The 279,569-nt window shown below is 50.7% G+C and overlaps 12 protein-coding genes across 15 annotated transcripts in view; 6 read left to right on the top strand and 6 right to left on the bottom strand.

The window, feature by feature from the left end:
* DDX4 (DEAD-box helicase 4) overlaps positions 1-27,705 on the bottom strand; it is a 47,253-nt gene extending 19,548 nt beyond the window's left edge. Inside the window, exons 1-12 of the mRNA XM_064176325.1 lie at positions 27,536-27,705; positions 25,750-25,985; positions 25,442-25,527; positions 20,349-20,651; positions 17,592-17,667; positions 14,073-14,147; positions 12,276-12,362; positions 11,880-11,990; positions 11,195-11,233; positions 9,420-9,562; positions 8,213-8,365; positions 5,207-5,361 (exon numbers count right to left, since the gene is read on the bottom strand). Of these exons, the coding sequence (XP_064032395.1) occupies positions 5,207-5,361; positions 8,213-8,365; positions 9,420-9,562; positions 11,195-11,233; positions 11,880-11,990; positions 12,276-12,362; positions 14,073-14,147; positions 17,592-17,667; positions 20,349-20,651; positions 25,442-25,527; positions 25,750-25,985; positions 27,536-27,705 (1,634 nt within the window). The remainder of the gene's footprint in view (positions 1-5,206; positions 5,362-8,212; positions 8,366-9,419; positions 9,563-11,194; positions 11,234-11,879; positions 11,991-12,275; positions 12,363-14,072; positions 14,148-17,591; positions 17,668-20,348; positions 20,652-25,441; positions 25,528-25,749; positions 25,986-27,535) is intronic.
* Positions 27,706-57,848: 30,143 nt separating this feature from the next.
* Positions 57,849-59,411, top strand: EMC4 (ER membrane protein complex subunit 4). Of its 3 annotated transcripts, none has more exons than XM_064176588.1 (5): positions 57,856-57,984; positions 58,089-58,188; positions 58,356-58,509; positions 59,032-59,205; positions 59,317-59,390. In XM_064176588.1, exons 1-4 carry the CDS (start codon positions 57,905-57,907, stop codon positions 59,175-59,177), a joined length of 480 nt encoding a protein of 159 aa, XP_064032658.1. In that variant the 5' UTR covers positions 57,856-57,904; the 3' UTR covers positions 59,178-59,205; positions 59,317-59,390. The 3 variants fall into 3 exon arrangements, with proteins under 3 accessions (XP_064032659.1, XP_064032658.1, XP_064032657.1); XM_064176587.1 differs by having other exon boundaries at positions 57,863-57,984; positions 59,045-59,205; XM_064176589.1 differs by lacking the exon at positions 59,032-59,205 and having other exon boundaries at positions 57,849-57,984; positions 59,317-59,411.
* Positions 59,412-62,341: 2,930 nt separating this feature from the next.
* Positions 62,342-63,668, bottom strand: TOMM5 (translocase of outer mitochondrial membrane 5). Its single transcript, XM_064176686.1, has 2 exons — positions 63,472-63,668; positions 62,342-62,848 (listed from the first exon to the last, which is right to left on the bottom strand). The coding sequence occupies exons 1-2, from the start codon at positions 63,590-63,592 to the stop codon at positions 62,814-62,816; spliced, it is 156 nt and encodes a 51-aa protein (XP_064032756.1). The 5' UTR covers positions 63,593-63,668; the 3' UTR covers positions 62,342-62,813.
* Positions 63,669-90,238: 26,570 nt separating this feature from the next.
* Positions 90,239-90,929, top strand: LOC135193201 (cytochrome c oxidase subunit 4 isoform 1, mitochondrial-like). The gene has a single exon (XM_064176745.1). The coding sequence runs from the start codon at positions 90,277-90,279 to the stop codon at positions 90,691-90,693; it is 417 nt and encodes a 138-aa protein (XP_064032815.1). The 5' UTR covers positions 90,239-90,276; the 3' UTR covers positions 90,694-90,929.
* A 15,509-nt stretch (positions 90,930-106,438) lies between these two features.
* On the top strand, positions 106,439-133,022 carry FRMPD1 (FERM and PDZ domain containing 1). Its single transcript, XM_064140679.1, has 15 exons — positions 106,439-106,539; positions 107,825-107,982; positions 109,435-109,537; positions 109,903-109,948; positions 112,058-112,165; positions 115,748-115,843; positions 119,153-119,278; positions 120,550-120,669; positions 120,963-121,099; positions 122,323-122,449; positions 122,803-122,898; positions 124,108-124,290; positions 125,619-125,766; positions 126,415-127,230; positions 129,199-133,022. Exons 1-15 carry the CDS (start codon positions 106,439-106,441, stop codon positions 131,490-131,492), a joined length of 4,659 nt encoding a protein of 1,552 aa, XP_063996749.1. The 3' UTR covers positions 131,493-133,022.
* A 539-nt stretch (positions 133,023-133,561) lies between these two features.
* TRMT10B (tRNA methyltransferase 10B) lies at positions 133,562-138,351 on the bottom strand. Its single transcript, XM_064140678.1, has 8 exons — positions 138,165-138,351; positions 137,974-138,082; positions 137,721-137,845; positions 137,059-137,211; positions 136,274-136,352; positions 135,377-135,444; positions 134,994-135,117; positions 133,562-134,039 (listed from the first exon to the last, which is right to left on the bottom strand). The coding sequence occupies exons 1-8, from the start codon at positions 138,312-138,314 to the stop codon at positions 133,933-133,935; spliced, it is 915 nt and encodes a 304-aa protein (XP_063996748.1). The 5' UTR covers positions 138,315-138,351; the 3' UTR covers positions 133,562-133,932.
* A 202-nt stretch (positions 138,352-138,553) lies between these two features.
* LOC135173632 (uncharacterized) lies at positions 138,554-146,448 on the top strand. Its single transcript, XM_064140677.1, has 5 exons — positions 138,554-138,675; positions 140,226-140,378; positions 141,875-141,974; positions 145,120-145,250; positions 145,830-146,448. Exons 1-5 carry the CDS (start codon positions 138,625-138,627, stop codon positions 146,109-146,111), a joined length of 717 nt encoding a protein of 238 aa, XP_063996747.1. The 5' UTR covers positions 138,554-138,624; the 3' UTR covers positions 146,112-146,448.
* Positions 146,449-147,092: 644 nt separating this feature from the next.
* Positions 147,093-170,401, top strand: DCAF10 (DDB1 and CUL4 associated factor 10). Its single transcript, XM_064140234.1, has 7 exons — positions 147,093-147,383; positions 155,089-155,202; positions 161,379-161,576; positions 161,959-162,161; positions 163,884-163,997; positions 164,798-164,943; positions 167,409-170,401. The coding sequence occupies exons 1-7, from the start codon at positions 147,157-147,159 to the stop codon at positions 167,775-167,777; spliced, it is 1,371 nt and encodes a 456-aa protein (XP_063996304.1). The 5' UTR covers positions 147,093-147,156; the 3' UTR covers positions 167,778-170,401.
* A 4,927-nt stretch (positions 170,402-175,328) lies between these two features.
* Positions 175,329-181,174, bottom strand: SLC25A51 (solute carrier family 25 member 51). Of its 2 annotated transcripts, XM_064140400.1 has the most exons (4): positions 181,033-181,174; positions 180,532-180,699; positions 180,100-180,147; positions 175,329-177,906 (listed from the first exon to the last, which is right to left on the bottom strand). In XM_064140400.1, exon 4 carries the CDS (start codon positions 177,889-177,891, stop codon positions 177,004-177,006), a length of 888 nt encoding a protein of 295 aa, XP_063996470.1. In that variant the 5' UTR covers positions 177,892-177,906; positions 180,100-180,147; positions 180,532-180,699; positions 181,033-181,174; the 3' UTR covers positions 175,329-177,003. The 2 variants fall into 2 exon arrangements, with proteins under 2 accessions (XP_063996470.1, XP_063996471.1); XM_064140401.1 differs by lacking the exon at positions 180,100-180,147.
* A 7,858-nt stretch (positions 181,175-189,032) lies between these two features.
* On the bottom strand, positions 189,033-205,930 carry POLR1E (RNA polymerase I subunit E). The gene is made up of 12 exons (XM_064139976.1): positions 205,827-205,930; positions 205,434-205,537; positions 203,630-203,706; positions 197,901-197,986; positions 197,210-197,265; positions 196,738-196,882; positions 195,038-195,145; positions 194,486-194,582; positions 193,047-193,180; positions 191,942-192,023; positions 190,832-190,963; positions 189,033-189,358 (listed from the first exon to the last, which is right to left on the bottom strand). The coding sequence occupies exons 1-12, from the start codon at positions 205,882-205,884 to the stop codon at positions 189,199-189,201; spliced, it is 1,239 nt and encodes a 412-aa protein (XP_063996046.1). The 5' UTR covers positions 205,885-205,930; the 3' UTR covers positions 189,033-189,198.
* A 66-nt stretch (positions 205,931-205,996) lies between these two features.
* On the top strand, positions 205,997-228,738 carry ZBTB5 (zinc finger and BTB domain containing 5). The gene is made up of 2 exons (XM_064139927.1): positions 205,997-206,145; positions 224,032-228,738. The coding sequence occupies exon 2, from the start codon at positions 224,036-224,038 to the stop codon at positions 226,070-226,072; it is 2,037 nt and encodes a 678-aa protein (XP_063995997.1). The 5' UTR covers positions 205,997-206,145; positions 224,032-224,035; the 3' UTR covers positions 226,073-228,738.
* Positions 228,739-233,129: 4,391 nt separating this feature from the next.
* GRHPR (glyoxylate and hydroxypyruvate reductase) lies at positions 233,130-247,988 on the bottom strand. The gene is made up of 9 exons (XM_064140263.1): positions 247,703-247,988; positions 247,487-247,617; positions 247,008-247,080; positions 245,739-245,855; positions 245,115-245,203; positions 239,248-239,352; positions 238,038-238,173; positions 237,272-237,402; positions 233,130-233,449 (listed from the first exon to the last, which is right to left on the bottom strand). The coding sequence occupies exons 1-9, from the start codon at positions 247,765-247,767 to the stop codon at positions 233,328-233,330; spliced, it is 969 nt and encodes a 322-aa protein (XP_063996333.1). The 5' UTR covers positions 247,768-247,988; the 3' UTR covers positions 233,130-233,327.
* Between the last annotated feature and the right edge of the window lie 31,581 nt (positions 247,989-279,569).

Raw genomic sequence — 279,569 nt, 5'->3', positions numbered from 1 at the left:
ACAAAAGGCGTGTCCACAAGCTAACCCTACCAAGAGGACTTGCTAGGTGTTTGTCCACTCCACTCTCCTTAGTGAGTGGTCCCAGCTGCTTGGCAGACTTGTCTCCTACCTGCAGAGCATTAGCACCAATGCCACGTCATCTCACTAGCCAGCTTAAGATTGGCTCACCTGATTCCCTTGTGTATTCCTTTCTAACTTCCCTGACCTCTCTGAGTGGATCCTTGGAGCCTTGGATGTCATCTTCCTCCTCCTCCTCCTGTTGTTCTGGTGGTGCCTGGCCTAACACAATCTTCCTCATAGCATTCCTAAACTCATTGGAACCATCCTCTCTCTTGGCAGCTAACCTCACAGCACTCCTCTCACTTGAGTATTGTTGCCTCAGCACATCTACAAGGTCTCGCAGACTAACTGCCTCCTCTTCCTCTTCTCCTTGCTGCTGATCACCAGAGGTCCCCTGTCTTACATCCTCCTGCGAACCACTCTTTGTCTTAGCTTTTGCCTTAGCAGGTGCCAGAAAAGCCTGAGCAGCAACAGACTTGGATGTGTCTGCTGGAGGATTTGAATCTTTAGGAGTCTGACCTGAAGGGTTTGAATTATTGGAGGTCTGACTTGGAGCATTTGTATCCTTAGGGGTCTGACTTGGAGCTTGTGAGTTCAAATCTGCCTTGCTTTTAACAGGAGGATTTTGGTTCTGGTCTGATGGCTGGGGTTTCAAATTGGCTGAGCTGGTGTCAGTAGGATTTGGACTGACTGGGCTAGTGTTACCAGCATTAGTAGTATTATTAACATTAGTGGGATTATTTGCCTGTCCTCCTGGGATGCCTGCCAACCCTGACTTGTTTTCATTTTTGCTAGGAACATTCTGATTTTGGGTACCGACCTGTCCTCCTAGGGCTCCTGCCGAACTCTGCCCGTTATCATTGTTTACATTAGTGGCAGGAACACTGGCCGTGTTCCCAGCACTTGGAGAAGGAGGGGCAGAGGCTGGCAAGGGGGAAGCCGATAACTGTGTTCCCTTGTTTTGCTGTGAAAGAGACTGCTTCTGAGACACAGAATTTTTCCTAGCTCTTACAGAAACTGGTTTTGAATTTTTTACCAATAATGCCAAAATTAATATGAATATTAAAATCATGAGGCAAATATTAAAAATTGTGAGAAGAAAAACAGTTTTACACGAGCATGTGCCTATACAAACAGTTGGAATTCCTGTCTTAGGCTGAATAACTCTCATTAGAGCCATATTTAAAGCAGAATTTCCATTGATTGTCACATTATTGACCAGAGCTCCTGTAATGTCCTTGGTAATATTCTCAGAGATATTAAAACCAGCATAACCAAGAATAAAATCACCCCAGCTCCAGAACATATCTGAAACCTTAGCTTTAGCCTTATTATAAGCCAGATCAATGAAATAAGCAACAATTTGACCTTTTAACCAACTAAATGCCAAGAAAACAAAACCAGACCAGAGCAATGCACCAACCAAATACAATAGCTGCTTGATTAGCTTCATCTTAATTCCCAGAGCTAATTTCCACTCACTGAAATATCTAGCCCCACGTTGGGCGCCAAAAAAAAATGTGATGGTTTGGGGGTTACCCCACCCCCCCACACTTTTGTATTTGCCCCAGCTAACTCAGACGGACTCTGGGAATATAGATGAAGCAATTTATTTACAGCTAGCAAAATTTACAAGCAGCTATTTACAATATATACAGTTATATACAATTATATACAGAAATATACAAAGGATAAACAATACAAAAGCACAACTCCCCTCCCAGAAACCTGAGTCCCCAGGAGGGGCTCTCAAAACCACCCCAACACCTCCCCCCGGCCCTCTCAACCTTACCCCAGTTCTCAGGAAGAAGAGAGGTGTAGCCAAGAGGTTAGGGAGCAAGGTTAGTAGGAGCAGGGTTAATGAGATGTGACCAGGTCTAAGGCAAAAGCAAGAGTGAGAGACAAAATGGAGAAAAAGTCTTTCTTCTTCCCAGAGCTCTCAGCGAGACTGTGAGAGAAGTTGACATCAATTGTTTTCATTTCACTGCCCGTTATCTAGTTCTGTTACCAAAACATTCTAGCTTGCTTCAAACTAGCACAGAACACTTCATTTTACCTGCCTTCTTCCCTCTCCCTTCAACTGACAGTAGCACTAAGAGCCAAAATGGTATTACATACTGTCTCCTTCTATGTAGCATACTTAGAAAAAGCAGCACCACCAAAGACATGCCTTTAGAGCTTTGAGAGAGCAATCCCTTTACACCTTGAAAGGATCCTTGTAAAGCAACTAAAGACACTGGCCATGAAGCGTGATGCTCAAAGTATCAGATGGCAAATCCATTCAAGTCCTGCTTGACCTGATGTTCACAAAGAGAGAAGGGCTGGTGGGAGACGTGGTGGTCAGAGGCTGCCTGAGGGCCAGGGACCATGAAATTACAGAGTTTTCAATATATGGTGAAACCAGGAGGGACATCAACAGAAACACCACGCTGGACTTCCAAAGAGCAGACTTTGGATTATTTAAGTAACTAACTCAGTAAGTTCCTTGGGAAATAGCCCTTAGAAACAAAAGGGTCCCGGAAGGTTGGGCCTGCTTCAAGAAAGAACTCTTGAAGGTAAACGAGCAGCTGTGCCATTGTGCCAGAAAGCAAGGTGACAAGGGAGACAACCAGACTGGATAGGTAAGGAGCCTCTGAAGGAATTAAGGGGAAAAAGAGAGGGTGTATCACCTTTGGAAAAAAAGGGAGGTATCCCAGGAAGAGTTCAAGGATGTTGCTAAGTCTTGTAGGAAAAAAAATAGAGAGGAAAAAGCCCATTTAGAATCAAGGCTGGCCACAGATGTCAAGGAAAATAAAAAATGTTTCTGTAAGTACATTAATGGCAAGAGAAGGGCCAAGGACAACCTCCAGTCCTTATCAGATAGAGAGGGGAATATAGTAACAAAGGATGAGGTAAAGGCAGAGGTGCTTAACACCTTTTTTGCCTCAATCTTCAATAGTGGGACAGGTTATTCCCTCGATAACTGGCCTCCTGAGCTGGCAGACGGAGTCAGGGTCCAGTATAGTCCCCCTCTAATCCAGAAAGAATCAGTAAGGGACCTGCTGAGACACTTGGATCCTCACAAGTCCATGGGACCAGATGGGATCCATCCTAGGGTGCTGAGAGCACTGGCAGAGGAGCTGGCCAAGCCACTCTCCATCATTTATCAATAGTCCTGGCTCATTGGAGAGGTCCCCAGAGACTGGAAGCTGCCAATGTGATGCCCATCCACAGGAAGCGTCAAAAAGAGGAACCAGGAAATTACAGACCTGTCAGCCTGACCTCAGTGCCAGGCAAGGTCATGGAACAGGTCATCTTGGGTGCCATCACAAAGCACCCACAGGATGGCCAAGGGACCAGGCTCAGTCAGCATGGATTTAGGAAGGGCAAGTTCTGCCTGGCCAGCCTGCTCTCTAGGTTACATGCCTGGTGAATGTGGGGAAGGCTGCGGATGTAGTCTACTTGGACTTCAGCAAAGCCTATGACACTGTCTGCCACAAGAAGCTCCTGGCCAAGCTGGCAGCTCATGGTTTGGACAGATTCACTCTGTGCTGGATCAAGAACTGGCTGGATGGCAGAGCTCAGAGAGTGGTGGTGAATGGTGCCACATCCAGTTGGCAGCTGTCACTAGTGGTGTGCCTCAAGGATCAGTGCTGGGCCCAGTCCTGTTCAATATCTTTACTGATGATCTGGACGAGGGGATTGAGTCCAGCATCAGTAAGTTTGCAGATGACACCAAGCTAGGAGCAGCTGTGGATCTGTTGGAGGGTAGGAGAGCCCTGCAGAGGGACCTGGACAGGCTGGATGGGTGGGCAGAGGCCAACGGGATGACATTTAACAAGGCCAAGTGCAGGGTTCTGAACTTTGGCCACAACAACCCCAAGCAGCACTACAGTCTGGGGACAGAGTGTCTGGAGAGCAGCCAGGCAGAAGGGGACCTGGGGTAATGGCAGATACTAGGCTGAACATGAGCCATCAGTGTGCCCAGGTGGCCAGTGGCATTCTGGTCTGTGTCAGGAATAGTACGGCCAGTAGGACAAGGGAGGTTATTCTTCCTCTGTACTCAACACTGGTCAGGCCATACCTTGAGTCCTGTGTCCAGTTCTGGGCCATTCAATGCAAGAGAGATGCTGAGATACTGGAACGTGTCCAGAGAAGGGCAATGAAGCTGGTGAGAGGCCTGGAACATAAGCCCCATGATGAGAGGCTGACGGAGCTGGGGGTATTTAGTCTGGAGAAGAGAAGGCTCAGGGGTGACCTCATTGCTGTCTACAACTACCTGAAGGGACACTGTAGCCAGGTGGGACTTGGTCTCTTCTCCCAGAAAGACAGCAACAGAACAAGGGGATAGAGTCTCAAATTATGCTGGAGGAGGTCGGGGCTGCATGTTAGGAGGAAGTTCTTGATTGCAAGAGTGATTGGCATTGGAATGGGCTGCCCAGGGAGGTGGTGGAGTCACCGTCCCTTAAGTGTTCAAGAAAAGACTGAATGAGGTACATAGGGCCACAACCTAGCTGACTGTATAAGGCTGCGTGATAGCTTGGACTGGATGATGTTGGAAGTCTCTTCCAATCTGGTTGGTTCTATGATCCTAAATGCTACTACTTCATGCACTTCCTAATGAGGTTTTTGGTTAGGTCCACTCAGTACAGCTACATCAGATATTTATCTCTTAGAGAAAACCACACTTCTTGTAGTTCTTAGAAGGAAGAACTACCTTACACGCTAAAAAGCAAATTTTCAAGCGAATATACTCTATGCTTGCTTTAAATTTCTGTCCAAGACTAGAAACACTGAGAAGTACAGTTACCGTGAACCATCACTGAAAGCTAACTATGAAGTACTAGCACATCTATTTTTGTCAAGATGACAAAAAAAACGTGTATACAGGCCATAAGGCAACCTAAATTTACTTACAAAATCGATTATTGCTCATCAGTAAACACATGACGCACGTTCCTTAAGCATCTCATCTTCAATCTAGAGTAAGCCTCTTCCTGACCTGCCACCCATCCTCAATATTGCAAAGATTAGGCATTTAAATCCCCAGATGACCATAAATTCAGGTGTTTGCAGCAACTGAATTAGCATAAAAAAATTTCTGTAAGTACTAACGACTGCTGATTCGGAAAAAGTAGCAATGCCAGGCAACAGTGCAAAAGCTTACCCGTACACAAATTTCCTTGCTTCTAGGTAGATCTGATTGATCAGTTCTCTAGTTGGGGCAACAATAATACATTCTGGTTCTTGTTGCTCTTTAAAACTACTGGCAGTTACACCATCTCTCATCATGACAGACACAACTGGTAGAAGAAAAGCTGCCTAGAAAAAAAGACAAAGCAGCAGTGTTCACACTGTTTAAGAATTAAGAGTTTTCACTGGTCATGTTAGAAGCTGCACATCTTAGTCTCAAAGCCAGGGGTGATACAGCACATCAAACAACTTCAAGGAAACCAGACTGCAAAAGGATTGACCTGAATGCATTACAGAACATTTAACCTTATTTTATCCTTGTTCGAAAAGTACGACACTATCTCTTTGGACCTTAACTCTAATAACGCAGGAATAGTCATGTACTAGCAAACTTCTGGGTTACTCAGGCAGTTCCACACATCATGCTCACATACACTGATCACAGAATGACAAGGACAAGTGTAGAGTCTTGCATCTGGGAAAGAACAGCCCCATGCACCACTATAGGTTGGAGGCTGATCTGTTGGAGAGCAGTTCTGGGGAAAGGGACCTGGGAGTACTGGTGGACAACAGGATGACCATGAGCCAGCAATGTGCCCTCGTGGCCAAGAAGGCCAAGGGAACCCTGAGGAGTATTAGAAGGGGTGTGGATAGCAGGCCAAGGTATGTTGTCTTCCCCCTCTACTGTGCTCTGGTGAGGCCACATCTGGAATACTGTGTCAAGCTCAGGTCACTCAGTTGAAGGACACAGAACTGCTTGAAAGAGCAGAGAGCCACAAAGATGATTGAGTGGAATCTACTTTACAATAAAAGGATGAGGGAGTTGGACCTCTTCAGCTTGAAGCTTCGAGACAAAGGGGTGACCTCGCTCACTGCACTGGTTTGAGGCTAACTGGAACATTTTAATGAGAAAAATTAGATTATAGGCTATGAAAACAATGGTGATGTCTACTTCACTCACAGGCTTGATGAGATGTATAAAAATAAGACTATAAACATAGAAAAGACAGAATGTGTGCCTCTGTCAGTCGGTGTAACTAATCCATCTGCTTCTAACCCCCCTTGTTGATCCTCCAAACTCACCTTGCACATAAGGCAAACTCTGGGATAAGGCAGAGGGGCGGAAAAAATGTGGAAAGGTGGTTGGGGAGTGTTGTTTCTGTATTACCTTTAACTTGTGTATTTTGGACTTATATTTAACTTATATATTTGTATATAAGCGGAGTCCCTCAGGGATCAGTCCTGGGACCAGTCTTGTTCAACATCTTTGCTGGTGACATGGACAGTGGCACTGAGCACACCCTCAGCAAGTTTGCTGATGACACCAAGATGTGTAGTGCAGCAGATTATGCTGGAGGGAAGGGATGCCATCCAGAAGGACATGGACAGGCTGCAGAGGTGGCCAACATCATGAAGTTCAACAAGAGTAAGTGCAAGGTCCTGCATCTGGGTTGAGGCAATCCCAAGCACAAATCCAGGCTGGGCAGTGACTGGCTGGAGAGCAGCCCTGACGTGGACTTGGGGGTGCTGGTGGATGAGAAGCTCAACATGAGCCAGCAGTGTGCATTTGCAGCCTGGAAGACCAACAAAACCCTGGGTTGCATCAGGAGAAGTGTGGCCAACAGATGGAGGGAGGTGATTCTCTCCCTCCACTGTGCTCTGGTGAGACCCCACCTGGAGTACTGTATCCAGTTCTGGAGCCCCTATTACAAGAAGGATGTGGACGTGCTGGAGCATATTCAAAAAAGGGCCACAGGGGACCCTAGGAGAGGGCTGGAGCACCTTACCTAGGAGGACAGACTGAAAAAAGCTGGGGCTGTTTAGTCTGGAGGAGAGGAGGCTCCCAAGTGACCTTATTGTGGCCTTCCAGTACCTGAAGCAGGCCTACAAAAAAAGCTGAGGAAGGACTTTTCAGGCTACCAGAGAGTGACAGGACTAGGGGGAATGGAGTAAAGCTGGAGATGGGTAGGATCAGGCTGGACATGAGGACGAAGTTGTTCAGTATGAGAGTGGTGAGAGCTTCAAATGGGGTGCCCAGGGAGATGGTTGAGGCCCCATCTGTGGAGGTGTTTAAGGCCAGGCTGGATGAGGCTCTGGCCAGCTTTATCTAGGGTGTGGTGTCCCTGCCCATGGCAGAGGGGTTGGAACTTGATGATCCTTGTGGTCTATTCCAACCCTGACTGATTCTATGATTTCTGTATATAGCTCTAAACGTTTTAAGTATCTGCTTGTATATTGTGCTAAGCTGTACATATAAAGCTTCATTCCTTAACTTTCAGGAACTTAAGAACCTTACATTCCTTAACAGCTGAGTGTAGTCTGGGTGATTCCATAAGAGTTGCAGGGCAGGTAACTCTCAAACCATCACACTCATGTTTATAAATGCAAACGGTCAATGTTGGGAGGATGGAGTCAGGCTCCTCTCAGTGACGACTAATGAGAGGACAAGGGGCAACAGATGCAAGATGGCCTACAAAAGGCTCCATGTAAATATAAAGAAAAAAACATTTTCACTGTGACAGTGACAGAACACTGGAACAGGCTGTCCAGAGAAGCTGTGGAGTCTCCTTCTCTGGACACATTCAAAACCTACCTGGATGCATTCCTGTAAGACCTAGGCTAGGTGATGCTGTTCTGGCAGGGGACGCTGGACTAAATCTTTCAACATCTATCATTCTGTGACCCTGTGAAATCTCATCTTTCAGTTTTTTTTTCTCACTAGCTTCTACAACTGCCTATACTTCTGAACCTGGATCTGCAGCCTTGAAGACTGGCCTTCCGTATCAAGAGACTAGTTCACTGAAAATAAAGAAGAAATGTGACATCTTTTATATCTGTGTTTAACACTACACCTGCCACTGCAGTGGAAGTCACTTCACAACAAGCTCTGAAGAACCTGGCACATGGAAAACTAAGTCACCCACCTTAAAGTTAAATGTCACACACTCCAAGTAGTATGATTGCTATATGAAATGCTTACAGTCTTCCCTGATCCTGTTTGGGCACATGCCATTAAATCCTGTCCAGACAGTATAATTGGAATGCTGTACTTCTGCACTGGAGTAAGTTTAGAGTATCCAGCTTTAGCAATGTTCTTCTTTAAAGTCTGGCAGAAATCAGCTTCTTCAAAAGTCTGTAGAAGAAAAAAAATAAGAGAAATACACAACTACAGAAGACTCAAGTTTAAAACCTGAGACATCTACTACAGGATACAGATGTCCAAACACTAAAAATAATTGATAATCTACTCTGTCATCTAGGTCACCAAGGTTCCTACAGGTAAAAGCTGCAAAAGGTTTCTTCAACCTACTCTTACCATTCAAGTAAAGTTGTCTGTAGCACAGTAAACGCCCTCAGCTGGTCTTACTAGTTTCAACAGAAAACTACTCAGAAGCCATGCACACATCTGGATTCAAGCAGGTAAACTTACATCACAAAGCTGAATTCCTATCCAGGACCAAAAGGCATCACACATGACAAAATCAGTTCAACTTCAGTAAGAAAACCTTTCAGAAGATGGATAGGGAAAAAAATGCCACATCTTCTCTTTCACAGGTGCTAATCCCCCCAGCCTACCTCTCCTCACTTCCCTCTGTGCACCCCGCCTCCCTGTGCCCCACAAGGGCACCTTTTCCTCATTTTCCCAAAAAAGAGGCTTGTTTTTAGCTTGGTTTTGTTTGGTTGGTTTTGTTATTGCGGCAGCTTTTTTTAAACACTAGACACCTGGTACATAGTAGAAGCAGAGTTATATACAATTTTCAGCCATAGAAAACACAGACAGAATCTACTTAGAAAACACTTCTCTCTACAAAACTCTTCCAACACGTATTAATTTACGTTGGTAAAAGATCCTCCAGTAATAGACTTCAACAAATGATTCTACCAGCCTCCCTAGAACTGCTGCCAAAGACCTCTCTGTTTAAAGATCTGAACTGGTATTTTCCTGTAATGTAAGACTATACTTCCTATCCATCCAATATTGCTTTATCTGGGCCTTTTCTGTAGTTTGTCAATGTCATTTTTAGTTTGCATTTTTATCTTTCAAATGGGTAGCATCTCCTTCCAACAGAGTAGTGTCTTCAAGACTCAAAATCTTTATTAATACTTTGATTAGTTTTGAATATTAGACTCAGTATGCATCCCTGCACAATCACATTCAACATAAACTTGAGACTGGGTTCACTAACCTGTAACGGTGATGGAGGGTTAAGTCCCGACACTTCGACAGCATTTTCATCATACTTGTCAAAATTAATTCCTGTCTCATAATGTGCAAAGATGGTGTCTTCATCATCAGGAGGAGGAGGCGGCACATAAGTCACCTTCGGACCTTAAGAACAAAGCCACTCAAGTTCATGAACAATATAATAAAAACTTAAACTGCATTTTTTGTAACTGTGGAGCTACTTTAGTGGGATGTCATTCAGATTTCTTTCTCTCCGCTTTCCAAGAATGCAAGGATTTCCATAAATTAATTATGAGAGCATTTATTTTTACTTGACATAAAGCTCATTTACAAAGTCAGACTTTCATAAAACATTCTTGTCTTGCACTCACTCAAGGACTGTTCTAAAAGTAATTCACAAAAATTAAAGTAAGGTCTATTTTACCACTGCGCTAAAACCAGTTCTACCCTAACTGCTGGATGCCACGCAATCAGCACCAGAATAAGGGGACACAGTCTCAAGTTGTGTCAGGGGAGGTACAGGCTGGATGTTAGGAGAAATTTCTTGACAAGAGAGTGATTTGCCATTGGAATGGGCTGCCCACGGAGGTGGCGGAGTCGCTGTCCCTGGAGCTGTTCAAGAAAAGACTGGATGGGACACTTAGTGCCATGGTCTAGTTGATTGGACAGGGCTGGGTGACAGGTTGGACTGGATGATCTTGGAGGTCCCCTCCAACCTGGTTCATTCTACGATAAAAACTCTTATTAAAACATAAATTATTGTATTGAGTAGCAAAGTATTTATCAATACACAAGGACAAAATTAATCTATTTATTGCAGTACATGTATACTTCTGTACGTCTTAAGGTAATATTCACACTAGGAAGTATAGAACTATTTGATGCTCACTAAAATGTTTGTAGAAGTCATTTCACAGGCACCTAAAATGAGGAAGGATCAGGACCCACAATCAATCATACAAAAGTCAGGACTGCACTATTTGTCTTTCTGCATTTCAAGAATAAAGGAAAGGCAAATATTCAAGGTGATACTCAAGGTGGGGTTCAACAAGGCTCTGAGCAACCTGGTCTCGCTGAGGATATCCCTGCTGACCAGAAGATCTTTGGAGGTCCCTTCCAACCCAGACCATTCTATTATTCAAATAAGGCTAAAGTCACTTCAAAAGGCACTCCAGGTAAGCAAATGAAATTTTAACAGATTGTCCCAACTAACCCTTTCAATAACATCAAAAAATCACTCATCATACAACCTGATCTCCTGCAGATAGAAATCATTAAATTCTAATCAGCAACTTGCACTCAGTGAAAGACATCACGCCTATTTCCCAAAAAGTGGATCCCAGGTGCTATAGTGTCTGAAAACGAGAATCTATCTCCTCGTTTGTACTTTGCTTTAATGACTACTACCACTTACATGCCTAAATTATTGCCAATTACATTCAGTGTCACAGGTAGGTAAGCTTTACTCTTAGAAAGAACCACCAACACCAGAGGCATTCTATAACACTCCATTCCAAAAAGTTAAGTCTTTCTTTAGGTGGGAACAACCACTGTGCTGCCAAGTAATTTGAAGATGAGCAAAGTTTAAACCTACTGACTTTTACCTTATTTGCCTGGCAAGTCACAGTACATAAACAGTTTTGAGACGATTATGCATTTATCCATTCACTACCTTCTTTTTCTCCCCAATTACTTCCAACAACTTTACACTGGAGAATGTTGCTTTAGTTAAAAGCAAACAAAAACTGGCATGATACTTACAAAGAAGCAACTTACCTCTTTCGAAACCTTTTTCTTCGTTGTCTTTGGAATGTACTGTGAAAGAAAGCACCCTGACATTAACTTCTTTTAGGAAAGAAAGATCATTTGACAGAAAATCTGGAAAAGAATCTTATTGAATAAGTTCCAAGAAAATTCAACAGTGGTTCCTGAATAGTTGGTAGAACGAGAGGAAATGCTTAGGTAAACAAGAAAAGGTTTGTTACAAAAAGCCAGACAACAAGGGCTCCATTGAACTAAGTCAGATAGAGGCAAAATGGTATTTCTATGCATCTTATGGAGCATGAAGGAAGAATTCTTCACAGAAAGCAAAAATACTTAAGATTCAAGTCACCTAAAACAATGCTTTCCCTTGTAAGAGGGTGGAAAAAGTCTAAAGTGACTATTTCAAAACTAAGGAAGTTCTTAAAGGATTACTTTAAATGTTGAGATTAGCATCTCTGCTTCACTGTCCATAAACTGATACAACATCTCTGAAAATTCAATTACAAAAAAATTAACCACATTACTAACATGCCTTCTGTGGGCATGCATGTAAGTTATCTAACATCCACAGAAGGTTCTTAATTCAGACAGGGAAAACAATCACAATGATACCAGTTTGCAAAGCTAGAAAGGTACTGTATTACAACAAATCAACAAGAAAATGTGAAAGGTTAACCACCCTACTAAAAGGTGTTACCTGCAGAACCTTCAAAACCTCTTCCTCTGGAGCCAACAAAACTGCCAGACAGAGGTCTGCCTCTTTGTTCATCTCTAGTATCTGTAACAGATAGCGTCATAGAAGTAGTGTCTAAAATTAGCATAAAGAAATACCATGCTTAAATATAATATTATTTAGCCCAAAAACTATACAGTGCAACACCCCTCGCAGAATTCTCTATAACTTCAACTTAGGCCGTATTATTTCAAATGATACAACTTTTCAAAGACGTCATCCATGTTCCACAAGAAGTCTCAAGAACAGAAGCTATTTCATAGCTTTCACCTCTATACTTGTAGTTCTCAGGGGACAAGCAAACCCAGAAGAAATGGCCAAACGTATGCAGTCCATAAACAAAAAAACCACACAACTTACTCTCACTTCGTACAAAACCAGAAGGAAATCCTGTAAAACCTCTATTTCGTGTAGTGTAATCTCCTCCCATGTTCATCTCTTGAAAACCTACAGTATGGCATAACACACAACTTAGTTTAGTTGATTCTGTATGTGTACATCAAGTGTTTTCCATTCAGCAATTACACTTCGCATCCTTGTTTAATGAAGCCATATAAAAAGTAAAATAAAACTAAGTGATTTGCCTAAGCACACGAAATAAAGTAAGAATTTTTGCCAAAAGGTATGATGACAAGAGTCTACTGCTCTGCAGCATTGCTTCCAGCAAAAAGTCAAACATTAAACCTCAAAGTATTTGACCTTACATGCATATATGGTATATAACCTACTGTCTTACAGCCATTTCATTATGCTGATCAGCTTCAGTGCTCTGGTTTAGTCAGAGGGCAACTGAATTTTCATAATCAGCACTGTAGAGCAAGGCAGGATTGCAGTTGTTGCCTCTTTAAGAATGACTATTTGAAAACTTGCCTTTAAAACCTTTTCTTTTTTTTTTAATTATTCTGAATTACTTCTTCAACTGTTTGAGACAGGCAGTGCCAAGTATTTAATGCATTTTTATTGCTAACACCTTTCCCTAATCACCTTCCTGTTGGGAAAGCAGAGGAAGTAAGTAAACAGCAACATGCATAAGCAAAAAATAGTCATCATTTTAGCTAGGACAGTTTTAAGTGTTGTCTAACATCCAAGCAATCATCAGCTTATATCATTTACTCCTCATTCTTCAGGTAAGCATCTGTTCTATCATCTTGTAATGACAAAGACCACATTCTGTTAAAAGCGATTAACAAGCTCTCCTACTAGAGCACCTATAGTTCCTTCTCCACCAACACCTGACTTGTATGTCATGTGAACTTGAACAAAATTTTCAAATTAAAATAATTTTTCAATCACATCTTAAAGGCTGACATGCAAAAGACAGTCTAGAGGTAAACACAACAGACCTTAAATACAGCACATGAGTTACTCTGCAACTGTCAGAAGGCCTACATCATTTCACAGCACCACTGAAGGGTTGCTGCCCACTTGCTTAAGTCTAGCATTTCCCTACCACAAAGGACATCAATGCAAGTGGTGCAAAAGACAATGTAGAACTTTTTGAAAGAACAAATGTAACTTCAGGTGGCTTCACACTTGTTCTCCAGGTCTTAACTTCTGCTAAACGCACCCAACAAGGGCTGAAGTTCCCAACTGTCTAGAGAGATGCTACATAACAGTGAGCTTCCACTGCCCTACATGGGCACCCTACATGGTGGTACCACCAGAATGCCAGTTATTATCCCCATTAATGTGCACTGCATACAAAAGGGGCACTTGCATTAAAAACAGGAAGAGGAGAGGGATTAGATATTGTTTAAAGACACTAAAGAAAGAATGAACAATTTTAGGTCTTTCACAGAAGAACACTGGTACTTCCTCATGTGGCACATATGTGAATGCTTATATTCAGATGATATTGTAGTGATATTACAACTCAAAATCAGCAGAAAAATACTCCTTTCCACAAAGGATAAAATCGAAGAGGGAAGCAAAACATCAATTCTTAAATTTAGACACATGCATCTGGACATCTTTACGTTGGTCAGCCAAAACTAAGGGGTGATACCAAATGCCTAGGCTATAAAAAATAAGGACACCTATTACCTTCCAAGTCATAAACACTTACTTTGCACTGATGCAACAAAACTGACTACATGAAAACTTTGAACTATCGAATACTAACTAACCACAAGAATTGTAGACACACCAGACAGTTACCTCTGTTTGCAAAATTCCTTCCATTACCAAATGTACTTGTTGGCTTATACGGTCTGTTTAGATGTTCAGCAGTACCTGTAATTAGAAAAAACAAATCAACTTAACATTCAAAGATATCTTTGGCTTCCAGGTAGGCTTTTACTTTGGGATGGCCTTGGTTTATTTCTGTTGTTTCAGTTTGGGTATTTTTAAACTCAACAGTAAAATTACAATGTCGAGTCTGAAAGGAACCTCAGGTCTGTAGCCTACCTCCCACTTGACATTAAGAAAAAAAAATAATCACCATGTGAGGAAGATGTTCTTTCATAAGGCAGAGGAAATTAATTAAAATTACAAATCTTAGGACAGGTTTAACTACCATTTGAAATATGGAATACCATCACACAGCAACAGTACTATTTCCAGCATCGTAAGATATAACTTTCTACAATATACTCAGATAACAGTTGCACGGTTCTTCCCTTGTCACAAAGTCAAGTTTTAATTTCCCCCAAAACTACAAATTCTAATCATGAAATCCCACCTTTACGCCTAGAACGTTCTCCAAAACAATCCTGACTTCTGTTAGGTCTTTCAACAGTACCTGGAAAACAAGATACTACTGTAAGATAACTCAAACCAATGAAGTACAGCCTATGTAACTAGACAGTGAGGACTGAAAGTAGGTTGAATCCTGGGATCCATGGGTTACAACTAGAAGCAGCAATTTCACCTGGAGACTGATCACTTGCATACTCCATTGACTGATAATGGGGCATATATCACCTTCATCTATGACCCAGACGATGGAACAAAGCACACCTACAACAGGCTTGCAGACATACAAAATTGTGTCATAACACAAGGCTGTTTCACTTGAAGGAAGCTCCGAGCATGCTTTGCAACAAAACAAACACATTAGTGAAGGAAAAGATCACCCATACACAGGAGTTTGTCATAAAGGAAAATAAAGAAAATAGGATGAAGGAGATTTGGTACATTACCAAGTCACACAACTGAAAAACCTTGCTCATACAACACTAAAAGTGTCAGAACTGCTGCCCTCATAGTCTCAATATTCAGAGCTCCTGCTCATTGGAAGATTTGAATAGTTTGTGGCAAACACAGGAGAAATTACTCTGATACATGTTTCTAACATAGCTTACCAATTACTCCAACTGCTACTGTTATGGCTTACCACAATATATTATCTTCCATTGACCAAGTCTACTTGCCTTTAAAAGGGGGAGAGGACTCTTCCCTTTACTTGCCACCCTAACCCACTATTATTCCATCACTACTCTTTCAGATAACATTTGCATAGGCCATGTTAATTCAATCTTGATAGTTTTGGAAAGGACATCACAGCCACCAAAACACCTGAACAGTAAAGCATCTGCTTTACTAAGTTCCTTCACCATGCTGCCCTCTGAGTGTACTGCTTCGACTTATGAAAGATGCTGTACAAAACCACTGGTTTCTAGACAGTGAATAGGACAGAACAATTATCATTCTTTACTCACATCTGATAGGCTTGTCACTTACACCAAATTAACTGTAGACTGCACTGTTACTTGCAAAAAAAGGATCTGTTACAGGATGGTGCATTATTAATGCAACTCGTATCTATACATGTTTACAAACCAACTGGTCTTACAGGGAGTCTGAAAGTACCAAATGCCAGTACTTAATTCACTATGTTATCATTTACCACCCTAAATTTACTAATTTTCAAGTCGTGTTTGACAGAGTGAGAAGATTAGAAGCCATCCTTGCTCCTAATTCCAGTTCCTAAACTGGAATTAAAATCTAGCATTGCATCACCATATTCCTGAAGAATCGCTATTAAATTTGCTGATTTCCTCACCATATGCATTCCTTTTCATTTTTCTACAGCACATGAGGATTTAAAACCCTGATTTTAATACACTCCAGAGACATCCAGCCCAGATGCTGTACATACTAAATAAACATCATTTCATCAAGATACTTTCTTTTAAGTACCAAACAATGATAAAATTGAAAAAAAAAACAACTCCCTTCAGAACTGAAAACCCAGAATAATTTTGCTTTCATGAAGAAGCAATGCAAAGAATTCACTTGTTTAACTGAAATTAAAGCTTTACAGCTTTTATTACTTGCAGTTTATCCTCATAAGGATTCACACAAGATGACTACTAGTAGATATTGTTTTAAGGAAAAAAAATTATAAAGCTTAACCAGCATATACTAACTCTACTCATGCACTGTAGTGGCAAGCAAGCAAGCTGTATCACTAACACCACAAACTATACAGAGCATAGAAGTGCACTGCCTGTAAGAGCAACTTAATACAAAACTCAGATGAAGAACAATCTGTTCATGCAAGCAAAAAATAACTAAGGCCTATGTAACTTTTTCTGTAAAAAAGGGACATTTTTTTCTTTAACATTACAGGAAAAAAACCCTAATTCTGATGCACCCTTTTATACAAGGTCAAGACAAGATGCGTAACAGAGACCTCCACCTCTGAGCTTCCTGAATGTCATGGATTGTTGAATCTGCTGCTGTTATTCATATCATGCTGCAGACATGCCAGCTTCAAAAATCAAAGTACTAGCTGAAGCAAAGTATTATAGGACTTGAAGTTCAGATTGTAACACGGGAGGCTTCCTGTTCTATTTGCTTCTTCTGGGTTCTGTGGGTGTTGTCTTTTCCACTAGGATGGCAGAGGAACAAGGAGGGATGGGGGAGCAGTTCTGTGGCTTGGGCTCTTGACTCCTTGCTTCTGCTTGCTGCCACTTTACACCATATTCTTCTGCAAATAAGCTAAGGTAATTACGCATTTTGTACTGCGATCATCTGATTTTGATGAGTCGATCTATTCTTATTTCACATTTTTTTGTCTCAATCCCAAGGTTTTTTGTTACTTTCTCCTCACTTTAGTGTTAGGAAGATAGACAGGTTAAAACACGGATTCAGTTTTACCCGTTTAGTTCAGATTTAAACCATTATACTGAACAATTTTAGTTGCTCTTATCTAAAAAGACTATTTTTAAGCCAAAGCATATACAGTTTGTAATTGTTCACACTGACCTAAACTAACACACTATACACAGATCAGGAAAAGAATAAGCGGTTAATCGTGACAGTGAAAGCAAGACTTGCAGCAGCAAGAGCCTTCCTGCCCATAAGTTTAGTACAAGAGGCAAACATGAGGGAGTATTTTGTTATTTTTGCAACAGGTAAAATTAACAGGCAGGGCCAACATCTAGACAGAACAAACAAAACAGGACATTGCAAGACTCACTTCAACCTAACCCTTTTTTTGTTTTTGCAGCAAATAAAGAGTTGTGGGTTGGGACAAAAGGAAAGCCTAGTCATTATGTTACTCGTATAATGTGAAGTTGCTTTCTGCATGGGGGACACATGAAAATAGCAGAATGACAATATTCCACAATTCTGCTTAATCTCCTAAACTTAAAATAGAGGAAGGGATCACAATAAAGCTGAGGGGGTTAGTCACAAATGTCAGTAAAATCAGAAGTGCCTTTCACATACCAAATAAGCCTACATTCAGACCTTCACCTGTCTTGAAGTCACTTAACCGGCCGTTTTGTCTTCCAGGGAAGACAGCCTACAGGAAACAAAAGAGACATAGCAGCATATTAAGCCTAGGTCAAGCAAAGTAAATACAAACATAGCTGCTAAGTCTTGCACTTGAAAAATGCAACCTTCTGAAATGCAGTGTCCCAGACTGTTCCATTCATAGTATCACAGTATCACAGTATCATCAAGGTTGGAAGAGACCTCACAGATCATCAAGTCCAACCCTTTACCACAGTGCCCAAGGCTAGACCATGGCATACATTTCAGTATACTTGATGGCATACTATTTGCATATGAGTGCCATCAAATTAATGTTTTACACAGCTGATGTGGGTAAATTTACTCATTTACCTTGCCTCCTGTAACTTTATTATGGAGATATTCTCATCTTCCAGAATTTCTTGAATATAAAAAATGTTTATTGTTCAAAACAAGATACTTTAAGTCATTTTCTTCTCCAATCTTTCAGACTGTTTGTACTGCGATTAAAAATCTCTTCTCACTGGTTTCATAACTGCGTATTTAGGGGTTTGAGGATGCCTAGAGATTACCCTGAAAATAAATAACTAAACCAGGTCAGTTCCTGCTTTATTCAAAGACTGAGATACTCCATATGAAAAAAAAAAATCAGAACAGAATGTAATATTCGTATCTCATTCTTATGGTTTTACTTCCATCAAAAGCCATGTTTAACTTTATATTATACAATGCAAGTCAGATATTCTAGTAAGTCAGAACACCAGCTAACTGAAAAACAATACAGAACTACCAAAACTTTTAATGCAAGACCACGCTTTCTAGGTATTACTACAGATTTCACACTTCTCAGTGTGACTAGCAAGCAGTAACAGTACAAGAAATTAAATCCAAGGTACTATTCTGAAATCAAATGCTGTAATATCTTCTTTTGGTAACCTTGTTTTCAACCATATATATATATATACACACCTGGACAAGCCGTTTGACTCTCCTCTTGCTGACTGTTCATCAAGGCTGAATTGAAATGCACATTAAGACCAATGCCAACAGTCAGAAATTCTGTACAGACTATCCTCAAATTTACTGCATTATCTTCCGATACCAATATTCACTCAACGATATCAGATCGGTACTTTAAGAATTCTCACTTCCTACCAAACTCTTTCAGGGGTCCTCAAACTTTTTAAACAGGGGGCCAGTTCACTGTTCCTCAGACACTGTTGGGGGCTGGACTATAGTTTGGAAAAAAATGATCATATTCCTATGTACACTGCACACATTTTATTTGTAAATAAACCCAAGAAAAAGAATGTAATATTTTAAATGAAGAACAATTGTAATCAACAAAAACAAATAATATTTCAATGTGAACTTTGGGCCTGTTTTGGCTAACAAGATGGTCAGTGTTAGGTTCCATATTGCTCACTGCTAGTCATAGCAAGTGATTCAAGTGATCATCAGTTACTCTGGATCTGATTGGAGATTTCAGATGTTTCATTCAGGAAAAAGTTTGCTGACAGACACAGATGCTGCCAAAGATGGTTGCAATCCTGACTGCACGGTTCCTGAGATTATGATATGTCTCTGAGGGAAGAGATGCATAGAAATCAGTAAAGCTGCCTGATTCAAATGCACCTTTCAGCAAGTCACAAGTCTGTAGTTTGGCCAATTACATTTGGTAAATTGGATCAACAGTTTCAATGTCAACAGAAAATGGGTTCTGGAAAAGCTGTAGGTCCTGTTTGTGGAGACAAAGCTCTTTAAATCAAGTTTGAAACTCGTTTTGCAGCATTTTTAGTACATCCATACATGTTTTGTTTGGGAATGCAACTGCTGGTTTTTCTGCAGACAGGTTTTGAGTTGTGGAGAGATGGCAGTTTTCCTTCTTTACTTGGTTAACGAGCAGGTCTAATTTGGCTTGAAATGCTTTCATACGTGAATACAAATCACAGATGAGCTTCCCCTTGCCTTGAAGTTGGACACTGAAATTGTTGAGTAGCTCTGTTACATCAGTCAGAAAGGCAAGGTGCCTTTTCCATTCTGCATCTCTGAGCTCTGATACTTTTTTGTTTTTAGAAAGCATAAAATCATAAACCTGTGGAAGTCATAAAATCGTTTCAAAACTCTCCCTTGACTCAACCAATGGACTTCTGCGCGGTACAGAACACCTTCATAGGCAACATTTAGCTCAGACAGAAATTTCCTGAAACTGTGGTTTAGTGCATGAGCTCTGATGAAGCTAATACAAGAAACCACAATTGTCATGACAGAGTCCAGCTTCAGTGATTTACAACACAGTGCTTGTTGGTGGACGATGCAGTGTATGGCTATTGGGTGTGAATGGCTGTGTTTGTCCATCTCTTTGTTAATGTGTGCAACCATTCCTTTCATGGACCCCACCATGCTAGGAGCACCATCAGTTGTCACACTGAATAGTTTGCCCCAGTCCAGCTCCAAATCGTTCCTAGTTTGGCAAATTTTCTCATAGAACAACTGTTCCTTTGGTGCTTTTCAGTGTAGCAAGCTCCTCTGTGACTTCGAAAGAATCATTCGTCCCACGAATGGAAATCAGAAGTTGTGCAGAATGACGAACATCATTGCTTTCGTAGAGTGCTTTCGTCGAAATAGCAAAGTTTTTTTGAGGAGTTTTCCAACTGCGGATTCAAATTTTCCCCTATTTCTTCAAATTTTCCCTTCGTGCAATTGCAGGGCCTGACAGACTCACTGTACTAAATAAATCCGCCTGCTCCGGCCACATCTCTTTGGCACCAGCGGCGGCGGCACGGTTTGTAGCCGAGAAGCGCCCCAGAGCTGGGGCAGGTTGAGGACGAGGCGCTGGTTCCAGCCCAGTCCCGGCGGCTGCTTAGGGGCTGCGGAGGCCAGCACGCAGATTAAGTGGCAGGAAGTCATCTGTGGCTGCTTGGTTTCCTTCCCCCAACCCCTGGCGTGGGGGAGGGTGTGTCTGTAAATACCGTCCGGATTGAGGACCCTGGGGTGGCCGAATCCGGCCCGCGGGCCGTAGCTTGAGGACCCCTGATTTAGACCATTAAGCTACATACAGTTTAACAGCTTAAGTGCCACATCTATCTCCAATCTAGATATGATTGCAATTTTCTACTATCAGTAATTTAACTCAAGACGAACTTCCATAAGCACCTTTTCCAGTTGAAGTGAGTTGGGTCTGCAAATGCTGTAATAGCCCAGTTTATTTAGAAGGGTAGGGAACAAAACCAGCAGAGAGGCAACTTGAAGAAACAGTATCTGAGAGGAAGCATCATCTCCATCTACTTCTGGATATGTGATAGCTTCCAGAGAACAAACAAAATAAAAAAGACTGGATCTCTCCAGATCTGGAAACATACCTGCTACACAACCCCAGTCAGGATCCACGACTCTTTGCCTTTCTTCTCTGAAAAGTGGGCACTAAAGACACTTTGTAGATACACAAGAGGATTTAATCCCTTTACAGAATACTGCAACCATGTTAACTTACTTTAGAACACAATCATCATGATGAGCCTCACTTACACTTGCAGAGACTAGAGATGCAAGGAAGATGATTTGGTTTCTATACCCATTTAAGCCTTGAAAAGACTTCCGTTTTCTAAGCTTGTAATTTTCCAGGCAAATTTAGTGCAAGTAACAGCTCCCTGCTAGCAACACAAGATGCAGTTCTACTTTCTTTTTACCAATCCTGGAGCCAGGGAAGCCTGAAGAAAAGTGGAGAAGCCTGAAAGGATCCTGCAGCTCTCATGTGTGTGGTGTGGCTCTTGGCATGGAAGAGCACACAGGGGAGGCACTTCTGTGAAGGGGCAGCACTCCACAGACCCATTGTGCCATGTGAAGTTATGACAACCCCCATCTGCACAAGAAGACGGTGCACACCATACCTAATCCCCAAGGCATGAGCACTCATCAGAGAGTAAAGTCCAGAGCTCCGTCAGTCTGGAGGTAGCCCACAACCTACGATTAACCACCTGTCCTAGAGGGGCACAAGATTAAAAACATGTCCTGGCATCAGTGACCTGAGGCCCAAGTAAGTACATGCTGCACGTGAGGTACAGTATGTGCAGCCTGATCCTTGTAAAACACTTATGAACTGTGTTTGGATAAATCCAATTCTACAGGTTAAAGTATCAGATTTCTATCTCTGTTACCATCGGCCACTCATTGTCTTCGGGTCTGTATTTATACTGGACATGGTGAGCAACCTGCCTTGTTTTACCCAAAGAAGCAACAAGAGCCACTGCAGAGGCGGCAGCTAAAAGTCTCCTCATAGTAAGCAAGCTACAAGGCTGCCAAGCCAAGAGCTGCAGGGAGAAGAGCTGCTTCAAACCACTAGAAGTTGCAGACAAATGGGAAGCAACCGCGAGCACCAAAGATATCCCAAGTCGCAGCCGTATCAACTACCTGCAAAACAAAGCTGAAAACGCTGGCAGTGTCCTACGTGAGGAGACCATGTTTTGTTACCTGCACAAATTGAAATGTGCCCCACATTCCCTGGATTGTAAGGGCAGCAACTGAATACACTGGACTAAAATGAGAAGCTGTGAGTAGACCTGGCAAATCTAATTTTATAGGCATCTCCTAAAAGGTTCTGCTGCCACAGCCACTTCTTGGAGCAAATACAGAGTTCCTCATTTGTGGGCAAAGCAGGCATTTAAACCATGTAACTCTTCCCAGACTGAACTGTTACTTGCACTTTCTGCATTTTCCTAAATTCCTCAAATCATATTCCTGTTTGTCTGCACCCTTTCCACCACCAAATACTACACATCTGTAAATAGGTTTTATTAATATTTTTGGTGGGACTTTTGGGTTAATACATTAATGTTTTTATAAACCATTCTGCCCATTATTAAATATTAATAATTCCATACCACCATCCAGATACACTCCTAAGGAAGAGAATAAGATAAGGAGAGATAAGGAGAATCAGTGTAGAGAACATAAGCTGGTAAAAGCAAGAACCAGCAGAAGGGAGAAATCTCTCTCTCAAAACGCTTGCAAAACAAATTCCCAGCACTGCAGGTTGAAGAGGAACAGAAAGCTTCATCAGGTAAGTTACTGGACGTAAGAAAGACAACCTGATTGCATATAACAATGAGCACAATCAAGAAAAAGTGAAGAGTGATGGTAGGAGGCAACTCTCTTCTTGGCAAGTGGGTTCACTTGCCAACCTGACTCAGTCTCTAGAGTGGTCTGCAGCTTATCAAGAGCTCCTATCAAGGATGTAATTGATGGACTACTACGCTTGGTACTGCTGCTACCCATGGCTGCTATTTCATGGGGGCACCAGTGATACAGACAAGAGCAATCCAAAGACTACCACAAAAGATTACACAGCACTGGGAGCAGTGGTGAAAGACTCTGGAATACAGGCAGTCTTTTTATTGATCCTCCAAGCCAAAAGGCCAGTTGAAATCTGCAAGATCAATGGTTACAGGAGTGGTGCCACAGCCAGGGCCCATAAGAATGGAATTACAGGCAATAAGTCAGCATGGAAAACAGGAGTTAAGCTTACAGGGCTATGATATTATTGGCATCACTGAGACACAGTTGGATGAGTCCTATGACTGGAGTGTGGGAATGGATGGATACAAGCTCTTTAGGAAAGACAGGCAGGGTAGAAGAGGAGATGGTGTCACACTCTGTATCAACTAGGTGGAGTCCATGGAACTCTGTCTGGGGAACGACAACAAACTGTCTGAAAGCTCATAGGTTAGGGTTAAAGATTAGATAGGGGCAGATGGTAACATAGTGAGGGGCTGCTAGGGACCACCTGATCAGGAAGATTATGTGGATAATGCCCTCTACAGACTGATAGGAATGGCTTCACATCCACAAACCCTGATCCCAACCATTCTGATATCTGTTGGAGAATACAGCAAGGCACCAGCAGTACAGAAGGTTCCTGGAATGTACTGGTAATAAATTCCTCCTTCAACAGCTAGAGGAACTGACAAGGAAAATGCTATGCTGGACTTTGTTCTCACCAATGAGAAGAGGCTGCTGGGCAATATGAAGCTCGAGAGCAACCTCAGCTTTAGTGATCATGAAATGGTTCAACTTATGCTCCTTAGGACAGGAAGGGTACACAGCAAGCTCACTAGCTTTGACTTCAGGAAAGCAGACTCCGAACTCATCAAGGATCTGCTTTAGCAGGGTTCTATGAGATAAAGCCCTGGAGGGGAGCCAAGCCCAAGCAAGCTGCAAAACATTCAAGGATCATCTCTGAGTCCAGAAGAAATGCATCCTGAGACAAAGAGGAAGGTGGGCAAGAATGTCAAGAGGCCTGCATGGTATGAACAGGGGACTGCTGGACACTCTGGAAACATGGACAGGTAATCTGGGAGAAATACAAATAAACTGTAAACTGGAGAGGAACTTTTTATAAAGGCATTGGTGACAGGACATGGGGCAATGGTTTTAAACTAGAGCAGAAGAGATTTAGATTAGATATTATGAAGAATTTCTTTACTGTGAGGGTGGAAAGACACTGGAATGGGTTGTCTCATCCCTGCAAGTTTTTTTAAGACAGTCTGGATGAGGCTTTGAGGCAAAGACTGCACAAACTCTCTGAGGAGCCTGTTCCCGGGCTGTGACCCCTACAGCAAAAGAGTTCTACATCATATTGAGGTGGAACATCCTGTGCTGTAGTTTACATCCATTGCCCCCTGTCCTATCACAGAGTGCAAGCGAGAAGAGACTGTCCCTCCCTTCCTGACACCCAGCCCTCAGATATTTGTATAAATTTATTATATTTATATACATTTATTAGTCACTGATGTTCTATTTATTGCCACAGTAAAAAGAAACAGCTATCCAGTATCTGACTATGGAAAGGGAAAGCAAATGGAGTACCTAGAGGTACATCAGCAGCTTAGACACAAGATACGGTTCATGCCCCACAGACAAAAAAAATACCACCAAAAGACAGCATTCTGCTAGTCCTCAGCAATGCCCTTTGACTATTCAAAACACAATCGTAAGGACCATCAAACCAAGAAAGAGCATAGTAATAAGGATCGTCAAACCAAGAAATAGCAGCCTGTTAAGATACAAAACACATCAATCAGTTCTCAGTCGATCTTTTTGCTTCAGAAACACTAGCTCTTACATGCAAAGGGATCAATACTTTAGAAGGGGACAAACAAAAAACGTGGGCTACAGGAACCACCCTTCCCAGTAGTTACAAAACTTTGCTTGAATACCCCCTGATCCAACTGATAGGCAATTTTAAGTTTCTACCCTGCATGAGTTTTGCTACTTCCCTTCAAGCCTGTGCTGGTCCACTAGCCTATTGCCAAAGGTTCTCAATCTCTACTCCACACAGCACAATTAATGAGTTTTTAGCAAGTGGCACTTTTATGCCACTAACTTTTCCGAAAAGTGTGATTCTCACAACCCAGTGTGTAACCGTATGAGCCAGTTTTATGCCCTTTTTTTTTTAAAAAAAAAAAACATTTTTCATGACCCAAAGTAAGGTAGTATGTTCAGTACAAAGTAGTATTGCCAAATAAGCACACCTCTCACAACCCAAGGTAAGGAGGCAGCATTAAGCAGCTGGAAGATTAACACTAGTTGGCTACAGTGATCCTCCCCCGGGAGCCTCCAAGAAGGCACATCACCTTAAAATTCTGAGAAGCCGCAAATGGTACTGTTTGTTAGGAAAACAGTGTCTTTTCAACACACAAGTGCCTCCAGCTGCCTCAGGAAATGACAAGAACAGAGGATCACAGCCCGCCAGCCACCTAAGGCCACAGGTGAACAAAGGAAAAGAGAAACACACATGCTACAGCCCAACAGCTGCTCCAGCATACCTGCTCAAAGAGTGGGAGGGATGATGGTGCATCATCCCCCGTGTCTGAATTCCAGTCCTCCTGGAACATCCTGTATCCTGAAGGACCTGCCTGCAGGAGACAAAATCAGAAGCATCTGCTCCAGCAGGGCCACAAGGAGACCATCAAGCCCGCCTACCCCAGCACTCAGTGTCCACATCATAACCAACAGTCCCACCAGCAGGAAGCCCCTCCACGGGCATGAGGCAGACAGTGCCACTCCTACCTCGTCCCCGCCGCCGCCGAAGCCCCAGACCGAAAAATGTCTTCCCCTCACAGATGTCACTCACAACGCCCCGGACACGTGCACGGCTGGCCGGACACGTGCCTCGCCCGCCAGCCAATAGGGGCGCGTCCGGCCGGGGAGAGGTCTGTAGCGAGGGCTTGAGCCGCCTGCCGCTTGGCGCCGAAGGGGGTGCGCCTGCGCGCCGCGGTGAGGTCCGGCGAGGTCCGGCGAGGTCCGGCGAGGTGGCCGAAGCTTTGCCCCGTTCGTGGTTGCCCACCCTGTGCGCGGGTGTGTTCAGTTCTGGGGCCCCAGTTTAGGAGGGACATTGAGATGCTTGAGCGTCTCCAGAGAAGGGCGACGAGGCTGGTGAGAGACCTCGAGCACAAGCCCTACGAGGAGAGGCTGAGGGAGCTGGGATTGTTTAGCCTGGAGAAGAGGAGGCTCAGGGCTGACCTTATTGCTGTATACAACTACCTGAAGGGTGGTTGTGGCCGGGGGAGGTTGCTCTCTTCTTTTGGGTGGCCAGCGCCAGAACGAGAGGACACAGCCTCAAGCTACGCCAGGGGAAATTTAGGCTGGAGGTGAGGAGAAAGTTCTTCACTGAGAGAGTCATTGGACACTGGAATGGGCTGCCGGGGGAGGTGGTGGAGTCGCCGTCCCTGGAGCTGTTCAAGGCAAGGTTGGATGTGGCACTTGGTGCCATGGTCTAGCCTTGAGCTCTGTGGTAAAGGGTTGGACTTGATCTGTGAGGTCTCTTCCAACCCTGATGATACTGTGATACTGTATTCCTTGCCTGGTATGCAGTAAGCCAGAAATCACGCACATAGGAAAGAGTTTGCTTTTTTTATTTCAGAGTTGTACAAGACTGGGTTGCTAGGGGCATCCCCACAAAGCTTGCACACTAGTTAAAATTCATGGTGATACTCGCACAGTGCAATGAATTAGCTATGTCTCATGTCAACACCTACTAATTATCCACTGGTCATTCTCTTGCTCAGCTTCCCCTTTGAAGTCCTGCTTCTCCTAAATTCTCTACGCGTGCTCATAGGATGAGGGGTTTACTTGGGATAAGGGTTTTCTTAGCTATGAGATGTGGGTTTTAACTTTACAATGAGGCTAGTTTAGTCTAGGACACTGTTTTCAATCCAAAACCTGACTACATTATTTAGTGACATTTTTTACACATTTATCAATGATGTTTCAAACATCAAAGACATACCAGTTTAAACTCTCTTTTTAGCTGTTGCAGTACGTGGTCTAAAAGAACAGTTTAACTCTACACATGCATGCTTCTTTGGTAGCACTAGTGCCGTGTGTGTCTTCTCTGTGTCTCTTTTCATGCTGTGAAATAAAATAGTAATGCTTATTCTGAAAATTTAAAAGCAATGTATTTTGCTCCACAAATGTGATAAATATTCATTAACCTGCTCTACCATGTGCAGTAGATTTGCCTAGTCAGAATAACTGTTGGAAAATCATAGAATCACAGAGTGGTTTAGGTTGGAAGGGACCTCAAAGATCATCTAGTTCCAACCCCCCTGCCATAGGCAGGAACACCTCCCACTAGAACAGAATGTCTGGGCTTCTGCCTTTTTTTATTGTTTTAATTAAGACATCACCAGCAAACATAAATCTTTTCTTCCTGTCTCTGCGGTGAACGCTTGTCCATACTGTGACAAACTCACTAGAGAGTTCGCTCGGGCGGTAGCAAGCAGCGCACTCGGTGACTTTACTGCCGTACCAGAAATTGTATACAGAGAGGGGAGGACGACGAGAGCGCCTCAGTGACACCTCTTGCCTTAAAACCAATCGGCATGACTCTCAGGACTGGCGTTTGGGGTCTGATTTACCCCGGATAAACCGCATCGGTGCCCCGCCAACGCGCCAAGCCGACCGCTGAGATCGCCGCGGCGCACCGGCGGACAGCGGGAAGCGGCGCACCGGTGTGCGTCCTGCCTGCAGCCCAGCGCGCAGCTCCGCCCTGGCGGCCTGCTGCCGCGCCCTGCTCGCCGGCAAGCATAGTGCTGTACCGGGCGGCTTCGGCGGAGCCGCTCTGGGGAACTTTGCTGCTCACCACCTGCGGAACTGGCGGCAGCGCAGAGTCGCCTACCGCCGGCCCGTGCCCTGGTGCTTTCTGTTGCCGCCGCAGAGGCACTGCGTCTGTGTGGCACCAGCTGGCAGCGCCTTTGGGGCCGGCCTGGGCGCCCGGCGGGGAGAGTGGCTCAGTGGGGACACACGCGGACCTCGGCGCGGGTGGGCATTCCGCGGCCGCCTCACTCGTGGCCGCAGCGTCTCCTGCGCTTTGCCAGCCCCTTCAGCGGGCGGCAGGACGGCCAGGGGAGCCTCAGCTTCCCGGTGCCCTGCGCCGATGGGCCCAAGGTTGCGCTGTTTGCAGCCGAGAGCGCTGGACAGAGGTTGGAAGGGAGCTCTAGAGGTCATCGCCTCCAGCCCCCCTGCCAGAGCAGGATTCCCATGGTAGTACACACAGGAACGCCTACAGGTGGGTTTGGAAAGTCTCCAGAGAAGGAGAGTCCACAACCTCTCTGGACAGCCTGTTACAGGGCTGTGTCACCCCCTCTATAAAGAAGTTTCTCCTCATGTGGAGGTGAAATCTTCCGTGTTCAAGTTTTTCTGTCCCACAGAGAGGGCTGCCTGGGGCATGCACAGGGAGGAGTGCCTTGGGTGAGGGCTATCTCAAAGGGCCATGTGAACTGAGAGCACGCTATGCGAGTGGTGAGACCCTGGTACAGGTTGCCCAGAGAGGTGGTTAGAACCTCATCCCTGGAGATGTTTAAGCCAGTCTGGATGAGACTAGATGAGTCCCATCCCTGGAGGCAAGGGCAGGGGTGATAGCAGCTCAGACAGGCTCAAACCGTGGAAAGTGATTAAAAAGAGAGTGTATCACCTTTGGAAGAGAGGGGAGGTGTCCCAGGAGAAGTTCAAGGAAGTTGCTAGGTCTTGTAGAGGAAAAATTAGAGAGGCAAAAGCCCACTTGGAGCTCAGGCTGGCCACAGCTGTGAAGGAAAATAAAAAGTGTTTCTTTAAATATATGAATGGCAAGAGAAGGGCCAAGGACAAGCTCCAGTCTCTGTTAGATAGAGAGGGGAACATAGTGACAAAGGATGAGGAAAAGGCAAAGGTGCTTAACACCTTCTTTGCCTCAATCTTCACTAGTGGGACAAGTTGTCTCCAGGACAGCTGGACTCTTGAAGTGGTGGATGGAGTCAGGGTCCAGTACAGTCCCCCTCTAATCCATGAGGAAGCAGTAAGGGACCTGCTGCGTCATTTGGATCCTCACAAGTCCATGGGACCGGATGGAATCCACCCTAGGGTGCTGAGAGAGCTGGCAGCTGAGCTGGCCAAGCCACTCTCCATCATTTATCAGCAGTCCTGGCTCACTGGAGAGGTCCCTGAAGACTGGAAGCTGGCCAATGTGATTCCCATACACAAGAAGGGTCGAAAGGAGGAGCCAGAAAACTACAGACCTGTGAGCCTGACCTCAGTGCCAGGCAAGGTGATGGAACAGGTCATCTTGGGTGCCATCACAAAGCACCTACAGGATGGCCAAGGGATCAGGCCCAGCCAGCATGGGTTTAGGAAGGGCAGGTCCTGCCTCACCAACCTGATCTCCTTTTATGATCAGGTTACCTGCCTGGTGAATGTGGGGCAGGCTGTGGATGGAGTCTACTTGGACTTCAGCAAAGCCTTTGACACTGTCTGCCACAAGAAGCTCCTAGCCAAGCTGGCAGCTCATGGTTTGGACAGATTCACTCTGTGCTGGATCAAGAACTGGCTGGATGGCAGAGCTCAGAGAGTGGTGGTGAATGGTGCCACATCCAGTTGGCAGCTGTCACTAGTGGTGTGCCCCAAGGATCAGTGCTGGGCCCAGTCCTGTTCAATATCTTTATTGATGACCTGGACGAGGGGATTGAGTCCAGCATCAGTAAGTTTGCAGATGACACCAAGCTAGGAGCAGGTGTTGATCTGTTGGAAGGTAGGAGAGCCCTGCAGAGGGACCTGGCCAGGCTGGATGGGTGGGCAGAGGCCAATGGGATGAGATTTAACAAGGCCAAGTGCAGGCACTTTGGCCACAACAACCCCAAGCAGTGCTATAGGCTGAGGACTGAGTGGCTGGAGAGCAGCCAGGAGGAAAGGGACCTGGGGGTACTGATAGATAGTAAGCTGAAGATGAGCCAGCAGTGTGCCCAGGTGGCCAAGAGAGCCAATGGCATCCTGGCCTGCATCAGGAACAGTGTGGCCAGTAGGACAAGGGAGGTTTTTCTTCCCCTGTACTCAGCACTGGTCAGGCCACACCTTGAGTCCTGTGTCCAGTTCTGGGCCCCTCAATTCAAGAAAGATGTTGAGGTGCTGGAACATGTCCAGAGAAGGGCAACAAAGCTGGTGAGGGGCCTGGAGCACAAATCCTATGAGGAGAGGTTGAGGGAGCTGGGCCTGTTTAGCCTGGAGAAGAGGAGGCTCAGGGGTGATCTTATTACTGTCTACAACTACCTGAAAGGGCATTGTAGCCAGGTGGGGGGTGTCCTCTTCTGCCAGGCAACCAGCAACAGAACAAGGGGACACAGTCTCAAGTTGTGCCAGGGTAGGTATAGGCTGGATATTAGGAAGAAGTTCTTCCCAGAGAGAGTGATTGGCATTGGAATGGGCTGCCCAGGGAGGTGGTGGAGTCACCGTCCCTGGGGGTCTTCAAGAAAAGCCTGGATGAGGCACTTAGTGCCGTGGTCTGGTTGACTGGATAGGGCTGGGTGATAGGTTGGACTGGATGATCTTGGTGGTCTCTTCCAACCTGGTTGATTCTATGATTCTATGACATCCCTGTGTGGTTCTGGTGTGACCTGGCAAAACAGACACAGTGGCATCAGAGCATTGTCTGAGCTATGGAAACAGCAGGAAGAGTTTTCAGACCACCCACATGTCACAGAAAACCTTACAGCTGTTTCCTCAGGCCTACAGACCCACTGGCCTATGAAAACGTGTTAAAAATGTGACTTCATCTCTGTATTATTTTTTCTTTGCAGTCACCACCAAAACAGCCTATATACAAACAATCAGCGTTTTATCAGTTGAAGACAAATCAAATTAATGTGACATTTCTTCTTAATTCTACTGAGATTTATCTTCCATCAGCAACCACGTCCCCGTTGGTTCAGTCAGAGGTACGAAGCTAACAGTGGCTTGGTGTTTATGTTCGTGAGTCTTCTTTCCTCCAAAAGTTACTGACTAAACCTGCTTGTATAGTTTTAATAATGTTCAACTAATACAGTTGTAGGAGAACATGGACAAGCAAACTGGTGACAAGCTGTCCTCATTTTAATGTGCAGTGAATGTGTGCTGCTACTCTTAGGACCAGTAGAGTATACATCAGTTACTTACAGCAGAGGACTCACTGTCCCAAAAGAGGAACCAAGGAACTCTGATGTGCTGTTTTCAAGTTCTTGTCTTTCAGTGTAGACCATACTTAATTCTTAACAATTTGTGTGTTCACAGCCTGACGTTTACCTGAGATTTATGTCTCAAGCTTTACTGATACAATCACTTGCTCCAACTTTAAGACTGGATGAGGCACTTAGTGCCATGGTCTAGTTGACTGGCTAGGGCTGGGTGCTAGGTTGGACTGGATGATCTTGGAGGTCTCTTCCAACCTGGTTGATTCTATGATTCTATGATGAAGTCAGATTATACCAAGAAACACTGTTTAAAAGGTTTTTCATATGTCAACTAAATACTAGTTGATTCTTGTATTTAAGAATCCACGTGAGTCTGAGGTGGGGTTTTAGGAATAGTGACTTTAGATAAGAAAATTAAATGCAGCCAGAGTTTAAATGACACAGGCTTATTTGTGTAATTGACTTGGAGCTATTCTTTTAAGAATCGCCAGAAATCTCAAACCAAGGAAAGCTGCTACTGCTGCACATTAAGCAGAAAAACAGCATTTGGGGTCAAAATTCCTACCAAGATAAAATTTAAGGCTGCAGTTGTAATTAAACAGGTCGAAAAGTAGTGAGTTATAGGTGCCTAAATTCTGTGATAGTGTACTTAGAATCATAGAATCAGTCAGCATTGGAAGGGACCACAAGGATCATCTAGTTCCAGCCCCGCTGCCACAGGCAGGGACACCCTACCCTAGATCAGGCTGGCCAGAGCCTCATCCAGCCTGGCCTTAAACACCTCCAGGGATGGGGCCTCAACCACCTCCCTGGGCAACCCATTCCAGGCTCTCACCACTCATGCTCAAGAACTTCATCCTCACATCCATCTGAATCTATCCACCACCAGCTTTGCTCCATTTCTCCTAGTCCTGGCATTACCTGATAGCATTAGAAGTCCCTCCCCAGCTTTTCTGCAGGCCCCCTTCAGATACTGGAAGGCCACAAGAAGGTCAACTGGGAGCCTCCTCTCCTCCAGACTGAACAGCCCCAGCTCTTCCAGTCTGTCCTCCTAGGAGAGGTGCTGCAGCCCTCTGATCATCCTCGTGACCCTTCTCTGGACACACTCCAGCATCTCCACATCCCTCTTGTAATGGGGGCTCCAGAACTGGGTGCAGTACTCCAGATGGGGTCTCACTGGAGCAGAGTAGAGGGGGAGAATCACCTCCCTCCACCTGCTGGCCACACTTCTCCTGATGCAGCCCAGGATCTTGTTGGTCCTCCAGGCTGCAAGTGCACACTGCTGGCTCATGTTGAGCTTCTCATCCACCAGCACCCCCAAGTCTCTCTCCTCAGGGCTGCTCTCCAGCCACTCACTGCCCAGCCTGGATTTGTGCTTGGGATTGCTTTGGCCCAGATGCAGGACCTTGCACTTGGTCTTGTTGAACCTCATGAAGTTGGCTTGTGCCCACTTCTCCAGCCTGTCCAGGTCTGTCTGGGTGGCATCCCTTTCCTCCAGCATTTCTGCTGCACCACACAGCTTGGTGTCATCAGCGAACTTGCTGAGGAAGTACTTCCTTCAAAGCACATGACTTCCAAATTAAGAGTTCTTGCTTCATCTGTGATGGCTGATCCACAGGGTCTCCTACACTGCAAAACTCTTACAAAGCCACTGCTAATGTTTGTGCATAACTTTAGGTTTGGTGATACCCAGCTCAAACATCTCTCAGAGCTTCAGCTGCTGGTTTTACAGCGCCACGTCTAGCTGCACTGTAAGCCATAATGATATGGTAGAAGGTGTGTGTGGTGGTAGAGCTCCACTCTGCCTTCTTTCTACTGCCATTTTTGGAAGGTTCTCTGATAAACAGCAGTCCTACAAAATGGCTAAGCACTGTCAGGGCTCGTGAGATGACCTGGTTAACTGGCTAGCCTAACTCAGTTTTGTTTCTGCTGCGGCATAAATGTATTTGTTAAACCTCCTTCATGGCCTGGGCTGTAATTCTGTCAAGGTGTATGTCTCACCTTAAAGCACTGACACAGAAATCTTTACCTAAGCCATAAACTACTATAATTAGTTTCACAGTGCAAAATTAATACAGTTTTGTTATACGGTACAAAGAAGACCAGATCACAGGCCAGCCACCAGGCCAGAATGAGATTTCTGAATCTGATAGGCCGTTGTCTTCACTCCTTGAAGCTTTAAAGATTTTATAACCAGGACAGAGAGACTCTGAAGGCAGCAACAGCAGCCAGTGATGATCAATGAAGGTCTAACCCTGTTCAGTTCATCATCAGGAAGTCTTGCACAATGTAGACCAGAATGAGATGCAGAAAAGTAACTTGCGTAGCTTTAGGTATTGCTTCACAGATTATGATCAGCAATAACTTGGATTACTGAATGCTCATTCACTTTCTCCCTTTTGCTACCTTTCTGCCGTAGTGCTCAGGTGTTCATAGGAGAATTGTAAAACAGGGCAAGAAGGCATACTAGGTCTTCTTCACAACTGCAACCAGTGAAATTATGTCTTGAAAAAAAGAAGGGACAACAGGAATCAAGGTGCATGCAGACTTTGGGCCATTGAAAAATACCTTGATATTAATAGTGTTTGACTGTGTAGTATATTAGATATTCATGGAGGTTAAAACTGTGTTAGTAATTGCTCATTTAAGCCCTTACCCAGAAGAGAACCCCATTTTTATTTTAGCATTCCAGTAGTCTGGACAGCTGTTCTAATATCTAGAAGGGTGTTCCAAATTTTCCTCCTTGATGTAGACATCCTTTGTAAGTGAAAGGAGGGTAACTGAGCATGCTTTAAGGCTGCATACAGCAATTCTTAAACGATGATAATGTTAACATTACTCTGTATTTGTGGGGGTTTGGTACTACGCATGTCTGACAACATCCTGTCTTTATAAATAGCTGTTGTGGAAGGTCTGGCAATAATTGTGTCAGATACAGCCATGGAAGTTTAGGGAAGTGGTTTTCTGCATCACTTAATACTGATTTTTGTAGGAATATCAAAGCCAGAGTATTCCATCCTAGAGTCAGGTCCTTGGAAGACTCAGTGGCACATATGTATTATATTATAAGTTGGAAGTTTTACAAGCAAACCCACTTCCCTTGGTGAAGTTGATTTGGTAAAGAACAGAAATACCAGTGCAGAGAAAAACCTAGAGCCATTTCCACTCAGCAGTAACACAGCATATTACTGCAGGGGAAAACATAGCATGTTTTCCTTTGTTTCTGGCCTATCAGTCTTCATCTCTGCTGTCACTAGAGAGGAGAGACATGATGTTTGTGGCAGAGGAGGACAAAAAAGCAGGTACCAGCAGCTGAGAAAGGAGACCTTGCTGTAGTGTAGAGTGGTGACAAGCAAATGGCAGAAGAACTAGAGAGACAAACACAGTTTCGTAGAAGAGTATAGGGTGCAATATGCCAAGGAGAAAACCTGTTTCTTATTCATTACCAAATGTTACACTACAAACCCTGTATCTCTGCACAGATTATTAAACACACAAATTTGTGTTTAAAAGGACAGAGATTTCAAAGCTGAAGTGTTCAAAGTCTGGATTATTAAATTTAGCTAAGATGAATGGAAATAAAAATTGATGAGGCAGTCTTAGTTATGCTACATATCAGGTGGGATACTGATTAGGAATGCTTGTCTATGAAATATTTTTTCCCAGGCTGGGCAGTTCTGAGAATAGAGAATGTTCTATCAGAGCAGCAAATGGATAGTGTTCGGTTTTGGTAGACTGATGTGCCTTGTTTGCCGCTCAGCAACTGTTAACTGTTCCCCTTGGACATTTTTTGCAGTGCTTTGTATGAATCACAGCTAAGCTTTACATAAAAGTTAATACATCTTCACAGTGTGTCTATGAGCTAAGGCAAGTATTGGCATCATCCTTAACTAAAGATAGGGAATAGAGCACAGGAGAAAATCCACTAAATTTAGTGCTTAGTTTGAAAGTCACTTGATTGCTTTCAAGATATTTAACATAATTCAGTGGTGCACAGGGCAAGTGCTCTTTGATTTTGCAACATGACATGAAGGTCCTAAGCAGAGGGCAGAAAACGAGAACATACTGTCAGAGGTGGTTTTAGTTATGCTTCTGTTAGTTATGCTAACTGTTCTTTATTCCACAAACCATACCTGTATCTGCAGTTTGTGGTGGTTTGGGTGTTCCCCGCCCCTCCCACACTTTAGAAGTCACCCAGTCTAGTCTCAGCTGGCTCTGGGAATATAAACGAAGCTATTTATTTACAGCTAGCACAATATACAAGCAGATATTTACAGTATATACAGTTATATACAGAAATACACAAGGTAAAAGTAATACAGAAACACAACTCCCCTCCCAGAAACCTGAGTCCCCAGAAGGGGCTCTCAACCACCCTTGCACCTTCCCCCTGCCCCTCTCAACCTTACCCCAGTCCTAAGGAAGAATAGAGGTTCAGCCAAGAGGTTAAGAAGCAAAGGTGAGTGGCAGGTGAGGTTAGGGAGATGCAGCTCAGCTAGAGCCCAGCCAGAGAGTGCAGCAGTGGGAGTGGAGAAAGAACGAAGAAATCTGTAACTGACTGTGATCAATTAATTATAAATACCACTGCCATCAGACCAGCCAGAAAGTGAAGACAAAAATGGCGAGAGTGTTATCTAATGTTTACATTCTTTTTCAGAAGACTCTGAGGGAAGCAGACATCACCGTTGTTTTTTTTTCTTTTCACAGTCTATGATCTAGTTTTTCTCACCAAAACATTCTAGCTTGCTTCAAACTAGCACAGCAGTTGCACAGTGAAATTGCTGATTTGGCAGAACCACAAACCAGACAATCCCAAACCAGGCCCCAAGTCTTCCTCTTTATTGTTCCTTTCTAAGCCAGGTCTATTCCCCAGTCCTGCTCATTCCGCCAGGAAAAGAAGACAGATAGCTGTGCCACCACAAATAGATGGATAAAAGACTGGGAGGATTAGCAGCAGGGAACAGTGATGCTTCTAACACGTGGTGGTGCCGAAGACAAAGTACTGTGAATTTTTGTCACCAACTGCAGGTACACCACTGCTGGTGGTGACCTCTTTCTCACTTGAAGGAAAATCCAGTTTGACAACAAATGAATCAAATATCCTTAAAACAACCTTCTCCATTTCCAAGTGGTGATCTGTTAAATCCCAGAGAGCTACTGCAATTCTCTGAATGTCACAGTGACCTCGTGGAAATAATAACTACAGTGATTCGTGAAGTGTACAAACGCAATGGGATTTGCCAAGCAACTTCAAATTTTTTTGACATGAATTCTTTGTGTTTGGCATCCCAGTACTGATTCTAGGCTTTTAAGATCATACAGAGAGTACTGCATGTCATACCACAGATTTTTGAAAGAAACCTCTAGAATGAGGTGAACACAAGTTTGATACCTGGTACAAAAAACTCTTGAGGTAACTAAGACACTAGTAAAGTAAGCAATTAAACATGAGCCAGCAGTGTGCCCAGGTGGCCAAGAGGGCCCATGGCATTCTGACCTGCATCAGGAATGGTGTGGTCAACAGGAGCAGGGAGGTCATTCTGCCCCTGTACTCTGCACTGGTTAGACCACACCTTGAGTACTGTGTTCAGTTCTGGGCCCCCCAGTTTAGGAGGGACATTGAGATGCTTGAGCGTGTCCAGAGAAGGGCGACGAGGCTGGTGAGAGGCCTTGAGCACAAGCCCTATGAGGAGAGGCTGAGGGAGCTGGGATTGTTTAGCCTGGAGAAGAGCAGGCTCAAGGGAGACCTTATTGCTGTCTACAACTACCTGAAGGGTGGTTGTAGCCAGGAGGAGGTTGCTCTCTTCTCTCAGGTGGCCAGCACCAGAACGAGAGGACACAGCCTCAGGCTGCGCCAGGGGAGATTTAGGCTGGAGGTGAGGAGAAAGTTCTTCCCTGAGAGAGTCATTGGACACTGGAATGGGCTGCCGGGGGAGGTGGTGGAGTCGCTGCCCCTGGAGCTGTTCAAGGCAGGACTGGATGTGGCACTTGGTGCCATGGTCTAGCCTTGAGCTCTGTGGTAAAGGGTTGGACTTGATGATCTCACAGTATCATAGTATCACGGTATCATCGAGGTTGGAAGAATCATAGAATCATAGAATCATAGAATCAACCAGGTTGGAAGAGACCTCCAAGATCATCGAGTCCAACCTATCACCCAAAAGGATGGGTTTTGTGTTGTGCTGAGTCGACTTCTCCCCGGGGGGCACCTCCCCCAACCCGGGACATCAATTCTTGGTGCTTTTTCCAAACGGAGACTTCTCTCCTTCTTAGGTGCATTGGCCAGGACTCAAACCTGGGCCACCAAACACATCCTCCCCTCTGGGGAATCGAACCTGGGTTTCCCACATGGCAGGCGAGAATTCTACCACTGCACCACAACACCCACCCCCTCATAGATCATCTATGAGGTCTCTTCCAACCTTGGTGATACTGTGATACTATGAAGTTACTGTAATGGAATCTATCAGACCATTATTTCAGATATCACAACTGCCTCCATCCTGTGTATTAAAACATGTTTTTTGAGAATGCAGTCCAGCTAGAAGGGGGGAAAATTAGATCAATAGTTCATCAAGTTCATTGCTCTTCATCTTACTCTTCTGTTTACAATTATATTTAAAGCTATACTGGATCCAGCAGCAATTTTTATATAAGTGATAGCTGCATCATAGAATCATAGAATCATAGAATCAACCAGGTTGGAAGAGACCTCCAAGATCATCCAGTCCAACCTCCAAGATCACCCAGCCCTAACCAATCAACCAGACCATGGCACTAAGTGCCTCATCCAGGCTTTTCTTGAACACCCCCAGGGACGGTGCCTCCACCACCTCCCTGGGCAGCCCATTCCAATGGGAAATCACTCTCTCTGTGAAGAACTTCTTCCTAATATCCAGCCTATACCTACCCTTGTTCTATTGCTGTGTCCCCTTGTTCTATTGCTGGTTGCCTAGCAGAATCAATTTGCTGGCCATAAGCTTCACATACATGTTTCCAACAGTAAGCACTTGAAATATAAAGTATTCACCAATACAGTTTTTTAGGTGTGTTCTAAGGAGTCAGTAAACAACAACTCTGCAAGACCCAAATCATGCTGTCAATACAGTATTAGTGTATGCTATTTTGGCAAAGGATTATTTTTCTTTATAGAATACTACTAAATCTTCTGGGTTCTTTAGTATATAGCCACCATGCAGAGAAAATTAATATGGTGATCAGTGTTGTCTGCATTTGTCAGATTGAATTGTAAAGTGCAAATACATTATTTACAACAGATTTTAAGAAACAGGTGTGTTCAGAGCAGTACCTTAAATTAGCATTTGCTGTCTTTATAATCTGCACCATAATCCAGGACCTGTGAAAGGAAGGGATCTCAGTTCTGCACTGTTATGGAAAATTGTAGCTAAAACCATTTCTGAGTACATGGGATTTAAAAATATTTAGGATTTCAGTTTGACTATTATGAAGTTAAATTTTTGTATGTATTTTTATGGCTACATCCAAAGTGTGGTATAAACTGAGAGATGTGAACTGAGGGAGCTGGGGTTGTTTAGCTCGGAGAAGAGGAGGCTCAGGGCTGACCTCATTGCTGTCTACAACTACCTGAAGGGACATTGTAGCCAGGTGGGGGTTGGTCTCTTCTGCCAGGCAACCAGCAACAGAACAAGGGGACACAGTCTCAAGTTGTGCTGGGGGAAGCATAGGATGGATGTTAGGAGGAAGTTCTTGGCAGAGAGAGTGACTGGCATTGGAATGGGCTGCCCAGGGAGGTGGTGGAGTCACTGTCCCTGGGGGTGTTCAAGAAAAGCCTGGATGAGGCACTTAGTGCCATGGTCTATTTGACTGGCTAGGGCTGGGTGCTAGGTTGGCCTGGATGATCTTGGAGGTCTCTTCCAACCTGGTTGATTCTACATTTCTGTGTGCAAAATGCAGTGAGGGATCTGGTTTTGAGGTCAGAGTATCTTGTTCAGAAAAAGCATGCGGTGTGATAAGGTGAAAAGTGAAAAGAATGGTATAAGACAGTACTTCCAGGCTGGGAGGTGATCTGCTGGAAAGCAGCCCTGTGGAGAGGGACCTGGGGGTCCTGGCTGATAACAAGTTATCCATGGCACAGCAATGTGCCCTTGCAGCCAAGAGGGCCAATGGGATCCTGGAGTGTATTAGGAAGAGTGCATCCAGCAGAACAATGGAAGTTCTCCTTCCCCTCTACTCCGCCCTGGTAAAACCTCATCTTGAATACTGTGTTCAGTTTTGGGCTCTCCAGTTTAAGAGGGACAGGGATCTGCTGGAGAGGGTCCAGCAGAGGGCTAGGAGGATGATTAGGGATCTGAGGGGCATGGCTTATGAGGAGAGGCTGAAAGACCTGGGATTTTTTAGTCTGGAGAAGAGAAGACTTAGAGGGGATTTGATAAATGTTTATAAGTATCTGAGGGCTGGCCAGGAGGGGGAGGACAGGCTCTGCTCACTCACTCCCTGTGATAGGACAAGCAGCAATGGGTCTAAGTTTCAGGAAAAGAGGTTCCACCTCAACACAAGGGGGAACTTCTTTACTGTAAGGGTCACAGAGCACTGGAACAGGCTCCCCAGAGAGGTTGTGGAGTCTCCTTCCCTGGAGACTTTCAAGGCCTATCTGGATGTGTTCCTCTGTGCTCTGTGTAAGATAGTATTGTCCTGGTCTGGATGATCTCCTTGGGTCCCTTCCAACCCCTAACATCCTGTGATCCTGTGACTGTATTATAAGCCCCCATGCGCCTTCAGTTATTCCACTTCTCCTTTAGCAATTGTTTAAATCCCAGAGTCAGCATGGTTGAAAACTCTTTTTCATCCTCTCCTACAGATTCTCTGGGTTGTTTTTGTTTGGCTGGTTGGGTTTTTTTTCCAGGGGCATTAGCAAGATGACTTAATGCAGTAGGCTTGGCAGCGTGCAGTTAGGAAAGGATAGAGTCATGCCATTGCTTTAGCTTAGGTTAGTGTAATGTCTGGAATTGGGTCTTTACAGTGTATATGTGAAGGTGTAGGAAGAATGATGCACTCCTCATTGTTTGTCTTATCTTCCTTCATCACCAAACCAGGTTTCAGACATACAGTGTCATCCTCCCTTATCTGGTGCCAGCTGTGATTCTCGTTTCTCTTTCCTGTCTAACATTCTAAAGCAACAGTAACATTTTTGCTTGAAGGAGACCTTGCTAAGGAACTCCTCAGGAGGTAGCAGGGATGAGAGCTGTTAAAGTCTTTACATTTGTTCAGTTGCACATGAAACTGCAGTGAGTCCTATGTAAGGACTGTAATTCAGTGTAAGTAGAATTACATTAGCTTAAAAGCCATCTGTTCCACGTTGTTTGGCCAGGAGTGCTCAGAAGGCATAAATAAGTTATTATTAGTGCCTTACTAACCATTCATTGCTTTTAATTCAAAGAGCCTGGACACAGTAGACTGCAATGATCTGATACTTAGTCTGGGAAATACACTGTAAAATTGCTTATATATCTGCTGTAAAGTATGAAGTAATTTAGTGAAACAATAGTCTCTAATAACTGATATGTTTTTCTCACCTGTACTTTTAGGAATTGGAAATGCAGCTCCTTTGAAAGTCATGCTGGTCTTATAGTAGAGCAGTAAGAAAAGGAGTCCCATGCTTTGAAAGCAGGAAAGTGAGACCCGTGTATGAATATGCTTTAGAGTAATTTGCATATGTTGGACTCAATTCTTAGCTGTGGTAGCTCAAAGGAAATTCAGATTCCAAGCCTCACATTTTGCATACCTGTTTCAGTTCAGATTGAAGCAGTGGCATCCTTTAATTGATGTTGCCTGTTGCAGTGCTGAAAGAGATTCTGTCTACAATTGTATACTGACCACTGAAATAGATAGTGTGTTGCAGAAAATACCTTCCCTGCTGCACTTGGCCCATGACATCTGTTTTAGGGAATGAGAATTCTCGAGTGGCAAATTGAAGGCATTTTCCGGTGGCTTTTGTCCCCAGGGGCTTCTGAAGCTGTGGAACTCTACCAGTGTTAAAGTTATAGCAGGGACACAATGTTACTTAACAACAGTTGTCTCATTTCTTTTTTAGGGGGGTCAGAATTATGAACAGAATCTAGAAGAAACAGGCACCTTCGCCAAATACAGAAGAGGATACTAAACCTCTCTTGATTCCCGTGGGAGGCGATGAGAGCAGGTTATGGAATCATGACTATACAGTTCAATCCAGAAGATTTTAAGTGCAAAAGGTACAAAGAGGGCTGAACCTGCAGAATCAGTGTATACAACTGAGTTGTTTGATCTTTGCTCTTAGCAACAGAATGCTCCAAAGACAGTGACTTAACATTTGGGAACAAGGATCTGAATACAAACAGTTCCTACTTTGTCTCTGTATGATATCATTTCCAAGCATCAGGTTGGTGCTTAGAACAAATGTTCATATTGTGTTTTGTTTAAAAGATTTTTCTGTAGACATCACTTCAGAGGAAGTATTCCAGTAAGAACTTGGCAAGTGACTTCTAGAGTGCTCTCCAGGCACTGAATGTCATGTGTGTATGCTGAAGCATGGTGTTTTTTGTTTAGCCCAACAAACTGAAATGTTGAGACTATGCAAGAGAGCTTGTCAGAGGGTGTAGGTAAATGGGTGTCACTACATGTAAGTAGCTTTTGTATGCGTTCTGCAGGCAGTGCTGGAGAAAAACTTTATTTGATAGTACTGAGGGAATTGGGTGGCCTTTACTGCCTTTCAAGAACACTGTAGGTGGTTTTTTTTTAGCATATATGAAAATATTTGGCAGATGAACCTTTTTGCTATGACTGCAAAAGTAATGCATATCTAGCTAAGTGGTTATTTTGTATGTTTTCGTAGGCTTCAAACCTCTCTTCCCAAAAGGAGGTCAGAGTGGGAGACAGCTGCTTCTATTGGAGGTAAAATTTCTCTGAGCTGGTTCCTAGAACCAAAACTGCAATTGGGGGCGCAAGGGGACACAGTCTCAAGTTGTGTCAGGGAAAGTATAGCCTGGATGTTAGGAGGAAGGTCTTCACAGAGAGAGAGATTTGCCACTGGAATGGGCTGCCCAGGGAGGTGGTGGAGTCACTGTCCCTGGAGGTGTTCAAGAAAAGACTCGGTGAGGCACTTAGTGCCATGGTCTAGTTGACTGGCTAGGGCTGGGTGCTAGGTTGGACTGGATGATCTTGGAGGTCTCTTCCAACCTGGTTGATTCTATGATTCTATGAAAGAGAACAAACCTTCTGATGCTAACTGGAGGCATCAGCTCTACTTTTTTGAACAAGGAGTAACTTTTTTAGACAGAATAGCTCTGTGCTACTCTTGGATCCTGCTTACGGCTCTTTTCCAACCCCCCCCCCCCCACACACACCTCCCCTTTGCACCCAGCATCTTATTTCAGCAGAGCAGTTTTGCGGAAGGAGCTGAAGATGGAGCTGTTGCATACAAAATCCTTTTGCCGGGACCCACTACAGAAAGAGAAACAAAACAACCAACAAACGGGTTTTGTGGTTGTGCTCAGCCCGCAGCTTTGGAAAGCTATGATGGCCTACTTACACGTTAGCCAGAGGCTAAACAGTGTCTCATCTCTCTGAGAGCCAGGGGAAGACGGTAAGGGTCTGAGTGAGCCCAGGGGAAAAATGGAGCACAGAAGTAGGAACCAACAGAATTGTGTAAAGAATACTTTCAGATAGGAAAAGGAAATATGCAAACTGAATACTTGCTTAATACTCTTTCTGAGTCTGAGCCACTCATGTCCATCCTGGCATAAGACAACTTCTAATTTATATGGCTTTTGTGAGCTCCTCGTGTTGGAGGAAGTATGTGTCTTACTTGTGACAACAGATTTCAGGTGGCGTCATGATGTAATAGCAAAAAAAAAAAAATCCAAGATCTGTTTTTTGACAGTGGTTGGGTGTTGTTTCCTCATTGTGTTTTCTTTTCTTGTGATTTCCTAAGACGGGAGACTAAAGTTCATAAACAGTCTTAGCATGTGACATTTGATTCTCTCCCCAGAAGCTTCTTGTGTTCCCAATTCACAACCTCCAGATTTGCAGATTCATAGAATGGTTTGGGTTGGAAGAGACCTTAAAGTTCATGTAGTTCCAGCCTTGCCATAGGCAGAGACAGCATTCAGTAGACCAGAATGGTCATGGCCTCATCCAGTCTGGCCTTGAACATCTCCAGGGAAGGGCTGTCCATGACCTCCCTGGACAACCTGTTCCAGTGTCTCCCCACCTTCACTGTGAATAATTTCTTCCTAATACCTAGTCTGAATCTAACCTCAAGCTTCCATCTATTCCTTCTTGTCCTATTTCAACAAGCTTTTGTAAAAAGTTCTCCCCCAGCTTTCTTGTAGATCTCCTTCAGGTACTGGCAGACCACTATAAGGTCTCCTTGGAGCCTTCTTTTCTCTAGGCTGAACAGCCCCAGTTCTTGTCACCTGGCCCCGTAGGGCAGGCACTTACACCCTTTGATCATCTTTGTGGCCCTCCAAGTCAGACTGATGTTTTCAAAAAGGTCTATGTGATAAAACTGATTGAACAGTCTGTGTTAGCATAGTCACTTGCTCAGTAAGACTAGAGATGGAGTATCACCCTGAGAGAAAGAAAATCACTGCATGAGATCATTTACATTCTGAACAGATGCATGCCAGGAGGAATCAAACAGGGAAGTAGCCCAAGTACTGGCCGTATTAAACATGTGCACTCCTCCATGTGGGAAGCAGCAATAACATATATATATAAAAGTTCTTTTTCCATGGTAGCAGTGGATGTTTTTAAGGACGTACTGACAATATTAACTGGAGGTGGGAAAAGACGTAGCCCTTGTGAAGCTCTTCACACTATGCAGCTGTTGTATTAATTAGCAAAACACATACTTGTTGTATACTAAATATAATGTGTGTCAGTGATGCAAAAAGAAAAGAGCAGAGAGCTGACTGGGAGTGGGGATGCATTTAAACCCACTGTGTTTCTTGGGTTTATAACTACAGTCGTTATTTCAGAGGTCTTCCCATGAGATATTTTTTTATCAGCACAGAAAGATTGGATCATCCCAGTAAATTTTAAGCTAAAACAAGTGAAGTCCTTCATAACTGACAGTCCATGAGTGTTTTTGCACATTAGATATGACTTACGGGGTTACTTAGCCCTTTGTGCCTCTTGAGTAATAAAGCTATTGCTTAAAATTTGTTCCTGTATAATTGTGGAATCTCTCTTAATTTTTTGTAAGAACGTGGCAGAAGTCCACACACAAACTGGGGCTATCCCCTTTCATGTCATAGATGTGGAAAAAAGAAAAGTCAGTTGAGAGCATTTTAAAAATGGAAAGTTTGTTCTCTTTCATTTCAGTAAGTGGGAAATGACTTAGAAAATCTAAGCCATATTTTCCACGACAAAGGAACTTGTAAGAATTAATAACGTCTAAGATGAAGGAAAATATGAATTTCTGGAGAAAGCAGTTGCTTTACTGTTTTCCCCTTTTCTCAGTGATTTTTTTACTAGTCCTATAAATACTCTTACCTGCTGTGTCCCCTTAAGCACACAGGAATAAGGACCTGCCTTCATCCGGTCCATGCATTCTATCATTCTGTTACGTATCTCTTCAAAGATACAATAATCAACTTCAGAGCTTTATTCCTTTTCTTTCTTCCAGATAAAAGGTGGTCCCTTGGTGCAAATGCTTAATGATTCACTGGGAAAGTGAATGAGGCCTTTGTCATGGCATTGAAAGCTGGGGAAAGAAGGGTGACCTATTTCCTTTTTAAGTCTGAGCCAGAAAGGCTATTGAGAAACAGACAGTTCAAATAGGCTTTGCTCATATTGCGAGGAAAATTACATGGATTTGTTGCTGGTGTAATTTCTGCTCTTAGTAGCCTGCAGGTTGTTGGGATCTGTACTTTCACAGGGTTTGATTTGGGGATGGTTCTTGTTTCTGAGTCATTTAAACACAGAAGAACGTTACAAAGATGTTGAGGTGGCTTTAGAAAATAAAAGCACCAGTTAAGGGGGAAAAAAAACCCAAAAATTGTGTACCAAGGCTTACAGGTCACCGGTGTCCCTACTCTTTGATAAATTGGCCTGTCAGTGACTGAGTGCGACATTTAAGCAATAGCAAAGTATCTCTACATGGAAGTGAATTATACTGGTTTAAAAAAAGAACCTCTGCAATATCTGTCACGAAGCCAAATTTATGTTGTGTGTTTTAACTTAAGGAACAGCTTTCACTCTTCTATCTCCATGCCTACAGCTGTGCAGAGAAGACGAGGGGCATGCAGTGTGGCTGCTTTGTCCTTCAGTGCCTCTGACTGCCTACAGTCCAGATGAGGAAGAGAGCAGGGAGACCACCTGAACTCTCCATCTCTGTATAAGAGACACAGGACTTGTTGCTGATAGTACTGCTCTTTGTGGTTACCTTAATTAAATCTGAAGCCATGTCATGAAGTAGTTCAGAACTGCAGATGGACATCTGTTATTCTGTGTTCTGTGATAAATTGCATTGTCTTAAAAACAGTATGCATGCATGTACTTGAGATTGGTTCTTTCCCCAGGAAACACAATTTCGTGCAGAGTTTGTGGCTAGATTAGTAGTTCCCAGCCTTTTCATAGATTGTCCTCATTACCACCACTTCTTTCTTGTTTTTTTTTTTAATTGTTTTTCTCTCTGTCTCCTTGCTGTCTCTGTTTGCATTCTCATGCTTTCTGTTTCTACCTCTGTTCCTCATCGCTAATTCTGGCAACACCAGTTAGAAGCACTAATAAGCTTGACCAAGCTTATTAACATGCAATTCTGATGTGACTCATTGTTGAGAACTAACAGACTGAGTTCAGAACTGTTAGGTTTGATTTTTGGTGTTAGGTTGTCCCACACAATTTGGGCAAGAGACCATTTTAATACAGATATAAACATGTAGTTCTTTCATGGATGGCAGCTTTCCTTATGGCAGTGATATTTTCTCATTTGCTTTGTGCCAGTGAATGACAGACTCATCCTGACTGACATTAAGCCATTTTGAGTTGATTTTAGTGCTTATCTTACAGGGGTTTAAGGGTTTTTCTGTTCTTTCTTTTTTTTCCTCCTTCTTCAGACCATTTCATGTGGAGCCTACAGACATAGTTGGTGTGAATGATCATGTGCAGAGTCACTGATGAAGCTTCAGCAGTGAATAAGCAAATACTATGTCAGGCTGACCCCTCCTGCAGACAAGGGAAAATTAAGAGAATGGTCTCTAGCAGGTCGAGTCTCCCACAGCCTAGGTTTATAGAAGCAGCACAAATGAAGCTAGGGGGAGAATCACTCTGCAGCCTCTTTGAAATAAGCATCTTGTAGCCGAGTGCCTTAACAAATTCTAATGTTATCAGAAGTTGTGATTAACATCTTATGCAATGTTCTCACAGCCCAAAGAAAAAGATACAAACAGCCTGAGTTCTGTAAGACTGGTCCAGGCTACTCAGATCTGTGTACACATTTCCCTCCTCTATGAGAGGATTTAAGCAGTGGCCAGCTGCAGTGATTGACCTTGCATGATCTGTTACATGCATGACCATGCATGATCTGCATAGTATGTTACAGACATTTTGCAGAAGAAAATACCACTTTCTGCTATCTAGCTAAATGCCTTATCAACTGTTGGGTTTTTTTACCATGGGGAGGAAATTAATGTAGTCCAACCTTTCCAGTTTTTCAGTGCACTTTTCATGAAAAGATTTTGTGATTTACAGCAGTTTCCTCGGTGTTGCTAACAGGTCTTGATTTTTATCCGTTTGTTGGATCGTTCCTGATCATGTACTGACAAGCCCCTGATGAAATCTACATCCATTAAGAACTGCTTTTAAACTTGACAGTTGCACAAATGGCTATGGTAAAAACTCCAGCACAGTGACAATGTATGTTAAGCACCTGATTTAGCTGGGGGAATTAACAAGGCAGGAGTTACAAAATATGTAGTTATTTTCTTTCCAGAAAGCCCAGCCCACAAACTATGCAAACTAGTTAAATTTGGGTTCTTATTCAGTCAGGAGAATCTTCACAAGGATGATTATGGGCAACTCATTCATTTAGGAAAGTAAGAAAATTGGAAATGTTTAGCCACAAAATGGCTTTGCCTCACTTATAGATAGAGAACCTGGAGCCCTAGGGAAGGTCTGTTCTACTCACGATGGAGGAGTAGAAATTGCAAGATAGTCCTGAGGAAAGTCTGTTCTACTCATGATGGAGGAGTAGAAATTTCAAGATAGTCCCTGCCTCCTTTGCAGCAGTGTTGGAACTGCTTGGCCATTTGAGAGGCTTCTAGATCTTCCCACGCTCTAGCAGGGTGCTGGGAAAGAGGCAATCTCTGGCCTGATCCTGGTTCCTCTTGGCATGGAGGTTTGCAGAGGTGCAGGCAGGATCTCTTGCAGATGTGCAGAGAGCACAATGTCGGTGGCACTTCTCACCACATCATGAGGCACATAATGCCTTCTCCTGGTAAACTCTTGAGGTAAAGCTTAAGTTTGCAGATAGTTCAAGCTCAAAATATCAGGGCTATGCTGATCTGAAGCACAGGGCAGAGCAGAACATGCTGTCCAAGCCAAGAGCAGTGAGGCAGAGCACATTGTCAGAGCAGAACATAGAGCAGTGCAGGACACAGTGAGGCAGAGACAGTACAGCCACTTGCAAGTCAGCTCAATTTATATTGTTTGCCCGAGTGCAGTGGCTCCTTTGGCCACAGATTAACCAATCAAAATGGCATTTGCAAAACTGACCATATTAGGTGAAATCAGGACTTGATTATCCTTATTTGTGCAAGACACTAACAAGTACCTAAACACCTGCTGGTACCTGTTTATCACTTTGGGAAGGGACATTATGATCCAAGCCTTTGTTTTCCTCCCACCCTTGCTTCCTCATCAGCAGAAGGGTGAGGGAAGCCAAGACATGTTAGGCCTGTTAGCTTTCCATGACAGCAACTTGCCATATCTTAGTGAGAAAATGCGTTGTTCTCAAATGTTCTGTATTGTATGAATAACTATTGCAGCTAAGAGGATAATAGGAAGTAAGAGTGCTTCCTAAATTGTTCAGTCTTTTCATCCTTGATTTATGATATGGAATAGAATGATAGCTGTATCTACATTAAGTATCTCATAGGGAATAAAACAGGTAAAACTGTGAAAAATGTATGTGTTTGAAAACATGTTTGGGGCAAACTGGCTTGCTCTTAATATTTCTGTAGTGTTATTGATAAGTAACTGTCTTGGTTCTCATTTAAATTTCCCAGAGACTCAAATATAGTTGATAGAACCAATAACAATTTATAGGATGCCCTTCCCTCTTCCCCCTTCTTTCCAAAAGAAAAGGAATTAGGTGTAGAGAGAGATGAAAGCTAAGCACACCCAAATAAACAATCTAACTCCAATTTGGAAGTTAAAAGAAGAAAAGTTTAACAATAAATACAAGGTAAATGAGGTAGGGAACTTACAAAGGTATAGGGAAGGGAAAACAAGGTACAAAATGTGTAAATACAACCAGATTTGATGGCAATGGGCTTGCCTGCCTCATGGGTGATGGCCACATGGTAAAACAAAGAGCAGCAGGAAATAAGATGGTGGTTGAGTGCTGGCAAGCAGGAGGCAGGGAGAGAAAACAGGAAGTCCTCCTGCTTGTATGGATGTTAGAGAGGAAATGGGAGTGGGCTAACCACCACAGCTGGTAGTGTTCAGACCCACCCTTGGGGAGGGGTCAAGACCACCTTGGGTCAGGTCCAAGACCACTCCCCCAGGAGGGTTAACCCTTTACATTAACCTACATTTCTGCCTCTTAACAGGCAGGCTTTACTTCTGGAATTATCTCATCTTGCTGATGGACATTTTGACTCTTTATTGGTGCTACAGAGTTGTGAAGTCACAGAAGATAATACCTAAGAGATAAAAGCTTCATGACACAAATATTTCTGTTCAGTGTAAAATACAGAGGTCTAATAGATTCTTAGTTTGTCTGTATCTTAATTATATATTAGACCTAACCTGCAAATAAAAGTTGTTCCTCAGATGTCTCCCTATGTCTGTGGTGTGGATCCAAGCTCTGTAAGCTAAACATACGTCTTAAATTATCTTTCAGTTCTGGGGACCTAAGTATTATAACCAAACCACATTTCTTAGCAAGCAGGTTTTCAGGTGTTCACTTGTGTTAGGTGACTTAAGGAGGTAGAGGCTTCCCTTCTCCACAACCAATCTTCAGTTCTCTGCATGTATTTCTGATCACGTCCCAAGCCTTGGGACGCTGCTTACAGCTTTTGCCATGCTTTCTAAAGGTGCTCTTGCCATGCTTTTTCCTGGCTTAGTCCACCAAGCCTATCTGCTCCAGAGCCTGCAGCATGGCAGAGTTGGGGCCCATGGGGATGGGGAACTGTACAGCGTGAGGCTGAAGAGTGAGGAGGAGAAGGATCCATGTTAGCCCATGGCTTAGGCTGTGCTACAATCTTCAAGGAAGATGCTCTTAGTAAATACAAAGTGATGATAGAGTTTACCCTTCTCAAGCAAGAGATTAATTCCTTCAGATGTGCAGGACTTTCTACACACAGGAAACTACTGATAACAAAGTGTGAGTTACAGCCCTGAGTTGATGAAAGATCAATAATTACAAATACTTGTCCAGTAGATCACAGGATCACAGAATGTTAGGGGCTGCAAGGGACCTTGAAAGATCATCTAGTCCAAACCCCCTGCCACGAGGATCAGTTACGCCAGATCACACAGGAATGCATCCAGGCAGGTCTTGATTATCCCCAGAGAGGAGACTCCACAACCCTCCCTGGGCAGCCTGTTCCAGTGTTCTGTCACCCTCACAGTGAAAATAATCCTCCTCATCTTTACATGAAACTTCCTATGCCTCAACTTCCACCTATTGCCCCTTGTCCTGTCATCAGGCATCACCGAGCAGAGCCTGGCTCCATCCTCTTCGTCATCCTTCTCTGGACATGTTCCAGCACCTCAACATCTCTCTTGAATTGAGGGGCCAAGAACTGGACACAGCACTCAAGGTGTGGCCTGACCAGTGCTGAGTACAGGGGAAGAATAACCTCCCTTGTCCTACTGGCCACACTGTTCCTGATACAGGCCAGGATGCCATTGGCTCTCTTGGCCACCTGGGCACACTGCTGACTCATCTTCAGCTACTATCTACCAGGTGGGGTTGGCCTCTTCTCCCAGGCAACCACCAATAGAACAAGGGGACACAGTCTCAAGTTGTGGTGGGTAAAGTATAGGCTGGATATTAGGAGGAAGTTCTTCACAGAGAGAGTGATTGGCATTGGAATGGGCTGCCCAGGGAGGTGGTGGAGGCACCGTCCCTGGAGTTGTTCAAGAAAAGCCTGGCTGAGGCACTTAGTGCCATGGTCTGGTTGACTGGATAGGGCTGGGTGCAAGGTTGGCCTGGATGATCTTGGAGGTCTCTTCCAGCCCTAGTTGATTCTATGATTCCTGGCACTCACCCTTTGCGTATTTATAAACATTTATGAGGTCACCTCTCAGTCTCTTCTCTAAGCTAAAGAGCCACAGATCCTTCAGTCTCTCTTTGTAAGGGAGATGTTCCATTTCCTCAATTATTTTTATGGCTTTGTATTGGACTCTCTCAAGCAGTTCTATGTCCCTCCTGAACTTAGGGGCCTAGAACTGTACACAGTAGTCCAGATGCAGCCTCACGAGGACAGAGTAGAGGGGCAGGAGAACCTCTCTCAACCTCCTAACCACATCCCTTCTAATCCACACAAGAATGGCACTGGCCTTCTTGGCCACCCAGAGCACATTGCTGGCTCATGGTCAACCTTCCATCCACCAGGATGCCAAGGTCCTTTCCCCCTTCATTGGTGTCCAACAGGTCAGTCCCCAACCTATACTGATCCATGGGGTTGTTCTTTCCCAGGTGCAAGACTCTACACTTGCCTTTGTTGTATTCCATTCAGTTTCTACCTGGCCAACCCTCCAGCCTGTCCAAGTCTCACTGAACTGCAGCACAGCCTTCTGGTGTGGCAGCCACTCTGCCCAGCTTGCTGTCATCAGCAAACTTGCTGACAGTGCAACTCTGCTCCTTTGTCCAGGTCACTGATGAATACATTGAACAGAACTGGTCCCAGTGCTGACCCCTGTGGAACTTCACTAGTTAACAGGCCTTCAACTACACTCCATCCCTTTGACCACAGTTGGCTTCTTTCCTTCAACCAGTTCACATCCACCTCACCACTCAATCACCCAGACCACACTGCCTCAGTTTAGATGCAAGGATGCTGTGGGAGACAGTGTCAAATGCTTTGCTAGAATCAAGATAAACTGCTCCTCTAACATCATCTATCCACGTGGTTGTATCCTTATAAAAGGCACATTTCAGAGTGCTTCCCAGTGACTTATCCTACAGCAAATACTACAGTGTAAGTCAAGCAACAAAGCAGGTGAGGGGCCTGGAACACAGAACCTATGAGGAGAGGCTGAGGGAGCTGGGATTGTTTAGCCTGGAGAAGAGGAGGCTCAGGGGTGACCTTATTGCTGTCTACAACTACCTGAGGGGTGGTTGTGGCCAGGAGGAGGTTGCTCTCTTCTCTCAGGTGGCCAGCACCAGAACGAGAGGACACAGCCTCAGGCTGCGCCAGGGGAGATTTAGGCTGGAGGTGAGGAGAAAGTTCTTCACTGAGAGAGTCATTGGACACTGGAATGGGCTGCCTGGGGAGGTGGTGGAGTCGCCGTCCCTGGAGCTGTTCAAGGCAAGGTTGGACGTGGCACTTGGTGCCATGGTCTAGCCTTGAGCTCTGTGGTAAAGGGTTGGACTTGATGATCTGTGAGGTCTCTTCCAACCTTGTTGATACTGTGATACTGTGACACTGATTCGGTGATGATACCATCTTTGGCTAATTCTTCATTTAAATCCTCAGTCAATGAAGGTCTATTATTTTAGTTATTTCCCTTAATTGCCTTTGAGTTGTAATTTTAGTTTAATTCTACATCTTTATTAAAAAAAAATATATAAAACCTCTGTATCTAAATAGTTATGAGAGTTTTAATAGTAGAAAAAAATTGGATGTGAAGTTTCTATATTACTGCTTACAGTCAGAGATCTTTTTTAATGCTGAGAACCTGCTGTCTTTGTATGGCATTTTGGGTGAAAAATGAGATATGATAGTGGTTACGTTGTCCCTAATTGGGCTTCTGCTGGCAATTGGCAGTTGTCAGGCTGATGGGAACAGATGAGAGGCCAAGAAGTAAACAGAAACAGAGAGCAAACACTTGCTGAGTTGGACCAAACTCATACTTTGAGAGAACATGGAACTGGGATTGGAAGTTTCATATCTTAGCAAGGTGCCCTCTTTAGAACATGTGTACAAAACAACTTGGATTTTATACCATAAGTCTTAGAGCCATAAACCCCACTTGCTAATTGCCCTTATTACTACTCTGATGCTATAGATTATTGAGTGCTTCTTGGAAAGTGTAAAACAAAAGAATGGCTGGGAAAAATGCAGTACTTCTGCTTCATAGAATCATAGAATCAACCAGGTTGGAAGAGACCTCCAAGATCATCCAGGCCAACCTTGCACCCAGCCCTATCCACTCAACTAGACCATGGCACTACGTGCCTCATCCAGGCTTTTCTTGACATCTCCAGGGATGGTGACTCCACCACCTCCCTGGGCAGCCCATTCCAATGCCAATCACTCTCTCTGGCAACAACTTCCTCCTAACATCCAGCCTAGACCTCCCCTGGCACAACTTGGGACTGTGTCCCCTTGTTCTGTCGCTGGTTGCCTGGGAGAAGAGACCAACCCCCACCTGGCTACAGCCTCCCTTCAGGTAGTTGTAGCCAGCAATGAGGTCAGCCCTGAGCCTCCTCTTCTCTAGATTAAACAACCCCAGCTCCCTCAGCCTCTCCTCATAGGGTCTGTGTTCCAGGCCCCTCACCTGCTTTGTTGCTTGTCTTACACTGTAGTATTTGCTGTAGGATAAGTCACTGGGAAGCACTCTGAAACGCAGAGTGGTAGGCAGCGGCCATCAGTGTAGCTCCCAGATTATAGTTTTAAAACACTGTGGGAGTTTGGGTTTGTATTTTTTAAATTAAGTTTACTAATTTTTGCCCAGATTTTCCATGCACATGTGCACAAAGATAGGTACAGTTCTTTACCTTTCAACTACATGGCTTGGAAATAATTTGTCAGCTGCAGGACAGAAGAGTGTAAGTGTGGAAGGTGGCATCAAGAGTCAGCCTTTTCCATGCATACCATAAATCTTACTCAACATACTGAGTTATCATCAGTGTCTTCCTTAGCATTCAGGTCCAGATCATCCCATGTCAGTAGAAGTGGGAATACTGTGACCTGGAGGTCTGGCAGCACTGGGCTGACTCAATTGTTGACCGTCCCTGCTAGCACATGATGGAGCCCCCATGCCTCCAGCTCAGTGCACCTCAAAGCATCATGCCTGTTATTTTCACCAGCAAGCTGTCTTCTGCCAGGGTGACTCTGCCTCTGCAATCTTGCCTCAAGTATGGAAAACTAAATGGTGCACAAAACAGGAGGACTTGTTTGGTTTAGAAGGATCGGTTTAGGTGTTCTGTATGCAAATGCTTCTCAGGGTAAGTGTACTGCAGGTACTACACATGTAAACTGGTGAGAGAATGCAGGAGAGAAAAAGACCTCTAAGATCATCAAGTTCAACTTTCCATTTGTTGTGTGTTACCTTAAGTTTCTTCTACCTAGTTTCACTTAATTTCCTTCTGTTTTTGCTTGCTCCCATTTCATAGAATCATACAAAGGCTTGAATTAGAAAAGACTTTAAAGATCATCTAGTTGTAACCCCCTTGTCATGGGCAGGGACACCTCCCACTAGCCCAGGTTGCTCAAGGCCCCATCCAACCTGGTCTTGAACAACTCCAGGCAGGGGGCATCCACAATCTCCCTAGACAACCTGTTCCAGTGTCTCACCACCCTCACTGTAGAATTTCTTCCTAATCTCCAGTCTAAATCTCCCTTCCTCCAGCCCAAAGCCCTTCCTTCTCATCATATCACTGTGAGCCCCTGTCATAAGCACCTTCTTAGCTCCTCTGTAGTCCCCCATTAGGTACTGAAGCATTCTACTATCTTGTCCAGTCTGAACATCCTCAACAACCTCAACCTGTCCCTCTGGGGAAGGAACTCCATCCCTCTGATCACTTTCATGGCCCCTTTACTAGCTTACAGCTGTTCCTTGTCACCTCTTTAGCTTTTAGAGTAGCAAAAATTGTGTATTAGAAATATTTTGGATTTAACCCACTAGCAGCAGACATTGTCTCCCAGAAATAACTGAAACACCTCTCTGGAGAGGTCCCCGAAGACTGGAAGGTGCCAATGTGATGCCCATCCACAGGAAGGGTCGAAAGGAGGAACTAAAAAACTACAGACCTGTGAGCCTGACCTCAGTGCTAGGCAAGGTGATGGAACAGGTCATCTTGGGTGCCATCACAAAGCACCTACAGGATGGCCAAGGGATCAGGCCCAGCCAGCATGGGTTTAGGAAGGGCAGGTCCTGCCTCATCAACCTAATCTCCTTCTATGATCAGGTTACCTGCCTGGTGAATGTGGGGCAGGCTGTGGATGTAGTCTACCTGGAAAACAGCAAAGCCTTTGACACTGTCTGCCACAAGACGCTCCTGGCCAAGCTGGCAGCTTGTGGCTCGCACAAATTCACTCTGATATGGGTCAAGAACTGGCTGGAAGGCCAGGCCCAGAGAGTGGTGATGAATGGTGCCACATCCAGTTGGCAGCTGTCACTAGTGGTGTTCCCCAAGGATCAGTGCTGGGCCCAGTCCTGTTCAACATTTTTATTGATGGTCTGGATGAGGGGATTGAGTCCAGCATCAGTAAGTTTGCAGATGACACCAAGCTAGGAGCAGGTGTTGATCTGCTGGAAGGTAGGAGAGCCCTGCAGAGGGACCTGGACAGGCTGGATAGGTGGGTAGAGGCCAACGGGATGAGATTTAACAACAACCCCAAGCAGCACTACAGGCTGGGGTCTGAGTGGCTGGAGAGCAGCCAGGCAGAAAGGGACCTGGGGGTGCTGGTAGATAGTAGCTGAAGATGAGCCAGCAGTGTGCCCAGGTGGCCAAGAGAGCCAATGGCATCCTGGCCTGCATCAGGAACAGTGTGGCCAGTAGGACAAGGGAGGTTATTCTTCCCTTGTACTCAGCACTGGTCAGGCCACACCTTGAGTACTGTGTCCAGTTCTGGGCCCCTCAATTCAAGAGAGATGTTGAGGTGCTGGAACGTGTCCAGAGAAGGGCAACAAAGCTGGTGAGGGGCCTGGAACACAAACCCTATGAGGAGAGGCTGAGGGAGCTGGGGATGTTCAGCCTGGAGAAGAGGAGGCTCAGGGCTGACCTCATTGCTGTCTACAACTACCTGAAGGGAGGCTGTAGCCAGGTGGGGTTGGTCTCTTCTCCCAGGCAACCAGCAACAGAACAAGGGGACACAGTCTCAAGTTGTGCCGGGGGAAGTCTAGGCTGGATGTTAGGAGGAAGTTGTTGCCAGAGAGAGTGATTGGCATTGGAATAGTCTGCCCAGGGAGGTGGTGGAGGCACCATCCCTGGAGGTGTTCAAGAAAAGCCTGGATGAGGCACTTAGTGCCATGGTCTGGTTGACTGGCTAGGGCTGGGTGCAAGGTTAGACTGGATGAGCTTGGAGGTCTCTTCCAACCTGGTTGGTTCTATGGTTCTATGATTCTAAGTAACGGAAGTGTTCTATTTTTGACCCAGCTCTTTACAAAAGCTCAGTCATCTTTCATGACCAGTTGTGAATGTGCAATTATATCTGCTTTTATAAATACCTGTAAATACAATGAGGAACTGCTCTAGCATTTATCTTTTTAAGGCTGCTGGGTTTATTTGGATAAACAGGTCTGCAGGCAACTTGGGTTTACAAAGCATGGAGTCATCTTCACACTTGGACGTTAGCATTGGCTTCCAATTTATCCTTGTGAACCACGATAGCAGATCAGGCTAATATGCAGACATATCACAAACACAGAGAATGAAGGGGGCTGGAAAACACCTCTGGAGGTCATTGAGTCCAGCCCCCCTGCTAAAGCAGGGGCACTTACTAAATTTGCCCAGGATCACAAAGGCAAGGTGGGTTTTGAATCTCTCCAGGGAGAGACTCCACAACCTCTCTGGGCAACCTGCTCCAGGGCTTCAGCACCCTCACAACAAAGAAGAGTTTTCAAGGCTCATGTTCAGTGCAACCTCCTGGGTTGGTGTCTGTGCCTTTTGCCCCTTATCCTGTCACCGGCCACAACTGCAAGGAGTCTCACTCCATCCTCTTGCCCCCCACTTTTCAGCATTGATCAGCATCGATCAGATCACCTCTCAGGCTGCTCTTCTCCATCCTAAGCAGCCTAAGGTGCCTCAGCCTTTCCTCCTCACAGAGATCCTCTGGTCCCCTCAGCCTCTGTAGCCTCCACGGAACTCTCCCTAGTAGTTCCCTGTTCCTCCTGAATTTCTCATCTCTGTTGTGAATTTCCCAGGCAATCACCAAAGGTGACTTATTTTCTCCCTCCCACATAATTACAGAGACTTTCCTTGTCACCACTGAAAGCCAGAGCTACTAATGCATCAATGACAGGATGGGTGTTCTAAGCTCCCCTGCACCAGTGCTCACTGGGTCATTCTGCTCCATTGCAGGTTTCCAGAGAAGAGACCCATTTACTGCCCAGACCTTTAACTCCTTTGGATCCTGAATTAGGCTGGATGTTAGGAAGAAATTGTTGCCACAGTGATTTGCCATTGGAATGGGCTGCCCAGGGAGGTGGTGGAGATGTTCAAGAAAAGCCTGGCTGAGGCACTCAGTGCCATGGTCTAGTTGACTGGACAGGGCTGGGTGCTAGGTTGGACTGGATGATCTTGGAGGTCTCTTCCAACCTGGTTGATTCTACGATTCTGTGATTCTATTATTCTGAATCAAACTTCCACTAGTTTGGTTAATGGAGATGCCCGCATCAGCCACGGCCCCCTAAGAAGTTTAAAATAAAACACTCTTAGGAAATAAAAGCCCTGCAAGAAGTTAGCAGAAAAGCAAAACCAAGCGAAAAAAAAACCACACTGAAGAAGTGAAAAGGCTGAATATATATTTAAAAGAAAAAACAAATCGTTCCTAGGACATTTAAGCAAAGAAACTAACTCGTCAATAACCTAAGAGATCAATCACAGGTGGGGAGAGGGAACCCGAACCACCAAAGGACAAGGGACTGCCTGCCGGGGACGAAGGAGAGAGCCCGAGGGAAGCAGGCAGCAGCAGGCAAAAATGGGCGGGAGCAGACAGGTGCAGGCAACCGCGGGCAGCTGCTGCCGGGCCGGGCGTTGCCGTGACGCCGCCGTGTCGCCGCCGTGACGCCACCGTGTCGCTGCCGTGTCGCTGCCGTGATGCTGCCGTGACGCCGCCATGTCGCTGCCGTGACGCTACCGTGTCGCTACCGTGTCGCTGCCGTGTCGCTGCCGTGTCGCTGCCGTGACGCCGCCGTGTCGCCGCCGTGACGCTGCCGTGACGCTGCCGTGACGCCGCCATGTCGCTGCCGTGACGCTACCGTGTCGCTGCCGTGACGCCGCCGTGTCGCCGCCGTGACGCTGCCGTGACGCTGCCGTGACGCCGCCATGTCGCTGCCGTGACGCTACCGTGTCGCTGCCGTGACGCTGCCGTGTCGCTGCCGTGTCGCTGCCGTGACGCCACCGTGACGCCACCGTGACGTCGCTGCCGGAAGCGAGCAGCGGCAGGGCCCCAGAGGCGGCTGCCCTCACGTGATTCTCCACGTGACCACCTTCTCCGTTCGGGCGCTTGCAGGATGGCGGCGGCGGCGGCAGCGGCGGTCCGGGGTCGGCGTTTCAAGTGGTCGCTGGAGCTGGCGGCGTCACCCGGCGGGCGGTAAGGCTCGGGTCGGGGGATTGGGGCCGCGGGGGATGCAAGAGGGGGACGATGTTGGGGCGGTCTGCTCTCCCTGGCCTTACCTGTCCTCTTTTCACTCCTAGGCCCCGCGGAGCCGCCGAGGGCCGCGGGCCGCTGGGGTTCGCCGAGCGGCAACTGGGGGAAGGCAGCGTCCACGAGAGCGACAAAATCCTGATGGAGAAGGTAGGCGAGGCTGGACCGAGGCGGAGGAGGGGGGGACGCTCCTGTGGCGCCTGGGTCCTTCCCGAGCGGGGACGGTCTCTTTCAGATGCCCGAGCCCCATCCTAGGGGGCCTCCTCTCCCCCTCCCTCTCCCCATCTCGACTACCTCGGTCCCCTCTTTGCCTGCAGCGCTGCTGGGACGTAGCCCTGGCACCACTGAAGCAGATCCCCATGAACCTCTTCATCATGTATATGGCCGGCAACACCATATCGATTTTCCCTGCCATGATGGTCTGCATGATGGGCTGGCGTCCACTGCAGGCTCTCATGTCCCTCTCCGCCAGTGAGTACCACCCCACACAACAGCCTCCCGTGGATGACTGCTCCCAGCTGTCCCCCCTCAGCCATCCTCAGCTGTCCAACAGTTGTCCCATGTACCAGTGGTTGTCCTCTGTTCTTCACCTGCAACAGTTGTCCTCACCTTTGCCCCACATTTGTCCCTCCAACAGCCCTCACCATGTATGTCCTGTGTGACACTTGCCCCCACATAACCATCCAGTAGTCACTCCTCAGTGGCAGTCACTCCCCAGCCAGCTTCCACACTGGTCACTGAACAGTTGCCCCAGCGTCATTTGTCCCTGTGTGACCACCAAGGATCACCCTGAATTCACTCACACACAAGCACTGCCCAGCAGTTAGCCCTGTGACACTTGCCCCATGTCAGTCAGTCCTATGTACACCCCAACAGTTGCCCAACAGCCACTCCCATGCCATCCACCCTATGCCTCCCCCATAACACTGCCTCACCCTCCCCACCGTGACTGCTGGTCCCCTGCTGTGCTGGGTGTGCAGGTGACAGTGACAGGTCCCCCCCACAGCACTGAAGGCACTGGAGAGCTCAAGCCGACGGGCACTGCAGGGACTGGTGTTCCTCGTGGGCAATGGGCTGGGGCTGGCGCTGGCCCTCTACAAGTGCCAGGCTATGGGGCTGCTGCCCACCCGCCCCTCTGACTGGCTGGCCTTCGTTGCCCCCCCACAGGTGCGCCTGGACACCAGGCTGTCCCCTCCTGTCCTCAGAGCCCCAAACACTGGGGTCTTCCCTTCCCCAGGTCCCCTCCACTCACTGTGTTTCTCTCTCTTCCCTTGGCAGCGGATGGAGTTCACTGGGGGTGGCCTGATCTTGTGACCCATTGCATCCACCCACCAATAAAGGCAATGGCAGAAGGGTGATGTTGTCTTTGAGGGGACTTGCAAGCGCCTCGGGGCTCAGCCCAGGGAGGTGCCTGGGGGTGGTTTGGAGCAAAACACATACATTGGCACGAGATGGGAGCATCAAAGCCTGTACTGGTGTGCTGGGGTCCGTACTGGCAGCACTGGGAGAGCACCCAAAGTCTGTGCTGGGAGTGCTTTGGGAGTTTTAGGGGCCATGCTGGAGCTGCACTCAGAGCCTCAGGGCCCATGCTGGGAGTGCATTGGAAGGCATTGTCCCTCAGAGGCCACAGTGACAGTGCACTGGAGCTACACTTCGAGTCTCAGGGCCATACTGGGAGCCTTGGGATGTGCACCCCTGGGAGCACTGGGAACACTGGGACCCATACTGAGATTTTGCTCATGTCTGGTGCTGTGCTGGGAACACTGGGCCTCTTAACTTTGATCTTAGTTTAATTTAGCTCATGCTGGCATACTGGAAGCACTGGGATCCACACTGGGATCTGACTCACACCTGTGGCTCAGGCTGGCATCATACTAACAGGGGCCCCACACTAGGAGTATTAGGGACATAATGGGGTTCTGCTTAAAGTGCTGTGACACAGACTGGCGTTGTTCTGGGAACTTTAGAGCTCATAATGAGAATGCTGGGCTGATGCAGGGATCATGCTTGAAGACTTGAGGCTCACATACTGGGAGTGCTGGGCCCATACTGGGATGATGGCAAGTAGGGCAGGTTAATTCCTGTGCTCTGCTGGGATGTACTGAGCCAATATATATTGTCTCAGGGGACAGTCTTTTGAGCAGGGCCTGTTGTGAAAAGACAAGGGGTGATGGTTTGAAATTAAGAGAGAGATTCAAACTGGAAAGGAAGAAATGCTAGACACTGAGGGTGTTGATACCCTGCCCCAGGGTGCCCTGAGAGGTGGGAGATGCCCCATGCCTGGAACTATTCCATGTCAGGTTTGGGGCTCAGAGCAACCTGCTGTAGTTGTAGATTGCTCAGGAAAGGACCTTTCCAATCTGAGGCACTGACATGTCTGTATGGGTAAATCACAGCCGTACAGGAGTGCCTGCTGTTGTACTTGTACTCTTTCCTCATCTTGGTAACAGCTTACCCAGGGCAGCCATGGCAACACAATGACCCTGTGCAGAGAAGCAGCAGCAGCTGTACAGAGATCCTTACAGTTGCTTCCAATGACAGACTCCACTTTGTGCTGCCTCAGACAGGGATTTGGCACCTGTGCTTTGTCCTTAGTCATAGAATGAGAAACGTTTGGGTTAGAAAGGACCTTTCAAGATCTAGTCCAACCCACTTGCAATCAGTAGGGACATCTGCAACTAGAGCAGGTTGCTCAGAGCCCTAAACAGCCTGACCTGCAATGATGCCAGGCATGGGGCATCTCTCTCATCTCTGGGCAGCCTAGGCCAGGACCTTAGCACCTTCAGCATAAAAAATGTCTTCCCTCTACCTCTCTTAAATCTCTTTTTGGTTTAAAGCCATCACCCCTTGTCCTACTACAACAGGTTCTGCTTAAGTACCCCCAACTTTCTGAGCAGCTCCTCTAAGCACTGGAAGGCCACCAGAAGCTCACCCTGAAGCGTGCTCTGGGCTGAACAATCCCAACTCTCTCAGCCTGCCCTCACAGCAGAGAGGTTCCAGATCCTGTGGCCTTCTCTGGACCTACTCCAAAAGGTGCATCTTGGGAGTCTCCACTGTGCACTGCATTCTGTTCAGAGGTTATAGATTACTGTTTTTTTGGTGTGTCAGGCACCACACACAGCAGGCCAAACTGTTGTCACAGCAACAGTTACACTACAGTCCACAGCTTCAGCTCTGACAGATTCATAACCCAATATACAGAGAAAGCAGAGCAGGCCATGGGTGTTACAACAGGGTAGAGCTGTATCAGGGGAAGATCAGGTTGAACATCAGGAAAAATTGTCCCTGGGAGAGGCTCTTTAGGGCAGCCATGACAGTACTGGCCCTGTCCAGAGCTCGAGGAGTATCCGGATAAACCTTATTTAAGTGATTTATTGTTGGGAACGTCTGTGAGGAACTCAGTTGTTAGACTCAATCATCCTGATGGTTCCCGTCCCAGTGGAAATAGTCTTCCTGCGTTGGCTCCCCAGAACTGGCCACAGTGAAGCCTGAGATGGGATTTGCTTAGTAACAGGAATGTTGGCAAGACAGATGTAGGGAAACAGAGAAGCACCCAAAACTGCTGAAAATCCAGCTAGTGTTGGCAGTTCAGGGCCATCTAAAAGTGATGCACACTAGTGCCAAGCGTCAGATCCCGGGTCTAAAAATACCCTCCAGAGGACAGTCTCAGCCCTCCTCATAGGGCAAGCTGCTTCTCCAAGAAAATACTCCTGACATCAGCATGAGTAGCACAAGGTAAGAATATGGCAGGTAGCCCCTGCATAACACTCCCAAGTTCCTAGGAAACTGTCATTTGTCATGACAACTCAAGACTGAAAACAAGGCAGGAACAGGCATCTTAAATCTGGCATGACTAAAATTCAGCTCACAAATACTGTGGTGTTCCTGCTTTACTCCATGCAAACTTGAGATCCCAGATCCTGTTTGCAGGAGAACCTGCACAGGCCTGCTGGGTGACACAGCCAGCTCTTCTTTCTCTGAGTCTCAGCTATGTGTTTCATAGCTGAGCTGCTACACATTTGGTAACCTGAAAAACACCTAATTGCCCTCTTTTTCACTCACAGAACTGTGGAACATGTGGGCTGGAGGAACCTTTCAAAGTCATCCAGTCCAACCCCCATGGTATAACAGGGACATCTTCAACTAGATCAGGTTGCTCTGAGCCTTCTTCAGCCTAGCTTTTGCTCAGTACAAGTTACTGTAAAGCTGGAGGAGACAGCGATATTCTGCCAAGAAGCAGGGGAGAAAACCGAGATGGCCTCAAATTTAAGTGACAATTATTAAAACAAATCACTACCAGAGCTAAGTGACACAGCTGCTTTTCTATTTATTTCAAATCAAACTGGGTTCATTAGACTTTTTCTCACAGCCATCAGACTTGTTCTCACAGACAGGCTCGGTAAGGTTGACAGCCATAGCACGTGGCAGTTTGGAGGTAGCTGCATAACAAAGCAACTTGCTAGCATTTAACATTTAATACAAAATGGAGACAGACTCTTTATAATAGCACAAGAAATGTTCCATCACAAGCCACTGCTTGAATACAAGGGAGTATTCAATGACCAGAAATCACATCAACAGGGGACCTGGCATCTGCAAGGACAACAGACATCTTCCCTGTACTCCCACCTAGGCTATCATCCTAAGGTCAAACGTGCTTAAGTGAAACATTTCAGAACCATTTAGTATTGGATGTTTGCCTCGGGCACAACATTTAAACAGGAAAGCAGCTACAGTCCATTTTATGTTCTTGTACGCAGAGTCTTCTCAGGTGTTCATATACTGTCCAGCTTCTTCAGAATGAAAGGAGCTGAAAAGATAAAGCAGCATGAACTTAGATCAGGACGCAAAGTCTGCAGCGAGTCTGCTGAAAGTGCAGCACGTGTATGTGGCACCTAAGATACTCGAGCTCTGGGCAGGTTACCACCCTCTCTGCCCTCCACACCGCTCGCTGTGTTGAGGCAGCATGACTGGCAGAGAAATGAGGTCAGACGCGCCTGGCTGTGCTGCACGGGAGAGCGTCGGGCTAGCTCCCGACACCAGTTCAGGCGTGGGGCACGATCACCCAGATATGGCTGCTGGTTTTTTTCCCCTCACAGACGGGCATCCCGAAAGGGAAGCCGAGAGACTCTGATGCCGTTCTCTAAAGCGCGGCCCTGTTCTCCCGCACTGTCGGGAAGCATGGCAAAAATCGCTCATCGCCCAAACCCACCCTCGGCCGCCTCAGGCCGCGCTGCCGCTCCGAACGGGCCGCAGGGACGGCAGGCTCCACCCGCTCTCCCGCCACCGCACACTCAGCCCCAGCGGGACAGCAAAGGCTCTCTGCCCCCGCACCACTGCGGGCACGGAAGCTGCCAGAGGCCAGGACGCCACGACGCGACGCGCCGGGCCCCGGCTGCCACCCTGCCGCGACCCCCGTCGCGTCCAACTCACTGATCCGCAGCAGCGCGACGTAGATAAGAAAATTGCGGACAGAGGTGAGGACATCGCGGCGCATCTTTCGCTTCAGCTCCTCCGGGTCCATTTTGGGCCCGAGCCCTTCAATGCGGAACATGCCGACCGCCCGCTCCCAGCACTGGCACGGCTACGGCTCCCGCGGAGGGACACACGCCTTCGCGGAGGCAGGCCGCCTCACGTGGCCGCGGGGGGCGGGCGCACAGCACATGCGCCAAGAGGAGGAGCAGCGCAGCGGCCGGCGGCAGTGTCGCCGTGTGCCTGGGGCCGCCGCCCGCAGCCCGCAGCCCGCGGAGGGTGCCGGCTGTCCCGTGTGCCGCAGGGCAGGGCGGCCCCCCGGCAGCGCGGCCCGGGCAGGCTCTGTGAGCCGCCCTCTCTTGCCAGGGGGCAGACAAGGAACAATGGAGAGAGATGGGTGGGCTGGGCAACTGAAGCGGTTTTACCGAACACAGCATAATGGAGCGGATTAAAATAAACACAAACCCAGTATCGAACCGGCCCCAGCAGCAGCAGCGCCACCGTCACTACCGACGCTGCGGGCAATAACGGGGGGAAGTCCCAGGCTGGACTGGGTTCAGGAGCACAGATGAGGATTGAAGGCAGAGTGGATGGAGTCCTCTGCGGATGTTCTCCGCTGAAGAAGAGGCCTGGCCCGTGCGATCCCTCAGCTTTGTAGCAAATACGACAGACATCTAATGCAATCACCTTGGGCATTTTACAGTCACCTGTCTTGTCTGCTCCTCCCGACAGCCGGCAGCTCTTAACTGCACCCCAAGCTAGTGCACATGGAATAGCAGTGACCTAGGTCTGCACAGGAGCAAGTACAAGCGAAAGTGTTTGCACTCCAACCTTTAGTAGTGACTGACCAAGCGTTATCCTTGCTAGATGCAGACACTCTTCAAAACCACACCATTAACTTCACCGGGAAGAGACTGAGACGAAAAGTGGAGTCACTGTACAGAAATTGTTTCTGTTGTAGGTGGAGCCAGGACATCTTCTCATGGTGAAGAGAGCAGAGAAGGGTCTGCAAAAGGGAGATGTGCCACCCAAGACACTGCTCCTCCTAGGCTGGCAGGCAGTTGTCCCTGCCCTGGGGACGCAGCAAAGCAGCCTAGAAGCCTCCTAGTACAGTTGCCCTGTGTGTGTGTGTGTAGCCTTGGTGCTGGCGGCATGCTGGTGCAAGTCTGCAGAGCAGCAGCTCTGGCTAAGTTTAGCTGTCCTGGAGGAGAATCATGCAGACTGACAAGAATCTCGCTTCTCTGTCTAGTGGCTTCGCATAGAAGACTTGACAGTAGGGAGCAGACACAGAACAGCCCTATGCAGTAAGGCACGGAGAAACTGTACAGTGCCTGTCAGCTCTGTTGCAGTAACAGTGCTTGGAACGTCTGTTACCAACATGGTCTGTAAATAAAGATGGTCTTGAGGTGCGAGAGTTATGTCTGAGCCATACATACCAGATGCTTGTCTTGGGGATGGAAAGGTATCATATGGTTCTGTCTAGAGGAGATGGACACAGACAAAGCAGAGACTGATTGTGCATGTTACACCTCACAACATTTCAAAGCATGTCACAGCACAACAACCTCAAACTCCGCAGCTATGTCATCACATCCCATGCTGCAAACCATACTGGCTTCCCAGTCTGTGTGACACTACTAGGTGAGAACATAATCCTGAAGAGCAAACAAGTCTTGATGTGCATAGTCAGTGGAGAGAGGGTTGTAGCTACATCACGTAGCATGAGACCAAGCTTACCCAGGAAACTCTGTGCACAGCCTGCAGTCTGGACCTCTGAGCTCTGTCTGCACCATATCAGCTTCCAAGATCCAAACCCTACACCTGCTCCTGCCCATGGTAGGCAGTGCTTTCAGAAGCACTCTTAAGTGCTAGGACTATTGTCACAAGTGCTAGTGATGCTTGGAGAGAGTCAAGCAAGCAGGCAGTGTGTGATGGCAGTCCACACCACCCCCACAAGTTGTCTGGGCTCCAGCAGCTACCTGCTCTGTCTATAGTCTTTGGGATCAGGCAATGCACAGTAGGCAGATAATTAAAAAACTAACAAAAACCTCAACAGATCCCTTTGAGCTAAGCTGCCTATGACATGAGGCAAAGCCAATTACAGAGCAGCTGCTGCCATCCTTGTAGTGATTAAGGGGGCTAATGGCATATCACTGGCTGTGAAATGGCTCTCAGGGACAAGGGAGTGGAACAGAGCTGACAGATCTTTACAGATGCTTTCTATAGAGAACAAGAGATCTCAATCCCCACATGTATAGTATCAGACAAGGAAGGTAAGAGACCATCATGGCTGCATCAAGGCCTGGTAGTCAAACTTAAGGGCAGGTTGGGACTACACAGGACATGGAAGAAGGAATGGGCATCCTGGGAAGAGAGATGTTGCCCTGTTGTGTAGGGACAAGGTCAGGAAGGCGAAGGCGCACAGCTGGAGCTGAACTTGGCAAGGGATGTAAAGAGAAGGGCGACGAGGCTGGTGAGAGACCTCGAGCACAGCCCTATGAGGAGAGGCTGAGGGAGCTGGGATTGTTTAGCCTGGAGAAGAGGAGGCTCAGGGGTGACCTTATTGCTGTCTACAACTACCTGAGGGGTGGTTGTGGCCAGGAGGAGGTTGCTCTCTTCTCTCAGGTGGCCAGCGCCAGAACGAGAGGACACAGCCTCAGGCTGCGCCAGGGGAGATTTAGGCTGGAGGTGAGGAGAAAGTTCTTCACTGAGAGAGTCATTGGACACTGGAATGGGCTGCCCGGGGAGGTGGTGGAGTCACTGTCCCTGGAGCTGTTCAAGGCAGGATTGGACGTGGCACTTGGTGCCATGGTCTAGCCTTGAGCTCTGTGGTAAAGGGTTGGACTTGATGATCTGTGAGGTCTCTTCCAACCCTGACGATACTGTGATACTGTGAGAGAAACAAGAAAGGCTTCTACATGTACATAAACCAGAAAAGGAAGGCTAAAGAAAGCATGAACACCCTAATGGGCAACAGTGGGGAACTTGTGTCAATGGATGAGGAGAAGGCTGAGATTTTCATGAACTTTTTTGCCTCAGCCTTCACTGGAAGGTCCTCTTCTCATGGCTCTCAAAGTTGATGGCCCACAAGGTGGAGACCAGGGAGACAAAGTCCCTCCCACTGAAGTGAAGATAGAGTGTGTGAACATCTAAGGAACCTGAAGATATACAAGTCCATGGGACCTGACAAAATGCATCTCAGAGCCCTGAGGGAATTAGCTGATGTAGTTGTCAGTACACTCTTCATGATATTTGAAAAGTCCTGGCAGTCAGGTGAAATCTCTGGGGGCTGGAAGAAAGGGAACATTATACTCATTTTTAAAGAGGGTAGAATGGAGCACCCTGGGAACTACTGACCTGCCAGCCTCACCTCTGTGCCTGGGAAGATCATGGAGCAGATCCTCCCAAATGCCATGCTGAGGCACATGGAGGACAGGGATGTGATTGAAGGCAGCCAGCATGGCTTCACTAGGGACAAATCCTGCCTGACCAACCTAGTGGCTTTCTATGATAAAGTGATTATGTCAGTGGGTAAGGGAGAAACTATGGATCTGCCAGGCCTTTGACACAGTCCCACACAACATCCTGCTGGCCAAGTTAGAAAGATATGGATTTGACAGGTGGACTGTTCAGTGGATAAGGAATTGGTTGGATGGTCACATCCAGAGGGTGGTGCTCAACGGCTTAAAGTCTAGATGGAGAACAGTGACAAGTAGTGTCCAGTCACCATCCGTGGAGGTGTTCAAGAAAAGACTGGATGAGGCACTTAGTGCCATGGTCTAGTTGACTGGCTAGGTCTGGGGGATAGGTTGGACTGGATGATCTTGGAGGTCTCTTCCAACCTGGTTGATTCTGTGATTCTATCAATAATATAGACAGTGAGATTGAGGGTACCATCAGCAAGTTTGCTGAGTGGTACTGTTGATATTCCAGAGAGACAATGTGGTGTCCAGAGGGACCTGGACAAGCCAGAGAGGTGGGCTCTAGCTCTTATTGAGATTCAGTAAGAGCAGGTGCAGGGTTCTGCACCTGGGCCAAAACAATCATCACTATCAATACAGACTGGGGGATACAGATAGAAACCAGTCCTGAGGAAAAGGACTTGGGGGTGCTGATGGGTGAGAAACTGGACATGAGTTGACAGTGTGAGCTTGCAGCACAGAAGGCAAATGGAAGCCTGGGCTGCATCAAAAGATGCATGGTCAGCAGATCCAGAGAGGTGATTCTGCCATTCGAAGGACATGGACCTGATGGAGCAGGTCCAGGTGAGGGCCACAAAAATGATTAGGGGATTGGAGCAGCTCTGCTCCAAGGACAGGCTGAGGGAGCTGGAGTTGTTCATCCTGGAGAAGAGAAAGCTCTGAGGAGACCTAATACCAGCCTTCTAGGACCCGAAGGGGGCCTACATGAAGGATGTAGAAAGACTGTTTACAAAGGCCTGTGGTGACAGAACAAGAGGCAATGACTTCAAACTAGAGAAGAGTAGATTTAGATTGGATGTTAGTAACAAGTTCTTTACTATGAGGGTGGTGGAACACTGCAACAGGTTGTCCAGGGAGGCAGTTGAGGCTCCATCCTTACACATATCCAAGGTGACACTCAGTAGGCCTCTGGGTAACCTGATCTCATTGAGGATGTTCTGTTCCTGCTGACTGCTGGAGGCATTGGACTGGATGACCTTTAGAGGTGCCTTCCAACCCAGACCATTCTATGATGCTATGCCAGTAAGAACTTGGATTGCTTTCCCCTTCCCATGAAGTGCTGGTATTCAGATAAGGCACAGGTAGTGCAGAGGGGTGGCAAAAAATAGTGCTGTCAAGGTCCAGAGAACAGAGATTAACAATATCTCTGTCCAGCGGAGCAAGATCTGTTCTTATGGATTTGTGTGTTGTGAAATTAAGGTGCAAGCAAGACCAGATAGCACCACAAAACTATTTATTAAAGGATAAAGTTGAAGAAAACCGAGGGAGAGAGAAGGGGAGAGAGAACAATGGACAAAAAGAGAAGAAGCAGGGAAGGAAAAGAGGAGGCATTATATTACCATCAGCCGCAGATGGGGAGACAGAGAGAGACATGTGCGTGGCCCAGGGATGTTCTTCTGTGGAGTTCCGTCAGGCATGCATTTGGTGGAGATGCAGCACTGGAGGTGCGCAGGTGGAGGTGCACAGGTGGAGGTGCACACTTTGGCAGGCATTGCTCATGTCTTTTTATACAGTCTTTTAGATCTGTGTCCAGGAGTGGCTCCCCAGGAAATCTGCCTGTGTATTCATGCGTTCACAGGGGTCCTGCAGCAGCACCAGGGAGGGCATCTGCCCCCTCTCTGCTCTGCTTACCAGTTCATACCCCGAATACACATAAGCCTTTTCTCTTTGGAGCAGCTGACATAAGATGTGCACATCCTGGGCATTCGAGACAGGGTGAGGTCCAGGAAGTCCACCAAGGCACTGTCTGTTGATTTGCATCCCTGAGCTTTCAGCCAGGCACCAGCTCTGAGCCTGGAAGGTTAACAAAGGCAATCTTTACCTTTGTTGATTTACAAGGGAGAGAGGATTTAGACTCTCACAAGTGCTCAGAAATTAAATCTGCTCTTGCTGGGCTTTATGACACCTCAGGCAGGGTTTGGGGAGGTGAGGGAAGGAACTCATCAAGGTGATTTGGACCTCCTCAGTGAAGGTGTTTCCTGAAGTGGCCCTCTGTACTCTGTTCTGAGGTTTTTGTCCAGGGCTGCTCCCACATCACAGAGATGCCTCATGAACCAGATGAAAGGACAACATGTCTTTTGCTTAGGCAAGGCAGCATTAGCATGTCTTGGATCCTTGAACATCTACCAGCAAGAAGCAAGGAGTGCCAGAAACCTTCACTTCTGAAGTTGGATCAAGATGTTTATCACTGATGCGTACCAAAGGCATTTCAGGGGCCCTGGGGAAGCTCTGCAGAGGTACTGTGAGGAGGCAGAGTAGATAGCGCTGGAGCCTTGGTGCTATCTGCCATGTCGACCCTTTAACCCCACCAAATTAATCAATATTGATACATAGTCTAATGGCAACATTTGCCTTTCTGCAAACAAAAAGACTTTGTCCAGCCAGTCCATGGGCTGGTTTCTTTTGAGGCAGTCACTAGTGAGCAGCTTTCTTCATTTCCTCTGTTTTCCAGCCTGGATCTCCAGCCTCTGATGTGAAGGTCAAGGAAGAAGACAAAAGTTGTCATACAAGGCTCTGAGAGTTTCCAGCAAGTTTGTCTTCTCAAATGATGTGATCTCAATGCAGCTATTGTACGTGGTGTCTGGGGCAGCTGTACATTGACATCAGTGCCTGTTGCTGTCCAAGGCTATGACAACAGACACCCAGAGATGGCATCCAGTCTTCCATCCATTCATCTCCTCAGAGGCAGGCAGCAGCATCCCCAGCTCGCTGTAGAGAGAAAGTCTGCCCCTAACTACATACAGTTCCACCTCTGACCTCATCAGGTCTGAAGACTTTTCAACTAATTCCAGCCGGAAGCTCTGGCACAGATTGCAAGTAATGGTAGCTGCTTAGTGCCAGGGAAGTCAGCAGTGCTACTGCACCTTTGCAGCAGGACTCTTGGTGACTGCAAGGAGTAAGACTCTCTGGCAGAGATAACTTCACTGAATGACAGACCCCACAATGGAAACTGCATCAACTCCTCCTGCTACTGTGCTACAGTAGAGTTGTCAGCTGGATGGTTAATCTAAAGGGGAGGAAAAATGGCAAGGAGCTAAAGCAGAGAAAGATCTTGAAAAACATATCCCACTGACCTCTCCTGGGAACAAGGTAGAACAGGAGGCAGACTGTCATACAGGGGTATATTCAGCACAGTACTGCTGGGGAGAGTGACATCCTTAGCTGACACTAAGGTGCTGGAGGAGATGTTATTTTTCTGCAGAGCAAGTGAAAATAAATAAGTCACCATTCAGCCCACAGGGTATACTGGTGGTTATGTAAACTGATAAGGACAGGCAAAACCACACCAGAGCATGCCAGCGATGTAAACCCACATCAAGCTGTTAAAAGACAACAGAGCAATGCCAGGGCAGGAAGGCTCACACCCTCTCTTCACCTCTGCTTTGCTGTGGGCACAATGAAAAGGCACAGTGGGGCTCAGAGAGATGCAGTGTGAAGAGATGGTGCCAACCACATGAACAGACAGGTCCTTCAGGTGCCTTGGTCTGGAAGTCTCCTACTTTGTAGTCACATCATGGCTCCACCTAAACCTCCAGTTCATTCTGCTGTATGTGGCATCTTCCCAGCAACCTCACCAGCTATGCTCTGTTTAGTGGGGCCCTGGGGCAGGAGGACAGTCCCTGATATGTATCAGGAGAAGAAGCATCAGGACAGAGCACTGGGTCTGGCTCTGCCTTGGAACCCTGGCATGCTTGCCACATGACACCCAAGGCTTAGGTTCTAGCTTGTGATTCAAAAGCCACAGGCTGGTTTTCTCTGGATTTCCTCTACCATCAGAGGTCGTCATCCTATCATGCATCTCCCAGGCCAGCAGCCTGCCAGCCTTGTTCCAGTAGTGGCAGCTTGGTGCAAGATAGTGTGGCTTTAGTCCACCCATTTTCTCACTGCCTGCATTGGCACATCAGTCAGCAGCATCCTGTGATAAGCTGTGTGCGCAGTCCCAAAATGCCCTTCCCTTGCACCCTGTGGCATGTTTTGTGCCCCTGTCAGTGACCTCTGGGCCTGTGAGATGCTCAAGAGAGGGTAGGTGTGCCCCAGCCCGTGAGACTGAGCTCCCCTGGCATGGGGTGCCGCTGGGCAAGGGCTCATTGGTGTCACTAGGCACCTCCTGCTGCTCAGGCCTCTTCTGTGTGCAGATGAGGTTTTCATCATCAAAGTTACCATTCCTGTACTGTGACCTTTATTATCGGAGAAAGACAATACTGAAAGCAATGTTTCTGACCAGTCATGTTTGAATCTCCCTCAGTCAGCCCTTTTGAGGCCAGGTAGTTTGAAATGACCCATCAGTTCTCAATTCAAGCATCCCAGAGGTGTCCCCAAACCTCCAGATCTGTTTTATCATCCTTCAGCCAGTGTTATTGTTCTTCTGTGGTTTGGGACAGCAGCAAAAAGCAACCTGGCACTCCTGTCACCCTAAAGGAAGATTTTTCTTCCTGCTGTTCACCCTTACCTTGGCAGAAGCAGAATGTAGCCCAGACTCTCATGAAGCTACACAAGCTCTTGCCTAACAACCTGTGCCGATTTATATGCTCAGGTGCTGGAAATATCCCCAAAAGTTTATAAGCAACCACAGAGCCTCAAGACAAACAGTTAAGACTTGTCATCCATTTACCTGTGATCTGGAACAGGGAGAGACAGGGGCCAGAGAAAATGTGATTCCCCCCAAACTGTGACGCACCATCACAGCATGTTCTGCCCATGCACCAGGCCGCTGAATACGATTTCTGGTGTCTTCAGAAGGTTGAATGCACTGACCCTGCTGCAGAAGAGAACTGGGAAGGGGACATCAGTGTGGTGAAATGGAGTTGAGGGGAATTTGTGGGGAAAAACATGCGAGGCCGATTTGTAAAAAAGATGAAATGATTTATTACTAACATAGGAGAAATCCTCTTCCCCAAACTTACCTGTAACTATCCCACGTAGATTCTTGGTTCGCAGATTAAAATAGAAAATGACAAAAATGAAGAGAGTCTGTGATTTTAAGAGAGTTCATTTGAGTCTTGAGAGATTACTCAGTCTTTAGATAAAAATTAATCAGTTGCTCACTGTCCAAAGCAGTTCAGCAGGGTTTTGAAGTATTATGAAGTTCAGGGCATTGTCCAAGTTCGTGCCGAGCTGGCTGTAATCCTTAATGCTGCGGTGCGAATGCCAAGCAATGCATACGCAGGCAGGGTGTCATTCAGAAGGAGAACAGGGTTGAGAGCGAGAGGATCTCGAAGTGCAGAGCTGCAAAGGGCTGCAGAGGAAGAGGCAGGGTAGGGTAGGGTAGGGTAGGAGCTCGATTAAGGCAAATGCAGCATTTTATAGTGCTCAAGAGAGGTGTGTTTAGCCAGTTCAGGCGATTTTACATTATTTTTACAGATTGGTACAAAGTTATAATCAGTTCATACAATTGGACAATTCTTACCATAAACAACCTACAGGACCACCCAGGGGTCAGCCCCCAACAGGTGTCCAGCGAGCTATGGGAACCAAGGTCTTTGGCTCAAAACAGAGCTAATGTTTACCTTTTACCCCTCTGAAGGAGGAATCTTCTCAGGGGCCCTGTAGCTCATACAGGCAGATAGGAATATTGGTTTTGGTTATTGCGATAGTTTGGCTTCATGTGAGCCACGACCCTGTGCAGAAATGAGGCCTGCAAAGGGGCTCTGCTACCTTCCATGACAGTTGCATCATCTGTCTTGTATCCTTTCATGCAGCAGTTCTTGCATTAGTAGAATCAGAGCATGTAGCAGAGGCAGATGCTGTCTGTACTGCCTGTGTAGTCTGAGTCTGAACCTTCAAAAGAAGGGGCTTCTTGTCACGTGTGTCATTAACAGACATGTTTCTCATGTCACACCCTCTCTTTTTTGCTTTCTTGCACAGGTAGAAACAATTGTAGGTCCCTTTTTAATCTCTGTTGTTGAAACGTTGTCAAAGGTTTGGCTCTTTTGCATATGAGCTTTTCTGCTTCAGGGGTTCATTTGTCCATTCCTTGCTAAGGGATCTGAGTCTTCCTTTGAAAACAGCTTGGTGTGAGGTGTGTGCACTGCAGGATGTGGAGCTTCTCAGCTTCTCAGTCTACATATAAGCCAGTGAAATGGTTTGGGTGTTCCCCACCCTCCTACACTTTAGAAGTTACCCAGACTAGGCTCACCCAGCTCTGGGAATATAGATGAAGCTATTTATTTACAGCTAGCACAATATACAAGCAGATATTTACAGTATATACAGTTATAGACAGAAATAGACAAGGTAAAAGATAATACAGAAACACAACTCCCCTCCCAGAAACCTGAGTCCCCAGAAGGGGCTCTCAACCACCCTTGCACCTTCCCCCTGCCCCTCTCAACCTTACCCCAGTCCTAAGGAAGAATAGAGGTTCAGCCAAGAGGTTAAGAAGCAAAGGTGGGTTAGGCCAAATGGAAGGTGAGGTTAGGGAGATGCAGTTCAGTCAGAAGCCCAATGCAGAGTGCCACAAAATGGCAAGAGTGGTATCTAATGTTTTTGTTTCTTGTTCAGCAAGACTCTGAGGAGAGTAGACATCACCATTGTTTTCCTTTCACAGCCTATGATCTAGTTCTTCTCACCAAAACATTCTAGCTAGCTTCAAACTAGCACACCCAGCTATTAGCAAAAGCATCAGGGTGAGCTGTAGACACATAGGACATGCCTTTCTTAAGCACACAGGGCCACTTACTCTAGAGGTGAGAATCAGAGAAATGCCCTGGCTCACCTACAGCCTGGCCTGCCAGTCAGGTCTTGCTGCTATGGGGAGAGAGCAGATGTGCCAGAAAGGCTGGTGCAGACGCACGGTGTCACTCCTCTGGATGGACGCCAGCGCAGCCACCTCTACAGCACATCATTCTCTCCTCTTTTGTCTTCTGAGCTGCTGTACCTTCCACTGCTCACACGGGCTGTGTCATAACTTGAGAAGGTGTCTGGGGCTGGATCCCTAGCAGCATGGGCAGCAGGGGTAGGGAGGGGATGCTGCCCTCCGCTCTGCTCTGCTCTGCTCTGCTCTGCTCTGCTCTGCTCTACTGAGACCCCTCTGCCCTGCAGTGCTGGGCCAGCTCTGGAGTCCTCAGCATAGCACAGTCAGGGACCTGTTGGAGCAGGGCCAGAGGAGGCCACAGCAGTGCTGTCAGGGCTGGAAGCCCTCTGCTGTGAGGCCAGGCTGGGAGGGAAAGTTGGGAGTGTTCAGCCCGGAGAGGAGAAGGCTCCAGGGACACCTTCTGATGGCCTTGCAGTGCTTAAAGGGGCCCAGAAGAAAGCTGGGGACAGACATCTGAGCAGGGCCTGTTGTGACAGGACAAGGAGGGATGGGTTTAAACTAAACCAGAATAGATTTAGGATAGGTATAAAGAGGGCATGAGGCCTTGGCCCAGGTTGCCTAGAAAGGTGGGAGATGCCCCATTCCTGGAACTATTCTGGGTTACGTTGTTTAGGGCTCTGAACAATCTGCTCTATCTCAGTATCACAGTATCAACAAGGTTGGAAGAGGCCTCACAGATCATCAAGTCCAACCCTTTACCACAGAGCCCAAGGCTAGACCATGGCACCAAGTGCCACGTCCAATCCTGCCTTGAACAGCCTCAGGGACGGCGACTCCACCACCTCCCCGGGCAGCCCATTCCAGTGTCCAATGACTCTCTCAGTGAAGAACTTTCTCCTCACCTCCAGCCTAAATTTCCCCTGGTGTAGCTTGAGGCTGTGTCCTCTCGTTCTGGTGCTGGCCACCCAAAAGAAGAGAGCAACCTCCTCCTGGCCACAACCACCCTTCAGGTAGTTGTAGACAGCAATAAGGTCACCCCTGAGCCTCCTCTTCTCCAGGCTAAACAATCCCAGCTCCCTCAGCCTCTCCTCGTAGGGCTGTGCTCAAGGCCTCTCACCAGCCTCGTCGCTCTTCTCTGGACATGCTCAAGCATCTCAATGTCCCTCCTAAACTGGGGAGCCCAGAACTGAACACAGTACTCAAGGTGTGGTCTAACCAGTGCAGAGTACAGGGGCAGAATGACCTCCCTGCTCCTGCTGACCACACCATTCCTGATGCAGGCCAGGATGCCACTGGCTCTCTTCGCCACCTGGGCACACTGCTGGCTCATGTTCAGGCGGGTATCAATCAGCACCCCCAGATCCCTCTCTGTCTGGCTGCTCTCCAGCCACTCCGACCCCAGCCTGTATCTCTGCATGGGGTTGTTGTGGCCAAAGTGCAGCACCAGCACTTGGAGCTATTGAACCCCATCCCATTGGACTCTGCCCATCTGTCCAGGCGGTCAAGGTCCCGTTGCAGAGCCCTTCTGCCCTCCAACCCAGCCACATCTGCCCCCAGCTTGGTGTCACCTGCAAACTTGCTGATGACTGACTCCATGCCCTCATCCAGATCATCTATGAAGATGTTAAAGAGGATGGGGCCCAGCACTGATCCCTGAGGGACACCACTAGTGACAGCTGCCAGCTGGATGTGGCACCATTCACCACCACTCTCTGGGTCCGGCCCTCCAGCCAGTTCCTAACCCAGCACAGAGTGTTGCCATCCAAGCCATGGGCTGACAGCTTAGCCAGCAGTTTGCTGTGGGGGACAGTGTCAAAGGCCTTGCTGAAGTCCAGATAGACCACATCCACAGCCTCCCCACATCCACCAAGCGGGTCACCTGATCATAGAAGGAGATCAGGTTGGAGAGGCAGGATCTGCCCTTCCTAAACCCATGCTGGCTGCATCTGAGCCCTTTGCCATCCCTCAGGTGCGCAGTTATTGACCCCAGGATAACCTGCTCCATCAGTTTCCCTGGCACTGAGGGCAGGCTGACAGGTCTGTGGTTCCCAGGTTCCTCCATCTGACCCTTCTTGTGGATGGGGACCACGTTGGCCATTTTCCAGTCTCCTGGGACCTCTCTGGTGAGCCAGGACTGCTGGAAAATGATGGAGAGCAGCTTGGCCAGCTCAGCTGCCAGCTCTCTCAGCACCCTGGGACGGATCCCATCTGGTCCCATGGACTTGTGGGTGTCCAGGTGGCTCAGCAGGCCCTGAACTAATTCCTCATGAATTTCCAGGGGAACACACTGCTCCCCGACCCCATCCCCCAGTTCAAGAGGCCACTTGCCCTGAACTCCTCCCTCCTTACTGTTGAAAACTGAGGCGAAGAAGGCATTCAGGACCTCAGCCTTTTCTTCATCATCAGTTATAGTGTTCCCCTCCTGGTCCAGTAAGCAGTGGAGGCTCTTCTTGCCCTTCCTTTTAGCATTGATAAATTTATAAAAGTGCTTTTTATTATCTTTCACAGAAGTGGCAGCCTAAGTTCTAGCTGGGCCTTAGCCTCTCTAATTTTTCTCCTACATAGTCTGGCTATCTCCTTAAACACGTCAGGAGAAGCCTTCCCCTCCTTCCAGAGGTGATACACCCTCTTTTTTTCTCCCAATTCCTTCAGGAGCTGTTTACTCATCCAGGCTGGTCGCCTTCCCTGCTGGCTCATCTTTTGGCACATGGGAACTGCCAGCTCCTGTGCCTTCAAGAGCTCCTGTTTAAAGTAGGTCCAACCATCCTGGACCCCTTTGTTCTTGAGGACTGCTGCCCAGGGGACTTTGGAAATAAGTTTCTTGAGCAAACTGAAGTTTGCCCTCCGGAAGTCCAAGGTGTAGGTTTTGTTGCAGTGCCTCCCTACCTCCCTGTATATTGAAAATTCCACTAACTCGTGATCACTACACCCCAGGCAGCCTCCCACTGCCACATCTCCTACCAGCCCTTCTCTGTTGGAGAACAGCAGGTCAAGCTGAGCTTGACCCCTAGTAGGCTCACTTAACAGCTGGGTCATGAAGCTGTCCTCCATGCACTCTAGAAATCTCCTGGAGTGTCTCCTCTCTGCTGAATTAAGTTCCCAGCAGATATCTGGCAGGTTAAAGTCACCCACAAGGACAAGATCTGATCTTGAGACAGCCTCCAATTGTTTGTAAAGCATCTCATCTGTTTCCTCATCCTGGTTGGGTGGTCTATAACAGACTCCAACCAGGATGTCAGATGTTAGTCCTCCCTCTGATTTTAACCCACAAGCTCTCAACCCCTTCATCCCTCACCTCAAGCTCAGTGGCAAGGAGTGACTCTAGTTGCAGATGTCCATGCTGATGGCAGGAGGTTTGGACTGGATGAGCTTGAAAGGTCCTTTCCAACCCAGACCAGTCTGATTCTGTGGTTCTAAGGTGGTTTGGGTCTCTTAAATAATGTTCAGTGAAGTTTGATGGGCTGGGCCACAGCAGGAGAACAAAGTGGCTGGCCACAGAGAGAAGGGCTGAAGGACACTGATGTCCCTTGTCTGCAGCTTCAGAAGGGCAGGCAGATTGTCCAGGAATTTGAGCTGTTCCTGCACAGATCATGCAGCACACAGGCACTCAAACACAGCATGAAAGCCCCTCCACATCTAGACTAAGAGCTCTTGAGAAAGGGGGTGAATAATCCACTAAGTTCAGTTTTTCAGATATGTGAAATGTTAGTTTTGCTTTGTCTTTTTCTTTATTAGATGCAGCTTTCTGGATCATAGAATCATAGAATGGTTTAGTTTGGAAGGGACCTCAAAGATCATCCAGTTCCAACCTCCTGTCAGAGGGCAGGGACACCTCCCACTAGAACAGGTCACTCAAGGCCCCATTCAACCTGACCTTGAACACCTCCAGGGAGGGAGCACCCACAACCTCCCTGGGCAACCTGTGCCAGTGTCTCACCACCCTCACTGTAAAGAACGCTTTCCTAACATCTAGATTGAATCTCCCCTCTGCCAGTTTAAACCCATTACCTCTTGTCTTGTCCTTACAAGATCTTGTAAATAGTCCCTCTCCAGCCTTCCTGTAGGCCCCCTTCAGGTCCTGGAAGGCTCCTATAAGTCTCCTCAAAGCCTTCTCTTCTCCAGGCTGAAGAGCCCCAACTCTTGCAGCCTGTCCTCATAGCAGAGGTACTCCAGCCCTCTGACCATCTTCATGGCCCTCCTCTGGACTTGCTCCAACAGTTCCATGTCCTTCCTTGTGTTGGGGGCTCCAGAACTGCACACAGTACTCCAGGTGGGGTCTAATATGAGCAGAGTAAAAGGGGAGAGTCCCCTCCCTTGCCCTGCTGGCCACACTTCTCTTGATACAGCCCAGGACACAGTTGCTGTCTGGGCTGCATGTGCACACTGCTGGCTCCTGTTGAGCTTTTCATCAACCCAGACCCACAGGTCCTTTTCCTCAGGGCTGCTCTCAGCCTGTTTCTGTGCTTGAGACTGGGCCAACCCAGGTGCAGGACCTTACACTTGGCCATGTTGAATGTCATGAGGTTGGCCTGGGCCCACCTCTCCAGCCTGTCTAGGTCCCTTTGGATGGATCTCTGCCCTCTCTCAAGTTGACTGTGCCATACAGCTTGGTGCCATCTGCAGACTTATTGAGGGTGCCCTCGATTCTTCCCTCCACATCATTGACAAAGATGTCACAGAGCACTGGTCCCAGAACTGACCCCTGAGGGACGCCACTTGTCACTGGTCTCCAGGTGGACATTGTGCCATTGATCACCACTCTCTGTGTGTGACCATCCAGCCAATTCCTTATCCAGCAGTGCTCCACCCATCAAGTTTGTGTTTTTCCAATTTGTTGACCAGGATGTCATGTGGGACAGAGTCAAATGCCTTACTCAGGTCCAGGCAGATGATGTCAGTTTTTCTTTCCTTGTCCACTGTTGCTGTGACTTCATCATAAAAAGCCACTGAATTTGCCAGGCCTGATTTGCCCTTGGTGAAGTCATTGCTGGTTACCCTGATCTGTCTAGTTCCAGGCTCATACTGGAGTCATCATCCATCAGAGGCCCACCTCCAAAGGCAGAGAGGAGAATAGAGGCAAAAAGGCAGCTGAGACTACAAATCAGGGTCTTGGACAAAGCAAACCCCTGCCTAGGGCCATCCAGGAGCTGCTCTGGGAAAGGTTCAGCCATGAGACCTGTCAAAAGGAGTCAAGGCCTGAATAACCTTGGGACCAAGGGAGGTCCCTGCCCGTAACATGGGATGTGCCACAGGGTGCAGACGAAGGGCATTTCAGGGCTGCACAATGTTTATCAAAGGATGCACACATAAGGAATCCAGTGTGGGTAACACTGACATGCGGGTAGCAATGACATGGCTTAGGGAGAACAAACGTGAGAAGCAGACAGGAAAGAGAGGAAAAAGAGGATGAAAAGGGCTGGCAGCACTTACAGTAGTTTTCTGGTCAGGATGCCTGTCTGGACATGGCACAGTCTGCCCTGCTGCCTGATTTGCAGGGATTTCCCTGAATGGGAAGCTCTCTGTCTGGTGTATGCGTGTGTCAGTGAGGGTGTCTCTGTCTGGGGTGTGCATGTATCAGAGTGAGGAGGTGTGCTAGTTTGAAGCAAGCTAGAATGTTTTGGTAAAAGAACTAGATAGAATCATAGAATCATAGAATCATAGAATCAACCAGGTTGGAAGAGACCTCCAAGATCATCGAGTCCAACCTATCACCCAGCCCTAACCAATCAACTAGACCATGGCACTAAGTGCCTCATCCAGGCTTTTCTTGAACACCCCCAGGGACGGTGCCTCCACCACCTCCCTGGGCAGCCCATTCCAATGCCAATCACTCTCTCTGTGAAGAACTTCTTCCTAACATCCAGCCTATACCTACCCTAGCACAACTTGAGACTGTGTCCCCTTGTTCTATTGCTGGTTGCCTGGCAGAAGAGGCCACCCCCACCTGGCTACAATGCCCCTTCAGGTAGTTGTAGACAGTAATAAGATCACCCCTGAGCCTCCTCTTCTCCAGGCTAAACAGGCCCAGCTCCCTCAACCTCTCCTCATAGGGTTTGTGTTCCAGGCCCCTCACCAGCTTCGTTGCCCTTCTCTGGACATGTTCCAGCACCTCAACATCTTTCTTGAATTGAGGGGCCCAGAACTGGACACAGGACTCAAGGTGTGGCCTGACCAGTGCTGAGTACAGGGGCAGAATAACCTCCGTTGTCCTACTGGCCACACTGTTCCTGATGCAGGCCAGGATGCCATTGGCTCTCTTGGCCACCTGGGCACCCTGCTGGCTCATCTTCAGCTTACTATCTATCAGTACCCCCAGGTCCCTTTCCTCCTGGCTGCTCTCCAGCCACTCAGTCCCCAGCCTGTAGCACTGCTTGGGGTTGTTGTGGCCGAAGTGCAGAACCCTGCACTTGGCCTTGTTAAATCTCATCCCATTGGCCTCTGCCCACCCATCCAGCCTGTCCAGGTCCCTCTGCAGGGCTCTCCTACCTTCCAACAGATCAACACCTGCTCCTAGCTTGGTGTCATCTGCAAACTTACTGATGCTGGACTCAATGCCCTCATCCAGATCATCAATAAAGATATTGAACAGGACTGGGCCCAGCACTGATCCTTGGGGAACACCACTTGTGACTGGCTGCCAACTGGATGTGGCACCATTCACCACCACTCTCTGAGCTCTGCCATCCAGCCAGTTCTTGATCCAGCACAGAGTGAATCTGTCCAAACCATGATCTGCCAGCTTGGCTAGGAGTTTCTTGTGGCAGACAGTGTCAAAGGCTTTGCTGAAGTCCAAGTAGACTACATCCACAGCCTTCCCCACATTCACCAGGCAGGTAACCTGATCATAAAAGGAGATCAGGTTGGTGAGGCAGGACTTGCCCTTCCTAAACCCATGCTGGCTGGGCCTGATCCCTTGGCTATCCTGTAGGTGCTTTGTGATGGCACCCAAGATGACCTGTTCCATGACCTTGCCTGGCACTGAGGTCAGGCTCACAGGTCTGTAGTTTTCTGGCTCCTCCTTACGACCCTTCTTGTGTATGGGAATCACATTGGCCAGCTTCCAGTCTTCAGGGACCTCTCCAGTGAGCCAGGACTGCTGATAAATGATGGAGAGTGGCTTGGCCAGCTCAGCTGCCAGCTCTCTCAGCACCCTAGGGTGGATCCCATCCGGTCCCATGGACTTGTGAGGATCCAAGTGACTTAGCAGATCCCTTACTGCTTCCTCATGGATTAGAGGGGGACTGTACTGGTCCCTGACTCCTTCCACCACTTCAGGAGTCCAGCTGTCCTGGAGACAACCTGTCCCACTAGTGAAGATTGAGGCAAAGAAGGTGTTAAGCACCTCTGCCTTTTCCTCATCCTTTGTCACTATGTTCCCCTCTCTATCTGATAAGGACTGGAGGTTGTCCTTGGCCCTTCTCTTGCCATTCATATATTTAAAGAAACACTTTTTATTTTCCTTGGCAGCCGTGGCCAGCCTGAGCTCCAAGTGGGCTTTTGCCTCTCTAATTTTTCCTCTACATGACCTAGCAACCTCCTTGAACTTCTCCTGGGACACCTCCCCTCTTTTCCAAAGGTGATACACTCTCTTTTTAATCTTTAATTCCTTCAGCAGCTCCCTGCCCATCCAGCCTGGCTGCCTCCCTCGTCGGCTCATCTTCCGGCTCAGTGGCACTGCCTGCTCCTGTGCCTTCAGGAGTTCTTTCTTGATGTGCCTTCAGGAGTTCTTTCTTGAAGCAGGTCCAACCTTCCTGGACCCCTTTGTTTCTAAGGGCTATTTCCCAAGGAACTTTCTGAATTAGTTCCTTAAATAGGCTGAAGTCTGCCCTTCAGAAGTCCAGTGTGGAGGTTCTGTTGATGCCCCTCCTGGTTTCTCCATGGATTGAAAACTCTATAATTTCATGGTCACTGGACCCCAGGCAGCCTCCAACCACCACATCCCCTACCAGCCCCTCTCTATTTGTGAGCAGCAGGTCAAGCAGGGCTGCCCCCCTGGTAGGCTCACGTAACAGCTGGGATAGGAAGTTGTCTTCCACACATTGTAGAAACCTTCTAGACTGCTTCTTCTCTGCAGTGTTTAAGTCCCAGCAGATGTCTGGTCGGTTAAAGTCGCCCACCAGAACAAGGGCAGGTGATCTTGAGGCAGCCTCCAGTTGCTTAAAGAGTAATAAATCAACCTCTTCTTCCTGGTTGGGTGGTCTGTAACAGACTCCAACCAGGATATCAGACTTGTTGGCCTTCGCCTTAAGTCTCACCCATAATGACTCAACTTGATCATCCTTGATTTCTACCTCCACGACATCCAGAGCATCCCTAATATACAGAGCCACTCCCTCGCCCTTTCTCCCTTGCCTGTCTCTCCTGAAGAGTCTGTAGCCATTGATTACAGCACTCCAATCATGTGAGCCATCCCACCACGTTTCAGTGATGGCGACAATATCATAGTTTTCCTCCAGCACCAGAGCTTCCAGCTCCTCTTGTTTGTTACCCATACTGCGTGCATTAGTGTACATGCACTTCAGCTGGGCTGCTGCTTTTACTCCTAGCTCTAGCCTACTATCCTCAATTCCCTTTGATTTATCTCTAGTGCTGTCATGTTTAACCCCCTCCCCCTTCCATTCTAGTTTAAAGCCCTCTCAACAAGCCCAGCCAGCTTATGTGCCAGGGTCCTTCTCCCCTTCTGTGATAGTTGTGTCCCATCTGCTGATTGCAGACCTGTGGCAAGATGAAGTTCCCCAATATCAAAGAATCCAAAGTTATGTTGGATGCACCAACCTCTGAGCCACTTGTTCATCAAATATGCTTTCCTATTCTTCTCTGTATTCCAGCCTGTGACTCAGGGTATAGATGAAAAGATTACCTGTGCCCCTGTTCCCTCAACTGCTTTCCCCAGTGTCTTAAAGTCCCTTTTGATAGCTTTTAGCCCTCTGTTATTAATCTCATAATTCCCTGCCTGTATAACTAATAAGGGATAGTAATCAGAGGGCTGCACTACAGTAGGCAGCCTCCTGGTAACATCCCTGACCCGGGCTCCAGGGAGGCAGCAGAGCTCCCTGTGGAAGGGGTCTGGCCGGCATATGGGGCCCTCTGTTCCCTGCAGAAGGGAATCACCAATAACAATTACCCTCCTCTTTTTCTTCTGGGCAGTGAAATGAAGACAATTGTGTCTCCTTCTCTCACAGTCACGCTGAGAACTCTGGGAAGAAGAAGTAAACATTTGATACCATTCTCCATTTTGTCTCTCACTTTGCTTCTGGGCTTTGATGAAGCTGCATCTCATTAACCTTGCTGCCACTAACCTTGCTCCCTAACCTCTTGGCTGCACCTCTCTTCTTTCTGAGAACTGGGGTAAGGTTGAGAGGGCAAGGGGAGGTGCTGGGGTGGTTTGAGAACCCCTCCTGGGGACTCAGATTTCTGGGGGGGAGTTGTGCTTTTGTATTGTGTATCCTTTGTATATTTCTGTATATAACTGTACATATTGTAAATAGCTGCTTGTATATTGTGCTGCTTGTAAATAAATAGCTTCATTTATATTCCTGGAGGCCCGTCTGAGTTAGCTGGGTACCTACAAAGTGTGGGGGGGTGGGTTAAGAGCCCAAACCATCACATTTTGAATTGGCTTTCCCAGCGTGGGGCTAAATTTATTTGAGTGACTGTTCATTAGCTCTGGGAATTAAAATGAAGCTAATAAGGCAACTATTGTACTTGTGTGGGGCGTTACTCTGGTCTGGTTTCATTTTCTTGGCGTTTAGTTGGATAAAAGCTCAAATTGTTGCTTATTTTATTGATTTAGCTTATAAGAAGGCTAATGCCAAAGTTTCAAGCATGTTCTGGAGCTGAGGTGATTTTATCCTTGGTTATGCTGGTTTTAATGTCACTGAAAACCTTACTAGTAACATTACAGGAGCACTTATCGATAATGTTACAATCAATCGAAATTCTGCTTTATCTACTGCTCTCATGAGGGTAATCCAGCCCCAGACTGAGATGCCAAAACCCTGCAAGGATTTTTACACAAAATAAACCATGGAGGGATTGGTGTGCATTATCCTGGCTCTTATAGTTTTAATATTCATATTAATTTTGGCATTATGTGTGAAAAATTCAAAACCAGCTTCTGTAAGAACTAGGAAAAATTCTGTGTCAAAAGCAAATGGTAGAGTTCCTCAGCAATCTTCTTCCCCGCTGCCAGCCTCTGCCCCTCTTTCTCCAGATTCTAGGAAGGTGGCCAATGTTCCCGCCGGGAATATAAACAATAAGGATAACAATAACAACGGGCAGAGTTTGGCAGGAGTCCCAGGAGCACAGGCAGGTACCCAAAATCAGAATGATCCTAGCAACAATGATAACACGTCAGGGTTGGCAGGCATCCCAGGAGTACAGGCAAATAATCCCACTAATGCTAATAACACCAGCTCAGCCAGTTCGAATCCCCAGCCAGCAGACCAGAAACAGAGCCCTGTTAAAAGTAAGGCAGATTTGAACTCACAAGCTCCAGGTCAGACCCCTAATGATCCAAACCCTCCAGCAGACACGTCCAAGTCTGTTGCTGCTCAGGCCCTTCTGGCACCTGCTAAGGCAAAAGCTAAGACAAAATGTGGTTCACAGGAGGATGTAAGAGAGGGGACCTCTGGTGATCAGCAAGAGGAGGAAGAGGAGGCAGTTAGTCTGCGAGACCTTGCAAATGTGCTGAGACATCAATACTCAAATGAGAGGAGCGTTGTGAGGTTGGCTGCCAAGAGAGAGGATGGTTCCAATGAGTTTAAGAGTGCTATGAGGAAGGTTCTGTTAGGCCCGGTACCACCAGATCAACAGGAGGAAGAGGAGGAGGATGACATCCAAGGCTCCAAGGATCCTCTCAGAGAAGTCAGGGAAGTTAGAAAGGAATACACAAGGGAATCAGGTGAGCCAATCCTAAGCTGGCTAGTGAGATGCCGTGGCATTGGTGCTAACGCCCTGCAGGTAGGAGACAAGTCTGCCAAGCAGCTGGGACCACTCACTAAGGAGAGTGGAGTGGACAAATACCTAGCAAATCCTCTTGGTAGGGTTAGCTTGTGGACACGCCTTCTGTTGGCTGTGGCTATGAGATATCCTTCCCGAGATGATTTGCCATGGGCTGCCAAGAAGTGGAACACCATTGAGCAGGGAATTAAGCTTCTGAAGGAGTTTGCTGTGAAGGAAGTGCTCTATGGAGATCATGGCACACATGAGCCTGATGAAATTCCTTTGGGAACAGGCCTCATGAAGAAGCTTATTAAGCTTGCTCCTTCATCCTATGTTAACATCTTGGCCAGTAAATTCCTAGCAAGGAGTGATAATGGAAGGTCTTTCACTGTTGGTGAATTCACTGATCAGCTCAGGCAGATAGAGGACAGCTTGTCCCATTCTGGTATAATCTGTGCCATAAAAACTATGACTACAGAGCTTAAAGATGGTATTAGAGATGGCATTAAGGAGAGCATGAAAGAACTGAAGGAGGATCTTAAAAACATTACCAATCTGGTAAAGGATACCGTTCCTGCATCATCTGAATGGGTGCATGTTTCTGCAGTCAGGAACAGACGCCCACCTCCTGCAAGGCAATTCCAGCCCAGGAGGAGACAAATTCCACCTAGACAGCAGCAATCACGTGCATCACTGTGGATACTTCTGCGTGACACATACGGGGAGAACATGAACAAGTGGGATGGTAAACCTACTTCAGCTCTTTCAAAGAGGGTCAGGGATCTGCAGAGTGGCAGAAACAGAGGCAGTAATGCCAGAAAATTAGCTGTCACTTCTTCAGCTCCCTAGAGCAACTGCAATTGTTCCAACAGTTGCAATTCCTCTCACAACAATACCAATCACTGTGTACACCCTACATGCCATGTTCATCATTAGGGGTGCCCTGCCTCCAGCCAGGAGGAGGAAAGGGATAGTGAAGAGAACCGAATCTATTGGAATGTGTTCATTAGGTGGCCTGGCAGTTCAAAAGTTCAGAAATACAGGGCTTTAGTTGACACAGGTGCTCAGTGTACTTTGTTGCCATCAAATTGTAAAGGGACAGAGTCCATATCTATTTTTGGAATCACTGGTGGATCTCAAGAGTTAACTAAGTTGTAGGCTGAGATCAGTTTAACTGGTAAAGAGTGGAAGACACATACTATTGTAACTGGTCCTGATGCACCTTGCATTCTGGGAATTGACTTTTTGAGACAGGGTTGTTTCAAAGATCCTAAGGGTCACAAATGGGCTTTTGGAATAGCATCTGTAGAGATTGAGGATGGTAAATTGAAATTGTCCATTAGACCTGAACTTTCTGATGAATCTGCAGTTGTGGGACATCATGACATAGAGGACCTGGAAGTGCCAATTGCAACTCAAACTGTTCATCACAGGCAGTACAGAACTAACCATGACTCTTTGTTGCCCATTCATCAGCTGATTCGTCAATTGGAGAGTCAGGCTGTCATCGAGAAAGCTCATAAGCTCATTCACCTTTCAACAGTCCCATCTGGCCTGTGCGTAAAGCTAATGGTGACTGGAGACTCACAGTTGATTTTCGTGCCCTCAACGAGGTGACGCCACCCATGAGTGCAGCTGTGCCGGACATGCTGGAACTCCAGTACGAGCTGGAATCGAAGGAGGCTAAGTGGTATGCAACCATAGACATTGCTAATGCTTTCTTCTCTATTCCCATAGCAAAGGAGTGCAGGCCTCAGTTTGCATTCACCTGGAGAGGAATCCAGTACCAGTTCAATCGTTTGCCTCAGGGGTGGAAACACAGCTCAACCATCTGTCACTCAGTCATCCACAATGCACTGGAGAAAGGTAAAGCTCCAGAGCACATCCAGTACGTCGACGACATCATTGTGTGGGGCCAAACTGCTGAGGAAGTCTTCGAGAAAGGTAACAAAATCATTGACATTCTGTTGCAAGCAGGTTTTGCCATTAAGAGAGACAAGGTCAAAGGACCTGCCAAAGAAATTCAGTTTCTGGGAGTGCGGTGGCAGGATGGTCGCTGTCACATTCCTCAGGATGTGATCAACAAAGTCTCTACCATGGCAGTTCCCACCAGTAAGAAGGACACACTTTCTTTTCTTGGTGTGGTGGGATTTTGGAGACTACACATTCCTGGTTTCAGTCAGATTGTCAAACCTCTGCATGATGTGACTCGTAAGAGAAACAATTTCGAGTGGGGACTTGAACAACAAGCAGCCTTTGATCAGATCAATTGAGAAGTAGTCCATGCAGTGGGCTTGGGACCTGTGCGATCTGGTCTGGACATTAAGAACATTCTGTACACGGCTGCCAGTGACAATGGTCCCACTTGGAGCCTTTGGCAGAGAGCTCCAAATGAGACACATGGTCATCCACTTGGTTTCTGGGGATGTTGCTACAGAGGTTCAGAGACAAATTACACGGCAACAGAGAAAGAGATATTAGCAGCCTATGAGGGAGTGAAAGCAGCTTCTGAGGTGTTTGGAACTGAGTCTCAATTGCTTTTAGCTCCTAGACTGCCAGTTCTAAACTGGATGTTCAAGGGCAAAGGTTTATCACCACATCATGCCACAGATGCAACCTGGTCTAAATGGATGGCTTTGATAACCCAACGAGCACGAATGGGTAATCTTGATCGACCTGGTCTGGTGGAGGTGATCACCAACTGGCCGGAAGGCACAGACTGTTCCAAACCTCCAGAGGAGAAAATAACTCGTGCTGAGGAAGCTCCTCCCTATGGTGATCTCTCTGATCAGGAAAAGAACTATGCTTTGTTCACAGATGGTTCCTGTCGTCTTGTTGGGAACAAGCGAATATGGAAGTCAGCAGTTTGGAGTCCAACCAGGAGAGTTACCGAAACGAGAGATGGAGAAGGAGAATCCAGTCAGTTCTCTGAGGTAAAAGCTGTTCAACTTGCTCTTGATATGGCTGAACGTGAGAATTGGCCTATCCTTTACCTCTACACCGACTCATGGATGGTAGCCAATGCTCTATGGGGTTGGCTAAAGGACTGGAAGAAGAATGGTTGGCAGAGGAAAGGAAAGCCTATTTGGTGTGCTGATCTATGGCAGGACATTGATGCACGGCTGGAGAGAACTCCAGTGAAGGTGTGGCACGTAGACACACACATGCCTAAGAGCAGAGCTACTGAGGAACACCAACACAACCAGAAGGCAGATCAAGCTGCTAAGATTGCTCAAGTTGATACCATCTCTGATCTTGACATCGACCTTGATTGGAAACACCGAGGTGAACTGTTCTTAGCTCAGTGGGCCCATGACTCATCTGGACATCAAGGCAGAGATGGAACATACTGATGGGCTCGTGATAGGTCAATTGACTTGTCCATGGATGCTATCACCCAAGTCATCTATGACTGTGACATTTGTGCTGCTATTAAGCAGGCTAAGCGAATCAAGCCCTTATGGTATGGTGAGAGATGGTCAAAGTACAAGTATGGTGAAGCCTGGCAGATTGACTACATCACTTTACCTCGATCTCGTTCTGGCAAGCAGTATGTGCTAACAATGGTGGAAGCCAGCACTGGATGGTTGGAAACCTATCCAGTTTCACATGCTACTGCATGCAACACTGTTCTTGGCTTGGAGAGACAGATCATGTGGAGACATGGAACTCCAGAGAGAATCGAGTCAGACAATGGCACTCATTTCAAGAACAATCTTGTGAAAAACTGGGCCAAAGAGCATGGTATTGAATGGATCTATCACATACCCTACTATGCACCAGCTTCAGGGAAGATTGAGCGCTACAATGGTTTGCTGAAAACCACCCTAAAAGCCATGGGGGGTGGAACTCTGAAAAACTGGGACAAACATTTAGCACAAGCTACCTGGTTGGTAAATAGTAGAGGTTCAGTAAACAGAGCAGGACCTGCACAATCAGATTTGGTCCAAACAGTAGACGGTGATAAAGTTCCTGTTGTACGTGAAAAGAATCTGTTAGGGAAAACTGTTTGGGTATTTTCTCCTTCGGGTGAAGGGAAACCTGTCCGAGGGGTGGTATCTGCTGAAGGTCCTGGTCACACCTACTGGGTAATGCAAGAGAATGGTGAAATTCAATGTATTCCACAGAGAAATTTAACCTTAGCTGAGAGAGTTTAAATTCAGTGTATAATACAAGTTGTTAGGAGTTTTCTGTTCTAGGTACCATCGGCGCCCAACACTGGAAGAATCTACAAGAGAATCTACAGTACGTGAGCACAAACCCAATGTCACCTGGGAGACCCTGTTCTGAGCTTTTGAATCACCTACATCTGATTGAAGTGTGAACTGAACTTGTATATATTGTTTTAGTGTAAATATTGGTTTAGATTAGATTGGATAATTCTCAGCGATACTCTGAGCGAAGTAGACAAGGGGTGGATTGTGCTAGTTTGAAGCAAGCTAGAATGTTTTGGTAAAAGAACTAGATAATGGGCAGTGAAATGAAGACAATCGTGTCTCCTTCTCTCACAGTCACACTGAGAGCTCTGGGAAGAAGAAGTAAACATTTGATACCATTCTCCATTTTGTCTCTCACTTTGCTTCTGGGCTTTGATGAAGCTGCATCTCGTTAACCTTGCTGCCACTAACCTTGCTCCCTAACCTCTTGGCTGCACCTCTCTTCTTTCTGAGAACTGGGGTAAGGTTGAGAGGGCAAGGGGAGGTGTTGGGGTGGTTTGAGAACCCCTCCTGGGGACTCAGATTTCTGGGGGGGAGTTGTACTTTTGTATTGTGTATCCTTTGTATATTTCTGTATATAACTGTACATATTGTAAATAGCTGCTTGTATATTGTGCTGCTTGTAAATAAATAGCTTCATTTATATTCCTGGAGGCCCGTCTGAGTTAGCTGGGTACCTACAAAGTGTGGGGGGGTGGGTTAAGAGCCCAAACCATCACAGGAGGGTCTCCCTGTCTGGTGTGTGCATGTGTCAGAGTGAGGAGGGTCTCTCTGTCTGGGTTGTGCATGTGTCAGAGTGAGGAGGGGCTCTCTCTCTGGTGTATGCATGTGTCAGAGTGAGGAGGGTCTCTGTGTCTGGGTTGTGCATGTGTCAGAATGAGGAAGGGCTCTCTCTCTGGTGTGTGCATATGCCGGTGAGGAGGGTCTCTGTCTGGTGTATGCACTTGTCAGAGCAGTGCATGTGTCAGTGGGGCAGCATCTGGAGCAGTGTGGGTGTGCAAGTGAGTGTGTGAGTGTGTGAGTGTTGGTCATGACCCAAATGGATATGCTGCAAGGTTGTGATGAGGCCACAGAGTTGAGGGGTGTAGATCTGCGCTTCCGCCCGGCGGTGCCTTCTGGTAGCAGCCTGGCATAGAGGACGGTCGCCAGGATGTTGGCTTCAAGAGCATTCAGCCTTGTCGGGAAGAGAGCCCTTTCCACCTCCATCTGCCTGAGAGCACATGGACATGCTGGTGTTGTCAAAGCAGAGGATTTCCACCTTCCAGCCTATATTGACTGTCGTGATCTTCCCCTGCCTGAAGTGGCCTTTGTGAAGGACCTCTCTGTTCAGCAGAAGGCGCTGAAGGAGAAGGAAAAGGCATCTTGGACTGCTCTATCCATCGATGAGAAAGTTGAATTGTATCGCATCAAATTTAACGAGACCTACGCAGAAATGAACAAAGGAACAAACAAGTGGAAGAACGTCCTTGGAGGGGTGCTCTTCTTCCTTGGGTTAACCGGCCTCATCCTCATCTGGCAGAAACATTTCATGTACGGCCCAATCCCGCACACCTTCTCCGATGAATAGGTGGCAGCGCAGACAAAGAGGATGCTGGACATGAGGATGAATCCCGTGGAAGGCATCTCTTCCAAGTGGGATTACAAGAAGAATGAATGGAAGAAGTGAAGCAACTCAGTGGAACCTGCTCTGCTTGAAAACAAAATGATTCCATCACCCGTGTGTGACCTCGTTGCTCGTGTACTGGAACAGCCTCTCCATCTACATAGATGCTAATAAATGTCTGGTTGACTTGAAAAAAAAAATTATTAAGGGCAACAAGGCTGGTGAGAGACCTCGAGCACAAGCCCTGTGGGGAGAGGCTGAGGGAGCTGGGATTGTTTAGCCTGGAGAAGAGGAGGCTCAGGGGTGACCTTATTGCTGTCTACAACTACCTGAAGGGTGGTTGTGGCCAGGAGGAGGCTGCTCTCTTCTCTCAGGTGGCCAGCACCAGAACAAGAGGACACAGCCTCAAGCTACACCAGGGGAAATTTAGGCTGGAGGTGAGGAGAAAGTTCTTCACTGAGAGAGTCATTGGACACTGGAATGGGCTGCCCGGGGAGGTGGTGGAGTCGCCGTCCCTGGGGCTGTTCAAGGCAAGATTGGACGTGGCACTTGGTGCCATGGTCTAGCCTTGAGCTCTGTGGTAAAGGGTTGGACTTGATGATCTATGAGGTCTCTTCCAACCCTGATGATACTGTGATACTGTGATACTGTGATCTCTAGGGTGAAACCACCCAAAAGGCTGGCTACAGGGGGGACCAGGGCAGTCTAGGGTAGCTCTGTGTGTCTGTGTTGATGTGTGCAAAAGGGTCTGATCCAGTAGCTGCAAGGGGTCTCTGGCCTCAAAAAGTTGAATGCATTTGTAGGTGATAGCAACTAAGGAGACCAGGAGCCTGGAGCAAACACCAGGTTTGCAGTGTCTGTGCCTGGCTGCTGAAGCTACTTACGCTGTCCACACACACTTTATTTCCCACTGAGGCACCTTCTTGCTGATCAGCCAGAGAGAAGAGCAAGTTGAGGCTGCTGGTGCTCTTCCTGTTGGTGTGATTGCTGACTGCAGGCCAGTGTTGCTACATGTGGACAGCCACATTAGCATATGCTGTAGATGTGTGTTTTCATGTGTGCCTTTGGGGTATATATTCTTCATCTTGATGCTAGTTGGACCTGGGGTAAAGAACTACATCAGCTTTGCAGCTTCACCTCTATCAGGATGCCAGATTTGGCCTCTTCATTATAGGGGCTGGGAAGTCTTGTGACTTCCTTGGAAATGTGATGTAAAACCACAGAAGGGAGTGCAGGTGCAACAGAAGATGTAAGGTTGTCTGTGGGAGATCTGTGGGGAGAAGGGGACAGGCCAGTCACAACTATGGGCATGAGTGGCGTTGCTGAACTGTCTGATTTTCATCTACCACCTCTATGAGCAATCTGTTCTAGGTAAAGCATGTCTTAGAATCGTAGATGCTTTTTTTTTTTTTTTTGAATGGACCTTAAAGATCACAGAGTTCCACCCCTCCTGCTATGGGCCAGGACACCTTCCACTAGAGTACATTGATCAAAGCTCTATCCAGCCTTGCCTTGAACACTTCAGGGATGGGATATTCACATGTTTCTGGAGAACCTGTTCCAGTGCTTCACCACTCTTACAGTGAAGAACTTCTTCCTTACATCTAGTTTAAATGTACAGTGCCTGTGCTTTGCTCTGGTGTTGAGGTCATACCTGGAATCCTGGGTTCTGTTTTAGGCCCCTTACGCCAAGGACATCCAGGGGCTGGAGCAGGTCCAGAGAAGGGCAACAAAGCTGGGGAAGGGTCTGAAGAACAGAGCTGGAGAGTGTGGGGCTGTTCAGCGTGGAGGAGGCTGAGGGGAGACCTTACTGCTCTCTACAGCTCCCTGAAAGGAGTTCGCAGTGATGTGGGCGTTAGGCTCCTCTCTCTATTCTCAAGTGATAGGAGGAAAAGAAATCACTTGTGTCATAAATAACAGGCATAAACTGGCGTTCATGCAAGTTAAGGCTTTAATAGAGTTGCAGGAATCAAGCAATGTACAGGCCTGGGTATGTGGGGAGGCTCTGCTCTACCCTAACACACACCCTTTGCCTTCAGTTTTCTCTTTTTATACCCTATTCTATTACATATTCATTACTAAGTTCTAAGAAAAGGTTGGGTTTTCTTTGTCAGTTTTTAGGAATGTGACATGTCTCTTCCACACAGGTCTCCTTTTACCCGGTGGTCCCTCTGGTAATCTTTGATGAAGTAAGGGGTCTTGCTTAAGTGTCTTCCTCATGAACTTCAAAGTCCTTGTTCTTCTGTTTGCTCATGCAGAAAGGTGGCACCAGGAGGAATGCATTTCCATTTAAATATGCAAAAGACTATCTCTTCCACATGCCTCACTCCTTCGCCAATCTTATTACTCTTATCTTAAGCTTATTGCATACCTTCGCGATGGTGGTGCAAGCAGGAATGCAGTTTTATTCAACCCCCCCCTTCCTCCTCCTTGTCTGTGACCTCTTGCCACAAATTGGTCGGATCAAACATATGATTCTATATATTTCTCACACCTGGAACTGTGCTGGGTGAGGTTTAGGTTGGACACGAGGAACAATTTCCTTGCTGCAAGAGTGATTAGGCATTGGAACAGGCTGCTCAGGAAGGTGAAGGTGTTCAAGAAGCTTGTGGCCATGGCACTATGGGACATGGTTTAGAGGTCACAGTGGCGTTACATTGACAGTAGGACTCGATGCTCTTTCCACCAAAACAGCTGTATGATTCCATGACAAAACTGTCTTTTCTCTGCCAGCAAGACTTGCTCAAACTGTCTTTAGTGCTGGCCTTGTGGTGGGGCTAAACAACAGTTCTTTGTGGGGCCCTGAAGGCCATCAGAGGAATGGAAGCCCTCTGCTGTGAGGATAGGCTGAGTTGGGATTGTTCAGCCTGGAGAAGGGAAGGCTCCCGGGAGGGCCTTGTGGTCTTCCAGTGCTTGGGAAGGGCTGACAGGAAAGCTGGGGACAGACTTTTGAGAAGGGCCTGTTCTGACAGGAAAAAGGCTTTACATCCAAAGAGGAGAGATGTAAGGACACTATTTTTTCATGCTGAGGGTGGTGAGAGCGTGGCCCTGGGCACCCAGAGAGATAGGAGATGCCCCGTACCTGGCACCACTGCCGGCCAGGTTGTTCGGGGCCCGGAGCAACCTGCTGTGCCTGTGCGTGACCCCGCTGAATGCAAGGGGTTGGACTGCATGAGCTCGAAGGGTGTTTTCCCACCCAAACCAGTCTGTGGAACAGAGTGGATTCGGAACGCGTTCACGAATCCTTTCCCATGCGTCGCCACGGCTCCGGCCCCGGCAGCGCTGCCCCCGCCGCAGGCCGCGGCCCGGGCACCGTCTGGCGAGGCGAGGGCGGGGCGGGGCGCGGCGCGCGGGGCGGGCGCGCGGGCAGCGGCTGCGCCTCCCCGGCAGAGCCGCTGCGGGGCCGCCGCCGCCGCTGCGGGATCCGCGCTCCGCTCCCAGCAGCAGGTAACGGGAAGGCTTTTCTCCGCGGCGGTGACGGATGGGCCGTGGGTTTCCCTCTGTCCGGGGAGCGTCGGGCTGCGGGATCCTCGGCTGCAGGAGCTGCTGACAGCTTCGGGGTTCGGTGCCCCTCACCGGGCGGGCTGCTGCCCCCACTGCCGATGTGCTCCTTAGGTCCCAGCCCGCGCCGGCCCCGGGCCCCGCAGCTGCCATTCGAGGCTCCCCGGTTGGGACTCCCGTGCGCAGACGCCTCTGGGGAGCGAGCAGTGGTGAGCGGCACCGTGGGGCGCTCGGGACGGGCAGCGGAGAGTGTCGCGTTCGTGCTGGCGGTTCGGCTCCGCAGCGGCTGTTTCTCGAGAGCCACTTGGAAAAGTGCTTCGCTCCTGGAGTTCGTGGCTAGCTCCGGGGATGTCTGCCTTAAAACTCACTGTCATCAAAGGCACGCGTGTGGCCCCGCCGGCGGTGGCCAGGCTGAGACAGTGGAGTGGTTGTGCCACTCCATCCCGGAGGCTAAGCGGAAAGGTGGTTGGCTCTGAGCTGTGTCTGGGGTCCTGCTGTTTTGTCCAGGATTACCTGTCTTGCGGGGTGGCAGCTGCCTTTGCTGTGTTTGTGCGATGGTTTGAGTGTTACCCGCCCCCCTGCACGTAAGAAAATCGCCCAGACTATACTCATCCAGCTGGAAGTTAAGCAATGAAGCTGTATTTACAGCGCAGCACGATACACAAGCATATATATGCACGAATGTATATAGTTATATACAAGTTAAAAGTAATACGGAAACACTGTGCCCCTCCCAGAAACAATCCAAGTCCCCAGGAAGGCTGTCTGCCCAAACCCCCTTCCCCCTCCCTTTTCCCTCCTTTCAGAAATAACCAGATCAACCTACGTATATCTTACGTGATAAATCTGGAGATCTGAGGTGAGATGTCAAAAAGATGACAAGGAAGTTAGAGGAAAAAGGGATTAGGTCGAATTACAGTTAAGGCAGAGACAGCCACACAGGCCGCCAGAAAGGAACATCCAGAAGTGAGACCTAGTGTCAGAAGTGACTGTCTTACCTGTATTTTGACTAGTCGTGTTTCTCAGCAGAAGAATGTGTGATATGGGGTACTGTTGGGGCTTTTTTTCTTCTTCTCACAGCTAAGGATTTGCTTTCTCTCAGTAAAATATTCCAATTAGCCTCAAACCAGCACAGTTTGTGTGAATGAAATGTTGATAACCTTGAATTTTGTTTGATCCTCTCTTCATTTATGTGACTTAGTTTGAGTGGCTTCTAGCCTGCTTTTGCACCAAGCAATGTGACCTAATTTTCATTTTCATGGAAGTTATACCCATCCCTAAACAATAAAACAGACCAAAAACCTCAGGCTGGATTAGTTTGGCTTTTTTAACCATGACAGGAAAATACTGTGAGAGAAGTGTCAGCCGAGTATAGGGGGCAGAAGTGAGAGTCTCCTGCCCTTGCAAGGATCCGTTCAGAGCTCTGTGGAAGCTCCATCATCAAGGCAGTGATCTCGCTGGACAAACTCAGGTTCTCTGCAGGGCAGACGGAGCACAGAAATCAGAACTCTGTGAAGGACAGTGGGTAAGGTCTCAGTGGTAGTGCATGTTTGTCAGGCAGGTGCTGCTGCTCCATTCGTATGTGCTGATGGTGGCTACTGGCAGCAAACACACCTGCCCACGTCCCCCAGGGTAATGAGTGTGCATACTTATCTGGAGCTCTTGAGCATCACACGTATTTGCTATCATTCAGTGATAGCTTGTCTATGGTTTACTGTAGTAGGAAGCTATCTGAAGTTTCTCTCTCCTGGCATATTTTGCTGAGAATGAACTCGCCAGTGAGGTGTATGAGGTGAGGCTGAATGGTGTAAAAAGCTTAAGGTCTAAGACAAGAAATGTTAGGAAATCCATTAGTGATGGGGGTTGTGTTCTGGAGAAGCAGTCCTGCTGGCTCAGAGCAATCTGCAGAATTTGAGGTGGTAGTCATGGCAGATAGGAAGCCTTCAGCAAACCATTTCCTCTGCTTTCTGTCTTTGGTGCTGTGCCCGCTTCCATTTTCTGTAGCAAGGCAAAGAGAAATGTTGAGGGCTGTCCTACAAACTGGTAAAAAAACAAGCTGGAAAAGGGAAAAAATGCTAAGCCTGCAAGGCAGCATTTCATTTTCCCTGTATAAATTCCAGCTCATGTGTTCTAGAGAGGCACCTAACCCTTACTCCATCCCTCCTTTTGTGAGTCAGCCTGAACCTTTCTGGCAAGACTGATGAGTGAGCTCTGGGACCACATTGAGTGGGAAATCAAAAACCAAGAATGCACTGGAATGATTGCAGGGATTGCACAACTCGAAGGAAGAGGCTATCCCTCCATCCAGCCCCATGGTACCTAAGAGATAATGGAAGCAATGGTATGGAAACAGGTCTTCTTGAACAAGATAGAGGGATGAAGAGGCTCTGGATGAACAGGGGGCTTGGAAGAAGCCAGTGAAGCCTTCCAAGAAAAGACAAATGAAGTTCTTTCCCGCATCTTGTATCAGCTGCAGCTTCTTGGGTTGCAGCAGTGTCTGGATAGCAAGAACAGCAGTGATTGGATGCAGCTGGGCCTGCAGCCAAGTATGAAGCTTGCTGTGGTGAGACTCTTTGCTTCTCTGCTTTAGCCACTAGTACCAGATGTATAGCACACATTTCCAAGTGTCATGCTATAGTGCTGTACAAGTTTGCCTGGATTTCAGTCCTCTAAATGTAACTGTTTTACCCTTCACATTCTTGGTAGGCAAGCTGCTAGCAAATAGAGCAGTGTGATTAATTCTGCTAGGTTATCTGGGCTCTGATGCTTGCATGGAGCCCAGCATTTTAAAGCTGGGGAAGAGCCTAGGCTTCTCTGAAATGGCTCTGTCTGCAGCATGAAGTTCCCAAACTGGTATTTTCCAAATGGATGTGTTTTCCCTTTCTTTATTCTCCTTTTCTTGCTGTTTGCCAAAGGGCTATGAAGAAGCTGTTTCCCAGTGTCCGTGCTTAGTGAAGCCTAAAGCATCTGTTACAGATCATCTATACTGATGGGTATGGAGAAACCTATTGCATTGCTTACCCTGAGCTTGCATATACTGTGGTGAGTTTCAGTCTTTGCAAGCAATCCCAGGAAGACTGGAAACAGCCTGCAGTGCCAGACTTCACAAGTGTATTTGCTGGTTCCAGGTTTGCACCACGATGTTCAGATCAGTGCCAATATGTGAAGTTCTGCGCAGGGTCTTTCAGGTTTTTCCCCTGCTGTGCAAATTTCCTGTGGCATGAAAGTGTTACGTGTTGCTAATGGTGTGAGCTGCTTCATTTCATGGCATTGTCCATATTGGGCCTGGAAAGGAGGATCTGACTGCACCCTTGGAGACAGTTCCTTTGATTGTCACGAAGAGTGGTGACTTTTGGAAGCTAAGTCAGGAAATTAGAGGGGAACATTCCTTCTGTACTTGTGGTTTTGTCCAGAGAGATAGAGCTGAAGGGATGAAAGTCTTCACACACTTCCACATGAGCCTATTTTTAGAAGACAAAGCTATTCAGGAGGGGAAGTATTGATTTTTCTGCTTTCCACCTTGAACATTCTGTTATCATTTTCCTTAGTTTGTGTGTAATGGACCATACACAAAGATATTCTTAGTTCTTCTCTAAATATATGAGCCAGGCAGGGCTGTAGGGCCTTTGCTGTAACGATTTTTGTTTGGTGCCTGGAGTCTTTGCTTGCTATGTCTGGAACCTCGTATTTAAAACTAATTCATATTAGTTTTGTGTCAGCTTAGCTTCTTATGTCTGCAGTAAACCAGAGCACAGCAAGGGTGTTATGGTCAGACCAGACCTGCAAATTACTTCAGAAAGAAAACTGACAGCTGTCAGTGCCCTGCTTGAGAGAGCAGCAGTGTGGCTAACTTGTGCTCAGTGTCACTAATTGTGCTCATTGTCACTGTCTTGTGGCAGCTGGTGATCTGTCTGGTCAAGCTGAAAGACTAAGGGACCATCTTCACTTATACCTGCCAGTTTGATCACTCTGCTCTGCTAGTGTCTGCCTGGACAAATGAGGACATGTGCTTCTGGCTCCCTGGGTCTGGCCAGATATTGCTTGGCTTTAAAATGCTACATGGCAGATCCCTCTGGGCCTGTTGGCAGATGGCTGTGCTAGGTGATTGCTGTGGAGGGTGCAGCTTGGAGCTTCAGGTGCATCCTTCAGCTGGGCAGTGGACACTGGTCTCTTCCTCTGTTGTTCAGCTGCAACAAGCCCCTGCTCTGGGACTGGGCAATGAGCCACCTTAGAATTATAGAAATATAAAATTGTTTAGGCTGGAAAAACATTTAAGATGACTGAGTCCAATCTAGCACTGCCAGGTCACCACTAAACCATTTCTCTCATCATCCCATCTCCATGGCTTTGAAACCCCTCCAGGGATGGGGACTTGATGCTGCCCTGGGCAGCCTGTTCCAGGCCTGAACAACCCTTTTGGGGAAGAAATTGTTCCTCATGTCCAATTAAACCTCCTCTGAGGCAGCTGGAGGTATTTCCTCTTGTCTTGTTGATTGTTCTTTGGAGAAGAGACCAACCCTCACCTGGCTTCAACCTCCTTTCAGGGAGCTATAGAGAGACATGAGGTCTCCCCTCAGCCTCTTTTTCATCAGGCTAAAAAATTCCAGTTCACTCAGCGGCTCCTCTTCTCTCCAGGCTCTTCATGAGCTTCATTGCCCTTTTTTGGACATGTTCCAGCCTCTCAATGTCCCTCTCAGAGTGAAGGGACAACGCTGTGGGAAAGAGGAAGGTCAGAGTGCTGGGGTACTCAAGTGCAGACAGCACAGGCTGTGTCTATTGAGGACAGCCTCATCTCTGTACAGCAGCAGCACCAGGCAGAATCTTTTCCTGCCAAGTGCTTGCTGATTGTTTTTAATGTAGGCTGGTGAAAAGTTGTGTTGGTTTTTGTTTGTTTGTTTGTTTGTTTGTTTTTTCCTTTCTGACGGGGGCAGTTTGTTAGAGAAAACTGGAGTTTCCAATGACTTTAAAAAGCAGCAGTGGTGAGTTTTGGTGGTGATGGTGGTAGGTTTAATTTTTTTTTTCCAGAGAAGGGCATAGTAGCAGTGGTGAGTCCTTTCCTGGTATTAAAATGCAGTGCTGAACATCAAAGGTTTTTCTGCTTTGGATAAGGAGGAAAATAATGCTGTGATGTGCAGCTCTTTGTGGGAACTGAGGCTTACCACTTGATGCTTCTGACATGGAATGCACCTCCTGAACACCTCATGGCTTTCTTGCCATACGGTGTGCTACTTTTGTCCTTTAAGATTGGAGGATATGGTGCATTGTAGAAGGAGTCCAGTCAAGCACTGTGACTTCTGAAGTAGCTGCAGGAGGTGTCAGAAATGATACTCCTCTGGGCTGCTGCAGTGTCTCCATCTTCCCTGGTTCAGAAGCTCTGAGGATGAGCTGATGAGTGTGTGTGGTGGTTACTGCCACTTTGCCATTTAAGCCTGAGCTGAAGGGCTTCTATCTACTCTTCTCCAAATCAAAGGGATTGGCCAGGGGGCAGCAAATAGCAGCATGCTGCTGCAGTTCCTGCTTTTCAGAGTTTGTCAGTCCACCATGTAGCAGATAAATGGTCTCCAGGGAAGACCATGCCTTACAAGTTGAGGTGACCTGGGTAGGGATCAGCCCCACATTGTCTATGATGTGCACAGTGTGAGGGTAAGTCACCAGACACACAGGAGGCAAAAACCATAGAGTCACAGAATGATTTTGGTTCAAAGGGACCTTTGGAGGTTATCCACTCCAGCCTCCTGCAGTATGCAGGGGCATCTGGATGATCAAGTAGTGAGGTGGATGTGAACTGGTTGAAGGGAAGAAGTCAGAGTTGTGGTCAATGGGATGGAGTCCAGTTGGAGGCCTGTAACTAGTGGAGTCCTACAGGGGTTAATACTGGCACCAGTTCTCTCCAATATATTCATCAATGACCTGGATGAGGGCAGAGTTGCACTGTCAGCAAGTTTGGTGATGACAGCAAGCTGGGTAGAGTGACTGCCACACCAGAAGGCTACTACCCTCAGGATATGTCCATCCAACTGATTTTATCCACCAAACCAAAAAGCTGCTACCCTCTGGATATGGCCATACAACTAATTTTATTCACCAAACAGTCCACCCATCCAATCCATATCTCTCCAGGTTAAAAAGAAGGGTCTTGTGGGGAACTGATTCAGAAACCTTGCAGAAGTCCAGGTAGATGGCATCTGTTTCTCTTCCCTTATCCACTGATGTAGTCACTCTGTCATAGAAGGCTACTGGTTTGGTCAGGCATGGCTTGCCCTTAGTAAAGCCATGATGGCTGTCTCAATCACCTCCTGGTCCTGCATGTGCCTTAGCAGAGCTTCTGGAGCATTTGTACCATGATCCTCCACAGCACAAAGGTCACTGGTTCTCAGGATCCTTCTGTTTAAAAATGGATGCAGTATTTCTCTCTTCCCAGTCTCCAGGAGCTTCACCTGAGTGTCAAGACTTTTCAACTTGGCAACTCTGTCATCACCTTCCCTCAGGACTCTCAGATGCTTTCCATTAAGTCCCAGAGACTTATGTATGTTCAGGTTCTTCAGGTGATCACACATGGTGAGAGGGTCTTTGCTCCCCCATTCCCATCTTGTTTTCTGTCAACTCAAGACATGTGGGAAGAGAGGCTGTCAGCAAAGACTGATGCAAAACAAAGCTTTGAATAGCTCAGCCTTCTCGTCTGTGGTTACTAGTTGCTCCTCAGGGGCCTTGCTTATTTTGAGCTTCTGTTTCTGTAAAACACCTTACAGTTCTTTGCATCCCTTGACAAGTTCAGCTCCAGTCATGTCTTGGCTTTCCTGACCCCATCCCTACACAACCAGTCAGTGTCTATGCTCTTTGGAAAGTGCCTGTCCCTGCTTCCACTGTCTGTACATTTCCTTCTTGCTCCTTGCTTTGAGCAGGAGGGGCAGGTGCATCCTCATCCACGTTGTCAGTTGGCTGACATTGCGCAGCCAGAGCCTCATACCTATTGTATGGAGGCAGCTGGGAAGGAGAGGTGGGCAAGGAGTTAACTTGACTGCCATCCTGAGCGTGAATGTGCCTCCATTCACTCATTTCCTTTGAGCTTGTACCTTCAGCCTGGTGGTGGGAGCTCAGAGAGTGGTGGTGAATAATGCCACATCCAGTTGGCAGCTGTCACTAGTGGTGTTCCCCAAGGATCAGTGCTGGGCCCAGTCCTGCTCAATATCTTTATTGATGACCTGGACGAGGGGATTGAGTCCAGCATCAGTAAGTTTGCAGATGACACCAAGCTAGGAGCAGGTGTTGATATGTTGGAAGGTAGGAGAGCCCTGCAGAGGGACCTGGACAGGCTGGATGGGTGGGCAGAGGCCAATGGGATGAGATTTAACAAGGCCAAGTGCAGGGTTCTGCACTTTGGCCACAACAACCCCAAGCAGTGCTACAGGCTGGGGACAGAGTGGCTGGAGAGCAGCCAGGAGGAAAGGGACCTGGGAGTACTGATAGACAGTAAGCTGAAGATGAGCCAGCAGTGTGCCCAGGTGGCCAAGAGAGCCAATGGCATCCTGGCCTGCATCAGGAACAGTGTGGCCAGTAGGACAAGGGAGGTTATTCTGCCCCTGTACTCAGCACTGGTCAGACCACACCTTGAGTCCTGTGTCCAGTTCTGGGCCACTCAATTCAAGAAGGATGTTGAGGTGCTGGAACATGTCCAGGGAAGGGCAATAAAGCTGGTGAGAGGCCTGGAGCACAAATCCTATGAGGAGAGGTTGAGGGAGCTGGGCCTGTTTAGCCTGGAGAAGAGGAGGCTCAGGGGTGATCTTATTACTGTCTACAACTACCTGAAGGGGCATTGTAGCCAGGTGGGGGGTGGCCTCTTCTCCCAGGTAACCAGCAATAGAACAAGGGGACACAGTCTCAAGTTGTGCCAGGGTAGGTATAGGCTGGATATTAGGAAGAAGTTCTTCACAGAGAGAGTGATTGGCATTGGAATGGGCTGCCCAGGGAGGTGGTGGAGGCACCATCCCTGGGGGTGTTCAAGAAAAGCCTGGATGAGGCACTTAGTGCCATGGTCTAGTTGATTGGTTAGGGCTGGGTGCTAGGTTGGAGTGGATGATCTTGGTGGTCTCTTCCAACCTGGTTGATTCTATGATTCTATAGGCTGCCTTTGATCTTGTTTTTTTTTTCTGGTAGATGTCTGCTTCTGTCTCAGGGAAGGTGGAGCGTAGTGCTCCTTAAACTCCACAGACAGCAAGTTACTGTAACTGGGTACCTGCTGCCAAAGCTGGCCTCATCTTCTGCTGGCATCATCATCAGGGCTGGCAGCAACAGCAGTAAGGGAAATGCTCATCATTTGATTTTTAGGTAGAAAAGCATATTCTGTAAAGAGGAAAGCTTAGTTGTTCTGCATGTAATATAAATGCATATATTCTCACAGTATTAACTGTGTCCTAGCTGCTGCTCACCAGGTTTTAGAACAAACCGAGCCCAAAACTTCAGGAAATTGAAAACAAAACAGTCTACTTCTCCATTTGCCTGATAAGAAAGCACCTGAGGTCATGATTCAAGGGTGATCACAAGTGTTTTTGTTGCCGCTGTAAAGGTCAGATTCTTTACTGTCATGTCTAAAATGAAACTGAGTCAGAAACTTACATTCATCAGTACAGCTCTCAGGCAGGGCTCGGGGTGTGGGTGGGAGAGCTGTGAGGAATTATCAGTGCTGGTGTTCACTGATGTGAACAGTGCTGATGCGGAGTGTTGCAGAAAGTTCTCTTACGTGGACCCGCTGCTGCCCACAGCTTGGGGTCGTGCTCTGCTTGGTGTAGTGAACCACTGATGTCTGCAGTAGCATTTGAAGCTTCGTAGATGCAAGGCAGCCCTTCAAAAGGATAAGAAAGGCCTTTTCCTGATCTGGCTTGAGCACCTCTTGCAAAGTCTGTGGGAGAAAACAAAAGATTAGTGTTTGAGACAAGGAAAACACTTGGGGTGTCACAGCTAGTCATCTTTCTCGCTGTGTCCCAGCTCTCAGAGCTCAGAAGAAAAACACTAGAAAATAATTTGTTCATCAGAGAATTTCAGTTTGGTGAATTAAAACTTTGCATGTAACATGGGAAAGGTTGAACTGCTGTCCTTGGAAGTTGTTTTGTTTGTGTTTTTTTCCCTGAGAATCAGATCTGGGCTAGCTCACTGAGTACTTTTCTGCTGGGTGCCTTCTGCCTGATAGCAGTCAGGACTCGTTTCTGCACAGCTTCCACTCCTTGCATAGCAGACTGCCACCAGCTTTCTGTTCACTTTGAATGGGCAAAAGCTGAATGATGTCCACTTTGCATCAGGATGGAATACATAAACCTGCTGTGCTGCTGCATTGGTTGACAGGCAGACTGTCAGGAAGGAAGGTGATGGAGAAACATTCTCACTGCTGGGCAGAGGTGCATGATACACAGACACTGAAGGGCAGCAGTTCTCCTTGTGCCCTTTCTCCCTGTTTGCACATGACATTGCACTTCCCAACTGTTGTACTGTCCTGTGGCTGCATGCTCTGAGGTTTGCAAAGGTCCTGATCTTCAAGCTGAAGTTGTTGCTGAGGAGCCAGTATCACCCACCTAGGTTTCTTCTGAGACACCAAGCAGTGGCTGGCTGGGTCAGTTAGCTGTGCCAATACTTGGCAAGGCTTAGCTTCCTGTAAGGATCTTTGAGTATTAGGATCCTGGCCCACTCAAGCTGCTTAGTGATGTGCTCAAGGGCTTGGCTCAAAAATAGCTGCAGAAGGGCAGGAGGGAGAAGGACTGAGGTCAGAGCTTTTGTAGGACATCTTTGGAGCGAGGAGAAGGTCCCAGCTCACATGCACTGACTGTGTACAAAAGACTGGGTGACTCTGTCCTGTTCAGCACATGTGCCTGTGTTCTCTGGGGGTGTCATGAGAAGGAAGGCTGCTGCCTTGTGTTTTGCAGTGCCTCCTCTGAAATTCCTGTTGCTTGGCTCAAACATTCTGATTTACTGGAAGGACAATGTGGGGTTTTTTTCTCCTTTAGTATTTCGTCTAGGCTTTTAAAGCATTTATGTCTGTTCTTCAAGCTCTTCCCGTGTGTCCTGCTTGTTATGAGACTTTCTCCAGAGATTCTGTTTTGTGAAACACATCAGAATCATGGAGATGAAGGGCTGTCCTTTCTGCAAGGAAGATATGGGGTAGTGGTGGAGGCTGGAGCAACCCAGGGAGGTGATGAGGAAGCTCATCTCATTTAATCAGTAGCAGAAGCAGGTGACTTCTGGGCATCCGAACATCTTAGGAGGAATGGCCATCTGCAAGCAGGACTTTCTCTGTGGCCCTGAGGGAAGTACTGTACGAGCGTTTGAAGAGATGTAGCAAAGATGAAGCACTTCGTGCTGCAGAGAAGAGAGAGATGAAGTCCAAGTCAGAAGATGGTTGCAGCTCCATGTTGCCTGAAGGTTACAGTGTCTGTGGAGCTGACTGTAACAATCAGTGAAATACTGAGGCTGGAAAGGAACCTATGGAGGACAGATGATGACTGCTTAGGCCTTGATTTGATGTGCACTGTATCTGTCAAGCTGTGGATCTGCTATGCTTCTCCTTGCTCTGGCTACTTCCCAGTCAGTGCCTGGAAAGGGAACAGGTTTCCTGTCCACAGATGATGCTCAGAGGCAGATGTAAAAGTGTGGCTGAAGGGGCTGTTTTAAATTGTGTTGCATAAGAAAGAACAAACAGCCAAGGCAATGCTCTGTGACAGAACTCCTGAAGGGCTTTTCTGCCCTTCTTTTCCATCTGTTGCTGCATAGGCAGGCGTGGTGGCAGGAGGGTGCTGAGGGGAGGAAGTCCAGCCTGTGCTCTGTCAAAATGTTTTGTGACTGATTTTTGTTAACTTCCAACTTCCTCTTTTATATCTTGTTATACTGAAGTTAACTTACTAACATGTCTGCCACAGCAGAGCTCCTGCTATGGGCCAGCAGCCTACTGTCCTGCACGCTGTTCCATCGTGACAATGTCCCGCATGGGAGACTTGCCAGCTGACCAGAAGACACACTGCGAAAGGTGAATACAGTGATTCTATTTCCTTCCTGACACATGACTGAAATATAGAGCTGGTATTCTTGATGACTTGTGGATGCAGATTTAACTTCTGTTTCATTTTGTGCGTGACCCCCTTGCAGCCTGCAACGCTGTCCAGTGCGGCACAAAAACGATGGCCGCAGGCTTTCTGTACCTTCGAAGGTACAATGTTAAAGCACCAAATTGTCTGATTTGATAGAGGAATCGAGGCTGACAGGTTCGGTTTGGAGCAGGCAACATTTCTCTGTACCTTCAGAAGAAGAATCGTTTTTAGGAGCATTTAAAATCACAATGAATTAACCGTTTCTGTGCCAAACACTCCCTAATGCCACAGTTTTTCAGCAGGACTAAGGACATTCTATCAGCAGCAGAAAGTACCTGTGCAAGGAGCAGGTTGGATGAGTTGTCATTTTCATACTATTGACCTAGGGATTTGAAGTGGGAAATCCAGGATGAGCCACTTGCTTTACTGATTCCTGGAACCATGAATGTCTGCAGAGCTCCAGGACCAGCAGACTCCAGTTTTATCAGAGAAAGCTGAATTTATGTCTGCCATTATCTTCTGCAATTGCAAACGACAGTGTGCAGCAGCTTGTACTAGCCATAGAGTTTGTTGCTTCATTACTGCTCTCTGTGTAGTGCTTGTGGTTCTGTTCCTCCAAGAAGAAATCTGCTACAGGGAGGGAATGTGCTAGCTCTCTGCCACCCCAAGGCAGCCAGGAGCTGGCTGTAAATCTCACTGTTAAGCTCAGAAGTGCTTGGCCTGATGAGAATGAAGGCTGTGTACTTGTCTCTGCAAGGATGGTCATTGGAAGAGCATGTCAAGTGGTGTCACCAAACCTGCCATTCAGAGACCCCAGACTAAAATAGAGAATGGCTTTCCAGTGGCAAGGTAGGAGTTGCTGGGTGATTCTCTGCCATGAGAAGCTGCTGCACTGTGGCCGTCATCAGGGACTAACCCAAAAAAGCCCCCCAGACCCAGTCAGGGGAGGCCAGATGGTCAGGAAGAAGCACAGTAAGTCTTAGAGATTATGAACTCTGTTAAAGCATGGGGTCTTCCCATGGTACCAGCAGATCTCAAAAGAGTTGTGGGTCAGTGTTGGTAGCTACCAACAGCATCTGGAAGGTTCCCTCCATCTTTTATCATTCTGTTTTGCTGTGACTTCTGAAACTTGCAGGTAAATGGAAGATTTGGAGACTGACTTAATCCAGACACGGAAAGTGTGCAGAATAGAGCAAATGGTGGCAAAATGGCTCCATCGTGCTCGGGATGGTGCCTCCAGGTAAGTGTGGGTTTTGGGAGAGAGGCACCTGTTGATTGAGGCAGCACAACCTTGTTCCCAACAAGCCGGAGTAGTCACAGGTTGCGGATCATGCTCGTTGTTTCATTTGTTCTTGGGAAACACACAGATACAGTAACCCCTAGAAACAAACTGTGATTTTAATCATCCCTCTTGGTTTCCAGGGACAGATATGCCTGCTTTCACTCCTCTTGGTTTTGTGAGCCACATCTGCTCACATACAGTACTGCTCAAAGCAAAATGTGTGTTTCTTGATGATGAGATGTGCTTCCCTTTGTGTCTTGCCACTGGCCTGTTGGCAAGATTGGGTTGCATTTACAAGGGATCCTGGCCCACAGCTGCTTTGCTTTCCGAAGGTCTGTGAATCAAAATTAATCTGGTCTGGACCCTGGCAGAGGCAGTGTGATGGTTTGGGCTCTTACCTGCCCCCCCCCACTTTTGGAATTGCCCCAGCTAACTCAGACGGCCTCTGGGAATATAAATGAAGCTATTTGTTTTACAGCAGCAAATATACAGGCAGCTATTTACAATATATACAGTTATATACAGAAATATACAAAGGATAAACAATACAGACACAACTCCCCTCCCAGAAACCTAAGTCCCCAGGAGGGGCTCTCAAACCACCCCAACACCTCTCCTTGCCCTCTGAACCTTACCCCAGTTCTCAGGAAGAAGAGAGGTGCAGCCAAGAGGTTAGGGAGCAAGGTTAGTGGGAGCAAGGTTAATGAGATGTGACTCGGTCTGAAGGCGAAGGCAGAATGAAAAACCAAAATGGAGAATGTTTACTTCTTCTTCCCAGAGTTCTCAGCGTGACTGTGAGAGAAGTTGACATCAATTGTTTTCATTTCACTGCCTGTTATCTAGTTCTTTTACCAAAACATTCCAGCTCGCTTCAAACTAGCACAGGCAGAGAGCTGTAAATTCTCTCACTGCCTTGCTGGGTAAAGGTGTTGCTGTGGTTTGTGAAGGTCAGGGTTGCAGTGGGACACACCTGGAGTTACACTTGGTGTGACCACTGAGCTGAGGTAGCTGAAAGGGTTGTGGTCACAAAAAACTGGTGCCACTGGTGTGATGTGTCCAGCTTTCTATGGAACCTGGTGAATGACTGCTGGTATGCACAGTGCAGAGCCAACCCATGGGTACCAGAGGAGTGCTGTTCTCTCTGTGTGGTAGTGCAGCCCCCTGAAAGTGTGGGTGCATGAGTGTGTGCAAATATGTCTCTTCTGATTATATTTTAATTCATCACCGGCTTCTTATCTCACAGGGGCAGAGTGTCTATGACAGACAGCACTAGTGATGGCAGTGGCCAGCCTGCCAGTCGTGTTAAACTTACTGTGACAGTATACAAAGATTTGGTCCTTGGTCATTATGGCTTTGAGATCTGTCCAAGCCTTCCTCTTACAATTGCATCTGTCACAGCAGGTAAGCACCATTTCCTTCTCCTTGCCATCACGGGTGCAAGGAGCCTGAACTTTCACAGGACACCTGCCAGGCATTTAGGAGTTTGTCAGGTAACTCTAGTTGGCATCTGATCGTTGAATACTGAGGGCAAAAGCCTGTATGCCTGTGGCATGCAGAGAGCTTGGGTGACTACGTGGTTCTGATGGCATGGAAGAAATCTAAGGCAGTGGCAGCTCCACCACTAGTCCTTTTCCTCCACTCAGACGCAGGTTGCCTTCAGAGACATAAAAAACTACTTCAAAGCAAAGTTCTTCCTGACGCATGTTGGTCTGAAATGTGAAGGAAGAATTTGATCCAGTCTTAGAATTCTTACTCTGCAGTGGACCCAGTGATTTGTCACTGAAAATGTTCTCTGACCTCTGGTGGAGAGAATCTCTGGTGGAGAGAATCACTGCTGTTCATGGGCAGCCCTGGTGAAATTCTGCCTGAGTCAGTCCTGATATAAAAAGGATGGGAATGACTGCTCTTAAGGTGGCTTGGAGATTTTTAATCAAAACCACAATCTGTTTTATATTTCCCCCTGTCTACCCAAGGGAATGGCCATCCAACTGCCTGTGCCTGCAAGATACTTAGTATAAAGGCACTGCAGTATGGTCTCTCCTCTTTCACAGTGCTTTTGAATGAAATCTTCTCTTTTTGTCCCTTCCCAGGTGAAATGTGGATGAATTAGTTGAGTGTCTTGGGGTCTAAAAAGTGAGGAAGGAGGTTTTCTGTTATGCTTTTCTTATTGCTAATCAGAAAAAGTCAATGTTTTATTGAAACTGAGGCACAAAGAAGCCTGTCCTTTTAAGTCCTGCCCATTACTGTGGGATCCCACAGCTAAAAGTCCTGTGGTTAATTGCAAATGATTTCTGTATGCTTCCTGATGCTGGGGTCTTCCTGGGAGCACCTGGCAGGTGCTAGGTGGGTGTGTGGGCAAAGCTGTCTGCCAGAGAAGTTCAGCAGTGTGCTTTGGCCAGCAGGCTGGCCCTGGTGGTGCACACTCATCCTTCTCCACATGTTCCTTAGTCCCTTGAATTCTGTGGCTGCCACCCTCCTGGAAAGCTCAGAATCCATCTTTTTTCCCTTGTTGTCCTGCTAGTGGACATCATGGTTAAGAAGACCTCTATGCTTCCCCAACTTGCAGAGGGGAGTTCAGCATACACTGGGACTGTGGCAGCACCTTGGTCTGGATCATGGCATGTGGAGAGTGCTGAGCCCTGGCCTACTTGACCAGATGCTGGGTTGTCATCCACAGGGTCAGATCTGGGTGCAGACACCACAGGGAGGGAGTGTAGTGTTGTGGCAGCTGCCTTTTTATTTTGCCACCCAGTGGCAGTTGCTGAGGCAGGTGGGTGCCAGGTGGGAGAAGGAGCTCACAGTGGGTGTGCCCACTGAGATACTGTCATGACTGATGGTGTTGGTCACCCACAGGGAGCACTGCTGAAGGGAAGCTGCAGCCTGGTGACCAGCTCCTCATGATAAACTCAACAGCAGTGGACGACGTGTCTGTGGAGCGAGCAGCTGACATCATCAGGTGTGGTGCTGCTTGGCCTTCTGCAGGGACAGAGTGGCAGAAGGGTGAGAGGAGAGGTGTGGGGACCAGACTGCAAGGGTGCATGGCTCTGTGGGGACCTCACTGCCTCCTGAGTCTTGTGCTTGGTGCATCCTGCCTCACAGGAACAAGACTGGACTGTGGCTGAAGGGCCCAGCAGCCCGGGAGAGGGGGTTTGCTTGCTTTCCTCTTCCATGTCGGTGCTTGGTGGGCTGTACTGTGCCTAGCTGAACCCCTTGCAGGGGGCGTGAAGAGGCCAAAGGCCTCGATGACAGCATCTGCTACAGCACAGGGGAGGAGGGTGCAGGCAGCTGATGACCTTGGCTGACTGCATGTCTCTGTTGCAGGGAGGCTGGTGACGAGCTCCTCCTAACCGTCCTGCGCTGCACATTGGTAAATGGCCTTTCTTCAGCGCTTCTGGCACTCCTGGCAGCACTGCCCAAGATGGGAGGCTAGGGAGGATGAGGTGGCTGGGCTGGCACACACGACACGAGGGCCAAATCAAAGCCGCAAGGGAGCTGCGAGGGTCTTCTGCTCTCACACCTGCCCTTTGTGGAGATGTTAGGGAAGATCAGTGGTAACTCCTCACAGCCCTCTGGATGCTGAGGCAGGGTGACTTACAGAGCCTGCCTACCGAAAAGCTCTCTCACTGGTTAGAGCCCATGCTGGCTGCACAAGGGCCAGGTGGCTGCAGCAATTGGGCTGCAGGTAGGACTTCCCACCAAGAACAGCCTGGTGTGCTCCCCATGTGCTGGAACTGTCTGGGCTGTTGGGACCTGCTAAACAGGAGAAATAAGTGCCAAGCATTCGTGCCCAACCTCCACCCTCAGTGTTCCCTGAAGCTCTTGGGGTTTTCCTTTCTGAAGGCTGTAAAAGTTGGTCTCTTTTCTGCAGACTGTCTGGTTAAGAGCTGAGATCCAAGTGTGAATCCTGCTTTGAGAAAGGAAGCAAAGTTTTAGTATGGTGCTGATTGCTCATACCTGTAGCATAAAATTCCACATGGATTTCGATGTGTGTGAAAGCTGAGTTGCAAAGCAAGGACAAAACTGGGTCTGTGTGCTTTTTGGCTTCTTGCAATGTATGAAAGTGGCCTGAGGGGAATTTACCCCCTGCAACCCCAGAAAATATTTTGGGAGGTTTTTTCAGTTTACTTGGAGGTTTTCTATTTTCACTCAGAAACAAGGATGATTCACAAATGTCGCTGGAGCTCTCAGGCTTCAGGGTCGTGAGATTTCTTGGCCATTCAATAAGCATACATTAAAAGCAAAATTGCTTAAATATATTTTTCCTCTTCGTAGTTTTCCAGGTGTTGGCATTCTAAAGATATGCACAAAGCCAAAGTAACCAGAAGAGCTTTAAGCAAATCCACTGAACAATGGTTTCCATCTCTTGTTAGTCTGATCTCCCTTGCACAGTGCAGTAGCTGTCATTCTTGCTAGTGCTTGATCTGGCTCTGGAGATCAAGGATAAAATTAAGAGTTTGTTATGCAAGACCTGAATGCCTGCCAAAAAGGGAGAAAAAGCAATGTATTTGCAGGGAGAGAAAAGGATTCAGAAAACCCTTCATGGGATTTGAAATACTTCACAGGCCTTCATGCATTGTTGAGAAGCAGGTTGTACACAAACCCATTTTTGCTTTTTCTTTGCAGGTCATTTTAAGGACACCTCCAAATACAGCCAAGGCTGATCTTGGGTTTGGGGATGGCTCTTGCCCCACTCTGAAGGCAGCTGTGCTTAGAGCTGAGAGGTAACACCTCCCATCATGGATACCAGACCGTCTGCTTGGGCAGCTCTGGCTGCACTAGAAAGGATATAGGAGGCCTTGGCCCTCCTCAGAGCAGCTGCAAGGCATGATGCTCTGTCCTGACAAGCACTGGAGGGGCATGCTGCCTGGGCACGGAGACTCCTGCCTGCCTTGCTGCTTCCATTCCTGCCTTGAGGCAGGATGAAGCTGTGGCAGGGTGGAAGGCACCTGTGCCTCTGGCAAGAGTGTAGGAACTGCTCTACCTTGAAGCTGTCTAGGACACTGAGGCATTCTGCCTCTGTTCCTCTTAGGGAACTGCTTTACAGGAGCAGGACATTTGGGCACAGGAACTTGGTAGTTCCTAGGCTTATGTGGTGTCTTGTGAGTTAGGCCCCTGTCGTGGTGAAAGCTTGGTTATATAACAACTCTCTAGGTGTCTGTTCAGGCTTGGACAATTTTCTGACGTGCTTATAGTATGAAAGTATGCTCCAGAAGCCCTGGCTGAGCTGGGAACTGCTGCATACGTGGCTGTGCTCTTGTGGTGCCCTAATGAGGGTTTCACCTGTCCTTGCCTGACACTCTGCGCCTGTTGGTCCATGGTACGGTGTAGCCCCACTGCAGGGGGCGCTGTAGCTACCACTGCCGTAGTGTGCTGGAGGCAGCTCCGGTGCAGGCTGTGACTGCACCCCTGCCTGTGCTGTAGGTCTCTGCCTCTTGCCTCTCGTGTGGAGCTGCTGACCAGGCTGTTGTTTTCTCAGGGCGGGCCTAAGTCATCGTTTCTCACTGCAGAGAAGAGGGCGAGGCTGAAGACGAACCCGGTGAAAGTGCGTTTTGCGGAGGAGGTGCTGGTGAACGGACACACACAGGTCAGTGGGACACAGCTGCAGCTGGGCGCCCGGGAGGAAATGGGTTGCTCCCGGGAGAGATGCTGGGGTAGTTCAATGTGGGCAGGACCTACAGAGGGGCTGCACCCTCACCCTGGTAGTCTGCCCCGGATATCTGGTCCTACCCTGTTTCCTGTGCTCACTGGTGGTCTGAGGGATGAGCTAGCACATCCAGAGAGTTTTGTCTTTTATTTGCTTACTTAACAAGTGGAAAATACCTGCATTTGCCACTTTTGTTGTTTTACCATCAGGTTAAAACTTTAAACCAGCTTTACACAACTGTGGCATGTGATAGTCATTTCTTGAAATGCTAATCTCCCCAGAGTAAACCTAGGCTGAAGTTTGGGCATGACAAATCCTAACCCTAAAGATGAGAGATGAATCCCTACTGTCCATGCCAGGTGTATTTGCTTCTAAAGTAGAAGTGGTGTCAATTCCTAGCCTTCAGTCGTGTTCAGGTCGCATTCTGTTTAGATAATTTGTGCTGGTGACTTTGCTTTGCTGTTGAATATGATGTGTTATCTAGGTGATGAGGTGACAGCTTGCTGTGTTTCATATCATTGCAAAGGGTTTCCACAGAGCATTCACAGATGCTTCTGTGACAGACTCTCTGCCAGCTGAGACAGTCTGTTCTGATGCAAAACAAGATTTGGTGGATGAGTCCTGTAGTTCTATCACAGGATTTCTAGCACTGATAAGCAGGGTAGATATGGGTCTGCCTGCAGCAGAAAAGCATAAAGCAGTGAGGGTGCTTGTAGCTTTCTTGAAGTGTGAACAGCTCTTAGGTGTTTCCTTGGTAATTTATCAAGATCAGTGTGGTTATGGTGGACTGGGGTAGGTGAGAGCCTTTAACTCTGAGTTTTCTTTTTTCTCTTTAGAATGAAAAATTTCAGTGCTCAAAAATCCCTCATTCCTGTTTCCTTCTCATTACTGCTGACCAAATGTTGCTTCTGTGCATTTTGTAGTGATGATGAACCAGGCACCAGGCCCTTTTCTTCTATTCTAGGTTCGCTCTCCTACCCTGTCTGTGGCGGTAGTGGCCTTTCCTGACCCAGATCAGTGCAGCCCTGTGACAGGCGTTCCCTCTTCTCCCCCTGCACCAGGCAGAGGTGCAGCCTGTGGTGCATATCATGGATTTCACCAGCCAAGTAGACAGGCCAGTGTGAATGCTTTGGCACCTGTGCCCAACTCCAGGCATTCAAGGACTGCTTCTTCTCAGGCCTGGTCTGCAGAGCAGGAGATCAAGTGTTTCAGCCCGACACTGGGCACTGGCAGTGCAGCACATGAAGGTCTCAAATCTGTGCCTGATTGCAAGTTAGATCTTGAGAGGGGACACTTCTGGAGGAGGGGATGCTGTACTCTGTGCTTCCTGCAAAGCCTCTATCAATACTCTGCTGAGCTAAGCTAGTCATAGCTCTGCAAGTGCAGAGGACAGACACAGCCTGTGTAATTTGCATTAATTTAATGAGAACATGAAGGTAAAATAAATTAATTTGGGTGCTGGAGTCCCTACTTTTGTTAGCTTCCATTTTTACCAGTTGGTTGTGGACCCCATTTTGAGCAGTAAAATATTAGCACAAAGGAAGAGTAAATGAATCTTTTGCATGTTTATGACTTCTTTCTGGAAAGCCACTCTTCACCACAGACAGCATCTACTCTGGTTGAGTGTTTTAGAACTGCTCTCCTTTCAGTGAAGGGATGGAAAAATGGGCATTAAGGTCCCGAAAAACTGCAGAGACTCCTGTTTCAGTAAATATACTGCTCTTGTAATCTTAATGGAGCATTGCTAGATGATCTTTGGAAGAGGACCAGAGCCTGATTTCTGCAGTTGAAACCTGACACTCCACTTTGGGAACATAAATTGTTAATAAGCCTCGGTGCTATTCAGCCTCCATTTTCTGTTGCAAACTGGTGATGTATTTCCATGTAATGGAGCTATATGCAACAGACAAGTCCCTGAGGACCTGGAAGCTAGCATCAGGCTGTGTATGATTCTAAGCTGCGAGGCTAGCTGCAACATGGAGTAAATCACTCTTGTACCAGACAGAACAGAAGGGGTACAGCTGCCTAAGCCTCAGTAGAAGCTTTCAGAATGAATTCTCAGCAGTCTTTTAGAGTCTGCACAAAAGGAAAGAAATCTCTTCGGTGTGTTCTGGCCAGCTAATTGGATCTGACCAGGAAAGATGTGGTGCTTAACTTGCATATGAATTTCTGTATGGATTCCAAGTTCTCCTGGGTGCTGGCTGTACAAGGCCTCGTTCATGTGATAACCAATGTCTGCGCAGGTTGCCAGAGTGAATGTGCAGCTGGTGCAAACCAACATTGCTTTTCTGAAGGTGATGGCAGACATTATGTCTGCCAAAGATGTGATGTACTCATGCTGCTTAGATGACCTCTAGAAGTCCTTTCTGGCCCAGACCATTCTGTGATTCTGCGTTAAAAGAGTCAGAGCTTGGGCTGAGGGACAGAAGCAGTGTTCACTCTTGTTTTCTCAGTGACAAATGTAGGCAGCTCAAATGCCACAAAACAGGGAGGGAAGGGACAAGCAGCAAAGTTCAGAAATGCTTGGTTTGATACTTCTAGGGTATATGCACTATCCATCAAGAGGGACCAAGGCTGTGAGGTTTGTAAGGTTTTGCACAGCAAGCAAAACGTAGGGGAAGTTATCTTAGAAATGCCATTCTTAACTTTGAGACTGTCATGGCAGGGAGATCAGTTCTTTAAGACTGTAGGAACATCCTGGTCCAAGAACATAGTAAAGAAATGGAAGTCCAAGGCTGGAGAAGTAAACCTGCTCAGCAGTGAACAAGAAGGAGGCTGAAAACGTGAAGGTGCAAATGAACTCTGCTAAAGGAGTAAGGTGAAAGGCTGAAAGGTGCACCTCGAAACTGCTGCAGAAGGGCAGAGACCAATTCCCAGACCCTTTCCAGAGCACCCAGTGAAGGTGTTCTGGAAATCATGGCCTTGCCTAATGCATTTGAGACCTTTCTTGTTTGAGACCTGGTGATACCATATCCTGTCTGGGGAACTCCAGAGTGACTAACCTTTGGGGAATATGCAGCAAGAGTACCACACCGTGTTCAGCTGAACACTACAGCCTTCCCGTTGGTGTGTAAGCTCTTTCCATGGAGGGGTTTGGTAGCTCCTGAGTTGAAGTCATGGCTGCTGCCAGTGAAAAAGTGCCTGTGTGGGGGCTACTGCTGCCAGTTGCCCAGTAATGGGACAATGTCTTTCTGGGCAGACTTTTCTGGTAATGAGCAGGGAGGGTGGGTCTCAGCTTTCAACACCTGCCAGATCCTCCTGTGACATGTGAAGAGTAGGCAGTGAGCACACGCAGGACACGTGCAGCTGCTGCCCTGGCTGGAGTTTGATGGCAGAGGCATTGATGCTCTTTCCCTTGTTCCATGCCAGAAGCATACTCAGGGAATAAAGCTTGGTGCACAGGAGAGGACTGAAAAAGCAGAGAGATTTTAATTTATACCAGGATGTGCTGTGTCAGGCAGAGCAGCCTGGGGCTTGGAGACTTAATGTCCAAGAATTAATGCTGTTGCTTTTGTTCTGCAGGGGAATTCTCTTCTTTGCATGCCCAATGTTCTCAAGGTATACTTGGAAAACGGACAGACAAAGGCTTTCAGGTTTGAGACAAGCACTACTGTGAAGGTAATGATGCTTGATTTGTTCCCACCACCTGAATTCAGTTCAGTAGCAAAGGTGCGTGCAGGGGCACTTGCAGCCTCCTGGTTGTGTTGACTCGTGGGAGCTGGAATCTGCTAGCTGATGCTGAACGTGTTGGATTGTTTGTGCTCTTCTGACAGAGGATTGCATTGGCTAACCTATTTTCTTCTCAGGAAGTTGTTTGCACAGAACTGACAGGAGCTTGCCTATGAGAGCAGTACGGCTTTGTGAAGTGTGATTGAAGTTGGGCAAGAGAGCAGGTTGTTGGGGGATTGGCAAATCAGTAGCTGTCTGCACAAATGTTGATTTCCTTGGAAATCACATGGCAGGATGCAGAGATTGTTTAATACAGCAGTGACAATGTGCAGCCCTAAGAGGGAGGACAAGTTTCAAGGTTTGGGACCTGGAGAGTGGAATCCAGGTTTAGAGATCCTGTGAACTTGGTAAGTGCAGTTGTGCCAATATCTGTCTGTACTCCAGCCCCATTTCTGCACTAGTGAAAGCATTTTGTTGGGGAGACATGAAAGCTGATGAATCTCTTGAGGCGGGGAAGCAGTACCACCTCCATGGGATCACTGTGCTATTCTGTTACAGCCAAGTAACAGGCTGCCCAGAGAGGTTGTGGAGCCTCGCTTGCTGAAGACTTTCAGACCCTGTCTGGATGTGTTCCTGTGCAGCCTGGTCTAGGTGTAGCTGCGTTAGCAGGGCTTTGATCTCTGTGATCTCCAGAGATGCTTTCCAACCCCAGCAGTTCTGTGATTCTCAAAATACAAGGTGCTGCTCCCCAGAGCCATTTATCATGGAACCATAAAATGCACTGTGTGGGAAGGGACTTCTAAAGGTCATCTTGTCCAAACCCCATGCAGTAAGCAGAGACAACCCCGACCAGGTCAGATTGAGCCTGACCTGAAATGTCTGCAGGGATGGGGCTTCCACCACCTCTCTGGTCAACTTGTTCCAGTGTTCCAACACCTTTGTAAGTAAAGAACTCTTTCCTACTGTCTCTAGTTTTGAGCCATTGCTCTTTGTCCTGTTACTACATGCCCTTGTAAATGGTCCCTCCCCCACTTTCTTGTAGCCCATTGCAGGTACTGAAAGGCTGCTATAAGGCTCCATGGAACCTTCTCAAATCCAGGCTGAGCTACCCCACCTCTCCCAGCCTGTTTTTGTAGGAGAGGTGCTCCAGCCCTATGATCATCTTCCTGACCTCCTCTGGATCCTCTCCAGCAGCTCCATGTCCTTCCTGTGTTTGGGGCTCCATAGCTGGACACAGCCCTGCAGGTGAGGTCTCTCCAGAGCAGAGCATAGGAGTAGAATCCTGTTTCTCTCCATCTCTGACCACACTGCTTTGGATACAGTCCAGGCTGCCCTTGGCCTTCACCTCACCTCACCTGGCCTTTGACCAGGGACAGGACCCCAGCTCAGTGCACTGCAACCAGAGATGAGCTGTGTGAGCAAACCACGTGGGCCACCAGAGTGGGCCTGCAGAGCCCAGCACCTGGCACTGAACCCTGACAGGCACAGGACAGCATTTCAGTGCTGCCTAGGCCAGCTGGAGCAATCACATCCAAGGAAGGAGAACAGAAACACTTCTGTGCCTAGCTCACGGTGGCTCTCTGCCCATGTGGTGATTCTTGTGCTGGAGAATAGGAAAGGTCACAGGTAGAGAACCCTTTAGGAGGCCAGAGGGATCTGTCCTTCAGCCAAGACAGGTGGAGACTGCTGGTTTCACCAGCACCTCCTCCTGCACTGCACAGACAGCTGTCAGCAGCACTCTGCACTGGCCCTGCAGTCAAGTGGTGATTAATGACCCAGGAGCATCTCAGGCAGCAGCTGCACCTGGGGACTTCTTCATCCTCTTAGTTTCTTGTGAACAGGGCAGTTACCTGCCAGTTTCAGCGACATCAAATCATCTTCTCATCCCTTCCCTCACAGGACCTTTCAAAATGCAGCCTGTGCCTATGCAAACCCACAGCTGAGAACCATGGAACACACTGTGTGGGAAGAGACCTCTAGAAGTCATCCAGCCCAGCCTCTTGTAGTCAGCAGGGCATCTCCAACCAGATCAGTCACTCAGAGCCTCAGGGATGGAGCCCCCACCATATTTCTGGGCAACCTGTTCCAGCATCTCCCCACCCCACCCTTTTAAGTGAAGAATTTCTTCCTAACTCTGCCCTGCTCCACTTCCAAACCATTGCCCCTCAGTCCATCCCCACAAGCCCCACATCTGCTTTCCCAAGCCTCCCTGGAGGACTCTGAAGGCACTGAAATGCATCTCTAAGGTCTCCCTGGAGCCTTCTCTTCTCCAGGCTCAACAGCCCCAACTCTTAAGCCCAAGAGGTTCTGTTTGATTTGCATTCAGACGAGCCTTGTGTGCCATTTTCTGTTTGCCCACAACAAGCCTTATCATTCCCGCTGCAGTGTTCCGATAGAATTCTCCACACCACTGAAACACCAGTTTCAGTCAGGTTTGAGGAGACTTTACAGTTATGCTCTCAGATTCTTGGTTTTCAATAGGGACAAATGTTTTTCACCAGTTCTTTGCAGTTTATTCAAACACTGTTGTCAGGTTCCAGAAATCTATAATGGTTAAGAGCAAACATTTGGATCAGGGGTGGCAGAAAGTGCTTGACACCACCAGACTGAAAAGAGTAAGGCAAAAACTTTCAGCATGAAACAGCCCAGGAATTGCAATCCTGGGAAATGGATTTGAGACATATTACACCTTGGCATCTTACTGCACTGTTCGCACAGCAAACAGCAGATTCCCTATCTTGTCCTCCTGATCCACTGGCATGTTTTGTCCTCTCTTTGTGCTTCCCCTGTAGTACCCTCAACTCCATTCCCTATCAGCATGCTGGCATCAGTGGACATGAGTGGGTCTGACCACAGTCCTGCTGGCTGGCTGGCATATTGCTCCAGCTGTGGTATATCAGCAGCTAACTGCCATGCTGTGCTTGGTGTCCCAAAGGAATTGCCATCTGCCCTACCTTCACTTCTATGAACTTGCAGTCTTTCCTTTAACCTCGAGACCTCTGTGGTTTGTCTAGGTTGGCGTACACAGAAGCTGCCATTGAAGTGGGAAAGCAGAACATCATCACAAAGAGTTTCGCTCTGTGTTGCAGCATCAGCATGTTCTTGTCTGCAGAGAATTTTGTGTCTATGTACTGCTCATTCATTGCTTCCTCACGAGGCCACCAGCATTCAGAATCACTTCCATGCACACAGTGAGCCAGCAGTGCTCAGCAGCTGTGCCTAGGCTCTGTCTGACAGTCTGTATGCTCCCCTCTCCAGGACATTATTCTCACTCTGAAGGAGAAGCTGTCCCTCCGCAGCATCACACATTTTGCTCTCGCTCTGGAGGAGCAGTACAATGTGGCCAAGATCCACCTGCTGCATGAGGATGAGCTCATTGAGCAGGTGAGGAGAGTCCTCAAAACCACATGGGGTAGGGACCAGCACCAGCACTGGATTGTGGCCAGCAAGGCACAGAGGGAGTTCAGCTCTGCAGGTGTCTCAAGGAGGAGTAAGCTTGACCCCATCTCCAGAGGTGTTGCCGTCTCCTCTCTGCCTGTCACGTGTGCTACTGCATTACCCAAAGTCCCTGGAGGAATGGTGCTTTCAGAATTATATCACTCCACACAGGGAACCCACAGAGTGATAACCATGGGCTGGTATTGCTGGGACCATGTAGAGCATGTTTTGTGCCACTGGTCGGGTAAGGCCTACCTGCAGATGCCTGAGCTAGCCTTAAAATGTACCCAGATACTTACAGTTCCCTGGGTGGTCAGAGTTAACCCAGCCAGGTGCCACTTCAATGAACTTCTTAATCAGGAGTTTGAACGTGAGGTTGGCTTTATCAGTAGTTCTGTTGCTCTGTTGGTACTCCCAGGCTAACCTTATCTGTGAGATGTGCCCGCCTGGGGCTCTAGTCTCTGTACTGGAGCCTGTCTTGGCTGGTGATCCACTGTTAACACAGAGAGGTTCAGGAGCTAATGTTGTCCAACTACTGAGCATCTGTGCCTCAGAATTTCTGCTTTATTTTTTCAGTAAGTGACCCTGTAAGAGGTCTGCCCAGAATAAAACATGGTAACATTTAACTCAGGGATCTTCACATTTTATCAGCATTAGGGTGATGACCCAAGTGTCTATTTAGGGCCACTATATTTCATGATCAAACTTAAAAACAGAGAAGCTTGCCCCTTCGTCTCTCCTGATCATAGTGCAAGTATGTGAGATCAATGGATATTTATTGAAATGTTGCTGTCAAAGGAATTCTGAGCTACCATGGGAAAGTTCTTCACAGAGAGAGTGATTTGCCATTGGAATGGGCTGCCCAGGGAGGTGGTGGAGTTACCATCCCTGGAGGTGTTGAAGAAAAGCCTGGCTGAGGCACTTAGTGCCATGGTGTAGTTGATTGGACAGGGCTGGGTGCTAGGTTGGCCTGGATGATCTTGGAGGTCTCTTCCAACCTGGTTGATTCTATGATTCTATGAAAACAGAAACTAGAAGAGCCAGAGGTAAAATTTGAAACCCCTTCAATGTGTCCTGGTGCTGGAGAAGGACAATGGGTAGGCTGCAGCCATCAACTTGCCAATAACTTTAAATGGTTTCTGTGCATTCCAATAAGCCAGAGGCTTATTCTGCATTTATGGAGAGTAGCTGTTGCACAATGCTGTTTGTCATTGCAGGTGGTCCAGAAGAGAGAATCTCATGATTGTCGATGTCTCTTCAGAGTTTGCTTTGTCCCAAAGGATCCCTTAGACCTCCTTCAGGAAGACCCAGTTGCTTTTGAGTATCTCTACCTGCAGGTGATACTGAAGCATTCCATGCTTCAGGAATTCCAGTTCTCATTTCTACTTTAAATGAAAGCATGCTTTGGGCCAGCTCAGTTACATCAATGTGAAATGTAGAGCACTTGGGACCAGATCATTTGGGTTCAATTTGCCCTAAATTCTTACACCAGCTTACGTGCTTGCCTTTTTAAGAAAATGAGATTGGAATGAGTGGCTCTCTGTGTTTGATGTGTGGTAGTTCTACCAGAGGGCTTATCCCGACTTCTTGAGCTCCCATCAGCATGCTGACTCAGTGCTGTTTGTTGCAGAGCTGCAGCGACGTGCTTCAGGAGCGATTTGCTGTGGAAATGAAATGCAGCGTGGCATTACGTCTGGCTGCTCTACACATACAGGAGAGGATCTGTGCTTGTGCTCAGCCTCAGAAAGTGTCCTTGAAATACATTGAGTAAGTTCTTGCATTTCTGCCTTCTTGTGACTAAGCCTGGCAAATGAAGGAGCCAGCTGAAAGTGGCATCAGCTCTATGCTTGCCCATTGTTTCGCTCTGGATGGTGGACTGCCTCCAAACCAAAGAGGCTGCAAGTCATTTCAGGGCAAGGTGGCTTCAAGACTATCCCTGGTTGTAACCTGCTGAGCTGCTTGAATAACATGCACAGTGGCCCTAAACACAGGCAGATTGTGATCCATAGATAAAGCAGGGACAGCAAATGTTAGGTGAGACTGTTGGTTTTCTGGAGGGTAGGAGCTCAGTGGGCTGAGGTCAGTCATGGACTTCAGCAGAGCCAAGTCCTCTACTTGGGCCACGACAGCCTCTGTCAATGTTACAGGTTTGGGCAGGAGTGGCTTGAAAGCTGCTGAGTAGAGAGGAACCCAGAAGTGCTGGTTGACTGCCAGCTGAACATGAGGCAGCAGTGTGCACAGGTGGCCAAGAAGGCCATCAGCATCCTGGCCTGGATCAGTAATGGTGTGGCCAGCGGGAAGAGGGCACTGATTGTGCTGCTGCACCAGGCATTAGTGAGACCACACCTGGAATACTGGGTTCAGTTTTGGGCCCTTCACTTCAAGATGGACATTGAGGTGCTGGAGCAGGTCCAGAGAAGGGCAAAAAAGCTGGCAAAAGGTCTGGAGAACAGAAGTGGTAAGGAGCAGCTGAGAGGCCTAGGACTGTTCAGCCTGGAGAGAGGAGATTGAGGGGAGACTTCATTGCTCTCTACAGCTCCCTGAAGAGAGGTTGGAGACGGGGATTGGGCTCTTGTCATGTCACAACTGATAAGACAAAAGGAAAAGGGATCAGGTTTCACCAAGGGAGGTTCAGATTGGCCATGAGTTAAAATTTCTATGCCAAAGGGTTATCAAAGACTGGAACAGGCTGCCCAGGGAATTGGTTGATCACCATTCCACATATTCAAAAGCCCAGTTATGGATGTACTTAGAAGTAAATTGGAGTGAGGTAGTCAGGTTGTGTGAGCTCTCTGGCACGTCACAGCACCCTGAGGCTTGATGTGTCTTGGACTGGTGTGGTGCTGCTGGCCTTCTGCACATTCCTGGGTTGCTCTGGGACACAATGCTTGGCCTCGATAATCTTAGGAGTCTTTTCCAACTGAAAATGTTCTGTGATTCCATGTTGCACAGCTGGGACCCCCTGTGCTCCCTTCTCATCTTTCTGACAGGAGGGACTGGGGAATCGAAAACTTTGTCTCACCAACATTGCTTCGGAACATGAGGGGCAAGGACATAAAGAAAGCCGTCAGCTACCACATGAAGCGGAACCAGGTGCTGCTGGACCCTCGGCAGAAGGTAATGCATGTCCTGTGGCTTCCAGACGCCCCATAGGATGGCAGCAGCATCTCTCAGGGCCAAAGAGGAAGTTTATTTCCTCTCTAGGTCTCTCTTGGACCTGTTCTTGTATCTTTTCCTCTTGTGGCTTCCTCTGTCTGTGCACCCCAGTTTTCCTGCTTTTTCCCTGTTCTGTTGCAGTTTGCTTGAGGGGTTACCAGGTGGCAAGTGTGGCCATGTGAGATGGTCCTCTACTGTTTACTATCCAGACCAAGCTACATGTTCTGGTCAGATGCTGAGTCCTGTATGGAAGGAACATCTTTCAACCTAGCAAACCTTATTCATCTGCTAACCAGTATTTATTGAAACCACAGCATATGGTGATGGCAGTCCAGGTGCGCCTTAGCTACCTGCAAATACTGGGAGACCTGAAGATGTATAATGGGAGGATCTTCAATGCCACCTCGATGGTAGGAGTGCTCTTTGCTTATGTCACGGGGTTTTGGCTTGCTGTCCTGCTGCTTGACTTGGTGTATCTCTTGTGGCAGTGTACTTGGACAGAACTAAAAGGCAAGGCACAGAAGCAGTTTTAACTCCTTTTCTTCACCAGTGTGTAAGACCATGTCTTAACCAAAGCAAACTCTGCCTAAAACAAGATTTGCAAGAATTTTCTGAATTAATTTTGATGTGAGACTAGCAACAGTGAGTCTTCTTCCCCTTCTGTTCTTTGATACATGTAGAAAATGTGACAGTAGCTCTGAAGATGCTGTTTCAGCCAGCTCCAGTCACACCATTTTTCCTGTCCTGGGATATCACAATTAAAAATGATACAGGACTCTGCTAGGGTAACTCAGCACAGTCCCGTTGGACTGAACAGCACACCAGCCCTCACAATAAAGAATGACTTTTTCTACATGGAAGTTCTGACTCCTGCTCTGCAGATGAGCTCTGTCTGTATTTGTTTGTTGTACTTAAAAGCTCCTTCTGGGCATGCACCAGCCTTGCAGCACAGGAGAGCACTGTTCTTTCCACAAAAGCGTTCTCAGATGTTCTTTCACCTGTCTCAACTTGGATTTGTATCAAACTGTGGACCACAAGCTGTTTTGTCCAGAGAACTGAGCAGTGTAGATAGATCTGTACCAGGGGAGGACCTTACTGGTGAGTTGCAGTAATGTGAAGGTTTACATTTGTGTGGAAAGTATTCCTGCCAATTTACATAGGCAGTAATTCCTATTTTGAAGTGTCTGATCCTAACAGAAAATGCTGACGTTTCTTCCAAACCAAACAACACCTTCCTGAATTTTTAGCCACTTCAAGCAGGTATCTTTAGGTCCATCTGGCACAGCTTGCCAGGTGACACTGCTGATAGCAGCCTGCTGCTGACCACTGCTTTGAATCTACTAGATACCTGTTGCATCTCTGTGGCAAACCTGTCCTGGGGGCCCAGAGAAACTGACAGTTCCCAATCCATGAAAGAGAATGGCCAGGAGCAGATGACCTTAAAGCCTGTAAGTAGCAAGGGGCTCCCTTACAGCTGGTGTAGCCCAGATGTCAGGAGAGTTAAAGGACATTGTTAAAAGACACCACACAAGGTTGTGTGGCTGAGGAGTCCTTGCCCTGCACCAGTGCATGGGGTCCTGCTCAGGTTTTGGCAACAGTTTTCTCCTCTTCCCCGGCAGCTACAGGACAGAGAATCATACATTGCCTTGCTGGTGGGCGCCAAGTATGGGGTGAGCCAGATTGTCAATAACAAGCTCAACATTGTGAGAACTCTGGCTGAGTTTGCAAACATCAGCAGGCTAGAGCTTGCCGAAGAGTCTGAGAAAGTGAGCATGGTGAAAATCTACCTGCAGGACCTGAAGGTGAGCCATGCTTCCCTGATGGCCAGCATCAATATCTATATTGATGATCTGGATGAGGGGATTGAGTCCAGCATCAGTAAGTTTGCAGATGACACCAAGCTAGGAGCAGGTGTTGATCTGTTGGAGGGTAGGAGAGCCCTGCAGGGGGACCTGGACAGACTGGATGGGTGGGCAGAGGCCAATGGGATGAGATTTAACAAGGCCAAGTGCAAGGTTCTACACTTTGGCCACAACAACCTCATGCAGTGCTACAGGCTGGGGACAGAGTGGCTGGAGAGCAGCCAGGCAGAAAGGGACCTGGTGGTACTAGTAGCTAGTAGCTGAAGATGAGCCAGCAGTGTGCCCAGGTGGCCAAGAGAGCCAATGGCACCCTGGCCTGCATTAGGAACAGTGTGGCCAGTAGGACCAGGGAGATTATTCTTCCCCTGTACTCAGCACTGGTCAGGCCACACCTTGAGTGCGGTGTCCAGTTCTGAGCTCCTCAATTCAAGAGAGATGTTGAGGTGCTGGAACATGTCCAGAGAAGGACAACAAAGCTGCTGAGAGTCCTGGAACACAGCCCTGTGAGGAGAGGCTGAGGGAGCTGGGCCTGTTTAGCCTGGAGAAGAGGAGGCTCAGGGGTGACCTCACTGCTGTCTACAACTACCTGAAGGGAGGCTGTAGCCAGGTGGGGGTTGGTCTCTTCTCCCAGGCAGCAGCAACAGAACAAGGGGACACAGTCTCAAGTTGCACCAGGGGAGGTCTAGGCTGGATGTTAGGAGAAAGTTGTTGCCAGAGAGAGTGATTGGCATTGGAATGGGCTGCCCAGGGAGGTGGTGGAGTTGCCATCCCTGGGGATGTTAAAAAAAACGCTGGATGAGGCACTTAGTGCCATGGTCAGGTTGATTGGATAGGGCTGGGTGCTAGGTTGGCCTGGATGATCTTGGTGGTCTCTTCCAACCTGGTTTATGCTATGATTCTATGTGGCTGCATCAGAGACAGAGAACATGGAGGAGGTCATTCACACCATCTGTGCTTTTCCAAATCCAACATTTAGCTGATGATGTCACAGTACAGAGGTGTTAGATCAGACTGAGTAGGGAAGGCTTACAGAAAGGATACAAAATGACCAAAGAAAAGTGATTTTTCCTGCTGTACTCCCATCAGTAAGACATGTCATAGAAAAACAGTGCAAAGGTTTCTGTTCTTTGTCTTCCCTTCTTGTAAAACTATGGGAAAATGTCTCTTCAGTGTGCAGCGTGTTCCTGGAGATGGTGATGTAATCAAATAACTGTTGTTTTCATTCCCTGCTTCCCCTCCCACGCTCCCCCTCCCCCACTCTGGAAAAGGTGCTGACCCTGCTGCTGGAATCAAGCAGTGCAAAAGATCTTGTCTGCCTCATCACTGGCTACTACAGAGTCTTTGTGGATGCCAATGTCTCCATATTTACCTGGGCAGAGAAGAAGCAGCAACTGCACCGTGTGTCAGCTGAAGAAGGTTTGAAAAAAACAGATGTTTTGGGTTTTGCCAAAATTTGGTAAGGAAGTGAGTGGACCTTCCCCCATGAAGGGCATTACTCCCTTCTGGGAACAGCATTACGCTGGAGCAGCAGGCCAAGGGTGTGCAGTGGCACTGAAGATTGCTGAGTCTGCCTGCCTTGGTGAGACAGCACCAGGTTTCCACACAGTTGGAAGGTGTGGGACCAGGCAGAGCAGCAGTAATTGCCAGCCAAGGCCAGCTGCCTGCCATGTCAGTGTCAAACTGTCCCTGAGTGTTCCTGCTCTTCTACCAATCTCCTAAACAGCCTCCCTCTGCTGGCACCCCTTGGCCAGGTGAGAGAGGACCTGTTTGCCATGCATCCTGTCCCTTCTCAGGAGAGCTCCAATCTCACAGGGATTGCAGAGTGAGGCTTTACTGGCCACTGCTCTGCAGAAAAACAGGCAAAGCTGGCAGGATTAACCAGGCCTCCACTGATGGGTTGTGGCCCTGCAGGTCAGGCTGCATCTTCTTGTTTGCTGATGAGCAAGGGAGGGCAGAGCTTTCAGGGCTTTGAACGGCTGCTGTGCAGACAAGTTCATAACCCTTGTTTGGCTGTTCCCCCTTTACACAACCAAGGACAGGCTGATAGCTGTCTTTAAATCCTAGGGTATGAATCTCGAACCTGCAGTGACTCTGAAGAGTCCTGGGAGCTTGATTCCTCCTCAGACCATGGCTTGGACATTCCTGCAGCATACTACAGCACCCATCCAGTGTGCCACGAGGATGAGCTGGGAGAGATCCATAGCCTGCAGAAGGACAGCACAAAACCCCAGGCTGGAGGAAATGACCAATGTGATGGGGGAGATAACACCACAGACAGTACATCTGAGGCTTCGGATTCAGCAAACACTGAGAGCCGGGGATTTAAGACAAGTGGCTCCAGTGACTCTCTAGATGCACTGGAGGAAGATGAGTTGGAAGCTTGCCTTTCCTCCAGACCAGAGATCTTCCACTTCTACACACCAGCAGTGCAGGAGATGAGCAGCTCAGACAAGCGCTTCTTCCCCATTCATGCTGCAGGGAGCTCCAGCAGGGCAGAAACCAGAGATTATTTCTGCTTCTTGCAGGTGTCACATGCAGAGGAGCCTGAGTGTGAAAAGAGCCCCTCTGAGCAGAGAGAAGAGGACACTGGTGTGTCTGTGCTGGAGGCTGAGCTGTCTGAGAGAAACACCATGGGCTACTACAGCCTGTGCTACAGTACATCCCCTGCAGGTAGTGCAGAGAGGAGCAGCACCAGCCACAGCCCTCAAAGAAGCCCTTGGAAAGATGAGTCTGCCCAGGAAGAGGCACCGTGTGGAACAGAGCCAGCAACAGAGGCCAGTGACCTTACACTGGAGCCACCTCCAGGCTTTGGTGACACCAGCTCTGAGGAGGAGTTCTATGATGCTGCAGACAGACTCAGCCCCCCAGATACCCTGGAAGGTAAGCCCCCACACCATGGGTCACTTTCTTTACACCCCCTGGGATCTCCTCTCAGTGTTTCCTAAGGGACTACCTTTCAGCTCTTCATAGTTTTCCCAAGGTTGTTGAAGGACCTTTGAGCACCCATTCTTGGTAAGCCACTTCTCAGCAGAAATACAGTGGGTGTGCACACAGGTGTCAGAGCTGCAAGTTTGCAGGGAGGTTTGCCATCACCTCCAAGCATTGTATCCCACTGTGACGGATTATTGTAAGTTAAGAATCTGTATTATTTTTTATATCCAGGTGATAATAACTATGAAAACTGTTTATTAACATTAAAACTCACCAGAAAACTTATTCACAGGTTCAAAAAATGCACAGTTTGGAAATGGATACAGGCAGGGCACAGGCAAAACTAGATCATTTATTTCTTAAAGTGGCAAATGCAAATGTTGTACTGGAAGAGGTTTTTAAGTATTTACTCACAAAGTATAAATCAGAGAGTACCCAAAGCACGTGGAACTCTGTCTTGTCAGATGCTGAGACTTTATTCTTCCCAGGCTTATGGGGAAAGGAAGCAGGCAATCTCTGACCCTGCCTCCTGGCTCCTCTGGACAATCTGTGTATCTCCAGGACTTCTAGTCTTAGCAGGAGACTTTTGGTTGCAGGCAGGATGTCTTGCAGTGCAGCCTCAGCATGATGTTATGCTGGATATGCAGGCTGATTCTGTGCAGGCATTTAGAGCCTGTTCCTGGTAGGCTCTCCAGGCAAACTCAGGATGCAAAATGAGGTGGCAGCAGTCCCCGTGCTACCTGCTTATCCCTTTTATTAATACCCAGCCCAAGACTAATGGGGCACTGGACATAGATTAGCCTATCACTTTGCCAAGCTTCACCATAATAGGTGAAGATAGGGCTTTTGCCCTCCCCTCCCCCAGATACCTCCCCCCAGCACAGAAGTAGGGGGAGCAGGGGAACATGTCTGGGCAAGCCAACATGGATAAGCCTGTTTTTGTCCCATCAAGCCTACCACCACACACACAACAAAAATCGGTCTTGGCTATTGAGTTTGGCACTATGGAAAGTTCTTACATACCTGCAGGAATTTAAGAATAGTGATTTATGACTCTGATCCTACAGGAGTAAGTTCTGTGCAGCCTTCTGTGCAGGCTTATTCTTCAGTGATGAAAACTATGACTAGTCCCAGAAATAGAACAAAGGAAATATGCCTGTCCTGGAACTGTCAGGGAGCTTCATGGTAAATACTTCCACTGCCATGCAGTACCTGCTCTCTGCTGCCTTCCTTCAAGCTGAGGAGAGCTAAAGACCCTCCAACATTATTGTTCCATGCACCCATAAGATCAAAAATAATTTTCAGGCCAGGCTCATGTTACTTAAGGGCCAAAGGGTCCTGTGGCTGAGCAGCTCTCTGGTGGGTTTATTTTCTCAGAAAGGAGAGGATTATTTTTTCTCAGGCAGTCTTTTCACAGTAACTGAACTTTTTAAGATTTGGTTTGTGTAGTTAGTAGAATCTTAGCTTTTGCATCATGCATGGTAACAATGCAATGATCAAGCATAGGTTGGTCATCTCTTGAATTTTTATCATTGATATACCCAGGCTGGGAATTTCCAGTCATGTGTCAGCTGTCAATAAACCTCCAGCTGCAGGCAGTGCTTTCTCTAGCTGCTGCTAATATCACCATATTTTAAGGTGAGAAGTGCAGCTGCAACTGCAGTCGGATCAAGAGACTCTCACAAACTCCAGCACACTTCCTCACAGGTCCTGGACTGCAGTCTTCATAGCCACAGGCCCAGACCTTGCTTTTCTTGACAAAGCTGCTTCCGGGCAGGTGCTTGATGGTAGCATGAGTTTCCTCTGGCACTCAGTTGCAGGACCTGTGTTAAGAGCTCTTTGGCCCACTGCAGAGATGCAGATATTCTACTGCCTGGTACTATTTCCTGACTGTCATGTTTTTTTTCTTACTCGCAGGCTTCTATATGACATCCTGGCAGGGTACAGACTCGTGCATCCTAAAGAAACCAAGGTGCTACAGCTCAGGAGAAAATGTGATGACAAGACAGACTGCAAATGAGAAGGGGCTAGCAAATGCCAAGAGCCTGAGGAAGAGAAGATCTTTCCTGCAAACTGATTACACCTCACAGGTCACTTTCCCCTTGGATTTGCCAGGCTCTCTGCAGGGATGTTCCTCTTGGCCATCAACTGCCTCACTTCTTGCTCAGCCACCAGCTTCACCCTCCTCAGAGACCATGAAGAAGGATGCAGACTTGGGATGTCATGCTGCCATCTGGCCCCAGAAAGACAGTGCTAGCAGAAATACCTCCTCTGACACAGTGCGAATGGAGCTGGACACCATGGAAACAAAGTCAGTGACTGACCTGGTGATCTCTTCCCTTTCAGCTGTTCAGCTGCAGGGTGACCAGCGCAGAGCAGGGAGTGCAGGTGTGGCCACACATGTGAACAGTGGCCTCCAGCCTGCACATGCTGTACATCTACCTTTCCTATCCCTGGAGGAAGCTCTGCCTCTTCCTGAAGGACAAAGCAGAGCTGCCCACGAAAGTTGGTCTATGAAGAAAAATGCAGTGAGTGATGAGAGCTGCAAGGCCACTGGAGGCTGGCTGACCCAAGTGGCGCTGAACAAAGTGAGTGAGGTGATGACAGCCCAGCACAAGGCTGGTGAGGTACCTCCATTCCAAGGCCAGGAGGTGACCTATGCTGCTAATGGACACACACTGCCACCCTCAGCTCATGGTTCCAGTGTGGCCCCTCCCCATGAGGTGGACCAGGACAAGAAGACTGCTGGGAGACAAGCAGTGTCCAACGGGCCTGGCCCAGCACCCTGTGAAGAGAGAAGAGCCCATGGTGACAGTTGTGCTGGACACAGCAGTGACAGTGCCTTGTCAAAAAGCAGAGAAGTGGTAAAGAAGAAGGCCCTCTGGAATATGCACAACAAAAGCCACGTGGGCTTTCCAGAGGCGAGCCAACTCGTAGCAGATTGCAGCAGCACTTCAGGGATTCTAACTCGCCTGTCCTGGCTCTCATCTGGGGCGAGGACAGACGTCACATCACCCAGCCTAACTCAGGAAAGGGCCGACAACCCACAAGAGCTTCCGGCCTCTCAGAACACCAGTGTTTGCCTGCGGGCAGATGCTGTCAGAAAGGAGATGCCAGCTTCTCCAGCTGGACCACTCTCTGAGAAAGTGGTGGCAAGCAGTGAGGAGCTGAGTGAAGCAGAGCCCAGAGAAGATGCAGGAAGTGTGGCTCACAAACAGCTGTGGCCTGTTCAGACTCCTCTTGACAGGGAAGAGATTACTGAGGTGGAGAAAGGCTCTCTTCTGACTCCATCTTCTCCTGGGTTTTCCATCTCCTCAGGCACAATTCCCCTGGGCTCACTGGAAAAAAGAGCAGGAGACTATGGGATTTCAAAACACTCCTCCTTCTGCTTTAACCAAGAAAAGAATGAGAAGACACTTTTTAACCCCATCGTGATCAGGTCCTTGGGTTTTCCCACAGACAGGAAGACATCACCACAGCTTGGGATAGGCAAGAGCAGCTGTCACCTGTCCTGTATCAGCTGTTTCCACCAGCCTGATGACAAGAGGGAGCATGAAATCACTGTCCCCATATGCAGCACAATTCTGGGGCCCTTCACCACCCCACCATCCAGCAGCTGTAGTCTTCTTGGGACCCCTGTTAGCTGTTACCCTGTCTCCATTGCTACGGATGTGGACCCTCATGTCCAAGCCCTCAGCCAGCTGAAGAACCAAGCACTGATGAGCCCTGCCGATTTCTCCTGCATCCTAGCCTATACCACAGAGCTTCAGGAGGTTGTGGAGAAGCTCTCTGAAAACCAGAAAACCCACCTGCAAGATCAATGTGCAGACCAGGGTGCTGAGAGCAAGGGTGCCCTTGGCTTAGTCTCCCGGAACCTGCTGTCCAGTTGCCAGGAGCTCTTGAAAACAGAGCAGCCCCTCAGAGAGCTGCAGGAGGTGCTGAGGGTGACATTTGACCACCTGGTTCAACTGGCAGTGGGCTGCTTCCAGGTGACACACTGCCAGCTATGCAGGCAGAGGCAGCCAGAGCTTGAGGCTGCACTCATGGATGTGGTGGGCACCTACCACCAGCTTGTGCATGCTGTTCACCAGCAGCTTTGCAGGCAAAGCTGCCCAGATCTGGGTGCCAAGCTCCTTGCCCGCCAACACACAGCCCTCACTGCTGCCATGTTTTATCTCCTGCAGCAATTCAGGGCACAACCATTGTTGTGAAGGAGCTGTTAAGTGGCATGCAAGGGTGAGAAAGAGCCCATACATGTTCCTTCAGTCCTCTACCAGGCTCTCCACCATGGGCTGTTCCACCCCACAGGACATGCTTATGCTTAGCTCCATCAAGGGCTGCCTGTCCCACCTGGGGAGGCAGCCATGGGGCAGTGCTTGCTTTATGTAATTCCATGTTCTCTTATATAAGCAAACTTTAGTGGCTTATGTATCTTGCTTGGGCCTTGTCCCTCATCTCTCAAAAGCTTGAAGGCTGCCACTCTCAAGGTGTTGTCCTGGCCATCCTCTGCCACCTGTGGAGAAAGGCAGGAACTTTTTGGCTTGCCCTTCCTCCTCCTTATTCTTCAGGCAGACACTGAAGTAGAGTGTATCAAACTCTTCCCCCGACTCCAGATGGAGGAACTTAGGCTGCTTTGTCTATATTCTGTGGTTGAGGATGTGTCAGGACTTGGAAACCTTGGAAGCCGTGCTGCATTTCACTGCTTTTTCGTGAAGGATGGCAGAGGGTTGTCACAAGTGAGGGAGCAGCACCACAGCCTTCTCTTCTTGACACGGTTTCTGCGCCTCAGGCAGCTCTTTCTATTTGCTAGTGCTTGAGGAAATCCCCAATTAACTCCACCCTCACCTGCATTGATCCCTGAGATTCCACCCCTCATCTATGGCGATGACCTCTCAGCTGGCTGCTTGGAGAGGGGACAAGTACCCAGCCTCCTGGGTAGCTCTCCCATGCCCCCGGTGTCCCAGTGCTGGGTGGCAGCAGTTTGCACCTAAAGCCCATCCGTTTGTGGACCCCAGAAAGCCAGCACTATGCTGGCGACATCATCTCCGGCGGAGAGGGCAGAGGCAGCTCCAATGGCTGCCCGCAGTGAATGGTATGTTGAGAAGCTGTTGCTGCAGCTGAGCATGCCCAGAATGGAGGAGTCTGCAGCAGGCAGTAGCACAACTGAGGACACAGCTCTGCCCATCCATATTATCTGCTCTGCACCAAGGCAACAAGGGACATGATCTGCCTGGGAGTCTGGCACACGTGAGCGAGGCCACTTCCACTTTTCACTCAGTCTCTATTAGAAGCTGCACTTTAGTATGAAAGAGAATGGCAGGAGGACAGAAGAAAGTGCCGCAGCACTCCTGAGACATGGCTAGTCAGCCAGGCTGACTGTAGCGCAGGAGTCCAGCAGCCCACAGCAAACCCTTTCAGCCAGTGCTCCCACAGCTGCTTGTAGGAAGCCAGCTACCAGGGCATGCTGTTTCCCTGACCATACAGGGACAGGGTGAACAAAGCACCATCTGACACTGCTGGCTGCCTGGGTTCATGTAAGCTACTGTGTGAGGGCTGTCACCATTGCAGTGTCTCGCAGTGAAGCTCGAGTGCAGCTCTGTAACTGCACACCAGCAGCTGAAGGGCAGTGGGAATGAAAAAAGTAAGATCTGAAGTGTGCCCAGGACACTTAACAGCCCACAGGGCACAGCAAGGGTGCAGGCACCAGCACACACAAATTCAACCTCTGCAGGGAGCAGCACCCAGCCTGCTCCTGCAGGCTTTGCTGATAGTGTCTCACAGGCACTGGACACCAGGTAGTGGAAGAAGCTCTTGATGAGAAGGAGAAATAAAAGCATATGAGCAAATGGGATTGTAATTTGCCTGAGAGGGCCTTCTGGTCTTTCCACAGGAGGTCACACAGCCACTGATCATGAGGGCTGGGTTTTTACCAACAGTGGCTGAGGTGGCACACTTACATGCATCAAAAACTGCTGCAGCAATGAAATACATCACAGCTCCCAGTGCAGGGTGCAGCCAAGTCTCACACACCTCTCCAGGAAGTGAGCTTCTCCCATCACTTTTTGTGGATACCCCAGGTGTCCATGACTGCAAGGACACCTCGAGGGTTTAAACATTTCATTTCAGATGTTTAGGTTATCTGCACAGAACACCAAGTCCTTGGGCTCTCTGGTTTAAAGTTCTTAGAGTATGGTACACCTGGGTATGGGGTTCCTTATTGGGACTCACTTCCCACTTCCCTGACTTTTTCTAGGGGAAGGAATTTTCTTCACCACTGAGATTTGCAATACTCACTTCACCTTACTTGAGTTTAATCAAGATGAAAGAAATACCTTTTAAAGCTCTCCTTTCCCTCCCTGACCAAATGCAGATGCCCAAGTCAGAACAAGCATCTGCAGAGAATCCAAACCAAATTATCAGTCTTTCTTTGGCACTGGCCTCCACTGGCTTTTGTTCTTTGTTCAAGGGGAAAAGTCACTTCCAGGGGTGAGCTGATGAGGTAGAACGCATCACTCTCAGCAGGGTCCTTACTCAGAGGTGTTTATGCACGGTCATGCTGATGCCTCTGCCTGGAGTCTTTGGTTTACTTCTCCTGCCTTCACAGCTCCTTGCATCACAAAATGCTGCACTGTCATGCTCAATGGCTTCCCCTTATTTCACTGCATCCGGCAGCACGTAGCCTTTTCCAGCAGAAACTCCCGCCGTCAGGGCTGCTGGCCAGCTTCGGGTCGTGTAGTAAGTGGATAAAACATCAAAGACTGTTGGAAACAGAGAGAGGTGCCATGTTGTGACAGCAGTGCCAACTGCAAGCACAGTAACACACACCCCACTGGCTGCAAAACACCCACAAGTTACAGCAGCTGGTGGGGTCTGCACTGCCTCTGATTAAAAGCCTGACGAGCAAGTATCTGAGGCAGCTCGTGCAGGAGCAGATGGCTCTTCTGAACATGACTCCAGGGACCTCTGGCTGAGAAAAGCAAAGTCACCTAAAGCAAGGTACCCCCATCACTATTCTGACTGCAGACAATATATCCAGTGGATTACAGCTGCTGTGCTTCTACCACTGCTCCTCAGGTACCATGTCCCCCCATCGGGGTTGTCCTGACGCATATGTGATCTCTTGCAGCTCTGCTTGGTGCTCTGGAGAGCTCCCCACCAGCTCCTCTGCCCTCTTCTGAGGGAACTGGCCTCAGAGTCCTCATATCAGAGGTAAGACACTAGTAGAGCTGGCCTAGGACATGACCACAGTTTCTGGCACAGAAGTGGTTACATTACAAAGCCACAGACTGCCAGCAGAGATGGAGGGGCATGGGCACATCCACTGACATGACCAGCTGGTCCAGCTTGTGGCTGCAACATGGAGCTATCAGAGTGGTACAGCACACAAACCATCCACTCTGGTGGTGCGAGCCTTGAGTGAGCCCAACAGGCCTTCCCTGTCTGAGTCCTTGTCTATCTTGCAGCCACCTAAGACCTCCTCAAACCATTCACTAATTTGTGCAGAGTGGTTGATGTGAGTCCTGCTCCCCTAAGTGATGCAAAGCAGCACACAAAGCTCTTTAAAACAGCTGGGTTAAAACATTCCAAGAGAAATCTCTGCTCCCAGTGTTCCTCCTGTTAAGCAGCACCGGACCTCTATTTCAGAAGCACTGCTGCTCCATGACAGCCCTCTCCTGCTCTGGCCCCAACATGCAACAGGGCTCCAGGCTCACCTTGGTTGATTGCCAGTGTCTCCGAGTGGTAGTTCCTGCTGCTGGTGGATTTCACCATGTACTCGCGGATGGGCAGCCGGGCTGTTTGCAGGGCCTGCTCCTGCGCCCTTTGCAGGGTCAGCTTCTGCAAGGGCAACAAGAACAAGGTGTCCAGCATGTACATACAGAACATACACATCACTGAGCATGAGCAGCTACAAAGCTGAAAACTCCTGAGGTTACTTCAGATTGCTGCCATCTCCCTCAGCCTGGTGCTGAACCCAGGCAGAACCTCGAAAACAGCTGATGGCTCAACAGTGATGTCTCAAATGTAGCCCTGTCTCTGCTCTTCAGGACAGAATGGGGCAGTCAGCACCTTCATCTTCCAACAGGCTACTACTCACCTTGTGAATACTCTCATCCACCAGGCCTCCAAGGATGTATACTTTATTTGCATCAATATCTTCGAGGACTAGAAGCAAAAATAAGCATTTACTCACCACCAAACAACAGTAAAATCCTGCTCTACAACATTCTTCAAGAAAGAACCTCCTCCTGTGAAAAAGCCATGGCCAGGCTCACCCTTTACCCTGGAGCCTCAGACTATGCAGGACTCTTGAGGGTTACAATCAGCTGACAGAGTTCAGCCATGGGCTTAAATGGGGAGACAGATGCAGGCTGAAAGCAGAGGGTGGCAGAGGTCCTCTGCACTGCTCTATGTAACTCCTGTCCTGCTGTGGCTGAGCTGCCCAGTCTGGTCCCAACCTGCTTCACAGACATCTGCCCACTGTCAAAGTCTCCTCCTAAAACTTTTCTCCTACTTTGTGTGCCAGACTCTTTTATCAGAGTGAGGCATCTGGGTAAAACAAGACAGAGACCTACAGCCCCACAAACATATGGCTGGTTAGAAATGGGGGAAGAGAGGAAAATAACAGCCAATTTAGCAGCAAAGAGAACATTATAGCTGCTGCATTACTTCAGAGAAAGATGTAATTAAAATTGTATCCAAAACTGCCACAGCATCTCTGCTACAAACTACAGGGGTGTCTACAGATAGATTTTCAGTTAAGTCTTCTGCAGATCTCACACAGCCCTGAGTTGAAACCTCACTCTGTGTCAAAACAGACTGAGATAGTATGAGACTAAGCAACAGAACCACATGCACAGTACAGTTCATGCAATTTAAGACATAAATGCCTTGAAGTCAATCACCTGAAGCATGCCGTAGTGTCAAAAATAAAAGCTTAAAACCCAACCTTTTGCCCTAGTTCCCCTGTGCCTAAAGCATGTAAAATATTTACCATTCTCTGAGTCAGGAGTGAGATAAACAACTGCATCTAAAGGGAACAGGTCCAGGTAGCTTTCTTGAGTTGTATCCATCTCAAAAATGAAGACAGGGAGAAGGAACCCATCAGCCCAAAATCTGTCTGCCAGAGCAAAACCCACTCCCACTCACAGAAATGTTCTGGATCTAGCACTTCTGCCTTAGGTGTCTGAACTTCTGCAGAAAGGAGTTTTTAGACTAGAAAATATTTCTAGACGACCACCGAACAGTACTTAACCTCAAAATTCATTAAATTATCATCAAAATGAGAAAGGGAGATCAGCAATAATTACCTCATTTTAAATGAGAGATTTGTGAATCTCCACTGGGGTGGATTTTTCCCCTTACTAGTATCAGATGCAGCCCCACACATGCTGTGGAACATGGCTTAATGTCACTGCCATAACCTGTACATGTAGATCTCACACCAAGCTGCATACAGAAACTTAGGACAGGAAATGAGTGAGCTGTAACCAGCCTGCTGTGTCTGCCTGTCCCCAGTACAACACGTCTCTCTGCACAATTCTGCTGCTGGCCGGAAGAAACTGAGCTCTGACGTGAAGGCCTTGCACATCACCCCACTACATGTCAGTTTTTGTCTCACATCGGTGGCAGGGAAGGTGCAATCTTAACCACTGTCACTGAACTGCATTCCCACACCACTCACAGCTCTCCTCCCAGCCCACCTCATCTTGTCCTGGGCCAGCACTACAGCCGCAGGGTGCTAGGAGCCTCGAGAGGGCTGCGGTCAGATAGTCTTACCAAGTAGTTGCAGAAGCCGTCATTCATGCGCAAACACTCCCTGTAGATCAGTGAGCCCTCAGCAAACTCCGTCAGGTAGAGCCAGAAGGGCTTCTCTGCTCGCCTGTTTGCCCCATAGAGTCTTCTGATCTGGGAGGCCAGGCGGCTGGTTTCCTTCAACAGACAAGAAAGAGGTGACCCACAAACCCAGGGCAGCACAGCTCCACTCATGGCCTGCAGATATCCCTGATGTCTGTGTCACTCAGGATTTCCTGAGGCTCTGTAAAGGCTGTTCCTGGAAAGCACAGCTCAGCTGTATCTGGGCCTCAAGAAGCCAGCAACTGCCAGTCGCTGAATTTAGGAGAGCTGCTGTGCACACCCTCAAATGTCCCAGCTGGAGATTTTCTCAGTCTCCCTGCAGAGCTAGAACAAACCAGCAACTTGCCTCAGCCACCCCCTCTCCCTTGGCCCTTTTCCAGAGCAGAAGCAGATGGACAGCCAGATGAGATGGTTGAATGAAACCTTTAAAATGTCCTGTCCAACTCAAAGCATTCTTGATGCTATAGTCAGGGCAGTTGCCAGGTTGTATCTAGAATACAACGGGGCATGTCCGCTGGATCTCTGAGAGGTTTCTGCACTCTGGACAAGGATCGTGCTGCCAAGCAGTGCACAAGCCCCCGTACCTTCTCCGTCATATGTGCAGCCATGCCGAGGTCTATGCAGAGCCGGGGTCCCGAGTCCCGGGCCTGCAAAAGCCGTTCTTTGGCGAGGGAGGCCAGGGCCCTGCCACCATTCCGGATGGCAGTCCCTGCAAGGGAGAGGACAGGGCAGGTAGGGGATATGGTAGGGTAAGGTGAAGGCAGCCCAGGTCCAGCGGCGCCTCGCCCACCTCCAGACAGATCTCTCCCGGCGAGGCCGTGCCGCGCAGCCCCATACCTGGGTTCTCGGCCCGCCGGGCCCGGCTCCTCTCCCGCTCCTGCGTCCGCTTCCTTCTCCTCGCCGCCAGCACTCGCTCCCAGCGCCTCCGCTTCCGCAGCACGTTCCGCTGTGGGGGCAGCGGAGCCTCAGGCCTGCGGGCTCCTCCCGCCGAGGGCCCGGCTGGGCCGGCCCTGCCCCACGGCACCTACCGAGCACGGCGCCTCACCGCCCTCCTGCCCTGCGCCGAGGCTGACAGCTGAGGGCTCGATCCGCAGCAAGCGGAGAGCCTCGCAAAACACGTCTGCCTCCCCGTCGAGCTCCGCCGGCAGACCACCGCCAGCACCACAGCCTCCCGCCATCGCCGCTCCTCGCTCCGGGGCGGAGCTGCGACCAGAGGGAAGCGACAGGGGCAGGCCTGGGGCGGGACGGGGGCAGGCCTGGGGCGGGACAGCCAGGGCGGGCGCTCCCAGAAGAGTCGCGGTTGTAAGAGGAGGGAAGGCGCCGCCAGCCCGGGGAGCGAAGGGGGTGGAGAGGCGTAGCGGGGGTGGGCAGGTTGGGCCGCGCAGTGCCGTGCGCTGCCCTGCGCTGCCCTGCCCTGCCCTGCGCTGCCCTGCGCGCCCGCTCCGGCGCCGACTTCCTCTGCAGGCGGCCCGCGGCGGGAGGCCGGACATGAGCCGCGCTGCGCTGCGCGCCCTGCGGCTGTGCCGCGCCCGCCCGCCCGTGAGTAGGGGCTCGGCCGGGGCCGCGGGAAGGGGGTGGCGCTGCTCGGTGGGGTCCAGGCAGCGGGAAGCGACCAGGTCCCTGCGTCTCTGAGGCGGTGAGGCTGGCTCCTGGCCAAACACGGGCCAGGGGACGGAGCTGGCCTCGGAGTCCTCGGCTGCGTCGGCGGCTGGCCCGGGCAGCCCCTCGTGGGAGAGGCGGTGGAACAGAACAGCGATGTCTACACCGGCTGTGGCCTCCGCGGAACGGCGGAGGTCCTCCCGCTAGAGCCTTAACCTTGGCATGTACGGGCCCGCTCCGGTCTGCACCTGGTGCACAGCTGTGTAGTGACAAACCTGCTTCCAGGGGCCTGAAGCAGCTGCCTGCTGCACCTCGGCCTGTCTTTGTACTTACATTGTCAGAAGTTTCGTTTCTGAGATGATTTTCTCGTTTACACTTGCTTTAGTGCTCTTTTCGCCACTGTCAGTCCTGGATACAGTCTGGTACAGCTCTGCCAGTGTCTTCCTTCCCTCTAGCAGCAAGTGGATGTGCCTCTGACATGGCTGTCCTTGTTACTGGTTTATGCTGCAGTGGTGTCATGGCATTCCAGGCCAGAGCTGATTAAGTGTCAAGGAAAAACCCTTAAGGAATGTATGATCCAGCAGGTTTTATTTTCATCCTAAAACTGTGAAGACAACTATGTGGTGGCGGGGTGATGAGGTATCCTGGGAAGGTTCTGCACTGCTGTGGTGCAGGGAGAACCAAGGAAGCACTTAAAGGTGTGCTCCAGGCTGGGCTCAGGATCCCTGGGCACTGGTTCCACAGCTGCATCCACTGCCCACTACTGAGGCCCTGTGCTCAGCTGCTCATTGTGCTGGTAAAGACGCAGCTGCTGCTGCCCTTTGCCACACAGCTGAGCAGCTGACACAATCTGCAGCCTGGATGCTACAAGAGCAGAAATTACCTTACCGCAGTGGAGCATTATGAAGGGTGGCTTGGTCTTAGCAGTATCAAACGCTGCCCAGTGCTGTCTGCTCTAGGCCTCCAGGAGAGAAGGTGGCTTTGCCTGGAGAGGGCTCATTGGCATAAAAATAAAAGGCCTTGAATTTATTCTTTGTACCCTTTTGGCAGGGAATATCTGTTAGGGCCCCTGCTGGATATCCATGTGATGTTGCTATGTGGCAGGAAACAACATTGTTAGTGGCAAACACCTTTTGATCTGGGGAGAGGCCATAGGTTCAGCACTGGTGTAGGAGGGCTGTCCCATGGCTGCAAGAAGCATCAGCTGTGGCTTGTAGCTGAGGTGGTGGTTAAGAGAGAAGCAAGGGGAGGTGATGCTTGCCAGATACCCATAGAGCAGCTTTGGGCTATAGTTGGGAGCAAGACTTGGGTGCTTTCATACCAGGGTCCTGACTGCCCTCCTGGTGGAGCAGCAAGTAGCTTGCAGTGACAGAAGTGACTCCGAGTTCTGTCAAAATAGGAGCAGCTGAAGAAAAGTCCTCCTGCCACATGCTGCTGAGGTGGTATGTCTCCTTCCAAATAACAAACTCCCCTGCCCTTTTTCTCTCCAGCTTCTACCTCTTCTGGCCTCAGGGGCACTCCAAAGGCAGCCCTGTCTGGCATACAGCACCAAGGAGGAGAGGCCTGTTGGGCGGTACCCCGTACCCAACAAGAAGGACATGCCATATGACATCGTGGAGCTCATGGAGGAAGTGGAGATGAAGGTAAAGGACTTCTGCAAGATTGTCAGTCAAAAGGGTCCAAAGACTGAGCAGTAAGAAAGCAACTCTCATCCACCTGGGGCTAACACAAAGCTGACATGAGGTCAAGGTAGCCAACACTTCATGCAAAGCTCCTTCCAGTCCACAGAATGGGGATTTTGCTGGTGATTGGGCATTGTGGTGACAGGATTTTGGGTCTGGCTGGTTCCATGAGAGTAGCAGGTTGTTTCAGATGGTATCTTACACACAAGATGAGTTGGAACGCTTGTTTTTCTGGGAGAGCATCTGTGTTGATTTGACAAACCATTAGACATATTTTTGACACTCAAGGGAGAAGAATCAAGGAAGAAGTTGTTTTGATGACAGTGTTGAAGGGCTCAGGGTGTTTAGGCATTTGAACTTAGACATGTTTCTCCCAAGCCTAACAGGCTGCAAACTGCAAGGGGAGAAAGAGGGAGCTGAACAAGTTTTCTTCTCCACAACTGAAGAGAGGAATGATGCATAGTTCTTCCTGGTGGCTGAAAGACTCCACCAGCCACGTCTGCATGGAGACTTCTCTCCCAGGAGCTACAGCTTCAGCTTGGGTCTATCTATCCCTTTGCTCTGTTTGCAGCTCCAGTGTCACATGTGATGACGCAACCTGCTGTGTGTTTGTGCACTGCAGAGATCAGCAATGACCTGTGTGTAGGAGCCAGTGAAACCAGAAGACATGGACATCCAAACAATGCTGCCAACCTCTGTTGCTAGAGGTTCCTGGTGGCTTGTGGGAGATGAGGGAAGAGCTTCCCCTTGGTTACCTAGCAGCAAGCAGAGGGGAAGATATGAGGAAGGCACAGGTAGTTGTGATACAGAGGAGGAAAGTGAGGGATTGCTCTTCTTTTCCATGACAGCCTGAAAAGCCTATGAGCCCTTTCCACAGTTATAGCAAACCCAAACTGTTCAGAAATGCAGTGGACAGCTAGGCAATGGGGGCTGATAAACCTCATCTGATGGCTGGGGCCTACGGAGCTGGTCCTGCATGTGGAAACATCAAACAGTTCTATGGGAGAGATCAAGAAAGCCTGGGCATCAGCAGTTACTGGGGACAAATGGGAGGTGAAACAGGGTAGCATCCTTGTGCCAGCATGTAGAGCAGTTGTCAGCAAAGGGCCTGCTGCTCAGGTTGGGCCAGCCCTGCCTCATGTCCTGTGAGCCTAAAGGAAGGGTTGGGATGCTGAAATGCAAGAGCAAGTGGAGACAGCCACACTGGTAAGCTGCTCTCCAGAGACTGTGGTTATTGGTGCTGTGGCTGTAGTGAGTGGGCCAGTTAGCCACAGCATAACACTGCAGCTACACCTGATGACAAGTTCAGTCGTATGCATGTGGGCTCAAGGGGCAGGAGAATGGGTCTGTAGAGATTCCCTAGTCCGCTGTACTAACAAACTGTGCTCTAAGCCTCACATGTTAAAGTTGCTCTCTGTGCTAAGTGACAGTTTCTGTTTCTCTTTCCCTGTGAACAGACTGGATTCCTGCCCAATGTGTTCAAAGCTATGTCCCACAGGCCTGCTGAATTCAGAGCTTTTTTTGCTTACTACAATGCCATTATGAACAAAGACACAGGTAAACCATATCACCACCTCAAGTGCTCTTCCTTTCTAGATGTGAAAAGTTGCTAGAAAGGACCCTTCTGACACCGTCAGCTGCGTTCCATCACTGTGTCTTCTCCCAGCACGTAACAACAGCTGGCAGAGTCTAGAACTGCATGGCTGTTTCTGGCTTTGCTCCTCTTGCATACAGCTAGGAGCAGGTGTTGATCTGTTGGAAGGTAAGAGAGCCCTGCAGAGGGACTTGGACAGGCTGGATAGGTGGGCAGAGGCCAATGGGATGAGATTTAACAAGGCCCAGTGCAGGGTTCTGCACTTTGGCCACAACAACCCCAAGCAGCACTACAGGCTGGGGACTGAGTGGCTGGAAAGCAGCCAGGAGGAAAGGGACCTGGGGGTACTGATAGATAGTAGCTGAAGATGAGCCAGCAGGGTGCCCAGGTGGCCAAGAGAGTCAATGGCATCCTGGCCTGCATTAGGAACAGTGTGGCCAGTAGGACCAGGGAGATTATTCTTCCCCTGTACTCAGCACTGGTCAGGCCACACCTTGAGTACTGCATCCAGTTCTGGGCTCCTCAATTCAAGAGAGATGTTGAGGTGCTGGAACATGTCCAGAGAAGGACAACAAAGCTGGTGAGCGTTCTGGAGCACAGCCCTGTGAGGAGAGGCTGAGGGAGCTGGGGTTGTTTAGCCTGGAGAAGAGGAGGCTCAGGGGTGACCACATTGCTGTCTACAACTACCTGAAGGGACATTGTAGCCAGGTGGGGGTTGGTCTCTTCTGCCAGACAACCACCAATAGAACAAGGGGACACAGTCTCAAGTTGTGCCGGGGAAAGTCTAGGCTGGATTTTAGGAGGAAGTTCTTCAGAGAGAGTGATTGGCATTGGAATGGGCTGCCCAGGGAGGTGGTGGAGTCACCATCCCTGGAGGTGTTCAAGAAAAGCCTGGATGAGGCACTTAGTGCCATGGTCTAGTTGACTGGCTAGGGCTGGGTGCTAGGTTGGCCTGGATGATCTTGGAGGTCTCTTCCAACCTGGTTGATTCTATGATTCAGAGAGCACAATGTTGGTGGCACTTTTTGCCACATCATGAGGCACTTAAATGCCTTCTCCTGGGAAACTTGAGGCACTTAAGTTTCCAGGTAGTACAACCCCAGAACATCAGGGCTAAGCTGGTAAGGCGTGAGGCAGAGCCACCGATTCACCAATCAAAATGGCATTTGCAAAACTGGCCATATTAGGTGAAACCAGGGCTTGGTTACCCTGTGATGGTTTGGGAGTTACCTGCCCCTGTGCACTTAAGAAAATCACACAGACTAGACTCAGATGGCTGAAAATTTAGAATGAAGCTCTATTTACATCTTGGCACAATATACAGGCATACATACACAAACATATACAGTTATATACAAATTGAAAGTAACACAGAAACACAATACCCCTCCTAGAAACAAAGTCCCCAGGAGTGCTCCCGACCCACACCTCCTTCCCCCTCCCTCTTTCCCTCTCTTCAGAAATAACCAGATCAACCCATGTGATAAGTCTGGAGATCTGAGGTGAGATGTCAAAAAAACCAACAAAAACCCAAAACCGACAAGGAGGTTAGAGGAAAAAGGATTAGGTGGATTATAGAGAGTTAAAGGCAGAGTCAGCCAGCGAGCAGGCTGCCAGAAGGAAGACACAGCCAGAAGTGAGAGCTGAGCAGTGTGTGGGTAAGAAGTGCCCGTCTTAATCTGTATTTTGACTAATTGTGTTTCTCAGCAGAAGAATGAGTGATGCAGGGCACATGTTGGGTTTTTTCTTTCTTCTCACAGCTAAGGATTTAATTTCTCTCAGTAAAATATTACAGTTAGTCTCAAGTCAGCACGTACCCTTATTTGGCCAAGACACAAAGAAGTACTTAAACACTTGTGGGTACCTGTTTATCACTTTGGGAGGGGACTTAATGGCCCAAGCCTTTGTTTGCCTCACACCCTTACTTCCCCCATCAGCAGAAGGGTGGGGCAAGCCAGGACGTGTTTTCGGCCTATTAGCCTTCCAGGACAGAAATAAACCCCATCTTTTGCAAAATAATTTGGTGTGTGTAGTCTGCTTCTCCTAATGATGTGAGATGAGGCCTCAAGGGGATGTCTTGGCAAGTTCTGGAGGCAGCAAGGAGTGCAGTCTTATGCATGTCTCATAGGATCTCTGTGTGAAACTCACTGCTCTCTTGTGGTGCTGGCATGAAGCGATGCACCCCCCTGTATGAGACTTCCTTTTCCCCTTTGTGTTCCCATGTTCCGTTGTTGTCTGACATGAAGAGTAGGGCTGTTTTGCATCCCATCCTCTTCAGTGTCTCTCCTGCAGAATATGATATTGCTACCAGAGAAAGCAGGCCTCTTCTGACTCCTCTTTACCTAAGCTGTGGTGTGTTGGTCTGGTGGTCACTGGAAGTTCTCAAAACACCTGTCCTCGGGTACCTTATAATCTCTTACGGTTTTCTTTCTGCTTTCAAAAGCTGCCAATAATGTTTGCTTAATGAAACCTGCTCAACAGGTTTTAGAGCACTGCAGTTTTCTGTAAAATCATCCATAAGGCATCACAGGAAGGACAGACAATATCCTTTGCAGCTGTTTGCTTCCCTGTATGCAGGGAAGCACCAGCCCAGCTTCCTCCTCAGCCAACAACTGATTTTGTTTTGCTGAGTTTTTCTGTCTTGTGGAATTGTTACTCCCCTGTTGACCAAACCTCATGTCCTTCAATATAATTAGATGCCCCACAAGGAACTATGCAGGTAATTTGGTCACGTGAATTATAGAATCACATAAAGTTCTGGATTGGAAGGTACCTTAAAGAACATCTAGTTCCAGTCCTGCTGCCATGGGCAGGGGCACATCCTATTACACCGGGTTACATCCAACCTGAACTTGAAGACTCCACTTGTCACTCTGGACAACTTGTTCCAGTGCCTCACCACCCTTACTGTGAAACATTTTCTCGTTATGCCCAGTGTAAACCTGTGGTCTTTCAGTTTGAAACTGTTGCCCCTTGTCCTGTCATCCAGGAGCTTTGGTTGTAGGCAGCTTGTAACCCAGAGCTTATTTGCCTCCCAGTTTCGTGTAATATTTGCTGTGGTGAGCATTTTTATAGCAAACTGTGACACATCCTCTGCTGTCTCTGTAGGACAACTCAGCAAGGCAGACAAAGAACTCATAATTGTGGCTACAAGCAGTGTGAACAGATGTCCCTACTGTGTGATTGCACATGGAGCACTTCATCGGATCTACTCCAAGCAGCCTGCACTGGCTGACCAGGTCAGTGTCATTACAGCAGTGTGTGCCCTACCTCCCTCACATGGTCCTCTGGGAAGTGAGAGTGGCCCTCTTGTGTATGCCCTGCCACCCGAAGCTTTGACCCATTAAGTCTTCAGTAGTTCACAGAAATCTTCATGTCTGAGGCCTTACCTCAGTACCTGTCTGAGTAGATTTTACTGGTGAGCAGAGAGAGTAGGACCTCAAGATGGGTTCTGCGTATCCTCATCAGTCTTCAAGCAAGATGCAGAGAGGGACTGCTGACCTGCAGAGCAGAGCATTTACTCTTCTGCAGTGTTCTCTGATGGTTTAACCTGATCTGTGGGGGATCTTGCTACCAGTGGGGAGCAACAGCATCCCGGCAGCGTTGGGTTCCAGTTCAATAACTCAGCAAAACTGCCACCAACCCCTGAGAGGAGAAGGTGGGTAAAAGAGAGGCATCATCCTCTGATGACAGTTCAGGTGCTGAGTAAGAGCCTATGTGCTGCAACCTCCTTGTTTGCAGAACAAAGAAGTTGGTTGCCTAGTTAGGCTGTATGCTGAGTCCATCTGTGCTGCCTCTGCTGGTCTGCCTTCTCACAGGTCACTGTGAACTGGAAGCTGGCTGACCTGAGTGACCGGGAACTGGCAATGCTGGAGTTTGCTCTTGCGGTCTGTCAAGCCAATAACATCACTGAAGAGCATTTCCAGAAGCTGGAGAGGCACGGGTTTGACCGTGAAGATGCGTGGGACATTGGCATGATTTCAGCTTTCTTCGCCATGTCCAATCGCATAGCCCACTTCGTTGACCTGCGTCCAAACAAGGAATTCTACACTATGGGCAGGATGCCACGTGGGGAGAAGGAGGAAACCGAATGTGCCTAATGTGGCGGTCTGATGCCTCTCTATGTGAATGATTGATCAAGCTCTTAAATCTCAAGCTCAGGTGCCTTATTTCTGCATGTGTGGAAGGATCAAAAGGGAAAGCCAGGCTGTAGGGATGAGGGTTGGTGGAGCTCCCTTGTCCTTGTCAGTCACAGAATGATTTTGGTTGGAAGGAACCTTTAAAGGTCTAGTCCAACCCTCCTGCAGTGAGGAGAAGCATCTTTCATTTACTCATCCATTGTGACCTGGAATGCTTCCAGGGATGATGCATATATTACCTCTGGGAAACCTGTGTCAGTGTTTTGCCAGCCTCATAGTAAAGCATTTATTCCTTCCATCTAGTCTGGATTTCCCCTTTTCTAGTTTAAAACCATCATTGCTTGTGCCGTTGCAAATCCCCACGCTGGGAAGTCCAGTGAGACTTCTTGGGTACATGCTGTGTTAACTTCAGTGCTCCGGGAAGGGCTACCACAGTCCTGGTGTCTGTGCTCGCTGTGCAGGCAGTGAGCTGGCTGGGTCACGGTACGACTGGAGGTGGTCTGTTCCATGCCCTCCTGGCAGCCCCGCAGTGGGAGATCTAACATGTGACACGGCGCCCGGCTGCTCTGTGTGTGCTCTAGGTCACTGGGGCTGCTGACCGCGTGGAGACCTGCACTGCCTGCCTTCGGTACCCGGTGCTGCCAACGAGGTCGAGGCCGTGCGGGGGTAGTCTGAGGCAATGTGAACTCGAGCCTCGTGGAGGGCAGCCTAGGATCTGCTGGGTGGACTAAGCTTGTGGTCTGCGGGGCAGCCGGTGCCTACGGGCCCGGGGCGGTGGAGCTCCGGACGCCGCCCAGCTACCGCCGCCGCCCGCAGCCTCCCTGCGCGGTGCCGTCGGGGGCGGAGCGGCGCGGAGCTGCGGGCGCGCAGGCGCCGTGCCGCCAGTGGAGGGTAAAAGGAGGCGCGGCCAGGCGATGCCCGCGCCATAAGTGCGGAGGAGGAGGAGGACCCCCAGGCAGGGACCGGCGCTGGCTCGGCGGTCCCGGGGCCCGGCTCGCCCGCCGGCATGGAGCTGGCGCTGCAGCCCGCCTCCCCGCGGGCGGCGCCGAGGCGGGGCGGCCTGTTCGGCTGGCTGCGCGGGCGCTGCCTGGGCCGCAGCGCCGCCGTGGACCCGGCGCGGGACACCTTCGGCGCCATGACCGGGCTGTACGGATCCATCCAGCCTGCCGACTCCGTGTACCTCAGTACCCGCACGCACGGCGCCGTCTTCAACCTGGAGTATTCGCCTGACGGGTAGGGCTCCACTCGTTCCCCCCGGTTCCCCGCCGCTATTCCAGCCCTGCCTGTGCCCGACTGTCCTGGATGCCGGTGGGCGCGGGATACTCCGGTGCGCAGGAGCGGCTGCGCCGCTCCCGGGTGCTCGGCAGGGCTTTTGGCCCCTCATCCCGCCCCTCTGTGCCTTGAGGCTACCTTGTAACGACTTGAGAGTGCCTGGGACACCGTGAGGGCTGAGTCGTCTCTTCTGGAGGAGAACCAGAGAGACGGGCCCGGCTCGTCGGGCCCTGGCGCTGGTAGCTGTCTGCAGGCGGCTGCCCTGATGCCGTACCGGGACTCGTCCCCTTGTGCAGTGTCTGGCTGGTGCCTCGCAACGTGTGGCAGTCGCGGTACGGGCAGCGGGCACCGGGCATGGATGGAGCCGGGCAGGGGTGACATAGAGTACGCTGCGACTATGTGCGATTCTACGCTCCGGCGGAGCTCCTCACTCCCTCGGGTCCGCCTTGCGGTAGGCGGGGGAACGGTAAACTGTGGCTCGGGATGGAGGACAAGGTGGGACCGTGTGGGATGTCCGCAGGCCGCTGAGCGCCCTTTCAAAACACGAGGCTTGTTTATTCCCTTGGAGTGCCGTGAGTTCTGCGGGTCAGTGCCGCAGGTGTGTGCGGAGGTGTCCGCAGCACAGCTGCGTGACAGTGCAGGCAAAAGCAAGAGACTGCTGCATTCGTTTGGGAGGGAAGTGCTGGCAGCAAGCTCGGCAGACACTGGCAGCAAGCTCGGCAGACACTGGGTGGTGTTGGGTATAGGCTAGGCCCGTGGCACTGCCGAGCTGGGTTCAGAGATCCATGCCTGTTTGTTGCAGTGAGCGTGTGGGGGAAGCCTTCTTGGCAGAAGGACATTGAAGCCTCGGGTGGGTGCAGCAGTGTTTCCAGTTTGGACAGTTAAGGTCGGAATCTTTTCTGTGACCCTCGATGACTGGTCAGCTTTTCTGTTCCCAATGAGCTTTCCTCGGAGTAGAGTTCTCGCTCCATGAACACATGAAATTATGGCAGTTTTGCTGTAGTTGTGCTGTAGAACCAAGTTTCAGATCCTTGTTTCTGCCTCTGTTCCGTGAAGAGGACAAATTAAATTTCTAGAGACTTATCAAAACCATTCTCAAGTGACCGTTGCTGGAAAACAGCTACCTCTGTGGATGCCCAGCCTGAATGTCCCGAGCAAGGTCCAGGGTCTGGTCTGCCGTGTGCAGCGGTAGGATTGCTCCACTGGGTTAGCCACAGTCACTGAACCAGAAGAGCACTTATGTAAATGTTCTGTACAAACGCAGAAGCTCCCAGCTGCAGGAACAGCACACCTGGGCTGTGGTTTAAGATGGTTTGTGCAGGTTTCTGGCAAAAGGTGTAGTTCCATGTTCTTACCTCCCTTGCACGGGGTGCTTGTGAGGCTGCTTGATGAGCTGAACTTGAGACCTTCCCCCTCCAAAAATGGACTCAGCAGAAAGGCTCTGGTGTTAGAGGGATGTGTTCCTGGACCTGGCTGCAATGCTTGGCTCACACAGTGGTGTTGAATGCAGGTTAGGGCCATGGCACTGAACGTCAGATGCATTAACACCAAGTGAAAAGAGCCCTGTCTTGGCTGTCTTCTGCCCCATTCTATGCTGGTTAGGCTCAACCTGGAGCAGTCGCAGTCCTGCTTTAACCTGTGGAGATGTCTGGTCTCACCGAAGCCTCTCTTAGAAGAAAACCCACCAATATTAGCGGTGCTGCCTCCCTGCTTCTTACCTCTGCTGGCTCTGGCTCCTCAAGGCACTGCTCTGGGGCTGTGATGAGGTGCTGCTGTGTCCTGCCGATTGGGTCTGTCCTGGCCACGGGAACTACTCCTCAGAGGCTTGCTTTGGGTACTCAGGGTCACTGGGACGTGCTCCCTTCCTATTCCACTGCTGATCTGTTTGGGGATGTTGCTGTGTTGAGGATCTCCCAAGCTTTCCTGCAGGTCACTTCACTAATTAAGCAGGCCAAAATCCACCATCACTGTCATGTCATTGTACATATTCAGACCTTGTCAGTGTACAATACTGATGTGGGTGACACCATGCTGTGTGGGGGTGCTTACCTGCTTGAGGGTAAGGAGGCTCTGCAGAAGGATCTAGACAGACTATATCAATGGCCTAAGAGCAGCTGTTTGAGATTCAGCAAGGGCAAATGCCAAGTTGCTTGCACTTTGGCCGCAACAATCACGTCATTGCTACAGGCCTGGGGAGGAGTGGCTGGAGAGCTGCTCATAGAGAGGGACCTGAGGGTGTTGGTTGATAGCTGGATGAACTTTAGCCAGCATGTGCCCAGGTGGCCTGAATTAGCAATGGTGTGGCCAACAAGAGCAGGGCAGCAATCACGCTCCTCTATTCAGCACTGGTGAGGCCACATCTTGAATACTGAGTTCTGTTTTGGGCCCTTCACTCCAGGAAGGACAAGGGACATTGAGGGGCTGGAGCAGGTCCCGAGAAGGACAACAAAAGTGAGGAAAAGTCTGGAAAAGAGGGCAGGTGAGGAGCAGAGGAGGGACCTAGGGGTCCTGGAGAAGAGGAGGCTGAGACTTCATTACTCTCTACAGGCTGGGGTCGGAGTGGCTGGAGAGCAGCCAGACAGGAAGGGATCTGGGGGTGCTGATTGATACCTGCCTGAACATGAGCCAGCAGTGTGCCCAGGTGGCGAAGAGAGCCAGTGGCATCCTGGCCTGCATCAGGAATGGTGTGGTCAGCAGGAGCAGGGAGGTCATTCTGCCCCTGGACTCTGCACTGGTTAGACCACACCTTGAGTGCTGTGTTCAGTTCTGAGCCCTCCAGTTTAGGAAGGACATTGAGATGCTTGAGCGTGTCCAGAGAAGAGCAACGAGGCTGGTGAGAGGCCTTGAGCACAGCCCTACGAGGAGAGGCTGAGGGAGCTGGGATTGTTTAGCCTGGAGAAGAGGAGGCTCAGGGGTGACCTTATTGCTGTCTACAACTACCTGAGGGGTGGTTGTGGCCAGGGGGAGGTTGCTCTCTTCTCTCAGGTGGCCAGCGCCAGAACGAGAGGACACAGCCTCAAGCTGCACCAGGGGAAATTTAGGCTGGAGGTGAGGAGAAAGTTCTTCACTGAGAGAGTCATTGGACACTGGAATGGGCTGCCCGGGGAGGTGGTGGAGTCGCCGTCCCTGGGGCTGTTCAAGGCAAGATTGGACGTGGCACTTGGTGCCATGGTCTAGCCTTGAGCTCTGTGGTAAAGGGTTGGACTTGATGGTCTGTGAGATCTCTTCCAACCTTGGTGATACTGTGATAACTCCCTGAGAAGAGGCTGGAGTCAGATAGGGATTGTGCTTTTCTCACAAGTCACAGCTGATAGGACAAGAGGAAACTTGAATCTCCCCTCAGGTTGTGCTGGGGCAGATTCAGCTGGGGTCTCTTACCGAAAAGGTCCTCAGACATTGGAGTGGCTCGCTTGGGGAGGTGGTTCAGTTGCCATCCTTGGAGAGATTTTTGATTCACAGTCATGGTGCTGAGAGATGTGGTTTAGTCAAGGACTTGTTAGGTTAATGACTGGACTTGATCTTAAAGTTGTTTTCCAGCCTGGGTAGTTCCATGATTCCATGAGCCCCATCAGAGGCTGGTGCAAAGCTGGACAGCCTGCCTAGGCTCTGGGCTGTTGATGTTTCTACAACTGTTGGGACCCCCTTGAACTTTGCAGAGATCTCTCCGATTTCACTCACAAATGATCTGTATGCTAGACAGGGTCACAGAATCACAGAGTGGTTTGGGCTGGAAGAGACCACTAGACCTGGTTGCTCAAAGCCCTGCCCAGCCTGGCCTTGAACACCTCCAGGGAGAGGGTCACCCACAATGAGCTAATATCTAATCTAAATCCGCCCTCTTTCAGTTGGAAGCTGTTATGCCTCACCCTGTCAGTACACTCCCTGAAGAGGGGTACCTCCCCATCTTTCTCCTATTCTAAAAATATCCTGAGTTATAAAAACAGAAATACTTTTATTTTCCTGAAACCCCCACCCCTAGACTACATACAGAACTAGTTAAAGGTTTATTTATAGGCTCTAGTTTGGCCGGGAAATCTTCACAAGGGTGCTTATGGGCAAGTTTAGTGATTTAGGAAAGTCAGGAAATTGAAAAGGCTGAGCTACAACACAGTTTTACCTCATTTGCAAATCAGGCTACGCAGAGAATTTAAGGGAACAGCAGACTTCACTCGGGGAGGTGAGGTGGGAAGTCAGCGATGATCCCTCGCTGAATGTCTCTGCTGCTCAGCAGCCTCATGAAGCTGCCAGTTATATCCAGTCGTGGATCTAAATGTCAATAGTCTGATCAGCCACAGCTTCCACGAGGCAAAGGTTCATGGAGCAGTACTGCCTTGGCAGCACGGGACAAAGCCCGTACTGCTAGCTTCTTCCCCAGCTCGGGCTAGCAAGCAGGAGGTCAGGACACGGCGTGGTCCAAGAAAAGCCAGGTCCCAGTGCTGCTGGCAGCTGTCGCAAACGGGCCTAAGGACCTGCCAGACTTGTTCAGATAGTGGCATGACTGCAAGAGCAGTGCTGCTGCAGAACTGCACAGAGCGGTGCAAACCTGGGAGCTGTCCAAAGGCAGGAGCTCTGCCGAGGTGGGAACCTGTGCCTTTTTCATCACTGTATTTATGATTTTTCCTAGACGTTGTGCCCGTTTGCTGTATATGCTGGGTACGAAGAATCCAGCCAACCACCAGTCGACTCCAGCATGGGCTTCCACACGTGTCAGTACACGAGTGGAAAAGGCACCTTTGGTTGTTTCCCCCTTCAAGCTGCTGGGTTGGGGGAAAGCAGTTTTTCACACCACCTTTTTCGCCCATTCAAACCTCCAGAGATGGGAGCGGGGGAGGTGGGGAGGGCAGAAGAAGGCATTTGGAGGGCCCCACAACAAAGTTCAGGAAAACCATTGTAAGTTCTCCCCAGTATTTGATTTTTGGGTTTTTGGGGTTTTGGTTTTTTTTTTTTTCATTAAAGCTTTTTCTTTTTTTTTTTTTTTTAATAAAATCTGTAAATGAATACATACAGATTTTCCTGTGGGGAAGAAAAGGTGGTTTTCTTTCTTTTTTTTTTTTTTTATTTTTTTTTATTTAGAGGTCTTAATAGCCTTGAAAATGTACTTCCATGAATTTGTCGTGAATTAGGTTGTACAGGAAAATGCTAAATCTTTGTTCAGACTTTCCTGCATCCTCAGAGCAGTGAAGGCATTCATCCTCGTCCTCCCTCTTCATGCTCAGAGCAGTGAAGTTAGAGGCCAGTGGGATGAGATTTAACAAGGCCAAGTGTGGGGTTCTACACTTTGGCCGTAGCAACCCCAAGCAATGCTGCAGAATGGCTGGAGAGCAGCCAGGCAGAAAGGGACTTGGGGAGTACTGGTAGACAGTAGCTGAACATGAGCCAGCAGTGTGCCCAGGTGGCCAAGAGAGCCAATGGCATCCTGGCCTCTATAAGAAACAGTGAGGCCAGTAGGACAAGGGAGGTTATTCTGCCCCTGTACTCAGCACTGGTCAGGCCACACCTTGAGTCCTGTGTCCAGTTCTGAGCTCCTCAATTCAAGAGAGATGTTGAGGTACTGGAATGTGTCCAGAGAAGGGCGACAAAGCTGGTGAGGGGCCTGGAACACAGATCTGTGAGGAGAGGCTGAGGGAGCTGGGGGTGTTTAGGCTGGAGAAGAGGAGGCTCAGGGGTGACCTCATTGCTGTCTACAATTACCTGAAGGGAGGCTGTAGCCAGTGGGGTTGGTCTCTTCTGCCAGGCAACCAGCAACAGAACAAGGGGACACAGTCTCAAGTTGTGCCGGGGGAGGTCTAGTCTGGATGTTAGGAGGAAGTTGTTGGCAGAGAGAGTGATTGGCATTGGAATGGGCTGCCCAGTTTGGTGGTGGAGGCACCGTCCCTGGAGGTGTTCCAGAAAAGCCTGGATGAGGCACTTAGTGCCATGGTCTAGTTGACTGGTCAGTAGTGGGTGCGAGGTTGGCCTGGATGATCTTGGAGGTCTCTTCCAACCTGGTTGATTCTATGAAGGTAGCCTTGTTTGGTGTCTGCTGTGAGATTGAATCTCAGCAAACAAGGACAGCAGTAGGTGGTGTTCCCAGTCTGGGTCTGCTGATGCCTGGTGCAGTGCCTTGCTGCTGCTGCCTTTGGTCTCCACCTCATCACTTCTCTACTTTCAGGAATCACAGAATTAACCAGGTTGGAAAATACCTCTAGGATCATCGAGTCCAACCTATCACCCAGCCCTTCTAATTAACTAAACCATTGCACAAAGTGCCTCATCCAGCCTCCTTTTAAATGCCTCCAGGGATGGTGAATTCACACCTCCCCGGGCAGCCCATTCCAATGGGCATTCACGCTTTCCGTGAAGAGTTGCTGGCATCCAGCCTAAACCTGCCCTGGCGCAGTTTGAGACCATGTCCTCGTGTTCTGTCACTGGGTGCCTGGGAGAAGAGACCAACCACCACCTGGCTAAAACCTCCTTTCAGGTAGCTGCGGAGAGAGGAAACAGCAGCTTTTGCCACAGGAATTGTTTTCATTGTAGTTTGTAGCATGTGATGTCTGACAGACGTCCCCCTGACTTCTTGTAGTTTTAAAAAGTAAAGCTTTTGAATCCAAACTTCCTAAGATTTTCGTGATTTTTACTTTGTGGCAGGAAGCTTTGCTCTTTTCAGCCTTTAGCATTTACTGGTTTCCTGCAGTTCTGACGTAGACAAACAGAGGTAGTCAGCAGACTGCTGGAGCAGCAGGGTGCTGGGGAAGGGGCTGTGGTGCAGAGCTTGGTGTCAGAGCTGTGCTCCCTGAGGTACAGCCTAGGAGGCATCGGTGGGCTGCTTTGCCATGGATGCCAAGCCAGATGCCCCCCTCAGTGTAGCCACCTGTTAGTGAGGCTGGAGTCACATCTGTAATAGTCTTAGGGGACTGTTATTGTAATTAGGAAGGAAAGGGGGCTGGGGGTACTGCCACTTGTCCCCTGTAATGAAGTTTGATGCAGGGACAGTGTCAGTTACCTGATGGTGGCTCTCAGCTGGTTGGTTCACACAGGAGAGCAGGCTGATAGCACTTGGTGTGGGCCTGTGCCTTTCACAGAGCTCTTTAGCTGACCGTCTTGACACCTTGAAAAGCAAGCTTTGTGTCTGATAACCCTCCAGAAAGTGTTGGCAGTGAATGGACAGAGTGGTACCATGACACAGGCACACTCGTGTGGGAAATTTGCAGTCAAATTTTAGAGTAGATGCCTTTACACTTGGGTGTTGTGATATTTTTTTGCTCTTTCCTGCAACATCAGGCAAGTATCCTTGCATGAACAAAACAGTGAGTTTCACACCAGAGTGCAATTCTCCTTTTTCCCCTCAGACAGATCACGTATTGGAGTGATGGAATAACTCAGTCCTAAGTAACTTCTTAAACGCCCACTGATGTAAATCCTCTTGGCTGGTGTGATTTAAATAATGCCGTCACTGGATCTGTGGAGGAGCTAGCTTGTTCAGAATGAAACAGTGCTCTGTGTGCTTCTACCTGCTCTATGTATTAGGTAGGCACCTGCATGGAGACAGTAAAGCTACTGCAGATCTTGTGCAGCGTGGACAGAAAGCTCGTGAATGATAAAGCAGTGTTCTATGGGGTGGGGATAAGCTGCTGTACCCAGGTGTTTGTTTCGCTGAAGTGTTTCTGCTTTGCTCTTCCACCTGCAGGTCAGTGTTGACTGTTGCTTGTGAACAGACTGAAGTACTGCTCTTCGACCCCATATCTTCAAAGCACATCAAAACCCTCTCTGAAGCTCATGAAGACTGTGTGAATAATATCAGGTAGGTCAGAAAGAATACTTTATCTTCCCATAAACGTTGCCAGCTGATGTCACACACTTGCTTAGAGTGGCTTTTGTGAAGCCATTAGGCTACAGTTTGTGCTGTTTCCCTTCTCTGTGGAGCTGGGAGTGGGGGAAGGCTTGAAAGGGGGGAAGGAGGAGAAATCTGAAAGTGTTTGTTTATGATGTTGGTGAATGTTTTTGTGCTCGAGGGAGCTGCGGTGTGTGGAAAGGCAAGAGTGTTAAGGTATCAGCATTTGAATGAATGTGGTAAGTCAGAGCCTAACATAGTGAATGATTGATGTTTGAAGTGCAGGCCTGAGACTGACAAGATTAGAGAATCCCAGAATGGTAGGGGTATGGAAGTGACCTCCAGAAATCATCACCGAGTCCAACTCCTCTGCCAGAGCTTGGTCACACAGGGCAGGTCAAATAGGAACACATCCAGATGGGTCTTGAAAGACTCCAGAGGAGGAGACTCCACAACCTCTCTGGGCAGTCTCCTCCAAGGCTCCAGCACCCTCACACCAAATAATTTCCTCCTTATGCTGAGGTGGAACCTCCTGGCTTCCACTTTGTATCCTTTGTCCCTTGTCCTATCATGGGACAGCACTGAAAAGAGCCTGGCCCCTTTTTGGCACCCATCCATCAGATACCTGTGCACCCATCCATCATATACCTGTAAACACCAAGAAAATCCTCTCTGGAACTAACCAGCCTGAGGGCTCTCAGCCTTTCCTCCTCACATGGATGTCCCAGTCCTTTTGTCATCCTCATAGCCTCTGTTGGACTCTTTTCAGTAGTTCTTCCTCCCTCTTGAACTGAGGAGCCCAGAACTGGACACAGTATTGCAGATTTGGTTTCACCACGGCAGAGTAGATGGGGAGGAGAAACCTCCCTTGACCTGTTGGCCACACTCTTCTGAATGCATCCCAAGACGCCATTGGCCTTCTTGGCCACACGGGCACATTGCTAGCTCATGGATAATTGTCCCCCAAGACTTCAAAGTCCTTCTCCATGTAGCTGCTTCCCAACAGGTCACCCCTGCCCTGTACTGAGGCAGAGGTTTGTTCCTCCCTAGCTGCAGGGCTCTACACGTATTCTTGCTGAGACTCATGAGGTCTTTATGGTTTAAATCCTTTACCTGTTAGAATCATGGAATGGTCTGGTTTGAAAAGGACCTCCAAAGCTCATCTGGTCCAACCTCCTCAGTAATCAGCAGGGACATTCTCAACTAAATCAGGCTGCCCTGAGCCTTGCAAGCCTCACCTTGAATGTCTTCCCGGGATGGGGCCTCAACCACCTCCCTGGGCAACCTGTTGCAGTGTTCCACCACCCCCATAGTAAAGAACTTCTTCCTAATGTCCAATCTAAATCTTCTCTAGTTTGAGGCCATTGCCCCTTGTCCTGTCACCACAGGCCATGGATGCCAGCACCACCAATTGCTGTTTCTTAGGATGAAAATGGAAGCAACAAATGCAGGAGCTTTAAATCATCAGATTTGTTTTTGAGCTGTGCTGAGGTTGGGCTTTGACATATGAACTTAAGACACCTTTTAATCTTGAGGACGAGATTGCAGCCTCTCTTCACTCAGATTCTTAAAGCGAAAAATCAAAACAAAAAGGGAAAAAAACCCCAAACTACTGACACCCAAGAAACCAACCAAAAAAAAACCCAAACTCAAAAACTGTACTTAAACCACAAAACCTCAAGAAAACTGTAGAAGCAGTCTGAGACTTCCTCCTCAAAAGAGCTGGATAAAATTTGTGGTGCCAATTGTCTCCATACATTCTTCAGGTGAACTGATGTTTTTTGCAAGCTGTTTGCCCTTTCTGGAAGAGATGAAGTTTCTCATCAGCTGGATGCCTTTCAGAAAAGCTGAAGCAGAGGATGGGGCTGGCTGACATACACAGATGTTGAGAACATGCTTTTCTGTGCACAGGAAGTACAGCTTTTCATGCCTTGTGTGCAGTGGTTGTCCTTGACATGTGCTCAGGCTTTAGCCTAGGTGAAGCTAGGTGAGCAGCAAAGTCATGGTGTTGGTGTCCAGCCCTTGTATTTGCTCTGCTCTGGCTTAGGACTGTCTGGATAGTGTTTTACCAGGAGCATTCTTCTGCAGGCTTCTTGACCATTGGGTTGTCTTTGCACTCAGCTGTGCTGGTTGTGAAAATTTCTCTCGTTCCTTGTCTGGGAATTCCCCTGAAAATTCCTGCCACTCTCTTCTTTTGCTCTGAGGTTCTTGCTTTCCACTTCGGCTGCCTGTGAGGCGTCGTAAGGTGGTCTTCATCCTCAGTGTCTCTCTGATTTACATAAAAGTGCTGGTGCTGCCTCCAAGCAGGTAACTCATGTCTGCTATTCATCACCAGACTAAGGTCCATTCTAGCAACATGCAGTAAACTTTCTTCTTTCCTTCAAAATGCTTCCCGCAGCTTTTATTTTGTCTTTGTAGTGTATTGGCATCCTCTTCTGTACTTTGCTGCATGTCCCCATTTCTTCGTTGTTGTAACATTGACAATATTCTGTAATACACAGTTGGCATCACCCAGGAATGTTGTCTCTGCTTAGTGCCAGGACTGCAGGCACTGTGGTCTACAGCAATTCTTGTAATAAGCACCAAAACCGACCAGCTTTGCTGAGCACTACAGCGAGTGCCTCAGGGTACATCTGACAAGCCTGCAGAGGTCGTCTGCCAGGGGCCTCCTGGTGACTGGGGATTTAGATTTAATCGTCTGAGGCAGATGTGTTTTTTCCACTTGAATTTACAGAATCACAGAAGATTAGGGGCTAGAAGGGACCTTGGAAGGTCATCAAGTCCAACCCTCCTGCCAGAGCAGGAGCTGGGTTTTGAGCTTAGTTAAAGCTCTCCCATGGCAGAGCTCCATGGCACAGATGTGTTCGAATGAGTATTTAGTAGTGTTCTTTAAAACCTACTTTAATTTCGGCTAAAACTTCCACCTGGGGTATTTATTTTTGTTTTGTTTCCTTAAGTAGGAAGACAGCTAGAAATTAGTCTCTATTTACTTTCTAAGTTTCGGTTTTCTAAGCCTGCCTTATCTGCACCTTCAATTTGATAATTCCTATGTGAAAGCCCTTTCGTACCATTTGTATCTCCATCTCTCTTCTGAAACATGTTTGTGGTGGGTGAAGTAGGGCTGCCTGTAGCATCCTAGGTAATGGCAGTTGATGGATTTACACAGGCAAGAAGTGTGCTCTGTTTACTTTCACCCCGAAGATCTGAAATGTTGGATTCTTCCTATTGCAGGTGGTTATTTTTCACTGGATTCATTGCTATTTTCATATGATATGGCCTGGTTTTAGGTCTAAAAGGTAAAACACTGTTCTTAGGGATAACTTGCCACACAAGTCTGTGTGGACTGTTCTTGCCTTAGTGTTGTGCAGCTGCTTCTGATGCTCTCTAGGCAGGTTTTCTTTTCCCTTCTCTGTCAGGTGGTGTGTTTTTCTAGACATCTTCATCAGGCTTGAATGCCAAACAAAATTGTAAGCTCTGTCCTTCTAAAAGGCAGAAACTGGAATGGAGGGTGATAAACTGATCTGTACATAATGCAAGCTAAATCTTTTTGCCCAGAAATGGTCTCAGTGAGTGTGACATGGCCAAATAACTTGTCTGAGACCTGTTCAAACAAATGCTTATCTTCACTCAGTGGTTTTGAGAAGTCTTACATTTGCTTCAGATTCAGTCTATGACCTAGCTGTGCCAATTCCAGCTCTTCTATCCTTTTCTGTCCAATGGAATGTATTTACATCAGAGATTCTACTGTAATCACTTGACAGTGGTCAAGCTGCTTCATACAGCTTCAGGCAGGTGTGACACATACATTAGATTTTGACTGAACACCAGAGATTCTACCCAGATAAAAAGTTGTCACTAAAACAGGCTGACTACTGAGCCTGGCCAGTGCAGTAACCCAGCTGATATGGCTTATGCTCTTGTCCACTTTCTCATCCGCTCTCTGTATGACATAGGGACGAGCCTGTCAGCTGTTCAGAAGGCAGGAACTCGAACTTGCTGAGTGCTGAAGGTGCTTGGTCCATGTGGAACATTGTGCAGGTGACACAGGTTCACTGCTCCGTGAAGGTGCTCTGTGGAAGTGCAGGTCTGTGAGCAGTTGGTGAAATGTGGAGTGGAAGACTCACTCTGCAGCCTTTAGTTTGGGCTGCCTGGGGCTCCGCATTCAGTTTGGAGTTGGATTCAAACCACTCAAATCTGAAGTGTGTGCATCAGATGAGTCCATAAAACTTGGGTAGCCTGTACAGCAGTTGCTTCAAAGGTCATCTGAAATTCTGCTCTTGCACATATTCTTGTGCTGGCTTCACACAGATGCTCTGTGCTGTGGGTAAAGAAAGGGCAGAAATGTGCTTTTTGGTCATGTCTCTTGAGACTGTCCAGGTTGTACAAAACCTTCTTGGATGCAGGACATTTGCTGCTTCTTGCTCTGCAGCCAGCAGTGCTCTTGGGATGTGATGAAACTGTGAGCAGGCTCTGAAGCAAAAGTTGATTGGGTTGGAAGGGACCTTAAAGATCCTATAGTCCTCGTCCCCTGCCACGGGCAAGGACATCTTCCACTAGGCCATTCATCCTGGCCTGGAACACCTCTAGGGATAGAATGTCCACAGCTTCTCCAGCCAGCATGTTCCAGTGCCTTACCAACTTCATAGTGAAGAAGTTCTTCCCAGTATCTAATGTAAATCTACTTGCTTTCAGTGTAAAACTGTTACCCGTTGTCATTAGGTGAGCAAAGGTGGAATGAAATTAAGGCTCTGGGGAAACGATCTGCCAGCAGCAGCATTCAGATGTCCATCTGGCTGATGTTTCCAAGGTGGCCAGCCAGGTAGTTCATAAAGCAAGCTATAGATGGGACAGTTCATCTGCTGGGCCAGAGCTCTTGGAAAAGCCCATCTGTGTTGCACTTAAAGCTATGGGCTTGTCTGCTCAGTGTGCTTGGTGCAGGTGTAGTGTACTCCAGGTGTCTGTGAGATCTGTGGCCATGCTGGAGAGCGGCAGGGGATCTGTTTAGGAAGGGCCTCTGGAAATACATATTCTAGTCTGTGGTAACAACAGGGCTCTGATTCCTCCTCAGCACCGAGATAGCCTGGCACTGAGTGTTTCCAGCATGGCAGCTTCACTGTGGTCCATGATGGGCTGAAGACCAGGTCCCTGCGGATGGAGTCCTGGTGCAGACCTTGTACTAAGTGCTGCGTTCTGCCTTTGCCAGGGGGTCAAGATCTGCTGAGGGCTTTTGGCTGTTCTGATGTCGAGCAGTGTTGGGTGGTGCAGAGTAGGGAGCATTCTGTCCTTAACCAGATGAGGCTCAGAAAGCATGGATTTAGGCTGATCTTGTAGCTGCCAGGGCTGAAAAGTGGGAGGTTTCTAGCAGGAGTAGCAAAAGTGGGTCTTAAGTTTTAAAAGCTCCTGAGTGCAGGGAATTTGTCTGTGGTGGGGAAAAGAGGAAGTGCAGAATAGCAGAGTAAGAAGCAGGTTGGACATATGGGCTGAAATGAGATTAGTAAAGGAGAATATGGATTTAATGAACTACAGACTGAGAAGAACTCCTGTAGGCTGGATTGAGGATGGAGTTGCTGTGCATTCTAGTGCTGCTCGTCTGTAGCAGTGAAGTGATCTGGCAAAAACAAGGCAGCATGAATTGGAGTCCAGGCTAGCAGAGCTCTGTAGCAGAGACTGCCAGCACCTGTCAGCAGCCAGATCTCACTGGTGGTCTGAAAGCTAGGACCTTTGTGTCTTGTCAATCTGGGTGAGTTTAAAGCTGATTGTTGCCCAAGTGGGTGACTGATTTAGGTTATTGCAAGGATTCTGAGTGAGCATTTATTCCACTGGTGGTTGTTGGTTGTGTGATCTTTATATGATTAATTATAAGAAAGGAAAAGAAAGCAAAGAACAGAAGAACAAAAAACCCCAACAAACCACCTCCCCCTTTCTGCTGTGTTACTGTGGTTTACTAGGTTGCTAGTACGGATGAGCCACTGGTTCATACCCCCACAGTACTGCTTGTTGATAAACTGTGTTACTGGAAAACACTCTGCTGTGTGTTAACTTCTTTTGGTGTGTAGCCACTGTGTTTCTGTGTTGGCTTAAGCCCCTGCTTAAGAACACTGAATGAAGCAAAGGCAGCAATCAGAGCCCTCCTCTCTCACTCGCAGGTTTCTGGATAATCGACTGTTTGCCACCTGCTCTGATGACACCACCATAGCCCTCTGGGACCTGAGGAAGCTGAACACCAAGGTGTGCACGCTGCATGGCCACACCAGCTGGGTGAAGAACATAGAGTATGACACCAACACCAGGCTGCTGGTAACATCAGGCTTTGATGGGAATGTCATCATCTGGGACACCAACAGGTACGTGGTGCTGGCCGAGCTGTTCCTAGGGCACACCAGAACGGGGCTATTCCATAAAAAGAAGAAAAGCTGCTCCCCTGAATGGTGCTGTGGTGCATTTTTTAATACTGTCACTGGTTTTTAGCCCTTGAGTTTGTGTCACCTTCCTGTGGCCCAGCAGGTAATGAGAAAGCTTCTGTTTCTGGCCTGCCAAAACATTGCTCTTAACGTTTGAAAAAGTTGTGTTTGTTGGTAGTTTGAAAAGCAGCATTAAAATCTCTGCTCCAGAAGAGGGTTTTAGATGAACAATGATGCCCAGCACATCTTGGACTCTTCTAGACACTCTTAGGGACTTGAGCTGAAGCCAGCTGCAAACGTTTCTTATCCTGTTTCCACTGTCCAGGTGCACAGAGGATGGATGTCCCCACAAGAAGTTTTTTCACACCCGTTTTCTCATGCGCATGAGGCTGACGCCAGACTGTTCCAAAATGCTGATCTCCACCTCCTCTGGATACCTTCTAATCTTGCACGACCTTGATCTAAACAAGTCATTGGAGGTTGGCAGCTACCCGATTTTGAGAGCTAGGAGAACTGCATCAAATTCAGGTGAATGCTTGTGAGAAAAGTCTGCAGCATCTTTTAGAGTATTTTGTGGGGTGCACATAGCTAGCAAAAGAGGACAGAGGTAGAGCTGGAAGGTGCTGAGGACCTCCTGCTCTTCAGAGGTCGTGTGTGTCTGTACTGTTGAGTGGCATATTCTGACCCAGAATTGTGTCTAGGGTGATTTTTAATGTCAAGACATCAGCACTACAGTATATAGAATCATGTAACTGTAGACTGGTTTGGGTAGGAAGGCACTTTAAAAGTAATCTGGTCCAACTCCCTTGCAGTCACCAGGGACATCTTCAGCAAGATCAGGACGCTTAGAGCCTCAAACAACCCACCCTGGAATGGTTTCAGGAGTGGGGCATCTGTTATCTCTTTGGCAACCTGGACTAGGGTCTCAGCACCCTGGTAAAAAATATTATCCTTATTTAGAGTCAAAGAATTGCTTGGGGTGGAAAAATCCTCTAAGGTCATTGAGTCCAGCAGTCTACCCAACACCACCATGGCCACTGAACAATGTCCCCAAGTACCATGTCCACATATTTCTTGAACATCTCCAGGGATGGTGATTCCACCACTTCCCTGTTCCAGTGCCTGACCACTCTTGCAGCAAAGAAGTTGTTCCTCATGTCCAACTTGAACTTGCCCTGGTACAATTTGAGGCCATTTCCATTTATCCCAGCACTCGTTCCTTGGGAGAACAGCCCAACTTTCATCTCATTCCAGCCCTCACTCAGGGAGCCATAGAAAGCCATGAGGTCTCTCCTCAGCCTCTTCTCCACACTAAATACCTCCAGGTCCATCAGGTGTTCCTCCCCAGCCCTTTGCTCCAAATCTTTCCACAACTTTGGCCTTCTCTGAACTTGCTCCAGCCCCTCAATGTCAAAAAAATGGCAGTAACAGTTGTGGGGGGCCCAGTGGGGCATCTCTGGTGGGATGGAGAGAATGTGTGTATGTGTGTTTGTGAAGCCTCTCCCACTTCTTGTAGCTGTCAGGGTGGGCAAGCATCCAGGCATGAGGCAAACCTGGTGGTGAAGCCCCCAGCACTCTGCCCTGGCTCCAGCAGCAGCTGCAGGGGCCTTGCCATGGTGCCATCCTGGGCCAGGCCACAGAGAGCAGGAGGGAGTGGGCCAGGTGAGCAGCCACTGGCGTGGCAGTGGAAATCTGATCTAGTCCATACCTAAATGGGCTGTGGAATGTTGTTACCTGGGGATGGCAGCCTCTGACTTTAGTTGCTAGGAGTCCTTGGTTCTGTCTAAAGAGACTTCACCCACACTGGGTGAGCTCCAGCAGCTGGCAATGGCAGCCATGCAGTGCTTTGGTGGCTCTCAACAGCAGGCTTGCAGAACTGTGTGCTCTGAAATGGCACAGCTTGGTTCCTCCTGCTTTGTGACAGAATAGAACAAAGTGCTGACAGTCTGCCATTTGGTGCCAGGCCTGGGGACAAATCTGTAGCCCAGCTTCTGGTAGCGACAGTGCACAAAGAGGGAGGACGGCAGCTCACCTTTTACTCCCAGTGGAGTTCGCTGTGCTGCTAGTATTTGGTACGAGGCACAGAGTAGTGCTTTTAGACTATGAAACTAAGCTTTGAAAAGTGTTGTGTCTTCTGACAAAGTCTTGACCTTACCTTTTTCCTTAACGTTGCTAAGAGGGTTAAGTGAGGGGCATGCACAGCAAGGGGGCTGTGCCTGGTTGTGCTCACCTGGGTGCTGCTGTTTGCAGACATCATCTGGTCATCGGGTTCCTCTGGCCTTCGAGCTGTGGGTTCACCGTGTCATCAGAACGATTCCAGTCCCCTGTCTGAGAAACACATGTCGAGGTCCTCCCAGCGAGAAGGTAGGAAAAAGATTGTGGGGGGAAAAAAAAACATAGACTTTGATTTGTTGTACTCAAGAGAGGTCAGACTATAATAGTGAAAAAAATGTGGTTTTGTCTCTGTGACTTGTACAAGAATTGTGCCTCTCTGACTTCTGTTAAACCAATGAAGTATCACTGGAAAAGATCATGGAAACTGGTGACCCTGCAACAGGCAGATTTCTTCTGGGCATAGGGCGTGCATTCAGAGTGAGCATGAGCTGGACAAATTGGCAAATACTCTTTGATTCATATGTGTTTTAAAATAAGTATAGTCCTGAGTTTTAACTGTCTGGTTGTGAGATCTGCAAACATTCTTATGTGAAAGGAGGAGACTCATCTGGATTAGCATCCCAGTGTGATGTACCTGTGAGAAGGTTTCTGGGGTGAGGGAAAGAAGGGAAGGAAGACAGTGGAAAGGACATGGTAAAAGTTTGAGGAGTCAGTAATCCTTACAGAGAACCCATGCTTTAGAGCTGATATTAATGGAAAGTGTATATGTGTGGAGTTAGCTCTGACTTCATGGTGTCAGGAGATTTAACTCAGGCCTTGGAAAGCAGGTTCCACAACAGAAGCTGCCCAAGATCACGGCTGAGCCCAGTGGTATTAGGTGCAGTTGTTCACATCCCCTCTCTTGATTTATCCTTTCATAAAACTGCATCTTTTCCAGTAACCAAGTGCAAATGTCTGTCACATATGTGACCTAGTTTCAGCAGTAGGCTGCTGATGAGAGAGATGATCGCTGTATAGACACAAGTAACACAGATGACTTCTCTTTCCAGGTGGGTCGCCAAGAAATAGCTTGGAGGTCCTAACACCAGAGGTTCCTGGAGAAAGAGATCGAGGCAACTGCATCACATCACTACAGCTGCACCCCAAAGGGTGGGCTACGCTTCTTCGGTGCTCAAGTAACACAGATGACCAGGAGGTAAAACCAGGGTGCCATTGAAAAAGGCCTTGATTAGGAGGTCTCAATCATGCACTAATGTGGGGGTAAATATACACATGGATAAACTAGGTGGTTATTTCTGCTTACAGTTGCATTAATTTTACACCAAGATCATGAATTTTCCCTTTTTTCTGATGGTCTCATATGACTCTGAGTCCCATATACAGTAACCCTGTGGCCCAGCTCTTTTTCAGAATACAGTTTACAGTTTCTAAGCAGTAGCTCTGCTGCCAAATGTGTCACTTAAAAGTACCTGCCAAGATAGAGAAGGCCTGAACTCGGAAAACTCAGAGGATTAGAGAGCTGTGCTCTGGTGACCATGAATTGAGTTGTGAAGCTTCTCTGGACTCCTCAAGTGCCTTTGTAGTATTTTCTGCCTCTGTTGGTGCTCCAGGGATGAAAGCTTCTGCTGCTGCTTCCCAGAGGTTGCTTCTGCACTGCTGTGAAAAAAAACTCATGGCTTATGCCTGCATCTCCTGAAAACTGCCACACCGTATTCTGAATGTGCTCACCCCCAGTGGTGACTGTCACATTAAAATGCCTTGGTCTCAACTCCCGTCCTAAATCTGTGCAACTTCAATCCAAACAGAATGGCAGTGGTCTTCCTGGCAGAATCCATTTCAGGCCTTCCCTTGAAGCATTAAGTGATGGTGGACTTCAAGGATGTTGTTGGATTGTGTTGTGAAGTGTCACATAATAGCTGCTGTATTGCACTGGAGCCCTGTTTTAAGATGAGCAGTCTGTAGTGCGCTCAAAACTAGTGACAGAACCTCCTCAAGGGCTGCACACAAAAAGCAAGAGCCTGCAGGTTGTGTTGAGGACCATTTTGCTTTTGAAGAATTAACTGCTAGCTTCACTCACAACATGAAGCCCAGACAGAGCATTCAGGACAACTGGGTTGCACCATGCAGTCCTCTTGCAAGCACCCCTTTGTCCTAGGTGTTGTATACAGTCTCATTGCTTGGTTGAGAATGTCTCTGGAATTTAGAAAGGGTTGCAATAGCTGAGGAGCAGTGTTTGAAAGAGATAAAATCCACAGAACAGTGAATGTCTCCACTAGTACGAGCCAGGCCTCCCTCGCAGACTCCAGGAAGTATTCCAGAGTTACTCACTAAGCGTCGCTGGTAGCTGTAGCATTCCTCTTATGGTTCCCTGTTCTGGAAAGCCTTTAAGGAATGCTGATGTCCAAAGGCATGATGCAGAAGGCCAGACCGAGGGATCTTTGCAGTGAGGGAAGAGCAGGTGCTTTTCAGCACGCTCTCTTTTAATGCGGTGCCCTAAAAGAAAAGGGCACCTCAGCCTGTGGCATCCCAGGCTTGCCAAAGCACGGACTTCTGACACGTGGCATGGGAAAGGGTCCATGTGCACTGACCCTGGCCCCCCGAGGTGGGGGGAGGGGGAAGGAAGGGTGAGAGCACATTACCACTCTAGATTTATTTCAAAATCAGTGCTGCAGACCACTCTGTCCTCAAGACACAGAGGTTTTGTTTTCCAAAACTGTAAAGAATTCTTTGTACAATTGGCCTGTGATGAACAGTTTTGGTAATTTGATAGCTAATGTGAATTTGGGTTAGTTTGGGCTTGTTCATTTGTCTGGGAGGGGTGTTTTGAAGAAAGCCGCTCCTAGTAATGGTCACCTCCTACAGAAGTGTCCAGGGCTGAATGGAAGCACAACAGATTTGTAGGAAATGATAAGATTGGCTCTGTAAATTGCACCAAAGGAGTGGCACAATGCAGGAGCTTCTCCAAACACAAATGCTGTGTTGGGTTAGGTGCTGCTTACAGTAAACCTGATTACAGTTTCCCTTACTCTCTGCTGGTAACTTGCTCCAGAAATGCTCCCTTTGTCTATACTTCAGTACAATCTATGGGACTCAGCTATGAATATTTATTTTGTCTTGTGGCTGAAACTGTGATGTGGCTGAAACAGCTTCCACTGTGATGGAGCTGTCGTTTGAGATGAGATCATTGCAGCACATGCTGAAATGCCTGCCTGTCTCCTAAGGAATGAGCTGGCTATAGAGATGGTCATAAGACTGCTTCAGAGGTTTGTTTCCCTTCTTGTTGGCAGATTTGTTCCCTTTGCAGGTTAGGGGTACAAAATGCCAATGATCATTTGTAAACTACAGCAGGCTGGGCTCTGCTTTGCTGCAGATTTAATCTATGCATTTACTAAATCAGAGCAGATGCAGAGCCAAGGAATTAGATGTTGCTCTTTCCAGATGAAATGCAGATGCAAAATGTGATACCCAGAACCCATTTAATTGAAAAAGCAGCACTGATGCCAAAGAGCTGTTTTACTTGGGTGCCAGGAAAGCAGATTGCTTTCAGCATCACAGCAGCACTGGCCACTGCTGCACTCATCACTGAGCTTGTGGCTGGAGAGGATGAGTGCTTGAAGTGCTTCCCCATTCCTTCAACCTTCCTTTCTCCTCTCCCTCCAGTGGACTTGTGTCTACGAGTTCCAGGAAGGGGATCCAGTGCACCCAGTCTCGCCGCGCTGCTCCCTGCGGCTGACTCACTGCATCGAGGAAGCCAACGTGGGCCGGGGCTACATCAAAGAACTCTGCTTCAGCCCCGACGGCCGCATGATCTCGTCCCCGCACGGCTTCGGGATCCGCCTGCTGGGCTTCGATGCCCACTGCAGCGAACTCGTTGACTGTTTGCCCAAAGAAGCCAGTCCCCTGAAAGAAATCCGTTCCCTCTACTCCCACAACGACGTGGTCCTGACAACCAAGTTCTCTCCAACACACTGTCAGATTGCCTCGGGGTGCCTTAGTGGACGTGTTTCGCTCTATCAGCCAAAGTTCTAGGCACATCTTGCATCAGCAGGACCTTCAGATGTTTGTGTTTTTTACTTCAGTTTAGTTGAAGTGTGTTCTTTTTGAAGTCTCTGAATCCAGAGGAGACCATAGTTACTTTGATCTTGGAGGTCTCTTCCAACCATGTAGATTCTATGATACTTTGATCTCTGAACACAGCAGTGGAAGAAGTTTCCAGTCTGGCATCCACAAGGCCCTTCCATGTGCTGTGAGACCCCTGCTCCTGCTGACCCGGTGCCACTGAGTCACTGTTTGGGTTGTTTGTACCATAGTGCTCATGGGCAGTTGCTCCACTGCCACTTGAGCCACCTGGGACGCATGTGGAGGGGCAGGGGCAGCAGCTCTACCAGAGCTTGCTGAGGCTCTCCCAGCATGACCCCTCCTTGTTCCAAAGGAGCTGGACTTTGCACTTGGACTTCCTCAGCCTTTTCTGTCACTGAAACTACTGGAAGGTAGTTATGAGACAATGAGCTGCTTTTTTATGTAACCAACACCACAAGTTACTGTCAAAAAGAAAAGAGAAATTTGTTTTTGTTTATACATAGATTTGGTTGGTTGTGGTTGGCTAAGAGTCAACTCTGTAATGTTTTTCTGCACTTAAAACATCCCGTTTTCTGTGATTGCACACACTAAGAAGTTCTAGATGGAGATGTAGCTGCATTTTACTTTTTTTTTTTTCTTTCTCAATTTAATAGGAAAAGACTGGAGCAGGGAAGTAGGAGTTGAGTGGGTAAAGACCTTACCCCGTGATGCCCAGAGGGGAACTCTTTTAATGCTGGGTATAGTTGGGCTGCCCTTGGCTGTGACTGCTGCCTCCAGAGTTGCTGCTGTAGGGAGCTTTCTACAGCAGTGACATAAACCTTCATCCCATGCTTGAAACTTAATGCTGCACAATCTCCTGCTGGTGTTAAGGCTCTTTTCCATGTGACTGTTCTTCCACACCTTGCCTGCACCACTGTTGTGAGGAATTGGCCCAGGACGTGTCCGTAACATCACCAGAAAAGCCTTTCTCAACAGGGACTGTTGGTTTGGGGATGGGTTAAAAGCATGCCTGTCTACAGTAAGGTCTACTTGGATTTAACTGGGCTTGCTTGAGCTGTGAAAGCTGTTGATGTTCAGCATTAAATCACATGCAAAGAGTGAGTGCTGAGTCTCCACCCCTCCAGTGAATAGGGCTAACCTTGTAAATGCATGGATGATGGTCTTATATGTCTGAGCTTGTAGCAGTCTCATCACTTACTAGTTCCAGGACTTTTGGGGTTTTGGTGCTTCACTAAAGTCTTGCAGTTACCCTGACCTCAGCAAGTTTACCTAGGCAGGGCCACCACTTTCTGGAACGCAGCCTTGCTGTCTCCAGCTCCACAGAACACACTTTGTGGCTCTCACAAAGCCTTTTGCAGCCCTTGTGTTTTGGGATCGAGGAGACGTCCACCGGAGTGAGAGAGCTGGGAGTGTGTGACCTGACCGTTCCCTTGTAGCTCTGAATTTGTGAAGGTTCCGTTCACTGGGTGGTGGTGAAGTCATTGAAACCTAAAGCCTCTCTGCATTGTGAGGGAAAAAAAAATCTGTGTTTTCATTTGAAGAATTTCTTAACACAAAGCCTTCAGTACTGGGGATTTGGTAATCTGAGGAGTAGCTCATTAGTCCTGAATTGGTTTTCATCATTTCTAGCAGCTGGCTGCTGAAGGACTACACTCAAATAGTCAGGTCTGTGTAGCTGAGAGTCTTCACACTGCCTGATAAGCCCTAAACCTAGTGGTCTCATGGGGGTTTTAACAGAATTACTTGATGGTAGCGTCTCTGTAGAATATCATCCCAGTTGGAGGAGGAAGAATATTTTTTTATGTAAAAGTACTCAGTTAACTTAAAATGCAGATAGATACCCATGGTCTTCTCAGCCACTGCCAGGCTGGGGCATTTGTAGCATTTCCTGAGCAGTTAGGCTGCTGCTGAAGCCATTGCTTGGAGCTGGAGAGCAGAGTGATGAAATCATAGATGAGGAGGAGCCCTGCTTGCTCACTTGAGTGCAGGCTCAAGCACTCACACCCTTTGTGTGCTGCTGGAACTGTGCAGAGTGCAGTTCATTAAAAGCTGGGTGTTTTTTCACTTTAATTGGCCAAGCCGTGACAAAAGAGCCCAGTCACTGAGCAAATTACGTGTCAGTGTCCCTCAGACCAGACAGGAACACATCACTGCCACTTGTACCCAGCTTCTCCTGTGTGTCTGACAGCCTCTGGCCCCACCTGCAGCTGAATCTTAGTTTGTCAGAAGTGGTATAGGGGGAATTCTCCTGTGTGTGACGTCATGTGGTGGCAGTGAAGGGTGTGGAGAACTTGACAGTTGTGGAATGCAAGCTAGGTCTAAGCTGTTTTGGGAGAAAAGAAAACTCAAAACTCTCCTTGAACATAGCCCACTTAGGCCAGTGGCAGTGTGTGGCAGAGCTTTGCATGTCATGTTCCTGATGGTAGTTGAGTGGCAGAGCTGAGGTTCCTGTTCTGAAGCATTTTGGAAGGGGATGTAGTATGGCTCTGAACACCTGCATGTGTCTGCTCTCCCCTCTGCTGGAGGCTGTGGCCTAGTAAAGCTAACTAATAAAGAATCAGGTTTTCCCCCACGCCCCTTGGGGGCTGTGGTGTTTTTTCCTAGCATTCTACCCACTTCCAGGCTGTTCTTTCCTCATCTCCTTCAGTGGTTTATAGGACATCATTGAAAGGACTACAGCTGCCGTGCTGAGGGAATCTTTCTATTCTCACAGGCTTGAGCTGTGTTTGCTTTGGAGGCCAAACAGCATGCATGAAATCAAAGCAGTTCTTGGGTCTGTTTTCATGGCTGGTTTTGTGTTTTGTTTTTTTTTTTTTCCCCACCAGAATCCTCTTGAACCAGTAGTTCCTTCAGGACTTCAATTCCACACCTGTCAATATGCACTGAGTGTTCCTTTTTAATTCTACCTCATGATAGCTGTTTTTTACAAGAGTGTGCTGAAGCACCAGACACCAACCTTCACTCTGTGTGAAGAACCCTTACTCCAGAGGGATGCTGTCACCTCACCCAGACACCTTGAGCAAGGAGTTGCCAGCCCTGCTCTGCAGCCAGGGCCTCATAGCTGTCCTGGGTAAAGGTCGTGGTAGTCATCTTTGTGCTTTCGTGCCTGTCCTGCAGGGGTGTGCTAGGATAGATTCTATCCATATAAGCTGTAGAAATGTGACTTCTGGTTATATTTGTAGTAAGCTTGGATAAGTAGACAACCTTAGTTTTTTATTTGGTTGTTCCTTTTCAGCAGCAGGTGGAAAGTTTTTAAGTGGGAGCTCATCTTTCTGACCACTGAAGTTCATGCAGCCCTGCTTGGTGGACTGCAGCTGATCTCCTTTGCAGCTGCACCTGGTGGAAGGAGTTGTTCCAGTTGTCTTTCTAAATAATAACAGCCTTGTCTTGTTTAATTAATTTTAAAATTAATTAATTTATTACTTTTTTAAAAAACTAAAAGAGAAAAGTTGGTGAGTGTTGGATTATTTTTAGACCAACAAACTCAAAACTCTATTTTTTAAGTTTATTTTGCTGTTATGTTTGCAAAGATGAATTCTTACCATTTCAGAACCATGTAAAACTGCCTGAGGCAAACATTTCCAAGGGCAGATGAAAGCCTGATAGCACTGACAGCAAAGGGTGCTGGTGGCTCATACTTCAAGTTTCCTTGAACTGGTTCATTTTTTTGGCCATCAAATCACAGAATTATTTAGATTGGAAAAGACCCTCAAGGTGATCAAGTCTGAGTGTTAAACCACTCACCTGCTGCCATCAGATGGTAAATTTTACAGTACTTCTGCTGAAGACAGAGGTCCCTCTTTGACTGTAGAGCATGTTCTGTGTGTTTAAATGCATAGGTTTTCATGTTCATGACCCTGTGTAGTGCAAGAATCCTTCCATCAGCAGGTGCAGGCAAACTGCACAAGTGAGATGTCTATAGGAATGTCAACAGACAGTAGTGTCCAGAGGAGCCAACTGCCTGTGTGAAGCCAGTAAGGAGATAGCCCAGTGCCTGTGGTGGCAGCAAATGCATTTCCCAGTACTCTGCTGCAAGGTTGGTCATTCAGTCACTGCAGCACCATTAGGCACTGGTGGGGAGGAGCAGAGGAGCTGTTCATGGGACAAGGCAGCAGGTTCAGCTGTGTGTGCCTGCTGTGTGAAGCTGTTGTGTTGTTGCGTGCGCAGCTCGGGCCAGGGTGCTCGTCCAACGTGGGTAGTTCAGGGAAAAACGTTGCCTCCAGAGCTCTTGGGGATAGAAGAAAAGCACAGAGACAGACACAAAAATGCTTGTTTGCACTCTTGGAGCCTGGGCAGGGACGTTGAGTTACCTGTTACCAGAACTGGAATGTAAGCATCAGGTTTTGCTGGTGTTTGGGGTGGGGGGGAATGTTTGATGTGGGGGTTTGGTTTTGGGTTAGTTTTTTTTGTTGTTAGGGTTTGTTTGTTTTTTTTTTGGGGGGGGGGGGGGGTTGGTTGGTTGTGGGCAGTGTTTTGTTTTTAATTTGGGTCACCCTGATTTGGACAAGGTCCTGGTACCCTAAAACATGGGTCTGTTGCTCTCAAGTGTGAGCTCTTAGAAGAAATGTACACTTGCCAAATGAAAGCTTTTAAAAAACCTAGTTTACAAGATGCTGAAATGTTGGAGTAAAGGAAAAAAGTCAACAGCCCATAATATTTTTGTCCTGCAGGAAGAACAAACTTCTGATTTCCTGATCTTAGTCAAAGGTGCATTTTCTTAAGCACTAAGTATCTGGAGTATAAGGTTTTTAATACAAGAACAAATTGTGCATGTAGAATATTTTGAAATACCTGAGATTTCATAGGAAAAGAAACTGTAGCCTTTTAGTCAAGTATCAGAACTGCCCTGAAAGCATTGTGCTTACAGCTGTACAGTAACTGACTGTTTGTGGACAGTTTCTCTTGCTTGCATAATAAATTAAACATTCAATAATTCAGTGAATCAAAACTCTGCTGTCAAGTGTTTGTCTCACACTGGGCGATGCTTGCTGGCTCTCTTGCCTGCTCTCTGCAGCCACGAGGCAGAAACACTGCTGAAAGCAGAGCCTCGGCAGGAGCATCCCTGTCCCTCTGTGGGACTCTGCTGCTGCCTGTGAGAAGAAACGGCGAGGTCAGGACACCAGAACACCGGGCCTGCTGTGATTAATTACAAACACAGTGTAATTAACCATTCCATTGCCTGAGATGGCACCTGCAGGGCAGAGAGCCCCTTTTGTTCAAACACTTGAAGGCAGCACTGCTGTTCCTATGGCGTTTTGCTGAAGAAGCCTTGCAGTAGTGAGCAGGGCACAGCCTGAGATGGGAAACTGCTGCCTGCTCTGGTACAAGAGGGCAACTGGGGTAGTGCCTGTGCCAGTAGTGACATCCTGCCCTGTTGCACTTCGCTTTGAATCACAGAATGGTAGGGGTTGGAAAGGACCTCCAGAGATGATCAGCCCCCCAGTGGCCAGAGCAGGGTCACCCAGGGCAAGCTGTACAGGACCACATCCAGGCTGGCTTTCAAAGCCTCCAGAGAAGGAGACTGCACAGCCTTTCTGTGCAGCCTGCTTCAGGGCTCTAGCACCCTTGCGGTGAAGTTTCTTCTGATTATTGAGAAGGAACCCCCTGTGTCACGGCTTATATCCACTGTTCCTTGTCCTATTACCAGGTGCTACTGAGAAAAGCCTGAGAGCAGACCAGTGAAGCAGCGAGGAAACAGGTTCACGCAGCTGGCCTGGCTGTGCCGTGCAGATGCAGCGTCACAGACACAGCTGCATGAGCTTTGAAAATCGGACAGGTAGTCAAAACGTGACTCTGAGTCTCTTAGCCACCCAACAGCTCTGTTTGACACAGCCCAGGCAGTGGAACACAGTCTGCACCCTGCCTAAAACACTCCTCTGTGCCCAGAGAACCTGTCTTGACTCTGCAAAAAGGCTGTTTGGGCTTGTCAGCACCTGCGGCCATCTCCTGCCACCTCATGACACCTTACCTAAAGAGGGGAGAAATCTGCCTCTGCTTGTGACAGCTGTGGGGCTTCAGGTGAGAACCAAACTACAAGCAATCTGCAGACTATTGCCAAAGGCCTGCAGGGACAGGATGAAGGACAATGGTTTGAAATGAGAGCAGAGCAGATTGAGATTGGATGTGAGGAACAAGTTCTGCATTGTGAGGGATCTGGAACACTGTGACAGGTCACCCAGGGAGGTGGCTGAGGCCCCATCCCTGGAGGCTTGACAGGGCTCTGAGCAGCCTGCTCTAGTGGAGGACGTCCCTGCTGACTGCAGGGGGCTTCGAGTGGATGACTTTCAGAGGTCCCTTCCAATCCAACCCATTCTGTGATTCTATGACTCTTTCTCAGCTCTTGCCTTTCCAGACACGTTGTCAGTTCAGAGCTGCTTAGAGGCGCTGCCTTCATGCTAGCTCACTTCCCTTGGGTGCTCTTTCCTCACTGCACACTGCTAAGAGCTCAATTACCTACCCAGTTTAAAACGCAAACACGAGGTCTTCGTAATGGAAGTACTGCCTCAGAAACTCAGCGTGGCGATTGTGGCATTGTTCCCCCCCTCCCTTCCCAAAGCAGTTACTGCCTGAAAGCTGCTTCTGTGACTCTCTCTGAGCAGCGTTCCTGTCGTCTCCGTGCTGGAATTCCCTCGCCCTTCTGCAGCTGGAAATGCACGCTCTAGTGCCCCCCAACAGCAACTGCAAGAGGCAGCAGCAGTCGTTAGAATCCTGACCCACACCAGTCTAAATCTCAGCTGCAGGTGTTTAATACAGGCAGCAGCTAAGGCTTGGCCCTTCTGGCTGCCCGGGCCACGACCTAGTTTAGCCCAGGCGGGCTGAGATCAGCAAACCAGGGCCTCCTGAGCTGCCCCCGGAACAGGACACACCCTCAGGGAGATAAGGCAGGCCGAGGCCATTTCCCTGCATGTGCATGCACTTTGTCCTCCCAGTGCCCTGCAGTAACCCAGCCCTGCGTGCAAAGCACACACCCAGGGTGAACTGATGCCTGAGTGGCCAGAGTGAACCCAAGGTGAACTGGTGCTCTGCTCCCCCTGATCCTTACTCAGCATCACTTCTGTTCCCACACTGCCGCCGCAGTAAGCATAGAGGTGGCCTGGTCAGAGTCACTTTGTAAGACAAAAGTGTCTTGAAACTGGCCTCAGTTTTCATGAGTTTTCCTATGCTCTCTGCCCCCGCAGCAACACATCCCCCTCAGTAAACCACACAGCTTGTGTGCCAAGGTTCACTGGTGCCTCTCTCCCCAGTTACAAGAATCACCCCCCACGCAGCACAGCTGTTGGTGGTGGCAAGACAAAGCTGACCCTGCTGCACACCTCTGCCACGACAGACCTGCAGCACAGCCCCAGCGGGGACAGTAGCACTCCAGGGCTGCTTGCTCCCTGTCTGCTACAGCAAAGCAAATCACCAGAGTGGAAGATTCAGCTTCAGCTGTGACCCTCCTCACACCAGGTTTCCCAGCACACAGTATGGTCCATAACCACCTTCCATGGAGAGACAGGATGCAATTTCTGGTTTTATTCCATCACGGAGTGATTACAAAAAACAGTTCACTGGTAAAAATCAGATCCTGCCAGTAACAAACACCAAGCAAACGTTTTATTTCAATGCAGATCACCACAACAATCAAGATACAAGAAAGCTCACTTGTGCCTGGCTGGCTTTGACTGGAAGCTAGGGACTGTGCTTGCAACACAATGATCAGAATCGATGTCTGAGGAGAGGTTAGCAAATGAAACACTCAAATTTTAAGAGCAGTAACAGCCACTCCAGAACCTAGGAAAAGAGCCAACTCAGACCAGTTGCTGGAAGCTTTCCTGACCCACATCATACAAAAGATCTTGTTTTCATAACATAAAGCCCCAAGAGAATCAGCTGCTGCTTTTTTTAAGACCCTCACTGGGTTTACAGTCATGCTTTCTCTTCTGCTCCCCTCTCTAAGCCTGAAGTCCTGTATTTCTCAGCTCCCAGGTCTGTAAGACAGCTATTTCTGCATAGCTTTTTCAATACCTACAGAAGTCCTTAAACACATCTTCGAAGGCTGCATCTGTCCTGCCCAGCTGTCTCTGAGGTCACCTTTGGCTGCCGTCTCTGCTACCCTCACAGACCTTCACTGAAGTGGGCAACACCCAGAAATTCCCTGATCAGTGCTACTGTGCAGCCTGTCTGATGAGACTGTGGAGCACACATCAAGCAGGGAGAAAGACAAGTTCCAGGTAAAAATATCTTGTTGTGATCCATGATTCCACAGCCAAATGAAACAAAAGTGTTTGCAAAACACAAGATCCCTCAGCACAGAAGAGCTGTGATTGTGAGCCACCTTTGCAGAAGCAGAGCTATTTAAGGGCCATTTTCTTCTTGACCCCAAAGCTGAGAGCCACAGAAAAAGCAGCAATGCAAAACCAAACAAATAAAAAAAGTCTAAAGAAAAAAGCAGAACATACTCCATGTTCACAAGCAGAATGGTTTTTAACACGGAAGGACACTTTAAAGCTTTAGTAAAATCACTGTTTCATTCCTTCAGCTCTTCCCTTTCCACATGAAGGCACACAGTGCACACACGGAGAACCCAGGTGAGCGGCAGCCAGCTCACACTGCAGCTCTTGAGCACTCAGTGACCACCCTCACAGTGCTGAATGAAACAGTCACAGCCAGCCGCAGAGCAGCTGCCAGAAGACTCTGTGTAGGCTTAGCTTAAGCTTGAAGTTCTAAACTTCAGTCATCCCCATATGGATACGTCCTTTTGGCTTTAAATAGTAAGGAGTACCTACGACCTTAAAACATTGGAAAATGAAGTTCTTAAATTAGCATTCTGAAGTCTGTGAGGCAAGGGAATTGATTTTCATCATCCCCTCGATTTTCACGTTCTACAACGTGAGCAAGGGAGCACATTCCATCATGGAGCACTGAGAGGCTTTGGGAGTGATACAGAATTGGCTGCTGGATCAAGAGAAGTTTATTTGCCTAGTAGCTCCGTGATGGGTAAACTCACCTGCCAGCAAATAAATACCTATAAATGTTGATCTGAATTGCACCAAGGTCTGGGTGCATCACCTGTCACCCCATAAACACCAAAGGCCAGTGGCCCGTGGCAGCGGGCAGGCACTGCTCCCTGGATGCAGTGACACTGCACGTGCCAATCCCCAATGAGCAGCAGAGCTGCAGGCAGGCAGGCAGCTCACAGCAGCTTCAGCAGGAACTCATAGGTGGCATTGATTATGCCCCAGGACAGCACGGAGCGGTGGTAGTTCAGGTGGGCTCCTCTGAAGAGGTGGATCAGCTTCCGGTCACGCTCCAGCCAGATCTTGAGGAAAACCTTGGGGAAGGACTGGAACTCACCCCCAATCTGAGCCTGCATGCGGGTCTTGACGACATTCACTGGGAAGAACAGGAACCCCAGCATGGCACCCAGGAGCCCTCCGCAGATGAAGTCATTGACCAAGTGAGCGCTGTAGGAGGTGGCCTCTGGCAGACATTGCTTGATGGGTCCCCGCAGGCCGAAGAAGAGCACATTGCTGGGCCCGTTCCGGAGCAGAATGGGCACCAATCCCCGGTAGTACTCCCGCATCCCATAGGCCTTCAGCACCTTGAAAGCCTGGTAAGTGTTTGTGAACTTGTCATGGTGCTTGTAGTCCTGGAGCAAAGTCTGCACCCGCTCGAACGGCGTCAGCAGAGCTTCCGTGGTCCCGGCCAGCACTGCCGCCATGCTGCGTGTCAGCAGCTCAGGGCAGCTAGTGTGGCTGAGGAGCAGGCAGGAAAAATCCTCGTACAGGCCAAACATGAGAGCCAACGTGGTGGTCTTCTGCATCAGGGGGGGCAGGATGCCGCGGTAGAGGTTTCGGATCCCATCCTTCTGCAGCTGCTGCACTGCGTCCTTTGTCCTCAGGCCGTAGAGCTGCTGCCGGAAGAGCACCTTCTGGATGGGGAAGGTGACAGCGATGTTGGTGAAGGCTGCACAGTAACCGCAGAGGTAATGCTTCCCAGAGGCAGCAGCTGTGTCGCTGCTGAGGGGCTCCTTGCAGTCCCCTTCTGCATCCATCATACTGGATTTCTTTCTGCGGTGCATTTCAGTTCCACTTCCCTACAGCAAAAGGGAAAACAGTGACCGTGAGCAGCGCTGGAGGTGACCTACAGCTCTTCTCAGGCTGCTAGGTCATTCTGGCAGCACCTGGCATTCCATCTAAGAACTGTTTTGGCTGGAGAAGACCTCCAAAATCAGAGACCAGCACAAAAAAGCCCACGCAATTTGAGGGAGACAAGTGACAAATGCCGTATCAGGTGGATGTGGTCTGTTATCTACTCAAGCCTCAGAGACATGAAGTGGCATTTTGTCCTTTCTGTGTACTTCCCAATTTTGACAGAAATAAATTGTGAAAGAAATTGAGGTGTGAAGTTCTCGAGTGTCACATGACAGCTGACATGAGGAAGCCCATGTTTTTACTTCCCTACAGCACAGGCTTTGCTCTCACACAGACGAAACTTCACTACCACGGAGGAGTGGGGACAGCAGAAAGGCTACAAACACTCAAATGAAATACATGCACCAGCATTGCAAATCCTGGGTAGTGGCATCCTGGGCTGTGTCAAAAGCAGCATGGTCAGTAGAGAGGGTGTCCAACTCCTCTGCTCTGGTGAGATCTCACCTGCAGTGCTGTGTCCAGCTGTGGAGCCCTCAACACAAGAAGGAAGTGGACCTGATGGAGGCCACAAGAATGATCAAGGGGCTAGAGAATCTCTACTATGGGGACAGGCTGAGGGAGCTGCGGTTCTTCAGTCCCCAGAAGAAGGCTCCAGAAGGCCTAACATCAACCTTCCAGTATCTGAAGCAGCTACAACACTGCAGAGGGACCAACTGCAAAGGCCTGCAGTGACTGGATGAGGGGCAATGGGTTGAAATGAGAGAAGATTCAGGTTGGGTATTAGGAGGAAGTTCTTTACCATGAGGAACACTGCAACAGGCCACCCACGGAGGTGGCTGAAGCCCCATTCTTGGAGATACTGGGCTCTGGACAACCTGATCTAGTTGCAAGATGTCCCTGCTGACTGCAGGGCTATTGGACTGGCTGATCTTTGGACCACTGCGTGACTCTATGGCATGTAATCAGAGAGGGTCCTACCAAACAAAGCACAGGAGTACTAAGATGGTCACTGCCAAGCAGCACTTGTTCACCAGCTGAAATGGGACTGCTTATCCAGCACTAATCAAAAGCCAGGTCTACAGCTACACCAAATCCTAATGGTCAGCACAGGCTGGGCTAGGTCAGAAACAGCCACATGAGACTGGTGGAGGTTTGTGAACTTCAATACTCCCCACCAGCAACATGAGACGTCCATGATTTCAAAATGGTGTCTGGGGCAAATACTCCTGCCTGGCAGGAAAACTTGGTGCAGCCACTCTCAGCTTGCTGTGTAAGCAACACATGGCAGAGGCCACAGAGAGACCAGCTGGACTGCTCCAGGTCACCTGATGATGGCTGTGGCCAAGCCCAACACTCACCTTGAAAACAAAACACAGATCTCCTTCTCTGGAGACTTTCAAAACCTGCCTGGATGTGTTCCTGTGCGAACTACCCTAGGCGCTCCTGCCTTGGCTGGATGTCCCTTCCAACCCCTAAAATTCGATGAGTCTGTGATTTATCTGGACTGGCTTTGACTCTGGGTTAAGGTCTAGTAAGCAAAAATGCCATCTGAAAAATTGTTTCTGTCAATATCACAGAGGCACCAGGTTAGCCACTGTTCAGATCACTGTAGTTTTACCTGCTCAGACTACAAAGGCCACATCTCAGATCTAAGGTCTGAGACAGGTGTTGTGCTCATTCAACTAACACCACGTCATGAGTCTCACCAGAGACAACATCATGAAGTGGGTGATTCACAAGGCCTCTGACAATCGAAGTGAGAGCTCTCACTTTCAGACAGGCTTTGTGAGGCCTGTGCCACCCACGGGTATCAGAGCACAGTGGCCTCTGTGTTAGAATTTAACATAAAAGAGACCAGGTTCTTTTAACAGAATTTAACATAAAAGAGCACAAGTTTTGGATTCATGGCACTGCCTGCACACTGCACCTTCAAGGATGCTGCAACACCCTGTATGGACACAGCAGCTCCCCTCTCTCCAGGAGCTGATTTCAGCATGGTCTGAGCCTGGAGCACAGGTGATCCTTTCTGACATCAATTTCCTTGACTCAAGGTCTGTATCTCATGAGCTGTCCACTGTCACCATCCTGTGGTATGCATCTCTCGTTCTTCTTGATAAGAATCTCAAGCCATTTACCTGCTAAATGACCATAGCCTTCAGCATGCTGCCACATGACCGCTGGGTCTGTAAAACAAGGGACGTAATGAAATGAAGGAGTGCAAGGAACAGCACTGCACTGCGAGCAATGGCCGTGTCTGCTGCCGTCCTTTCTGCGGTGGAGCCAACGTACTGCCCAGCAGGTCCCGCGGGCCTCACCGCTGTCCAAGATCACTCTGGGAATTGATCAGTCAGAGCGACGCTCACACTCCTGCACCGTGAACCGAGACGTTCCCGCCCCACAGCCGGCCTCGACGCGGGAGGCCTATGTCAGCACGGAAGGACTCCCGGCTCCCTGGTTTCTCCAGACGACCGCACACCGCTGTGGCGCTCACACCGCCCCCAGCCCAAGGCCCACCGGCCCGTGGTCACCATCAGGCCACGGGGACCACCGAGCCCTCCCCGACTCACCGCATTCTCGGAGCGGGGCTTCCCGCGGTGCAGCCACTCGGACAAGCTCGCTCGGAGAAACCCGCTGATCTCAGGGCTCCTCACGGAGCTGGCAAGGCTGCGGAGTGCCGGCTTGCTGAGGACGCTGGGGAGAGATCGCAGCGTCGCCGCGGCGCGGCACCGGCAGATCTAAAAGCGAAAAGCCGAGCACTGGTCAGGGACGCGGCACAGAGAGGCCGCGGCTAGCAACGCGGGGCCCGCCAGGGCCGGGCCTAAAACGCTGTCCCGCTCCCCGCCGCCACTCGGCCCAGGCGGGTGCCCGCGGGCCGTGATCACGTTCAAGGTCAGGCCGGCAGCGCGGCAGAGCACAGTGCGGCGGCTGCGACCCGTTCCCAGCGGAACCGCGCTCGCCGGCCCGCCCGCCACGCCCGCCCCGCCGCGCCTGCGCGGCCGCAGTGCCAAGCGGGACAGGCCAGGCCCAGACGAGAATGGCCTGGCTGCAGGCCGGTCCCCGGTAGGCACCTGCGGCCGTTGCCATGGCGGCGGGAGAGTGCCAGAATCTCCGCGGCGGGCCGGCCCCGCGGCCCCTGCCTGAAGTGCGCTCCTGAGTGACGCAGCCGCGCCGCCGGACGCGGGGCGCAGGGCGCTGCCGGCGGGCGCAGGGACCCCGCAGCACCCCCCCTTCTCACGTGATCCGGCCGGGGCGGTGGCGGCCCCGCCCCCTCCCCGCCTTGCGGCCAGTCCCGCAGCGGCGGCCCCGCCCCCTCCCCGCCTGCAGCCAGTCCCGCAGCGGCGGCCCCGCCCCCTCCCCGCCTGCAGCCAGTCCCGCAGCGGCGGCCCCGCCCCCTCCCCGCCTGCAGCCAGCCCGGCAGCGGCGGCCCCGCCCCCTCCCCGCCTGCAGCCAGTCCCGCGGCGACCCCGCCCCCTCCCCGCCTTGCGGCCAGCCCGGCAGCGGCGGCCCCGCCCCCCCCCCGCCTGCAGCCAGTCCCGCAGCGGCGGCCCCGCCCCCTCCCCGCCTGCAGCCAGTCCCGCAGCGGCGCGGGCAGGAGCCGGCTCAGAGCTCCGCGCCCCGCGTCCCTCTCTCCGGCTCTGGCGGGGCTGGGGCCAGCAGCGCTGGGTGCTTCCCCTCAGGTGCGACCGGGCTGCACTCTGCCCACAGCTCCAGCCGGGGCGGCGGGTGCGCCTTCACTGCGGGAATCCCGGGGCAGCTGTCGGGACTGTTACGGGCGGTGGGAAGCCTCCAGACTCTTGTCTCCTTCCTCCTCCTGCGGTTCGTGTCGGTCTCTCGACTTCATGTACAGAGACGCGAGCAGCTGCCTTAGGACGGTACTCCGGCAGCCGCTGCCTATTCTTTGGTCTCCGGCTGCCAGCAATGGGGCGGCCACGGGACTCCCGGGGCTCGGGCGCCGAGTCCCCGAGTCCCCGGCAGCTGCGAGGCTGCTGTGAAGTGGCCGGCGAGGTCTCGCGTCCCTGGAGCCGGGCGGCATCCCTTGTTCTCGGCTGGGCCTAATGTCAGGACGGCCTCTCTCCGGGAAGGGGCTATAAGGTACAGAGGCCAGCCGATCTGCGGTGCAGCTGCTCTCTTGTCACGGGGTTTGACTCAAGGGGCAGCGAAAGCGACAGCCACCAGCATCCTGGTCTGGATCCGTAGCGGTGTGGCCAGCAGGACCGAGGCAGCGATCGTGCCCCTGTAACCAGCACCACTGCGGCCACACCTTGAGTGCTGCGCTCAGTTTTGGCACTCTCAAAAGCACACTGAGGAGCTGGAGCATGTCCAGAGAAAGACAAAGAAGATGGTGAAAGGTCTAGAGAACAGGGCTGGTGAGGACCACCTGAGGGACCTGCGGGTGTTTGGTGTCGAGCAGAGGAAGCTGAGAGGTTGGTCTCTTCTCCTCAGTATCAGGTGATAGAAGGAGATGAAATGGCCTGAAATTATGCCAGGGCAGGTTTTGGTTATCCTGCCATTTTTTTGCTGCAAGAGTGGTTCCAGGCACTGGAACAGGCTGGATTGCTGCCACAATGTGAGTGGTAAGGATCATTACAATTTAATCTGTGATGATAGGACTGCAGAAGGGAAAGGAACAGCAAGGAAAAAATGCTGAGCTGTTGGCCTGCTTGAGTGGCTGTGAGACCAAGTCTTTCAAGTTTATCCAGTGTCAGAGTAAACCAGTGGAGCGCTATGGGAGAATGACTCTTGGTTCAGCAATATGGTTAGATGGTCAAATCCACTTTATTTCCGTGATGCAGTGACTTATATGCATTCTAGCAAGAGGCGTGCTCCACCAAGATTGGTTACAGCCAGAGGGTACAGGGTTACTTGTAAGGCATAGATAGGTCAGCATACCATAACAATCTGAGGGTCAGCCTCTGGGGCTGGCTAAACTCTGTCCACCTGCAGCTGCACTCCATCCCCTGCAGCTGCATGTGGGGGGAAGCTCCCTGTGTCTGATATCTAGCTCCCAGGATGGACTCAAGGACATTCTCAGCACAGTTGCTCATGTTTATCATTTCTGTGTCCTCTGCTAAGAAGAATTCTCCAACAATCCAGAAAGACCTTAGACTGACCTTCCAGCGCTTCAAGGGGGCTACAGGAAAGATGGGGAGAGACTCCTCATCAGGGAGTGTTGTGTTAGAATAAGGCCTAACTTTTAATTGAAAGAGGGAAGATTAGGACTAGATGTAAGGAATAAATTATTTGCTGTGGTGAGGTTCTGACACAGGTTGTCCAGAGAAGCTGTGGATGTCCCCTTCCTGTAAGTGTTTGAGGCCAAGCTGGATGAGTCTTTGATCAACCTGGTCTAGTGGAATAAGATGACCTTTAGGGCCCCTTCCAATCTAAACCTTGAAGTTCTGTTCATAGCTCTCCCACTTCTTTTGGTGTGTGTTTCCATGACACTGCCATGCCCCAAGATGGGGTTGTTGTGCCAGGGAAGAGACTCGGAGCTGCCTTGCAGACCATGGTCTTGAGGGACATGGCACTGCTGCAGCAGGACCTGCCTGGAGCAGTGCTGTGGGAGTGGGCAGCAAATCTGCTTCTTCTAGTAAAATTAGACTGGGCAATCCTCTGCTGGGTATACAGAGGCAGGTCAAACTGAATCTGGATAGCTTCAAGGACCTTGGGAGTCCTGGTGAACAATTATCCACAAGCCAGCAATGTGCCCTTGTGGCCAAGAAGGCCAGTGGTGTCCTGAGATGCATTCAGAAGAGTGTGGCCAACAGGTCAAGGGAGGTTCTCCTCCTCATCTACTCTGCCATGGTGAAAGCATATCTGCAATACTGTGTCCAGTTCTAGGCTCCTCAGTTCAAGAGGGAGAAGGAACTACTGAAGAGAGTCCAAGAGAGGCTACAAGGATGACAAAAGGACTGGGACATCTGTGTGAGGAGGAAAGGCTGAGAACCCTCAGGCTGGTTAGTCCCAGAGGCGATTTTCTTGGTGTTTACAGGTATATGATGGATGGGTATCAAGAAGGGGCCAGGCTCTTTTCATTGCTGTCCCATGGTAGGACAAGGGACAAAGGATACAAAGTGGAAGCCAGGAGGTTCCACCTCAACATGAGGAGGAAATTATTTGGTGTAAGGGTGCTGGAGCCTTGGAGGAGACTGCCCAGAGAGGTTGTGGAGCCTCCTTCTCTGGAGTCTTTCAAGACCCATCTGCACATGTTCCTGTTTGACCTGCCCTGTGTGACCCTGCTCTGGCAGAGGAGCTGGACTCGGTGATGATTTCTGGAGGTCCCTTCCAAACCCCTCAGGTTCTGCCATCAGGAGAGGCATTATGCCACCACCCAGCATTTCTCAGGGCAGGAAATGGGGAACGACACTGGGCAGGTGGTGGTACAAGCCTGAGCAGGAAGATTTGGTCTGTCTTCCTGAGAGCAGCAGCCTGATGCCAGGGTGGAACTAGGTGTCTGGGATCCCTCATGAGCCATGCTCACTTTGCTTGAGGTGCGTTGCCAGGAGACATGAAGGCTTTCAAGTCCCTATTTTACTTGGAGCCACCTGCTGGTGTCCTCAGCCTCTGGAGAAGTTTTCATACCTTTCCTGATTAATGAGCCGTGTGTCCCAGACAGGACCATCAGGGTAGGCTGGGGACTTGCAGCCCACTGCCCCAGCAGTTCCCATCACTGTGCTCACCATGCACAGCTGCCTGCTCCTCTTGCCTTTCTCAGTGTGGGGAGCTCCTTGAGGCCATGGCTGCCAGCTTGCCCTGCTGCAGCTTGGCCATCTGTGTGGGGCTGAAGGGAAGCATGGTGCCTGCTGGGTCAGGCAGGGAGATCTGCTGTAGGTCAGTGTCTGCTGGGGACTGGCAGAGTGTGGTGGTATGGAGCCACAGCAGGGGATGTGGCAATGCCACAGGCAGATGTGCTTGCTCAAGTGCAGTCTGAGTCCAGGGGTTAAACAGCAAAGCCCTGAAAGCACAGAGGCCTCAGAACGGCTAATTTGGGCATTGTTGACCAATGAGCAGGACTATCAGAAGAGAATCACAGAATCATTAAGGTTGTAAAAGACCTCTAAGGTCAAAGCCCAACTGTCAACCCAACGCTATCACACCCATTCATCAGAGCTGAGTTCAGGGGAACTGGTCCTGATGGCTACACCATTGCATCCAGGCCAAGTTGCTGGTGGTCTTCTTGGCCACCTAGGTACTGCTGGCTCATCTTCAGTTGCTGTCGCCCAGCACCCCCAGATTCTTTTCTGCCAGACAGTTTCCAGCCTCTCTGTCCCAAGCCTGGAGCCTTCAGGGGGGTTTTGTGACCCAAGGGCAGGACCCAGAACTTGGCTTTGTTGAGCATCATACAGCTGACCTCAGCCAGCCTGGCCAGATGTCTTTGCAGAGCTTCAACACTCCTGCACAATTTGGTGTCCTCTGCATACTTACTGAGGGAGCACTCAGTCCTCTCACCCAGATCATTAATAAAGACTGAACCCCAAAGATGAGCCCTGGGGGACGCCACTTTTGGCTTAACTCCCTTCACAACTCTCTGGGCTCAGCCACCTAGATTTATTTTTTTTTACCCCATGAAGAATAATCACACAGTCTCAGAAGTTTTCTGTTTGGAAGAGACCTTCAAAATCATAAAGTCCAACCATGAACCCAGCACTGCCAGGTTACCGCTGAGCCATGTCCCTCAGCACCACATCTACTCATCTTTTGAATGCCTTCAGGGATGGGCACTCCACCACTGCCATGGGCAGCCTGGGCCAGCCTGAACAACCCTTCTTTTAGGGAAGAAATTGTTCCTCGTGTTACACTTAAACTTGCCCTGCTGCGGGGAGGGAGGCTCAGGTGTGAGATGCTGGAAAGAGCACATTGCAGGACAGATGCTGAAGCTGCCTTGGCCAGACCATGGCCCTGGGCTAGCTCTGTCCCCAGGGAAGTTCAGTGGGGATTTGCCTGTCCTTGCTGGCATGAAGCCCCTGCCCAGTTGCCCCTCACCTTGCCTTCTGTGTGCCAGGAGCTGCCCATCCTTCACATGCTGATGGAGGCCAGCAGCTTGCTGGTGGAGTTGTGTCCTACCTGTGCTCCCCTGACCTGTGCCACTGTAGCCTGGTCCACAGCCTGGACAGGACTACAGTGGCAGTTGTGCCTGGGCTGCATGCGGCACTGACACCCTGCCTGGCTCAGCTGGCCTGGTGTGGGCCAGTCCTGGTTCAACATCTTCATCAATGATGTTGATGAGGGGGCAGACAAACAGACAGTCTGCTCAGCAAGTTTGCTGATGACACCAGACTGGGAGGCTTGGCTGACACAGCTGAAGGCTGTGCAGCCATCCAGAGATATCTGGGCAGACTGGAGAGCTGGGCACAGAGAAACCAGATGAAGTTCAACAAGGTCAAGTGCAGAGTCCTGTATCTGGGGACGAACTCCAACGGTACAGGCTGGGAGGGGATCTGCTAGAAAGCAGCCCTGTGGAGAGGGACCTGAGAATCCTGGTGGATGACAAGTTAACCATGGGCACAGCAATGTGCCCTTGCAGCCAAGAAGGTCAATGGGATCCTTAGGTGTATTAGGAAGAGTCTGGCCAGCAGATCATGGGAGGTTCTCCTCCCGCTCTACTCTGCCCTGGTGAGACCTCATCTTGAATACTGTGTTCAGTTTGGGACTCCCCAGTTAATGAGGGACAGGGATCTGCTGGAGAGGGTCCAGCTACAAGGATGATTAGGGGACTGGAGGGCATGGCTCATGAAGAGAGGCTGAGGGACCTGGGGCTGTTTAGTCTGGAGAAGACTTACAGGGCATTTGATAAATGTTGGTAAGTATCTGAGGGCTGGCCAGGGGGAGGGGGACAGGCTCTGCTCACTTGCTCCCTGTGATAGAACAAGGAGCAGTGGGTGTAAGTTACAGCAAAAGAGGTTCTGCCTCAAGACAAGGAGGAACTTCTTTACTGTGCGGGTCACAGAGCACTGGAACAGGCTCCCCAGAGAGGTTGTGGAGCCTCCTTCCCTGGAGACTTTCAAGGCCTGTCTGGATGTGTTAGATTGTGTGGTCCTGCTCTGGCAGGGGGGTTAGACTGGATGATCTCCTTAGGTCCCTTCCAACCCCTAACACCCTGTGATCCTGTGCAGCCACGCTGCTCGAGAGACCTTCAAGCAGCACTACCTGGCCTCCAAAACCCATACCAAACGCACACAGCACCTGCAGCCCTCCAGCTGCCTGTCCAGCTCTGTGTTTGCTCATGGGGCGAGTTCAGGGGCCTGCTGTCTGCCCTGGCAGCACCCTCACTCTGCTGAGACAGGGGAGTAAGGCCTGGCAAAGCCAGTGGCTTCCAGGTCCAGCACGGGGAGGGGCAGAGTCCTGATCATGGGCACAGGCAGCTTGCTGTGCCAGGACACACTGGGACTGTCTGACTGACCAGGATCAGCATGGAGAAGGGGACCTGTGAGCAGACACCAAGTGGAATGTGAGGCAGAAACACGTCCCTGTAGCAGAGGCTAAGAGTGTCCTGGATGGTGTTAACAATTTCCAACACGTGGAGCAGATGATCCTTTCCTTCTGCTCAGCACTGGGGAGGCCACAGTTGGAATGGTGGGTCCTGTTGTGGGCTTCCTAGTACGAGCCATGGACACAGGAGAAAGCCTGGTGAAGGGTGATGGAGATGCTGCAAGCCCTGGAGCACCACTGCCATTGAGACAGGCTGGGAGACCCAGCACTGCTCAGCCTGCAGCACAGCAGACTCAGAGAGACTTCATCCATGTTACAAATACCTAAAGGTGTCCAGAGGAGTTGACTGTGCACAAGGCACCAAAGGCTGTGGACACACACTGGAGCATGGGGATGGCCTTCTCAGTGTGGGGTGACCAAGCAGTGACGCAGGTTACCCAGTGAGCCTGCTGACTCTCCTTCACTGTGTAAGTGCAAGGACTTGCCTTGAAACACCAAAATGACTAAGTCCTGAGCAGTCCCCGAAGAAAAGACAACTCAGAGGACACTGCTCTTGACATCACAGAAGCTTTTTACTGTAGGAGATCCAGACTCCTCCTGCTCTGCTTGGTCAATATCTGCAAGGAAGCTGAGAGCACAGGACTGGAGAAAAAATGCAGAGAAACAAATCCAAAAATCCCTCCCAAGGACTGGGAATCCACAGCTGTGGACCCAGCATCATCCTTCCTGCAGATGACAGGAGCTCTCAGTTAGCAGAAGCCTCCCTTCCACAGCAAACTCTCCTATGACAGGGTGGCTGTGGGACAGGCTGTGGGTCTTGTCTACCTGGACTTCAGCAAAGCCTTTGACACTGTTCCACAGCACCCTCATGGAGAAACTGGCAGCTCATGGCTTGGATGGGTGGAGGCTTTGCTAGGGGAAATAAGACTGGATGGCCAGGCCCAAAGAGTGGTGGGGAATGGACTGAATTCCAGTTGGTGGCTGGGCACCAGTGGTGTTCCCCAGGGCTCAGTTGGGGTTGGGGTTGGCCTCTTCTCCCTAGTAACAAGTGATGGGACAAGAGGAAATGGCCTTAAGCTGCACCCAGGGACCTTTAGATTGGACATGAGAAGGAATTTCTAGAAAGGGCTCTCCAAGCCTGGCACAGGCTGCACAGGGAGGTGGCTGAATGCTCATCCTGGGAGTGTTTCAAAGAGGCAGATGTGATGCGGAGTGCCACGGTTTAGCCTCAACCTTGGCAGTTAGGAACAGTTGGACTGGATGATCTTAAAGAGCTTTTCCAACCAAAACAATTCCATGGCTCTACTCAACACTCTAAGCAGGCAGGGCAGGAGTGGCAGAACCATTTTCTGCTGCACCTTTACACTTCTTGCACACAGAATGGCACCAAATCTCTGCAGAGAAGCAGAGAGCTCGAGGGTGCTGTGTGACAGCACTGCACTTCACCCTTCATTCTGTGCTTTTTGCCCTGCCATGTGGAAGGGGGTGAAACGGGCTGTGGGATGACAGGGCACTGCTAGAACCAGTCAGATGGTGGTTGGTGGAGGACCTGCAGCTTCACACTGTGCCCTCCTGCTCAGGCACAGCCTGCATCCTTCTCCTGTCATATAGACTTTTCCCTGTTTCTGTAGAAGAAGCTGTATCAAAATCAGGAAATTTAATGAGGTCCTGGCCCAGCCCAGCCTGCAGACAGGGCCTCAAGGTGCTGAAGATGTGCAGCCAATCCCAGCAGGTGTCCCCATGCAGCTCTGTGTGCAGCACAGCAGCGGGACAGCACCGTGTCACCCTGCTTGGGCCTGCTAGGCACCTCAGATGATCCTCTTGCGCTTCCGTCGCCCCTCTGACACCTTCTGCACAGGCAAGGGCAGGGAAAGGGTGGCCAGCTTGTGTTTCTGTTCGTCCTCAAGTCCTGGCAGCCCCTTGGCCTTGGAGATCCTCAGCTGCATGGCCTTGGCAATGTCCAGCATCCTGGCAAGCAGCAGAGAATCTGCGTCAGTGGGCATGGAGCCCTCTGTGCCATGGCACTGCACCAAATACCAACAGCTGCCTGCCCCAGGGAGCAGCCAGGAGGCACTGGCCAACAGGATGCAGTCTCCACACCCCCAGACCACCATGGAGACAGAAGCTACAAGGCAGACCCTTCCTGGGGAGGACAGCATGCTGCTGAGCTGTGTACCACCACCTCCAGCATCACCACCCACAAGGGGAAGGCAAGGGCTCTGCTGACCTCCAGTTATCACAAGACCTTAACAGCACATCCTGCATCCAGGAACCCTTGGTTGGCCCACAGTGTGCTTTCTCAGGGCAGTGGAGGGTCTGTGTCCTCCACACTCCATATCCAGCCAGACGACCACCATGCAACGCTAGCAAGACCAAGGGGATCCAGCCAGGAAGCTCTTGGTGTCACCACTGCCTACAGGGCAGTGCAGGAAGGACATGCTGAAGAGCACAACCAGGCACCACCAGACAGCGCTGGGAACTTCTGACTCCTTCCTGACCTGTTCTGCAGCAGGCACAGCCGGGCAGCACAAACTGCAGCGGAGGCAGCCGAGCTGAGGAGGAGCAGCAGCAAAAGCTGCGGCTGACACCTGCTGGGAGCAGCCTGTGCTGCAGCCACTGCGACAGGACCTGTGCTATGGCCGGCTGCATAAACAGCCTGTGCTGCAGCCACTGTGACAGGCCCTGTGTCATGGCCAGCAGCAGACCAGGGAGCCACAGCAAGGGCTGTCTGTCTGCCTAGCTGCTTTCTGCCCCTCCATTCCCCCTGACTGGGCATCACTTCATTCTTCACACACAAGGACTGGCAGCTCTGTCTACTACTCTGCTCCAAGGTCTCCAGGTCCATCAGTGTTTCAGAAACAAAAACGACCTCCTGGGTGCTGTGCATGGAGCAGGGAAGTGCCAGGGGCCTGTGGTTCCTCCTGCACACACTGGCTGCAGGCTCAGAGTGCAGCTGAGAGGAAATACCCAGTCTGCAGTTTTCCTGTTGCAGTCACCTGCAAACCTGCACTGGCACTTAAGACTGATACCTCACAAGGACCACAGCTCTACACGGAGCACCATGAGGTGAAGATGCCATTTGTCAGGCATGAAACAGAGCAGATCCAGTCCTGGAATCTACCCTGGCTGGCCATATTTGTGATGCTGCCTCTGTGTTCCCCACTGCAGAACAGCTAGGAACCTCCTGATGCACCTGAGGAGCTCTTGGCAGCCATTTCAGTGTTTGAGACATATAACCACCCTCCTTTAGGAGCACCATGGCTTAAAGATAAAGCTTCAGCACACTCATGAAGGTCAGTTACAACAAAGGATACTTAACCAGCAGGTATGACCCAAGTACCAGAGGCTCCAGGGCACCCTCCCAGGAGTCCTCTGTAGGAGGATCAGAGGTGTTTCAGCAGGCAGGGACAGACAAGGGCAAGCGCAAGCAGGGTGACTCACCTGCTTTCAGGCAGCTTCAAGTCATTCTGCAGGACCGTGAGGTCTATTTGGAAGCTGTTGATGTGCAGAGCCAAAGCAATGACATAGGCTGAGATCTTGGCCTTCATTGACGTAGAGATCAAATTCTGGACACTGCATGGCAAGGAAAGGAGCACAGGTGAGATGTCACTTACGGAGAAACAAAGGTGAGATGTCAGCCATGCCGGAGCACAGGGGAGACATATGATGTCCCATGAACCAGAACACAGCCTCCAAGGGCTGCAGGCGGAGTTGAAGCCCCACCTGACACCACTTACTTTTCCTAGACAGCACAGACAAGCTCAAATCAGCACAGTGCTCTGATCACAGGGGCTCACAGGCTTCCTGGCCCTCCTCACAAGCCTCTTTATTCACAAAGACAGCCCCCAAGGTGGCTCCTCACAAAGCCATCAGGCAATGACACGTCAGTCTCTGTGCCCAAGGAAAGCAAAGGCCATTCTCCATAGCTGCTGTTGGCACCTCAGTCACACAGCCCACGCCAAACAGGTGCCTGGCTGGCAGTCCCCGGGGAGCCCCGAACTGCTGGCCAGTCTGCAGCTTGCAGACCACAGCTGGCCTGTCTGGGCTCCACTCCTCTGCTCCTGTCAGGGGAACAGCAGGGCCGCTGGCACCCTGAGCCTGTGGGTAGCATTGTGACAAGAGTCATGTCCTGACTTGTGCTTCCACTCAGCAGGATTGCTGACAAAGTTCATCCAGACTGATGACTGCTTAGCTGTGAGTGGTGCCAGTCTAAAGGCTACAGCTGAGGACCATCCTCCAGCAGCTACCCAAGGACCTCCCTGACAGAACTCAGTGCCACACAAGTAACTCTGCCTTTGCTGAAATGATCCAAGGGCTGGAAGCCCTCTGCTGCTACCCGGCAGTCTGGGTCCATGGTTAGACTCAGTAATTTTAAAGGTCTTCTACAACTTAAACCAATTCCTTGTCTCTATAGGACTCAGGGTGTGAAGCAAGAGAAGCTGCTGCTGTCCTCCATCTTGGTAGGTTTCCTTATAACGTGTCCATGGCTCTCCAAGCTGAGCTCTGCCAGGTCTCTGCCCCAACAACAGCAAAGCAAGCACAATTTCTTACCTGCCCTCGTTGTAAGTCAGTGAAGTGAAGTTCTTCATCAGTTTCTTACTGATCATCTGTGGGCACTGAGGACCCAGTGGATCTAGGATAGAGAGGGGTTTGCTGTGAGTCCTTCTGCAGCTGCCCTCATCCCGTCTCCACCATGCACATTTGTTACCATGGCACGGATAAGCACTTCCAGGATCACAGAGGTGAACAGCACCTGGGCACTTGATTTCACCCCTTCTCAGCACTGAGAGAGTCTCCTGCCAGCTTTCTGTTCTCGTATTTACAAGTGGCTCCTCACGCATAAGCACCACTCAGGCTCAGGTGTGCCCATGCCCCTGCATTTAACCGATGCCTGCCTTTCAGAGATGATCCTGTCACAAGCCACCATAAACTCCTGCTAGCACCAGGGATGGTCACTTCCACACCCTGCTCAAGCCCTTCAGAACAACTCCTGTCTCCAGCAACATAAGAGGGTATCTAAACTAGGCTTGCCATCTCCCCTGCCACTGAGAGCATCAGCAATGGCATTTTCAGTGCTGACACGGGGACTGACACAAGTTCTGTGGGTGACAGCAAGCCTTGCTAGCCTCAGCCAAGCTGTTTTGTGCAGTGAGAATAGCAGCTACTGCACCCTGAGTGCAGCAGAGGCATGGTCACCATGAACCACACATGGAGATGACTGGCACAGGATGAAGAAGGCATTTTCAAAGGCACACAGATATGAAGGACCTGTTCTGTGCTGTGTGCCTCTGCACCTGCAATAAGGAGGCTGGAGTGTGGACAGCCTTCAGCCTCTTGTCTTAGGAGCGGAGCACGAAAATGTGAACCACGTTTGCAAGCACAGGGCTATGGATGAAACAGAGACAGTCCCAAGGTTTCCAGTCCAAGCTGCCCCATCTCCTACCAAGAGGATCTGATGGTGGCACTGAAGAGGATCCATCTGCAGAGCTAACAACCTCTGACAGCATAGAGGTCCTCAGCCTCAGAGTGGAACAGGCTGAAAGGAGCTGCTGCAACTATTTGATTGCACAGCTCCTCCCTTGAAGCTCTGCTGCAGCAATCACAAACCAGGTCCCGGCAAGCAGTTTGAAAGTGGAGGAGCTCAGAACTCCCTTACGCTTCTTCCTGATCCCTTTCAGGCAGCTGAACTTCACGAGGGTGTCCAGGAACCAGAGGCATCGTGCCTTGTGGTCTCTGCTCTTCCCCTCGGCAGGCAGCAGCTTCAGCTGCTCTAAAACAAAGGAGCAGTGGCTGGAAGAGAGAGAGGAGGAGAAGATGAGGCTGAAAGCACCAAGAACTAGTGTACATTCAGCACACAGCTGTCACTTCCCAGACACCTGTGGAACACCTACCAAGGGCAGCCCACAAGGTTTCACTGTCAGCTCCTCTCCACGTGCAGCTGCAGTGCCAGAACTGCAGGCTCTGCATGTGGCACTCAGACCCACTGCTGCTCCAGCACAGGCAGCAAAGTGTGGGTTGTGCTGTTCCTGCTCAGCTGAGCCCCCCAGCACAAGCAGCTCATCAGTGGCATCTGTGCCAGCTTGCCAAGCCACAGCAACCTCCACAGCAAGGTCTGGCTGGGACAGGGCTGGACCAGGCACATCATGCTCAGTGCAGTTCATAGAATCATAGAATCATAGAATCAACCAGGTTGGAAGAGACCTCCAAGATCATCGAGTCCAACCTATCACCCAGCCCTAGCCAGTCAACTAGACCATGGCACTGAGTGCCTCATCCAGTCTTTTCTTGAAGACCCCCAGGGACGGTGCCTCCACCACCTCCCTGGGCAGCCCATTCCAATGCCAATCACTCTCTCTGTGAAGAACTTCTTCCTAATATCCAGCCTATACCTACCCTGGCACAACTTGAGACTGTGTCCCCTTGTTTTATTGCTGGTTACCTGGGAGAAGAGGCCAACCCCCACCTGGCTACAATGCCCCTTCAGGTAGTTGTAGACAGTAATAAGATCACCCCTGAGCCTCCTCTTCTCCAGGCTAAACAGGCCCAGTTCCCTCAACCTCTCCTCATAGGATTTGTGTTCCAGGCCCCTCACCAGCTTTGTTGCCCTTCTCTGGACATGTTCCAGCACCTCAACATCTTTCTTGAATTGAGGGGCCCAGAACTGGACACAGTACTCAAGGTGTGGCCTGACCAGTGCTGAGTACAGGGCAAGAATAACCTCCCTTGTCCTACTGGCCACACTGTTCCTAATGCAGGCCAGGGGTCCATCTTCTGTATACCTGCCTTCAGATCCCACTTGGGATTTCTCCACTCTCTCTCCTGGATTTGACTCAATGGTTTTAGGTCTTTTCCAAAAAAGACAAGTCTGTGATTGCTCTGCAGCCAGCTCCCAGAGGACAGTCCTGCTGCTGCCCACCTGTAGGTAACTCACTGTGCTCCAGCCCCTCCAAGGCAGGCACTGCTCAGCCACATGTGGATCAAATGTCCTCCCCCTGCCATGGGAAGACCAGCCTGGGTGCCCTCCTGCCCCACAGAAACAGTGCAGCTTCATTGAGCCCACCCTGGCTACTGCCAGGCTGTCTGCAGCCACCTTACCTTTTATCTTCTGTTTTCTTGGCAATTTCCTCTGCAGTGATGTTAACAAAGGCTGTTGCTGGCACCTGCAAGGCCTCGTACTCTGCTGGGGACAGAACTGCAAGGGTTTTAAGGAAAAGAGCAGGCACACTTTGGCTGCCCTCCTGGCCTGAGCTGCCTGCAGCCAGGTGAGCTCTGTCCACCCTGGCTTTGGGAGGACAGGGGGAAAGAAATTACAAATAGACAGGACAAAACAACAAGGCCTGGAAGCTGGCCAACAGCAGAGGTCTCCAAAGGGCTGTGGCTCAACCACAAGCCACCTCTCCTGCATGGCTGACCTCACTCCTGTCCCCAGTCCAGCTGCTGCCAATAGGCAGGCACAGCATCCTACTCTTGGGAGGGCTTGCAGGCTCAAAAATGTCAACACAGCATGGCCCTGGCTCTCAGCTTTGGGCTCACGGTGGGGGAAGGGGTAGCTCATCCACACATCTGGCAGCACCCACCCCACCTGCCAGACCACTGGGGCTGACAAGTGAAACCAGAGAGGAACCACCCTGCCACGGCCAAAGATACTGTCCTCAAACTTGTACACGAGTTCTGGAGTTTCTGCATCTTCATTGCAGGGTGGAAGGAAGCTGGAGATCTTCTGTGTGTCATCTTGGGCCACATCCTGGATCAAAGCTTTGGAGGGAAGAGGAGAGAAGAGCATTTGACCGTGCAAAGGAAAGCACAGAACACGGCCCAGATCCTTCCTTTAAGCACAAGTCTAGTCAAGGGTGGTTCTTGGGTCAACACAAGTTTAGTCACAACAGGAGCTCTGAAGGTCTAAATCTCCAGATGAGTTTCTCTTCCTTGGGACAGCAAGAAAAAGGCTACAGCTCCTCCCTGCTCCCTTTGGTTACTGCCACACACAGAAGCTGACTCCACAGAGACCACTCCAGCAGGCACAGAAAGGCTAAGAGCTTCTGACATCCCTGCCTTGTGCACGTCACCCTGGGTTCTAGATTGGTGTCATCACTTTCACTATGAACCTTTCTGCTCTTTAAAGTTTGGAAATACCACCTGAGACTACAGAAAGCTCTGGGGAAGGAGTGCTCCAAGACCGCTGCTGCTGCAGCTCTTGCCTGCAAGATGGGTGCCCTGGCTTGCAATGGGCAACTGCTGGGCACAAAGCAGTGCCATCAATACCCTGCCCAGAAGAGGAGGGATGAAAGCTGATGGGTTCTGCAGTGAGCATCTCTCCAATTCCTAGCCAACAGAACTGAGAATCCCAGAAGTGCTGGAGGCAAGCTCTCTGCCCCACAGCTGCCTCAAGCACACTACTAGGGCAGCCCTGACTTTGTCCTGCCCAGGCCTGGACACCTCCAAGGATGATGACTCTGTGGCTCCCTGTGACAAACCTGCCACCCTCCAAAGCAAGAAAGTTCACCCAGTCTCCCACCCGGACCTCTGCAAGCTGTGCAGTTGACACTGCTGGCACTGCTGAGAAGGGTTTGGCTCCGAGTAGCCTTCAGAAAGCTATGAACTGCTATTAGACCCCTTCTGGCCTCCTCTCTGCCAGATGAATCAAGCCAAGCTACCTCTGCCTCATCCCATCAGCTGTGTGCTCCAGGCCCTTGCCTGTTCTCATTGCCCTGCTATGACTAACTCCCCTGTCTCTTCTCCTGCTCCTCCTTGATCAGGACAGCAGCACAGAGGGGTGGCACAAGCTGGACAGGTTCACACAGATGCAGTCTCTCCAGCACTCAGTGGTGGGGATATCAACATCACTTAGCCGTGGAGAGTGAACATTCTCTACAGCAGGGACAGTAACCATGGTCAGAATCCTGCTTGCTGCAGGCTCCTCCACAGCAGAAGCCTGACAAAGTCAGGCACTGCTGGACCTGGTTAAGGCATAGACCATTTTTCATGGAGATGCCACATGAAGGCAGGGTACAGTTCAGCCTCAGGAACACTCACCACCCCAGTTCAGAGCAGGTGAGGGTACTGCCTTTATCCCAGTAAACTGATATCAAGGGATTTCAGAAGAACTCCCAACAACAGGCAGGAACAGACAGTGATGTCACAGGGACCTTCCCCCATCCAGGCAACTCCCACACCAACTCCAGCAGGTTCAGAAGGGAGCATCAGGATCTGCAAGCTCTCCCACATGTGCCCTTCTCAGGTGTGCAACCAGCTGCCTCTGCTCACTCCAAGAAAGGCCCTGTCCTCCTCCTATCCTCAGGGCCAGTGAGCTCTGGCTGCCTCCAGGAGAGCCCAGGCAGCACTGGTACCTGTGACTCCCTTGGAATCGATGACGTTGGCTGCTGCCTTGCTGACAGCTGTGCTGACGATGTCGCTGCCCACCGCATTCATCCGCCGCACGTTCAGAGCTCGCTTCTGCTTGCTGGTGCCAAAGGCCTCGATACACAGATCCATCTGCAGGGCACAGGAGACCAAAACACCTCAGCTGAGGACCCTCTGCCAGCCACTGCTGCTCACACACAGAATCCAAACTTCACATGCTCCCCTGGGCACAACTCAGCTGTGCAGTCAGCCCTGAGCTGCAGGAGGGGCAGGCAGGAGCTGGAACCACAGCCAAAACCAATCACGAAAACACTGCCAGTTTAGGCACTAATCATCTGCTGTCTCAGTGAGCTCCCCGGCACCAAGAGGGGGCCAAGCCTGCAGCAAAGGGAACAATCCCACCCTCCTGCCACTGTCACCTGGACCAGAGCAGGGCACGAAATGGGGTTTCCACCTTACCTTCTCCCTGTAGGACTTGGTCTGATAATCCCTCGTGTCATCAGTTACAATGTTATCTGTAAGAGAGCTGAGGTCAGTGTGCTTGGCTTGCAGCAGCCAGCACAAAACAGGCATTCACACCTCTTCAGTTCTAACCTACTACTGGTACACTTGGCACACAACCTCCAGATCTCCTCTGCAGGCCTTCTCCAGCTTAAAGAATGGCTGAGAGAATTGCCCAGAAGGCAATGCCTGCTATAAAACCTCTGACCTGCACATATGGGCTGCAGTAATGCCCAGGGACTGCTGCACAGGGTGAAAACAAGCTCCCTGGAGAGCAGGTGCTTCGGGTTGTGTTCCTGGAGTCTGTGACAACCAGCAGCTGATAAAGAACAGCTGCTGTGTCTGTCAGAGCTGCAGTCCCAACAGTCCCCCCAGCAGAGGGTATTGAGACAAGGCTGCACTTTGAACAGCTTTGTTACTGCCTCCAGCACTTCCACTCGCCCACCCTGCCTTCTCCATGTGTCTCACACCATGCAGGGCCTCAAAGCAGACTGTAAACATCTCCTCCTTTCACCATGCTGAGGGAAGAAGGCAGAAATGAGGCAGAAGGAGCAGCCAGAGACAGCAGGGAGCCTGCAGCAGCTGAATGCACACCAAGGGCTAGCACATGGTGACTTAGTGCTGAGCTTAAAAGCATTTCTACTCCTACCTGACAGCAAAGGCTGCATGTTGAATATCTCAGCATTGTAGACTTCCATTTGCCCAGAATCCTTGTCCAACACACCCACAAAATACCTGTGAAGAACAGGGGCAGGTGGTTAGTGAGAGACACTCCCATGGGAGCAGGGTGCAGACCCACGTGCATCCCCTAATTCCAGTGACTTTGGCTGCCAAGAATTAGTTTCCCAAGCACCTTCAGAGTATGCAGCTTGCTCCAGGTGACCCTGTTGTGGCAGTGGGGCTGGATGAGATGATCTCCAGAGATGCCTTCCAGCCCCTCTCTTCCTGTGATCCCCAGTGTCACAGTGAAGCAAGCTGAGCCCAAAGCAGGCACTGGTCTGTGTGTATGCATCTCTACACAACATCTGGCAGACTTCTAGAAAAAGACAACTAAACCTGCTCCAGAATGCACAGAGGAGTCCAGGTGCCAGCTGCTCTTCTGCCTTTCCCGCCACGACACAACCCCTGGTTTCTCAGTGCTTCCAGAGCTTCTTGGGCTCCCCAAGACCAGTTCTCTGCTTAGTAAAAGATACTTTAAGCCCTCTAGACTTCCCAGCAGTTTGCCCAGCAGTGGTCCTGTTCCTGGTTGGACCACATCGGCAGCTGTGGATGCACAGCTCCATCTGCCAGCAACTCTGTGAATGGATCTGCAGGAGGAAGTCTTCACACGTGCAGGTAAAGCAAATGTGGGAGGGCAGGGACAAAAAGACGGGGTGGGAAAACTGATAAAGCAAGAATCACTTCCTTGACTCTTGGCTGTGTCTCTAGGGATCCTGCAGCTTGTGTTTAATGCAAAACTAGCACTTGAAGCTGAACATCTACCAGCACTCAGCTTGCCTTGTTGATTTTTGCAGCTCAGGGCCTCCAGAGGTGCAGGCAAGAAGCACTCAAGCCACAGAAATCACCTCATCAAGGTTCAGAAATGAGGGTTCTGAGTCGGCCCGTGAATCAGTGTCCTGGCACCTGCAGCCTCTGTACTCATTGCACTGAACTCAGCTCTGAAAACTCAAGAAGGAAAAGCCCCTTAGTGCCTTTCTGCATCTGAAGGCTGTCAGATCAGAAGGCTAACCTCTCCTGGCTTCACTACTGAGCACGGGTTTAGCTCCAGCAGTTGCTCTGCCCCAGACACCACCCTGCATGGTGACAGGGGCAACAGGAACAGCAGAAGCTGCAACAGCAGCACACCTTGAGGTGATGTGAGGGAGGTCTGCTGGAATGGCACACAGCAGGCAGTGAGGTTTAACTAGCAGCAGATGAACCCAGCCTGTGGGCAATGCCCAAGCTGAGGCAGGGGCAGAAAGCAAGGCATAGCCCTGTGTGATGGTTTGAGTGTTACCCAGCCTTATCTATGTTTGTGCTCTTGTTCTTATACATCTCAGCAAGCCTGCAAGTGAGGTAGACTTCACCACTGTTTCCTTTTCACAGCCTGTAATCTAATTCTTCTCACCAAAATATCCCAGCTAGGCTCAAACTAGCACACCCTGGGAGTTGGAATGTGCCAGGGCATAGCCTGAGCTCCAGGGCATAGCCCTAACCCTCTCTGCCCCTGCTAGCCCCTCTCTTGCATGGTGGGCACGACCTCAGCATGGCATCGAGCACCCATGGGCCCGTCCTAGCTGTGCTTCCCCCCCAGCCAGGCCCTGGACAGTTCTGGCAGATGAAGATCAGCAGGAGCATACAGGGCTAGACTGCCTGCAGAGGTGACACCAGCTCCTATCACAGTACAGAGCAGACTGCTGCAGCTGCAAGGGACCAGCATCACCAAGGCCAACTCCATGGCCACGGCAGGGCTGACCACACTTGAAAGCATTGTCTAAATGCCTCAGATGCCAGAGGTCTTAAGCCACCAACCACCTTCCTGGTAAATAAATGCTTCTTGATGCCCAGCATGAGTCAGAACATGGGACCACTGGCACACCAATGCCTGTCAGTACCTCTTCTTCCCAGCAGCTATGCACCTCTTTGCTCTTCACACTCTTACCCCACCTGGCCTTTGACCAGGGACAGGACCCCAGCTCAGTGCAGTGCAACCAGAGATGAGCTGTGTGAGCAAACCACGTGGGCCACCAGAGTGGGCCTGCAGAGCCCAGCACCTGGCACTGAACCCTGACAGGCACAGGACAGCATTTCAGTGCTGCCTAGGCCAGCTGGAGCAATCACATCCAAGGAAGGAGAACAGAAACACTTCTGTGCCTAGCTCACGGTGGCTCTCTGCCCATGTGGTGATTCTTGTGCTGGAGAATAGGAAAGGTCACAGGTAGAGAACCCTTTAGGAGGCCAGAGGGATCTGTCCTTCAGCCAGGACAGGTGGAGACTGCTGGTTTCACCAGCACCTCCTCCTGCACTGCACAGACAGCTGTCAGCAGCACCCTGCACTGGCCCTGCAGTCAAGTGGTGATTAGTGACCCAGGAGCATCTCAGGCAGCAGCTGCACCTGGGGACTTCTTCATCCTCTTAGTTTCTTGTGAACAGGGCAGTTACCTGCCAGTTTCAGCGACATCAAATCATCTTCTCATCCCTTCCCTCACAGGACCTTTCAAAATGCAGCCTGTGCCTATGCAAACCCACAGCTGAGAACCATGGAACACACTGTGTGGGAAGAGACCTCTAGAAGACATCCAGCCCAGCCTCTTGTAGTCAGCAGGGCATCTCCAACCAGATCAGTCACTCAGAGCCTCAGGGATGGAGCCCCCACCATATCTCTGGGCAACCTGTTCCAGCATCTCCCCACCCTTTTAAGTAAAGAACTTCTTCCTAACTCTGCCCTGCTCCACTTCCAAACCACTGCCCCTCAGTCCATCCCCACAGGCCACACAGCTGCTCTCCTGAGCCTGCCTGGAGGACCCTGCCGACACTGAAATGCATCTCTAAGGTCTCCCTGGAGTTGGCTCAACAGCCCCAACTCCTCCAGCCTGTCCCCACAGCAGAGTTTCTCTGAGGCCTCTGATTATCTTGGTGGCCTCCTCTGGACCCTCTCCAGCAGTTCCATGTCCTTCCTGTGTTTGGGGCTCCATAGCTGGACACAGCCCTGCAGGTCTCTCCAGAGCGGAGGGACAAGATCCCCTCTCTCCATCTCTGGGTACACTACTTTGGATGCAGCTCAGGCTGCCCTTGGCCTTCTGGGTTGCCAGTGTCCATTGCTGGCTCCTGTCCAGCCTCTCACTCACCAGCAGCCCCAAGTCCTTCTCTGCAGGGTTGCTCTCAGGCTTATCATCCTCCAGCCCATACTGGTACCAAGAACTGTTCCAACACAGGCTCAGGACCTTGCACTTGGCCTTGTCCAACCTCATCAGGTTCTCTTGAGCCACCCTCTCCAGTCTGTACAGGTATCTCTGGACGACATCCTGTCCCTCCAGCATATTACACAGTATCACAGTATTATTGGGATTGGAAGAGACCTCACAGATCATCAAGTCCAACCCTTTACCACAGAGCTCAAGGCTAGACCATGGCACCAAGTGCCACGTCCAATCTTGCCTTGAACAGTCCCAGGGACAGCGACTCCACCACCTCCCCGGGCAGCCCATTCCAGTGTCCAATGACTCTCTCAGTGAAGAACTTTCTCCTCACCTCCAGCCTAAATCTCCCCTGGCGCAGCCTGAGGCTGTGTCCTCTCGTTCTGGTGCTGGCCACCTGAGAGAAGAGAGCAACCTCCCCCTGGCCACAACCACCCCTCAGCTAGTTGTAGACAGCAATAAGGTCACCCCTGAGCCTCCTCTTCTCCAGGCTAAACAATCCCAGCTCCCTCAGCCTCTCCTCATAGGGCTTGTGCTCAAGGCCGCTCACCAGCCTCGTCGCCCTTCTCTGGACACGCTCAAGCATCTCAGTGTCCCTCCTAAACTGGGGGGCCCAGAACTGAACACAGCACTCAAGGTGTGGTCTAACCAGTGCAGAGTACAGGGGCAGAATGACCTCCCTGCTCCTGCTGACCACACCATTCCTGATGCAGGCCAGGATGCCACTGGCTCTCCTGGCCACCTGGGCACACTGCTGGCTCATGTTCAGGTGGGTATCAATCAGCACCCCCAGATCCCTCTCTGTCTGGCTGCTCTCCAGCCACTCCGACCCCAGTCTGTATCTCTGCATGGGGTTGTTGTGGCCAAAGTGCAGCACCCTGCACTTGGAGCTATTGAACCCCATCCCATTGGACTCTGCCCATCTGTCCAGGCGGTCAAGGTCCCGCTGCAGAGCCCTTCTGCCCTCCAACCCAGCCACATCTGCCCCCAGCTTGGTGTCATCTGCAAACTTGCTGATGTCTGACTCGATGCCCTCGTCCAGATCATCTATGAAGATGTTAAAGAGGATGGGGCCCAGCACAGATCCCTGAGGGACACCACTAGTGACAGCCGCCAGCTGGATGTGGCACCATTCACCACCACTCTCTGGGCTCGGCCCTCCAGCCAGTTCCTAACCCAGCACAGAGTGTTGCCATCCAAGCCATGGGCTGACAGCTTAGCCAGCAGTTTGCTGTGGGGGACAGTGTCAAAGGCCTTGCTGAAGTCCAGACAGACCACATCCACAGCCTCCCCACATCCACCAAGCGGGTCACCTGATCATAGAAGGAGATCAGGTTGGAGAGGCAGGATCTGCCCTTCCTAAACCCATGCTGGCTGGATCACACCACTCAGCTTGGTGTCATCAGCAAACTTGCCTCAATCTCTCTGCTTCATTGATGAAGATACGGAACAGCACTGGTCCTAGTATGCATCCCTGAGAGACACCACTTGTCACCCATCTCCATCAGGACATGGAGCACCACCCTCTGGATGGAGCATCCAGCCAACTCTTTATCCACTGGACAGCCCACCCATCAAATCCACATCTCTCCAGCTTAGAGAGAAGGATGCTGTGGGGGACCACACCAAAGGCTTTGCTGAAATCCAAGTCAGATGACATCTATGACCCTTCCTTTTTCCATTGCTGCAGTCACACACTGTAGAAAGCCACTTGGTTGGTCAGGCAGGACTTGCCCTTGCTGAAACCATGCTGACTGTCTCAAATTACCTCTTTGTCCTCCACATGCCTCATCAGAGCTTTCAGGAAGAGCTGTCTAATGATCTTCCCATGCCAGAGGTGAGGCTGACAGGCCATCAGTTCCTGGGGTCCTCTCTACTCTTTTAAACAATGAGTGGGATGTTTCCCTTTTTCCAGTCTCCAGGAACTGGAGTCTGGACAAAAGTCCTGGCTGCCAGGACTTTTCAAATATCATGGAGAGTGGCCTTGAAATATCAGCCACTTCCCTCATTTATGCACATCCAGGTTCCTCAGGTGGTCCTGAATCTGATGTTCCTTCACGCTAGGCAGGAACTTTACTCCTCTGGCCCTCACCTAGTGGTCCCTCAACTCAGGAGGGGTGAGGAGCAAAGCTGGCAGTGAAGACTGAGGTGAAAAAGTTCCAGAGTACCTGAGTATTCTGGTCTGGTGACATCAGCTCTCCATCCTCACCCCTCAGAGGGGCCATGCTTACTTCAGCCCTCCTCTGCTGGCTGAACCTTGTCTGGTCAGCGATTGCTTCACAAGACCTTTCCAAGGACATTCTGTATGCAACATCACAATTCTCAAAGGATACCCTAACAGCTGCCAGGTGCTGGAGCCTCCTGTCAAATGCTCCTGATTCAGCTGCTGAGACAGCTTTAAGAGAAGCTCCTAGAAGCTATGAGCAGTGCCTTCTGCTTGCAGCTCCATCCTGCTGCCCCCATCTCCCCAGTGACCTCATACCTGCAGAGGGAGTTGGACTTCCGTACCCCGCTGCTGAAGTTGTTTCCCACGTAGGAAAGCCTCTCTGTTTCTGAGACCTGAAAAGCAGAGAAGAATGACTTGAAGACAGGGTTGTGAGTGACCCTCTGCATAGGCTTCTTTTCTTGGTGCCACAAAGCTATACAGTCCCAGGCATGGGGTACCAGCCATGCACAATCAGGCTTCACCTTGCCTCCTTGGGCTGTGTTGTACCAGCTTAAAATCCCTGTAAGACGGACAACATTTTCTGAAGCTCAAAGTGCCCACAATGTGCAAGTCTACCTCAGCTCTCACTGGGCTGCAAGGTGAAGAACCACTTCAAAGAAGTGATGAGACTTGTCATTTCAACTGAGCTCATCAGTGTGGCAAATGTGGGGATTCCCACAGGTAAGTGTCTTGCTGTGGTGACCACTGCCCTTGAATCCAAAATTAAGAGTCTGAGAAGGAAGCAGGGTTTGCTCACAAAGCCACTAGTGAAGAGAGACCAGGGCTTTGCAGTCACCTTAAGGTACAGTTTGCAATGATCCAGGGTCTTCAATATAGCTGTCCAAACCTGTCTGAGCTCCTACCCAGGACGAACCTCAGAGCCCTGTGAGGAGAGGCTGAGGGAGCTGGGATTGTGCAGCCTGGAGAAGAGGAGGCTCAGGGGTGACCTCATTGCTGTCTACAACTACCTGAAGGGACACTGTAGCTAGGTGGGGGGTGGTCTGTTCTCCCAGGCAACCACCAACAGAACAAGGGGACACAGTCTCAAGTTGTGCCGGGGGAAGTATAGGCTGGATGTTAGGAGGAAGTTCTTCACAGAAAGAGTGATTGGCATTGGAATGGGCTGCCCAGGGAGGTGGTGGAGGCACCGTCCCTGGAGGTGTTCAAGAAAAGCCTGGATGAGGCACTTAGTGCCATGGTCTAGTTGACTGGATAGGGCTGGGTGCTAGGTTGGCCTGGATGATCTTGGAGGTCTCTTCCAACTTGGTTGATTCTATGATTTCATCCTGGGCACACTGGGTATAACGTGACCATCACAAGTGAGGGGAACTCAGTTTACAACAGAATTCCCAGTGACCTTCTGGTACTGTCCAGTGACTGCAATTCACTGACTGAAAACTTGAGCTGGCACCAGGAGTGGCTCAGCCATCTCCCTGTGTTTCACAACCTGTGTGTGCCCACCATCCTGCAGCACACTGCCCTTGAGGGTCTGGCTGAGGGTCTAAACCCAAACAGCAGCAGCAAAAGGCACTTTCTGACTTCAGTCTAGGCTCTCTCTTCAGTGAAAGAACAAGAAATCTCTCTGAAACGTAATTTAACAGCAAAAAAAGCTGATGAGATTTGCTGCCTGAGACTCTGCTGGGAATCAGGTGCGTAGACTGCACTTTAACAGGGCAGGGGCGTGGAGAGGCACAGCAGCCTCCCTGACACGACGGCACAGAGGCTGCACGTCAGACTCACCTTTCTAGGAGCTGCCTGCCACGGCCACAGCCACAGGGGCAAAAACAAAGGTGAAAACCCTTCTCTGCTTGCCGACGGGGAAATCACCCCCGCGCGGCTCTGGGGGCAGCTCTCACCCTGATCTCTAAGAGACCCCAAGTCTCCTGCAGTGCCCCATCGCGGAGCCCTCTACAGCACGGGCAGGGGCGGGGTGACGGTGGCAGCGCCGTACCCGCCGCCACGGCCTGTGTCAGGGCAGGCACTGCCGCGGGAGCCCGGGGCTGCCCGGGACGCGAAAGGGGACAGGGATGCGGATGCTACCAACGCGGGGACCGGCAGCAGGCGGAGGCCAGGCCCTTACCAGGATTCTCCGGTGCTTCTTCCGCGGGTGGACTTTGTCCTTGTTTCGGTAGACGGTGAACTGCAGGGAGTCGGACTGCTGCAACCTGCCGTTGGAGAACCGCACTGCACGGTGCGGAGAGGCGGGAAGACCTTGAGACCGGGTGATGCCCCCTGCATCCCACCGCGCCGCCCCGCTGCCGTTCCGCGGCCCCTGCTCCGGCCCCGCAGAGCCCATCCCGCCCCGTCCCGCCGCCTCACCCAGCGCCGCCGGCTGCGCCTCCGCGCCCCCTGCTCCGGCCCCGCAGAGCCCATCCCGCCCCGTCCCGCCGCCTCACCCAGCGCCGCCGGCTGCGCCTCCGCGCCCCCTGCTCCGGCCCCGCAGAGCCCATCCCGCCCCGTCCCGCCGCCTCACCCAGCGCCGCCGGCTGCGCCTCCGCGTCCCCGCGGTACTGCCAGGTGGCCGCCGCCATGCCGCGCACAGAGAGGCCCTGCCGCACGGAGGCCGCTGATTGGCTGGCGGCCGAGCTCGGCGCCCGGCGCCAGTGACGCAGCTTCCGTCCGGCGGCGCCGCCGCAGCAGCGCGCAGGGCCCGTGCGGGGCGGAGCCGCGGGACGGGCAGCAGGGCCGAGGAGCACGGCCGCGCCCGGCCCTTCCCGCTGCCCTGCGGAGCCCCGCCGCGGCCCTTCCCGCCCGGAGAGCAGAGGCACCGGGGAGGGGAGCGGGGACCGCAGGTGAGCGGGGGCGGTGGCGGGCCCTGCGGGCGGCGCCGACCGCAGACAACGGTGGGGGGCGGCGGGTGACGTGGGCGGCCGGGCCGGGGCCGCGGCCAGGGCGGAGAGCAGAGCTCGGAGTGCGTTTGTTCTCGTTCTGGCCATCAGGCAGCTCCACCGGGGCATCTGGAAGCTCCGCGGAAGGCAGAGGTGCCCCAGAGGGCGGCGAGGTGTCGGCAGGCCACCGTGAGCCCACCCAGTGGGCAGTGCAAGAGATCGGCCCCACGGTGCTCCGCTCTCGGCGGGCGGAGGGCTGCGGTAGATGCCACGGGGCAGAACTGTGTTCTGTGCTTGAGCATAACCGGTGGGACAACCCGCTGTCCTGAGGACCCCAGCTTCTACCGGACCAGCTGGTCCTTCCGTGGAGCCTTAGTCCGCCGGGCCGTTGCGTGGCCGTTGGGCCGCTGAGGATCGCGGGCCCGTGGCGGCACGGTCACATCGGTGGCAGCTTTTGGCTTTTTACCAGGCTCCGCCGGGTCTCTGCCTCGGGACTCCGTGAGCAGCACTTGGCTCCGAGCTAGTCCGCACGGGGCCGAGGTGACGCGCTGGAGGAGGGCTCTCCGGAGGGCCTTTCCGTGGTGCATCCAGGGGTGTCTCTGTCAGATGCACAATGGAGTACCAGGGTATATTTTTAACTGCCGGTCATGCGTAAGGGATGGGGTGGGGACACTCTCGGGAGCCTTGAGGGACAACAGACAGCAGCAGACTGGAGCAGTCCCCTGTGAGCACAGGCTAAGGGAGCTGGAGTTGTTCAGTCTGGAGAGAAGGCTTTTCAGGACTTAAAGTGGGCTACAGCGAGAAAAAAACGAGGAAAGCGGTTTTTAGGGAGCATAGTGATAGAATGGGAGGCAATGGCTTTGAGATGAAAGAGGATGGGTCTAGGTTAGGTATTAGGTAGCAGGTTTTGACCCCGAGGGTGATGAGGTACTGGAACAAGCTCTTCAGAGAAGCTGTGGAAGTCCCATCACTGAAAGTGTTCAAAGCCAGGCTGGATGGGGCGTGGAGCAGCCTGATGCGGGTGAAAATCTTTGATCACCACAGTGGGGTTGGAACTGGCTGACCTTTAAAGGTCCCTTTTCTGTGATTCTGAGAAACCATTTTTCAGAGCAGGGTTTCAGTGCGCTCAGGAAGGAACACAGGAGCAGCCTTTCCTGCCTGTCGGTTAATGCAGTGCTGTGGGACTGTCAGACATGCCTTCAGATGGCTTCTGACTTTCTCGTGCCTGGTCTGATTGTTGAGTCCATCGTGCAGGGGACAGCACAAGAGTGGAGAGATGCTACCTGTGCTGTTGGTGCTCCAAAACTGCATGCACTCTGTTTCCTTCCCAGCAGTGCTGGTATTCTCTCTGCAGCACTGGCTTCACTAGCTGCCAGTTTTCATGGTCATGCCAATAAAAGGAAACAGGAGCAGTGAGGCTGATGACCACATTGTGCTCTGCTCTAAAGAAAAGGCAGACCTGGAGTTGTGTCTGTGTGAAAAGGGAGAGAGTAGTCACTCTGAAATCCAAAAGCTGATGAATTTCTTTCTCCACCTTTCAGAAATGAGTCAGGAGGAAATTAGTTAACTCAGCACAGACACTCAAAGTATACTAGTTCACAGAAAGGTCCAGATTGGAGAAGACCCTCAGGGTCATCAAGTCCAACCACTGACCCTATTATACAAGGTTCACCCTTAAGACTAAGCCGTATTCCTAAGCATCACATCTAAATGACCTTTAAACACCTCCAGGGTTGGTGACTCTGCCACCTCGCTGGGCAGCCTGTGCTGGTGCCTCACCACTCCTGCTGTGAACAGATTCTTCCCAGCATCCAGCCTAAGCCTGCCCTGCTGCACTGTGAGGCCATTCCCTCTTGTTCTGTGGCTGAGTACCTATGAGAAGAGGCCAGCACCAACCTGTCCCAGCCTCCTTGCAGGGAGCTGTGGAGAGCCATGAGGTTATTCTTCCCCTGTACTCAGCACTGGTCAGACCACACCTTCAGTACTGTGTCCAGTTCTGGGCCCCTCAATTCAAGGATGTTGAGGTGCTGGAACATGTCCAGAGAAGGGCAACGAAGCTGGTGAGGGGCCTGGAGCACAAATCCTATGAGGAGAGGTTGAGGGAGCTGGGGCTGTTTAGCCTGGAGAAGAGGAGGCTCAGGGGTGATCTTGTTACTGTCTACAACTACCTGGAGGGGCATTGTAGCCAGGTGGGGGGTGGCCTCTTCTCCCAGGCAACCAGCAATAGAACAAGGGGACACAGTCTCAAGTTGTGCCAGGGTAGGTCTAGGCTGGATATTGGGAAGAAGTTCTTCCCAGAGAGAGTGATCTCCCATTGGAATGGGCTGCCCAGGGAGGTGGTGGAGGCACCATCCCTGGGGGTCTTCAAGAAAAGACTGGAAGAGGCACTTAGTGCCATGGTCTAGTTGATTGGATAGGGCAGAGGGATAGGTTGGACTGGATGATCTTGGAGGTCTCTTCCAACCTGGTTGATTCTATGATTCTATGACTCCCTCCAGCCTCCTCTTCCTCAAACTCAACAACTCCAGTTCCTTCAGTTGCTCCTTACAAGATTTGTTCTGCAGGCCCTTCCCCAGCTTCCCTGCTCTCCTCTGCACTGGCTCCAGCACCTCGATGTCTCTCTTGTGTTGAGGTGCCAAAAACAGGACACATTGCCTGGTTTTGGCACCTCAACAGTCTCACCAATGCCCAACACAGGGTGACAATTGCCTTCCTGCTCCTGCTGGGCACAGCATTGCTAACTCCAGCCAGGATACCAGTGGCTTTCTGTGCCACCTGGGCACTGCTGGCTCTTCTTCAGCTGCTTGTCTGTTAGAACCCTCTGGTCTCTTTCTGCCAGACACTTTCCAGCCACACTGTCTCAAGCATGGAGCCTTGCCTGTGGTCCTTGTGGCCCAGGTGCAAGACTTGGCATGTGGCCCCATGGAAGCTCACCCCATTAACATTGGCCCATGGATCAAATCTGTCCAGGTCTCTGTAAAGCCTCCCTGCCCTGATGCACATCAACACTCCCACCTAACTTGGTGTCATCTGCAGGCTTACTGATCCACTCTGTGTCTTCATCAAGATCACCAATAAAGATGTTCAGCAGAAGAGATCTCACCACATCACTGAGGAGCACAACTGGCTGCAGCTGGCTTTGGCCCTTGGCATAGCATTTCAGGGGTGATTGAGATCATGCATTCTTTTTAACTCCTCATCAGTGCATGCTTGTGCTGAGGTCTGTGGCAAGGTGTTGGTAGCAGTGGGGCTGAAGGAGTAGCATTGTGAGAAGACATCAGAAGGTGTCTCATATCAGAGGAATCTTGTTCCAGCTGGTGCCAGGATGACTGTCGTTGGCCAAGGCTGAGCCAGCCAGCAGTGATGGTGGCACCTCTCTGATAACGCATTTAAGGAAGAGGAGAAGACTGCAACAGGGGGGAACAGTCCTACAGACACCAGGATCGGGGGAGGAGGGGGAAGAGGTGCTGTGGGCACCAGGGCAGCCTGTGCTGAGATGAGTTGTCCACTGCATGCTCACAGACATCCAGACTGAAGCACGTGGACATGCCCTTGAGGAGGCTGCAGCCCATGGAGAGTCCATGCTGGAGCAGGCTCCTACTAGGACCCGTGGCTCAGCAGAGGGGAGCCCACACTGCAGCAGGCCATGGGAAGGGGAAGCTCGTGGAGGACTGTCTCCTGTGGGAGAGACCCCAGGCTGAGCAGGGCAAGAACCTGAGGAGGAAGGAGCAGCAGAGCTGAAGTGTTGTGAACTAACCACAGCCCCAATCAGCTGGCCCCCAGTGCTGCTTAGGGAGGATAAATGAGGCTTGAGCCTGGAAAGAAAGAAGGGTGGAGGGAAGCTGTCCTTACTTTTGTTTTTCTTTCTTTCCACCTCTGTTGTTTGTTGGCAATATATTAATCTTACCCAAGTGGAGCATTTCAGATGTAACTGGAGTGTGCCCTCTCTGTCCTTAATTCAACCCAGAAGTTTTTCATCTTCTCTCACATCTTGTTGTGGATAAGGAGTGAGGGAGTGGCTGGCTGGGTGTCTGACCAACCGTCCACAGTGCCTAAATAGACCCAGCTGTGCAGGGCATCCCTGCAGACTTTCATCCTTCTGAGGGTCAGTGATGATGTGAGAAGATGAGCTTTTGAAAGGATTTGGGAAGATGAGAAGCAGGTCTTCTTTGACCTGGATGTTAGGTGGATGCAGCTATGTGCTGAGGCTGTGCAGCTGAAAGGAGTCCACTGCAAGAGCAGCAAAACAGCATTTCTCACTTGGATCTGACCCTTTCCTGGCAAAAGCAGATTTATTTGTGAAGCAGTCAGCCTTGGTTTCTTGGGGGCTGGAAACCTAGGCAGAGGAGTGTCCAAGGAAGGTGTCACAAAAGATTGGGATCTCTGGTTAGTGAGGCTGAAGAGCTGGGCTTAGAAATTACTGCTGTGGTGAGCCAGGAGACATTGTGCTGGCACAGGGCTATCTGCCCCCACCCTTGCTTCTGCCTAGTGGGTTTAGTTCTGCTCATCAGCCAGGGCTTACAATGGCAGCTGTGCAACCTTTGCAGTGCTAGGCATTCTTGTGAGAGCACAGCAGCAGTGACAGGAACTGCTGTGGTGGTGTGGACCTCCAGAGAGTCTGCCTGGACTGATAATCCTGACTGCTGCCACCTTTCAGTGCCTGCACTGCCAGTTCTGTGTGGGACCTTCTCTGCTTTTCCCTGTGTCAACTGATCAGGTGGTGACTCTGCCCAGACAGTTTTCCTCAGCACTGTGCAGTGCCTGAAAGCCCTTGTTGTTGGGAGCAGCCATTTCCTCTCCTCTGAACACAACTTTCTAGCTTCCCAAGATCAGGAAATTCTTTAACCTTTTCCTCCTGTTTCTTGCTGATGCGTAGGAAGCATTAAGCTCTTGTGAGCTGAGCAGCACAGAGCAGCTCCTCTCAGACAGACCAGCAGCTGTGCCAGCAGTACTGCTGTCCTGGAAGCCCAAAGGGGCTGCAGAAGCCTGCTCACTACACACTGCAGCACAGCTGTGCTGGCAGCAGAGCTAAAACAGGGTCAGAGCCTGCTGGCACAGCATGCAGCTGCCTCATGTCACAGGCTCCACTGGTGTGGCTGCCTCTGAAGTCTCCCCTTGGGTAACAAGGTCTGGAGACCCAGAGATGGCTGTCAGGGCTGGAAGGAGACAAGTGGCAAGGTCAGGGAGCAGGAGTGTGGCCGTGTCACAGCTGGTGCCCAAGGGTAAGTGGCCTCTCCTAGGTAGCTCTCAGGTGCCTGCTGCAGCTGGGAGGCTGTGCTGTGTCTGCCCATGCAGGACCTAGTGCCACTGTGGGCTGGACCATCCATTTGCATCCATCTGATGATGAGACAGTGCAAAGCCACTTGCTGTCCTCTGGAGGGCTGCTGCTGCCCATCTGCAGCGCAACTCATTCTTCCTTGTACCTGGGCAAGTCAGGCCTCACCCTCTTGGCAGTGTGGAGGTGAATGGTGAGAACCATGCATGAGACTGGAGACATAGCTCCAGTGAAGTACTTCCAGTTCTGCCATGCTGGGGACACAGCTCCAGTGAAGGACTGCCAGCTCTGCCATGCTGGGGGGGGACACAGCTCCAGTGGAGGACTGTGAGCTCCGCCAGTCTGGGGGCACAGCTTCAGTGAGGGGCTGCCAGCTCTGCCAGGCTGTCAGAGCTGCTTGTCAGACACACAAACCCTGCTTATCCTGGCTGGCACCATGTGGGTACATCCCCAGAGCAGGGCAGTGCTCGGCTTTACTTGACTGTGTGAGGCAAACCCTGGCACCGCGTTAAATGCCCTGCGTGAGCATTCTCCCATCTGTGCAGCCTGAAAGCACTCCCAGGGCAGGAGTGCCTGCTGGCATTTCTGTTGCCTCTACTCTGCCACCATCCTGCTGGCTCGGTACACACACAGTCTGGGCAGTGGGAGATGGTCTGGTGTGAGGCAACTGTGCCGCCCAGGCTGATGCCTATGCTGAGGCGCAGGACACACAGCACAAGTGTGGTGTGGTGCTGTGTAAGAGGTGGTTTAAGTGAAGAGACAAGCAGTTATGAAGGTTACATTGGCACCCTCTCAGGCTTTGGCTCTGTGCCAGGCATTCCTGCAGGCTTCCTGCCTGGAACATCAAATCCCTGTAGGTGCAGGTGGTGCGGAGTGGGGCTGGAGGTGCCAGCAGAGAGCTGTCTGTTGTCTTTGGTGAGTAAGCTCCAGGTGCCTCCTCTGAAGCTCTCAGCAGCCTGTATGTGAGGTTTCTCATGACTGCCATTTACTGCACAAGACTGTTTGGGTTGGTAGAGACCTTTGGGGTCATCAAGACCAACCACTCGCCAGGGTGGTGTGGCTGAGACAGCTTTTGTTGTAGACACAGAATCAACATACAGCTATTTTGAGGGGGAGGCTGAGGCTGCCCTTGGCATTTCTGTGTGACCCTGCCAGTTTGAATTCTGGCTCAGGGCTGCACTGTGACCCAGGCTGTGCCCTTTAGTGCTGGGCTCAGCAATACCACCCTGAACAGGTCCTTACTTAGACCTGTTGTTTCTCACACTGTGTTACAGTGGCTTAGCTGTAATTGTTGTTTTGGAAAAGTCAGGACAAGTGTTTGATGGTGCTGCAGTTCCAGTGCAGAGGCACTTCTCTGCCTGCCTTCTGACATTTGCTGCAACTTGAGGCCTGGAACGGACAGGTTTGGGTGCAAGTCTGCATGGTGTTATCAAAGGCATCCACTGGAGAAACAGATGAACCATAAGAGGAATTGATTGCCGTGACAAGTAGTAGAAGTACGTGCCAATTCAACCTGAATTCTATTGGAACACCTGCAGTGATCCTCTTCTGGTACATGGCACTGTAAGCAGCTGTCCCTGGTGCACCCTGCCTGCCACTCCTGGCAGCTGTCCACAGCTATGTGCAGAGCTGGCTGAAGAGGGGGCAACTGGTTAACGCTCTGAGCAGTGGTCCTTGCAAATTTGGCTGCTGCTGTAACCAATCACCAACAAGAAATGAGGGAGTTTGGTGTCTGATCTGCTCTGTGTTGTGGCTGGAGCTGACAGGGAGGCTGAGGCTGACAGGCTTTGTCGTGGTCAGCTGCTTGGGCTGCTGTTCCACAGCATGTGGCATCTTCTTCCCAGCTAGGATCTTTTCTTACCTTTTCTTAATGGACAAGGCTTGGCCTGAAAAGCCTGAGCCTTATCTTCACCCACATACCTGATAAGTGTTTTATGTGCCACCAGCCCCAAGGCAGCTCAGAGAGGTGGTGGCAGGGAGGCAGCACAAACAGCATCTTGCAGTGCAGCTCCCAAGCCCATGCCTGGTGCCACCTTATCACAGGTCTAGAGCAGCACAGCAGCACAGGCAGGAACGCAAGCCAGGGACCCTGTCCAAGCTTTGCCCAGTGCCCTGACAAGCCTCGAGGATTGCATTGCTGGGATGTAGGACCTGCAAGGAAAAGTAGTCTAGGATCCCACAGGGCTTACTGGGGAGGAACCAAAAGTGGGGCAGAGGAGTTTGGGGGATTTAGGGAGGAGTAAACATGGAAATGCAGAAGGGTAAGGGGGTGAAAAGGGCAGTTGGCTGGCCATGGCTCTTGCTGACCATGCACTGTGCCTGACCAGTGCCATTTGTCCTGCTCTTCCTTGCTGAGTCTGTTCTGGATGAGAGCTCTGGGGGTGCTGTGAATGCAGCCACAGCATGGAGATCCCTTGGTCCTTGGGACTGCAGCCCATGTGTCTGGAGAAGATCAGCCTGTGTGAGCTGGTGAAGTCGCCTGGCAGCAAGGAGGTCCCCGCGGGCAGCTCTGGGTGTGGCAGTACCTGTGCCTGCAGAGGGAAGAACCTGTCGAAGTCAGCTGTGTGCCTGTGACAGTCTGGAGCCAGGCTGCAGCCTCTGAGACTCTTGTGCCAGCAGCTGGCACCCTGAGGGCAACTGTTGCAGGGGTCCTCCTCCGTCACCTGTGTATCTCTTCTGACAGGCAGGCTCCCTCTTGCCCAGCCGTGGCAAGGAGCAGGATGCGGCCTGATGCTGGCTGGGGGCGTGCAGCAGCAGCAGCCGCCTGCACTGGTGGGGCTGCTGTGGCTGCTGTGCTGAGCCTTTGCCCTAGGTTCAGTGCTGAAGCTGGGCACACTGCTCATTGCAGAGCTTGCAGCCAGAATGCCAGGCAGAGGGGGCTGCCCTGCTAGCTTCTACCAGGCCAGGCTGGCGTTGCAGGAGCCCTGCAGCTTTCTCCTAAATACCAGAACACCCTTCGAGCTGCCGGGACGAGAGCCAGAGAGGCACCAACTCACACCTCTGACGTCCCGTGGCTTAATGGCTGCCCCGGGCAGAGGCCGTTCCTGCAGGTTTAATTGCTGCTAATTGGCTTTCCCTTGGTGGAGTGAGCAGGGCTTTGCATCAGGCGCTCCTGTGGCTTCTGTCCTGGCCCTGCTGGCTTTGTCTCTTGCCTCAGTTTGCAGGCAGCCAGAGGGGTGATTTTCCAGACAGGCTTTCGTAAATAGCTTTTCATGTCTTGCCCTTAAAATTTTGCTGCCTCTGACCTGTGTCAGGAGTGCTGTGGTTGTGTTGAGGGCAGTGATGGTGATGATAGCATCTGAGTGTTTGCAGGTAAGGCCAACAAGACAGATGTCCTGGTGGGATTCTGCTCCAGACCCTAGGGAGGCAGCCCTAGACGACCAAGATGTCCAGCAAGGCTGGACACGGCTCAGAGGGGAGTCCTAAAGGCACAGGAACAGGCGGTCCCCACGTGAGCCTGTTTGAACAGAGAGGTCTGGGGACAAAAGGAGTCTGTAAGCCCTGGAGGAAGGGGAGGACAACAGGAAGGACACCAACATTGTTGTGAGACTGTGCAGGGAGAGAATGAGAAGGGCCAAAGCCCAGCTGGAAATGAATCTGGCTTCAGCTGCTGCAGAGAACAGGAAATTCTGCAATAAATCAGCAACAAAAGGAGGCCTAAAAGGAAGATCTCTGTGCTGTGTTTGGTGCAGGGAGGAGGAGAGTGATGAAGCCGTGGTGTGGCCAGCAGGAGCAGGGCAGGGACCATTCTCCTGTGTGCAACACTGATGAGGCCGTGGCTTGAATACTGAGTTCTAGTTTGGGCCCCTACTTCAAGAAATACTTTGAGGGACTGGAGCAGGTCCAGAGAAGGATGAGGAAGCTGGGGAAGGGTCTGGAGAATGGGGCAGGTAAGGAGCAGCTGAGAGAGATGGAGGTATTTAGTGTGGAGATGGAGAAGAGGAGGCCGAGGGCAGACCTCATTGTTCTCTGCAGCTCCTTGAGAGGAGTCTGTAGCCAGGTGGGGGTTAGGTTCTTGTCTCCAGTCTCAGGTGATAGAGGGAGAGGAAATGGCCTGAATAGTCCCAGAGGACGTTGAGGTTGGCCCTGGGAAACAATTTCTGTGCTGCAAGAGTGGTCAGGGACTAGAACAGGCTGCCCAGGGTGGTGGTGGAGTCCCCTCTGGAGGTGTTCCAGAAACATGTGGCCATGGCCACATGTGGCCATGGTTCAGTGCCTGTGATGGTGTTTGGTTGATGTCTGGACTGGTCATCTCTGAGGGCTTTTCCGACCCAACACTTCCATGATTCTGTTTGTATCAGGTGAAACTGCCTGAAGCAAACTTGGTTTGCTTTCACTCATGGTCGTTTGGTTGTCAGACTAAGCTGTTCCCTTTCCTTAAGGGTGTTGAGGTCCAGGTCTGCTCTTAGCAGAATCACAGAACGCTAAAGGTTGGACAGAGAATTCGGAGGTAATTGAGTCCAACCCCCCCTGCCAGAGCAAGATCACCCATGGCAGGTCACACAAGAACACATCCAAGTGGGTTTTGAAAGTCTTCAGAGGACAATCCACAACCTCTGTTAGCAGCCTGTTCCAGGGCTCTGTCACCCTCACTGTAAAGAAGTTTCTCCTCATGCTGAGGTGGAACCTTCTACATTTCAGTCTGTGCCTGTTGCTCCTTGTCTTGTTGCTGTGTGTGCCACTGAAAAGAGATTGGCCACTCCACTTGACACCCCCCCTCAGATATTTATAGACATTGATCAGATCTCCTCTCAGTCTCTCTCCATAGCAGAGATGTTCAAGTCTCCCAGTTGTCCTTGTGGCTCTCTGCTGGACTCTCCAGCAGGTCCCTGTCTTGAACTGGGGAGCCCCAAACTGGACACAGTATTCCAGGTGTGGTCTCACCAGGGTAGACTGGGACAAGAGTCTCCCTAGCCCTGCTGGCCACACTTTCCTGATGCACCCCAGGATGCCATTGGCTGTCTTGGCCATGAAGGCACATTGCTGGCCCCTGCAGAACTTGCTGCCCACCAGCACTCCAAGGTCTTTCTCCATGGAGCTGCTTTCCAGCAGGACAGCCCCAACCTGTACTGGTGCCTGCTGCTTTTCCTTCCCAGGTGCAGGACCCTGCACTTGTGCTTACTGAACTGCATGAAGTTCCCTTCCCCCAGCTCTCAGCCTGCCCAGATCTCGTTGGATGGCAGCACAGCCTGAGGGGTGTCAGCCACCCCCAGCTCTGTACCATCAGTGAACTTGCTGAGGCTGCACTCAGTGCACTCACCTAGGTCAGTGATAAAGATGCTGAACAAAACTGGGCCCAGGTACCTGGGGAACACTACTGGCCTCGGGCCTCCAACTTGACTCTGTGCCACTGATGGCAACCCTCTGAACTCTGCTGTGGGGCCAGTTTTTGATCCAACTCACAGACCAACTGCCTGTGCCACATCTGAGCTGTTCTGTGAGGATGTTATCACAGAATCATAGAATGGTTTAGTTTGGAAGGGACCTCAAGGATCATCCAGTTCCAACCCCTTGCCATAGGCAGGAACACCTCCCACTAGAACAGTTCACTCAAGATCTCATCCAGCCTAGCCCTGAACACTGCCAGGGAGGGAGCATCCACAACCTCTTGGGCGACCTGTGCCAGTGTCTCACTGCCCTCACTGTAAAGCACTTCTTCCTAACATCTAGTTTAAACCTCTCCTCTTCCAATTTAAACCCATTACCCCTCCTCCTGTCATTACAAGACCTTGTAAATAGTCCCTCCCCAGCCTTCCTGTAGGCCCCCTTCAGGTTCTGGAAGGCCACTATAAGGTCTCCTCAAAGGCTTTTTTTCTCCAGGCTGAAGAGCCCCAGCTCTTGTTGCCTGTCTTCATAGATCTCTTTGGCTCTCCTCTGGACTTGCTCCAACAGTTCAGTGTCCTTCCTGTGCTGGGGGCTCCAGAACTGCACACAATACTCCAGGTGGGGCCTGATGAGAGCAGAGTAGAGGGGGAGAATCCCCTCCCTTGCCCTGCTGACCACACTTCTCTTGATGCAGCCCAGGAAACAGTTGCTGTCTGGGCTGCATGTGCACACTGCTGGCTCCTGTTGAGCTTTTCATCAACCCAGACCCCCAGGTCCTTTTCCTCAGAGCTGCTCTCAGCCATTCACCACCCAGCCTGTATCTGTGCTTGGGACTGGGCTGACCCAGGTGCAGGACCTTACACTTGGCCTTGTTGAATGTCATGAGGTTGGCCTAGGCCCACCTCTCCAGCCTGTCCAGGTCCCTCTGGATGGATTCCTGCCCTCTCTCAAGTCAACTGTGCCACACAGCTCGGTGTCATCTGCAAACTTGCTGAAGGTGCCCTGAATTCCTCTGTCCATATCACTGACGAAGATGTTACACAGCACTGGTGGCAGCACTGACCCCTGAGAGATGCCACTTGTCACTGGTCTCCAGGTGGACATTGTGCCATTGATCACCACTCTGTGTGTGCTACCATCCAGCCAATTCCTTATCCAGCAGTGCTCCACCCATCAGGTCCCTGTTTTTCCAGTTTGGTGACCAGGATGTCATGTGGGACAGAGATAAACGCCTTACTCAGGTCCAGGCAGATGCTGTCAGTTGCCTTTCCCTTGTCCACTGTTGCTGTGACTTCATCATGAAAAGTCACTGAATTTGCCAGGCCTGATTTGCCCTTGGTGAAGCCATTGCTGGTTACCACCAATCACCTCTGCTTTGTTTTCTATTTGCCTTAGCAGAGCCTCCAGGAGGATCTGCTCCATGATCTTTCCAGGCACAGAGGTGAGACTGACTGGTCTGTAGTTCCCGGGGTCATCCTTTTGTCCCTTCTTGAAGATGGGCATTATGTTTGCCCTTTTCCAGTCAGCAGGAACTTCACCAGTCTGCCATGACCTTTCAAATATGATGGACAGTGGCTTAGCAACTTCATCTGCCAGTTCCCTCAGGACCCATGGATGGATCTCAGCAGGCCCCATGGACTTGTGCACGTTCAGATTCCTTAGGTGCTCATGAACATGGTCTTCAATTATAATGGGCAGATCTTATTTCTCCCTTTTGCCCTCTGGGACTTGGACATTGTGGTTGGAGCCCTTGCTGTTGAAGTCCGAGGCAAAGAAGTCATTGAGCATCTCAGCCTTATCCATATCCTTTGTCACCAGCTCTCCATTTCCCATAACATTCTCCCTAGTGCTCCTTTTCTCCCTAACATACCTGAAGAAGTTCTTTGTGTTCCCCATAACATCCCTGGCCAGATGTAATTCTCACCGTGCTTTAGCTTTGCCAATCTGAGCTCTGGCTGCACAGACAACTTCTTTGTATTCATCCCAGGTTACCTGTCCTTGCTCCCACCCTCTGTAGGCTTTCTTCTTGCATCTAAGTGTGTCCAGGAGCTCTCTATTCATCCATACAGACTTCCTCGTGTTCTGTTTTCTTCCTTCCTCATTTTTGGGATGCATTGCTCCTGGGCCCAGAGGAGGTGATCCTGGAACACTGACCAGCTTTCCTGGGCCCTAATTCCTTCCAGAGTTTTTTTCCCATGGCACTCTGCCAAGGAGGTCTCTGAAAAGGTTGAAGTCTGCTCTTCTGAAGTCCAGAGCAGTGATTTGCTATGCACCCTCCTTGGTGCCTTGAGGATCTTAAGCTCTACCATTTCATGGTCACTTCAGCCAAGGCTACCCTTCAGCTTCACTCACCAGCCCCTCCTTGTTGGTGAGGACTAGGTCCAGCTTAGCACCTTTTCTTCTGGGTTCCTCTGCCACTTGGAGGAGGCAGTTATCATCACTGCATTCCAGGAACCTCTTAGACTGCTGGTGCTCTGCTGTGTTGTCCTTCCAACAGATGCCAGGGTGGTTGAAGTCCCCCATGAGGATCAGGGCCTGTGATTGTGAAGCTTCTCCTATTTGCTTGTAAAGGGCCTCATAATGTTATGGGAGACATCATCAAAAGCCTTGCTGAAGTCAAGGTGGATGACATCCACAGCTCTTCCTTCATCTGCCTATTTGGCTGTGATGTCATAGGAGGCTGTCAGATTAATCAAGCAAGCACTCTTTGCAGCACTGCTCCTCCTTTGAGTCCTGCTGCCTGGGGCTGGTTCTGCAGAGCTGTCACCCAATGTTCACTGAGTTCCCAGGATGTGAGCTGGAGCTGACTGTGAGCCTCACAATAACTGCAGGGGCTGGCTCCTGACTTCTCACTGCTCAGCTAGTGACACCTCTGTCCTCCATCCCAGTACACCCCATGTGATGGGAAGGCCCCTGTCCTATGCTGGAGATGTTGGGTGGCCTGCAGGGGGTTCCAGCTGTGCTGGTTCTGCAGCTGTCAGCAGGCCTGCATGAGGGATGCAATCACTTTGGGGTAGAGTTCTGAGATCCCAGAGCATTGCTCAGAAGGAGGACTCCGGCCTGTTCCCTCCAGTTTGGACATGAATTGCTGCTGGGGCTGAAGCACCCTGGGCCATCCCTTTCCATAGCCTGCCTCAGTCTTCTTCCTGGTATGGGATCCTGTTCTCATGCTGGTGTTTTCCACCTCCAGCCTTCTCAGGGCAGGCTCAGATGTGTTCTTACACAACCCTGAAGCCACCACCTGCCAGGACTGGCTTTACGAGGCTGTGTATGAGCCCTAAAGTGCTCTTTACCTCCTGCGGTGCCCTTGCTAGGGTGGCTCAGAGCAGGGCACTCCCTGGGTGCTGGTTAACAGCTGCTGCTGACTCTCAGAGCTGGAGCTGACTCTGGTGGGCTCATTACAAGTGCAGCACTTGAGCTTTTTGGGTGCAGAAGGGCGCAGCAAAATGCTTCTGCTGTGGCTGCCTTTCTGTGGTGCTGATGGTTCAGAGCTGCTGAAGGTCACTGTAGCTGATTCCATGTCCTCCAGTGCTGTTCCATAGGGACAGGAGCTTCTTTGCCTTTTCTGGCCTGTTCCAAGGTGTCTGCTGGTGGGCTTCAGCATGGTGCATGGTGTGGATCAGCCATGCATGGAGCCATGCCACTGCCAGATGGTTCTTCAGAGCTGTCTGTCTTGGCTGAGGGGCTGTTGAAAGGGAGCTACCAGCATTAAGGTCCCCCAGGAGCACACTGGTGCTGTAGCCATGGCAGTCTCAACACAGCAAGAATTTCTTTGTTGCTCTGGCAACTGTGGGCCCCTCTCCATCTCCTGCTCTCCAGGTTCCCCTCTACCTGGTGTCTTAGTCCTGTGAAGCCAAGGACAGAGATTGCTCCTGGCCCAACACCTGGCCCATCTCAGAAGATCAATGAATGGTTCGACAGTCCCCTCTCAACCCCACTGAGACAGCTGGCTGGCAGGGAGCACAGTCTGTGCACGGTGCCTGCTGGAATGAAGCAGGGTAGGAGCTGAGCCAGGTGTGCCCAGGCAGCAGGGGCCTCTGCCAGGACCTAAGCTTCTGTTATGCCTTCTGTCCAACTGCTGAGGTCAGTGAGGTTCTCTGTTTGCTCTTTCCTTCCTTTCTCCTCCTACAGCCATCAGGAAGCATACTTCTCTCAGGGGGTGAAAACTGCACAGTCCCAGAGGCTGTCTCTTTAACACTTTTGTTTTTGAAAATGGCATCTTCTTGTTGATAATGAATGCATCTCGATGGTGAAAGATAAATAATGTTGCCTAAAATCTGTCTTCCTCTTTCTTGTTAAAAAAGGTGCCAGTTTGAACTCCTCTCCTTACACACCTTCCCTTACTGAGGTGCCAGTGCTGAGCCTGGGTCCTCACCACTGCTGGAAGGCAAGAACTCGGATTACTTGCTTGATTGTTCGAGTGACTGATTCCTTTAAAAGGCACAGGAACCACTTAGAGTTTGGGACAGCTTTTCAGTGTTAGGTTAAACTGTGTCTGTTTGTGTGCCAGTGTCCTTTGGAGAGGGAAAGGGTTCTCAGGTGGTGACATTTTTCTGCACCAGAGCTGGGCAGTGCCTGTTTGCTGAGGAGGAGAAGCAGGGGGTGAGTGCATGCCAGCTGCCTCTGTGCTTGGGAACAGCAGCTATTCTGACGTCAGCCTGGCAGCTGAGGCAGGTGGGAGCTACTTCCTGAGGCTTTATGTAACCTGATGGTTTCAGCCTTGGTGTGGTTTTGCTGTTTGCTACCTCTTCTGGCATGGGTCCACATCTCTTTGCCTGCTCTACTATGGAATCACTAAATTTTATGTGTCCCAGTGTTAGTCCAAGTGCACCAACAGCCACAAACTTGAGCAGGTTCCTTCATCTGTCCATGTTGCCCCAGGGGATTTCGTAAGACTGGGAATCAGAAGATGTTCATCAGACAGCAGTGTCCACAGCAACCTGAAGAGGATGAAACCAGAGTGTCTGCATCTGAGGCCCTTCTGCCCCACAGCTGGCTCTGGCAACACAAAACTACTCTGTTTCATGACAAGAAGTGTGAGAGAGGACAAATGCTCTGCCCATCCCTCCACAGCTACTGGAGACATGGTCGGTGCGGACTGAGGAGGCTGGGAAGTCCAACAGGGTTTGTAGCTGTGGACTAACAGAAAAGGAGGGGCCTGGGTTGGTACCTTTGCTGGATGGAGAACTCAGCCTCTGCTCAGCCTCTGCTCTGCAGAACTGGGCTCAAGCCCAGACCAAGCTTCTCCTGGGATGTGGAGAGTCTGGGCCTGGTAGATTCAGAGTGGGAGCAGGCAGGATTCTTAGGCAGGGAGTGAGAGCTCTACTGGGAGGAAGGGGAAAGAACCCCTAGCAACAATGCTTTCCTCTTCCAAACAGCAAGGGAAAGTGTTGCTGCTGACAGCAGTGTTGGCTGGCACTGCAGTGGGGTCAGCAAAGTCTCTCACACAGAGCCATGGGAAAGGAGCTACGCACAAAAGGCAAAGTGGAAACAGGCACCTCAGTACCAGAACTCCTGAACAGGACACTCTGTGCTGGCACAGACACACATCTTGTGTTCGACTTTTTTTACCAGTGAGAAACCTGCCCCACTGGTGCTTGCAGAACAACTCCTGAGTTCGGTCAGAATGTCATCTTTGCAGAGAGGGTGAGGAGCATTCCCCTGGTCCACAGCACATTGGTGGTGGTGATCCAAGGCTGGGAAACATCACAGGAGCTTTTTGAGTCAAGCTGCTGCCGGAAGCACACAGCTCTAATTGTGTAGCTGCCTGCTTACGTGCACACACCTGCGTCAGTTCATCTGCAGTCCTCTGGCTGTTGCTTGGCCTTTTGACCTGCACTGACATGGTCTTACGGCAGTTATGTGTCTCCAGGGTGACTGTCCCTCCTCTGCCCTGCCTCACAGCAAAGGAGAGTGCAGGGCTTTGAGCTGCCACAGCCTGAAAGAGCATCTGTGGTCACCTGCTGCTGTTGCTGGGAGTTGTTCCCTGCACGTCTCTATATGCAGCTCAGTTGTGCAGCTGGTGACTCTGTGTGAACAGGGCTTGGTGCTAAGGCAGTGCTGTTGAACATTTTGCTGGTGACGTGGGCAGTGGGACCAAGGCACCAAGTGGTGTGGTGTGGTGTAGTCAGCAGGCTGGAGGGAAGGGATCCATCCAGAGAGACCTGGAGAGGTGGGCCCAAGCCAACCTAATGAAGTTCAACAAGGCCAACAGCAAGGTTACTGCACCTGAGTCAGGACAGCCCACAGCCCTGTGGAAAAGGACTTGGTTGCTGGTGGGTGCAAAGCTGGAGATGAGCTGGCACCGAGTTCTGCAAGCACAGAGCTAGTCCTGCCCTGGGCTTATCTCCAGTAGCATGGGCTAAAGGGGCAGGGTGAGGATTCTCCTCTTCCCTTCTCATGAGACTCCATGTGAATTGTTGTGTTTGGCGCTGGAGCCCCCAGCATGTTTACAGAGTTTTTCAGCCTGTGTTTTGGCTTGGACAGGAGGTAGCAGAGGTGATGCAGCCTGCACCATGCCATTTGCAGCACCAGGTCACCCTCCTGCGGCTCTGTGAGCAGAGCCACAGCAGGTATTCTGCCTCTGCTCCTCAGTGGTGGGGCCACACCTGGAGGGCTGGGTTCAGTCCAAGAAGATCATTGAGGGGCTGGAGCAGGTCCTGAGAAGGGCAACAAAGCTGGTGGAGGGTCTGCAGAACAGGACTGGGGAGGAGTATCTGAGGGAACTGGGGGTGTTTGATGTGGAGAAGAGGCTGAGGAGAGACCTCATTTATGTCTACAGCTCTCTGAGAGAAGGCTGCAGCCAGGTGGGGGTTGGTCTCCCAAGGAACAAGTGATAGGACAAGAAACCTCAGGTCGCACCAGGGCAAGTTTAGGTTGGATATCAGGAGCAGCTTCTTCACTGAAAGGTTTCCCAAAGCTTGGCACAGGCTGCTCAGCAAGATGACTGAATCCTCATCCCTGGAGGTGTTTCCAGGAGGCAGAGATGTGGTGCTGAGGGCCATAGGTTAGCACTGGCCTTGGCAGAGTTAGAGAATGGTTGGACTTGACCTTAAAGATTTTTGCAAACAGAACGATTCTGTGATGCAGATATTTTCAGTTTGGACACTGCAGCTGTCTGGCCATGGTAGATGAAGTGTTGCTCAGTTGCCTTTCAGCCGTTGTAGCTCAGCTTCAAGCCCAGGTGTACTGGGGTCTGCCCAGGACTTCATCTGGGTTTAAATTTAGTTTCCTCTGTTGTTTTTTTGTAGGATCATGGATTTCCCAGGACACTTTGAGCAAATCTTTCAGCAGCTCAACTACCAGAGGCTTCATGGCCAGCTTTGTGACTGCGTCATTGTGGTGGGGAATAGGCACTTCAAAGCTCACCGGTCAGTGCTGGCAGCGTGCAGCACACACTTCCGAGCCCTCTTCACTGTGGCTGAAGGTGACCAGACCATGAACATGATCCAGCTGGACAGTGAGGTGGTGACGGCGGAGGCCTTCGCTGCCCTCATAGACATGATGTACACCTCCACACTCATGCTTGGGGAGAGCAACGTCATGGATGTCCTGCTGGCTGCCTCCCATCTGCACTTGAACTCTGTGGTGAAAGCCTGCAAGCACTACTTGACCACCAGGACACTGCCCATGTCCCCACCAAGCGACCGCGTCCAGGAACAGAACGCGCGCATGCAGAGGTCCTTCATGCTGCAGCAGCTGGGGCTGAGCATCGTCAGCTCTGCCCTCAGCTCCACACAGAGCACAGAGGAGCCAGCGGGCGCCATGGGCTCGTCTGCGCGGGGCCCTGTGGAGCAGCGCGCACCCTTCCCCATGCGCCGTCTGCACAAGCGCAAGCAGTCCTCTGAGGAGCGCGCGCGGCAACGCGTCCGGCCCGCCATAGACGAGGCCGTAGCTGATGCGGCCGCCGAGAGTGGGCCCTCCGTAGTGCACTCCCGGGAGGACTTCTTCTCACCAGACTCGCTGAAGATGGTGGACAATTCCAAGGCTGACACTGCTGCGGATAACCAGGAGGACAACACCATCCTGTTTGACCAGTCCTTTGGTGCTCAGGAGGATGCCCAGGTGCCCAGCCAGTCCGACAACAGTGGAGGAAACATCTCGCAGCTCTCCATGGCATCCCAAGCAACGCAGGTGGAAACCAGCTTTGACCAGGAGGCTGCTTCTGAGAAGACCAGCTTCCCCTGTGAGAACCCAGAGGTCAGCCTGAATGAGAAGGAGCACATGAGGGTGGTAGTGAAGTCGGAGCCCCTGAGCTCCCCAGAGCCGCAGGATGAAGTGAGCGATGTCACTTCCCAGGCGGAAGGCAGTGAGTCTGTGGAAGTGGAAGGAGGGGTGGTGAGCGCGGAGAAGATTGAGCTGAGTCCTGAGAGCAGTGACCGCAGCTTCTCTGACCCACAGTCCAGTACCGATAGGGTGGGAGACATCCACATCATGGAGGTGTCAAACAACCTGGAGCACAAGTCAACTTTCAGCATCTCCAGTTTCCTGAACAAGAGCAGAGGGGGAGGCTATGGCACTGGCCAGAGCAACGATGACAACATCCCAAACACTACCAGTGACTGCAGGATGGACAGCAGGATGGACAGCGACGCTTCCTATCTGATAAGCCCAGAGTCAGGGCCTGCTGGCAGCCATTCCTCCACCACCGTGTCCCATGTGGAGAACCCCTTCAGCGAGCCTGCAGACTCCCACTTTGTGCGGCCCATGCAGGAAGTGATGGCTCTGCCCTGTGTGCAGACCTCGGGCTACCGGGGGGCCGAGCAGTTTGGCATGGATTTCCCACGCTCAGGCCTGGGGCTGCACTCCCTGTCAAGGGCTGTGATGGGCTCTGTGAGAGGTGGAGCCAGCGGCTTCCCTGGCTACCGCCGCATTGCGCCCAAAATGCCCGTGGTGACCTCAGTGCGGAGCTCCCAGCTGCAGGACACCTCCTCGGGCTCTCAGCTGATGATGAATGGCAGCACCTCCTTCGACGGTGGGCACCCCTCGCAACCCGGCCCACCGCAGCTGACCAGGGCCTCCGCAGATGTGCTGTCCAAATGCAAGAAGGCTCTGTCAGAACACAACGTGCTGGTGGTGGAGGGTGCGCGCAAGTACGCCTGCAAGATCTGCTGCAAGACCTTCCTGACGCTGACGGACTGCAAGAAGCACATCCGCGTGCACACAGGCGAGAAGCCCTATGCCTGCCTCAAATGTGGCAAGCGCTTCAGCCAGTCCAGCCACCTCTACAAGCACTCCAAGACCACCTGCCTGCGCTGGCAGAGCAGCAACCTGCCCAGCACTTTGCTTTAGCCCCCTGCCCTGGGCCCAGGAGCACCGCTGTCAGAGGTGCCCGGCTCCCTGCAGGGCTGTGGGCCCGGGGGGACGCTGAAGGTGTGATGGTGCCACACACTCAAAAGTCTTGGTTCTGTCGATTGGGGATATTTTCTGTACCTACCTCACAGGGGTGTTGTGAGGCTTCAACAGTTGTCAGCAGAGAACCTCACTGTTCTCGGCGGCCACCGTGGGCATGAGCAGCATTTCCATGGTGGGCGTTCAGGCCTTGGGCTGCTGGGGATGCAATCCTCGCAGCCAGGCAGTTCCTTTGCAGGGCAGAGGGGTCAGAGCGTAGTGATCTCATGAAGTAGCAGGTTTGAAAAGTGAGAAACTGAAGTGCAAATTTCCTCTTTATTACTTTTTTTTCCTTATTTAGTACTTTGTAACAGTGGAAGCATTTAAAGAAGTGACCTGTAAGACAAATTGCCGCACTATATGCAGGCAGCAGTGCAGGAGCCGCATGCTGGCAGCTGAAGCAGGCTGCCAGGGTTTGCAAACCCACCTGGGCTGCAGCTGCCCGGCAGAATGCTTCACAGTGTGCTCAGTATAGTGTAGGGTTATGGATGTCTGTTTGGCTGTTCGTAGTAAAGGACACTGTGTGTTGGAGGTGCTTCAGTTAATCCAAGACAGGTGACTACACATCCCCCGTCTGCAGCCCGCCTGGCTGTGTGGCCGGGGGGACTCCTTTCTGTAGGGCCTTGTATCCAGTGGTAAGTGAAGTACTGTTTCTTGTGCGTGCTACTCCTAGCAGTATTTTAACCAGTTTGTATCTCCTATGTTACAATTCTATATACACAGAGTCTGGAAGAGCTCATTTTCTGCTTTGTTGCTATGAGGGAGAGGGACGATTGGTGATGGCTTTTTTCCGTGCAGGGTGCTCTCCCACCATTCCCAGACACTGACAGTCCCCCTGTCCCTGTCCCCATGCGAGCACTGTCCTCTGACATTCTTATCTCCAGGCTTTGGTTTCCTTCTCTGCACACTGACTGCCTTTCCCTCACAGCTGAGATCAGATCACTGAGAAATGGTCCTCCTTTGCCACATTTACTTGCCTCTGTATGATGCAGTTGCCTCTGGCAGCCCTTGCCCTGACAGCAGTGCCACAGATGTGCACTAAAGCACTCCAGGGTGAGTTTAACTGCAGAGAGCAGTGCTGCACCCTCAGTGCAGCAGAAACCCCCTGACCAGGGCACACTGCAACTCTTGGTTTGATTTCCTCCTCTTTGCTGCCTTCACGGCTGTCACTGCCTGCAGCTGCTGTTTTCTCCTGGCTGAAGACACCTAAGCTAAGAACTGGTGATCAGCACATGCAGTCTCTAAACCATATTTTGGAGCCCATCTGCTTGCAGATGCTGCTCTGCCAGACAGGAGCGGGTCAGGGCTGCAGTGTGTCCATGCTGCTTAGGAGGGACAGAGGCCTCCTGGTGCCCAAGTCACAGAGCAGCAGCTTTATGTTCATAAAAAAAGGATTTCCCACTCTTTGCTTTATTCAGTGCAGTAAATGTGCCCTGTGTGAGACGACTCAGTGGTCAGAGTGGGCTGGTCAGCCCTTAGCAGCTTTCTTAAACATCTCAGACTACAGTGGACCAAAGGTCAAATCGCAGCCCACAGTCCCACAGGTCACTGAGTGGTGTGAGCTGTCCGGGCTGCAGAAGCACAGACAGCACACAGACACTGTCAGGCCAAAGGGGACATGGGATGGAAGCCTATCTGCAGGTGGCTGTGAGTCAGTAGTCTGCTGAGGAGGAAACCTGTCTCCATCTCAGTTACACTGCTGCACCCATGGGTCATCTCCCCCATGCACCCCAGGGAAAAGAAGGAGGAGGCCTAGGATCAGCTGCTGCAAGAGGCCAGGGGTTTGTTACACGTTTGTGGAGCTGTCAGTTCTGGGCTCTGGCTCTGAGAGCGTTGAGGGAACTGCATTTTGTAAAGCACTGGGTTGTGCCACTTTTTGTTTGATAACAGTTTTGATATTGGGGGATTAACAGCATTGAGCCAGCCTAAACTATCTCACTGAAACATCAATAAAATGCAGTATTTTGTACTTTATACTCTCTTGTGTGGCCTCATTGATAGCATTCCAACTGTTTCAGCTTCCCTCCATTTCTAGTGTTTTGTTTTAGAAGGAGGGGGTGGGGATGGACATTCTCCTCCTGTAGCACATAGAAATTCTTTCAGTTCTTGGAACACAGGAATAGACTGTCTGAGAGGAGACTGCTGTAAGAACTAGCGTGAGCATATGAAGATACTTAATTGTGCTTCTGATGTGTTCTCATCAAGATTTCAGTGTCATTGTGAGACACCAGACCCAGCAGGAGCACTGCTGTCTTCCTTCACGGGGAAAACTGCTGGAACACTTTTGGAGGTAGCAGCTTTAAGTTTCATTATTCACTGGCGTCTGGAAGAGCACTGCACACCCAGGAGCCTGTGGCCAGCCTGTTCTTTAGTCTTCCACTCTGAAGCAATAGTGTCTCCAGATGGCCACCTCAGCTGTGACATGAGTCTCCGGGCCCACAGCCTGGTGAGAGGGGTCACCACTTGTGCTCAGGACTTCACAGATGCTGCAGGAGCTATCACATAAAGCTGTCATTTTGTTGGTATGATGAAACACCTGAAAATAAACCCTACGTATTTGTGCTGCAGTGTCTGACTTCATTCACTGGTTGGTGCTCTCCTGGTGCCTCTGCCAGCAGCCTATGGTGGGCTGGCTGAAGCAGCAATGAGCTCCTGTTGTCTCATGGGCCCTATGCAGCTGCATCACCAGACAATTTAGAACAAACCTCTTGCAACTTGGGCACAGGTGTGGGAGGGCTTTGTGAGCTGTGTGAAGCAGAATGGAGCAGCTGGACTTTGCCTTGATGTCTTTGGTCAGGGTGGTTTGGTGTCTCATGCACATGCTGCCTCCTGGCTGGCTCTGCTCTGTAGGGGACACGGGAGATGTTTTGTGCAGGCTGCTGCTGGTGCCCTGTACCTGACAGACCTTGCAGGAATCCTTGCTCCTGCTGTGGTCTCGGTGTTTAGGAGCATGCTGCTTGACCTCCCTGATCATCCAAAGGCTGGAAAGCTGTGGGACTCTGGGAGCATCCCTACTTGTGCACAGAGGTCACTGGTGTCTTTGTGAGCTCTATCACCACCTCGGTGAGTTCACTTTGGATTGTGCAGGTGCTTGTACTGCCACAGGAGCAAGAGGAAGTGGCTGGGTAACGGTGCAGTTTTGGTCATAACCTCTGAGTGCCCATCACTACCTTTCCAAGTCTGCAGCATAATGCTGGCTGGCGTTGACCTGGTGAGATACAAGGGGTTAGTGCTGACCAGACTGAACTGTGTGGTGTGGTGGGTTCATGTCCTTTGAATAGGCAGGAAGGTAATACAATTTTGAAGCAATGTGAAAGCAACAGTCTGTGATTTAAATGCTGCTTTCCACTCAGTCTCTTGAAAACATGAAGATAAATTCAATCTGGATCCTCTTTTGCACAGGAATGACGCTGAGCTGCTTAGAGATGTCCCTTGGCAGAGGTACATCAACACCCACCTGTGCAGGATGTGGCTGTGGGAGTGCAGCCTGAACTAAGCCTCTGGAACCACTGCTGGAGGCTTGCTGCTCCTGCCAGAGAGCAGAGATGTGCACAGGCTGCGGTGAAGTTTCCTGGTAGAACTTCCATGGAGTCTGGGCTGTGTGCTCTGTCTACCACCAGCTGTCTCTGCAGAGAGGGGCTGCAGGTCACTTGCTGTGGTGGCTTCCAGCAGAACTCTGCCATCTCACCAGGTCTGTCCATAGTCTGCCTTTCACTCAGTCCAAACCTCTGGTTGCCCGCAGCAGAGTCCCAGGCATCAAATCACACAAAACCAGAGAATTTAGCAGAATGATCAAAGCAGTAAAGTGAGATTGGGCTGGAGCCTCGAGGAAAGGAACCCTTGGTTGCTTCCTCTGTGCTGCTTAAAGCCTCACAGCCTGCCACAGAGGGTGTTTGTGTGCCTGCCCTCACAACAAGTGTGTGTCCTTTGTCCAGTCAAGTTATTCGATGGTTGCTTGTCCTCTTTGACTGGAGATTTGCTGTGGGAAGCTTTACCTACTTGCACAGTTTCATCATCTGTTTGTTCCATCTGCCCCTGGAACTCCTCAGTCTCCTGCTGACTCCAGGCTGAACCGGCTCTTTCTTCACTCCCTTGAGCTGCAGCTGCTTCCCTTTGATCAGAGCCCTCCCTCTGACTCAGTGCCAAGTACAGTCTTCATTAGTGTAATTTATGCAACCTCATCATCCTAGCCCAGGGTCACACAAACTCCTCACAGACATTCCTGCTTGTAAGCAGGAGCTCAGCCTCAACTCGCCCACCTCTGCCTCACAGCTCACTGACCACGCACAGGGTTCAGCGCCCAGGGCTGAGGTAACTTTAGTGCCAGACATGGCTCAACCTTATGAAACCCTGCCCCGCCACCAGGCGAAAACCTCTGCTGAGGAATCTCTAAGGAGAGTGTTCCTGGTTCGTGCCTCAGTAGATGTTTGGTGCTGGGCTGCTCTTGCCTGGGTTGTTTTCCCACCTCACTGCTGTGTTGCGTGTCAGGGCTAACCCTGACGAACAGGAGAGCACTCAACCGTATGCCTGTCCTGAGGCACTGCTGGAGCAAAGGAGTTGGACTGGATTATCTTCAGACATCACTTCCAAACCCCACCAGGCCTCTTCCCTGTGCTTCTCTGGGCTCTTCTGCTGCCAGCATGAGGCAGGAGGCAGAGGTCTTGCTCTAACTGTCCAGCACCGGGTCACCCGAGGGGGGGTCATCAATGAACACCCCCAGCAGCTGCTCCTGCTGTCAGCTCATTCGGCATCTCTGGAAACTCAAGCGGAGCATCCTGAAGCAGAGTCCCTGCCGTGGGACCCCGGGGGCAGGCAGCACGGCAGGTACCCGGTGAACTTCAGTTCCCAAGCACAGCCTTTTCGCTGTGCCTCTCCTTGCTCCCCGCACCGGGCTGCGGCTGCTCTCCCCCACCGCTTAGGAAAGGCTTTGGGTTCCCGTGCAGCTCCTGGTAGCTTCCACACGGGGTGAGAGCTGTGGCGCCCGGCACCACCGCTGCCAGGGCTGCAGACCCCTGCGCTTCCCTCCAGCCCTGCCGGACACCTTCCCGTGCCGCGGCTCAGGGCTGACTTCCGCAGCTCAGACGCAGGATGGCAGGTGCCTGTCCTGCCCCATTCTCTGTGCACCTATCCCTCTGCTGCACTGCCTCCAGGCTCAGCTCCCTGGCACCACTCGTCCTGGTGCCCAACTCACCTTGAGAGCAGTGAAGCTGTGCTGGGTGCCTTGCAGGAAGGTTCTGGCCAGGCTGCAGCCTACCCGTGGGAGGAAGCACAAAGCTCTTCCTCATCCAGCCCCTTGGGCATGTAGAGCCCCTGCCAGGGCATGGTGAAAAGGGGCTCGGGCTAGCACTGCTGGGAGCACGGCCAGCAAGATTCTGAGCTGAGAACGGGACGCTGTTGCAGCTCTCTTACCCCATTCTTGTCTTAAAGGGGCCCAGAAGAAAGCTGGGGACACACTGCTCAGAGTGTTATGACAGGACAGAGTGAGGGCTTGAACTCAGAGGGAGATTCAGTGTGCACAGTAGCAATGTTTGACACAGAGGATGATGAAATCTGGCCCAGTATTGTGGTCTAAGAGCTACCAGGTGGGCGGATGGAAATCTGCGCCCCTCAGGTGGATGGGACATCTGATCCTAGGTGGATGTGAAACCCGACTTCCAGGGCAGCAGTCTCTGGGTCATGTTTATTCCTCCCTCATTTCCTGCCTACCCTCTATATAGGAGGAGGAATATGCAGTTGGCTCCCCTGCTCTTGCCCTTTGCCTCCCCAGCCTGCCTGAGAGCTGCTGACCCTGCGATTGACTCTGCCATGTGGTCCTGGCTGACCTCCATATGGCCAGGGCTATGTCCAGGGAATCTATAGCCCTTCAGGGAATTCACTGCCAACTCTGGACTGGTGCCGTATAGATCTGTCTTCATCTCCTCCTGGTTCTGTATCTGTATTCATCTCCTTCCCATCCCTCTCCGTATATCCCTTTCCTCTAAATATCTTAATTTTTCTGTTGTTGTTGTTAGTGACTTTCAAGATTCAGTATCTGTCCAAGTGGTCTACCCTTGTACTTCCCCTGCCTACCTTTTCCCTTCTGGGGGGACTGGGAGGGGGAGCAGGGGCGTAATCCACATTCTGTCCTGGATGTTTTAGCCCTGGAAACTCAAAACTCTGACACCCAGGGTGCCCAGAGAGGTAGGAGATTCCTCCTGGCTGGCACCACTGTTGGTCGTTAGTTTGGGCTCTGAGCAATCTGCTCTAGTTGGGAAGATCCCTGCTGACTGCAGGGAATTGGACTGGATGGCCTTGAAAGCTCTCTTCCAACACAAACCATTCTGTGACTCACTCTATGGTAGGGAGAAACAGGTCCCAGTCCCCATTTATGTAATGGGGAGTTCCTGCAGCAGAGGTGAGATGCCCAGTGCTCCTGAAATATGCTTATCCAGGCCTCTCCTGCAGCTGGATGCTTGACACCTGCTTGAGTTTTCCTTTGTGTTGCTCCATGTCTGGGGAAAGGAAAGGGAGGGAAGCTGAGGCTGAAACCAGTGGGGGTTACAGAAATTCCCAGTATGACTGCCAGTCTGCAATCCACCTCAGTGCCATGCTCAGCATTAGTTGCAGACATAGAAGGCATGGCTGGAAAAGCCAGGGGAACCATGCAAGACTGCTCTGCTTGTCAGAAACACCACACCTTGGCACCAGCACCACACGTGCTTGGCAGCAGCTCCTTTGGCAGCCACAGGCCTGTGCCAGCTGTGCAACGCCCTCTCCTCCCTCCGTAGCTACAAGCTGGGAGCTCAGGTACAAAGCTAGTGGCTTTGAGGTCAGGCACTGCAGCAGCAGCTCTCCCCATGGCACCACACCTGTGGTGCTGCCAACAAAGTGAACAGCAGTACTGACACTGTAGTGATGCAGCTGCAGGGCCCACGGCCCCGTGGATGCCCACAGCTGCCAAAGCAAGGCACAGGACACATTCACTACTTCTGTTTAATGGCCATAATTCAGGTCCCTCCCCACTGGCACTGAGGCATGAGGCACAGCAGTGCTCTGTGAGGTTTTTTCAGGGTTCCTTCACTGCTGGCACAGAGGACAAGAAGGCACAGGATCAGTCTGCAAGGCTTCTCCAGAGAACACTGTGTTCTGCTGCCCTGCAGGAGCAGAGTTCTGTTCATCACAGCACCAGCTCCTGGGGCATAGGCTCTCCTCGCAGCCCAGCCAGCAAGTTGTTGGCTGCCAGCACTGCCATGGTGTTCCTCGTGGCGTAAGTGGCACTCCCTACGTGTGGCAGGATCACTGCAGGGCACAGGAAGGGTTAATGGCTCATTTCTTACCTTCACTAACCTCTTATAGCCTCCTGAAGGGTTCCTCCCATGGGGAGCAATCTCTACCACTGACACCAGACGCAGGGCATGAGGCAAAGTCATAGGTCAGGGACTGGGAAAGTGTATAAAGTTTAGCTGAGCTATTTGGAAACTCTCCAGGCCAAAGATGGGCAGCCAAGGATGGTCCTTCTGCATACCCTCAGGTCCAGTATTTGCCACCCTGCAGAGACTCGGAGCACAGACAAAGGTGCACAGGACTGCCACAGCTCCAGGAGACTCTGCTCACCACCTCAGCAGCTGGTGAACCAACCTCTGGGTACAGGGCAAATGGCACTGCCCAACATAGCTGGCACAGCCAGGGCAAAGATTTGATCTACTCTTTGACAAAGTGCAAAGGAAGAAGCCAAAGGTGCTGTGGGGTAAACTTTCCTGACATCAGCAGTGGAGAGCCTACAGTGTGGATAAAGCCTGCACTGCAGCCTCTGCTTCACAACCAAGAGCATCTCTGGGCAGCTCTGAACAACCCAGGCCATGCTACCCCAGGGCAAAAGGTTCTCTCAAGGACTGTGGGCCCACCTACGTCTTCTCTCCCTCCATCAGGAGGCAGCCTGAGCTCCTTGTTTGCCTTGGAAGCAATGTGAAAACCTCCTCCTCCTCTGCCTGTGCCCTGTGTTCCTCCAGCTGCCAAAACCATTGGGCAGTCTAGGGGGAATCTGTGGAGTTTCTGCATCGTGGCAGCCTCCTTTCTGTGTGTGCTTGTTTTTGCCTTGCTCAGTGCTGTGCCAGAGCTGTGCCAGCTCTGAGGTTCTGCAAGTGCTGCATCAAGTCTCTGCTTTTATCATTTCTCATGCTGCCTACGATGGGCACCAAAGCAAACCAAACCCTGCAGCATCACAACCACAGCAGCAGCTCCAACGTGTGCCACAGGAAGGGACATGGGTACGGGCAGCTACAACTTGGCCTCCAGGCCTCAGTGGTTTCTTTCCAAACAGACTTTTCCTGTCCCAGAACCTCCTTCCTGGAGAGGACACTGTCCCTGCTGCCTGATGCACACCTGCCCTGGCACACTCTGCCCATGCACACACCACAGCTGATGCTCAGGCTGCAGCTAGAGCAGCCACAGGAAGCTGCTCTGGCCCAGCCCATGCCAGCAGCTGGCAGCAGGTCCGGATGCCATAGTGCTGCACCAGCCATGGGATGCAGATCATCAGATACTGGATCCCCAACTAGATCAGACTTTGTCTCTCTAACTAGGCAGCAGAGTCTTCTCTGGTCTGTAGTCCCATCCCCTCCTGCTCCCATCTCCTGTCTTCAGGAGAGGAACCCCCCTGGTCCCACTTAAAGGATCCAGCCAAATCGCTCCCTGAAGGTCACACGAGGGCAGGCAGTGGATGTGCCACAAGTTGTCCCTATCCTATTCTGGCTGTTGTGCAAACTGAGGAGGGAGCTGTACTGGTGCACGGCCAGGCCATGGGAAGCAGCCCCCACTGAACCTCCTCACCTGCAGCAGCGAAGATCCCAGGACAACACCACGGGCTGTGAATGACCTGCACTTAAACACTGTCCTGCACCAAAACATCCTCCTCCTGCACCAAGCAGGCCCATTCCTAACCAGAATTGCTCTTTCAAGGGGATCTAACTGCAGCCTTCCAGTACTGACTGAGGCCCTACAAGATAGCTGTGGGGAGACTCCTGAGCAGGGCCTGTCGGGACAAGGGGGAATAGTTTGTGCTGCTGAGACCTCCAGTTCTAGAGTCCCCAGAAGGAGGACACAGTTGTTGTAGAGAGTCCAGAGGAGGCTACAAAGATAATCCAAGGGCTGGAGAAGCTCTGCAGTGAGGAAAGGCTGAGGGAGCTGGGGATGTTTAGGAAGGACATCGAGATGCTTGAGCGTGTCCAGAGAAGGGCGACGAGGCTGGGGAGAGGTCTTGAGCACAGCCCTACGAGGAGAGGCTGAGGGAGCTGGGATTGGTTAGCCTGGAGAAGAGGAGGCTCAGGGGTGACCTTATTGCTGTCTGCAACTACCTGAGGGGTGGTTGTGGCCAGGAGGAGGTTGCTCTCTTCTCTCAGGTGGCCAGCACCAGAACGAGAGGACACAGCCTCAAGCTGTGCCAGGGGAGATTTAGGCTGGAGGTGAGGAGAAAGTTCTTCCCTGAGAGAGTCATTGGACACTGGAATGGGCTGCCCGGGGAGGTGGTGGAGTCGCCGTCCCTGGAGCTGTTCAAGGCAGGATTGGACGTGGCACTTGGTGCCATGGTCTAGCCTTGAGCTCTGTGGTAAAGGGTTGGACTTGATGATCTGTGAGGTCTCTTCCAACCTTGACGATACTGTGATAGTGTGATACTGTGCTCAGCCTGGAGAGAAGGCTCCAGGGAGACCTCAGAGCAGCCTTCTAGTGCCTTAAGGGACCCTACAGGAAGGCTGCAGAGGAATTTTTCCTGAGGGTGTCTGGAGACAGGCCAAGGGGGAATGGTTTGAAGCTGAGACAGAGCAGGGCCAGACTGGAGCTGAGGAAGAAGTTCTTCAGTCCCATGGTGGTAAGATTGTGGAACAGGCTGCCCAGGGAGGCTGTGGGTGCCTCCTGCCTGGGGCTGTTCAAGGCCAAGGGTGGACGAGGCCTTGAGCAACTGAGTCTAGCTGAGAGGAGTCCCTGCCCATGGTGGGCAGGTTGGTGGAGATGAGCTCTGAGGTCCCTTCCAGCCTACGCCATTCTTTGATGACTCAAACTGGAGAGGACAGAAACATGTTACCTTGAGGGCGGTTAGGCCCTGCCCAGGTTGCCCAGAGGGGTGGGAGATGCCTCAGCCCTGACACCATTTCAGGGCTTCGAGCAACCTGCTCTAGGTGGGGATGTCCCTGATAACTACATAGGGTTGGACTGGCTTGGCTTGAGAAGTGCCTTCCAACCCAAACTGGTCTGGGGTCCTATGACCTGCCCCAGCCTCCTCCAAAGATATGCCCTAATCCTGGGACCAGCACCTACTGATGCTCCCAGTGCCCACTGCTCTGACTGAACTGTGCTTGCCAGGCTTCCCTTCCACAGCCACCTTCAGGGCTTGTCCACACAGCCAGACCATCTGCAGAGAAGCCTCCACTCTCCCCACAGCCTGCTGGCCAGGGCAGCATGGGGCTGCTTCCCTTAGAGACACCTGCTGGGGACTGTGGCTGACAGGATGAGCAGGTGAGCCCTGTCACCAAGCACCACCTGAGCCCTTGCCCAGCAGCCACAGCTTGCACTGCATCCTGCAGGGCTGAGACTCCTCGGGGCAGGCTCAGCATGCAGGGCTTTAGCCACAGGGGAAGCTTTGCCAGCAGAATGTGTGCCCAGGAGCTCACAGATCACCAGAGCTTGGCAGGGCACAAGCAAGGGACTGGTTCCTCATTTGGGCACCTGCTGGTCTCAGACCCCATGGATTTCACTCTATGCCTCAGCTTATGGTGTGGAGATCTACCAGGAAGGTGTCAAAAGGCACTGACCTCAGCTGCTCTCCACAAAACTAAAATACCCCCTAAGATCCTTGCTTTACATCACACCAAGAAGGTCCTCCCTTCTAGCAGGTCTTCCAGGCCCTGCTTTGGGGAAGGAACTAAGTTGCTCCCTGAAGGCCACAAGATGGAAGGCAGTGGCCATGCCAGGGGCTGCCCCTAACTTGTCCCCGGCTGCTGGCATACACCTGCCTGCTCACATCAGCAGCTGATGGCCATGGGGAATCCTTGCCACACCAGCCACAGGCTCCCTAGCCGTGGGCACAGGAGACTGCCAGAGCAGAGTAGGGACCCAGCTGCCACTCACCACAGTTCTTGAGGGAAAGCAGGGGGTGGTCGGTGGGCAGTGGCTCCGGTGTGGTGACATCCAGGCCCGCTGCTGCAATCTGCCCGTGGGCCAGAGCATCATACAGGTCCTCCTGGTTCACCACAGCTCCCCTACAGAGACAAGAGGCCACACTGCTGCTGAGGGAAACCAGGGGCTCCCACAGGCACAGGCCACATGCAACAGCCTGGTTGGTAGCATTTGGGTCTCTACGGCTGCTTGAACAGAGCTCGGATCCTGTCTGGCTGTGCCTGGACCTCCCAGGGCCCCAGTCCTGCTCCAGGATGCCCAGCAGCTGGGAGAAAAGCCAAGGAGTCTGAGCACAAGCTGGCCCTAGTGCAGCCATCAAGGGATTCACAGGCAGCCCCAAGTGTCCCACAGGTGCCATGTCGGGTCACACAGGTTCTGCCACTGTGCCACCGGAGACAGCAGGAATGGGAGGCAACAGGAATGGGAGGCAGCAGCCACAGGAGGCTGCTGCTGGGCTGGGTGAAGGAGCCCTGCTGCCACTGTCTCCATCCCAGGAGCAGCCCCACTGTGGCCTTGGGGAGGAGAAAGGCTGCAGCCTCCTGAACAGCTTATCCTGCCCTTGCTTGAACCCAAACTACCCCGAGCTGGAGGGAACAGGGTCCTGGAAAGCTGCACAGTCTGAGCTCCTAGGGAATGCATGTCACAGCCAACCCTTCTGCCACCATGGCTGCCACCAGGGTGACGGCCACCTCTGCACAGGGGACTGGCTTCTGACTACCTGCTGGTGTTGACAAACACAGAGGTCTTCTTCATCCTGCTGAAGAAGTCCTTGTTGCACATCCCCTGGGTGGCCGGGGTCAAGGAGCACGTCACCACGACGAAGTCTGACTCTTCAGCCAGCCTGGTGAGGGGGACTGTGGAGAAACACAGGACACAGCTCTGCTCAGGGGCCTCGCCAGCACAGCTCAGCGACCCTCTCATCCCTAAGGGCTCATCAGCAAGCTCCTGCTCCTCCCGGGGGACCTGGCTGACCCTTCCCCACAGGCGAGGGACAAGGACCAGCAAGCACCCTCGGGGACCATGCCCACTCCTGCTGCCACTGCTGCAGCCAGAGGGGAACGCAGCGCAACTTCATCTCGGGCCCAGAGGAGGCTCTGGGAGGCAGCAGAACACAGCAGGAGCAGCCCAGGCAAAGCACGAAAGCTCTGTGTGTGATACCCGCAGGCTGGTACCTGTGCCCCCTGCGCTCCTGGAGTGGAGAGCAAAGCACAAGAGCGGGACACGCTCTGCCAAAGGCGTGGTGCAAGCCAGTACCAGCTGGAAACCTGATGGCTTCAGAGTGACAAGCCAGCACTCGATGAAACCCTGGGACTCTAGCACGGCCACAGAAAGTCCTGTTCCACAGCCAGGAGGCTTGGATGGACTCTGACACTCATTTTACAGCAGGAGATTGAAGCTGATGCGTGGTTCCAGCAGCTAACACCTACTGCCCATGATCTGCCCTAGTCCACCTGCTCCTCCCTGTGCGATCTCTCACTCTTCTGTGCCACGGAGGATGGTCCACAAGACTCCCCCTCCTCCCATGGGGACTCACCATTTTCCTCTCCCTGTCTCATTCCGCTTCCTGGTGGGAATGGAACTGGATGGATGCAGGGGGAGGATGGAAAGTGAAAGCAGCAGGAACAGCCACAGACCACACCTAGGGTGGGTTATCAGCTGTGCCCAGCCTCCAGGCTGGCACCACTTGGCTCCGGAGGCCTGCCTCCTTCCCTGCCAGCCACCACCACGGCGTGGGAAGTGTCTGAGAGGAGCCATTTCCTCCTTTGCTCCCCCCACAGCAGTCACATTGGCTGCACCAAGGAGCCAGACAGAACCTCCAGCTCCCATCCCATGGGATGGCAGATCTCTAGAGCCACCCCAACTGCAGATCTCCACGCTGCCCTGAAGTGATGCCTGAGCACCACCCCTCTGCCTGGCACCTCCCTTACCATACTCTGCGCTGAACTCTGCAGCACTCTCTGGCCTTGGGCGGCTGCCGGAGTACAGAAACCTTCTGACACCAAAGGGCTTCAGACGCCGGGCAACTGCCTGTCCTGGGAGAGAGAAAGCAGATGTGCCAGGGCCTACCGAAGACCCTGCTGCACAGGGACCAGTTCTGGGCCACCAAGGTCTGTCTGTCCTCCCCAATCTCTCCTGCAGCACATGGCACCTGGTGGGGCTGGCACCCAGCAGAGGACACTGCCTGCTGCAGGCCAGTGCAGGGGGACTGCTGCTGTCAGGCTGCTTTCAAGGCCGGAGTGTGGGGTGGGTGGGAGGTGGATATCTCCTGTTGCATCTCATGTGAACAGGAACAAATTTCCAGCACAGTGTGGAAAAGGAGCTGAGGAACAGGAAAGCTGGAGCCACCCAGGAAGCACGCTGGAAGGTGAGGACAGATGTGCTAGTTTGAAGCTAGCTAGAATGTTTTGGTGGGAAGAATTAGATTACAGGCTGTGAAAATGAAACAATGGTGATGTCTACTTCACTCATAGGCTTGCTGAGATGTATAACAAGAACATAAATATAGATAAGGGAGTCACTCTCTGAGGCTGTGTGAACTTCCCTCTCTAACCTAACCTGCCATCTGTGTGACTAATCCATCTGCTTCCTAACTCCCCTGGCCAACCCTCCAAACTACCTCAAGCATAAGGCAGAATCTCAGGTAAGGTAGAGGGGTGGGAGGAAGGTGGAAGAGTGGTTGGGATTCAGGTTTCTGGGAGGGGAGTTGTGTTTCTGTATTACTTTTTAACTTGTATATTTTCCTGTATATATTGTAAATATCTGCTTGTATATTGTGCTAAGCTGTAAGTATAAAGCTTCATTCAATTCCCAGAGCCACTGAGTCTAGTCTGGGTGATTTCCCAAAGTGTGTGTGTGTGGCAGGTAACACCCAAACCATCACATCTTTGTTTTGACGCCCAACGTGGGGCAAATGAAATTTGAATGATTGTTAATTAACTCTGGGAATCAGAATGAAACTATTTTGCCTAGTGTGGGCTGTTGTGTGGCCAGTTTTTACCCTTTTCTTTCACCACTGGATGACAGCCCAAACTGGTTACCTTTCGTTTAATCTAATTTGGAGGAAGATTAAAGGAATGTACTTTGATTTTGGGGGCTACATTCTTGGATGGGTTGGATTCAACATTACTAATGTTATTACTGAAGCTGTTGTTAATAAGTCAGAAAATTACACATCTGCTGGAATTTAATCAACAGCTTCAATGTGAGTAATTTTGCCTAAAACATGATTACCTAATCCTTGTACAGAATATTTTACACATGGTCTGGTCATGTTTTTGTTGTGTATGAATATAGCCTTTATAATTCTGGCTTTAGCTCTAATTCTGGCATTATGCATGAAGAATTTGAATATGATTTCTAAGCAGAAAAAGAGGTGAGTGTCCTCACCTAAAGAGTCCAAGATAAGTGGTACAGAGAATGTAAGCAATGTCAGTTAGGAGGTAGAGCAAGGGGGGGCCACCACTACTCCTCTTCCTGCAGAACCTGGGACAACTGCCAAAGTCCTGGTTGTTGACAATAACATGGCAGGCAGCCAAGGAACAAAGATAGCTGCTCAAGATTCTGATGTTCCTTCACCTAGTTCAAATCCTCAGGCAGCAGAAACCCCTAACCCTAAGCCATATTCAAACTCACAGGCCTCAGGTCAGTCCCCCAGTAATTCACAACCGCTAGAAGACACGTTGAAATCCATTTCAGCTCAAATTGTTATTGCTCCAGCAAAAGCCCAGGCTAAAGCAAAACATTTGACAAAGAGTGATGCAGAAGAGGACTCAGGGGAGGGGGGGGCTCTGGTACACAAGAGCCAGTCTTAAAGATCTGGCCAACATACTTAGACCTCAGTACTATGATAAAAAGAGCTTTGTGAGATTGGCTGCCAAGGAAGAGGGTGGTTCTGAGTTGTTTAAGAACATTCTGTTTCTAGGCCAGGGACAACCAGGACAACCAGAGGAAGAGGAAGAGGAAGAGGAAGAGGATGACATCCAGGATTCCAATGATCCCCTCAAAGAGGTCAGGGCTGAAGTTAGAAAGGAATACTCAAGGGAATCAGGAAAGCCAATCCTAAGCTGGCTGGTGAGATGCTGTACCATTGGTGCCAATGACCTACAGGTAGGAGACAAGTCTGCCAAGCAGCTAGGGCCATTCACAACAGAGAGTGGAGTCAACAAATACCTAGCAAGTCCTCTTGGTAAGGTTAGCTTGTGCACATGCCTCCTGTTGGCTGTGGCTATGATGATGAGATGAGATGATCCTGAGATGATCCTCCATGGGCAGCTAAGATGTGAAAACACAACTGAGCAGGGAATTAAACTCATGAAGGAGTTTGCTGTGAAGGAAGTGCTTTATGAAGATCATGGCACACATGAGCCTGGTGACATTCCTCTTGGAACAAGTTTCATGAAGAAGCTTATTAAACTTGCCCATTCATCCTATTCTACCATCTTAGCTACCAGATTTATATCATGGAGTGATGATGGAAGGTCTCTCACTGTAGGTGAATTCATTGACCAGCTGAGACAGATAGAGGACAACTTGTCACATTCTGCCATAAAAACTCTGGGTACAGAGATAAAATATGGCATCGAGTATGGCATTGAAAACAGCATGAAAGAACTGAAGGAGGAAATTAAAACCTCCATTTCCAATCTGGCAAAGGATACCATTCCTTCATCTGAATGGGTGCATGTTTCTGCCATCAGGAACAGACGCCCACCTCCTGCAAGGCAATTCCAGCCCAGGAGGAGACAAATTCCACCCAGACATCAGCAATCATGTGCGTCACTGTGGATAATCCTGCGTGGCAAATACGGTGAGAACATGAACAAATGGGATGGTAAACCTACTTCAGCTCTTTCAAAGAGAGTCAGGGAACTGCAGAGTGGCAGAAACAGAGGCAGCAATGCCAGAAAAGTAGCTGTCACTTCTTCAGCTCCCGAGAGCAACTGCTATTCCAACAACTGCAATTTCTCTCGCAACAACACCAGTCATTGTGTACATCCTACATGCCATGTTCATCATTAGGGGTGCCCTGCCTCCAGCCAGGAGGAGGAAAGGGATAGTGGAGAGAACCGAATCTACTGGAATGTGTTCATTAGGTGGCCTGGCAGTTCAAGAGTTCGGAAATACAGGGCTTTAGTTGACACAGGTGCTCAGTGTACTTTATTGCCATCCAATTGCAAAGGGACAGAGTCCATATCTATTTTTGGAATCACTGGTGGATCTCAAGAGTTAACTAAGTTGCAGGCCAAAATTAGTTTAACTGGTAAAGAATGGAAGAAACATACTATTGTAACTGGTCCTGATGTGCCTTGCATTCTGGGAATTGACTTTTTGAGACAAGGTTGTTTCAAAGATCCTAAGGGTCACAAATGGGCTTTTGGAATACCATCTGTAGAGATTGAGGATGGTAAATTGAAATTGTCCATTAGACCTGAACTTTCAGATGAATCTGCAGTTGTGAGACATCATGACATAGGAGATCTGGAAGTGCCAACTGCTACTCAAACTGTGCACCACAGGCAGTACAGAGCTAACCATGACTCTTTGTTACCCATTCATCAGCTGATTCGTCAACTGGAGAGTCAGGCTGTCATTGAGAAAGCTCATTCACCTTTCAACAGTCCCATCTGGCCTGTGTGCAAAGCTAATGGCCACTGGAGACTGACAGTTGATTTTCGTGCCCTCAACGCCATGAGCATAGCTGTGCCAGACATGCTGGAACTCCAGCACATGCTGGAATCGAAGGAGGCTAAATGGTATGCAACCATAGACATTGCTAATGCTTTCTTCTCTATTCCCACAGCAAAGGAGTGCAGGCCTCAGTTTGCATTCACCTGGAGAGGAATCCAGTACCAGTTCAACCGTTTGCCTCAGGGGTGGAAACACAGCTCAACCATCTGTCACTCAGTCATCCACAATGCACTGGAGAAAGGTAAAGCTCCAGAGCACATCCAGTGCATCGATGACATCATTGTGTGGGGCCAAACTGCTGAGGAAGTCTTCGAGAAAGGTAACAAAATCATTGACATTCTGTTGCAAGCAGGTTTTGCCATTAAGAGAGACAAGGTCAAAGGACCTGCCAGAGAAATTCAGTTTCTGGGAGTGCAGTGGCAGGATGGTCGCCATTACATTCCTCAGGATGTGATCAACAAAGTCTCTACCATGGCAGTTCCCACCAGTAAGAAGGACACTGTATCTTTCTTGGGTGCAGTGGGATTTTGGAGACTACACATTCCTGGTTTCAGTCAGATTGTCAAACCTCTGCACGATGTGACTCGTAAGAGAAACAATTTTGAGTGGGGACCTGAACAACAAGCAGCCTTTGATCAGATCAATCGAGAAGTAGTCCATGCAGTGGGCTTGGGACCTGTGAGATCTGGTCCGGACATTAAGAACATTCTGTACACGGCTGCCAGTGACAATGGTCCCACTTGGAGCCTTTGGCAGAGAGCTCCAAATGAGACACGTGGTCGTCCACTTGGTTTCTGGGGACGTCGTAGCTACAGAGGTTCAGAGGCAAATTACACCCCAACAGAGAAAGACATTCTAGCAGCCTACAAAGGAGTGAAAGCAGCTTCTGAAGTGATTGGAACTGAGTCTCAATTGCTTTTAGCTCCTAGACTGCCAGTTCTAAACTGGATGTTCAAAGGCAAAGGTTCACCACCACATCATGCCACAGATGCAACCTGGTCTAAATGGATGGCTTTGATAACCCAACGAGCACGAATGGGTAATCTTGATCGACCTGGTCTGGTGGAGGTGATCACCAACTGGCCGGAAGGCACAGACTGTTCCAAACCTCCGGAGGAGAAAATAACTCGTGCTGAGGAAGCTCCTCCCTATGGTGATCTCTCTGATCAGGAAAAGAGCTATGCTTTGTTCACAGATGGTTCCTGTTGTCTTGTTGGGAACAAGCGAATATGGAAGTCAGCGGTCTGGAGTCCAACCAGGAGAGTTACCGAAACGAAAGACGGAGAAGGAGAATCCAGTCAGTTTGCTGAGGTAAAAGCTGTTCAACTTGCTCTTGATGTGGCTGAACGTGAGAGTTGGCCTATCCTTTACCTCTACACCGACTCATGGATGGTAGCCAATGCTCTATGGGGTTGGCTAAAGGACTGGAAGAAGAATGGTTGGCAGAGGAAAGGAAAGCCTATTTGGTGTGCTGATCTATGGCAGGACATTGATGCACGGCTGGAGAGAACTCCAGTGAAGGTGCGGCACGTAGACACACACATGCCTAAGAGCAGAGCCACTGAGGAACATCAACACAACCAGCAGGCAGATCAAGCTGCTAAGATTTCTCAAGTTGGTGCAAACTCTGATCTTGACCTTGATTGGAAACACTGAGGTGAGCTGTTCTTAGCTCGGTGGGCCCACGATTCACCTGGACATCAAGGCAGAGATGCAACATACCAATGGACACGCGATAGGTCAGTTGACTTACCCATGGATGCTATCACCCAAGTCATCCATGTCTGTGACAACAGTGCAGCCATCTGCTGCCAAAGTCAATCTGGAGGCAGGTCAGCTCTGACAAGCAGGACACCTCAGACTGTGTAAGGGCTTTATTTTAGGGATAGCTAAGAGGGTGGCACTCAGTCTGCTGCAGCATTCACAGGCAGTGAACATGTCTGAACACTTCAACCTTTCACAGTTTAGATCTGGTGAACCAAAATCGGTGCTGAGAGAGGCTCCACAGGGCTGCCCATGTTATCCTCAGTGATGGTAGAGAGCACAAGCAACACCACCTTAGTCACACCTCCAGAACACACAGATCTTGCACCTGACCCACACTTACCTATTCTCCCCAGACCTATGATGCCCACTGTGCTCTCAGACAGACCATAGCCACACATCCACAGGGGCTTCCATGTTGTCCAGCCACCGCTAGCAGAGAGAGCAAGAAACAGATGTCAGAGAGCTGCACAGGAGAGCCTTCTCCACAGCACAGCCTCCTCCAGAGGTGAGCCTGCTCCACAGCACAGCCTACTCCAGAGGAGAACCTGCTCCAGAGCACAGCCTGCTCCAGAGCACCTCAGGTGCACAGTAGCAGCCTTCGGATTGATTTAATTCAGCCACTCCTGATCAGTTCCCTGAAACATTTGCTATGCCAGTCAGTGAGCTCTGCACCCAGGCTTGCCACACATACTCCTGATGTGTCTGCAGTGGCCCAGGGTGCCATCTCCTGTAGGTCCTCTGCCTCCCACAGAGAGGCTGAGCTCTGCCTCTGAGCAGCCCCTGAGCAGTGCATTGCCAAAAGGTGAGGGAACTGCAGAGGACTTGGCTGCAGGATGTGAGGTGCCACAGTGCTCATCCCTGTCTCACCTGCCCAGGATGGCACACATTCTCCTGCAGCTCTCATCCTGGGGCTGCTGAGCTCTGAACCCAGCCCCTGCTGCAGCTGGCAGCTGCTAGTACTCACTTCTTCACCTCCTCCACTGCTTCGGGCAGCCGGCGGCACGTGGCCAGGAGCAAAGCCACCGAGAGCTCTGCGGTAGCATCAGTCAGGACGTCGGGGGTGTAGCCCACACGGATCCCTCTGCAAGGCAAACACAGGTCTCTGGGACATGGTGCAGCTGTGGAGTCCACCTCAGAACTTCTGGGCAAGCTGCTACTGCTGCACCTCTCACAACTGCAGAACCACAGAACTGCTTTGAGCTGAACAGCCTTTTAGGGTCGCAGAATCTGCTAACCCAGCACTGTCAGGGACAAGCCACGTCCCTCAGTACCACATCTCCACAGCTCTGGAACCCCTCCAGGGATGGGGGCTCCACCACTGCTCTGGGCAGCCTGTTCAGGAACTTGACAACTCTCTCAGGAATGAAACTGTTCCTCATGTCCAGCCTAAACTTGTCCTGTTGTGACTTCAGCCATTTCTTCTTGTCCTATCCAGAGAAGAGCCACAAAGATGATCAGAGGACTAAAGGACCTCTCCTACACAGACAGGCTGAGAGAGTTTGGGCTATTGAGCCTAGAGAAGAGAAGGCTCCAGGGAGACCTTAGAGCAGCCTTGCAGGACCTGAAGGGGCCCCAGGAGAGCTGGGGAGGGACTCTGGACAAGGGCTGGCAGTGGCAAGATAAGGGATGATGGTGTTGAGCTGGGAGAGAAGAGATTGAGCCTGGAGGGGAAGGAGGAAACTCTTTAGGGTGAGGGTGGGGAGACACTGAACAGGTTGCCCAAATAAGCTGTAGTTGCATTCTGTGGAAGTACTCAGTGCCAGGCTGGATGAGGCCCCGAGCAACCTGGGTTGGTGGCAGGTGTCCCTGTCCATGACAGGGGATTTGAACTGCCTGGTCTTTAAGGTCCCTTCCAACACAAAGCACTCTGTGACTATGATCTCTTCTAGACATCTGCAATATCAAGTGCTGCAGAACATCCCTCTGGGCCCCTCTACAACCCCTTCTGATCTACGTCTGGGCTTCTCCTACCCTTATTCTAGCACACAGGGGCTCCTCTAGCCCCAGCAGGGGTAGGGGGTGATCCTGGCGATGCCCTCAGGGGTAGGTGCAGGTTGCAGTCCCTTGTCTAACCCCATGCTCCACCGAAGTCCACCCACCAGGACCGTGCCAAGGCCACCTGCCAACTGACCTGAAGCTGTGCCATGTGCAGAGCCGGGCCGGCTCCGAGCCCCGCCCCCCTTCCCACCGCCCCCATCCCCCCCAGGCAGGGCGAGGAGCCGGGGTCACCTACCGCTTCTTGATCTCGTCCAGGGCCAGGTGGTCAAAGCCCACCGACATGGTGCTGATCACCTTCAGGCTGGGCCCTGCGAGACACCAATAGCGGCGGCTGCCCAACGACCCCCGAGGCGGGCCGGGCCGGGGTTCGGGACACAGCGGGGAATCGGGGACGGGGACGAGACAGGCAGCAGGAGAGCGCATTTACGGGGAGGAAAGAAGAGGCTCTAGGAGGGAGACGGCAACGTCGGGAAGGGGAATAGAGGGGAACAGGAGGGGACGGGACGGGGGAACCGGGAAGGAAACAGGGTGTTCCAGCAGGCGCCTGGGGGACAGCGCGGGGAGACACCAGGGGTGCGGACACAGCGCGGGGAGACACACGGTGGGAGGACAGCGGCGGGAAGAGCACCGTGAGTAAACTCGGGGAGCGGGGACACAGCGGGGACAGACGCGGTGGGGAGGGCAGCGCGGGGCTGCCGCGGGCGCAGCACGTACCGGCAGCGTCCAGCACCTCGCGGTCGATGCGGTCGGTGAGCAGGCAGAGCAGCCCGCGCTTCCCCGCCACCCCCGCCAGCAGCTCGGCCCGCGGCACCGGCTCCTCCGAGTCCCACAGCTGGACGCGGCACCTGCGGGGCGAGCGGCCCGCGGGTTACCGGCTGCGGCCCGACCTTGCCACCCGCCCAGCCGCGCACCGCCCGGCCCTGGGCTCACCCGCTGGCCTGCGACAGCAGCCGAAGCCCCTCGGCCGGGATCCGCCGCGTCACGAACACCGACATGGCCGCGCCGCCGACCGGCTCCAACTCCGCCGAGTCTGCCGCAGCGACACCGGGCGGCAGCGTCGCGGAGCACCGGCCCGCCCCGGCCCGCCCCTGGCACAAACGGCACTGCCGAGGGCGGCGGGCGGGCAGCGGAGCGGCTGGGACGGAGTGGCTGCGCTGGAATGCAGCCTTGCGGGGCACGCAGGGAGCTGCTGCAGGGCACTTGTGCGTGGCGGCATGGAGCAGCTGCGCCCGTTCCCGTCCTGGTGCTGCAGTGCCAGCGTGGGACACCTATGGAGTGGGGGCAGCCTGTGACTGTGTGCGATGCGTGTAGTGTCTGTCACCTATGGAATGCAGGTGTGCAGTAAATGCGGTGTCACCTTTGCAGTGCATGTGAGCGGTGCATTCAGTGTCATCTTTAGTTCTTCACAGAGAGAGTGACTGGCATTGGAATGGGCTGCCCAGGGAGGTGATGGAGTCACCGTCCCTGCAGATGTTCAAGAAAAGACTGGATGAGGCACTTAGTGCCATGGTCTAGTTAATTCGACAGGGCTGGGTGATAGGTTGGACTGGAAGATCTTGGAGGTCTCTCTTCCAACGCGGTTTATTCTATGATTCTATTCAATGCATGTGTGCAGTAAATGCGGTGTTACTTACAGAATGCATGTGTGGGGGGCACAGAGTGTAACCTATGGAATGCACATGTGTGGTGCATGCAGTGCCACCTATGGTATGCATGTGTGTGATGCATGCAGTGTTACCTAAGGGATGCTCCCTCTGCCCATGCATCTTGAGAGGACACAAGGCCGGACAGCCCACCCACTATGGGAAGCTTGTAGCATCCCTGCAACTCCTCCACCCTTCTGACCTTGCCTATTCTTTCTGCTCTGGTCTGAGGTGCATGTTCAAGCTGTGTGGGGCCAGCAGAGTCATGAGAGCAGATGGTAAATGGTCACCAAGGTTCAGGTGTGGGTTTCCCCATGCAGAAAGCTCTCCCATGTCCATGGAAGCAGCAGCCCATCTCTGATCTGTGAATCAGCTGATTTGGAGGCCTAGGTGACAGCTGGCATATGAACTGTGTCACCACCTCAGCAGGGCTATTCCTGGCAGCCTCACTCCTACTACTCATGGCAGTGCTCATTGTGCTGCTGCCAGTGCAAGTTGGTGGCAAGGCCACAGGGACAGGAGAAGCCAGCAACACCTCCACCCCAGAATGAGTCCCACTCGGGCTGCTGGTAGGTCTTCCTCCAGGAATCAAAATGGTTTGGGCTGGAAGGGATCTTTCAAGCTCACCCAGTCCAATCCCATGCAGTCTGTAGGTGTAGGGACATCCCCAACCACAGCAGGTTGTTCAGAGCCCCAAACAACCTGACCTGCAATGGTGCCAGCTATAGGTCAGCTCCCACCTCTCTGGGCATCCTGGGCCAGGCTCTCCCCACCTTCAGGGTCTAACCTTTCTCCCTTCTCTCCACTCTCAAACCATCTAAACCATTCCCCCTTGGCTTGTCACAACAGGCCCTGCTCAAAAGTCTGTCTGAACTTTCTACTTGGCACTGAAAGGTCACCCGGTCTCCCTGGAGAACTCGACTCTCCCAGTCTGGCCTCACAGCAGAGGGCTTCCAGCCTTCCCAGCACTGTTAAGGGCCTCTTCTGGCCCTGCTCCAGGTCCCTGTCTGTGCTGTGCTGAGAACTCCAGAGCTCTCCCAGCACTACGAGGGAGGTCTCAGCAGAGTGTGGCAGAGGGGTGGAATTCTGTCCCTGCTCCTGATGCCTACACTGTTGGCAGGGCAGGGTTGGCAGCGCTCAGTGCTGGCTCATCTCTAGCTTTTCAGAGTGCCACTTACAACCTCCCTCGATCTGTCATAGGGCAGATGTCCTCAAGACCTGACTGCAGCAGGGGAATGCTGATCAGTGCCCTAGGGAAGCAGGGGTCGGTAGGTCCCTGGGCTGCCTGGCCTCGAGCTGGATATGCTGCAGAGCTGGAGCAGCTCCCTGATGGGGACCATGTAAGGATGGGAGAGGGGAAGGGTGGACTGCATCAAGAAGCAGGAGGTGGGAACTTTTCTTAGGCCCTTTGGAGATCAGTAGCTCCACTGGGCTCGGTGCAGAAACTGCAGATCCCAAGAAGCTTTCAGGAAGCTGGCAGAGGAGATCCAGTAGCTGTGCTACAGCACACAGATGTGCATCCAGAGCACTCTTGCCACTCACCTGCCTTCTCTGCTCCATTCCTGTGAGCTGGGCAGGAACTGGAGTTCACCAGAGCTCTGAGAGCTTTTACAACACTTTCCAAACCTCAGACGATGCTTTAGTAAAGCCTCGCTGGATCAGGTGTCAACACACTGGTGACTCGGAAGAGCAAAGCAGGCAGATGGAAGGACAGATAGGAGCGGTCTGCGTTCATCCCGCTGTCAGGCACTGCCAGGTCTGATCATGGGTAGCCAGTGGCATCTGGGCTGCTCTGGGTGCGCTGTCACACACAGCTGTGTGTGGACGTGCATTTGCACGCCTCTATTTTGCTTCCTCCGGACCCGATTTCGAATCTCCTGCAAAAGCAGGGCATTGTCCATGAGCCCGGGTGCCTTCCCCAGGGCCGGCTTGCAGCGCCTCAGCAGCGCTGGGTTTGGAGTGACCTGCAGGCAGGGGCTCAGACCCCATGTGTGCCCTGCAGCAGCCGCGATGTGGCTGCAGGGCAGCAACTGGCTGGGTCACCCTGGCCGAGCCCTGCTGAGAAGGAAGGCTCTGCGGCAGGGCCTCTACCTCCTCATCGCCCTGGGAGATGAGAGCCCTTCTTATCTAGCGGAGGCTCCAACAAGAGGTCTCTATTCTGAGTGGGGCTTCCCAGGGAGCTCCCGGGCCGGGGCTGGCCCTGCCGTGCTGCGGCAGCAGCTGTCAGCGCCGGGAGCTGTCAGCCCGCCGGGGGGGACTCTGCTCTGCTGCCGGCTCTGCGTTGTCGCGGCGCTGTCTGCTGTCAGATCATGCCAGCGCAGCCCTCTGCGTTTGGCAATCACTGCTCCGAAGTTGATTTTACTTTTCTGAGCTGGGCTATCATCGGAGCTGACGTCTTATCTGCTCCCCAATCGCGCAGGGATTTGTGTCAGGAGTGCTTGCTCTCCACCATGACGTCCCCGCGCTAATCTTCCAGCGCAGCTCCTGCCAGGGTTTTCCTTTCCTCTTCCTGCTGCCCTCCCCAGCTCCCCACTGCTCAGCTGAAGGTGGTGGAGTTGGGCATCCAGCAGATGGATGGCCCTGTGATGCCAGAACGAGTGCACCATGCACAGTGCCAACTTCTCAACACCCGGCCAGTTTCTCCAGTGGCACCGGTAGCAGCAGAACGCAGAGACCCAGAGAGCCTCCAGCTGCAACTACAGCACATGGTGCCGGCAGAGGTGTGCTGGCATCCAGACCCTCACAGGCACCAAGCACCTGTGAGCTGTCTGCTCTGCATCTCCAGTTCGAAGCCTTTGCTGCAGATGTGCAGGGGAGCACTGCTGGATTTTACCCTCACCAACAAGGAGGGTCTGGTTGAAGCAGTGAAGGTCGAGGGCAGCCTTGGCTTTAGCCATCATGAGATGGTGGAGTTCAAGATCTTGTCCAGTAGGAACAGGATATCAAGCAAGACTACAACCCTGGATTTCAGGAGGGCCAACTTTGGCCTTTTTAAGCAATTGCTGGGTGAGATCTCGTGGCATAGGGAACTAGAAGGCTGAGTGGCCCATGATGGTTAGCATTTAAGGACCTCTTCTTCCAATCTCAAGTAAGGTTTCTTACTTGCATCTCAGCAAGCAGGAAATTGAGAAAGGGAGCCAGGAAACCTGCATGGTTAACTAAGGAACTGGTAAGCAAACTTAAGTGGAAGAAGAGTCTACAGATCATGGAAGGAGGGGCTGGCCACCTGGGAGGCGTATACAACTGTTGTCAGAGGATGTAGAAAGGCAAACAGGAAAATGAAGGCCTCGTTGGAACTCACACTTGCAAAGGAGGTCAAGGACAACAAAAAGGGCTTCTTCAAACATATTGCAGGAAAAGCTAACATTAGAGGCAGTGTAGGCCCTCTGCTGAATGAGGTGGCTGCCCTGGTGACAGATGACGCAAAGAAGGCACAGTTACTAAATGCCTTCTTTGTCTGTACTGCTGGAGACTGTCCTCAGGTGCCACTGACACCTGAGGCACCAGAGGGAAACTTGACAAAGGAGCCTTCCCTGGTCGATGAGGAGTGGGTCAAAGAACAGTTGAGTAATCTGAGCATCCATAAGTGCATGAGACCTGATGGCATGCACCTGTGGGTGCTGAGTGAGCTGGCACAAGCTATTGCCCACCGTTTTCAATAAGTCATGGCAGACAGGAGAGGTGCCTGGGGGCTGCAGGAGGGCAAATGTCACTCCAATCTTCAGAAAGAGTAAGAAAGAGGACCCAGGTAACTACAGACTGGTCAGCCTCACCTCCATCTCTGGAAAAGTGATGGAGAACTTATCTTTGGTGCTGTCCTTATGCATACCAAGGACAAGAGGGTCATTAGGAGCAGCTAACATGGTTTTACCAAGGGGAAGTCGTGTTTGACCAACCTGAGAGCCTTTTATTAGGACAAAACCAGGTGGGTAGATGATGGTAGAGCAGTGGGTGTGGTTTATCTTGATTTCAGTAAGGCATCTGACACTGTCCTCCACAGCATCCTCACAGCTAAGCTGAGGCAGTGTGGTCTGGATGATCAGGTAGTGAGATGGATTGAGAACTGGTTGAAAGGAAGAAGTCAGAGAGCTGTGGTCAGTGGAATAGAGTCCACTTGGAGGCCTGTGACTAGTGGAGTCCCACAGGGGTCAGTACTGAGATCAGCTCTGTTCAATATATTCATTAGTGACCCGGATGAGGGCACAAAGTGCACTGTCAGCAAGTTTGCTGATGACACAAAGCTGGGCAGAGTGGCTGCCACACCAGAAGGCTGTGCTGCCATTCAGTGAGACTTGGACAGGCTGGAGGGTTGCGCAGGGAGAAGTTGAATGGAATTCAACAAGGGAAGTCTTGCACCTGGGAAAGAACAGCCCCAGAGATCAGTATAGGTTGGGAAGCAAGTGAAGGGGAAAAGGATCTGGGGATCCTAGTTAATGGGAGGTTGACCATGAGTCAGCAGTGTGCTCTGGTGGCCAGGAGGGCCAATATCATTCTGGGATGTATTAGAAGGGCTGCAGTTAGTAGATTGAGAGAGGTTCTCCTGCCCCTCTACTCTGCCCTGGTGAAGCCACATCTGGAGTACTTTGTCCAGTTCTGGGCCCTTCAGTTCAAGAGGGACATAGAACTGCTTGAGAGGGTCCAGCACAGAGTCCTGGAGATAATGAATGGAAGGGAACATCCCTCTTATGAGTGACTGAGGAGCTGAGAGGTGACCTCATCGATGTTTATGAATATGCACAGGGTGAGTGCCAGGGTGGAGCCAGGCTCTGCTCGGTGGTGCCTGATGACAGGACAAGGGGCAGTGGGTGGAAGCTGAGGCATATGCAGTTTCATGTAATGATGAGGAGGAATTTTTTCACTGTGAGAGTGACAGAACACTGGAACAGGCTGCCCAGGGGGGTTGTGGAGCCTTCGCTCTCTGGGGATATTCAAAACAGCCTGGCTGTGTTCCTGTGTGTTCTGCTCTAGGTGATCCTGCTCTGGCAGGGGGGTTGGACTGGATAATCTTTCAAGGTCACTTCCAGCCCCTGGCATTCTGTGATTCTGTGAACTCCTCCCTGGACTGCCCTGGGTTGCCACCACCCTCCTGGGCCCACCAGCCGCAGCCACAGGCACTCAGAGCAGGCACACTGCATACAGCCTGCCTCAGAAGAGCACTGCTCACTGGCAGCATCATCTTGGCAAGGACAAGGGAGCTTGTGGCTCCCTGCCTGCAGCTGGCAGCCATCTCCAGCAGGACCAAGCCTCTCTTATGTCTGACCTGAGGACATCTTGCTTGCAGACTCAACCCTGCTCCCTTTGATGCTGTCACTCACATTGCTTGGTGATAAAGTCCTTTCTCACCACATGAGCTGGTGGTGGCCCAGCTCTCCCTGTCTGCTTCTCAGGTCAGGGCCCATCAGGGCCTGTCAGGGTGAGAACCTCACAGCCTCTTGGACAGGTGACATCTCCTTGGCCCCTCTGTGCAGGTTAGTGCTGTGCTCTTGCACTGTATCTTATCAATGTCCTCTGCAGTGAGACCCACACAGTTCCTGAGGCTGGAGGCACCTCCAGAGGTCATCTTGTCCCACCCTGTGCTCAAAGCAGGGTCTCCTAGAGCTGGCTGCCTGGGGCTGTGTCTAACTGGGATTGGGGTGTTCCTGTGGGCACTGAGAAACTGATTCCAGTGTTCAGCCACCCTCAGAATGACAAAAGCATTTCTCTCCTGTTTCAGTGTGCCCCTGGTGGGACAACTGCTCAGGGGAGCCATGCTCCACCAAGTCTTCCATTGTGGGTTCGATTTGGACCCTAACATATTGGAATTTACTGTTGTGGAGGGCCTGTAGGCCCGAAGGCAGGCTTATCTATGCCTGCTCTGCCTGGACATGCCTCTCTGCCTGCACCAGGGGTAAACGAGCACAAAGGGGCACAACAGACCGGGGCCATAAAGTCAGTTGCCCAGGACACCTGATTGTGTAAGCCCCCACACGCCCAGCTCATGTCTCCCTGGTGTAAGCCCACGTGATCCCCATATTTGGGATAGTCCAGGCCTGTGGGTTTTGCCTGGTATGGTAAGGTTTGGCTGACTGCCAGCCTGATTGGTCATGCGAGTGGCCAATGAGACCCTTAACTCTCGGCCCACATTTAATAAATAGGGGTGCACAGGCTCACGTGCAGCCTTCCCCACATTGCTTGCAGCTCCGCCACGTGCTTGCTTGCCTGCCTGCACACTGCTTTGCAGCTGTGTGCCTGCCTTTATATGATTGCCTGGTGTGCGCCATTGCCGCGGGCTGCCAGGAGCAGACCCACTTGTCTGCAGTCGATCGGCCTGAGGAGCCAGCGTTAGACCCGTGCTCAGACTGCACGGAGTCCTGCCTCTGCACCTGGAGAGTGCCTCTGCAGCCAGCAGAAGCCAGCAGAAAGGTCAGAGACTGCCATTTCCCCTGAAACCGGAGGATTCCAGCCTAGAAGTCCACAGGCAGAAACCCTGAAGAACTGGACACTTGCAATAGGCTGTGACGTAGCTCTGGAGGGTGATTACTGATTAATCCGAATTGTGAGTAAATACTTGAAATGCCTCTGTGATTCTGTTACCTTTGCCATAAAGCAGAAAGCAGATTATAGTGTAAGACCCCAGGTGGCATTAAGCCGCAGGGAAAACTCTCTCTCTGTTAATAGTTTGAATGTTTGCTAGTTATTAATAAGTTTCTGTAGAGATATATTCCCATAGTGTCTTCATAACCATGTACAGAACATTTTAATATTAAAGTTCAGTGGTTGGGGGTGGTGAGAGTTGAAAATACTGAAGTTAATAAATATATAAATATCCTCTTGCATTAAATAATTTCTCCCCTCCATCACAACCGGCGTACGGGCAGAATCCCCATCCGTGACATTTACCCCCCGCATAAACTACCAACACAAACTCAGAAGTAGGAAGCAAAATTAAAGCCATGTTTGCAAAAGGAAGCTAAAACCTGAAAGTCAATAGTAGCTGAAGATGAGCCAGCAGTGTGCCCAGGTGTCCAAGAGAGCCAATGGCATCCTGGCCTGCATCAGGAACAGTGTGGCCAGTAGGACAAGGGAGGTTATTCTGCCCCTGTACTCAGCACTGGTCAGGCCACACCTTGAGTGCTGTGTCCAGTTCTGGGCTCCTCAATTCAAGAGAGATGTTGAGGTGCTGGAACGTGTCCAGAGAAGGGCAACAAAGCTGGTGAGGGGCCTGGAATACAAACCCTATGAGGAGAGGCTGAGGGAGCTGGGGGTGTTTAGGCTGGAGAAGAGGAGGCTCAGGGCTGACCTCATTGCTGTCTACAACTACCTGAAGGGAGGCTGTAGCCAGGTGGGGGTTAGTCTCTTCTGCCAGGCAACCAGCAACAGAACAAGGGGACACAGTCTCAAGTTGTGCTGGGAGAGGTCTAGGCTGGCTGTTAAGAGAAAGTTGTTGCCAGAGAGAGTGATTGGCATTGGAATGGGCTGCCCAGGGAGGTGGTGGAGTCACCATCCCTGGAGGTGTTCAAGAAAAGCCTGGATGAGGCACTTAGTGCCATGGTCTGGTTGACTGGATAGGGCTGGGTGCTAGGTTGGACTGGATGATCTTGGAGGTCTCGTCCAACCTGGTTGATTCTATGATTCTAAGAGTTTCAGCCCATGCCAGTGAAGCCAAGCAAATGCAGCAGCCAGCAGCTGGCCAGAGCAGAGCAGAAGAGAGAAGTTTGTGCAGTAATTCAGAGGAATGACACAGACCTGTCTATTGTTGTTCTTCTCTGTCCTATCCCTTACTTTATTTATCTCTTATTCAGATATCTCCAGAAATGTCCTGCTCTTGTCTATAATTAAGAACCAGGCTAGAGTGTTACTTTTAAACTGCCACATCTTCATACACAGGGCAGGATCTCCTGAGCCTTCTCCTCCTGCAGCTGATGCACTGCTCAGAGCTGTGCTGCAGGCCAGGCACAGACAGGGCTGCGCTGGAGCTTGCTCCGCACAGCTCCCTCCTCACCACCTCAACCCCACCAACAGCTGTGGGTCCTGGTGCCGTGGGGCTGAGGGTTGCATTTCCAATGGGTAGGAGTTTCCTGAGCTTCCACAGGAACAAACTGTGCTCTATTCCCACCAGCTGCTGCCTGCCTCTTGCGTGACCCTGCTGGGTGCCCAAGGGGTGCCTGGCTCAGTGGGATGCTCCCCAGGAATGAAGAAGGGTGGGATGAAGGCACTGACCTAGTGTCTCACAGTACTTGTGAGCAGCACAGCCCTCCCTTTATGAGACACTGCCAAGGTCCTGCCCTCCTGCATGTCCGTGTTTGACCCTGATGGCTGTGGAGCTGTGGCTCGCATCAGACATGGGATGCAAACCACAGGGGTCCAACTTTCCCAGGCCTCCTGGGTTTGAGACAGCAAGTGGGAGAGGGGGAAGAAGAGAAAGCCCAAATTCTGTTTGAGTAGGGAGGGTGCAGTCTTAGCACCTCACCTTCCTGTGCCAGGGTTTCAGGAGTGTCTGCTGGCATGCACCCCTCCTTCCCTTCAGAAATGGGGAGGCTGTGCCAGACACACAGGGGACTAGCCAGCTCCTGCTCAGCCAGCACATGTGGGTGTGGGAGGAAAGTGGGAGTGTTGCAAGGGAGCTGGCATGGAGCTGAGTGCCAGCGGTCCCTTAACAGTGCTGAGGTGATGGCTGCACTCGATGATCTCACAGACTCAACACTCTGGGCTGGGGCAGGGTCCTGAAGCTGTGGGGCAAAGGGTCAGGTTTGCAGGGAGGTAGTTACTGAGAAGCAGGAACATCTACAGAAGATCAGAGAGAAGACAACACAGCACATCAAAAGGGGTGCAGAGGGCAGAAGTGTGATGGATGCATTGTCCCTCCCTGCCATCAGTGTCCCCATCTCACCACCTGCTGCCAAGGCTGGGCTGTCCCTTCTGCTTGGCACCTTTCAGAGCAGGGGCACCAGCCAGCTACCTTGAGAAGAAAATAACCCTGCTGATAAGCAGATCAGCCCTGTGCAAGGATAGGGCAGAGCAGGACCATGTCTGTTTCTGAGTCCAGGTGGTCCCTCTGTGCCAAGGGTGTTCGGCCCGAGTGGTGCCTCAGTGCCAAGGGGCCTTCAGCCTGTGTGTGACCTCTCACTGCCAAGAGTGTTCAGCCTGTGTGTGACTCTTCAGTGTCAAGTGGCATTCAGGCTCTGTGTTGCCCCTGGGCACTCTGCAGAAGTCTGTAAAACCTCTCTGAATGCTGAAATGTGGTCGCTGAGTGTCTGCCACTGCTCCCTGCACCTGCTGATAGGTGGCCAAGCTGCTGCTGGAGAAGCAAGGACACTGAGCAGGTACTAGCAACGTCCAGGGATTTTTCCATGTAGACAGGATGGATCAGCAGGCCAGGATAAATTGTCTGAGACTAAACAAGGCCAAGGGCTGGGTTCTGCCCTTGGGTCACAACAACCCCATGAAGGTTCTAGGCTTGGGGCAGAGTGGCTGAAAAGTGCCAGAAAAGGCTGTGGGGGTGCTGGGTGACAGCAGCTGGAGTTAAGCCAGCAGTGTCCAGGTGGCCAAGAAGGACACCAGCATCCTGGCCTGGATCAGCACTGGTGTGGGCAGCAGGAGCAGGGCAGGGATTGTGCCCCTGTGCTGGGCACTTGTGAGGCCACAGCTTGAGTGCTGGGTTCAGTTCTGGACCCCTCTCATTCCCAGAAGGACACTGAGGAGCTGGGGCAGGTCCAGAGAAGGGTAAAAAAAAGGTGAGGAAGGGTCTGGAGAAGAGGGCCGGTGAGGAGCAGCTGAGGGAACTGGGGGTGTTTAGTGTGGAGGAGTCTGAGGGGAGACCTCATTGCTCTCTGCAGCTCCCTGCAAGAAGGCTGAAGCCGAGTGGTGTGGGGCGCGACCTGCTTCAGTTCAGTATGGATGAGGACAGTGGTGTGTCTCTCGGCAAAGATGGTAGATAAGACAAGAGGAATGCAGGGGTAGGCAGCTGATTTAATTAGCCAATGTAATCGATATGCCTGGGGAGTGGGGTGCATGACCTGAAGACCGCCACATGAGCAGAACTGTGTACATAAGTGACACAAGTTGTGCAAACAAATGTCTTTGGCTGGGTAAACTGTGGAGTCCATGTCCCTAACTGCTACGAGGTGGGGGTTGTGCTCTGCACCCAAGGAACAAGAGACTGGACAAGAGATGACCTCAGACTGCCCCAGGGCAGTGGTGGAGTCCCCATCCCGGGAAGGGTTTCAAAGCCATGGAGATATGGTGCTGAGGGACGTGGCTTGGTGGAGACCCCTGCTGGGTTAAAGATTGGACCGGATCATCTTAAGGATCGGACTCAGTCATAAAGATCTCTTCCAACCTAAGCAATTCCATGATTCACAGAGTCACAGAAACATTCAGGTTGGGAAAGACTCTCAGGATCGCCAAGTCCAACCAACATCCCTACTCTACAAGGTTCACCCTAAACCATATGCCCAAGCACCACATCCAAACGACTTTTAAACACATTCAGGACTGGTGGTTCAACCACCTTCCTGGGCAGCCCATTCCAGTGCCTGACCAACTCTTGCTGGGAAAAAAAAGTTCTCCTAATGTCCAGTCTAAACCTGCCCAGGTGCCGCTTGAGGCCATTCCTTCTTGTTCTATCACTGTTTACCTGTGAGAAGAGACCAGCACCAGCCATGACTGTGAACACTTGCAGGTATCTTCCTTGGCAGGTCACACCTGGAGAAGCCTTGCTGAGGGCACAGCCTCCCCAGACACTGCTTTCACATCCCTGTGCAAGGGTGTTTGATTCCCGAGCCTTGGCTTCTGTTGTTTGCTTCCAATGGTCTCGGGGCAGAAAGCAGCTGAGTCAGGAGACAACCGCAGGAGATGTGCCCAAGTGACAGTGGGATGTGTGCCCCGTGGCAGGAGGTGGGCGTCTCCCCGTTGGGCAGCTGTTGGATGAGGTTCCGGGAGTGCATCAGCGCAGGACAAAAGCAGCCTCTGGTTGTCACTGTGTGAAGCTGATGTCCTCTGCAATACAAATCACCCTGGCAAATCGTGCAGCTCGCCGGAGGACACAGGGGTGTGGAGCTGTGACAGCTCCTGCAAAAGGCAGTGGAGTGGCTGCATCTCTGTCTGTCCATCCCATCCCATCCCATCCCATCCCATCCCATCCCATCCCATCCCATCCCATCCCATCCCATCCCATCCCATCCCACCTCACACTACCCCTTCCTGCCTCACCCCACTCCTATGCCCCGGACATAGCTCTCCAGGAAGTGCTGGGGCTGGGAATGCTTTTCCCCCATCAGTCTGGACTGGAAAGGCAGCTGCTGAGAGCTGGTGTGGGACCAGATCCAGCCAGGCTCACGCCCCCCAACCGACTGGCTGCCTCCCGGGGCGAAGCCCTCGCGTCGGCACCTGGCTGGTTAATGAGTGGCTCTGCCTCGGGGCTGGGCTCCCGGTTTGGGACCTGCCAGACGCGCCCAGGGTCAGATCCAGGCACCAGCAGCGCTGCTGGCTCCTGCGAGGAGTGCGAGGAGTGGGTGCCTAAGTGATGTGACCTGAGGGTCTGTGCCAGTGGCTCTACCTGCTCCAAGGGCCTGGGGAGCCTGGAGCCCCTTGGCAGTCCCTGCCCCATGGGGTGGGGAGGGGGCTGGATGTGCTGCTGCTCCCTTGCGCACCACTCAGCTCCTCCACCCCCCTGGGCTGAACGTGGTCCTGTCCCACCGTGGTGGTGCTGCCACCTCTTGGCTTGGGCCCCTGCCCCTGCCAAGAGAGAGCAGCGGCTGCCTGGGATGACCACCTGCGCCTGGCAGGGAGCTGCCCTGAGCCAGAACGGCCCCGCTGTGCACCCAGGGACCCCACCTCGCTGTCCCCACCTCACTGCCCCCATTTGTCTGCCCCCACCTCGCTGTCCTCACGGCAGAGCTGTTCCGTGCGGGGGCTCTTTGTGAGCAGCTCAGGGCGCTGCTGCTTGGAGCTGCGGCGCTCAGGAGTCCACCATGCAGGGGAAGCTCTGCTGCTCCTGCAGGGTGGGTCTCTGATCGGGCTCTTAGGCCACACCACCAGATTATTTTTAAAGCCTTTCCAGAGGCTTTGTGCGGGGAGTAAAAGCCTCATCTCCATCAGGGATTTCAGCCACGCTGGCTTCTTAAATCCTGCTTAAAGGATAGCCAGGATTTATATTTAGAAGCAACCAAACCCTTTGGATATTTTAATTTTCCTCTGTTAAAAGCAGGCTCCAGGCTCCACCTGATTGCAGTCAGAGTGGATGTGCCCAACTCAGCACATCACCTTCATGCAGTTGCTGGCTGGCCCAGAGCCACCACACTGGGTCTCAGCCCGCTAGGAGGAACAGCCACATGGCCCCAGAGCCAGGGCACCTCTGAAGGCTTCCCTCTGCCAGTTTCTGCCCTTCCTTCCCATCTCTAGATAGATTAAACCCAAACCACTGCTGGTTGCTTCCCTGCTGGGCTGGCCATGGATGTTTGACACCTAGAGACCCTCTATAGCCCCCACCCCCGTAACTCCAAAGCCCCTGCATAAACCCCCCAATGGCCTTCATGGCCCCTGTATCATAGAATCATAGAATCAACCAGGTTAGACGAGACCTCCAAGATCATCCAGTCCAACCTAGCACCCAGCCCTATCCAGTCAGCTAGACCATGGCACTAAGTGCCTCATCCAGCCTTTTCTTGAGCACCTCCAGGGATGGTGACTCCACCACCTCCCTGGGCAGCCCATTCCAATGCCAATCACTCTCTCTGTGAAGAACTTCCTCCTAACATCCAGCCTATACTTCCCCTGATTGCACAACTTGAGACTGTGTCCCCTTGTTCTGTCCCTGGTTGCCTGGGAGAAGAGACCAACCCCCACCTGGCTACAACCTCCCTTCAGGTAGTTGTAGACAGCAATGAGGTCAGCCCTGAGCCTCCTCTTCTGCAGGCTAAACACCCCCAGCTCCATCAACCTCTCCTCATAGGGTTTGTGCTCCAGGCCCCTCACCAGCTTTGTTGCCCTTCTCTGGACATGTTCCAGCACCTCAACATCTCTCTTGAACTGAGGATCCCAGAACTGGACACAGGACTCAAGGTGTGGCCTGACCAGTGTTGAGTACAGGGGCAGAATAACCTCCCTTGTCCTACTGGCCACACTGTTCCTGATGCAGTAGTTCACTCCATAACCCTCATACCACCTCAATCCCCCCCCCCCACTCTTTAACACCTCCAAATTCCTCTGACCTCCCTATAATCACCTAGAACATCCCTATAGCATCTCCCATGACATCCCTGACAGCTGTTACTCCCTGATAACCCCATAAAGCCCTCCTAAAGCCCCATATAATCTCCCTACAGCTTCTCACAGCCCACCAGAAGCCCCTTCTGGGCCCCCCTAACCTCCCACAGGTGTCCTATAGCTCCCTGTGACCCCTCCCCTCTTCTGGCTGTTCCAAGGCCCCCCTCAGTGTGCTGCAGCTCCCTCCATTACTTCTCATAGCTCTCTTGAAGTCCACACAACCCTCCACAGACCCCTCAAGATACCCAGTAACACCTCAAAGCCTTCTGGTCAGGTGTGAGTCTGACCCAGTGGGGCCCAGAGGGTTGGCAGGACTGAGAGACTCACAGAATCACAGAGCAGATTGGGCTGGAAGACATCTCATCGAGTCTAGCCCTTAACCCAGCACTGGCAGGGCACCACCAGTCCACGTCCCTCAGCACCACATCTACACAGCTTTCAAACCCCTGCAGGGATGGCAACTCCACCACTGCCCTGGGCCAGGGCTTGGCAAGCTTTTCAGGGGTGAAATTGTTCCTCGTGTCCGATGTAAACCTGCCCAGGTGCAACCTGAGGCCACTTCCTTTTGTCCTGTTGCTCATTCCTTGGCAGGAGAAACCAACCCAGAGGAAAGTTGGGAGAGGACTTCTGACAGAGGCTTGTAGTGATGGGATGAAAAGGAATGGACTGAAACCTGAGGAGGGCAGAGTGGAACTGGAGATGAGGAGGAAACTCAAAACAGTGAGGATGGGGAGACACCTGCACAGGTTGCCCAGGGAGGCTGTGGCTGCCACCTCCCTGGAGGTGTTCAAAGCCATGCTGGATGGGGCCTTGAGCAACCTGGGCTGGTGGGAGATGTCACTGTCCATGGCAGGAGGCTGGAACTGGATGGTCTTTGAGATCTCTTCCAACCCAAGCCCTGTGACTTCATGACCCCCCTCCTGGCTGCAGCCTCCCCTCAGAGAGCTATAGAGAGCAATGTGAGCTCCCCACAGCCTCCTCTTCTCCACACTAAACACCCCCAGCTCCCTCAGCTGATCCTCCCCAGCCCTCTTCTCCAGACCCTTCCCCAGATTTGTTGCCCTTCTCAGGACCTGCTCCAGGCCCTCAGTGTCCTTGGAATGAGGGGCACAAAACAGAACCCAGGATATGAGGTGTGAAGGAGGCTTGGTTCCTGGGTGTTACCAGTGCCAGTCTCAGGCCGACCCAGAAGTTGGTCTTTGCACTGTGTGGATACCCTGTGTGAATAAACACCTCTTGGCCTCACTCTTGTCTCAGTGCAGCACTGCCCATACTTGCAGGGCTCTTCAGGATCTCAGCCCATGCCACATGGGCCAGTGCAGTCAAGTTCCTGCCCTCCATCCTGCTGGAGATGCTCAGAAGTGGCCTCCAGTCCACGGAGGGAAGTTGGAAGGGCTGCAACACATGGGTGGCTGCAAAACATCTAATGGGGTCACAACAAGAGATGGTGTCTGCCTGGTGCCAACGTGCTGCTTGCCATGCTCGGTGCCAACCACCAGAAGAAGCCTCCTGCTGCCAGGGCTCCTGAGGGGGTGCCCATAGTGTGCCCGCAGTGCCTACCTGCAGCAGGGCACAGGGCACAGCACCGAAGGGGAAGGCAGCTCTGGTGAACAATGGGGCAGGCAGAGAGCACAGCAAGCAGGCAGGCAGATGGCATGGACATCGGTGCGTGGAAACGACTAAGACAGAACGTCCCAGCCTGCTGCTGGCTGGTGTGGGCTGGCTGCTGTGATTAATTTATGGAAAGCGCCTAAATTGGGAATAAAAACAATCTGACAAATCCCTGCTAATCTCTGCCCGTAGTTCTGAAATGATACCCTCAGGGTAGGGCTTCTTACAACGATTAAACTGTTTTCTTGTCCAGAATTAAAAGGAACTTTTCTCCACGCAGGGGTGCAGAGCCTCAGTGGTCAGGCTCCACCTCTGGGCAGGTTCAGGTGTGATCTGTGGTTGGAAATGCCTGGACCAGGACCCCTGCATGCTAAATCTGCCAAGGTTTTCACTTGGGATTCATCTTATTTTCATGCAGAACGTGACCTGGCTGTTCGCAGCCACTGAATGACTCAGAGGCACTATGACATTAGCATACGTTTGGAAACTTCCTTTAAAAGGCAAAAACAAAGTGCATTTTTCATGCAGCTGCTGCTTCTGCCTGTTAGTGAGACACACACACACACACACCCCCCAAGGTAGGGTGTGCAGAACGAGCTGAGGGAGGTCGAGCAATGCGGGGAGGGGCTACAGTAGTTCCTGGTCTCTGTGTGCAGGCAGGAGCAGGCTGTGCAGAGCAGCCCTGCACAGGAGAAGAAGCCTGTAGAGATACCTGAGCTTTGGTTTCTGCTGCTCCTCACAGGGTGATCTGCATGTTGCCACCATTGTGGGGCCAGGGGTCCCCTTACCACGGAGAGAAGCAGTAAGGAGATGCTTTCAGCTGGCTCTGCTGTGATGAGGGTCCCTTGGGACAGCTGCGTGTGGTTTATCACCCAGACCCCAGAGAATCTGAGCCTGGTGGGGTTCAGAAGGGACCTCTGGAAATCACCCACTTCAGCCCCCATGCAGGGCACCCACAGGACCTTGCCCAGGGTCACAATGGTATGGAGGGAGTGGAAGCTTTCCTGAGCAGAAGACTCCACAACTTCTCTGGGCAGCCTGCTCCAGGCCTCCAGCACCCTTACTGCATGAGATGTTCTTCTGTTCAAGTGGCACCTCCTGGGCTCCAGTTTGTGCTCATCACCCCTTGTCCTGTCACTGGGCACCACTGGCAAGAGTCTGGCCCCATACTCCTGAGCCCTGCCCTTTGGATGATGATCAGCATTGACAATGTGCCCTCTCAGGCTGCTCTTCTCCAGGCTAGGCAGCCCCAAGTCCTGGGGGCTTTGCGTGCCAGGGGCATGCTTCAGCAGTGGCTGCTGATGGCACAGCTGATCTGCATCAGAGCCTTGCTCATCCCCTGTGTTGCTGCATGTCAAGGCTTTGCTGTAGTTCTGCCTCATGCTGTGACCACAGTGGCATGTTGGTGTCTCTGAGGTGATCCAAGAGACCTGGCTTGTTGAGATCTGTTGCTGGGGAACAGAGACAGTGCTGGCATGTGGAGCTGGAATGCACCACTGACAGTTTGGTGTTGATGGTGGGCATAGGGCAGGCAGGCTTGGCTTGGGACAGGGTCTGGCAAGGAGGATATGGGGGTGTGGGAAGGCAAGGAGGCTTTTGTGCATGGCTTGTCATGTCCCTACATGGAAATCAAAGCAAGAACTATTCAGGGCACAGCCTGTCCCTTTGGTTTGGCCTTTGCAGCTCTGTCATACACAGGGGGAACCTCTGTGTTCCCTCCGGCAGCGTCTCCTTGTATTGGCTGATGGGGAAATACCAGAGCAGTGAGACCCTCCCTCGCCTTCGCAGGCACAGTGGCAGGGTGAGGTGCTGCCTCCCTCCTCCTCAGGTGCCACCTCAGGCGAGTGTCACCCGTGCTGCGGGCTGCAGGAGTTCTGGGTATGGCCAGGAGATGACAAGGGAGGCGACTAGGCTGGCCACTGGCCTGCCCAAGAGGGCAGCTTTGGCAGGAACCTGCAGGGCCGCCAGTGCTCAGTGTCGCTGTTCTGGTGCTGGCAGAACCCCAGGGTGCTGGTCTCTGCAGTGCCGCCCGTGGCATCTCCCCAGGGCTGCAGCCCTGGCCAAGGACGAGGTCTGGAGCTGGAGCAGTTCATGTGAAGCGCACGCCAGGGTGCTGACCTTTCTCCTCCTGCAGCCATTTGCTCAGCCACAAGGTGCCAGGGGCCTGCAGACCCCATTTTGCTCAGTAGCTCTGTGGGATGTCTGGGCTCCTCGTTCCTCTCCTGCTCCTTGGGGAAGCAGAGGGGGCCAAGGCAGGCTGCCTGTGCTCCTGCTCCACAGCATCAGGCAGCCAGCAACAGAACAAGGGGACACAGTCTCAAGTTGTGCCGGGGTAGGTCTGGGCTGGATGTTAGGAGGAAGTTGTTGCCAGAGAGAGTGATTGGCATTGGAATGGGCTGCCCAGGGAGGTGGTGGAGTCACCATCGCTGGAGGTCTTCAAGCAAAGCCTGGATGAGGCACTTAGTGCCATGGTCTGGTTGACTGGATAGGGCTGGGTGCTAGGTTGGACAGGATGACCTTGGAGGTCTCTTCCAACCTGGTCGATTCTATGATTCTATGGTCACGAGGGGAATTAAGGTGCTTCGGGAGGGCCTCTGCTCCCGGCAGCTATAGGCTGCGTTGGGTGACTTAGATGCACATTAGCTCACTGCACACCTTCAACAGCAGTCCTGCTCCCTCTGCTGTCTGCTCCCTTCTGCCTGCTCTCTGCTGCTGCCCACTGCTGCCTGCTCCCTCTGCTGCCTGCTTCCTCTGCAGTCTGCTCACTGCTGCCTGCTCCCTCTGCTGCCTGCTACCTCTGCTACCTGCTCCCTCTGCTGCCTGCACACTGTGATAAAAGAAAACCCAAAGAGTGCTGGTAAAGGACTTTACAGACCAGATGCACATTTTTGAAGCTGTCTGCAGCAAACCATAAACCACCAAACTTTGTAGAAGTGTGTGTGTGTAGCCGGTCAGTTGATAAGATGCAATCCTAAACAGCAACCTCTGCAGAAATGTTAGTAACTAACTAGTTGGAGATATGTGATATTTAATCTTGAAAAAGCATTCTTTTGACTAAGGAAAGCAGGAAGGAGATAAAGGAGAAGCAGAGGTATCCTGACTTCAGCAATTAAGAGAGGCCTGATGATCAAAGATGAAAAATCCTTGTGAGGAAGACTGCTGGCCTTCATCTCAGATGACCGACCAAGACCAACTGGGGGGGGGGGGGGGGGGGGTGTGGAACTGGGGCAGAGAATGGGAAAATACCCAAGTTAATGAACTCTGAGGAATAACTGTAATAACCCTTACCTCTTATCATGATTAGGCATGCTCTTGTAACATAAACTGTGGCTTGTGCCAGCAAGGGTGTGCAGGACTGGTGGAGTGATCCTGCCGGCACCCAGTGCTGTAATCAACACTTCATCACTCTGCATGAGTTTTGGGGGTTCTTTTCGCAGGTCACTGCTCCCTGCTCACTCTGCTGCCTGCTCACTCTGCTGCCTGCCCCTGGACTTGCAGCACCCCCAGCACACAGCCCTCAGCCCTGAACAGCCCCTGCGGGGCAGCAGCAGCCTGACTGCAGCTTCACAGTGCCTCTGCACACAAACCCTGTCAGACCTTCTGGGCTGATGAGGTTTGGCCACGCTGCATGGTGCCCTGATACGACCTTGTGGTGTGCACAGCATGTGGACATGGTACTTGGGATGTCATTTGGGTCACAACAACCCCACAAAGGCTCCAGACTGGGGGCAGAGTGGATGGAGACTGCCCAGCAGAAGAGGCCCCGGGGGTGTTGTTTGGCAGATGGACTCAAAGGTCTCTTCCAACCATAGGGATTCTGTGATGCTATGCATCTCCTGTGGCCCTGTTCAGGTCTGACCATGTAGATTTGGGGCAGAGAGAGCAACACAGCAGCTGGGGCTGATCTGAGTCTAGCAAGCCACAGTGCTGGCCACTGCCCAGCTCTGGCAGAAACTCACAGCTGTAGCTGAAGTGTGAATATGAGTTAAGGCAGAGCATCCCTGGGCCTGCTGAGCTCCCCTGCAGAGCAGTGGCTACGTGCTAGGGGCTTCCCTGCAGCAGGGACACCTCTCAAAGCCACTCCTGGAGGCTGAGTGATTCCTTGTCCCGGCAGGTTCTGAGTGAGTGAACGATAGGACACCAACCTGTGAAACCCTGACTAAGTGGTGTAAAGCACTGGCTGCATACATAGAATCCTTCAGACAAACTGCTGACCACATTTGGGACTCAGAGTGGATCCAGCTGCACCCGGACTCTTCTCTGAGAAGGGGTTTGAACAGCAAGAGGGTCCTCTCTGAACCTCCTGGCTCAACGGGAGGATTTTCTTACCCTTTGTATCTCCTCCGTTAGACACAAGTGGCCAAGCCTGGGACTAAGCATTCAGCTGCACCGAAACTCCCATCAGGAGCTTGAAAAGCAAAGGAGTCCTCTCTGAGCCTTGTTACTCACAGCAGGAGCATCTCCCTCCCCTCTTTCCATCCATGATCCCTGTGTAGGTTGTTCCAAATCGATTCTAACTAGATTTGCCTCTGTACTTTCCTTCCGTGCTATAAATGACCTCGTACTCCTTGCCACTGAATCTTGTTAAGGCACTGTCACAAACCAGCTCTGCTAAATTGCTGTTTGATACCAATGAGCACTCTGCTGCCAGTGAACGGTCACCACATCCATGGCAGGGCACTTGTGCCTGCTGCCAGCAGCCAGCCCTGCATGGCTCCCACAGCAGCCGCTGAGCAGTGCTCAAGGAAGGCTGGATCCTGCCCTGGTGAGGAGAGCAGGAGCACTACACTCCTTTGGACAGGATAGGCTGCTCTACCTCAGGTCAGGCTCTGAGCAGGCTGATCTAGCTGGAGATGTCCCTGTTCACTGCAAGGCTGTGTAGGCTGGATGACCTCTAACCATCCTGCCATGGCTCTGTGACTCCCATGGTGGCTGTGCCTCCCAGGATTACCTGGCTTTGCTCTTGGGACAGCGCAGGTGACAGCAGGGGATCAACAGTCATGGCCTGTGAGGCAGACTGGAAAGCCCTCTTGTTGGATCAGGGTAGCTGAGGGGCTCTCTGCACATCTGAGGGCTGGCCTCCCTCCCTCAGGTACACCCAGCTGTCACGTTCTGACAGGACCCTGACCTCCTGGCCAGGCTGGGGGAAAACAGCAGCAGCTCCTGGCAGCTGGATCTGTGCTCTGATAAAGACAAAATAATCATAGAATCACTTGGGTTGGAAGGGATGTCCAAAGGTCACCCAGTCCATCCCCCTGTAGACAGCAGGGACATGCTCCAGTAGAGCAAGTTGCTCAGAGCCTTGTCCAGTCTCATCTTGAGTATTTCCAGGGATGGAGCCTCCACTGCCTCCCTAGGCAACCTGTTGCAGTGCTCCAGCACCCTCCTAGTACAGAACTTGTTCCTCACATCCAATCTCAATCTGCTCTGATCTAGTCTGCAGCAATTGATCTTTGTCCTGTCCCTGCAGCCCTCTGGGAACAGTCCCTTTGCAGCCCCTTCAGATGCTGGGAGATGGTGATTTGGTCTGCCTGGAGCCTTCTCTTCTGCAGGTCACAGCTCTGCCAGGGAGAGATGGGTGGGTTGCACCCTCCACCCCAGCCCCTCTGCCCGAATTTTTCATGCAAGTGCCTGTGGACAGCCCTCAGCTGTGTGGGCAGAGCCAGGGACAGAGCCAGGAGCAAAGCCAAGCTGCTTTCTGAGCTGACTGTGCTTGGCCCCATCTCCACGGCAGGGACAGGGCAGCAGCATGCACACTAACCTCTGCAGATGCTGCCCCTCACGTAGTGCCCAGGGCAGGAGGACACTGACCTCTCTCCAGACAGACAGTCTTAGTGGCACCATGTGCTCATGTGCACCCTGACACACATGCTGTGCTGCCATCCCTCCAGGGGAGACGTTGGGTCACTGCTGCTGTTGTCACCTTCTCCTTGGCCTCCTTCTACCAAGGCAGGATGCAGAAGCCCCCCCAGCCATGGCTCCACTCTCGCATCCTGCTGGTGCTGCTTTCCACCTTGCAGTACTTTGCCTTTGAGACAGCAAGAACTGAGCCCAGGAGCCAGCTGTGTCTTGCTCTGCATCCAAAGCACAGTGGGCAGCACCTGCAGTGCTGGGGCAGCTCTGCAGTCCTCAGCACAGACAGGGACCTGGTGGAGCAGAGCTAGGGGAGACCACAGCAGGGCTGGCAGGGCTGGAAGCCCTCTGCTGTGAGGCCGGGCTGGGAGAGTTGGGGGTCTTAAGCCTGGAGAGGAGAAGGCTCCAAGGACACTTTCTGGTGGCCTTGCAGTGCCTAAAGGGGCTCAGCAGAAAGCTGGTAACAAGCTTCTGAGCAGGGCCTGTTGTGACAGGCCAAGGAGAGATGGTTTGGACTCAAAGAGGGAGACTGAGAGTGGGGAGAAATGCTTGACCCTAAGGGGGGGGCATCTGGCCCAGGGTGCTCAGAGAGGTGGGAACTGCCCCGTGGCTGGCACCATTGCAGGTCAGATTGTCTGGGGCTGTAAGCAACCTGCTGTGGTTGGGGATGTCCCTGCTGGCTGAAGGGGGTTAGGCTGGAGGACCTTCAAGGTCTCTTCCAACCCAAACCAATCTGTCCTTCTGTCCTTCTGTGTCTGCAAGGAAAGTGATCCACAGCCTTTGTCTGCCATGCCCTTGGCCCAGCTTTCCTAACCCTGGCATCTAGCCCCCACGCAGGCACCTTCACGTGGAGCCTCAGCTTGTGCTGGCCATATCCCTGCTGCACAGGGGGGTGGGTCTGACGTGGGACCCCTCTGTGCGCAAAGTCTAGGCCAAGGTGTGGCCCTAGGCTGTTCCTAGACGGACACCCCTTGGGCAGCGCCATGGCCAGGAGCCCTCCGTGGGAGCTGTGCCCACTGCGGTGCCACCGCAGCTGCAGCCACGCGTCCAGCCGCAGCCCCCCGCGCAGCGCTGCTGGTGCGTGGTGCCAGACTGCACACCAGGACCACGCTTTCCATCATCCCTGGCTTCAGTGTGGAGCTACAGTCGGAGCGACACCGGGCGCCTGCCGCGGCTCAGCTCCGACGGCAGCCAGCGCCCCTTTAATGACATCCCACACCCTGAGATCGGGCGCGGCCCCTTCGGGAGCAGTGACTGTATCCGTGCAGGGGATGTCTAATCTGAGTGTGAGAACCACCAAAAAGAGATTGGGTTTGCTCTCTTTCTCTTGCAGGAGCCGTGCAGCCCACTCCTCCCCACTCTCTGGGCCTGGGGGGGTTAACACAACGCACAAAACACCAACTTTCACCCCAAAGCGTGGAGCAGAGATGAGGCAGCTTGCAGCAAGGGCAATGCTGAGCCTGGCCCCCACAGGGGCTGTGGCTGCATCCCCAGCACTGGTGCCAGGCACAGAGGGGTGATGAGGAGCAAGCCATGGGGCAGTCAACTGGGACTGGCACCAGCATGGCCATAGCTGTGACCAGAGTGTGGCACCTCTGGAGGCAGCTGTGACTGGCACCAGCATGGCCATGGCTGTGGCTAGAGTGCAGCACCTCTGGAGGCAGCTGTGACTGGCACCAGCATGGCCATGGCTGTGGCCAGAGTGTGGCACCTCTGGAGGCAGCTCTGCCAAGCCACTGGCCCCAGCCCTGGCATGGATTCCACCCACTTGGCACAGCTGTGCTGGACAGCTGGCATAGCTGCTAGGGATGGGGACCACCTTCAGCGCTGCCTGAACCTTTCATTCTTCTTGTGCTGGGTCTGGACAGAACCCCTGAATTTCAACACCAAATTCCTGTGGCTTAACCAAATTGCCAGACACTGACCTGGCACTCCCTGGAAGGAGGCTGGTGCCAGATGGAGGTCAGTGTCTTCTGCCAGGAAACAAGTGACAAGAGGAAACCTGCACCAGGGCAGGTTTAAGTTGGCCATGAGGAACAATTTCTTCCCCTTGAGGGTTGTCTAGGCTGCCAAGGGCAGTGGAGGAGTCCCTGTCCTTTGAGGGGTCTCAAAGCTAAGGAGCTGTGGTGCTGAGGGCTATGATTTGGTGGTGCCCTGGCAATGCTGGGGTAAGGGTTGGATCCCTTCCAACCAAACCCATTCTGTGATTCTGTGAAGGGTTGGCTGGGATGGACCTTTGCCCCAGTGAGGGCAGGACAGGATGCAGCTGATGCCATGCTTTGGTGGCAGCAGTCCTTGTCTTCTCACATGACAGCATGTGAAAAGTGGGCAGCCTATGGACAATGCTCCTGGGGTGGTGTCACCAACCCACATTTGCTGCCCCCACACTTGCTGCCTGCCATGCATGAGGGACCCTCAGTGCTTCGCGTGCACTCACACAACCAGCATGAAGGTTCACAAGGGCACCTTAATGGCTTCTGAAGAGGTGACACATCCTCAGGGAGGGATGCTGAGCAGCAAGGTGCCCACTCTGCCAGAAGCATGCTTCAATCCTGTCTGCCAGCTGGTCCAGCCAGGGACGTGGAGGCAGTTATGATGCACACCTCTGTCCTGGCTCAGCCTTGCTGTGCAGGGCATCTGCCTGCTCTGCCTGACCGCAGCAGGGAGGCAGCTGGCAGCTGGTGGGACCTGCACATGAGGACCAGCTCTGCTGCCACCCAGGGCCTGCGATCAGATCACCAGAGTGCCTTGGCTGGTGGATGGAGGGAAGGGAGGCCTGGCACGCCGGGGCAGGGGGAGCAGGTACTGGTGAAGAGCTGGAGGTGCAGCAGCAGCGGGTGGCTGCTTGCAAGGGGTCTGGGGCAGCAGCGGCAGCCTGCAGCTCTCCCTGGCCAGCAGCCCACCCATCAGCAGAGCCCAGCGATAAGGGCTGGTGCTGAGGGGGGCCTGCAGAGAGCTGCAGCCTCATCTCTGAGACAGGATAAACTGTTTGGCCTTTGGACAAGATTATTTCTGTTCTGAACAGGATTGTTATCACTTAATTGAAAATAATTATCCAATGCAAATTGGCTTCCAGTTGGCAGCTGGGCTGAGCAGACAGTGGCTTCCAAGCTGTCCTGAGGAGAGCTGAGCATGGTGGCAGGGTGGGAGGCTGGGGCTGTCTGCAAGGCTGTGGGGGCACACGAGGTGGGCAGATGTTCCCTCTATACACCCACACCCCACAGGAGATGGGGGGCCCATCCTGCCCATCTGGGGCCATTCCAAAGCCTGGGCAAGCTCTGCACCTCCTCCAAGAGCAGGAGGCATCAGTCCCTCAGCAGGCAGCCAGCACACCTGCTCTTGCCCCTGGTCGAGATGCCATTTTGGCCTGGGGCCAGCTGAGGGTTACACAGCACCATCAGCCTGCTGGGCACCTCAGGAGCTGGGCACATCATTTGGAGCTGAGCCTGCAGCAGGCTTGGTACCTGCACAGCCCTCCTGAGGGCAGTGGGAGCATTGGCAGTGGAGCCAGCTGCTCTGGAAACCTCCTCCCAGGTTCAATGGGGAAGATGCCTGGGATTCTCTCACATGAGGGATGCAGCTCTCCTGATCAGGATGGCTGCAGGCTCTCCCAAGGGATAGAGACAGCTGGTGCCATAGAGGGGCTGGGCCACAGCCACAACACGGAAACCTCTCGGGAACCCTCTGGTGCTCTGGCCCAGGGAAACTTCAGCCTGGGGTCTGCTGCTGCACACAAGCAGCCCTTCATTTGGAATCTCACCTGCTTCAGCAGAGACTTCCACAGGAAACAGAGAAGCCTTTGCCTCTGTGCAGCCTCCACCACCCTAAACTGCCTCAACACCTGCTGGACCTTACGGACTCCATGGGCCACAGCCAGCCCAAAGAGGGGGAATCTGCTGGGGAGCCACTTCCCTGGTGGACATCACCCTAGGACTTGTCCTGCCCTGAGGGAACATGGGCATGTTCCCAGCAAGGAGCCTTTGGGCTCTGATGACAGCACAGTGGTGCTCACCCTGTCCATCCACCATGGGACAGGCGCTGGGGCATCCCCAGGCCACAGGAAAGATCAGGGACTCTGTCTGTCTGAGGGCACTTGCAGCAGCTTGGGGCAGCTCCTCTGCAGTGAGCAGACCCTGGGTCACAGCCTGGGCCCCTCAAGGGGAAAAGCAGGATCACCCCACCGGCTCCCACTCACACTCTGCCTCTCGTGGGCAGGCATCCCCAGCTGCAGGCTGGGCTGGCAGAGGGATGCATCAGCAGATGCTGGCCCAGCCACAGCAGCAGCTGAACCTGGCTGCACGTCCACTTGGCCATCCCAACCATGGGAACCCACACCCACGGCCCAGGGGCACCCCACAACCAGTCTGCCCTCAGGGTTTCTCCTGCCCTCTTCCTTTCTTTCTGCCTGAAGGGGTCTGGGTGAGACAAGACCTGGCTGAACACGACCAGCAGCTCTGCCAGCGCAGGGACACGAGAGGGTTCCGAAGCTGCACCGCAGCTCTGGTGTGCCTTGAGCAGCCCGGGGGCAGGTTAGTTAACCACAGCCCACACACCGCCCCCGCCCCCCTGTTTAAATGCAGCTCCACCAGAGGTGCAAAGTGCTTCTGCAGGGAGCTCTGCCAGGACTCCTCAATGAGAGCGCACTCCACCTGGCAAAGCACAATTAGACACAGTCAAATATTGTCCCGGTTAAAGACTATTAATTCTCCTTACATTTGTCAAGAATTAATTTTTTTCTGGCTGTATCAACAGAGTTTCCTCTATAAATACAACTGGCTCCTTTACCTTGAAAAATTGAATTTGCTCTGATAATGAACTGAGCTGCTAATCATCCTTTTGCAATGCAAAAAAGTGCAATTACTGGCTGCTGAGCCAGCTGCAGCTGCCTGAAACTCTGCCTCGGAGCTGGTGGGCACCGTGGAGACACAGGCTTGGAGTCACTGAATCAGGGAGTAGCTTGGGCTGGAGGACACCTTTGAGAGCAAGTCCAATCACTAACCCAGCACTGCCAGGACACCACCAAACCATGTCCCTCAACATCATGTTTCCAAGGCTTTGAAATTCCTCCAGGGATGGGGACCCCCAACACTGCCCTGGGTAGCCTGGGCCATGCCTGAACAACCTACTCAGGGATGAAATTCTTCCTCCTGTCCAACCTGAGCCTGTCTTGGCACAACTTGAGGCCATTTCCTCTTGTTCTGCCACTTGTTTCTTGGGAGCAGAGCCCAACCCCCACCTGGCTGCAGTCTCCTCTCAGGGAGCTGTAGAGAGCAATGAGGTCTCCCCTCAGCCTCCTCTTCTGCAGGCTGAACACCCTCATCTCCCTCAGCTGCTCCTCTCCAGCCCTCTTCTGCAGACCCTTCCCCACCTTTTTTGCCCTTCTCTGGACCTGCACTAGGTCCTCAATGTCCTTTTGGGAGAGAGTGGCCCAGAACTGAACCCAGGATTACAGGCGTGGCCTCCCCAGTGCTGAGGCTTGAGAGCCACTCAGGGTTGCAGAGACAAAATCTGCAGTGGCCAAAGAGCAGCACAAAGCTGTGTGGCTGTGACTTGGTCTCCTCTCACCCTCTTCTGGGTGTCCTATGAGCTGGACCTTGCTTTGTCACTGTCACCCACACAGGTGCCCATCACTTTCATGCCATGGATGATTGGGCAGTGAGGTGGGGATGAACTGGTTGAAGCCAGAGAGTTGTGGTCAATGTGAGAGAGTCTGCACTTAGTGGGGTCCCTCAGGGGTCAGTACTGGGACCAGTGGTGTTCAATATCTTCATCAATGACCTGGTTGAGGGCACAGAGGGCACTGCCAGCAGATTTGTTGACAGCACCAAACAGGGACGGGTGGTGACAGCCCTCAGGCTGTGCTGCCATCCAGCCAGCCCTGGCCAGGCTGCAGAGCTGAGTGGGGAGAAATGGAACAGAACCCAGCAAGGGCAAGGGGAGAGGCTGGCAGCTGGGGAAGAACAACCCCAGGGACCAGGAGATGTTGGAAACTGACCTGTTGGAGAGCAGCACAGAGGAGAGGGACCTGGTGGTCCTGGGGGACAGAAGGGTGCCCAAGGGCCAGCAATGTGCCCTGGTGGCCAAGAAGGCCAAAGGCATCCTGGGGTGGGTCAGAAGTGCTGTGGTGAGTAGGTCACAAAGGTTCTCCTGCCCTTCTGCTCTGCCCTGCTGAGGCCACCTCTGAAGTCTCATGGCCAGTTCTGGGCCCCTCAGTTCCAGAAGGACCTCGAGGAAGTGCTTGAGGGAGTCCAGCCCAGAGCTCCCAGGCTGCTGCAGGCAGTGGAAGATCTGCCTGTGAGAACAGGCTGAGGGAGCTTGGAGCAAAGGAGCCTGAGGGCTGCCCTCATTCCTGGTGATAAAGGCAGAGGGATGGAGGCAGGCTCTGCTCAGGGATGCCCAAGATAGGACAAGGGGCAGTGGGTGCAGCTGGAGCAAAGGAGGTGCCAGGAACAGAAGGGAAAACTTTGTCACTGTGAGGGTGCTGGAGGCCTGGAACAGACTGCCCAGAGAGGTTGTGGAGTCTCCTATGGAGAGATTCCAAACATTCCTGGCTATGTTCCTGTGTGCCCTGCCCTGTGTGACCCTGCTCTGGCAGGGGGATTGGGCTGGATAATATCTGAAGTTCCCTTCCAGCCTCTAATGTTCTGTGACTCTGTGGTTCTGTGACACAGCAAAGGGTCACTTTGATTCCCATCCTCACAGCAGTTCTCCTGAATGCTGCTCTTTTCCTGCTGTCCTGCTGCCACCACCATGGCACAGCCATGCCACAGCCCTCCTGCTGTGCCCAGCTCTGCCACCACTGCCTGGGTCCTTGGCCAGCAGCAAAGCATCTGTTTGGGCTGCACAGCTGCTGGGTGGATTCCTGTTCTCCAAAAGGCTTGGAGAAAAGATGCCAAGGTGCCCAGACTTTGCTCCTGCCTCCAGGATATCCTCCCCAAGGCAGCAGCAGCAAGAAGCAGAAGGCAAAGGCAGCTGACACCATGCACACCTGCCCAGCCTGAGGTGGGGAGCAGGACTGAAAGCAAAAGCTCTTCATGCCTCAGGGCCTGAACAGAGGTTGGGAATGAGCCTAAACTCCTTTGGCTTTCTTTCATCCATGTAGGAGACAGAAAAGTGGAGAACTTTAGGTACCAAATCAGCAGACTGAAGATCATAGAACGGGTTGGGTTGGAAGGAACCTTCCAAGGATGCCCAGCCCAAGTCTCCTGCAGCCAGCAGGGACATCCTCAACCACAGCAGGATGCTCAAAATCACAACCTGACCTGCAGTGGTGCCAGCCATGGGGCAGCTCTCACCTCTCTGAGCACCCTGGGCCAGACTCTCCCCACCCTCAGGGTCAAACCTTACTCCCTTCTCTCTACTCTCAATCTCCCTCTTTGAGTCCAAACCATCTCTCCTTGGCCTGTCATGACAGACCCTGCTCAGAAGCTTGTTACCAGCTTTCTGCTGGGCCCCTTTAGGCACTGCAAGGCCACCAGAAGGTGTCCCTGGAGCCTTCTCCTCTCCAGGCTGAAGACCCCCAACTGTCCCAGCCTGGCCTCACAGCAGCCCTGCCAGCACTGCTGTGGCCTCCCTTAGCCCTGCTCCACCAGGTCCCAGTCTGTGCTGTGCTGAGGACTGCGGAGGGAAGGGGGATGCCCTGTGCACAACACCCACTGCAGATCACGCTTCCTACCTTCAGCTGAGGCAGCTCTGCTGATATATTTTTTACATTAATAAAAGCTTAGATGGTGCCAAAGTGTCCTTTAAAAACCCCACCTTATTCTAGAACCTGGTGGTGGCTCTGCTCTTCTGCTGAGAGCAAATCAGCAATGGGAAAAACAATACAAGAGACAGAATGAAAACCCACAGTGCACAGAAAATCCAGGAGGAGTTCACAGGAACCCTTGAGCACCATGGCTAGGAGGAGGAGGTGGAGGCGCTGCTCGGTCTGCTTCAGCCTGTGCTGGGTCTCCCAAGCAGAGGGGCTCCTGTTCTACCTCGGCCCTGAAGAACAGGATAAAAATGACTTTTTGCAAGGTTATGGAGTCACAGTGGTGGAGACACTTCCATGGTGATGTTGGTGCTCCTGCTCCAGCCCTGCCTTGAGAAGGTCATCCACTGGCGTTCAGGCAGCAGCGCTCCTCAGAAGCCTCCCCCATGAGGACAGCTTCTCCCACTGCTGTCTCCTGAGCCTTTTGCCTTGCTGCAGAGCAAGAGATGCCCTCCCGAGAAGCTTTGTGCCGTGTCACTGAGAGGAGGGAAGATGCTCGGTCCAGTGCTGCTCAAACCACCCTGCGAGCCCAGGTCTCTCCACTTCCACAGGGAAATCCTTTTGCAGGCGCTGGATCACGACCCTGGCAGCCCTGCAGTGAGCAGGTGGCTGGGTTTCGTGAGAGCACCTGCAAGGAGCTGGTAAGGAACAGGGAATCGCTGTACATCCGTGGGATGGTCAGGCTCCCAGGGATGGTCAGGCTCCAGGGAGGTGACTCCCGGCAGAAGAAGGCAGCCCTCCTCAGCAGTTGCCTGCGAGAGAGGGCGGTGCGAGAGCCCACCCTTGCCCTGGGGCAAACACTTGCACCAGCCTGCTGGCACTGGCTGTCAGCCTGCGGAGCTGCGGTGCCCAAGACAGGCTGCCTGCTGCTGCTGCCGCCCACGGAACGGTGCCAGCCTGGAGGAGGGGGCACACCCTGGTCAGGCCAGCCCCAGACCCCCGCCTTGGCAGCAGCACTGTCTGGTGAGGGAAGCCCAGAACGCTGGGCTGCGGCTCACAGCCGGTGATCTGCCCGGAGGCACCGGAGAGACGGGGGCAGGTCACCGCCTGAGGCAGGATGCAGAGCGCTGCCCTGCGGCTGTGCTCGGGGGCTGCAGGCCAGGAGACTGGCGGTGTGCAGGCGGCCCTGGGCGCTGCGGTGCTGCTCCATGCTCCCAGCAGTGCAGTGCAGGGCAGAGCAGAGCAGTGCAGTGCAGCGCAGCGCAGCGCAGCCATGCAGCTCAGACGTGCCGCGTAGGAAGTTGTTTGCAGCATGACCTGTGCCCGGGCACTGGTGCTCCTGGCAGGCTCTGCAGCGGGCGGGAGGCAGCCCTAGCTGCCCTGAGATGCAGACATGCTGAGCTCCTCTGCAGCATGGGCTGGCTGTGCAGAAGCACACCTCGGGTCACCAGTGCCCTGCCCGCCTCAGCCTGGCTGGGCACCGCCTGCAGCAAATGACAGTCCAGGGGTCCCCTCTCCCCTCCTCGCTCCTCTGACCTTTTGGTCCATTCGCCCTGTTTCCTCCACCCAGTCCTTTGTCCATTCCCCCAGGGCAGGTCTCCTCATGCTGCCCCACCAGAGCCCATCGGTGAGACCTGCAGACACTGTGCCCTCTGGGGGTGCTCACCTGCCTGAGTGCCAGGCATCTCTGGGGTAAGGACTGACAGCTCTTTAAAGGGGGGAGGAAAGCAGGTGGGAGCAATGACAGGTACATTTGGGGTTGACAGGATGAAATGGAGCCCCTCAGCCTCCAGGCACCTGGTCCAGAACAGGATTTCCATGCTCTAACTAGGACCTAATGTGGAGAGGCTTTTGCTGGTAGAAGATGCAGCCCCCCTTCTCCTTCTCCTTCTCCTTCTCCTTCTCCTTCTCCTTCTCCTTCTCCTTCTCCTTCTCCTTCTCCTTCTCCTTCTCCTTCTCCTTCTCCTTCTCCTTCTCCTTCTCCTTCTCCTTCTCCTTCTCCTTCCCCTTCCCCTTCCCCTTCCCCTTCCCCTTCCCCTTCCCCTTCCCCTTCCCCTTCCCCTTCCCCTTCCCCTTCCCCTTCCCCTTCCCCTTCCCCTTCCCCTTCCCCTTCCCCTTCCCCTTCCCCTTCCCCTTCCCCTTCCCCTTCCCCTTCCCCTTCCCCTTCCCCTTCCCCTTCCCCTTCCCCTTCCCCTTCCCCTTCCCCTTCCCCTTCCCCTTCTCCTTCTCCTTCTCCTTCTCCTTCTCCTTCTCCTTCTCCTTCTCCTTCTCCTTCCCTTCTCGCCTAATGCAAAAGCATCTCCACCTGCACCAGTTTTGCACTAAACTCTGTAAAGTTCAGCAGCTGCTGGACAGAAGCCTTACTGGTTGTGCTGGGAGGCACTGGAGATCAGTGACAGCCTGCTGGTGCTGGACGCACCCTGCTTTGTTCCAAGCCAGCAAAGAGCCCTGGGTGGAGCCCACCACATAGGCACTCAGGCCACAGACTTGGTTGTGCTTCTCCAGGAGGTGAGTGCAGGCTTCCTGACTGCTCATGTGGAGTTTGATCTGGGGAAAAGATTCACACACCACAACCTGCTATGGGTGCCCTGCTTTAGCAGAGGGATTGGACTGGATATCTCTAGAGGTCCCTTCCACCCCCACCAAGCTGGGATTCAGTGACTGGGTGTGCACCGTGGCACCCCACCTGCCGGGCTGGAAATGTGCCTGTAAACAAGGTCCTGCTCTAGTCCCTCTGTGGCAAGAGACAAAT

The sequence above is a fragment of the Pogoniulus pusillus genome, chromosome Z (genome assembly GCF_015220805.1).
Source record: "Pogoniulus pusillus isolate bPogPus1 chromosome Z, bPogPus1.pri, whole genome shotgun sequence".
In the NCBI taxonomy this organism is placed as follows: domain Eukaryota; kingdom Metazoa; phylum Chordata; class Aves; order Piciformes; family Lybiidae; genus Pogoniulus; species Pogoniulus pusillus.
This window is presented reverse-complemented; position numbering and strand designations above follow the sequence as displayed.

What these genes read in the sequence shown, in the direction of transcription:
- SLC25A51 (XM_064140400.1), bottom strand. Translation starts at nt 177,891, where the DNA reads ATGCACCGCAGAAAGAAATCCAGTATGATGGATGCAGAAGGGGACTGC.
- TRMT10B (XM_064140678.1), bottom strand. Translation starts at nt 138,314, where the DNA reads ATGGCGGGAGGCTGTGGTGCTGGCGGTGGTCTGCCGGCGGAGCTCGAC. An exon ending in CCGGCGGGCCGAGAACCCAG is followed by an intron (nt 137,846 to 137,973) that starts GTATGGGGCTGC and finishes TCTCCCTTGCAG; the next exon opens with GGACTGCCATCCGGAATGGT. An exon ending in CTGCACATATGACGGAGAAG is followed by an intron (nt 137,212 to 137,720) that starts GTACGGGGGCTT and finishes TGTCTGTTGAAG; the next exon opens with GAAACCAGCCGCCTGGCCTC.
- EMC4 (XM_064176587.1), top strand. Translation starts at nt 57,905, where the DNA reads ATGGCGGCGGCGGCGGCAGCGGCGGTCCGGGGTCGGCGTTTCAAGTGG. An exon ending in ACAAAATCCTGATGGAGAAG is followed by an intron (nt 58,189 to 58,355) that starts GTAGGCGAGGCT and finishes CTTTGCCTGCAG; the next exon opens with CGCTGCTGGGACGTAGCCCT. An exon ending in CCTTCGTTGCCCCCCCACAG is followed by an intron (nt 59,206 to 59,316) that starts GTGCGCCTGGAC and finishes TTCCCTTGGCAG; the next exon opens with CGGATGGAGTTCACTGGGGG.
- POLR1E (XM_064139976.1), bottom strand. Translation starts at nt 205,884, where the DNA reads ATGGCGGCGGCCACCTGGCAGTACCGCGGGGACGCGGAGGCGCAGCCG. An exon ending in GGCGCAGCCGGCGGCGCTGG is followed by an intron (nt 205,538 to 205,826) that starts GTGAGGCGGCGG and finishes CGCACCGTGCAG; the next exon opens with TGCGGTTCTCCAACGGCAGG. An exon ending in CGTGTACAAGTTTGAGGACA is followed by an intron (nt 194,583 to 195,037) that starts GTATCTTTGGCC and finishes AAACCCTTGCAG; the next exon opens with TTCTGTCCCCAGCAGAGTAC.
- TOMM5 (XM_064176686.1), bottom strand. Translation starts at nt 63,592, where the DNA reads ATGTTCCGCATTGAAGGGCTCGGGCCCAAAATGGACCCGGAGGAGCTG. An exon ending in CGTCGCGCTGCTGCGGATCA is followed by an intron (nt 62,849 to 63,471) that starts GTGAGTTGGACG and finishes TTATCTTTTCAG; the next exon opens with CTCCTTTCATTCTGAAGAAG.
- FRMPD1 (XM_064140679.1), top strand. Translation starts at nt 106,439, where the DNA reads ATGGAAGATTTGGAGACTGACTTAATCCAGACACGGAAAGTGTGCAGA. An exon ending in TGCTGGACCCTCGGCAGAAG is followed by an intron (nt 122,450 to 122,802) that starts GTAATGCATGTC and finishes TTGAAACCACAG; the next exon opens with CATATGGTGATGGCAGTCCA. An exon ending in CCCCCCAGATACCCTGGAAG is followed by an intron (nt 127,231 to 129,198) that starts GTAAGCCCCCAC and finishes TCTTACTCGCAG; the next exon opens with GCTTCTATATGACATCCTGG.
- GRHPR (XM_064140263.1), bottom strand. Translation starts at nt 247,767, where the DNA reads ATGTCGGTGTTCGTGACGCGGCGGATCCCGGCCGAGGGGCTTCGGCTG. An exon ending in CTGGACGAGATCAAGAAGCG is followed by an intron (nt 245,856 to 247,007) that starts GTAGGTGACCCC and finishes TTTGCCTTGCAG; the next exon opens with AGGGATCCGTGTGGGCTACA. An exon ending in AGAGTTCAGCGCAGAGTATG is followed by an intron (nt 238,174 to 239,247) that starts GTAAGGGAGGTG and finishes GTTTCTCCACAG; the next exon opens with TCCCCCTCACCAGGCTGGCT.
- LOC135193201 (XM_064176745.1), top strand. Translation starts at nt 90,277, where the DNA reads ATGTTGGCTTCAAGAGCATTCAGCCTTGTCGGGAAGAGAGCCCTTTCC.
- ZBTB5 (XM_064139927.1), top strand. Translation starts at nt 224,036, where the DNA reads ATGGATTTCCCAGGACACTTTGAGCAAATCTTTCAGCAGCTCAACTAC.
- LOC135173632 (XM_064140677.1), top strand. Translation starts at nt 138,625, where the DNA reads ATGAGCCGCGCTGCGCTGCGCGCCCTGCGGCTGTGCCGCGCCCGCCCG. An exon ending in TGGAGGAAGTGGAGATGAAG is followed by an intron (nt 140,379 to 141,874) that starts GTAAAGGACTTC and finishes CCCTGTGAACAG; the next exon opens with ACTGGATTCCTGCCCAATGT. An exon ending in AGCCTGCACTGGCTGACCAG is followed by an intron (nt 145,251 to 145,829) that starts GTCAGTGTCATT and finishes GCCTTCTCACAG; the next exon opens with GTCACTGTGAACTGGAAGCT.
- DCAF10 (XM_064140234.1), top strand. Translation starts at nt 147,157, where the DNA reads ATGGAGCTGGCGCTGCAGCCCGCCTCCCCGCGGGCGGCGCCGAGGCGG. An exon ending in GACTGTGTGAATAATATCAG is followed by an intron (nt 155,203 to 161,378) that starts GTAGGTCAGAAA and finishes TCTCACTCGCAG; the next exon opens with GTTTCTGGATAATCGACTGT. An exon ending in GAGGTCCTCCCAGCGAGAAG is followed by an intron (nt 163,998 to 164,797) that starts GTAGGAAAAAGA and finishes TTCTCTTTCCAG; the next exon opens with GTGGGTCGCCAAGAAATAGC.